This window comes from Hippopotamus amphibius, chromosome 7 (genome assembly GCF_030028045.1).
Source record: "Hippopotamus amphibius kiboko isolate mHipAmp2 chromosome 7, mHipAmp2.hap2, whole genome shotgun sequence".
NCBI classification, from domain to species: Eukaryota; Metazoa; Chordata; class Mammalia; order Artiodactyla; family Hippopotamidae; genus Hippopotamus; species Hippopotamus amphibius.
Window position 1 is genome coordinate 15,559,831 of NC_080192.1, and position 277,350 is coordinate 15,837,180.

The 277,350-nt window shown below is 37.6% G+C and overlaps 4 protein-coding genes and 1 pseudogene across 16 annotated transcripts; 2 read left to right on the forward strand and 3 right to left on the reverse strand.

The window, feature by feature from the left end:
* The first annotated feature begins 571 nt into the window (after nucleotides 1-571).
* CRY1 (cryptochrome circadian regulator 1) lies at nucleotides 572-77,784 on the forward strand. Of its 4 annotated transcripts, none has more exons than XM_057740550.1 (13): nucleotides 572-1,414; nucleotides 46,177-46,285; nucleotides 64,894-65,036; nucleotides 67,534-67,718; nucleotides 67,990-68,078; nucleotides 68,617-68,757; nucleotides 68,838-69,149; nucleotides 70,321-70,472; nucleotides 70,704-70,906; nucleotides 71,012-71,107; nucleotides 75,404-75,475; nucleotides 75,553-75,656; nucleotides 77,129-77,784. In XM_057740550.1, the coding sequence occupies exons 1-12, from the start codon at nucleotides 1,257-1,259 to the stop codon at nucleotides 75,654-75,656; spliced, it is 1,764 nt and encodes a 587-aa protein (XP_057596533.1). In that variant the 5' UTR covers nucleotides 572-1,256; the 3' UTR covers nucleotides 77,129-77,784. The 4 variants fall into 4 exon arrangements, with proteins under 4 accessions (XP_057596533.1, XP_057596534.1, XP_057596530.1 ...); XM_057740551.1 differs by lacking the exon at nucleotides 77,129-77,784 and adding an exon at nucleotides 76,423-77,114 and having other exon boundaries at nucleotides 75,557-75,656; XM_057740547.1 differs by lacking the exon at nucleotides 77,129-77,784 and adding an exon at nucleotides 76,423-77,113.
* On the reverse strand, nucleotides 35,401-36,050 carry LOC130856732 (40S ribosomal protein S8-like; annotated as a pseudogene).
* A 6,187-nt stretch (nucleotides 77,785-83,971) lies between the features above and the next one.
* On the forward strand, nucleotides 83,972-95,109 carry MTERF2 (mitochondrial transcription termination factor 2). Of its 3 annotated transcripts, none has more exons than XM_057740555.1 (3): nucleotides 83,972-84,139; nucleotides 85,875-85,981; nucleotides 88,173-95,109. In XM_057740555.1, exon 3 carries the CDS (start codon nucleotides 88,231-88,233, stop codon nucleotides 89,386-89,388), a length of 1,158 nt encoding a protein of 385 aa, XP_057596538.1. In that variant the 5' UTR covers nucleotides 83,972-84,139; nucleotides 85,875-85,981; nucleotides 88,173-88,230; the 3' UTR covers nucleotides 89,389-95,109. The 3 variants fall into 3 exon arrangements, with proteins under 3 accessions (XP_057596538.1, XP_057596539.1, XP_057596540.1); XM_057740556.1 differs by having other exon boundaries at nucleotides 85,885-85,981; XM_057740557.1 differs by lacking the exon at nucleotides 85,875-85,981.
* Nucleotides 95,110-96,109: 1,000 nt separating this feature from the next.
* On the reverse strand, nucleotides 96,110-110,895 carry TMEM263 (transmembrane protein 263). 3 transcript variants are annotated; one of them, XM_057740560.1, is made up of 4 exons: nucleotides 110,044-110,337; nucleotides 107,998-108,047; nucleotides 100,311-100,380; nucleotides 96,110-97,255 (listed from the first exon to the last, which is right to left on the reverse strand). In XM_057740560.1, exons 3-4 carry the CDS (start codon nucleotides 100,372-100,374, stop codon nucleotides 96,969-96,971), a joined length of 351 nt encoding a protein of 116 aa, XP_057596543.1. In that variant the 5' UTR covers nucleotides 100,375-100,380; nucleotides 107,998-108,047; nucleotides 110,044-110,337; the 3' UTR covers nucleotides 96,110-96,968. The 3 variants fall into 3 exon arrangements, with proteins under 3 accessions (XP_057596543.1, XP_057596544.1, XP_057596542.1); XM_057740561.1 differs by lacking the exons at nucleotides 107,998-108,047; nucleotides 110,044-110,337 and adding an exon at nucleotides 110,741-110,895; XM_057740559.1 differs by lacking the exon at nucleotides 107,998-108,047 and having other exon boundaries at nucleotides 110,044-110,335.
* Nucleotides 110,896-184,675: 73,780 nt separating this feature from the next.
* RIC8B (RIC8 guanine nucleotide exchange factor B) lies at nucleotides 184,676-277,070 on the reverse strand. Of its 6 annotated transcripts, XR_009054569.1 has the most exons (13): nucleotides 276,884-277,070; nucleotides 268,664-268,711; nucleotides 245,718-246,326; nucleotides 238,445-238,539; nucleotides 229,275-229,503; nucleotides 228,413-228,508; nucleotides 222,705-222,849; nucleotides 212,664-212,808; nucleotides 202,252-202,371; nucleotides 199,227-199,310; nucleotides 194,954-195,092; nucleotides 194,129-194,305; nucleotides 184,676-188,201 (listed from the first exon to the last, which is right to left on the reverse strand). XR_009054569.1 is itself a non-coding variant. In XM_057740552.1 (10 exons), exons 1-10 carry the CDS (start codon nucleotides 276,965-276,967, stop codon nucleotides 188,090-188,092), a joined length of 1,683 nt encoding a protein of 560 aa, XP_057596535.1. In that variant the 5' UTR covers nucleotides 276,968-277,070; the 3' UTR covers nucleotides 184,676-188,089. The 6 variants fall into 6 exon arrangements, 3 of the variants coding, with proteins under 3 accessions (XP_057596535.1, XP_057596537.1, XP_057596536.1); XR_009054570.1 differs by lacking the exon at nucleotides 199,227-199,310; XR_009054571.1 differs by lacking the exons at nucleotides 194,954-195,092; nucleotides 199,227-199,310; nucleotides 202,252-202,371.
* Nucleotides 277,071-277,350: the final 280 nt, after the last annotated feature.

A 277,350-nucleotide genomic window follows, 5' to 3' on the forward strand; every position in this document is an offset into this window, starting at 1 on the left:
GGGTTGGGTTCTCCAGCTAAAGCTCGATGGACGCACATGGTTTGGGCTCCGAGTCTACGTGGAGCCTCCTACTCTGCTCGTTCCATCCCCGCGCGGCTGCCCTGCCGCCTCCTGGAAGACACCAGGCTGTCTGGAGGCCTTCCGGGAACCCCGTGGGAGGAATCCCAGAGCGCGCACCAGCTCGCCGGCCCCGCCCTCCGTCCCTCTGGAACGCAGAGAGAGCGCAAGCGCGCCTTCCAGAGCAGAGCGCGCGCTCGCGAGCTCCCCGCAGACCCGTGCTCATCCGGGTCTCGGCGAACCTCAGCCAATGGTGGACGCTCGCGGCCCCCGCGGGCGGGGCTCAGCTTTCCCTCACATGGGGCCTCTGCTCACCGTGGGTGTCTCAGGCAACCGCGACTAGTTGGCGGAGAAGAGGGGCAGAGGCAGAATGTCTAGCGTCTGGGCGAAGATCCACGGTTTTGAGATGGAGCCCCTGCAGCCGCGTAGAAGCGACTGACGTGCAAGCATATTCCCCAGGCAGAGCCGTTGTAGTAAACACACTTCAGAAACGTGAGGTGCCGGTGGTCACGTGGGGAGCGCGCCCTCCAATGAGGAGCCGGGGGCGGGCCCGAGGCCGCTGACGCGGCGGTGGCGGCGGAGTCACCCGGGCAGCCTCGGGACCGGTCACCGGCCGGCAACCGTCCAGCGGCCTCGACCACCGCCTTTGTGCTCCGTCCTCACTCCTCTTTTCCGGGCCGAGAGGCAGCGTGGCCGACAGCGGTTGAATTCTCTCTCATCCCTGTCGGTGGCTCGCCTCAGGCGGGCCGTCTGCTCCTCGGGGGGCCGCCTCGGTGGGGCGAGGTTTCCGTGACGAACCTCCTGGGGCTGCCCGCGCCCGCTCGGGCCGTCGTGGTGGCCCGGGCTCGTGGAACCTGCTCACCCTCCGGGGGTCCGGGACCCTCGAAGTTATGCGTCTCGTCCGGGCGGTGGCGGCGGGTGCCAGCCCCTAAAGGGCGTCACACCCGGACTCCGCTGACTGGACAACCTCCATTCATCTTCCAGCTGTGCCGCCAGCGCCCTCTCCCTCTCCGGTCCCCTCCTCGGACTCATTTTTTCCTTCCCCACCCCCCCCCCCCCCCCCCCGCCGCCCTTTCCTCACTCCCTGGGTGCGGCGATTCTCCTGCGACCGGAGGTGTCGGTTATGAGCCGGACCCTCCTGCCCTGAATTTCTCCGCCGAGGAGCTCGGCGGCGTCCCGCCGCCCGCCGCTTCACCGGGATGGGGGTGAACGCCGTGCACTGGTTCCGAAAGGGGCTCCGGCTTCACGACAATCCCGCCCTGAAGGAGTGCATTCAGGGCGCCGACACCATCCGCTGCGTCTACATCCTCGACCCCTGGTTCGCCGGCTCCTCCAATGTGGGCATCAACAGGTGGCGGTGAGTCAAAATCCCATGAGAAATTGATTTCGCTGTTTGATGAATCAAGACTCTACATGCTATCGGCCAGACCTGAAAATGTAGACCTGGCACCTCCTTGCCTATGCAGTTTTAATTATCCTAGGTGCTTTAAGTATTAAATAGAACGGACTTAATAGTCCTCTGGGCCAGAGAGTGCTGGCAGCCTGGAACACCTTGGCCTTCAGGTGTAAGTTACGTGTCTCTGAGCTAATGGGAACTCTTGCCCTGGATCTATGGAGAATTCTTAGTGGTGGAGTTAAAGAAACACCCTTCCAGTTCTCAGTGGCCCGTAGGTTGATTTCCTTGACCTCTCTGTGGCATTTGAAGGGATTGCGGTTTTTAGTGTTTACGTTTGTGTGTGTCTGGTTAACTCATAGTATGGAGAAAATCATTCATTCAGTAGAGTCGCCTCCAAATCCAGTTTTCTTCCACCTTGAGGCTGCCACAGGAAAAGCAAGGGAAACGTTTCTCTTTGCTCAGGTCTCCCTCTCCACTCCTCCTTGTGGCTGACTAGACAAAGCACAGTTTTTCTTTCTAGGCAAAATATAATCCCTCTAGGATTCAGAGCACTGGAAGAAATCTTAGAGTAGCTTTATGATTTTTTCCTGAAATGCCAGGCTAGATGATTGTTAAGCCCCCTGGTGGAAATGAAAGCATTCTTTCGACAGATTATTGATCACCTGCTGTATACCAGGCACTCCTTTAAACACCAGGGATAGAGTAGTGAATGCAACAGATAGAAATTCTTGTCCTTTTCTAGCACATGTCCCAGAAAGCATATAGAATTTAGTGGTGATAAATGATGTGCAGAAATACAGATAAAAGAGATAAAAATACAAGGGGGTGGATTGGAGTAGCAGTTTAAAATATGGTGACAGGGAAAAACTCAGAGAAAGTGACAGTTCAGCAAGATGATGAAGCAAGTAATGGATTACAGATAACTAGGGAAGAGCATTCCAGGGAGAAGGACCAGTAAGAGAAAAGGTCCTGAGGTGGAAATATGCTTAACCTTTGGGGGGAATAGCAGAAGAAACCAATATGACTGGAGCAGAATAGGTGAGAGGAAAAGTAGCAGATGAGGTCAGAGATGTAATAGGGCTAGATTGGGTAAAGCTTTATAAGTAGTTGTAAAAATTTGTGCTTTTATTCAGAGCAAAGTGGAAGTGATTGTAGGATTATGAGCAGAGAAATCATGTGATTTGACTTAAGTTTTTTTAAAAAAACTTTTCTGGCTGCAGTTCTGAGAAGGCTCAAATTGTGGGGTGGAGGTGGACAAGAAGCAGTAACACCAGTTAGGAGTCCAATGCATACATCCAGGTGAGATATGATAATGACTTGGACCATAATGGTCATGGTGGACATGATGAGAAGTAGTCAAGTGCAGAGTATATTTTGAAGGCAGGATTCACAGTATTTATTGACAGATTTGATATATGGTGTGAGAGAAAGAGAAGGAATTAGGAGTGATTTCAAAATTTGACTTGAGAAACTAGAAGGATGGAACTGCTCTTTGCTAAGTGGACAGTTGAAGAAGCCATTCAGAGGGTGATTTGAGTGCTCTTTTGAACTTGGTTATGTTTGAGATGTTTATTACACATCCAAGTGGAGATAGCAGATAGGTGGTTGGATATATCTGGAATTAAGGACAGAGATCCAAGCAGGAGGTGTTAATTGGAGAGTTATCACCTTATAGATAATATTTAAAGCCATTTATTAATCCTTTCATTCACTGAACAAATGTATGGCATGTATCTACTACATGTCAGATGATTTTAGGTGCAGGGCATTCAGTATAAACTACATAGCTAAAAAAATCCCTACCTTGTTAAGCTGCATTCGAGTATAAACCATGAGACTATATGAGAACATTAAGAAAATGAGTGTAGATAAAAAAAAAAAGAGAGGAGGTCCAAGAACTGATCCTTGGGTACTCTAATGTGTTAAAATTGTGGACCTGTGGAAGAACCAGCATAAGAGTTTGAGAAGGAACATCTAGTAAGATAAGAAAACCCAGAAGAGTTATGGTGTCATAGAAGCCAAGTAAAAACGCAGAGAGAGAGTGTTTCAAAGAAGGTGTTTTACCTTTGTCAAGTTGCTGGTCAAGTGAGATGAGAACTGAAACTTAAAAATCATATTTAGCAGTTTGAGATCATTCATAATCTTGACTAAAGTGATTGCAGTAGTGTAAGAGGCAGAAGCCTTTTTTGGAATGGCTTGAGAGAGGCTGAGAGGAGAGAAGATGGGAGACAACTCATATAGATAGCTCTTTTAAGATGTTTTCCTCTAGGGGGAAATGATGGAGTTCCTGGAAGAGAAGGTGAAGTCCAGGGAGGATTTTTTTTTTTTAAGCTGGGAGAAATTACAGGATGTTTGTGTACTGATGGGTATAGCAACTGTATATAAAACACTTTCATTAGCAGAATTGGTGTCAAAGTTGATTCTGGAAAAAGATAATGTGTTGTATATTTTAATCTATTAATATCTTAACAAGAATATAGTAATAATTCCCTCTTCATAAGATTGTTAGGAGGATTAAATTAGTTAAAAAATGTAAAAATGCTTAAAATGTGAGTGGTAGTAGTAAGTGCTTATTTGCTATTTGCTTTTAAATTGGAAGTCCTAAATAATATCTCGTTAAAGGCCTACAGTCAGTTTCTTCTAGAGTACTTCACAAGTTTATAAAATCTAGACTATAAAATTCTGTAGATTAGGGGTTATATATTGCTTAACTTTGTACACCAACAACTTGCATTGTTAAATAATGGGTGAAATAAAACTGGTAAGCATAATAGGAATAGTCCCATATTTTCCTTTTTAAAAAGGATTTTTTTTACTATTAAATATTGCACTTGATGAGTAATAGATAGGTAAAGATGTAAATAATGAATAAAGACAGACTGTTTTCTTCCACTGAAGCCTGTTGTAAAAAGAAGGGACAGAGTTTTATTTAGTCTGTTCTCATAGCACCAAATAACAGTGCTTTTCATATAGTAGTAACTCCATTACTATTTGTTAATGAAATGACTTCCAGGAGTCAATAATTTTATGTTTAAACAACTTTATTAATTTGCTTATTGACCATAGAATAAGGTGCAAACTCCTTAGCTTGGCATTCAGGCTATCTTGTGGATTTCTATCTTCTTTCCTTTGTGCCGTTTCCTTCAGTCAACGTTTCCTAGATTTTTGGATTTAACAGAAAAACAAATTTTTAAAAAATTATTTTGTCTAAGTAAATGAGCAGAACTACCTTTTGATGTTGCCATCAGTCATTTTAAAAGGGTGCTTTCTAAAGCAACTAGAGAAAGAAAAACAGACAAAATCCAAAGTTAGCAGAAGGAATGAAATCGTAAAGATCAGACCAGAAATAAATGAAATAGAGAGTAAGAAAACAAAAGAAAAGATCAATGAAATGAAGAGCTGGTTCTTTGAAAAGATAAACAAAATTAATGAACTTTAGTCAGACTCATCAAGAAAAAAAGGGAGAGGGCCCAAATCAATAAAATTAGAAATGAAGAAGGAGAAGTTACAGCGGATACCACAGAAATACAGAGGATCATAAGAGACTATTACAAGTAACTATATGCCAATAAAATGGACAGCCTAGAAGAAATGAACAAATTCTTATTAAGGTGCAATCTCCCAAGACTGAACCAAGAAGAAGTAGAAAACATGAACAGACCAATTACAAGTACTGAAATTCAATTGGTGATTAAATAACTACCAACAAACAAAAGTCTAGGCCCAGATGGCTTCACAGGTGAATTCTACCAAACATTTAGAGAAGAGTTAACACCTATCTTTCTGAAACTATTCCAAAAAAAACTGCAGAGGAAGGAACACTTCCAAACTCATTCTTTGAGGCCACCATCACCCTAATACCAAAATCAGAAAAAGATAACACACAAAAAAGAGAAAATTACAGGCTAATATCACTGATGAACACAGATGCAAAAATTTTCAACAAAATACTAGCAAACTGAATCCAATCACACATTAAAAGGATCATACACCATGATCAAGTGGGATTTATCTTGGGAATGCAAGGATTTTTCAATAGCCACAAATTAATCAGTGTGATACACCACATCAACAAATTGAAGAATAAAAACTATATGATCATCTCAATAGATGCAGAAAAAGCTTTTGATAAAATTCAACATCCATTTATGATAAAAACTCTTCAGAAAGTGGGCATAGAGGGAACACACTTCAGCAGACTAAAGGCCATGTATGACAAACCCACAGCTAACATACTCAGTGGTGAAAAGCTGAAAACATTTCTTCTAAGATTAGGAACGAGACAAGGATGTCCACTCTTGCCACTTTTATTCAACATAGTTTTGGAAGTGCTAGCCACAGTGATCAAAGGAGAAAAAGAAATAAAGGGGATCCAAATTGGAAAAGAAGAAGTAAAACTAAAACTGTTTGCAGATGACATGATACCATACATAGAAAATCCCAAAGATGCTACCAGAAAACTACTAGAGCTTATCAATGAATTTGGTAAAGTTGCAGGATACAAAATTAATACATAGAAATCTGTTGCATGTCTGTACACTAACAATGAAAGATCAGAAAGAGAAATTGAGGAAACAATTGAATTCATCATCACATCAAAAAGAAAAAATACCTAGGAATAACCAACCTAAGGAGACAAAAGACTTGTACTCCAAAAACTATAAGACCTTGATGAAGAAATAGAAGATGACACAAATAGCTGGAAAGGTGTATTGTGTTCTTGGATTGGAAGAATCAATATTGTCAGAAAGACTGTAGTACCCAAAGCACTCTACAGATCAAATTACCAGTGACATTTTCCACAGAACTAGAGCAAAAAGCTTTTAAACTTGTATGGAAAGACAAAAGACTTTGGCCAAAGCAATCCTGAGAAAGAAAAATGGAGCTGGAGGAATCATGCGCCCTGACTTCAGACTATACTACAAAGCTACAGTAATCAAAACAATATGGTACTAGCACAAAAACAGAAATATAGATCAATGGAATAGGATAGAAAGCCCAGAAATAAACCCACACACCTATGGTCAATTAATCTACAACAAAGGAGGCAAGAATATGCAATGGAGAAAAGACAGTCTCTTAAATAACTGGTGCTGGGGAAACTGGACAGCTACATGTAAAAGAATGAAATTAGAACATTGTTTAACACCATACATAAAAATAAACTCAAAATGCATTAAAGACCTAAATGTAAAATTGGATATTATAAAACTCCAAGAGGAAATCATAGGCAGAACACTCTTTGACATAAATCACAGTAATATCTTTTTGGATCTGTCACCCAGAGTAATGGAAAAAAAAACAAAAATAAACAAATGGGACTTAAAAGCTTTTTGCATAGCACAGAAAACCTACAGAATGGGAGAAACTATTTGCAAATGATGTGACTGACAGGGAATTTATCTCTAAAATATGCAGACAGCTCATACAGCTCAACAACAAAAAAACAAACAACCCAATCAAAAAATGGGCAGACAATCTACATAGGCATTTTTCTAAAGAAGACACACAGATGGCCAAAAGACACATGAAAAGATGCTCAACATTGCTAATTATTAGATACACGCAAATCGAAACTACCATGAAGTATCACCTCACACCATTCAGAATGGCCATCATCAAAAAGTCTACAAACAATAAATGCTGGAGAGAGTGTGGAGAAAAGGGAACCCTCCTACACTGTTGGTGGGAATGTAAATTGGTACAGCACTATGGAGAACAGTATGGGGGTTCCTTAAAAACCTAAAAATAGAGCTGCTATATGATCCTGCAATTCCACTTCTGGACATATATCTGGAGAAAACCATAATTCAAAAAGATACATGCATCCCAATGTTCGTAGCAGCACTGTTTACAATAGCCAAGACATGGGAACAACCTATATGTCCATTGACAGGTGAGTGGATAAAGAAGATGTCACACACACACACACACACACGGGAATATTACTCAGCCGTAAAAGGAATGAATTAATGCCATTTGCAGCAATATAGATGGACCTAGAGATTATCATGCTAAGTGAAGTAAGCCAGACAAAGACAAATATCATATGATATTGCTTACATGTGGAATCTAAAAAAGTGTATACAAATGAACTTTTATACAAAACAGAAATAGACCCACACATGTAGGAAAGAAACTTATGGTTACCAAAGGGGAAGAGGGGGAGGATAAATTAGTTTGGGATTAACATGTACACACTACTATATATAAAATAGATAACCAACAGGAACCTACTATATAGCACAGAGAACTATACTCAGTGTTTTTTAATAACCTATAAGGGAAAAGAATCTGAAAAAGAATATGTATATGTGTGTGTGTGTGTGTGTGTGTAAAACAGACACACATATATAGGTATAACTGAATCACTTTACTATACACCTGAAACTAACAACACATTGTAAATCAACTATACTTCAATTTAAAAAAAGGGTGCTCTACTATTTACAATAGCCAAGACATGAAAACAATGTAAATTTCCATCAACAGATGAATGGGTAAAGAAGATGTGATACACACACACACATAATGGAATATTACTCAACCATAAAAAAGAATGAAATAATGCCATTTGCAACTACATGGATGGACCTAGACATTATCATACTACATAAAGTAATTCAGAAAGAGACATATAAATATTACTTATATGTGGAACGTAAAATATGGCAGAAATGAACTTATTTACAAAGCAGAAACAGACTTCCAGAGAACAGATTTGTGGTTGCCAAGGTGGGGGGCGAGCAGGAGAGGGTTGGATTGGGAGTTTAGGACTAGCAGATACCAGCTACTATATATAAAATAAGTAAAGAAGAAGGTTCTACTGCATAGCACAGGGAACAAAATTTAATATCCTGTTATAAATCATAATGAAAAAATATGAAAACTAATATGTATATATGTAATTGAATTTACTGTACACCAGAAACTAACACAATATTGTGAATCAGCTACAATTTTTTAAAAAAGGGGTGCTTTAACATTTAAAAAAAGTTTGAAGGACATTGTTACAAAATAAAAGACAGTCCTTTGATTTGAATAAATTAAGCTTTATGAAAATTCACTTTGTCCCGTTTGATCTCAGACCAGTGAAAACTTTGAGTTTGTCATCTTTGGGTTTGAATGATTTAAAATATTTCAATTCCTTCCTTCACTTATTTCTTATTAAAGTTATATAACACCAAAACTTATATGTGAATGTCCATAGAATTATTATTATTCATAATAACCAAAAAGTGGAAGCAACCTAAATGTCCATCTATTGATGAATGGCTAAACAAAATGTGGTAGATCCATACAATGGAATATTATTCAGTCATTAAAAAGCGGTACTGATACATGCTACAACATGGACAAACATGAAAACATTATGCTAAGTGAAGAAGCCAGTCACAATATCCCATGTATTATTTGATTCTATTTATATGAAATTTCCTGAATGGGTAAGTATGTAGAGATAGAAAGTAGATTAGTGGCTACTTAGGTCTTGGGCAGGGCCATTGTGGGAGTTGAGAGGTGGTAGCTAAGGGGCATGGGGGTCTTTTTTGAGGTGATGAAAATGTTCTAGAAGGTGATAGTTGCACAACTTTGTGAGTATACTAAAAATAATTGAATTGTACATGTTAAAAAACAAACAAAACCCCAAAACCCTACTCACCTGTTTAAGGCCCAGTCCAAATGACACCTTTTCCAATATACCTTTCTTTATCACCTTGTCTGGTTGATCAATATCTTGTGAGCTCTTATATCATTTTTTGATAATACTTCCTATATCATCCTTAGTATTTACTTCTTTCATTTGTAAATATTGATACATTTCTCATATATTAATTTCTCCCCCATTTAACAGATTGCACCTCTTCTTCCTAAAGGAAAGATATCATTCATTTAATCAGAGTTTATTTTGGGCTCATATTCTGGGCAGGCACTGTTCTTGTTACTGGGTATACAACAATGAATAAACAGAAAAAGTCCCTGCGGTCAGTAGCTTCTAGTATAGAAAGAGAAACAGACAATGAAACAAATGTAGTACATTTGGTGGTGGTAAGTGTAATGGAGAGAAACAAAGCAGAATGTGAGAACAGAGACCTAAATGAAGGAGAAACAAGCTATGCACATATCTGGGGGAAGAGCCCTGTGTATTCTTCACAATGCCTAGTGTCATGTCTTGTACAAAGTAGGCATTTGGTAATAATCTTTTTAATTTTCTTTGTCAGTCTAGGATTTGGGAGGGGGCAGTTGCTTCCTTTAACTTAAGTGCTAATGTGTAAAAAACTCATAATTTGGAAAAATAATTTTCAGCAAACAGATTTCTTTTAATATTTAAATGTAAACATTTATTACACAGTTGATGCTGTCATATATAGAGTTTCTTATTTTTCAGTAAGCAAATCTATAAATGTATCCACATCCTTACTCATTCTTTTCTTCTGCTGTATGATTTCAGTGGAAGAGATATTGCTTACCCTATCCAAAATATTTTCTCCATTGTATATTTTTGCCTCCTTTGTTGTAGATCAATTGACCATAAGTGTTTGCGTTTATTTCTGGGCTTTATATTCTGTTGCATTGATCAATGTGTCTGTTTTGTGCCAGTACCATACTCTGTTGATTTCTATAGCTCTGTAGTATAGTCTGAAGTCAGGGAGCATGATTCTTCCAGCTCTTTTCTCAAGATTCAGCTCTTCGGGGTCATTTGTGTTTCCATACAAATTTTAAAATTATTTGTTCTAATTCCATGAAAAATGCCATTGGCATTTTGATAGGGATTGCATTGAATCTGTAGAGTGCCTTGGGTCATTTTAACAATAATGATTCTTCCAATCCAAGAATGCAGTACATCTTTCCATCTGTTTGTGTCATCTTGAATGTCTTTCATCAGTATCTTATAGTTTTTGGAGTACAGGTCTTTTGCCTCTGTAGGTAGGTTTATTCCTAGGTATTTTATTCTTTTTGATGAGATGCTAAATTTGATGGTTTCTTTGATTTCTCTTTTGTTATTAGTGTATAGAAATGCAACAGATTTCTATGTATTAATTTTGTATCCTGCAACTTTACTGAATTCATTGATGAGCTCTAGTAGTTTTCTGGTGGTGTCTTTAGGATTTTCTAATTTGAAAAGATACGTGCATCGCAGTGTTCCTAGCAGCATTGTTTACAATTGCCAAAATATGGACGCAACCTAAGTGTCCATCAACAGCTGAATGGATAAAAATGAATAAAGAAGATGTGGTATGTGGTGTATGTATATGTATCTGTACACACACACTCACACACACACACGTGCGTGCACACACACACACACACACTCTGAAATGCTAAGCCATAAAAAAAGAATGAAAATTTGCCATTTGCAGCAACATGGATAGACTTGGAGAGTATTATGTTAAGTGAAATAAGTCAGAGAAAGACAAATACTGTATCAGTTATATATGGAATCTAAAAAATACAACAAACTAGTGAATGTAACAAAAAAGAAACAGACTCACAGATATAGAGGACAAACTAGTGGTTACCAGTGGGGGGGGGGGGGGAGATAATAGAAGGGTGGGGGAGTGAGCAGTAAAAACCATTGGGTATAAGATACGTTGCAAGGATGTATTGTATGACATGGAGAATATAGCCAGTGTCTTGTAATAATTGTAAATGGAGTGTAACCTGTAAAAATTGTATAAAGTAAAATAAAACAAATATCTTAAAAAATTCCAGTATCTTCATCTGTACGCTATAAACTTTGCTTATTTTTTTTTCTTTATTGAGGTACAATTGACAAATTGAATTGTATATATTTAAGATGCAAGATATGATGTTTTAATGTATGTATACATCATGAAGCTCAATTTTTTTTTTTTTAAATTGGCTGCATTGGGTCTTCGTTGCTGCATGTGGGCTTTCTCTAGTTGTGGCGCGCAGGCTCAGTAGTTGTGGTGCACGGGCTTACTTGCTCTGCAGCATGTGGGATCTTCCTGGACCAGGGATCGAATCTGTGTCTCCTGCATTGGCAGGCAGATTCTTAACCACTGCGCCACCAGGGAAGTCCTGTGAAGCTCATTTTTGATTATTTGCTTTCACCTTTTCTTTAACCCTCTCCTCTTTTTAAGTTGCTTCCAATCAGCATTTAAACATGCTTAAGACCAAATTCTGTAAACAAACAAACAAACAAAACAACAAAAAACCAAACCGGAACAAAACCTACCTTTGACATTCCTCTCCTGAAACTATGTTTCTCAGTTCCTTTATAGCCACACCTCCTGAACAAGATGTCTAAATCCTGACTGACTTCATTTATCTTCTACTCACCTTTGAACCCACTCCAAACTTTGTTTCATTCTCACCTTCTCCACCAAAACTGTTTTCATTCAAAGGATACTTTAAAACTTTTCATTCCTGGACTTTTTACTGTTTGACACATTTGACTACATCTTCCTCTTCTTCCCTCTGCTTTGGTTAGAGGACTCTCCTATGTTTGTTTTTCTGCCAGGGCTGTTAGTGTTCTTCCTTGACTTCTCTTTTTCTCTTCAACCCTTAAATGCCCCTTAAGTCTGTAATCTCTACCCACTTTTCATCATTCCTAGGTAATCTTCTCTCTTCATAAAGTCAGTTACCAATCTGTATGCCCAGAATTCACAAATTAGTATCTTCACCCCAGATCTCTCACCTGAACCCCAGATATGTGTCCACTATATATAGATTCCCTCCATATTTGAATGTATTATATTACCTTAAACTCAATTTGTTCAAAACAGTTCTTTTCCCTTATCTCTTTGTCAAAAACAAAGAAACCCAAACTGACTTTTCTTGTGTTTCCTATTTTCATAAATAATACTGCCATTTGCCCAGTTGCTCACACAATTTACATTTTAGGTTGTTACTTATGCATTCATTTATTCAACAGATAAATCTGTGTCCCTGTTGTGTGCCAATCATTTTGCTAATTTCTGTGGATAAAATGGTAGTTAGCAGATAAATTTTCTGTCCTCGGGGAGTTTACAGTGTATAGAGGGATTTATTCAGAAATAAAATAATCATGGAAGTACATTCTTCTATCTCCATTGCCACTTTAGCCCATGTCACTGTCCTTTTTGTGTAGATTTTTCATAGTTCACAAATCATTGTTCCCCTTGCCCTTCTCTAATTCATCCTTTACAGAACAACCATAGTAATCTTTTAAAATTGCTAATCTGATCATGTCCTTTGCTATTTTAAAATCCTTCGATGACATTTATTTACCCTTACGTAAAAGTTCAAAAAGCCATAGCATGGTTTAAAAATCTCTGTGTAATCTGATCTTCTGCTTCTTTTCCCATCCTCCATTGATTGCTTCACTGAGGCATTTGAACTAAGTCTTGAAGTATGAGATGGATCTTAATAAACAGAGAAAAGAGGGAAGGGAATTCCAGGCAGAGGGAAGAAAATTCCAGACTGAGGAAATAAATGAGGGAAGGCACTGTATTCTGATACTGGTGAGGAGGTTGTTATAACTGAATCATATGGTGTATAAAAAGATAGGAGGTGTTGTTTAGTGTTCTTTTGGTTCAGTGCTTTAGATGGTTGCCTGACTCAGGCAAGCTTAAGCAGAAAAACAGTTTATTGGCAAGTGAAATTGAACAATCCAAGGGAAATTGGCTTCAGACATGGGTTAACACTAGGGCTCAGAAGGGCCAAATTCTCTTTGCATCTCCGAACTTCACTTATTCTGCATTGGCTTTTCAGACAGGCTGTCCTCTGGTGGTAAAATATAGCAATAATAATAACAGGTATACAGTAAAAAACATTTACTTTTGCCCCAGAAGTGTCAGCAAAAGTCTGTGGCACTTCAGTGGCTCTGTTTGAGTCAATTCTGAACCAGTCATTATGAACCTGATGGTCTGAACTGGAGTTGTGTGCCTCATGGGTGGAATCAGCTAGACTATATTGAACTAACTGAAGTAGAATAAGTAAGAAGTAGGTGGATGTCCTAAAACAACAGATGCCTATTATATAAGAATTCAGATCAGAAAGTGGGACCAAGTCAGAAAAACTTTGACCCCTGTTACGGAAATATAACTTTGGCATCTGAGTGAATGATAGAGGAGAGACAATATAGCAGTGTGGAAGCTTTATCAGCAGTTCAGTTGAAAGATAATATAGACTTGAATTAGTGAAAAGGTTGTGAAGAAGGGGAGGGATGCAAGAGAGTAAATGTAGAGGTGCAATGGGTAGTTTAGGTGACTGTAAAAGGCAGTTTCGTAGAGGAGGGTGAGGGAGAAGGTAGAATGTAAGAGTCTCACATTTTATTTCTCGTTGACAATTAGACATTAACCAAGAGAACACAGGGATAGATCATATTTAGATGAGGAAAAGAGTGAATTTAGGTCATGATGAATTTGAGGTGCTGCTAAGATATTAGCATGGGAAATGGAAAAAATAGGGATTTCTCTGGTGGCGCAGTGGTTAAGAATCTGCCAGCCAATGCAGGGGACACAGGTTTGATCCCTGGTCTGGGAAGATCCCACATGCCACAGAGCAGCTAAGCCCGTGTGCCACAACTACTGAAGCCTGTGCGCCCTGGAGCCCACATGCCACAACTACTGAGCCCACATGCCACAACTACTGAAGCCCATGCGCTCTAGGGCCCACATGCCATAACTGCTGAGCCACATACCTAGAGCCCATGCTCCACAAGAGAAGCCACCACACTGAGGAGCCCGTGCACTACAATGAAGAGTAGCCCCCGCTCGCTGCAACTAGAGAAAGCCTGCGCACAGCAATGAAGACCCAGTGCAGCCAAAAAAACAAAAACAAAAACAAAAACATTTAAAGAAATGGAGAAAATAATAGAAGTTCAAGTTTGGGGAGTATAGACATTAGAGCTGTTAATATGGGAGTAATTCCCATATAATTAATAGATGAAGCATTACTGATGATATTGGATAGAATAAGACCCATCAATACCATCTGGCTGTCCTAAAACCTAGATACTAATCCCGTGCTTTCCTATTGCGTAGCAGTTGGGCTGACTTTGGGTAAGTCACTCCTTCACTTTATTCATTCAGTAAATGTTCATTAAGAGATTATTTGCCAGGCATTTTGCAAGGCACAAACCTGAAGGTCATACTTTGCCCATAAAGAAACTTTCACACCACTCAAGCACAAATAATTAGAATATAGGTTGTTAAATAGAACTTCTGTAGAAATATTCCAGAACTTTCTGGAACTCCTCCTCTCTCAAACCAGTATTTCCCTCCCTCCTACCTCCTATACTTTCCCTCCCCCCCATCACTCTCTCCCTCTCTCTCTTTCTCTCTCTCTCTCTCTCTCTCTCTCTCTCACACACACACACACACACACACACACACACACACTACCTCTACTCCTAATCCCTCCTCCTCCCCAGGGTTGTCTCTCTTCTGTGCTCCTAAGATTATCCTAATATGAAAAGGGAGGTACTAACAAAAGCCCTCTTATCTGATATCATTAGGACTAGCAGTTATTTGAAAAAGGCAAGTATGAAAAAATAACATATAAATGTACAATAATTTGACAGCTTTTGATGTAAGGTGAAATTCTAGGTCTCAATTCTCTGTCTCTCCTCTTTATCCACATTTACTCCTTCGGTGATTTAATCTAGTCACATACTTGAATACCTCATGCATTTCTTGCCCTGACTTCGATCTTCAATTACAAACTTAGGTATCCAGTATTTTTACTCAGATTCCAAATAAGCATCTTAAACTTAATTTTGCCTCCCTCTCCCCCACCTCCCACGGTTTCTCTATATCACATATGGCAACATTCATCTTGTTGCTCTGCAAAAACCTAGGAACCATCTTTTCTTCATTGCTTTTTTTCCCCCTCCTAACCCCATCTCTAGTCCTTCAGCAATTATTATGGCTTTTCTTTCAAAATAACCCCCATATTCATTCAAATCTCACACTTCCGCTTCTATCACACTACCCAGGTCACCAACATTTCTTTCAGGACTACTGCAATAGCCTCCTAACTTCTCTACTTCCATTTTTATACCTTCCTTCCCAGTCTGTTCTGTGTGGAAGCCAGAGTAGTATTTTAAAAACCTTAATCCGATCAGGTCATTCCAATGCTCAGAATCCTCCAGTGACTTCCAGGGTATTAGCATTTCTGCTTCTCTACTTGAACATTATATTCCCTTAGAATTTAACAGGGCTCATTCCTTTAGTATCTCACCTTAGAGAGGCCTTTTCTGATTATCCTATGTAAAGTAATTGCCCCTACTCCTTCCCTACATCTCCTACTTTTCACTTTCTTTCTCCTTGCACTGTTTTATTTTTCATGGCATTTATCACTACCTGAAATCATTGATTGATGGATTGACTAATTGTCTTATTCCTTCACCAAATTACGCAAGATGGGTTGATTCATTATTGGTTCCTCAGCCCTATAACAGCAGTTCTGATTGGTTGGTCTAGGGATGTTTTGGATTCTCAAGACTCTTTCAGGGTACTTGTGAAGTCAAACTATGTTTGTAGTAATATTTTAAGACATTATTTGACTTTCTTACTGTCATTTTCTCATATCTGTACAGTTGAGTTTTCCAGAAGCTGCATGATAAGTGATGACATTATTGGCTAGGATGGCTAATGGAATGTGTGCTGGTGTACTCTTGTGTTTTAAAATTTTTTCAGCTTTAATTTCTTACATAAATGTTGGTTGATATTACCTATAAGACAAAGCTCTTTGGAGTTATTCAGTAATTTTTAAGATTATATAAAGAGTCCTAATGCCAAAAAGTTTGAGAACTACTGCCTTAGAACAGCACCTGGCACAGGGTAGGTATTCATTATACACTTATGGATTGAGTGTCTAAATGAATATTGTTCTGCTGAGTTTGCTGATGGAGTTTCATGTTGGCTTTCGTGCATAAATTACACTCATAGTACGATATTGCCTGTCATGTTCTTTAAAGTTGATTAAAACCTTAAAGACCCTCATGAAGCAAAGCAGTACAGAATTCCTTTAGTACATTTTTTTCTTCTGATCTATTGTAACTATCTTATCCACAGGTAATTAGAAAGTTTTTTGGTGATTTGCCCTTGTATCAAGCCTTTTTGAAACATTCAATTTAGTTTTCAATAAAATAATTTCTTTTTACACTCAATCAGTTTATATAAAATTTAAAGTATGTGATTACAATAAGAAATTCAGCTAGCATGAACAGGTTTAAATAACACAATTGACTGTTGACATGCCTAGAACTTTAACTGATTAGTCTCCTTTATATCTATTTATTCGAATTTCCCTTCCCTCGTAAAGAAAGTCTTAATATTTGTTTATATTATTTTTCATAAAATAATTATATAGTATGTGTTATTAACTATATTCACGTATATTTATCTTTTTTGTAACTGTGTGTTTTTGAAAAAAGGGTATTATTGTTTTGTGTACATTTGTTTTTTAATTTATGTAGAAGTCATAGAGTAGTAAATCTTATTCTGCCACTTTCTGTCAGCAGGCACTAAATTTTACAATTTACTCATGTTGGTACTTCTAATCCATTGCTTCTAATAGCTGCATAATACTTTGTGGGACATTGACCTCATTTTACCTACCTGTTATCATAGCTACTTCCAGTTTCCTGACGTCACAAATTATGTTGCAGTGAACATCCTTGTACGTGACTCTATGTAAGGGTTTCTTTGGAACATGTATACAAATGAGTAGAATTGCTGAGTCATGAGATTGCCCTCTACTTGGTTTGACTAAGAAATGCCAGGTTGCTATCCACAATGGCCAAACTAGTCTATACTCCCACAAGCCATGTATGAGTATTCGTATATTCATATAAACCAACATTTAAAAGTTATCCAGCTTTCTAAATTTTACCAGTCTAATAAGTATAAAGTGATGTCTGATTTTTTTAATTTGTGCTTTTCTGATTATAATAGGTTTGAACATTTCATGTTACATTAGCTTTAGTTTTTTTTTCCTTCTGTAAATTGCCTTTTAATAGTCTTGCTCATTTTTCTATTGATGTTTCAACTGTCTTTTTAAATTTTATTTGTAGGAGTCTTAAATATATATTAAAAAATGCAAACAGTGACTAACCAGCATGGGAAAAGATACTTAACACTGTTAGTCATTAGGGAAGTGCAAAGCAAAACCACAGTGTAATACTACTTGATACCCACTAGGATAGTTATCATAAACATTCTTTTCAAGGAAAATAAATATTGGTGAGGATGTAGAGAAATCTGAACCCTCATGCGTTGCTGGTTGGAAGTGTAAAATGGTGTAGCCACTGTGGAGAACAGTTTGGTAGTCCCACAAAAAGTTGTAAACAGAATTATTTATGGCTATGTTATGGATCATACTATATGACCCAGCAATTCCACTCTAAGAATTCCAAAAGAATTAAAAACAGGTATTGAAACAAAAATTTGTACATGACTGTCCGTAGCAGTTTTATGCACAATCACCAAAATGTCTATCAACTGATGAATGGATCAACAAAATGTAGTATATCCATACAGTTGAATATTATTCAGCGATAGAAAGGAATGAGGTACTACAATGTGGATGAATGTCCAAATCATTATGGTAAGTGAAAGAAGCCAGACACAAAAGATCACATATTATATGATTTCATTTATATGCACTATCCAGAATAGGTAAGTCCATAGAGACAGAAAGGAAATTAGTGGTAGCCAGGGATAGGGGAAGGGAGAAATGGAGATTGATTGCTTAATGGGTACAGTGTTTCCATTTGGGGTGATGAAAATGCTTTGGAACTGGAAGAAAGGTAATGATTATGTAACATTATGAATTGAACTAAATGCCACAAAATTATGCACTTTAAAATGGTTAAAATTATGTGATGTGAATTGTACCCCACAAAATTACAGTGTTTTGACTTGTCTGTTTTCCAGCTTATTGAAAATAAACTACTGTCTTCTAGTTTCCACTGTTGCTCCTTTGAAGGTAATCTTGTTGTCTACCCCTACCCTTGAGCTGCTTTGAGGATTTTTCTCATTGTTTTTGAAAATTGTTGGTAGAAAATTCCTGAGGGTGCCTTTCTTCAGAGAGAATTTGAGCTTAATTCTTAGTGACATTAGAGTCATTGCCATTGAGGGACACTTTTAACTTCGGTTTCAAGTTTCTTGGACCATCCTGATTTATTTGAATTTGGGTTGCAGATCTGCCCCAGAGCTGGTCAGTGCTTACAACTTACAGATTCTTTTCTTTTTGTTTATTTTCTTTACTTCTTTTCTGGTGAATGTCAAGGCAACCTCACCACAGTGTGGTGTGAAGAAGGATTTTATATCTGGTTTACTCATTTCCTAAGAATTTGTGTAGTATTTGGCATCTTGACTTAATGTTTTTGGATATCTCCTTTTAGACCTTACGTCTTGGACTAATCCTAGGCTTTGTCTTCTATTCCCTTTGAGTCATGAGGTGATCAAAACCGCTCTTCAGATGCTTTGGGATTAGCAAATGCTCTTAGGGCAAAAGCTGATTATGTGTTCTACTTAGCTTTCAGTTTGTTAATTCTTTATTGTTTTCTCAGCTCTTAGCTGCTTTAAGAAGGTGTGTTTTTTATATATATTAACCAGTATTTTTATTTGTTTTTAGTGGGAATGTTGATCTAAATAATTAGGCCATTACTTGAAATTGAAACCCAGTTATTTTTGTGTGTATGACCCAAATATATGTAGCATCTGTACTTATTTTGCCCTTTTCATTCTTGATATTGCTTATTTGTATCTTCTTTTTGTTGTGATGAATTTACCAGAGGTTCATTAATTTTATCATCTTCAGAGAACCAACTTTTTTTCTTACCAATCTTCTTTCCCTATTGTACATTTGTTTTCAATTTCATTAATAGCTCCTGTTATTTTTATTTCTTCCTTCTGATATATTTTTCTTACTCTAACTTCTTGAGATGCATGCTTAGGCTAATAACATTTAGCCTTTTTTCCCTAATATAATCATTTAGGTGTGTAAATATACCTTTAGTATTGTTTGTTTATAGTATTTATTTATAATATTTATATATTTCAAGCATGTAAAGTTTTTCTGATTATCTTTTTAGGATTAATTTTTAGCTTAAATACATCAAGGTGAGAGAATATGCTCTGCATTATTTAATTCCATAAAATTTGTTTAGACTTTTTTTCCTATAAATTTATTTATTTATTTTATTGGCTGTGTTCGGTCTTTTTTGCTGTGCATGGGCTTTCTTTTTTAGTTGCGGTGAGTGGGGGCTACTCTTTGTTGTGGTGTGCAGGCTCTGCATTGCCTTGGCTTCTCTTGTTGTGGAGCACAGGCTTTAGGCGCATGGGCTTCAGTAGTTGCAGCACATGGGCTCAATAGTTGTGGCTCATAGGCTTCAAAGCTCAGGCTCAATAGTTGTGGCGCATGGGCTTAGTTGCTCTGTGGCATGTGGGATCTTCCTGGAGCAGGGATTGAACCCATGTCCCCTGCATTGGCAGGCGGATTCTCAAGCTCTGCACCACCTAGGAAGCCCAAACTTTTTTTTACTGTCCCAGTATATGGTCAGTTTTTTTAAAGTGTCATGTTCATTGGGAGATTGGGATACCAAATTATACACTCTAAATATAAGCAGTTTATTGTATGTTAACTGTATCTCAATTAAAAAAAAAAGTGTCATGTTCATACTATTCTTCTAGCAGTGGTCTACTACTGTGATTGTGTGGAGTTTTTTTTTTTTTTTTTTTCAGTTAGGTCAGAGTTGTTAATGTGTTGTCCAAATCTTCTATAATCATTTTTGGTCTGCTTGTTTATCTGAGTTATTATCAGAAGTGTTAAAATCTCCCCGAATGTAATCATGTCTCTCTCTTTGAAATTCTGTCACTTTTTGCTTTATACATTTTGAGATTATTATAATAGATATATGTCTTCCATATTAATTGATGCTTTTAGTTTTTATCATTATGGAGTGTGATGGGTGTATGTGTAAAATTTATATATATATTTATTATAGTTTCCTGGTGAATTGAAGTGTTTATCATGAATAATGCCAAGTAGTTTTCCTTAAAGTTAATTATTTTTGCAATTGACATGGCTACAGCAGCTTTCTTTGCTATTTTTATGGAGAACGTTGGTATCCTTTTGTTTCAGTCTTTCTGGAAGCTTTGTTTTAGATGTCTGTTGTAAACAGCATATATTTGGTTTTTGGGTTAATTGATCTGACAGTTTGTATTTTTTACACTTGATCTTAGCCAAAAGGCCGAGAAGCGATGACAGTTTGTATTTTTTAATTGAAGCCTATTTACATTTGCTGTAATTGCCTATGTGTTTGGATTTATGTCTACCACCTTATTTTGTGTTTTCTTTTTGTCCTGCCTATTGTATTTCTTTGTCTTTGCGTCTTTTAAATTTAATGGTTTTAAATTTTATTCATTTCTTTGTACAAGCTTGGGAATTATACATTATTTTAACTGTTCTTCTAGCATTTACCCTAGAAATTACTGCAGTCTTACTGATCAGTGTCTAGTTAATCAATGACCTTGTCCGTATATTGGATCATACCTTAAAACACTTAAACTTTTAAACTCCAGTTAGTTTCCTTCTGACTTATGTATTCTAATTGTCTGGTTTTTGTTTGTTATTTGCTTTTAAAAAAGCCAAAATGCATTATTTTAATTGTTTTATGAAGCTAGTACATATTTACTACCTTCTGTGTTCTTTATTCTTCCTAGCATCTCAAGTATTCCACTTGGAATCACTTTTTTTTTTTATCTCAGATATATCTTTTAGAATTATCTATAGTGCTAGTGGCAAACTTTCTCAGGTTTTGTTTGTCTGAATACTGTTTGTCTGTCCTTACACTGGGTACAGAATTCTAGATTGACAGTAATTTTTCTCAGCATATTGGAGATAATAGTTATAGTCAGCCACCATTCCCACTGTTACTTTTTTGAGGGTAATATGTTGTTCCTTTTGGTCTAATTTTAAATCTTCTCTTTCTCTGGTATATTCTTCATTGTTTCAGTGGTGAATATACATGTGGGTTTCTTTACATTTATTCCTCTTGGATTTGTAAGGCTCCTTGAACCTGAGAATTGGTATCTTTGATTAGTTCTGAAAATTTTTCAGCTATTACCTTTTCAAATGTCACCAGTACTTTATCCTCTTTCTTCTTTTGGAACTCTGTTTGTACATGTATTAGATGTTTTCACTGTGTTCCTAAGGTCTTCTCCATATTTTCCATCTCTTTGTCTCTCAGTATTTCATTTAAGAAAATTTCTTTATGTCAGCTTTCCATTTCATAAGATCTCTTTTTAACTGCATCATGTTTTATTTCAATTATTTTTTAATACAGAGAAGTCTTCTTTGGTTCTTTTTTCAAACGTGCCATTTCTTACTCAACTTTTTATCCTGTTTTTGTTTTTTGCTTGTTTGCCTGCATTTATTTATAGTTTTCTACTTTAAACACGTTAATTAATTTATATTTGATATCTTTTGAGAACATATACAAACTCAGACCGTGTCTCCATGTTAACTACCTTGGCCCAAGCCACTGCATAGAATATTGCAGTAGTTTCCTTTTAGACTTCCCTGGTTCTGCCTTTCCTCCCATTCAGCCTGTTATGATTCTTTGTAACCAGAAGATCAGTCTTCTAGAGACTTATATCTGGAGTAAAAGGCAACATTCTTTCAATAGTTTATAAGATATTGTGTTGAACTAGAACTCCATAACTTTCTAACCTAATCTCCTACCACTCTGCCTTTCACTCTCTGCGCTGCAGCCATACTGGCCTCTTGAGTATTCTTTTTACAATATTATGCATATTCCCCATCTGGACATTTGCTGTTCCCTCTGCACAGAATGTTTTTCTACCAGCATGGCTTGCTCCCTCACTTTCATTCAGGTCTCTGTGCAGATGTTTCATTATCACTGAGGATTTACCTGACAGTCTTATATAAAATAGCAGTCTTCATTCTTTTATTCCCTAAAATCCCTATTCCCCTTTTAACCTTGTATTATTCACTTATTACCAATAAGTGAATATTGGTAATACACCCAATTTACTATAACACACTGTAAACTTTTACACCCAATTTACTGTAACAAAACAGAAATATTAACTGATTTTTTTTGTTTCTTTATTATTCTGTCACTATCCCACCCCAACTAGAATGTAAGCTATACAATAGTAAGAATGTCTTTTTTAAAAAGTGTCACAGCTGTGTCCCTAATATCTAGTACAGACCCTAGTGCCTAATAGGTTCTCAGTAAATACTTGTTGAATAAATAAATGATTACATAGTGTTGTTCAAGGCACTGTCAATATGCTGAGTAGGTACAGTCATTTTGGGAAAGTCACAAATCATATTACATTAGAATACTGTGGTTCACCTATGACTTTCTAGATTTCTTCTTCTTTTATTATTATTGTTATTTTTGGTGTACTTATTTGGTTACTGTTGGAGAAGACTTCTGGCAAACTTGAGATAATTATGTTTAATTTAGGTCATGGATCAGAAAAATCAGTATAATTTTCAGCATTTTTTAATAAATATTTTCAGAAAAGAAATTTCTTTTAGGCTATCTTACTACAAAAACCCACTATATATAGCTCTCTAAGACAGTTTGCCTTTTACAAATGTTTGACAGATTTTATTTAATTCCATATAAGTCCCCTAGAGCCCCAAAATAGATATACTACCTGATTTTGTCTGTCCTTTTGAGGTTACAATGCAGTGCTCTCTAAAAATAGACAAAGATTAGTAGGAGGCCTAGATTACAAATACTTAAGTGTGATTTTTGAAATGAGAACAGCATAAGTTACGTATACTTGTACTGGTGTAATTTAATTCCAGAAGATATATGATACTTGTATTAAAGATCATCTTACACTGCTATCACAAAGTGAAAATCTGTGATAGTAAAAGACCCATATCAAACATCATCTTTGTGAAACTTTATGACCCTTCCTTGACAGGGTCTGTGTTTTCTTAGTACCATAAACTTAATAATACAGCTTAATAAGAAGTATAGTAGTTTATTTTTATACCTTATTTTCATTAAATTTGGGAGGCCTTAAGGATGGGAATTCTGTATTTGTTTTTGTATCTCAAGAAAATCCCCAAATGTTGATTTAAGGAATGAATGAATGAAAATGCTTTAGATATACTTTTCTACATTTTGTCACTGGTTATTAATATAAAAAAATTTTAAAGACAGTATGGACCATACCACCAGGGGACCATAAAGATAGTGAAAGTTAATACAGACCTAAATATGATTTTTTACCTAAGTAAAATAATGTAGTTCACACAATTAGTTCATTAAGTGCACTTTTGTTATTGCTTTTTTCCCCTCTACTTAGATTATGTTTTGTCATATAATTGTGTAACATCTGTATGGTCAGGGAACATTTTTTATTTTCAGAACTGCAAACACTTGCAATTGGAATTTGTTTGTGGTCCATGACAGACCATGTTTATGGTCCAGATCCTCTTGTTTGGAATTTAAAAAATGTTTCTCTCTTTCTCTGTCATTGGAAACTGCATGACACAATAGACCAGTTGAACTTAACTGATATCTCCAAGACATCACATCCAAAACAAAAAACAAACCAGAATACACATTCTTTCCAAGCACTCATGGAACATTCTCAAGGATAGACAACATACTAGGTCACAAAATAAGCCTCAGCAAATTTAAGAGGGTAGAAATTATTTCAAGCATCTTTTCTGACTACAGTTGTATGAAACTAGAAATCAACCGCATAAAGAAAGACAGGAAAAGAATTAACAATGGAGACTAAACAACTTGCTACTAAAAAAACCAATGGGTCAATGATGTGATCAAAGAAGAAATTGGAAAATACCTTAGAACAAATGAAAATGAAAACACAACCTTAAAAAAATCTATGGGATACAGCAAAACCTGTTTTAAGAGGAAAGTTCATAGTGATACAGGCTTTCCTCAAGAAACAAGAAAAACCTCAAACAAGCTAACCTACCACTAAAATAATTAGAAAAAAAACCAAACAAAACCCAAAGTCAGCAGAAGGAAGGAAATAATAAAGATCAGAGAGGAAATAAATAAAATAGACATGAAAATAGAAAATAGCAGTAAAATCAAGAGCTGTTTTTTTGAAAAGATAAACAAAATTGACACTCTAGCCATGCTCACCAAGAAGAGACCCAAATAAACAAAATAAGAAATACAAGAGGAGAAATAACAATAGATACCACAGAAATACAAAAAAATCATGAGAGTACTATGAAAAATTATATGCCAACAAATTGGACAGCCTAGGCAAAATGGAGAAGTTTCTAAAAGCATACAGCCTGCCAAAACTGAGTCAAGAAGAAATAGATGAGTTGAACAAGTGAGCACTAGAAGTGAGATAAAATCTCTAATTTTATAAACTCCCTCCAAATAAAAGTCTGGATCTGGACAGCTTCACTGGGGAATTCTACCAAACTTAGAAAGAACTTATACCTATCCTGCTCATATTATTACAGAAATTGAAGGTGAGGGAAAACATTCCCAAATTCGTTCTATGAAGCTACCATCACCCTGATACCAAAACCAGACAAAGACACTACAAACAAAGAAAATTACAATGTCTTTGATGAATATAGATGGGAAAATCCTTAACAAAGTGTTAGCAAACCAAATCCAACAATACATACATACCATGATCAAGTTGGGTTCATCCCAGAGTCACAGGGATGTTTCAACATACCAAATCAATGTGATATACCACATGAACAAAAGGAAAGACAGAAACCACATGATCATCTTAATAGGTGCAGAAAAAGCAATTGACCAAGTTCGGTGTATGTTTATGATAAAAATTCTCACCAAAGTGGGTATAGAGGGAACACATCTCAATGTAATAAAAGCTGTTTATGACACATCCACAGCTAACATAATTCTCAGTGGTGGAAAACTGAAAAACTTCCCACTAAATTCAGGAATAAGACAAGGAAGCTCACCCTCACCACTTTTATTCCACATAGTATTGGAAGTCCTAGCCACAGCAGGCAAACAAGAAAAAGATGTAAAAGATATCCAGATTGGAAGGGATGAGGCATAACTGTCAGTATTTTCAGATGACATCATACTCTATGTGGAAAACCCTAAAGTCTCCACACAAAAACTGTTAGAATTAATAAATGAATTCAGCAAAATAGCAATATATAATATTAATATACAGAAATCCATTGTATTTCTTTACACTAACAGTGAAATATCAGAAAAAGAATGTAAAAAAAAATCCTGTTTAAAATCACATCAAAAACTAAAATACCTAGGAATAAACTTAACCAAGGAGATGAAAGACCTATATGCTGAAAACTGTAAAACATTGATAAAGGAAATTGAAGATGATTCAAAGAAATGGAAAGATAGCCCATGCTCTTGAAAGAATTAATATTGTTAAAATTGCCATACTGCCCAAAGCAGTATACAGATTTAATGCAATACCTATCAAAATACCCATGACTTTTTCACAGAACTAGAACAAATGATCCTAGAATTTTTATGGAACCACAGATGACCTAAAATTGCCAAGCAATTCTGAGGAAAAAGAACAAAGCTGGAGGCGTAACCCTCCCAGACTTTGTACTATACTTTACAAAGTAACAGTAGTCAAAACAGGGTGGTATCAGCACAAATTCAGATATATGGATCAATGAGACAGAATAGAGAGCCCAAAAATAAACCCACACACCTGCAGTCAATTAAGCTATGACACAGGAGACAAGAATATACAATGGAGAAAAGATAGTCTCTTCATTAAGTGGTATTGGGAAAGCTGAACAGCTGCATATAAATCAATGAAATTTGAACACTTTCTCACACTATATACAAAAATTAGCTCCAAATGGCTTAAAGACCTAAATATATTATATGACATCATAAAACTCCTAGAAGAGAATATAGGCAAAACATTCTCTGACATAAATCACAGCAATATTTTCTTAGGTCTTCCTCCCAAGGCAAAAGATATAAAGCAAAAAACAAACAAAGAACACACGGGGCCTAATCAAACTTAAAAGCTTTTGCACCGCAAAGGAAACCATCAACAAAATGAGAAGACAGACAGTGGGCTGGGAGAAAATATTTGCAAATGATGTGACGGATGAGGGGTTAATATTCAAAATACACAAATAGCTCATACAATTTAATATCAAAAAAAAATATATAGTCAAAAAGTGAGTAGAAGACCTGAATAGAAATTTTACCAAAGAAAACATATAGATGGCCAACAGGCACATGAAAAGATGCTCAACATCGCTAATTATTAGAGAAATGCAAATCAAAATGACAATGAGGTGTTACCTCACACAGGTCAGAATGGCTGTTTCAAAATCTCTACAAATAATAAATGTTGGAGAGAGTGTGGAGAAAAGGGAACCCTCCTACACTGTTGGTGGGAATGTAAATTGGTGCAGCCACTATGGAAAACAGTATGAGGTTACTTAAAAAGCTAAAAATAGAGTTGCCATATAATCCAACAATCCCACCGCTGGGTATATATCCAGAAAAGACAAAAACTCTTAACTTGAAACTATATGTGCACCCCAATGTTCATAGAAGCATGGTTTACAATAGCCAAGACATGGAATCTACCCAAGTGTCCATCAACAGACAATTGGTTTAAGAAGATGTGATATACATATACATATACATATACATATACATGTACACACACACTCTCACACATACAATGGAATATTATTCAATCATAAGAAAAGAATGAAATATTGTCATTTGGACCTAGGGAATATATTTAGTGAAGTACAGGCAGGGAAAGACAAATATGTGGTATCACTTAAATGTGGAATCTAAAAAATAATACAAGTGAATACAAAACATTAACAGACTCACAGACAAAGAAAACAAATTTATGGTTACCAAAGGGAAAAGGGAGGCGAAGAGGAATAAATTAGGAGTATGGGATTAATGGATACAGCCTACTATATATAAAATAGGCAACATGGATTTACCTCATAGCACATGGAATTATATTCAATATCTTGTAATAACCTAAATGGAAAATAATCTAGGAAAAAACCCATATAATATGAATCATTTTGCTATATACCTGAAACTAACACAATATTGTAAAACAACTATAATTTTTAAAAAAGAGAGATTTCAGAATGATTCCAGTCAGTGGTTAGTAGATCCTCCCAGCTAGACTAAAGAGCTGAAAAATCTTAAGGGTGTTGTCCCATAGAACTTTAACATATTGCCCAAATCGGAGAGAGGCCTGTTAAGAGAAGTATTGAGGATGTGACCTCTCTTGAATTGAGAGGACTAAGTCAAATTCATAGGAAATTCATTGTTTTAAAGAGAGTTCTACTGGTGGAAGCACCGCAGTATGAACTGAGATGCTTCAAATTGCAGGAAGGCTTCTGGGGACCCAACTTTCTTTGAGTAGAAACAGAGTAAGAAAGCCAATCAGCTGCCAACAAGGGCTATTACTTATGGAAATGCAAAGTCCCCTCTAAGGGCAGAGCTCTGAAGAACAAAGGACTGAAGTCTATTCTACTTAGTAAAGCACACTTTCCTGACTTTTCTCTTCCCTGTCCCCTCACTTGTGCTCCCTGAGACAACCTTCAAGTAAACTTCCCATTTTCAAGTTCTTGTCTCAGGGTCTAATTTTAGAAAAGCCAGACTATGATGCCAGGCATCCTTATTTTGTCCTTGATTGTAGTAGAAACTCCTCTAGTGTTGATGATGCTGGATAACTCTGGAGAGAAGGGTTGAGCGACCCAAGACCTGGTAAGAAGACACATGGGTAGGGAGAAGCTGAGGAGGATGAGGAGTCCCAAGAATAAGTTAGATTTTGGGGGTCAGCAGAGGGTCATGGCCAGTGAGAAAGCTGGGGTACGGAATAGCACTAATGCTTTAGGGTGGAGATGTCTAATATTCAACTTTTGTTACCTGTCTTATAGTGTCATTTCCTATCACTACCCTAAACTTTCAATAAGAGCCTGCTGTCCATTTAAAAAAAATGGTGGAAGATAGGTATGAAGTATCCAACTATTTTTTATCACTGTTTTTTGATAGATTAGTTGTTGAATTCCATCAAATTCCTTTTATTAACATTGTGACTCATCCACTCTTCTCCAGTTGGACCATTATGAATAAAGCTACTGTGAACATTTTTGTACATCTCCCACTAAACATGTCCACACATTTTGGGGGGACATATACATAGGAATGGCATTGCTGGATCATAGGGTGGGCATTTCTTCACTGTTAGTAGACGCTGCCAGTTTTCCAAAGTGGTTATATCATACACATTCCTACCAGCAATGCAGGGGAGTGTAAGATGACCTATGTTGTTATCAACACTTGTTATTGTTAGTCTTTTTATTTTCAATCATTCTGATAGATGTGAAGTGTTGTTTCATTATAGCTTTAGTTTTCACTTTGTGGTTACCAAAGAAGTTGAGTGTTTTTTCATGTGATTAGCAGTCATTAGATACTCTCTTTGGGGAAGTGCCTGTTCAGGTCCCTTGTCCATTTTTCCATTGTGTTAATATTTTTCTCACTGATTTATAAAATTTCATTAAATACATTTTTAAACAACAAATATGGGGGTTAAGATGGGCTGAAGTAAAAGCATGGGAAAAGATATACCATGCAAAGGCTAACAGAAAGCTGGTATTGCTTTAGTAGTATCAGATAAAGTTGTTTAAAGTAAGAAGCATAATTATTAGAAATAAGGAGGAGTGTTTCACAGTCATTAAAATGGATAGTCCTCCAGAAAGATACAGCAATTCTAAATTTGTATGTGTAAAATATAGCCTCAAAATACAGAAAGCCAAAATTGATAGAACTAAAAAGAGAAATAAAAAATTCAGTCACAGAGAAAGAGTAATACACTTCTTATAGTAACTAATGGAACAAGCAGACCAAATATTAGTAGTGTTATAAAGGATTAGAACAATACAATTAACAGCTTTGACTTAATTCATGTATGTAGACCATTTTATCAAACACCTACAGTGAACATATTCTTTTCAAGGACACATCAAAAGATTAACGAAATTAATTGTATCCTGGGTCATAAAGCAAGTCTAATATTTCACAACATTGAAGTAACAGAGAATATGTTCTCTAATCACAATTAAATAAGCTCAGAATTAATAACAAAAAGATAATTAGAAAAGCTCCAAATACTGATAGTTAAGCAATATTCTTATAAATAATAAAGAAGAAATTACAGTGGGATTTTAAAATATTTTGAACTAAATGATAATGACCATGACATATGAAAATTTGTAGAATACAGCTAAAGACATTTATGGCCCTAAAAGCATCAAGTTGAAAAGAAGAAAGCCTGAAAAATCTAAGACATAAGCATTCCTTTCCAAGAAGTTGAAAAAAAAAATCAGAAAAAATAAACTGCAAGAAAGTGAAAGGAAGGAAATAATGAATATGAACAAAAATTAAAACTGAAAACTTTATTCCACCTCTTGAAACAAACAGAATAAAACAAATAAAATCCCAACAGCTCTTTGTCCTGTATTCTCCCATCTCAATAAATAGAAATTTTATCCTATCATGTGCTCTGAATTTGGAATCAACTTTAACTGCTCTCTTTCTCTCATACCTCACGTTTGTCAGGTGATCCTATAGGTTATACCTTAAAAATATATCCAGAATCCAGTCACTTCTCATTCCCTTCATTGGTTACAGCCTGACCTAAGCCATCATTATCTCTCACCTGGATAACTGCCGTAATTTCTTAATTGATCTTTCTGTTCCCTCTCTTAGCCAAATTCTTCATACGATAGTCAGAATTACCCTGTAAAACTTTCATGTCACTCTTGTTCTCTTATCTTTCCAGTCCCTCTCCATTTCTCTTGGCATAAAAACCAAAGAAAGCCCTTACAATGGCCAAGGAGACCCTAAATAATTTGCTCACCTCATCTTATTTTTTGCCTTCTTTCTGTCCCTCCCCGAACTGCAACCATACTGGCCATCTTGCTGTTCCTCAGACATGCTATTGAATCTCTAGGCTGTTACACTTGCTGTTCCTTTTCCCAGGTATCCACTTGGCTTACTACCTCACTTCAGGATTCTGCTAAGTATCACCTTATTAATGAAATCTTCTCAATCAGTCCATAAAACAATAATCCCCTTCCCCCATACTTGGCACTCCATACTTTTTTTTTTTCTATAATATATGCCTGGCACATAGTAGGCACTGAAGTGTTTCTTTGTTAAATGAACAAATTCATGGATGGAACTATTCAAATGGTTACTATTGGTAGAGATGTGAAAGTAATATCTATGTAGGAAAGAACTTCCCAAACCTGTTTATTTCAGGATGCAATGCTCTGATTCATCTGTTTTTTGTTTTGTCTTGAAATGATTTTAGGCTTACAGAAGCATTGCAAAGATAATAGAGAGTTTCCATGTATCCTTCACCCAGCATCTCTTAATGTTAATACCTTATATAATCATAGTACAACTATCAAAAGTAAGAATTTGGCATTGGTACAATGCTGTTAATGAAACTACAGACTTTATTTGAATTTCACCAATTTTTCCACTAATATTTTTTCTGTCCCAGAGTCCAGTCTAGAATTCCCTATTGCATTTAATCGTCATGTCTCCTTAATTTCTTCTGGCCGATAACAATACCTCAGTCTTTCCTTGTCTTTCAAGACCTTAAGACTTTTAAAAGTACCAGTCAGACATTTTGTAGGATATCCCTCAATTTGGACTTATCTGATGTGTCCTCATGATTAGATCAAGGTTTTGCATTTTTGAAAAATACCGCAGAAGTGATGTGGCCTTCTCATATAAGGGGAGACGTGGTATCAATGTGTCTTATTACTGGTAATATTACCCTTGATCATGTGGTTAAGATAGCTTCTTCCAGCTTTCTCCATTGTAAAATTGCTATTTTTTTCTTTGTAATTAATAAATATCTTGGAAGAGATATTTTGAGACTATATAAATACTCTTTTTCTCCTTATACTTTCAGAAATCAGATGTTAATTTTAGTATTCATCAGTGGCTCTTGCTTGAAACAATTATTATGTGCTATTCCAATCATGATTTTTTTCATTTCTTCTACATTAGTTGGAATTCTTCTGTAATGAAGACTTGTTCCTTCTTCCCCCATTTATTTAATTATTCAATAATTTATTTATAAAAGTGTGGATTTATTCTTTGGGTTATAATCTATTACTGTTACTACTTATTTTGTTTAAATTGGTCCAGTTTTGACATCCGTCTTATTTTTAGACATGTACCCATCTTATTTCTCTTTAGTACTTCCTTACTTTCTGGCACCATGAGAAGCTCCAGCTCAACTTGTATTTTTCTTGCTCTGCCCTGAAATCAGCCACTGCTCTGTGGAATCTTGGTTCTTCTTCTTGGAGAAGGATATTTAGAAATCAAGATCTGGGTACCATGTTTCATCTTTTATAGCCTTTTTCGTCTTTCCTGGCACTTTTCCCCCCTTCTTTTTCATAGTCCTACTACGATGAAAACCTCTGAAAAACTTGACCTATTTGTAGAGAAAAATTAGCACTATTAGAAGAGAATTTTCTGGTAGGATTATCAGAAAACCAATATATGTAACTGTCATTTGCTTCTGTACATGTAAACAAATCTGTGTTGAACAGATTTTATTTAGTTCTATTTTAATCCTCTAAAGCCTAGAAGTAGATTTTAAATATGATTTTTGGCCTGTCCTCATAGTGTTACATTGTAATGGTTTCTAAAAATACACATGGAATAGTGAAAGTCTTAGATTTCAAGTACCTTTGTGATTTGGGGATTAGGGAGGCATAAATTACATAGCCTTATACTAGTGTAAATTAACCTCAGAAGTTAAAATATATTTCAAGTAAAGACTGACTTAAACTGCTGTCAAAAAGTGCTGTGATAGATGCTAAAGATCCAGATCAGTCATATCTTTGTAAAATTTTAGAGATCTTCCTCAGCATACTTGCCTTCCTTCTACATGTCCTTTAACAATAGGGACTTCAATAATACAATATATTAATTACTAGAATAATAAATTTGCACATCTTATTTTCATTGAACTTGGAGGCTCCAAGGACTGGAATTCAGGATTTATGTTTTTGTGTCCTATGTAGATGCCCAGATGTTGGTTGTATGAATGGAAGAATATACCTCAGAATATGTGACTACATTTTATTAGATTACTAATAATTAACTCTCAGATATCTCTGAAGAGAGTGAAAGTTAATGTGAATCTAAGTGAGTCTGTTTACAAATAAGAAATGATAGGATAATACTTTGGGTTCATTTAGTTTCACTTATATTTCTCTCTCTAAGCATAGAACAAGTTCTGTATGTAGTTATATAGCATCTATAAAGATGAGACGTTTCTTATTTTCAACTATGAAATTAATGGGATGTGTCTGAGGTCCATGACTGGTTCATAACTCACTTATTAGTAATGAAATAAAATTGACCCCTCTATGTTGTCGAGAATTGCATCAGTCTTAGGATTCTCAAATTTCAGTTTGATTTCCATGTTATCTTCTTCTCCCCGGCCCCTTTTTTTTGACACTTTTACCATCTCACCCCCTACTCTGTCCTTCTTTGTTCATTCTTGCTTCTCTGTCCCATCAGTCTTTGCTTCTCTGTCCTGTATACTCTTGTTTTTTTCTATCATGTGTCCTTACTTCTCTCATGTGTTATTACATCTTTATCCCATTTATCTGCCCTCCCTCCCTCTCTTCCTTCCCTCAGTCGTTCTTTGCATATTTCCTTCTAGTAATACACTTATCTATCCTCTGCTTCTATATATCCAGACCTCATTACATCCTTTCTGTTCTTTTTCCTTCTCTCTCTTCAGCTGCCTTTCTGACCTATCATTCCTTCTGTTCTTTCAAAGTGAAGGAACAGTTCTTCATCAGTTTTTCTTTTCCTTTACCTAGTCTTATGACTACCATATATGTACTGAAGAATTCCAATTTTATATCTTCCACCCACACTGCCACCTTGGCTCTAGATTGAACAATGTCACTTCCTTTGCTATGTAATCTCTTGAATTCCTACCCAGATACCAACTGCTCTTACCATTTTCACTATTATCACTCTTATTCATGCTACCATCATGTCTTCTTTAGAGTAGTATAGTAACCTTCTAAGTGGTCTTCCTATTTCTTCTTTTTGCCTGATACTCATTTTCTACCCAGCAGTCCAAGTGATTATTTTAAAAGTTAATTCATGTCATGTCCCAATTTCTGCTCAAAACCTTTCAAAGGATTCCTGATCTTTTTTATTATTATTATTGAGGTAACATTGGTTTGTAACACAGAAGTTTCAAGTATAAATTGTAATTCGATTTGTCTGTATACTGCAGAGTGTTTACACTAATACAGTCACCATACAATTAACCCCCTTTACCTATTTTGTACTTCCATCCTCTGGTAACCACCAATCTTATTTTTCACAGATGAAAATAAAGATCTTATTAAATCTTTTTTTCCCAGCTTTATTGAGATATAATTGACATGTAACTAGTCTTTTTCTGAAGGAGAGAAATTTCAAGTAGGACTGTTAGACTACTGAAGCATTACACATACATCTGGGAAAGCATGCTTTTGAACATGTGAGACAGATTTTATTTAGTTACATGTAAATCCTGTAAAGCCTAGAAGTACATCTTATACTTGATTTTGGCGTAACCTGGTAGTCACAATGCTGTGGTTTCTAAAATTAAACAAGGAGTAAGAGTTCTAGATTATAAATAGCTTTGTGATTTTTGAGATCAGAGAGGCTTAAGTTACATAGATTGTATTAGTCTAAATGATTCCAGAGACTGAGTGATCCTGACCCTTTTAAACACTATTACTAATTCTAATAATTTTCCATGTATTTCTTTTTTTATATGTTGATAGTGCCAATGGCCATATCATCTATCAGTAATCATGCTTTTGTTTCTTCCTTTCTTATCCTTATACCTTTCATCTGTTGATCTTCTTATTGCTACACTTGTTAGTCCTGCTAGTACCAGGTTGAATAGAAGCAATGGCAGGCATCGTTGTCTTCTTCCCAATCCTAAAAGAAGTACTTTTAACATTTTACCATTAAATATGATGTTTTCTGTACTTTTTGTGAATGCCCTTTTTTACATTAAGGAGGTTTGTTGAGGCTAAATGGAAATTGAATTTAAATAGCTACTCTTTTTGCATATGCTTAGTGGTCATGTGAAATTTCTTTTTTCTATGAATGAGGTGAAAACACTAACCAGTTTTTAAGCATTAAACTAATCAACTTTCTGAGGATAAGCCCAACTTGATCATTATGTATATTTTTTAATGTATTGTTGTATTTGGCTTGCTAACATGGTATGCTTGTGAGTGAGATTAGTTTGTAATTTTCCTTTTGTACTGTCCTCGTCTGATTTTGGTGTCAAGATAAATCTCACTTCATAAAGTGAATTGAGGAGTGTTCCTTTTTTGTCTGTCCTCTGGATGAGTTTAGAATCCTCTATAAAATTAAAACTCTATTTCATGAATGTTTGGTAGAATTTATCTGTACAGCTGACTGGCTGTTGTGTTTTCCATGTAAGATTTTTAACCATGAATTCAGTTTCTTTAATAGCTATGAGACCATTCATGTTCTTTTTCTGCTCTTAAGTAAGTTTTGGTAAGTTTTAAATTTCTTCTTGTATCAGTTTTGGTAAGAAATTTATCCATTTTATCAAAGTTTTCAAATTTATTTGCATAAAATTGTTCATACTACCTTATTTTCCGTTTAATCTCTGCAATGTCTGAGATTTTATCCTTTTTATTCTTAATATTGCTTATTTTGCCTTCTCTCAATTTTTCCCTTAATTTACGTTGTCAGAGATTTATAATATTGTTTCTTTAAGTCATAAATTTTGGCTTTGTTGTTTCTATTATGTATTTGTGTTTTTTCACTAATTGCTGCTCTTGATAATTTCTTTCTTTCTTTTTTAGAACAATAAACACTGTTATTACTTGAGCTAAGATAAGAAGGAGGGGGATTTGTCTTTCCAGGCACTGAATTTCCTCAGGTAGAACTCCAGCTCCTTGCACTCTAGCACATAGCCATCTGCTCGGCCACACTGGCCTGGTCTTGAAACAGTGCATGCAAGAAGCTTGCCCTGCTGGAACTCTCCTGCAGAAGACTGCTGATTTTGGCATTCTTTTTCCTTTCATCATATTTCTTATGAATTTTCTTTGATCATTTTTTGTTTAAAATCCATTCCTCCTTGGAAGTCAGCTTGGCTCCCTTCTTGAGGCCCAGGAGCAGTGCATAGTGGGACTCCTACCACTGTCAGAATAGTGTGCTATCAGTGAGCACGATGCAGTTCTTCACCAGGGTCTTGGTACTGACCAGTTCATTGTTGGATACACTGTAAACAACAATAATCCTCATTTTGTGCTCACAACACTCCACGCCTCAGGAGACATTCCCCATGTCCAGCCTCAAGGTACAGTACTTCTTGCTGCCTCCCTGCACGTGAACTGTGTGTATGAGGCTGGGGTCAATCTTAGTGTTGGCACTGGGGATTCCCAGCTCCTACTTCTGCTCTCGCTCCTGGTCTTGTGGCACTTGGGCCAGTTGTCCCAAGATATGCCTGTTGCTCAGTGCTGGCTGGAAAAAGAGCATTTCCTTCTTTATATATTTTTAGGATTTATTCTGCTGTTTTCCTAACTCAATTTCAAGTCTTTTTTTCTAATGTAAACATTTAAGCCTATATATTTTCCTTTAATACTGCTGTTTTGTTGTTTTGCTTTCGGCACATTTTAGACATATTTTCTTCATTGTCACTCAGTTTTAGGTATTTGCTAAAATTCATTGTGATGTGCTTTGTCCAATAAATTGTTTGGAGAAGTGTTTTTTAATTTCAAAGTGTATAATAGATACCGATTCCTTTAAATTTGTTGGATAGTGTTATGACCTAGTACAGGGTCAGTTTTCATGAGTATTCCATGTATACTTGAATAAACATTCTCTGCTTATTGGATATAGTGTTCTCTGACTGCTTTATACCTTATGGTGTATCTAGACATGGATCCTCTCTCTCTCTGTCTCTGTCTCATCTTTCCGTCTCTGTTATGTCTGCTCATTTTCATCTGTTCTTTATTTCTGTTTTTATTTCCCCTCCTCTCCATCTCACCTCCCAACTCTATTCCCGTGTTCCTCTCTTTCTTACCCTGCTTGAGATTCATGAGCTTCTTGAATTGATATCTTTCAGTGGTCCTGAAAAATTCTCAGTAATTTTCAGGGCTCTTATTCTGCAACTTGGATTAAGTTCTTGTTTCTTTGTTTATTTTATGATTGATTGATTGATTGAATGATTTTTTGGTGGAACTTTTTCTGTAGAAATTGAAGCATGGGTTGAAATTGAGAATCCAGAGAGTATTTATAATTTCTTTTAACAATTATCTCAGATCACAGCCAACCTGGGATCACGTTAAATGCAATGATATGGTTGAGGTGTTTTGGTACCATTTTAATCCCATGAATTTGAATTGAGATTATGCAGTGGGGGGGGGTGATGCACAAGAATTTTTTAATGAAATAACTAATTTTAGATGTATAGAAAATGGGCAAATATAGTAGAGAGTTCCTGGTTACTCTATACCCAGTTCCCCCAATATTAACATCTTACATTACCACCATATTTTTGTCAAATCTAAGAAATCATAGCAGTAGCTAAATTCCAGACTGTATTCAGATTTCCACTAATGTTCTTTTTCTGTTCCAGGATTTCATCCAAAATACCATACTGCATTTAGTCATGTGTCCCTAGTCTCCTCTGTCCTGTTCCTCAGGCTTCCCTTGTTTTTTATGACCTTTTTGATTTAGAGTACTGGTCATGTATCTTGTAGAATAGTCTTCAATTTAGTTTTGTATGATGTTTTTCTCATCTTTAGAGTGGGGTTATGGGTTTTGTGGAAAATATCACAGAGGTGAAATGTTCTTCTCATCGTATTATATATCAAGATGTACATGATGCACGACTGACTTATTACTGATGATGTTTGCTCTGATCATGTGGCTAAGGTAGTGTTTGCCAGTTTTCTCCACTGTAAAATTACTGTGTTTAACCTTTCCATTCAAGAATGGAAGATTTTATTTTCTTTCAGCCCAGTCTGAGTAGGGACAGGCAAGTTTCCTTCTTGTCCTAGTCTGTCCTATTAAGATTTATGTCTTATTTATATTTGAACTGTGAATGGAGCTCTTTAAAGCCCAGGCTTTATACTGAGGGTATATTATTAGTTTTCTCAGTTGGATGGGCCTTGGGTTTTATCTCCTGTCCTCCTCAACCTGGATTATGTTCAGGGTTTCCAGGGCTCTGTAGAAATCCTCAAGGCTAAAACTGACCTTAGCACTCTGCTTAACCTCTTATGGCTCCTTACTTTCGGGGCAGTCCAGTGAATTATGTTTAAAAGTTTTCTTTTGTTGTTTTTTGTTAGCTTGTTGTTAGTTTTTTCTGTTAGAGTATGTTAATCCAATGTACTGTCAGCAACAGAAGTTGGTAGGTTTCCTTTGAAATTGATTTTGAATATTTTTTGAAATGTTAACAGTTGTGTTGGGGGGAAATACAGCTTAGAATTAGAAAGTATGATACCTGTAGTCATTCTCTCAGTGCCTCACTCCCCATCCTCCCTGCCCCCCCCCCCGCCCACTGCCCGAACACACACAGTTCTTACAGATTTCTTGATTTAAGGATACTGTTTTCTCTATTTTGATTGCTCTTTCCTGCTTGATCCTCATGATCAACACCTATTGATTACAAATTCTACTCAAATGTTTTCTCCCTCATGCCTTCTCCTGTCTCCTTTTCCCTGCCCCCTCCCCCAGAGTTTGATTTCTTCTGTGCTACCATAATATACCCTTCATTAAGTAATATGAATACATATATATATCAGTGTTGGTTTGAATATTATGGTAGATGTTATTATTGTTCACATTATTCACCTGCAGGAAATTTATGCTTCTGCCTTCTTGAAGTTTGACTTGGCAATGTGACCTGCTTTAACCAATTAAATGTGAGCAGAAGTGCCTTGCCTGATCTGCAATAGATACATAGCTCGAGTGAGAAATAAGCTTGTTATTTTAAGACACTCAGCTTTGGGATTTGTTTGTTACCTCAGTGTATCCTAACATATTCTGTCTTAATTGACACACATGCTCATCCCCCATCTTGAAAGCAAAAGCTGTATTCTAGTCATCTTTATGTCCTTAAAGCTATAAGACTAATTTTCCTAAAATATTTTTGATTATTATATGTCCTTCAGGAAAGTAACATTATGTAGTGCAAAGAGCATGGGTTTCGAGTCAGACACATTGAAATTAACATTTTTTTACTTCATTGCTTAGCTGAGTTACTTTGGAAGATGTCCTTGATGAGTTTTAGGTTCATTATTAAAACAAGATACCTTACAAAGTTATTGGGAATATACTATATGTAAAGTACCTAGTACAGTAGACATTCTTTCCCTCTCATGTTTCTTACTTCTCCATTGACTATTTTTTTTAAATTTTATTTATTTATTTATTATTTTTGGGGGGGTACACCAAGTTCAATCATCTGTTTTTATACACATATCCCCGTATTCCCTCCCTCCCTTGACTCCCCCCCCACCCTCCCTCGAGTCCCCCCCACCCTCCCCGTCCCAGTCCTCTAAGGCATCTTCCATCCTCGAGTTGAACTCCCTTTGTTATACAACAACTTCCCACTGGCTATCTATTTTACAGTTGGTACTATATATATGTCTGTGCTACTCTCTCGCTTCGTCTCAGCTTCCCCTTTACCCCCCGCTCCATTGACTATTGAATCAAGTCTTTGAAAGTCCCTTTCTTCTGCCTTCATTAATTTATTTATTTGGTTACTCATTAAATAAATATCTTTTGAACTTCTGCTATATGTCAGGCATTGTCTAGTTACTGGGAAGTGGTGTACAAGGCCTCGTCCCAGTCTTTAAGGAGGTTACAGTCCTATGGCCAATAATTCTCCCTTCCTATCTTCATCTATTAAAATCATATTAATACTGCAAGGCCTCTCTCTACTATCACTTTGAAATTTTTGCCTAAATTTCTCCCCATCTCAAAAAAAAAAAAAAAGAAAGAAAAAAAACCCAGAAGTGATTTCTCCTTCTTGATTTTTCAAAGTGAATTAATGGTATTCATATGTCTCTTATAATATATATTGCATTCTGCTGTAACAGGTTCTGTTATATTCATATACGTCATGTACATTTTCAGGTTTCTTTTCTAGATTTTAAATTCCTTAAGTGTTGGAATTTTGTATCATTTATCTGTATTCCCCAAATCAAGAAAATTATGTGAATAATGAATGATGTCATTCCTTAGATGGTGTTTTAGGAATTTATGGGGGCATTTTTGGTAGTCACAGTGATTGGAGGAGAGGCTGAGAATGGAAAACTTCTTGCAATGCTCAGGACAGTCTCTCAAAATAAATAGTTGTCCTGAGTCCCACATAACTTTCAAATATTCTACTAGATGTTTAGATGTTTCATGAGACATCTAGTAAGTGAAAAACTTATTCATGATTTCAAAATCTAGAGCCTAAATCCATTTTTATGTGTAAACACTAGGTATTTTTTACACAATTTTAATATACATTGAGTGTTCCTGAAATATATGTATCATCCATGTGATGATACATGGATGATTGAACCTTGTCCAGACTTTTCCTAAGTCTTGCTCAACATTACAGAAAATTATGTTACCAAAGGCAGTACCACTCATGCTATTTGAGTCACCAATAATACAACTATATCATTCTGTTTTTGTAGCTCTTGAATTTAAAGTGATTCTGTATGTAGGTGTAGGCATCCAACTCATTCATTGTCTTTTTGTTTCATGCCCAGATGTTTACTTATGGGAAGTAAATGTTTCTTCTTTTTAAAATATAAATGACTGTCCCTAAAATTCTCTCATATATTATATTGGAGCATTATGTTAATGCTTTAAAATTGTATATTAGGATATGTTATATTATCTATGAATTTCATTTCAGAATTTAAAAGAGGGCAGTGAAAAATATTTGTTATAAAAAGTGACATTGTATCATGGTATAGAACCACTGATTTATGAAGCATTGGAGCCTGGAAAAATACAAAATATGCTTTTAAAATGCATCTTTAATCCTTATTCAACATTAAACTATTCTCTTCAGGGAAAGTATATATCACAGATATTCTGACAACCTGAATAATGTTAGATAAGAACACTAAAAATTTGTTACAAACCAGAAAAAAAAGCATATGTAAACTTTATTCAATTTATAAAGAGACAAATTGCTATTTATAATTTTTGAATTTCTAATGAAACACCATAAACTGCTTAATGACTGAGACTTCCATTTTTTCCTCTATTGTAGTTAATATATCCAGAACTTTTATTTTTAAAAATTTGACTCTGTTGTTTCATAAGGAGGAAGGGTAGAAGAGAATATATTTTGCATGTGATTTAATATAATCTTCATTTATAGTCTGTAAATCACTTCTCTGGGGTCAGCAATGAATTGTTTTGGTTTAGATATTCTAAGTGTAGTTTTCATTGTTGAGCATGTGATAAGATATATTTTATAAACTAAAGTGCAGAACCAGATGGCTTTGTCCTGGTATGATACATGTTAATTCATAATGCTTTGTTTTTAGCAGGAATGGGATTATGTTGTATCTTACCATTGCCTTTTTTAGACTGTTTTATAGACAGAACTAGAAATTCTAGTTATATAAAGCTGTTCTAGTGCATGCTGGAAAGTAGGTCATTGTTATGGGGAGTATACCAAACTGCCCACTGGTTGCTATAGCAATGACCTACTTTAAGAAACTATTTCTGTTGATTCATGTTGAAATCATCTTTTGGAACTGGTATAAGGAAACTCACCATATGTAAATTTTTCTAATAGCAATAAGGTAGTGATCACTGGAGTTAAAAAAAAAATCCTTAAAGTGTTTAAAGTGAAGAAATGTATTTTCTCAGCTAACACTTCTTCATTTTACTTTGAAGTGCTGCAATTAGTATTATAATTAAATAGCACCAAAACTATTCTTCTGTGTAGGCAATACAGTTATGCAAAGGGGTGTAGTGAGTTTTACTACCATTTGGCTTATTTAAAAATCAACCCCTTGCATGTAGTTAATAGCATTATTAACTGAGCCTTCAAATGGATATGGTTTCAAGAAAACAGTAAACATGCCAAATTGAATAAGGTGTGAAAATATGTTCCTATTAAAATTGTACCTTATGGGGAGTTCCCTGGTGGGCTAGTGGTTAGGATTCTGGGCTTTCACTGCCGTGGCCCGGGTTCAGTCTCTGGTCGGGGAAATAAGATCCCGCAAGCTGAGTGGTGCGGTCAAAAAAAAAAATAATGTACCTTATGTAATTTCAGTGTGTTGTATTAAATCATTCCATTCAATATTGGATTCCTGTTCTTAGATACATGCATTTGTAATATATAAAGGTTGAAATTGGTGTGTTCTCTGAAACACATTGACTCTGAACTGTGGCAGAATTCACTCTCTTCCAGTAGGGTAAAGGATGAAAGGTTAGACTTTATATAGTACCCTTTGAAGTAACATTATTCCTTCAACACTAAAAAGAAATCTTACCTGTCAATGAGTTGATACTTTGAACTTGGTTTGTTGGAGATTTCATGGTATTATCAAGGAAGAATCATATGCTTAGAGATTAGTTGATTCAGAGCTTTAATTGCACTGTATCTTGTATACATATTCATATTCACATTTGCCTTGCCTTTTGGGAAAGATTTTCATCAAACCTTTGTTCAGAGTCACATTCAGAGAAAGTTAAGAGTTCAAGATGATTGTGTATATAAGTGTAGGCATCTAAATAATTCATTGTCTTCTGTTGTCTTGCCCAGGTATTTATATATAGAAATACATGTTACTTTTTTCAAAACTATAAATTTTTCCCAAGAGAATAATTATAACTTCTGCTTAATGAATATCTACCAAGTACTAGTGATTTCATGCTCTTTCTAATCCTTTCAACAGATGTTCAAGACAACTCTATTGGTCATTTTCTCCTATTTCTGATTGTTTCAACAAATTATATAAGACACCTGATGAGAGTTGTTTGCCAAATGTAGAATCCAAAACACAGGTAAAGAAAACTGTATAGTCAGGAATAAGACACAGATACTTAATTTGAAATCCTTCAGGAGGAGAAGGTGATCTATATATGATAGCTATCATATAATGTACAATCTGAGTTTCTATAGGATAAGGTACATTATGTCCTTTGACGGTTTAGGGGATGGAGAAATTACTTTCAGGTAGAAGACTGAAGATTAGTAGAATGTGAACTTGAAGAGATGGGAATTGGGAAAGGTACTCTAGGCCAAAGGAAGAGCATGGAGCAAATTCCAGGAGATTGAATGTGTGGGGAAAAGAGAAGTAGTTTGGTTTGGTGGGAGGGAAAGAGGAATGGTAGGAAATGAACCTGGAACCCTAAGTTAGTCAAACAAAGTAATTTGTTTTTTATTTTATAGGGAATGAATTTTTGAAGACCTTTTTACAGGAAAGTGTGCCTCAGGAAGATCTCGTATTGTGTATAAAATGGATTAGAGTGGAGAGAGATTGTTGGTAGGCAGAGCTATTTTAAGGCATCGCATTAAATGAGACTAGCAAGAGATGACAAGGAATAGAATTATTGTAGCAAGAATAGAAGTGGTAGGAAGGAGGGGACTAAAAACTAATAGATAACACTTATATGATCATGCTTACTATGGATGAGGCACTGTTCTAAGGGCTTCACCTATGTTAATTTATTTAATTCTCACAACAATAGTATGATATGTTAAAGTTACTATCCCAGTTTAACAGTTGAGGATATTAGAACTTTTCAGGATTGATTGAGAGATAGTCATTTGTTGCTATTGTTAAATTATGGGACATCTGTGCAGTGGTATACTATGAAACCTTGAAAATTGATGCCATAGAAGTATGTCTGTTGCTTTGAGAAGATGTTCACTGTGCGTTAAACCAGGTTTACAGCAGATGTAATATTTCTCAGTTTTGTTATACTTTGAAGGGATATATGCTAATTATCAATTTTATACCTTTTATGACATTTTTAAAAAGTGTATGTTTCTCTCTTCCTTACCCCCACCCCAAACTCCCTCTCCCCCAGGGTAGCTATTATTAATAGCTTGGTGAGCATCCTTCCAGTTAACAAGTAGATATATGCAAAGTAAATTTTAGTTGATCAAAATAATATATGCAATAGTTTTAAAAATCATAGTGAGTTACCGATATGTTCTCCTCCATCCTGCTCTTTTTCTTTTATTCATAAATCTTTTCTAAAATACCTATTTGAGTCCACTGTACCTCTGCAATTGTTATGTGAAATTATAGTGATATAAATGATAACATGGAAGAAAAACATACTATGGAAGAAAGACACCATCAGTAACATCTATGGGGAAAAAATCATACTGAAATATAATTTCTATTCCTTTGTTTTATGAAGTGCCAAAACAAAATTAATTTTTTGGTTACAAAACTTTTTTCATTACTTCATTCCACATCATTCTGTACAATGTTTGTTTGATTCATAGAATATTTATTGAAAAGCATTAAGAATGCTTATTCAGCTTGTGAACAAGAAAGGGAAAAATAAAGGGCTAATTATTAACTCATCCAGGCTTACCTGTTCATTTGTCTTTTCCCATCTTATTGTCTATCATTGACCTGGTTGTACTGCCTAAAAACTTTTCTACCAAAAAAGTAGAATATGGAGAACTGCTACTTACTACCAGCTCTGGTAGAGAAGATACTGAAACTAATACTATAAAAGAGATTTGAGGATTATCTCTGCCTTGGATTATCCTTCCAGGACATTTTAGTTTTGTAGTTTTTAAATTTAAGGAAACTTAAATATTGCTAATTCATTCAAATTCTTAATTTTTGATCTGAGTACTACAGAGTCTAAAAAGTCTTTTGCCAAGCAAATACAGAAAACTAAATGCTTCCCAATAAACATTTATCACCAAACATGAGAAGTTATTCATAGTTATGGATAATTTTACAAAACAGATACTTTTATATTGCTGTAACAACAACAATCAACAACAATATTCTACCCCAAAATATATGCCATTGGTAGTGGTGGGTTGGGGTGGGGATTGGGTATTAGGGAGGTAACTCCAAACCAAGACAGAAAGGGAATGTGGTGAAATATAAATGTGAATATATAAAGGTTTACTTCCTATTTGTTTAAGGACAATCGTGGGACTTCCTAAGTGAAATGATGGAATGTCTTTAACATCCTCATGAGTATAGCACTGTAAGTCCCCAGGCCCATAGAGATGATGATTTCTAAAGGGGAAAATATCAAACTTGACTAGGTATACTGATGTCACTAATAACTACAGTTGTAGGAAATTAATAATATTTTCTTGGTGAAATGATGGGATCAGAATGGGCAAAGAGAACAAAATGATCTATTCTGAATAATCTTCTAGAACATTGCTGTCTGATAGAACTTTCTGCAATGATGGAAGTGTTCTTCACCTGTGCTGTCCAATATGGTAGCTAATAGGCACACATGTGGCTGTTGAGAGGCATTGAAATGTGGCAAGTGTGACTGAGGAACTGAATTTTTAATTTTAATTACTTTAAATGGCTACATGTGCCTAGTGGCTACCATATTGGACAATGCAGTTCTGAAACATGCCTTTTCGTTCATCTTAACCACTCCTCCTCACAAGTAAGACACAGTCATTATTCTGAAAGAGCACATGGCCTGTGGAAAAGGCAGGTAGATAATTAAGATGAAAAACACAGAAGAAGCAGAGTAGAGAGGAAATAAGATATATCCAGCTAAGAGGAAGAGAATCTAGATGAAATGTTAGAGAAATTAAAATTAACATGAAGCAAACAATGAGATTGAACTTTCCAGAGGTGACGTCTTTTTTGGATTTGCTCTTGTGGACTGCTCCATTTCTTCCCAATGGAAGATGCAAAGTAAGCAGTCTTCTGCCTCTGCTCAAGAATTTCCCCAGATATCTATTATGCATAAGACTTCTTGATAGTTATTTCATTGAATAATTTCATTTCATTATTTCATTGAAAAAAAGATCTATAGCCCCACCTGCCTCATGAAATCTTTTTTGAAAAAATTAATCTGGCATTCTCTACAAGTTAATGTCACATAATTGAACATCTGTTTATTATCAAATTCTTTTTCTTTAATTATATTAGAAATTTGAAAATGGGCATTACACTTTCTCTCTAGTAGATGATTATAATATCCCCTAATAAAGTACTCAAATTCTGAAATTATTCACTTGCTCAGAGTGATTAAATAGGATGTTACCTTTTTTTTCCAGTAGCAAATGTTCTAGATTCTTCATGGTGGCTTTTCTTATGTGAACTTGAATTTATTTCACCAAGTTTAAACAATGAGATCAATTCATTTAATTACTTTATATGATTTTTATGTTTACAAAGTAAATTTTGCTAACAGTCACTATTATTTAATGAAAGTTAGTGATTTAATTTAGGAACTTCATTAAAAAATACTTAGAATTTTGTGCTGTAATTTTAAAAAAATTTTAAGTATGGTTTCTGTAAACAGTAATTTATATATAAGCTAGAAATAAGATGATAAGCGGTAAAAAAAGGCGATGGGGTGGCATTTCAAGTTTTAGAATAACATGATTTTATATTACTTTATATCTTCTAAATATATATTTTGAAGAAATTAAATAATATTTTCCTCTCTCTAGATTTTTGCTTCAATGTCTTGAAGACCTTGATGCCAACCTGCGAAAATTAAACTCTCGTCTGTTTGTGATTCGTGGACAACCAGCAGATGTGTTTCCCAGGCTTTTCAAGGTAATTGGAGAAATCTTTGCATAAAATAATAATCCTTTGTCAGAGAAAACACATATTTGGGGTAATTTAAAATATGGGAAATATAAGTATTTTTAAATAAAATATTTGTCGATATTTTCTCTAATAAGTTACATACAGTGTAAAATCAGACAGTGAAAAAAATGATTTACAATGAAAAGTTAAATCTTTCTTCTACCTTAAACTTCTAGTTCCCCTCTCAAAAGCAACAGCTATTACCAGTTTGTGTATTCATTAGAAATATTGTTTGCATAAATAAGAATGCATATGTGTATGTGTTTATATACATACATTTGTGTGTTTGTGTGTATGTTACCATCCCCCCTTTTTAAAACCAAGATGAGAACATGCTGTGTTATATGATTCTATGCCGTGCTTTATTCACATAACCATATATTTTGGAGATTGTTCCATGTTACTTTCTCAGTCTTTTAAGTGGCTTCATAGGATTGCATTGTGTAGATGTGCTGTAATTTTTTAAAATTAAAGTATAGCTGACTTACAATATTAGTTTCAGGTGTACAACATAGTGATTCAGTATTTTTATAGATTACACACCATGCAAAGTTATTATAAAATATTGACTATATTCCCTAAACTGTATATTACATCCCTGAGACTTATTTATTGTATAACTGGTAGTTTATACATCTTAATCCCCTTCACCAGTTTCACCCCTACCCCTACCCCATTCCTCTCTGGTATCTACTAATTTGTTCTTTGTATCTGGTGAGCCTGTGTCTGTTTTGTTATATTTGTTTGCTTGTTTTTTAGATTCCACATATAAGTGAAAACATACAGTATTTGTCTTCCTCTGTCTAACGTATTTTCACTTAGCACAGTGCCCTGAAGTTCCATCCATGTTGTTGCAAATGGCAAGATTTCATTCTTTTTTACAGTTGAGTAATATTTCAGTGTGTGTGTGTGTGTACATCTTAATCCATTCATCTTTTGGTGAGCACTTAGGTTGCGTCCATATATTGGGTATTGTAAATAATGTTGATGTGAAATTGGGGTATATATATCTTTCTGAATTAGTGTTTTTGTTTTCTTCAGATAAATACCTAGGAGTGGAATTGCTGGATCATATTACCATATGATCTATGTTCTGTTTTTAATTTTTTGAGGGTATAATTTCTTTCAGTAGCTTTCTATTGAACATTTAGTTATTTTTCCACAGAACTTTTTCTAATACAAGTAAAGCTGTCAGTGAACATCCTTGTTCAGATATACATATCTTTGCTCACGTACATTTCTGGGATAATTCTTATAAGACTTTCTGAGTCAAAGGGCTGTAATAATTGACGTGCTACAAATTTGTAATTTTTTAACTTGGTAGAATCTTAAAAATCTCCAAATCTTATTCCCCCCCCTTTTTTCCAAAGGAAAAAAATTAGTCCTAGAGAGATTAAATAAGCTGACCAAGGTCATAAAACTAGTTCATGGAAGCATTCAGACCAGAAACTGAGTTTCCTGGCTTTGTTAATTAATCCCTTCCTATTTACTACTGTTAGAATTCCTAATGTATATCTGTTTTTTTCTTGCAGCTGTTTGATTCATCAAATCTTTATAATAGCCCTTTGTGAACGTCTCTGGCTACTTGAGGCACCATAACCCACTCCCTCAGAGCTTACTTAGCTTCCAGCTCCTTGGAAAGAAGCCATTGTTCTCTTTGACTCTACTCTGCTTTTTTTTTTCCTTTAGAGAAATCAGCACAATTTGTAATTGTATATCTTTCAGATTCTTATTAATGGTCTGTCTGTACATTTGAGGGCACGTTCCATGTCAGGGGCCTTGTTTGTTGCTCTCTCTACTATTCCAATTACCTCCCCAGAGCCTAACACATAGTAAAGGTTTAAGAAGTAACTGTTAAATACAAAAGTGTATTTAATAATTACATGAGCACTTGTTAGAAATATATTGTGGGATCAAGATGGCGGAGTAGGAGGACATCCGCTCATTCCCTCTTGCAAGAGCACTGCAATTACAACTAACTGCTGAATAATCATCGACAGAAAGACACTGGAACTCACCAAAAAAAACACCCCACATCCAGAGACAAAGGAGGAGCCACAATGAAATGGTAGGAGGGGTGCAATCACGTTGAAATCAAATCCCGTAAATGCTGGGTGGGTGACTAACAAGCTGGAGAACAGTTATACCACAGAAGTCCACCCAATAAAGTGAGGGTTCTGAGCCCCACATCAGGCTTCCCAACCTGGGGGTCCAGCAACGGGAGGAGGAATCCCCAGAGAATCAGGCTTTGAAAGCCAGCGGGATTTGATTGCAGGACCTCCACAGGACTGGGGGAAACGGAGACTCCACTCTTGGAGGGCACACAAAAAAGTGTGTTCACCAGGACCTAGGGGGAAGGAGCAGTGACCCCATAGGAGACTGAACCAGACCTACCTGCTGGTGTTGGAGGGTTGCCTGTGGAGGTGGGGGGCAGCTGTGGCTCACCGAGGAGACAGGGGCACTGGCGGCAGGGGCTCTGGGGAGTGCTCATTGGCGTGAGCCCTCCCAGAGTCCACCATTAGCCCCACCAAAGAACCTGTAAGCTCCAGTGCTGGGTAGTCTCAGGCCAAACAACCAACAAGGTGGGAACACAGCTGCACCCATTGGCAGGCAAGCAGATTAAAGTGTCACTGAGCTCCGCCCACCAAGTCAAATCGGATTAAAGTCTTACTGAGCTCTGCCCACCCAGACCAACCCACCATCAGTCCCTCCCATCAGCAGGCACCCACGAACCTCCTAGATAGCTTCCTCCACAAGAGGGCAGACCGCCGAATCAAGCAGTATCAGCACTATTTCATCTTGTGGAACTGAAAACCACAGCCACAGGAAGAAAGAGAAAATGAAAAGGCAAAAGACTTTGTACCAGATGAAGGAACAAGCTAAAACCCCAGAAAAACAACTAAATGAGGAGGAGATAGGCATTCCTCCAGAAAAAGAATTCAGAATAATGATGGTGAAGATGATGCAGGACTTTGAAAAAAGACTGGATGCAAAGATCAAAAAGTTGCAAGAAAAGTTTACCAACGACCTAGAAGAATTAAAGAACAAACAAACAGAGATATGCAACACAATAACTGAAATGAAAACTACACTAGAAGGAACCAATAGCAGATTAACTGAGGAAGAAGGACGAGTAAGTGAGCTGGAAGACAAAATGGTGATAATCACTGATGCAGAAAAGAATAAAGAAAAAAGACTGAAAAGAACTGAAGACAGCCTAAGAGACCTCTGGGACAATGTTAAACTCACCAACATTTGCATTATAGGGTTCCCAGAAAGAGAAGAGAGAGAGAGAAAGGACTCGAGAAAATATTGGAAGAGATTATAGTTGAAAACTTCCCCAACATGGGAAAGGAAATAGCTACCCAAGTGCAGGAAGTGCAGAGAGTCCCAGGCAGGATAAATCCAAGGAGAAACATGCCAAGACATGTAGTAGTCAAATTGACAAAAATTAAAGACAGAGAAAATTTATTAAAAGCAACAAGGGAAAAACGACAAATAACATACAGGGGAACTCCCATCAGGGTAACAGCTGATTTCTCAGCAGAAACTCTGCAAGCCAGAAGGGAGTGGCATGATATATTTCAAGTGATGAAAGGGAAGAACCTACAACCAAGAATACTCTACCCAGCAAGGATCTCATTCAGATTTGTTGGAGAAATCAAAAGCTTTACAAACAAGCAAAAGCTAAGAGAATTCAGTCCCACCAAACCAGCTTTACAACAAATGCTAAAGGAACTTCTCTAAGCCAGAAACATAAGAGAAAAAAAAGGACCTACAAAAACACAAACAAAACAATTAAGGAAATGGTAATAGGAACATACATATCGATAATCACCTTGGGTGTAAATGGCCTAAATGCACCAACCAAAAGACACAGACTGGCTGAATGGATGCAAAAACAAGACCTATATATATGCTGTCTCCAAGAGACCCACTTCAGACCTAGGGACACATACAGACTGAAAGTGAGGGGATGGAAAAAGATATTCCATGCAAATGGAAATCAAAAGAAAGCTGGAGTAGTGATACTCATATCAGATAAAATAGACTTTAAAATAAAAAATGTTACAAGAGACAAGAAAGGACACTACGTAAAGATGGAGGGATCAATCCAAGAAGAAGAGGTAACAATTATAAATATATATGCACCCAATATAGGAGCACCTCAATACATAAGGCAAATGCTAACTATTAAAGAGGAAATCGACAGTAACACAGTCATAGTGGGGGACTTTAACATCCCACTTACACCAATGGACAGATCATCCACACAGAAAATTAATAAGGAAACACAAGCTTTAAATGACACAATAAATCAGCTTAATTTAACAGATATCTATAGGACATTACATCCAAAAACAGCAGATTACACGTTCTTCTCAATTGCACATGGAACATCCTCCAGGATAGATCACATTTTGGGTCATAAATCAAGCCTTGGTAAATTCAAGAAAATTGAAATCATATCAAGCATCTTTTCTGACCACAACGCTATGATATTGGAAATCAATTACAGGAAAAAAACGGTAAAAAACACAAACACATGGAGGCTAAACAATACACTACTAAATTACTAGCAGATCACTGAAGAAATCAAAGAGGAAATGAAAAAATGCCTAGAGACAAATGACAATGAAAACACAATGATCCAAAACCTATGGGATACAACAAAGGCAGTTCTAAGAGGGAAGTTTATAGCGATACAATCCTACCTCAAGAAACAAGAAAAATCCCAAATAAACAATCTAACCTTACACCTAAAAAGACAAAGAAGAGCAAACAAAACCCCAGGTTAGTAGACGGAGAGAAATCATAAAGATCAGAGCAGAAATAAATGAAATAGAGACAAAGAAAACAATAGCAAAAATCAATAAAACTAAAAGCTGGTTCTTTGAGAAGATAAATAAATTTGATAAACCTCTAGCAAGACTCATCAAGAAAAAGAGAGAGGGCTCAAATCAATAAAATTAGAAATGAAACAGGAGAAGTTACAACGGACACCACAGAAATAAAAAGCCCATAAAAGATTACTACAAGCAACTATATGCCAATAAAATGGACAACCTGGATGAAATGGACAGATTCTTAGAAAGGTATAACCTTCCAAGACTGAATCAGGAAGACAGAGAAAATATGAACAGAGCAATCACAAGTAATGAAATTGAAACTGTGATTAAAAATCTCCCAACAAACAAAAGTCCAGGACCAGATGGATTCACAGGTGAATGTTATCAAACATTTAGAGAGGAGCTAACACCCATCCTTCTCAAGCTCTTCCAAAACATTGCAGAGGAAGGAACACTCCCAAACTCATTTTATGAAGCCACCATCACCCTGATACCAAAACCAGACAAAGATACTACAAAAAAAGAAAACTACAGACCAGTATCACTGATGAATTTAGATGCAAAAATCCTCAACAAAATACTAGCCAACAGAATCCAACAACACATTCAAAGGATCACACATGTTCAAGTGGGCTTTATCCCTGGAATGCAAGGATTCTTCAATATACGCAAATCAATCAATGTGATACACCATATTAACAAATTGAAGGATAAAAACTACATGATCATCTCAATAGATGCAGAAAAAGCTTTTGACAAAATTCAACACCCATTTATGATAACAACTCTCCAGAAGGTGGGCATAGAGGGAACCTACCTCAACATAATAAAGGCCATATATGACAAACCCACAGCCAACATCCTTCTCAATGGTGAAAAACTGGAAGCATTCCCTCTAAGATCAGGAACAAGACAAGGATGTCCACTCTCGCCACTACTATTCAACATAGTTTTGGAAGTCCTTGCCACAGCAATCAGAGAAGAAAAAGAAATAAAAGGAATCCAAATTGGAAAAGAAGAAGTAAAACTGTCACTGTTTGCAGATGACATGATAGTATACACAGAAAATCCTAAAGATGCCACCAGAAAACTACCTGAGCTCATCAATGAATTTGGTAAAGTTGCAGGATACAAAACTAACACACAGAAATCCCTTGCGTTTCTATACACTAACAATGAAAGATCAGCAAGAGAAATTAAGGAAACAATCCCATTCACCATTGCAACAAAAAGAATTAAATACCTAGGCATAAACCTAACCAAGGAGGTAAAAGCCCTGTACTCAGAAAACTATAAGACACTAATGAAAGAAATCAAAGACGACACAAACAGATGGAGGGACATACCATGTTCTTGGATTGGAAGAATCAACATTGTGAAAATGACTATACTACCCAAAGCAATTTATAGATTCAATGCAATCCCGATAAAATTACCACTGGCATTTTTCACAGAACTAGAACAAGGAATCTTACGTTTTGTACGGAAACGCCAAAGACCCTGAATAGCCAAAGCAATCTTGAGAAGGAAGGGCAGAATTGGTGGAATCAGGCTTCCTGACTTCAGGCTATACTACAAGGCTACAGTGATCAAGACAGTATGGTACTGGCACAAAATCAGAAACATAGATCAATGGAACAGGATGGAAAGCCTAGAGATAAACTATGGTCAATGAATCTATGACAAAGGAGGCAAGAATATACAATGGAGAAAAGGCAGCCTCTTCAATAAGTGGTGCTGGGAAAACTGGACAGCTACATGTAAAAGAATGAAATTAAAACACTCCCTAACACCATACACAAAACTAAACTCAAAATGGATAAAAGACGTAAATGTAAGGCCAGAAACTATAAAACTCCTGGAGGAAAACATAGAAAGAACACTCTTCGATGTAAATCACAGCAAGATCTTTTTTAATCCACCCCCTAGAATAATGGAAATAAAAACAAAAATAAATAAGTGGGACCTAATGAAACTTCAAAGCTTCTGCACAGCAAAGGAAACTATAAGCAAGACAAAAAGACAACCCTCAGAATGGGAGAAAATATCTGCAAACAAATCAACAGACAAAGGATTAATCTCCAAAATATATAAACAGTTCACCCAGCTCAATATCAAAAAAACAAACAACCCAATCAAAAAATGGGCAGAAGACCTAAATAGGCATTTCTCCAAAGAAGACATATGGATGGCCAAGAGACACATGAAAAGCTGTTCAACATCACTAATTATTAGAGAAATGCAAATCAAAGCAACAATGAGGTATCACCTCACACTGATTAGAAGGGGAATCATCAGAAAATCTACAAACAGTAAATGCTGGAGAGGGTGTGGAGAAAAAGAAACACGCTTGCACTGCTGGTGGGAATGTAAATTGATACAGTCACTATGGAGAACAGTATGGAGGTTCCTTGCAAAACTAAAAATAGAACTACCATATAACCCAGCAATCCCACTACTGGGCATATACCCAGAGAACACCATCATTCAAAAAAGCACTTGCACTCCAGTGTTCACTGCAGCAGTATTTACAATAGCCAGGACATGGAAGCAACCTAAATGTCCATCAACAGATGAATGCATAAAAAAGATGTGGTATATACATACAATGGAATATTACTCAGCTGTAAAAAGCAGTGAAACTGGGACATTTTTAGAGACATGGATGGACGTAGAGACTGTCATACACAGTGAAGTGAGTCAGAAGGAGAAAAGCAAATATTGTATATTAACACATATATGTGGACTATAGAAAAATGGTACAGATCAACCGGTTTGCAAGGCATAAATAGAGACACAGATGTAGAGAACAGACATACGGACACCAAGTGGAGAAAGCAGGGAGGGTTAGGGGGAAATGAATTGGGAGATTGGGATACCAAATTGTATGCTCTAAATATATGCAGTTTATTGTCTGTGAAAAAAAAATCTTTATGATAGCTTTGTTTCTATTTCTGATGCAGAAGAGAACAGTTCCTTTTCATGAATGAAAATATATTCAATTCTGGGAATCAAATCAACACTACCTAGCCTTTTTTCATCAGTGTGAAAGAACCTTTTAATATTTAGGGTTTGGCTAATGCAACAGTTGTGGCTAGTGAAAATTTATTTTATTGAAGTTTTGTTACTACTATAACTATTTAGAGTCAGAATTTAACCTAGGTACATAGAACTCTGAGTAGAAAGTATATCAGAAACAATAGTAATAGTTTGTCAGTAATTCATAAGTATAAAAGGATATGTGAATAACTGCTTCAACCCTATCTAAATCCATGTTTTATAAGTGAAATGAATCTTAAGAGGATTTTAAGTACCTTTAAAATAACAAAACATTTATTTACCTGCTTTGAAAAAAATGGTTTAAGTCAGCGAGTCTTTTGTGTTCTTTATTTTGAGCTTTCTTCTGCCTGAAATAGCATTTTACTGAATCAAACTATCTTCTGTATTTATATGATGTCCTGTCTTGTCACGTTGGCAGAGAGGCGGTGGTTTCTGCAAGGGCCATAAAATATAGATACATGAATATACATTAATATACCTAGAATGCTTATTATTTTATTCTGATACAGTAGTCTGTATAAAGTGTAACTTATGAAAACTTTCAGATTTATTTAATATGTCTGAACAAAAGAGGATGTTGATTCCTCTTTTTATTATGTTGATGTTTTTATTTGTACTTTTTGTTTAGAGGTACTATATGCATATGTTTCCAAAAAAGAGCCCAAAAATATGTATGATAAAAAACAGGTCTCCTTCTCACCCCTAACCTTTATACCCCCAGTTTCTCTGAGGAGGAAGATTCTTTTGTCAGTAACTAGCTGACTCATTTACGTTATTGTCTCCGGTTTTATTATTCTGGTAGAGCAGATAGTGAGAACTTTTAATAGGGAAGCTTCCTACATTGGAGGTAAAACTGGTTTAGACCTGATAACAGTGCCTTTAGTTTATTGAGATGGTGACAGTGATTTCAGTACTGATGTCTCCTCTAGTGTGCACCTTCTCTCTGTAGCATTTACTCATTTTATTCTGTTTATACTAAGTAGATTTAGGAATGGGGCCAGAGCATTTTTATAAACACGTGTTTTCTACTTAGAATTTTTCTCAGTTAAATTCTAACAATATAAGCTGACAAGATGGCTTTTTATTTTAAACAACTTTTTTTTTTTCATGTTCTACTGAAGAAATGATAAACTTAGCAGACAATAGCCTAGGCAAAATTTGAATGCCACTATTAATCATAGGTGTCTTACATAAATTATTATTATTAATGCAGTTAAATCTTACATCTTCTACATTTGGTGCCAGACTGATAAGCTACCAAGACCACGCATATTCTAGGGCCTGCAGAAACTTTTTATGGAGAGTTTAAAGTATTGGTATAAAAACTCTAATTATATCTGAGACACAGAGACGTGTCTAGAGTCTTTACAGATGGACACACTGAAACATAATGAAATGTTTTGTTCGAAATCACAGAATAAATCAAAGAAGAACATACAAAGCCACTAATGTTTCACATGCATAAGTTTATATTATGCTTTCTGAGTCATTTTGGACTGTTACTGTATTATTTCATGGTACATGCTCATTTGAATAAGATAATTTATGCAGCAGATATTGATTGAGTGCCTCTTATGTACATGGTAGTGTTCAAGGTGCTGGGGATATAGTGGTGAACCAAACAGAAAAAGTTCTTACCTTCATGGAGCTTACACTGTATTGGAAAGGAGACCATTAATAAAGGAAATATGCAAATTAGGTGGTGACAGGTGATAAGATAAAATGTGGGATAGAAAGTCCCAAGGTGAGGGAAAGATAGTTACTCTATATGAAATCATGGAAGCCCTCACTGATAAGGTGACATTTGAGCAAATATATGAAGAGACTGAGCCATGCAGATATCTGAGGTGTGATATATTGAATCCACAAAGTTTTGCAATTTGTTCATCAAAAGGTAGAGTTTATTTTCCCACTCCCTTAAATGGGGGTTGACCTTATATCTTGTTTTGACTAAGTGCCAAAGGAGATATCGAGTTCCAAATCCTAGGCCTCAAGCAACCTTGCAGCTTCTACCTTTGCCCACTTGGAATGCTCCTTGCACCATGTAAGGACTGGGCTAGAATGTCAAATTATAGGAGACCACATGTAGAGAGAGTGGGCCAACCCACAACCAGCACCAAGGTCTGAAATGTGAGGAAGGTCATTTAGATCCTCTGGCACCAGCCAAGCTGCCAGCTGATTGCAGGCTCATGAGTGAGCCCAGGTGAGACCAACAGAAGAACCATCTAGTTAACTGACAGACTTGTGGCATTAATCAGTTGTTTTAAGCTACTAAGTAACTGAAACTTGGGGAAGGAGTATCACAGGCAGAGGGAACAAGTTACAAAAGCCCTGATGCCATGACCTGTTTAGGAACAGCAAGAAGGCCGGTGTGCTCTAGCCAGAGCACAGTGATTGAAGGTGAGAGATAGGGTTAGAGAGGTTGCAAGAGCCAGATCACAGGGCTTTACCGTGGTAAAGACTCTGGCTTTTACTTTAAGTGAAATGGGATGCCATGGGAGATTTCTGAGTAGAGGAGTGACATGATTTTACTTACATTTAAAAGGAATCTCTCTGGCTGTAGAGAATAGAAATTGGAGAATGGAAATGCTGTAAAGACTTAAGCAGAAAGATCAATTAGGGGCCATGGTAATTATTTGGAAACAGGATGATGGTGACTAGGACTAGAGAAGCTGTAGGGTGTTGAGAAGTGGTAGGATTTTGGATATATTTTTTTAAATAGAGGCTATAGGGTTTGTTTATATGTGGTATTTGAGAGTCAGGGATGACTCCCAGGTTTTTAGTTTGGGCAGATGACACAGTGGGTTGCCATTTAGTCAGATGAGGAAAACTATAGAAGAACAAGCTTAGGGGAAAATCAGAAGTTCACTATTTTTTTAACATTTTAAGCTCGAGATGCCTTTTAGACATCTCAGTGTATTTGCTGAGTGGCATTCAAGTCCAGAGCTCAGGGGTGAAGTCTGCACTAAATTTAGGGACCTAAAACATATACATTGTTTATGTTTTAAAACCCTGAGACTAGATTTATCGAGTAAAGGAAGGGGTAATGGATGGATGGGCAGAAAGTTTTAGAGCTTTATCTTCTTTATATTTGGGTTATTTTGTGAGATAATATTTTTTAATATAATTATACTACTTTAAATGCTTTCTTCCAGGAAGTTTGTGATTTATAACTTTGTTTTTCTAAAAATTTTATGTTTGTTAATTTTATTTTCACAATATTACTCATGACTGAGAACTTTACATCCATTTATTGGTTCATTTTATGCCTTCTGAATGGTTAAACAAATAATTTTGAAACACAAAAACATATGAATCTTAGTGCTTAAAATTGCAAAGAATATTCACTTATTTCACATGAAAATATTTTAATACTACATGCAATCCTGTTATATTTACTGTTGAAATTCAAAGGTTAACTACATTTTGCTTAAAATAAAACCTGTGCTAAAGAGTAGATAGGGACTTCCACCTCTGGTTGAGATGTAGAAAGTTGCAGTAGACCATCATTCCTGTCTTAACAATGTGAAGAAAGTAAATATGCCACAATATCTTTGTTTGTTTTTAACCTATTAGAGAGTTGATGACACAAAGGTTCTTTGTTTGTTTTTAACCTATTAGAGAGTTGATGACACAAAGAAACCTAAATAAACTAGATTCCAAAAAGGGATGAGACTTTCATGGGAAAGAAGACCCATGGCTACATCCCTGGAATCACAGCAGGAGGAGAAGGGAATCTACTATAGTTGGAAGTGAAGAGAAACCAGTTGAAATTTTACCAAGCTTTTTGTGGTCATGTATGGGCTGACATGAGAGATTAGAATTCCAAGAAGCCCTAGTCACAGAGCAAGTTTATACCCACTCTCCAGTTCTTTCTTGCAGTGCCTTTATGGAGTACCAGTGGTGGTGTGCCAAAGACTGGGGTGAGACAGAAGAGTTGAGAGGGATCCCTCATTGAAGTGCACTGAGCATTCACTGAGCACAAAGTAGCAGTTCACTGAAGCTGGAAACTAGGACATCAGGGTAAAAAGATGCCTCTGGAGGTGCAGAAAATTAGGGGACAGGGCTGGAAAACAAAAAAGTCCTCAGCAACTGTAAAGCTGATGGGTAGACAGCAAAGCAGAGAGAGATATAGTATAGTTTATAAAGCTAGTGACTGGGCTGTAAAGCAGAGAGACATCTGGAGTCTTGCTAGTACTCAGATCTCAAGCCCTGTTGAAGAAAAATCTGAATCCTGCCCTTAAAATATTTGAAGTCAGTGGTGAATGAAATTTAACTAAAGCAGCAACAAAGCCCAGACCCGGCTCAATTACAGACTCCATCAATTCAACTTCTATCAGTCAGAGCAAAGACTATGCACTTTTCTAGAGATAGATATTGTTTATTCCATCTCTGTTCTTTTATACCATTATCTGTTGTATGATCACAAATTATGAGACGTATGAAGAAGCAGGAATATGTAACTTGCAATCAAGTAAAAGAAAAATAGTAGAAACAGTCCCACAGTTGATGTAGATGTTGAGATTAGAATAAAGAAAAGACTTTATAATGATTATGCTGTAGACAGTAGAGGATCTAGTCAAGAGGTGAAAAACTTTGTGAAGAGATGGTAATTTTAGTACAAAAATGGAAAGTATTGAACCAAATGAAAATCCTAGAATTGAAGCATACAATATCAAAAATGAAGAATTCATTAACTGGGTTTATCCAGATTGAACAGAGCAGAACAAAAGATCAGTGAACTTGAAGACAGTCAGTATCCCAACTGAAGCGCAAAGAGAAGGAAGATTTCTTTTAAAGGGAATAGAGTGTCTGAGACTTGTGGAACAATAGTAAATGGCATACCATATCCATAATTGTAGACCTAGAAAAAAGAAGGGGGAGAGAGATTGGGACAGAACAAAAATATTTGAAGAGATAATTGAGTTTCCAAAAGTGATGGAAGATATCAACCTACAGTGCCAAGATGCTCAACAAACCCCAAACACATAAATATAAAGGAAACCACATCTGGCCACATCATAATCAACTAACTGAAAACCAAAGATAGAAAATTTTATAAGCAGCCAGAAGAGAGAGGACATATTCAAGGAACCACAGTAAGAGTGCTTGATGGTTTCTTATTATAAAAAAAACAGAATCCAGAAGACAATGGAATGGCATCTTTAAAAAACTGGAAACAGCAAAAATATTCATTTTTTTAAAAAGAGGAAGCACAATGAAGGCATTTTCAGGCAGATAAAAGCAGAGATAATTTGTTTCCGTCAGACCTATACCATAAGAAATACTAAAGGAAGTTCTGCTAGGTAAAAGAAAATAATTCTAGGCTAAAGACAGGATGTGCAGGAAAGAAGGAAGAGAGCTAAAAATAAAGGGTAAATATAAAAGACCACTGTTTTCATTATTTTTAGTTATGTATATTAATATATCCTATCTTTTAAAAGACCATTGACAGGTTAAAACCAACTAATATTGATAAATTGTAGGGAATAATACCAACATAGTGGGTCTTGAAACATATATAGAAATAAAATCTAAAAATCACGCAAGGTAGAAAGAAGGTAAATAGAAGTATATGTAAAGTCTTATGTTATTCAATTGTAATATATTATTTGATGGTACACTGTGATAACAATATGTGTTGTGACCTAAAGTAACACAAAGAGCTATTTCTAAAAAGTTAATAGAGGAATTTTAAATGGAACACTAAAAATATTACTCATTCAAAGAAAGACAGGTAGGGGGCACAGAGGAGTAAAAGAAGAGATGGGCAAAAGGAAAACTTACCAACATAGTAAAATTAAACACACCTATATCAATAATTATATTAAAAGTAAATGGTCTATTTTAAACTCTCCACTTAAAAGACAGTTTATCAAACTAGATTAAAAAAACAAGCAAGAACCAACTATATGCTGATTAGAAGAGACACTTTAAATATGAAGAAACAGATAGTTTGAAATAAAAAAGAATGAAAAAGATGTACTTTGTAAGGAGTAAGATAGGGAAGTAGAATTCAAGACAGAATTACTAGAGATGAAGAGTAAAGTCTCACATCAAAAATGTATAGCCATCAGGAATAAAGATGCAAATGTGGAGAACAGACTTGAGGACATGGGGTGGGGGGCAAAGGGGAAGCTGGGACAATGAAGTGAGAGAGTAGGATTGACATATACACGCTACCAAATATAAAATAGCTAGTGGGAATCTGCTGCATAACACAGGGAGATCAACTGGATAATGGGTGGTGACTTAGAGGGGTGGGATAGGGAGGGTGGGAAGGTGTCGTGGTAGGGAGGGGATATGGGGATATATGTATAAATATAGCTGATTCACTGTTGTACAGCAAAAACTGGCACAACAGTGTAAAGCAATTATATTCCAATAAAGAGCTTTTAAAAAATGTATAGCCATCATGAATGTGTATTATCTACATAAAAATACATGAATCTCAAACTGATAAAACTAAAGGGAGAAATAGATAAATTCACAATCATAGTTGGTAACTTTTACATCTCTCAGTTATTGATAGAATATGTAAAAATTAATAAAGATACAGATGATGTGAATAACACATCAAATCAATTTGATGTAACTGATTTTTGTAGAACATTACACCCAAGAACTAGAGGATACACATTATTTTCTAGTGCATATGAAACATTCACCAAGATAGATCATGTGCTCAGGCACAAAACAGATATCAACAAATTTCAAAAGACTGAATTCTTACAGAATATATTCTCTGACTTTAATTAAAATGAATAGCAAGAGAATAGCAAATCTTTATAACAATGATGATGGAAACACAATACATCAAAATTTATGAGATTCAGCTACGGCAGTGCTTAGAGGAAAATTAATACCTTTCAATACTCTATTAGAAAAGAAAGAATCAAAGAACTAAGTTTCCATCTTAAAAAACAGAGAGAGAACAAATTAAACCAATAGTAGAAGAAAGGAGATAATAAAGAGAGGAATGGAAATCAGTGAAACAGAAAGCAGACAAACAAAAGAGAAGGTAAATGTGGAATAAACAATTTCTTGTCTCTCAGCTCCAAATCCACCCTTCTTTGCCCGGTACTGAAGCTGGATGCTCTGAACTTTTCCCCTTTGCTGACTGGCTTGATTTTAGGTTTTGTCAATAGATATTTCTGTTGGTTCTTTGTAAGGTCATAGCAGGAGAGAAGGGGCTTTCTTTTTGGTATGTTTATACTTGTTTTCCTAGCACCTTAGCCACTAAATGAGCGTGTGGGAGGACCAGTAGCACTTACCTCAGTAGTCCTCCTTGACAAGCTCCAGCTCATCCACACCCTCTGGCAAATTTCTCTGCCACCCAGTGAACCACTTCTACAGATGAACTCTGGTCAGCCCATGCCCTGCAGGAAGTTTCTCAGCCACCCACTGGGCTGTTCCTATGAACCAGCTCTGGCCCTAGCCCTCTGGCAGGTTTCTTCCCTACAGGGAGTGTTGTTTCTGAGGCAGCACACCTCATACAATGAGGTGGGAATCTCAGCAGGGAGGAAGAAAGGGAACTTAATTCATTGCTTAATTATTTTCCCTCCATTTAGAGGTGGTAGCTGCCTTTGGATACCTTAGAATAGTACTATCCAACAGAAGCCACACGTGTAATTTAAAATTTTCTAATAGCCACATTTTAAAAAAGTAAAAAGAAAAATGTGAAGTTTATTTTTTAGATATATTTTAACACAATACATCTAAAATATCTTTTTAATATAAAGTCATTATAAAACTATTAAGCTATTTTAACCTTTTTTTTATATGAAGCCTTTGAAATCCAGTGTATATTTTATGCTTATAGCACATCTCCATTCCAACTAGCCACATTTCGAGTGTTCACAAGCCACTTCAGTGGCAAGTGGTTATCTACCATATTGGACAGTATATAGCCTTAACTCCTCTTCTACTCCTTATCATTGTTGACGACCTTTTACTTACTGACAGTTCTTCAGGTTAAATTTTCCATGTTCAAATTACTAATGTGGTTTCTGTCTCCTAACTGAGTTCTGATTGATTCAGAGCTCAGTTTTCTTTTGAAAAGATTGATAAAATTGATAAACTATCAATTCTGATCAGGGCCAAAAAGAGAGAAAGCACAAATTACCTTTATCAAGGACATCACTAGAGAGTCTCTAAACTTTTAAAATATAGTAGAAGATATTATAAACATCATAATGCCAATATATTGTACAACTAAGATGAAATGAAAAATACTCTTGAAAAGTGCAACTTATTAAAATTCTCAGAAGAAAAAAGAAAGGAAGAAAAATTGAATAACCCTCTCTTAAAGAAACTGAATTTGTAATAAAAAAACCTTCCAATAAATAAAAGTCCAGGTCCCAGATGGCTTTACTTGTGAATTCTACCACATATTTAAGAAAGAAGTAATACCAGTCTTATAACATTCTTTCAGAAAACGGGATAATATTGGGAACACTGAACTTGTTTATGAGGCCAGCATAACTCTGATACGAAAACCTGGTAACGTTTAAGAAAGAAAAAAAGTATAGCCAGGTGTCCCCCATAACACAAACTCAGATATCCTTAATATATTAACAAATAGAATTTAGTAATATTTTAAAATAATACTACATCATGATCAGTGGGTTTTATTTCAGGAATATAAAGTTGGTTCAACATTATAAAATAATAAATTAACATAATCTATCCTATTAATAAAGGAAAAGATATTATGATTGTCTCATAGACTAAGAAAAAGCATTTGATGAAGTCAGCACCCATTTATAATTTTTAAAAACTTTATGCAAGGACTTCCTAGGTGGCGCAGTGGTTAAGAATCCACCTGCCAATGCAGGGGACACAGGTTCGAGCCCTGCTCTGGGAAGATTCCACATGCTGTGGAGCAACTAAGCCTATGCGCCATAACTATTGAGCCTGTGCTCTATAGCCCACAAGCCACAACTGTTGAGCCCGTGTGCTGCAGCTATTGAAGCCCACGTGCCTAGAGCCTGTGCTCCGCAACAAGAGAAGCCACTACAATGAGGAGCCTGCACAACACAATGAGGAGCCTACACAACACAATGAAGAGTAGCCCCTGCTCGCAGCAACTAGAGAAAGCCCGTGTGCAGCAACAAAGACCCAACGCAGCCAATAAATAAAATAAATTTATTAAAAAAAAAACTTTATGCAAACTAGGAATGGAAAATTGCTAAATATCAACTTGACAAACGTTCTCCACAAAAAAACATAGCTAACATCATACTTAATGGTGAAACACTGAATGCTTTACACCTAAAATAGGAAACAAAGCAAGGATTTCACTTTCACCACTTCCTGAGTAGGAGGGTTCCCTTTTCTCCACATCCTCTCTAGCATTTGTTATTTGTAGACTTTTTAATGATGGCCATTCTGACCATTAGAATGAAGTGATACCTCATTGTAGTTTAGATTTGTGTTTCTCTAATTATTAACAATGTTGAACATTTTTTCATGTACCTATTGGCCATTTGTATTTCTTCTTTGGAGAAATGTCTATTTAGGTCTACTGCCCATTTTTTAAAAAATTAATTAATTAATTTATTTATTGGCTGCCTTGGGTCCTCGTTGCTGCATGCAGGCTTTCTGTAATTGCAGTGAGCAGGGGCTGCTCCTCGTTGTAGTGCACAGGCTTCCCATTGCGGTGGCCTCTCGTGTCATGGAGCACAGGCTCTAGGCGCATGGGCCTCAGCAGTTGCAGCATGTGGGCTCAGTGGTTGTGGCTTGCAGGCTCTAGAGCACAGGCCCAGCAGCTGTGGCACACGGGCTTAGCTGCTCCGAGGCATGTGGAATCTTCATGGACCAGGGCTCGAACCCGTGTCCCCTGTGTTGACAGGTGGACTCCCAACCACCACGCCAGCAGGGAAGCCCTGCTGCCCATTTTTTAATTGAGTTGTTTGTTTGTTTCTGTTGAGTTGTTTGTATATTTTGGAAATTAAGCCCTTGTCAGTTGCATCATTTGCAAATATTTTCTCCCATTCTGTAGGTTGTCTTTTTGTTTTGTTTATGGTTTCTTTGCTGTGCAAAAGCTTGTAAGTTTAGTTAGGTCCCATTTGTTTGGTTTTGTTTTTATTTCGATTGCCTCAGGAGACTGTGTTGTCTATATTTTTACCTTTAGTTTGCTGACTTATAGTCCCTTCCTTTTCAAAAAGGGAAAAGGGGAGGGAGTGTTATTGACTTGTTTTAAACAACAACATTTACTAACTAAAAACTAAAGTATTTGTCAAAAAAATTATAGAATTAAATTACAAACTAGAAAAAAAGTGACATTTGTGACAGAGAAAGTTTGCTATCATTAAAATATAAGGAACTCTTCTAGATCCATGAGAGAAAAATTAACTGTGATGGGAACCCAAGCAAACATAAGCTACAACTCACAAAGAAAGAAATATACAAATGGCTAGTAATAATAACAGCTGTCATTCATTGAGGACTCTGTCCTAAATAATTACATGCGTTGTCTCATTTAACCTTTCAGCAGCTCAGTAATGTTATTTTTTTCATTTTACTGTAATAAACACTTACCTAGTATTTGTTATATGCTAGGTAGAGTTGGAGCTTTTCACTTTTTTCCAGCCTGTGTTGTTATAATAGAAAAAGTAATTATTAAAATTCTTGTATGTTTTTTGCCCCTGTGTCTTATTTTAGGAATGGAACATTACTAAACTTTCAATTGAATATGATTCTGAGCCCTTTGGAAAGGAACGAGATGCAGCTATTAAGAAACTGGCTACAGAAGCTGGAGTGGAAGTAATTGTACGAATTTCACATACATTATATGACCTAGACAAGTAAGTTTTTTTTAATGGTAAAATATACATAACATAATATTTGTCATCTTAACCATTTTTAAGTGTACATTTCAGTGGTTTTAAGTACATAGACAATGTACTGTGGGACTAGTTTATAAAGTGGAAGTAAAAACATACATAATAGAGTTACGGGAGAATTAAATGAATATATGTTAAACCTTTAGCATTTTATTTAACTGCTGTGATTTTTGTTTACCCAGTGATAGATACCAAAATTAGAGACGTAAGTGCATAAGATAACTATACTCAGAATTTCAATTTCAAAACTTAAAAGTATCACAAAATTATCTTTGACTATTCTAACTTAGCCTACTCACTTGCCTTTCTGGGCTGTTAGCAATATTAATTTTATAGTTTATATGACATACATAGCCATAAACTGCCTTGATATATTTTTTATATATACATAAGTATATTATATATATATAATTTACATATATATAAATATAAATCATATATTTTATGTGATTGTCATAAGTTATTTTATGTGTGTATATCTAGTCTATCTGGATTTTAAGTCCGTATGCAAATTTTATCTAATATTCCATAGTCCTCTGAACAATGGTGTAATATCATTTCTCAAAGTATATTTCCTGAAATATCAGTTTTTGGTGATGCTTTGTCCAACGGAGATTCAGTGGTCAAGTTTAAATTTAGAACATTTTATATGCTGTAAGATTTGAAGGTTCATAAGATTTGTTAACATTAACCTTTAGCATACTGTCATCCTTACAAGTGCTGAAATCTCATAATTTATGTACCTTTTAAATTATTTTACTTTTTTAGTTATTTTCACATTTTGTCAAGTTAATAAAGCTAATTCTGTAAGTAACATGACAAACTAGTTAATTTTATTCCACTTTTCCAAATGTATCAAAAAATTGTGGCTTGATTCAGGCAAGGGTCTTACTTGATATTAAGCCAGAAGTCATATATCCTTTGATAATAAACTTGCCTTCTAGTTTACCAGATTTCTTAACTTTAGAGAGCTGATAACAAGGAGGCAAAACAAGATAAGAGCAATTGCTGTAAGTGGGAAATTCAGTGTTGTGCATAAAATTGGATTGTTTGTTAGATTGAATGTGAATATTTACCACATATAATCCATCATATAAAAATGTAACATATAGAAAACATTTTTCCCAAGGTTTTTATTTTGCTTCTGTTATGTAATTAGCAGTGTCCTCAGTAGTATCATTGTAGTGGACAGATTTCATTTTGACCCTATGTATAAACTCAAAGTCTTATACCAAAGCAAAATTACTGAAAGCAGCGAACGTAGTTTTTATGGTAGTTACTTTCTGTACGTACAATTGATACATAATATATGTATGATTAAAAACTGCACTGTATTTGGATTAAGAAAACCTTGATTTGCTATTTATTAGTTATGTGACGTTGCCTAGTTTATTAAATTCTCTCAAGGCTTCAGTTTCTGATACATAAAACGGTGAATTGAACTTTTACTAAAAATTTTTTATTAAGGCTAAATGCTAGTAAGCAAATGGCCATAGTGAAAAAGAATAATTGGTATTTCCAAACTGTGTTTAAATCAGACTACCATTGGTAAGGCTTATCTTTCCTTTTTGTATTACTTAATTGAGAAATTAGTGATCAGAATTAAATACAAAATATATACATAAGATAAATATGCTGACGTTTAACAAAAACAGGAGCACAGTAGAAAATAGCAAGTGATTTTCACTGCAGTAATATAGAATCCTAATTAATGGGACTTGCTAATTGCTCCTTGATATAATATTGGCCTGGTTTAGTTTTTTTGCTTTTTTTGTGTTTTTTTTAAAATAAATTTGTTTACTGGCTGTGTTCGATGTTTGTTGCTGCATGCAGCCTTTCTCTAGTTGCGGAGAGCAGGGGCTGCTCTTCATTGTGGTGCGCAGGCTTCTCTTGTTTTGGAGCACAGGGTCTAGGCCCACGGGCTTCAGTAGTTGTGGCTCACAGGCTCTAGAGCACAGGCTCAGTAGTTGTGGCACACAGGCTTAGTTGCTGTGTGGGATCTTCCCACACCAGAGATGGAACCTGTGTCCCCTGCATTGGCAGGTGGACTCTTAACCACAGCGCCACCAGGGAATTCCCCTGGTTTAGTTTTTATTGATGATTAAGAGATTCTTTGAGCTGTGTTGTGGTATGTTTTTATATTTCCATATGTTTTTTTGTTTGTTTTTGCCTTTAAGGCTTATTTAGCCACTTGTTTTTTCCACTCATAAGTGTTAAAAGTTTTGATATTTGTATGCTGTATATTTTTGACTTCTAGCAGATGTCTATAAAATGAAGAGAATGATTTTTAGATTTGTTAATGATTTTAACAAGTTTCTTGGTCCTATAAGAAGCTGACATTCTCCTAAGAGTCTTAAGTGATTCATTTAATTTGCTGATTTTAAGCCTTTTCACAGTTTATCAATAAAAATATATTGTCCTTTTCGTACTAACAGCATTTTACTAACTTTTGTAATAGGATCATAGAACTAAATGGTGGACAACCACCTCTTACTTATAAAAGATTCCAGACTCTCATCAGCAAAATGGAACCACTAGAGATGCCAGTAGAGACAATCACTTCAGAAGTGATAGAAAAGTGCACAACTCCTCTGTCTGATGACCATGATGAGAAATATGGAGTCCCTTCACTGGAAGAACTAGGTAGGTGTAAAGGTATTACACATGTGGAGCTTAAGATTTAATAAACCATTCAGAAAAATTCTACTTCTAATTTGACATGTAAAGTATTTTGTGCTAAAAGAAAAAGGAGAAAAAAGAAAAGAAACTCTTTAGGAAGTGATAAATCTGTGCATTTTTTATGTGTTCTATAAATATATGGTCTATCTGTTATCACCTTAAGATGTACATCTTAAAGAAAGACCATGTTATATATCATCTGTTTGTGAGGAATTTTTTTTTCTTTTCTTTTTAGGTTTTGATACAGATGGCTTACCTTCTGCAGTGTGGCCAGGCGGAGAAACTGAAGCACTTACACGTTTGGAAAGGCACTTGGAGAGAAAAGTATAATACAGATGATGTTTATATTGTCAAACTGGCATTTTAAAAATAATTTCACTCTTTTTTAAAAACAAAAAAAAAGTGTTGAAAAAGAATTGAGAGAAATAGTTAAAATAGCACAAACTTAGTTGTTTGAAAATTAACTTCATTTAAATAGCCTTCTTCCTCCGCTTCTGATTATTTCCTCTTTAACTACTATCAATAGTATCCCTTCTATTCTTTCTGTGTAAGCTGGTATCTGATGAGTATAACTTTGAAGCTAGGATAGAGTTCTTCTGTTTCACATTTATCTCAGTGTCAGAGAGATAGGTTGAAGGTGCTCTCAGCCTTGTGTTAGGAATTTGCTGCATGAAGATGACTAAAACAAAAGAATTCTCACTTTTATCTTTCTTGTTTTTTTATTAAAACCTGTAATTTGTGGCCGGGAAAATGAGATTTTATTTCCCAAGGACTATGTAACTTTTTAAAAATCTCAACTTTAAGCAATCTTTTAGAATGTAAAAGGCAATTAATTAGCATAATTTTCTCTGCGTGTTTTCAGGCTTGGGTGGCAAACTTTGAAAGACCTCGAATGAATGCGAATTCCCTGCTTGCTAGCCCTACTGGACTCAGTCCTTATCTCCGATTTGGTTGCTTGTCATGTCGACTGTTTTACTTCAAACTGACAGATCTCTACAAAAAGGTATTATTTAGAACTGGAGCTTATTTTTCAAAATATTTTTATTTTTTAATTGCTGATAATACTTTGCTTCTTAATCTTAGGTAAAGAAGAACAGTTCCCCTCCCCTTTCCCTTTATGGGCAACTGTTATGGCGTGAATTTTTCTATACAGCTGCAACAAATAATCCACGCTTTGACAAAATGGAAGGAAACCCCATCTGTGTTCAGATTCCTTGGGATAAGAATCCTGAGGCTTTAGCGAAATGGGCAGAAGGACGGACGGGCTTTCCATGGATTGATGCCATCATGACACAGCTTCGTCAGGAGGGTTGGATTCATCATTTAGCCAGACATGCAGTTGCTTGCTTCCTGACGCGAGGTGATCTGTGGATTAGTTGGGAAGAAGGGATGAAGGTAAGTGTTTTTCCAACTAATGTAGTATGGCCTTATTTTGAAGAACTCTATACCTTTATGTAACAATTCCTAAACATTGTTTATTATATAGATTCATTTATAGTCTAATTTTTTTCAATAGAAAAGCATTTAATTCTCATCATACAGGGACACTTTTGGGGAACAGAATGGATAATCAGATAGGAGAATTGGTGAAAACTGGTTCAGTTAACCTGAAGTCATTTCAATGGCTAAATCAACCTAGCCATCAAGGAAACTAAAAGATTTAATAATCTGGACTTATTGGATTGATATATATTTATAGGTGATCATTTCTGTCACATAATGGATTCACCCAAGAGTTCTTAGAAATAGCAAATTTGTATTATTAATTTCAAACTATAAATCATTTCACCTCACTTCAGCACCATAGCTTTTTAGTCATGATTATACTATGAAATGTGAAGCATACTACATTTTGTGGCATCATGCATATAACAGGACTTAAATGTTTTACCTTATGTTTTACCTTCTTGCCTATATCATAAATTTCCCCTATCCAAAGACATTTATAATCCTATGCTTTTTTTTTAACCTATCCTATATTTCCTAGTACAAAGTTGAACATGAGGTAGATGTATAGCATACACTTAATGAATTTATAAAAAATAGTTTATTTTAATTCTGTTTCCCTTTTGGATCAAGGAATCCCAAATTTAAGCAGTATAATACTAATGAACTTTTAAAGGTTATTTGTATTTGATTGTTCCCATTATGTAGGCCAATGTACTGAGTTTCTAAGTTTTTGTTGGTGGTTTATTTGGTAGCATTTTTGCATTCTTGAAGGTGTTTACTGCTTTTTTTTTTTCCATTTTTTTAACCTTCTCATGTCCCATCTTATCGTTTTAAATCAATCATTTGAGTAACTTTTACCCTCCCCTCTTCCAATAACATTGCAAACATTAGAATGGTAAATTCTATTCAGAAATCTATTTATTGCTAATATGTTTCTTTCCTTGAAATAACTCATCATAGAATAGAACATAGACAAGGAAGCTAACTTTGGAATGTTTAATTTTACAGATCTGTGCTAGATTTTCTTTGCCTTGACTTTTGATCTACAGAGACCTGGAAAATGCTTGCTTTGAGAATTATGTGTGTGCAAACTAATTGATTACTGTTACTTTTGAAGGTATTTGAAGAATTATTGCTTGATGCAGATTGGAGCATAAATGCTGGAAGTTGGATGTGGCTGTCTTGTAGTTCCTTTTTCCAACAGTTTTTTCACTGCTATTGCCCTGTTGGTTTTGGTAGGAGAACAGATCCAAATGGAGACTATATCAGGTAAATCAAGGATGATGATTTTTCAGTTTGGAATAGCTAATCCAGGAAGAGCTTTTCATGTTTAAGCAACGCTTAAGATATTCCCCACTCATGATGGGCAGCAGAGATGAGGAGAAGGGTAACAAATCATTTAAATGGTATTGATTTGATTTGGGTCATTCAAAGCTAATGGTTTGTTATAATTTGATTACAGTTCATTTTATTAATAAGTTTTCTTCATTCTCCCAAAAGGCGTTATTTGCCTGTCCTAAGAGGCTTCCCTGCAAAATATATCTATGATCCCTGGAATGCACCAGAAGGTATTCAAAAGGTAGCCAAATGTTTGATAGGAGTTAATTATCCTAAACCAATGGTGAACCATGCTGAGGCAAGCCGTTTGAATATTGAGAGAATGAAACAAATCTATCAGCAACTTTCACGATATAGAGGACTAGGTATGTCAGTAAATGCCTTTGATTTGTTTCTTTGCCAGCTGTTTATGTACCCATCCTTGAATTTGATCTTGATCATAACTTAATAGGAAATTTTTTTCCCTTTAGGTCTTCTTGCATCAGTGCCATCTAATCCTAATGGGAATGGAGGCCTCATGGGGTATTCTCCTGGAGAAAATATCCCAGGTTGTAGCAGCAGTGGAAGTAAGTGAAAAGGAAATTTCTGCACTTAGTAACGTAAAGAGATTAATAATAAATATATTGTTTATTGTACCTCACTATAATATGTTTTTAAAAATCTGTCTTTAAAATTTGTGTAATAGGTTCCTTGTACACATGCATACGCACACACACACACACACACACACACACACACACACGCATGCACACAGACACACCCTCACTCCATTAGTGACATTTTAGAGATAGAAAACATCATTAGATATAGTGGAATATTTGGGTCAAGGTAAAGATCTTTTTGCAAACTGAATTAGGAGAGCAATTTTAAGGATAAAATGAAATGAAATGTTATATTTTCAGAATACTCATTATTTTTTACTCTCTTTAGGTATATATCAGCTATAAGGTAATTAGTTAAGAAGGTCAGAGGCCCTATGAACATGGCCGAAAGATTTATCATACTCATGCATAGGGCCTCTAGTCCTTTTGCACATGAATTTTTTCTTACAAAGCCTGGTCTATAATGGTTTTCCTTGTGATAGTTAGTTGCCCATATATTCTTAATATGTGTCAAGAAGTCACTACATATTAGAAATTTGAATTGTATCAGTTTTCAAAGGTTCTAACCAAAAATAGTGTGAGGCTAATTAATTTGATTACAAACAAGGGTGAATGGTTGGACTTATTACTTTCTGTTTGGTCATATAAGGGGATAAAAATATCCATATTCTAAATTCTGAAACATCATTCTGTGGTTTGGAAATAAGTTTTGTTTTTTCTTTTGATATTTCAGTTATAGGTAGTAAAATAATTCTGCATGGTTACTAAAAGGAAATAAAAACATGGCTACATTTGAGGAATACTTTTTTTTTAAGTCAGATATTCAAAGTTTGATATTAAGAATAAAACCTAACAAATTGTACCTTTCTGAATTAAGAAATATTTTGCACACTTTTGAGAGCATCAGCAATTAGCTTAGGGAGAAAGGAATGAAAGCACTCATATCTTGACTGCCTACTTTGTGCCCACTATGAGGGGATTTTTGCCACATACAATAACCTGGAGAGGTGGTGGTAGGATTCTCATTTTATGATTGGGGAAGTAAGCCTACAAGAGTTAGGTAACTTAACCAAAATTCCACAGTTAGTAAGTAGTTGAGTTAAGATTCAGATTCAAGTCTAACTAATCCTGAAGTTCACACTCTTTCCTGTATCACTGGGCCTCCCCTGCAAATGTGATGCCAAATGTAGTGTTTATAAGACAAAATATTTTATTACTGGAATGCGTTTCACCTGCACTCAAATTGTTGTTAATGGTGGCAGTGTACTTCAAAAATGTTCTTTCTCAGAGTCTCTTACAATTTGAAGTAAGGTATCATTTCAAAAGTTCTATCAGATTTCTTACACAGTTCACAGACTGCCTTTTCTGCTCATACATGAGTCTGAGGGACAGAGGTTCTGTGAAGCACTAAGATAACAGGCAGGTGGCAGAGGGTAGAAAGCAACAGACTCCAGTTACCTAGCTAATGGATAATGATGGTGCATACTCTTTCTCAGTCCAGTCATGTGTTTTCATTATTTGGAGTTATCTGCAGAACTAACTGTTAGCAAGTTAAATTGGAATGCTTTTTTGCTTTACAAATTTATAAACATGATGTTTTGTGATAGGATTAATAAATCTTAAAAATAGTCTAATCATGTAACTATTTGCCTATAAAACTTTGTAGCTAGGTGCTGTGAGGCTTTCAAAAGGCATACAAGACATAAAAGCCACATAGAGCTTAGAGTCTAAATGGGGGTGTGGAAGAGAGAAAAAAAAGAAATGAAAAAAAGTGATAAATTGTAAGATGCTGCCTCCCCGTGCAATAGGAAAAAAGGGAGAGAGCCAAAGGAACTAGGAAACTTTTCTTGGAAGATGGTGGGGTAGGTAGCATTTAAGTAGGCAGGGTGAAGGAGAGAGCATTGTAGACCTGAAAATGGGAGTGGCTATGGAAGGAGCCTTAGGATACTACGCTGTTAAGCATTTCGCCCCTCAGGTTTCTGTTCCATTTGAAAGGATTTACATACCTTGGAAGCATATCCCTTTATGCCCCATACTTACCCTATTCATAGGCTTTTATTTTACAGTGTCTTACATATCAAAGGGCAAGATTCTTTATGACTTAAGTTTTTTAATGACTATGCAAAAATTCTTAATCTCTGCAACACAAACTGCATTTTTGTCCTCTCATTTTTGTACACTTTTTGTGCTCAGGGAAGGAATAAACTAACATACATAGATGTCTTGAGGTATTTTTGTTCTTACAATAAAGCAGACTACAATAATAGTTTTAATTTAATTTTTAGTTTAAAAATTTTCTGTTATAAAATACTTGTTCAGTATTATAAGACAGACAATAACAAGTGTGTGGAGGATGTGAAGAAACTGGAACCCTCATACATTGCTGAGAGGTAGGGTGTAAAATAGTACAGCCATTTTGGGAAGCAGTTTGGCAGTTTCTTAAAAGCTAAACATAAATTTAACATACAACCCAGTAATTCCGTGCTTAAGTATCTATCCAAAAGAAGTGAAAATATATGTCTACACAAAGACTTTTTATTTTAATATTATTTTTTTATTTTTAAAACAGCAAGTAATATTTGGCTTCATGTGTTCCACAACTGTATATCAAATGCAAGAAGATACTTTAAAACCTTACAACAGTTAAAGAATTACACAAAGACTTATATGTGAATGTTTATAAAAGCTTTATTCAGGATAATCAAAATGTAGTATATGCATACAATGGAATATTAATTCATAAAAAGGAAAAAAATGCTGATATATGCTACAATATGGTTACATCTCGAAAATACTATGTTAAGTTAAAGAAGCCAGACACAAAGACCACATGCTGCATGATTTCACTTATGTGAACTAGCAAGAAAAGGCATGTTTATAAAAGAGAAAGTAGATTAGTAGTTACCTTAGGCTTATAGGTAGGAATGGAGAATGAATGCAGATGGACAGGAGGGGTCTTTTGGGAGTGATGAAAATGTTCTAAAGCTGGATTGTGCTGGTGATTACACAACTCTGTACATTAACTAAAAATTATTGAATTGTACCCTTAAAATGGTTGAATTTTATGGTATATAAATTATTCCTCCAAACTGCTTTAAAAAACTATTCACTGTAGACAGTTTGGAAAATTCAGAAACATAGAAAAGAATAATAAAAATCCAATAAATGTGATGATTGAAAAATGTATCTGTTGAAGTTTTTTAAATTGTAAAATGTGTACAACATAAAATTTAGCATTTTAACCATTTTAAATGTACAATGTAGTGGAATTAATAAGTATATTCACATTGTTCTGTGAAGTTTTCAATAGAGTTGTACAAAGATGCACGGTGACAAGTATCACTATTAGGGGAAACCCTGATGGTGGTAAGACCAGTAGCAGCACCATTCAGTGACGAATTTGCCACTCTCCAGAGTCTGACCTTCAGCCTTACGATTCTAAAACCTGAATGTTTTCAGTATAATTTGTGGTGACCATTCTGTTAATGACAGATTAGAAATTTTAAAATCATATGAATTAAAATATCAACAGGGAACATTTCTTTATTAGTTTATGGTGGAGGTATCCCTTTCCAGATGTCGTCATCCTGGATCAGGGCATCCACTTTCCCAGTTTTGAGGACCCGAAAAGCTGAATTCTTTATCCAGAGGATTGTAATAAGTATGAAGTTACACTAAAAATAAGTAGATTGTCTTGTTCGGGCTAGCAGGTGACCACTCCTAGAGAGCAGAATCCTCATATTTTTCTGTAATGTTTTCTCTAGAATCTGCTTTTCTGTGCTAACCCATTCCCCTATGGTATTTTTTCTTTTTAGGAGAGTTGATACAATTGCACAGGCTAGGTAATTGCTCCATTGTTTAACTCTCATCAGGCAGGCCCTTCCCTTACTGTATCTCCAAGGACGTACGTTTTAGATAGGTGCTGAGGAAGGAGGAGGTGAAGGAAGGATGTATATCTCACTGATGCCCTATGTTTTGCCTTCATGATCACATATCTAATTGTTGTCATCCAGTAAAGAAATGTTTTTTAGAAAATGATTATTAGTGATTTTGCCGTTGAACAGTTGACATTTCTGTGACCCTAAACTTAAGGTCAAGTTAAATTTTTGTAATTTGGACATATGATTTTTGGTTCTTATGAAGGGTTGTGGATTAATCCTAAAACATATAATACAAATACTAAAAATTAGATTTGTAATCGTAATACATATAACTTGGAATTTATTTTAAGTAATTTTCCTATGTTTAAAATACTAACAGGTTGCGCTCAAGGGAGTGGTATTTTACATTATGCTCATGGAGACAGTCAGCAAACTCACCTACTAAAGCAAGGTAAGAATGAAACATTTGAGCATACTCTTCTTTTCACCTTTCCTATCTTAAACATACATTTTTAAAAAAATGTTTAGGAAGAAGCTCCACGGCCGCTGGTCTCAGCAGTGGAAAACGTCCTAGTCAGGAAGAAGATACGCAGAGTATCGGTCCTAAAGTCCAGAGACAGAGCACTAATTAGGTAAATATTTTAGAGCTTTATTTCTTGCTTTAGCAGAGTATGTAATCAAGATAAATTAAGATAATTTACAAAATGGAGCTAATCTCTATTTTCAAACCAGAAAATCTGAGGCATAAATTTTTCAGTGATTGTTACAAAATCAGTTAATTTTTAGTCAAGAGAAATATATCTGTACTGGACAAAGTGCTGAACGCAGTTTTATGGTCATCTGAACTGATGATCTTCAAATTTGAAAAGCTTACAATGTTGTGCTCAAGTTTTTCTTTCAGAAAAAGCCATCCTTTTCATTTCCTTCCTGTGTGACCTTGAGTCTAAAACAATTAAAGTGACTTTTTTATTTTAGTGGTATTAATATAATCCCTTTATGCAAATTTCCCCAAACCTTCTCTTAAGTGTTTATAAATTTCTTTTGTCTATTGTGATATTTCTAAAACCTAAATTATTTCCAGTTTGGGAAGAGTTTAAGTTGTTTTAAATGTTGGTCCTTTTTGTCAAAAAGCCATGCCTGTATTAGTTTAATTGGTTATGGGATACTATTTTGTGATTCAAATTTACATGAAAAGTATTCATACAGTACATTTGCCAGTTTTTAAAGACTTGTTTCTTGAGTTATCTTGAACTGTTTACATTTTTTAAATCATTCGGTTTTTTAGTGCCAATATAATTAGTCTGTAAATTTCTTGAAGATCAGTAAACACTCATCAGATTTTTGTCATTCTTTGCAATCAAGCTTTACCCAGGTTTTTTTTTTTCCCTTAAATCACAGAAAACATTCAGAAGGAATACTGTTGCAGCTGAAATTGGTGGGGAGTTCAATACTTTTTCAGTTAAATTATTTTAAAATGTTCTTCGTTGACGGAAAGCAGTTACATATTGAAATGCATTATTTCTAATAACATTTCAGTGGTTTTTAACTTTTTAATGAATTTGACATAGGACAAATGGTAATTTGTATATAAAGAACTTGGTAAAAGAATTTGCTTAATGTAAATATAAATAGTCACAATTAGTATAGACCCATCAATATATTTTTGATAATTTTTCATGTATGGTAAAAATTAAAGTGGCAAACTGATATTCGATATTAAAATCAAAGTTTTGAGAGTCAGTGTGGGAAAATAGGTTTTTAGACGTTCTTAAAAGACTTTGTTAAAATTTTAAGACAATTTTTCTTGACATCATTATTTGGTCTAACTTTGCACTCTTTGATAATAATGTTTTAGAAAATGTGCGTAATCAAAATTGGTAGTTATAGCCTCTGTTAACATAGACAATATATGTTTTAAAACTTCTTGTATGCCTGTTTTGACCCAAAGTTGTGGAAATATCATGTGTTAAGTTCTTCTTGTCTCCCTTTCTTTGTTCAGTTACAGTTAAAGTGACTTTGTTATTAAAGTATATGCATATATGGAATCTTGTGTACTTGGTGGTTGTTTTTTTTCCTTTTTTTTAAAAATTTTTGTTTCTTTTAGGTAAGGGGGAGAGCAGTGGTATGTGAGATGTGATCACAAATTAGAGACAGAATCTATAAACTACATGTCACCATTCTGAATGAAGAAACAGCTACTATATATTTAGTAAAATACTTTTCAAAATTATTCCAAGTAAGAATACTGTCTTCCAAATACTTCATAATTTTACAAATAAAGTTATCTATAAGAAAGATTTAAAGCCAAAGAGTTTTTTTTTTTCAAGTAATTGGACTTATAACTGTGAATTAGTCAGTAAGGGGTAGCAGTTAAGAGTGTGAGCCCTGGAGTCCAGTGCCTGGCTCTGCACTCAGTAGCTTTGAGATCTAGGGCAATTATTAACTTTTTGTGCCTCCTTTTTTCTGGTCTATAAAATGAGGATGAGAGTAGTATCAGCTTCATACTACACATGAAATGCTCATAACAGCACCTGGCATGTGGTAGGATGCTCAGTAAGCATTAGCTACAAGGTTGCCGCTCTGTGTAGCCCCGGGTAGTGCTGCGCACAGCCTGCATGGCTACCTGTGCAGCTCTGGTTAGCTGCTGTGAGTGTTGTCATCATTCTCCCTTCACTGTTCTCTAGTAGGCCAGTTCTTACCATTTGGAATTATAACCATTGGCTTTCATTTTCCAATCTTTATTAGTGATAAGATGTTCAGTGTGGTAATTGTATCTAAAGGTAACTCAAGATAAATTTGAGTCAGAAATCCAAAACAATCATTTTTATTTTTGTATGATACACATTTAAAAAAGTATCCTGGATAATGAATTAATATTGATCAATAAATTCATTACTGAGAAAAGAAAAAAGTGCCTTATCTTCTTTCATCACTGTTAACAAGGAGTAATATTTTGTTTTTCACACCTGTAATTTACATCCTGCTCTTTGGATCTGATTGTACTATACAGAATTGATAAATCAGGGACATATAATTTACCATCACCATTCAGGGGCATAAAAGATGCAGTTTTAATGTGAATAAATCAATATTTTAGTAAAAGAACACTATTTCAGCAAAGGCACTGATATTTTACTTTTAAATGTGGAAGGATTTTAATATGTTTGGGGAGGTGTTGGGGAAAACTTTTTTCAATTTGGTCTAAATTGTGCCAAAAAAAAAAAAAAATCACTGAAAGGGAAAGAGAGGTATCGGTCACTGTGCTCCAACTGAGCAGATGCACTATGTTTGAATACAGTGTTGTCCCCCTAACTAGGAGGGTTAGTGTTCTAAAAACCCTGCAGGCGGTGGAGAGATTTTAAGACCTTTTATTCATTCAGCAGATACTTCTCAGACTCTTATTACCAAAAACTGTGCTAGCAACTTGGAAAAACTGAATTGAGGGAAGCACATTTTTTAAATTTATTTGTTTATTTACTTATTTATTTATTGGCTGTGTTGGGTCTTAGTTGCTGTGTGTGGGCTTTCTCTAGTCGTGGCAAGCGGGGGCTACTCTTCATTGCGGTGTGCGGGCTTCTTATTGCAGTGGCTTCTCGTTGCAGAGCACAGGTTCTAGTCGTGCGGGCTTCAGTAGTTGTGGCACACGGGCTCAAGAGTTGTGGCTTGTGGGCTCTAGAGCGCACGCTCAGTAGTTGTGGTGGTGCATGGAATGTGGAATCTTCCTGGCCCAGGGCTGGAACCCATGTCCCCTGCGTTGGCAGGCAGATTCTTAACCACTGCACCACCAGGGAAGTCCCAAGGGAAGTACATTTTTGAATGAACCTATGTAGAGTTTTTAAGTTTTTCACGTTCACTTAAAATAGTAAATTTGGGATATAAAAGACTGATAGCAATATTATTTTTAATCATCTCTTACATACTAGAAACTTTAGGATCTTCCCACAATTTCAAACATATCCTTGTAATTTTCTTGTAGATAATATGCCTAATACTAGGTTCTTTGAACCCCCATTTCTCCATCCAAGTGTTTTTCTGGTTGTATAGCTCTAGAAATGAACTCTTTAAATATTTAGGGTGGAAAAAACTTTGGGTAACATTTAAGACAACTGGCATGTAGCTCAGTTGGTCAGTTCACATGTTAATTGCAGTGCACAGGGTTATATGTATTGTCATTCCTCACAGTTATGGGAGCCCTGGTGCAAGCTGCTAGCACCTTAATGCACATCTCTGCTCCCTCCCTTCTGACCAGGGACTTCAGCATGCAGTTCTAAGGCCTAAGTTTACATTCCTTAACTTCGTGTTCTTTTCCGTATCCTACTTTAATTCCCTTCTTCTAGATGGACACACTTTGGTTAGTCTGGACCCCAAATCATTGTATTTCAGGAAAAAGAGTGCAATAAAGCCATAAATAATGGATTTTTTTTTATAGGGGTAACTCAGAGGGAGAAGGTTACTGGACAAACACTCCCTACCTCATATACATTAGCCACTCAGTTAATTCTAGAATATCCTGGAGATCAAAGTTGATCTAGAGACAAGGAGCCAGGATTCTTGCTACTACTCTATGGAATTAAAGTGAGACTTGTCAGTCCCTCTCAACAAAGCCCGTTGAGCACAAACTGGGTAATAAGGCTAGACTCAAATATTTGGTTAGCAATTCCCGAGTCCCTACCATATGCCAAGCATTGTTCATAGGAAAATTAATTCATCAATATTCACAAGGAGTTCACGCCACAAGGAGAGAGGGCCTTCTTGAAGAATCACAGTGCTGTGTGGTAAGGCTGTATTAGAACTGTGCACAGTATACTATGAAATACACAAAGTGAGGGGCCTTCACATGGGAAAATCACAGCTTTCCTGACCCCAACTCAACAGCCAGCATAGGACAGCTAGACCAGTCAGGGCACCCTGTCCTTGGAAGCATTTAACTCTAGTTGCAATTAATCATGTCATTGGTTGTTAATGTCTTTGTCCTCCACTAGAATGTAAACTCCATCAGGATAGGGAATGTACTCCATTACCCTTTGTCTCGTGCACCGCTGTTTTGTCATTGCCACTTCACATGCTTGACACTTAGTAGGCATGCCATAAATATATGTATGGCTAAATATGAGAATAAATGGGACAGATGTTGAGCCTGGCTTTAAGGAGAAATTTGTCTATGAGGTTGGCATCACAGGTGGTAATTAGAATGTCAATCAGCAGAAATAAATGAAATAGAAACAAAGAAAACAATAGCAAAAATCAATAAAACTAAAAGCTGGTTCTTTTGAGAAGAGAAATAAAATTGATAAACCCCTAGCAAGACTCATCAAGAAAAAGAGGGAGAGGACTCAAATCAATAAAATTAGAAAGGAAACAGGAGAAGTTACAACAGACACCGCAGAAATAAAAAGCACCATAAGAGACTACTACAAGCAACTATATGCCAATAAAATGGACAACCTGGATGAAATGGACAGATTCTTAGAAAGGTATAACCTTCCAAGACTGAATCAGGAAGAAATAGAAAATATGAACAGACCAATCACAAGTAATGAAATTGAAACTGTGATTAAAAATCTCCCAACAAACAAAAGTCCAGGACCAGATGGATTCACAGGTGAATTTTATCAAACATTTAGAGAAGAGCTAACACCCATCCTTCTCAAGCTCTTCCAAAACATTGCAGAGGAAGGAACACTCCCAAACTCATTTTATGAAGCCACCATCACCCTGATACCAAAACCAGACAAAGATACTGCAAAAAAAGAAAACTACAGACCAGTATCACTGATGAATTTAGATGCAAAAATCCTCAACAAAATACTAGCCAACAGAGTCCAACAACACATTCAAAGGATCATACACCATGATCAAGTGGGCTTTATCCTGGAATGCAAGGATTCTTCAATATACGCAAATCAAACAATGTGATACACTATATTAATAAACTGAAGGATAAAAACCACATGATCATCTCAATAGATGCAGAAAAAGCTTTTGACAAAATTCAACACCCATTTATGATAACAACTCTCCAGAAGGTGGGCATAGAGGGAACCTACCTCAACATAATAAAGGCCATATATGACAAACCCACAGCCAACATCCTTCTCAATGGTGAAAAACTGGAAGCATTCCCTCTAAGATCAGGAACAAGACAAGGATGTCCACTCTCACTACTACTATTCAACATAGTTTTGGAAGTCCTTGCCACAGCAATCAGAGAAGAAAAAGAAATAAAAGGAATCCAAATTGGAAAAGAAGAAGTAAAACTGTCACTGTTTGCAGATGACATATTATACATAGAAAATCCTAAAGATGCCAACAGAAAACTACCTGAGCTCATCAATGAATTTGGTACAGTTGCAGGATACAGAATTAACACGCAGAAATCCCTTGCATTTCTATACACCAACAATGAAAGATCAGCAAGAGAAATTAAGGAAACAATCCCATTCACCATTGCAACAAAAAGAATTAAATACCTAGGAATAAACCTAACCAAGGAGGTAAAAGCCCTGTACTCAGAAAACTATAAGACACTAATGAAAGAAATCAAAGACAGCACAAACAGATGAAGGGACATACCATGTTCTTGGATTGGAAGAATCAACATTGTGAAAATGACTATACTACTGAAAGCAATTTACAGATTCAATGCAATCCCGATAAAATTACCACTGGCATTTTTCACAGAACTAGAACAAGAAATTTTACGATTTGTATGGAAACACAAAAGACCCTGAATAGCCAAAGCAATCTTGAGAAGGAAAGATGGAGTTGGTGGAATCAGGCTTCCTGACTTCAGGCTATACTACAAGGCTACAGTGATCAAGACAGTATGGTACTGGCACAAAAACAGAAATATAGATCAATGGAACAGGATAGGAAGCTCAGAGATAAACTATGGTCAATGAATCTATGACAAAGGAGGCAAGGATATACAATGGAGAAAAGGCAGCCTCTTCAATAAGTGGTGCTGGGAAAACTGGACAGCTACATGTAAAAGAATGAAATTAGAACACTCCCTAACACCATACACAAAACTAAACTCAAAATGGATAAAAGATGTAAATGTAAGGCCAGACACTATAAAACTCCTAGAGGAAAACATAGGAAGAACGCTCTTTGACGTAAATCACAGCAAGATCTTTTTTGATCCACCCCCTAGAATAATGGAAAGAAAATGAAAAATAAATAAGTGGGACCTAATGAAACTTCAAAGCTTCTGCACAGCAAAGGAAACTATAAGCAAGACAAAAAGACAACCCTCAGAATGGGAGAAAATATTTGGAAATGAATCAACAGACAAAGGACTAATCTCCAAAATATATAAACAGTTTATCCAGCTCAATATCAAAAAAATAAACAACCCAATCAAAAAATGGGCAGAAGATCTAAATAGGCATTTCTCCAAAGGAGACATACGGATGGCCAAGAGGCACATGAAAAGCTGCTCAACATCACTAATTATTAGAGAAATGCAAATCAAAACGACAATGAGGTATCACCTCACACTGATTAGAAGGGGAATCATCAGAAAATCTGCAAACAGTAAATGCTGGAGAGGACGTGGAGAAAAGGGAACGCTCTTGCATTGTTGGTGGGAATGTAAATTGATACAGCCACTATGGAGAACAGTATGGAGGTTCCTTGCAAAACTAAAAATAGAACTACCATATGACCCAGCAATCCCACTACTGGGCATATACCTAGAGAACACCATCATTCAAAAAGACACATGCACTCCAATGTTCATTGCAGCACTGTTTACAATAGCCAGGACATGGAAGCAACCTAAATGTCCATCAACAGATGAATGCATAAAAAAATGTGGTACATATATACAATGGAATATTACTCAGCTGTAAAAAGCAATGAAACTGGGACATTCTTAGAGACATGGATGAAGCTAGAGACTGTCATACAGAGTGGAGTCAGAAAGAGAAAAGCAAATATCGTATATTAACACATATATGTGGACTATAGAAAAATGGTGCAGATCAACCGGTTTGCAAGGCGGAAATAGAGACACAGATGTAGAGAACAAACATGGACACCAAGTGGGGAAAGCAGGAAGGGTTGGGGGGGAGTGAATTGGGAGATTGGGATACCAAATTGTATGCTCTAAATATATGCAGTTTATTGTATGTTAACTGTATCTCAATAAAGATTCCAAAAAAGCCCACATATTTTTAAAAATAAAAATATACAAAACCTGCCCTCGTGTATGATAAAATCAAGAATGTGTGCAGGCACAGACACGGCTACATGCAAAAATAAACGTACAGCTTTCATGCATGTAGTATTCCTATATGACTTTATACAGATGTTTGGATCTGTGTTGATACTGACAAGTGGAATAAACCCTTTTAAGATTAAAAAAAAAAAAGAATGTAAATCACCTAGCAGTTTATCAGAAAAGGCGAGTATTTGGGTGAAGGCGGCAGGAGGGAGGCTGTTAAAGACAATCAGACACCATAGTTGATTGCTGGATTGGCGGGGGCGGAGGGGGCAGGAAGACTAGATATGTTCCAAAGAAGTTTTGGGGATTTTTGAAATTACGTTTCTTTTGTAAATTAGTTCTCTACCTGTGGACTTCTTTGGGGAATTCTGAGTGGCTATAGCTTGAAGATATAGCGGTTTCTGAGCTGTTTCTACCCTTTTTTTTTTCTCGCGGGCTAGTGAAATTCCCCGAGGGACGAAAGGACAGAAAGTCCTAGTTCTCTAAAATTCTGGGAGGGAAAGGGTGTGAAAATACTGGAGGCAATAACTGCTGGCCGGAGGCGCTGTTCCGTGGAAAACTGATTCCCACGCAAGCCCAACTCCACCGCCCCGCCCCGCCCCGCCGCGCCGCGCCGCGCCGCGCTGCGTCGGGGGGGGTCACGTAGCCTGCGCCCCGCGCCCTGATTGGCTGCGTTAGGGGCTCCGGGGCGTGTCTGCGGGTTCACAGGTGGCCGGATAGGGGCTGCTGAGGGTAACTGCCGAGCGGCTTGGGACCCTGGCCCCTGTTCCCAGGCCTCTGGAGGACACGGCAGGCCACGGGGGGGGCCTCGGCTTGGGGAGGGAGGAAGACGGAGCCAGAGACTCGGAACTCGCGCCTTGTGCAGAGTGGACGCAGAGTGGACCGGTGAGTCGCCCGGGTCCTGCGCGCCTGGGGGTGATCGTCACCGGCCGCTCAGCGGCCGAGAGGCTGGAGTCGCGAGCTGCCCAGCGTGAAGGCAGACTCCCCTCCAGCTGCTCAGCTCTGCCTGGCTGGCCTGGGTGTTGGGTGGCCGCTGGGGCGCCGCAGGTCGGAAGTTTCTCTGGGACAGCGCAGGTCCCACAGGAATGGATGTGCGGCTTTCGACCGCTCCCCAACATCCTCTTCCTTGGGCCCTCGTTTTCCTTTTCTTACAAACCTTGGGATTAATTTGAAACTGTCAGCAGGTCGTACATATTATAAAGGTAGAATTTAACTGAATTACTGGTGTTCGTCGAGGGAGCCGTATTATGAAAATTGTGCATATTACAGAAATGGGTTTCACTCCTCAAAAATGCTTAAGAAATATGAAGCATCAGAAAATAGCCCACGTTGTGATTGAACAAACTTTTACCTGGATCATTGCTCTGTGCAGAGCACGGGGCTAAGAGTAGAACTCGAGCTAAGCTGTTGGGTTTGAATCCAAGGTCTGCCCTTTATTAGCTGAGCAACTTTGGGCTACTTTACATGCATCTGTTAACTTATCTTTAAAACAGGTTGTTGTGATGCTTTAGTGAGTTTCTGAATGCTTTGTTATTTACAGTATTAATTTAGCCTTCACAAACACCCAGTGTTGCCATTTTCCTGGTGCTCAAACTGAGGCACAGAGAAGTGAAGTGACTTCCTCAAGTCACAACACAACTAATGACCAGGAATTAAGCCCAGGCAGCCCACAGCTTTACCCACTACATTAAGTTGTGGTGAACTTGGTTTGTCATCGAGTTTCGGTTGACAGAATCTGATTTTGTTTCTCTGTGGACCAAGTTCTTTGCTGGGTACAGGGGATAGAGTAGAACAGCACGCAGACCCTGACTTCCAGGTGCTTGCAATCTGGTGCAGTTTGTTCATAGTTAGACTGCAGGGAGCTCATGATCCTGCTGAAGTCTTTTGCAAAATGTTGTGAGTATGGGGGTTTTTTTTGGGGGGGAAGAGAGTCTGTGGCTTACACCACGTTCTCTGATGGGTCTGTGATCCAAAGGTATGAAGAAATGTTTTAACAGAAAAACGAGTGTCTAGCATAATGCCTGACACACAGAATGAGCTAAACAAACAAAAACCAAAAAAAAACTGATTGATTGATTGAATGAGTGAAGAACTTACAGGATTATAAGTGCCACAGTAGGATCAAGAGCAGGATGCTGTGGAAGAGCACACATGAAAGTCACCTGCCCAGGAATGCCTCCTAGAGTCAGCAGTGCCAGCCAGGTGAAAGGCAGGGAAGCAAGTCATTGGAACATGGCAGTAAATCGTCTCTGCCCTCATATGGAGGGTGAGACAGAAACCACACATGAACAGCTTCAGCTATGACAGGTGGCACAGAGGAACAGTCCATGGTGCCAAGAGAGCCTATAAGGGGGACAGGAGGCCTCGTCTATTCATGAAGGGCAGGGAACTTTCCCTGAGAAAGTGACACTAAGACCTAGGAGCACTGTGGGCAGAGGAACAGCCCTCCGTCTTCAGAGACCCTGTGATGGGAACAGGTAGAGCACCAGGGACAGAAAGGAAGCTGGTGTGGCTGGTGTAGGCAGAGGGAGACAGGAGATTTGGGTGGTGACAGAGCCTAAGACAGAGAGGCCTTGTAGGCCATGGTAAGGCATGTTTACTTTATGTCTTTATCAAAAAGTTTATTGCAGGGAGGTGACGATCACGTTTTGGGAAGAAGCTGGAAAGAAGCCCAAGTGGATTAAGAAGCCCTGGACGAGGACAGGCTCTCTTGGGAGAAACTCTAAGGTAAGAAGAGGAGAGGGCCTAGAACCAAGCCTTGAAGATGAGCCTGCAGAGGAGACAGATAGAGGGCAGTCAGGAGTGTAGGAAGGAAGGCGGAGAACCAGGGGAGTGGGGAGTCTTGGAAGTCAAGTATGAGTATTTCACAGAGAAAGTGGGTCACCTGTGCTGAAAGCTGCAGATGTCAAAAGAGAGAGGAACTAAAACTACTTGTTGGCTTTAATCACAGGGAAATTGTCTTTATGGGAAGTTATATAAATAGGAAGAGAGGAAATGGAAAGAAAGGAGCTGCAAGAATTAGCTGAGGGGAAGAGAAAAACGGGATTTTAGCTGGAGGGGCAGTGAGAGGAAGAGCCATTGAGGTGAAGGATGGGAACCTCGGAGGGGAGGATGCTGCTGAAGGAGTGAATACGAGAAGGAAGGGCTCTTAGAGATCTCAGGCCAGAGAGGCTGGGATCAGCACAGGAGCGGGAATTACCCTGGATGACAAAGGTGTCACTGCAGGGAAGGGGAGCTAGCAGAAGGTTTATGTTTGATGTGATGAATTACACTCTGTTCTTTGTACAACTTAGAGGCAAGGATATTGTTGAGAGTGCAGGAGAGAATGGGTGTCGGGGGAAGCTGGAGGTCTGAGTTGAGAAGATTTGACATAGTTGTTGGGGGATGTGAAAGAGTGAGTTGACCAGAGATTGTTTTAGGATGGTCTGGCAGAGGGAGCCAGGTGTGTAACAGAGGCCGGAAATTAGCCACCTGGCTTGTTCAGGGAATTGCAAAACTAGTAGGAGAGTGAGGATGGAGGCTAGCTACAAACAGAAACTATATTTAATACAGTTTAACAAAAGAAGAATCACAAATCATGGGGAAGGAAAGGATTGTTCAAAAATGGTACTTAGAGAAATAGAGACACAAACATAGAGAACAAATGTATGGATACCAAGGGGGAGAGGGGTGGGGTGGGAGGAATTGGGAGACTGTGGTTGACACATACATTATTGATGTATGAAACAGACAACTGATGGAAACGTACTGCATAGTACAGGGAACTCTACCTAATGCACTGTGGTAACCTAAATGGGAGGCAAGTCCAAAAGGGAGGGGACATCTGTATGTACATGGCTGATTAATTTTGTTGTGCAGTGGAGGCTAACACAACATTGTAAAGCAACCATACTCCAATGAAAATTAAAAATAAATAAATGAAATTTTAAAATGGTGCTTAGAGATAGCTAAACTATTGATGAAATCGAGATTCTCAGCTCACAATCAGAAATTCCAAATGAATTAAAAGAGCTAGCTTTTAAAATTCAAACAAAAATATAGAAGGAAATAGGGATGAATTTTTATCTTCTCATCTGATGCATAAAAGCAGTAGGAATCCTAAAGGAGAGGGAAACTTCCCTGACCCTTTGACCAATTAAAATTAACTGATTTGTCCTGACACATCCTACACTGTATGTGAAACTCGAAGACATTACACCAAGTGAAATAAGCTGTGGTCACCATTACACAGCTAACGTGATTTTCTGTGGTTTCACTAGGGCAGTCACATGGCATTTCTCATTTTACCTGGCTGAGGCTTATTTTAATTCTGGATTTATAAAAAAGTTGTTCACATAATTCTCATTTAAAAAAGCATATATTTATTAACTCATTTTAAATAAAACAAATTCACTGACTTATTTTGGATAATAGTTATTCAGCAAAAAATATTTACTCTAAAATATACAATTAGAGTTGACACCCCTCCTTAAAAAGAATTTGCTTCAGCTAAACATCAACTTGAAAATGTAAAACTTAAAAAAAAAAAAGGTGGGTGTGTGTGAATAGTATATGTCTCCTAAATGGAAACATATCAGAGTTGTAAGAAAGAGAATGTGTGTCAAAATAACATCTGAGGTTTGTGAATCTTTGAACTCCTTGTGGTTTTGCTACTGATTTGTAAAATGAAAATAACTACTTTGCAAGGTTGTTGAAAAGCTCAAATAAACAATGTATTTATAAAGTTTAAGATGTGAAGGGTATATTACAGTTACTTTGTCATTTAAGAGGCTCTATTTAATATACTCCACACGAGTGGTTTACCTGTCTAATTTAAGTCCATTTTATTTCCATGCTTACTACTCACAGCTCAAATTTGTGTTTGTATTCTAAAAGTCAACACCTCTTATATTAAAAACCTATATTTTCTTTCTTACAGGTATGATGAGTACATTCTGAGTGTCAGGACAGTGGGAAGTAGCCAGTGGGTTGCAGGCATGTTGTGGAAGTTGCTGATGAGATCCCAGCCCTGCTGGCTCTGTTCTTTCAGAAAGATGCTGTCAGCTCCAAAATACAGACCTCTTCTAGCATCCTTCACCTATACAACTGATAATCCGTCAAACAAAGAAAATAAAAAGACAGTAGAAAAGCTCTACAAATTGTCAGTTGACATCAGGAAAATTCGAAGATTAAAAGGATGGGTACTTCTGGAGGATGAAACCTATGTTGACGAAATCACAAATATTTTACAACAGCTAGGAGCTGATGAGACTGCTGTAGCCAGTATCTTGGAACGCTGCCCAGAAGCAATTATCTGCAGTCCAAGTGCTGTTAACACCCAGAGAGAACTCTGGCAATCAGTTTGCAAAAACGAGCAAGAGTTAGTCAAGTTAATAGAACAGTTTCCAGAATCTTTCTTTGCTGTTAAGGACCAGGAAAACCAGAAGCTGAACATTCAATTCTTTCAAGAGTTGGGACTCAGAAATGTGGTCATTAGCAGATTTTTGACAACTGCATCTAATATTTTTCACAATCCTATTGAGAAGAATAAGCAAATGATAGAGATTCTCCAAGAGAGTTACTTAAATTTAGGTGGTTCCGAGACCAACATGAAAGCTTGGCTACTAAAATTATTAAGCCAAAACCCATTTATTTTGTTAAATTCTTCTGTAGCTATAAATGAAACACTAGAATTTTTTGAAGAGCAGGGTTTCACAAACTTTGAAATTCTCCAGCTTCTATCCAAACTCAAAGGATTTCTTTTTCAACTTTGCCCAAGAAGTATACAGAACAGTATGTCCTTCTCTAAAAATGCTTTTAAATGTACTGGTCATGACCTGAAGCAATTAGTTTTGAAATGTCCTGCCCTTTTATATTATTCTGTTCCAGTTTTGGAAGAAAGAATTCAAGGATTATTGAAAGAAGGAATTTCCATTGCTCAGATAAGAGAGACGCCAATGATTCTTGAATTAACGCCCCAGATAGTACAGTACAGGATAAAGAAACTGAATTCCTTAGGCTACAGAATAAAAGATGGACATCTAGCAGATCTCAGTGGAACAAAAAAAGAGTTTGAGGCTAACTTTGGTAAAATTCAGGCCAAAAAAGGAAGGCCATTATTTAACCCTGTGGCACCATTAAATGTTGAAGGGTAACTTGCTGACTGATATTGCTGCTTTCCATCCGTGCAGAGTGGAACCGAGTAGCACAGACTTAAGTGATTCAGGCATATTGTGGGCAGCAGTGATTTTAAGAACCTACTTAGCTCCTGAGTTGTATTTAAGTTACCTCTAAGTAGATAATCTCTGACTCCATTGCTATACTTAAAAATAGTAAATTGGATTTATTTTAAATTCTTTGTAATTTTGACCTTGTACTATTTCAGAAAACTACCATTAAGTGACACATCAGTGTGATATTTTCTGAGTAATTTCTAAGAAACTGACAAGTGTACTCCCTTCATTCAAAGTATGGATACATTTTTATTCATATAGCACATTTCACCTGGGATACAGACCCAGCCTTCTTTCTCACCACCAGCTCTGAAACAGCACTCTACTGTGGTCTGAATTCTGTAGCTTAAGTGTTTAATTGAAACATTAGCAAACTTCTAATACGTTTTTGTGGAGAAAGTTGATTTCATCTCCAGGTTGGAATAAGTGAGTATCTTTGAGAACCAAGTATTGCCCATCAAAAGGAATACTTAGAGCTTATTTGTGTGGTCAGTTTGTTTAAAATTGACTATTTTATCTCGTGAAACACTATTATGTGCATTTATTACTTTCCCCATTTTACAGATGAGGAAACAAGCTTAGCTATCCAGCTGCCAAGTGCCAGAGCCCAGGTTTACTAAGATCTCTCTTCTGTTCAAACCTTGTGAACAGAAAAAGGATTGTTTATGAGTTGGCATAAGAAAATTCACCCCTACCTGACATGCTAAAAGAGTGAGTACCAAGTACAAATTTAGGGACTTTTATGAAAACATCTCTGTAAGATTCCTTAAATTTGAAATGATCTAATTTGTATAAATTTTCTGAAAATCGAGGTCTGACTGTAACATATGAAAGGTAAAGTGTGTGATGGTGGGTACTGATTTTAGTTAGGTATCAAGTTTCTATTTCTAAATTTTGTTCCAAGATAAATATTACCCAGATCTGGCTCACTTCAGCTGTAGAGTTTGAACTTTGTAACAAGTACACAAATAAACAGTTGACTCTTGACACTCAAACATCTGTGCTCTATGTGTGCATGGCCTTAAGTAATGAAAAAAATTATGAAAAACGCAGGCCATGGCTTCACTCTGTTCTTTCATTCAGCAAATGCAGGTAACCCTCACTATCCCAATCTGTTCATTTCCTTAGTTAGGAAAGCAAAAGGTATCTCTGTGCAGCACCTCCCAAGTGCTAGGCATGTTGTGCTTTACAACTCTTAAGAGTTGAGTACTGTCATTTATTGTTCTAATAGGTGAGAACACTCAGGCAGAAGAGGGTCAGTCACTCAGAGTCACACAGAAATGTTTGTTCAAGAGAAAGCATGGCAGCCATACTGGGGCAGAGTTAAGTGATGGGAAGAGTGACAGAAGATGAGCATCACAGGTCTGTCTAAGGAACAGGATCTCATTCTAAATGTGATGGGAGACCCTCTGGCAGATTTTAGTGTTATGCTTGTTGTCCTGATGAAATTATCAGAGGTGTTCTTTCACCCTCAAAAGTGACTGAGTTTGGAATATATTATACATTATATGGTCACCTTGGTAGTTCTATTTTAGATGTCAATTTTGAGATACAAGAATCTGAGCAGAGATTTCAAATAGAAAAATGGTGAAGTCAGGAGTAGTGAGAAATCAGGACTGGAGATAGATATTCGGGGATCATTTGCATATCTAAGGTATTTAAAGCTCCAGCTCTAGGTGAGAGTGCCCAGAAAGAGGATAGACTTGTAGTGACTGACCAAGTCTGGAAAGGGTTGACCAGTGTAAGTTGGCCAAGAAGAGAGGGCATTTTCAATAATATTCAATACCATGGGGAGGTCAGCTAAGATAAGGAGAAGTGACCAGTGGATCTGGGAAGAGGTAAGTCATTGGTTGGCCCTATCAAGAGTGATTCTGGTGGAATGAGAAAGGTAAGAAGGCAACTGGAGTGGGTTAAGAGAATAGGAGATGAGGAAGAGTCAGGGACTATAGTTTTTCAAGAAATTTTGCTGCAAAAGGATGCAGAAAAATGGAGGTTATGAGATTTGAGTAATTTTTCTTTAAAGAAATACTGGAACATATTTATATGCTGATGGGTGTGACCCAAGGAGAGAGAGAGAGATGGATGAGACACAAAAAATTAATATTAAGGATTAACATCCTTGAGGAAGTGAATGTGGGCTGACTTCGGATAAGAGCAGAGATGGTAGTCCTGGTCCACAGAATGTGGGAACAGAGGCAGGCAGGTTGATAGAGTGTGCATTGTGAGAGGCAGGAGAGTTGCTTTGCTGTTGCCTCTTTTTACAGAGATTTAGAATGGGAGAAGGTGAGTATAGCAGAAGGAATGGAAAGAGGAGGTATGAAATAGTCATCCTGAGGAGTAGGAAAGTGAAGAAACAAGAAGGTATATAAGAAAGTTTGAGTTGAGTGGCCATGTATGCTTTGTGGCCATTAATTTAAGAGGAGCTTTGTCAGTACAGCAGCAAACAAGAGGCAGTTATGGTTATAACATTTGTAGCTTACTCTAACTTGAAAAGTTTTAAATTAAGAAAAGATCCACATTCATGGTCAAACATGCAGTATACTGACTTTTCCTTTAGACCAAATTCTGGTCCATTATTTCTTAGCGCTTGAACTTCTGCCTTTTTCCATTCCTGAATTCTTACTCAGATCTTCCTACAAATAAAATTTTAGATATTCAAAATCAACAACATAGCAGGCAGAGATATTCTTATATAAAACACTAGAGCCAAATTTCATTTCCTCTATGGAGAAAAAGCTCTAATAACAAAATTACATTATTTCCTTTAGACACTTTATGTATAAATTCATTTCTGTGGCAAAATGTAATTAGCTGCCAGAGTACATATGATCACCCAAAAGACTTCCAGTGAGCTCAAGTCAGCCTGGTAAATTGAGCAGACAGGCAGCACTAATGCCAGCAGCAGAGTGAAGGACTAGTTAATTGAGTAGTCCCCTGTTTTCGGACATAAGCTGGAGAGGCTGTGACTTACACTAATTCAAAAGTGTTATGGGGGACTTCCTAGGTGGTGCATTGGTTAAGAATCTGCCTGCCAGTGCAGGGGACACGGGTTCAATCCCTGCTCCAGGAAGATCCCACATGCCACGGAGCAACTAAGCCCATGCGCCACAACTATTGAGCCTGCACTCTAGAGCCCTTAGGCCCATGTGCCACAGCTATTGAAGCCCACATGCCTAGAGCCCGTGCTCCACAACAAGAGAAGCCACCACAATGAGGAGCCCACGCAACACAACAAAGAGTAGCCCCCCACTTGCTGCAACTAGAGAAAGCCCATGTGCAGCAACGAAGACCCAACACAGCCGATAAAATAATTAAAAAAACAAAAAACAAGTGTTATGGGAAATTCAACTAACATTGGAAGTTAGCTTGTTCCATATTTGTAAAAAGGGAATGAAGATGAACTCCATTATTATTTTTTTTTTTGGCAAAAAAAAATAATAGGTTGCTTCCATGTCTTGGCTATTGTAAATAGTGCTGCAATAAACATTACGGTACATGTTTCTTTCTGGATTACAGTTTTCTCTGGGTATATGCCCAGTAGTGGGATTACTGGATCATATGGTAGTTCTATTTGTAGTTTTTTAAGGAACCTCCAAACTCTTTTCCAGAGTGGCTGTACCAACTTACATTCCCACCAACAGCAGGAGAGTTCCCTTTTCTCCACACCCTCTCCAACATTTGTTGTTTCTAGATTTTTTGATGATGGCCATTCTGACCGCTGTGAGGTGATACCTCATTATGGCTTTGAGTTGCATTTCTCTGATGATGAGTGATGTTGAGCATCTTTTCATGTGATTGGCCATCTGTATGTCTTCTTTGGAGAAATGTCTATTTAGGTCTTCCGCCCAACCTAAATGCCCATCAACAAATGAATGGATAAAGAAGATGTGGCATATATATACAATGGAATATCACTCAGCTATAAAAAGGGATGAGATGGAGCTATATGTAATGAGGTGGATAGACCTAGAGTCTGTCATACAGAGTGAAGTAAGCCAGAAAGAGAAAAACATATTGTATGCTAACTCATATATACGGAATCTAAAAAAAAAAAAAAAAAAGGTACTGATGAACCCAGTGACAAGACAATAAGGATGCAGATGCAGAGAATGGACTGGAGGACACGGGGTTGGGGGGGGCGGGGCGGAAGGGGAAGCTGGGATGAAGTGAGAGAGTAGCATAGACATATATATACTACCAACTGTAAAATAGATAGCTAGTGGGAAGTTGCTGTATAACAAAGGGAGATCAACTCGATGATGGGTGATGCCTTAAGGGCCAGGATGGGGGGGGGGGGGGTATGGGGATATGTGTATAAATACAGCTGATTCACTTTGGTGTACCTCAAGCTGGTACAAGAGTGTAAAGCAATTATATTCCAATAAAGAGCTTAAAAAATAATAAAAATTTAAAAAATTTAAAAAAAGGGAATGAAGATACTTTCCTCATAAGGTCTTTATACTGATTAAATCAGATAATTTAGGGACAGTGCCTGATAGATAAGTAGATGCCCAGTAAACATCAATTTTCTTCCTTCCTCCAGTTGGTTCCCATCTCTTCTGAGTCATTTCTGGCCAGTAAGAGGTCTAAGTTGATTACACAGCTGTTTAGGACAGAGGGCAGTATACTCCCTATTTATAATTGCTCCATCAGTTACCAGATTTTAGAGTGCACAGAATCACCTGCAAAGGTTGTTAAACTGCAGTCTTGGGTCCCACCCTGCAGAGATTCAGCAAGTTTCAGGGGTCAAACCTAGAAATCTGCATTTTTAATCTTTATTAGAGTTGTTTAAATATATATTTGTATTTCATTGTTGTGTTGGCATCAAAATTCATATTCAGAGATGTTCTGTCATGTTTGTGCATTACTATCAAAAAATTTAAAAATTGGCTACAGTAATTTATGAATTGCTGTATAACTAAAATGTTAAGACTACCCTGTTTTAAAATTTCTTTTATTTCCTTAGATCTTTATGAAACAGTTCATCTTTTGCAGATCATAGTGTTTTATTAACAGATTCATGTATTCTTTTCCCATTCCTTTAATACAAAAAAATTTATTCAATCATCAGTTATTTTCATCTGACATTTCACTAAGTACAGGATTCATAATGTCAACATTATTAAATCAGTCATTCAAGTGGGTCACACAAGTTCATCCCCATTGTGCCAAATACCCACTCAAAAAATAAGCTGAATAACAGATGCCTCCAGGTGTATACAACAATCTTAGTTTCTTGAAGTGAACTAGCACTGTTTAACAGGTCAAATTGCTACTCTACGAAAATAAACTGGAAAAGACTCAAGTGTACAGCTTTACATATTATCAAATGGCAAGTTCATTTCAACAAGAACCTCTACTGCTAACTTCATTTGTACAAGTTCTCTGCTATCATTGCAAAGCCTCTCCTGAACGAAGTTATAGTTTAAAATTTAAAACAAACTTGATGAGATAAAATGCACCAGGTGGCTTTTCTGTAGCAGAAAATAATTACAACCATTTTTCCTCAAGCAATTTTAAAGACAAGTAAAGTTGGAAATAAATATTCAAGCATACAGTAAGCTAAAGTCTATATTTAGAAATTCAGGTACAAAGCACAGCAGAGCCTATGAAGAGAAGATACTTTAGAAATATAAACTAGCAATGAAGCAATAATTTCTTTCAAATAGCAGGAAAAAAGTTCTCCAATACCATTGTTTCGTGTTCATCCATTAATTTTGGAGTTTGTTTTTTTTTAAATCCCCTCTGCTAATTATGACATTTGATCACATATACCAACAAATGTACCTTAAATCATACTGGATGAAATAAGCAACAATTTAATTTCTGATTAATTTAACTCCCTAAAATGTCTTTCCAGTTTTGTATATGGTAGAAAAGTTCAGGAATCTTTGTGGATTTGCTTAAATCCCTGCTAGTATTTACGAATGCTTTTAAAAGTTAAGTTTTTTGTTCTTCTTATCCACTTGTTGATCCACATTATTAATGTAAAACTCTCAGCGGTTTGCAAACAAACACTTAAGCTTTGGGTGTTGGAGTGATCTGTTTTAAGTTCTCAGGAATGCTATCTTGACTGACTTACTCCAGAGCATCACCTCCTTTCTTCCACTTGCTCATTTAAAAAAAAAAAAGTCTGCAAAATGGTGGCAAATTTCCCAGCCTAAGGAAAATTAAGATTTTTCAGGCTGGGATTAAACCCTTAGTTAAGAGAAATGCCAAATATATATGCCACTTTTAAAATTTTTATGAAACTGATCATGAAACAAAAACCAAAAAGATGAATTCCCTGCCTGAAGTTGACTTGAAAATGGTACAAAGTCTATAGCTGCTTTAAAAGACTGTAAGATAACATTTTAAAAGCCTGTCAAGCATTGAAAACACTTACATATGTCTTACATTCAAAACGAATCTATGGAGTCCACTCCATTCAATTTAAAAGTCAGCCCCCACATATCTGTGGTTGCTTTTACTGTGTTTTTTAAAAGGGGTATTGCTAATAATTTAATCCATCCTTGAGACAAAATAGGTGTTAAGAACTTTTATATCTTGGGATGCTTTAGGGAATTCTCAAGAACTTAAAATGATTTATGTTTTCCTCCTTACTATGAAACTCCTTTAATGTAGCTTTTGACCAGCAAAGAAATGTTCCTTAGGCACTGTGAGGTTTATTAATGTTGGAGCATGAACCCAGGTTGAAGCATACAATTTGGTTATAACTACTGACAGTTAACAAGCACTATCTTATCTGCTGAGAGCAAGAAATGCCTTTAGCCCACTAATCCTGAGATTCTTGAGGGAAAATGAATTTCACAAACAACTTTTGAAAGAATGCATATATAATAATAATCCTAAGAACTGCACATATTCAGGGTATTAGAAAAGATGCTTTCTTTTGTAAGGCATCAATGATTAAATTAATATAATGCATATCTAACAAAAGACGGTTAACACTCATAAAACCATGAATCTTTTCTTTCAAACTTCTCTAGTTCCTGCTACTTTTACCATCTTAAATAAGAAAAGAATGCCTCTTGGTCTAATCTACTATGGTTATTAAAAAAACTAAGACATCTGAAACTATTAGGCACATCAAAGGTACAGTTTATGTAGTTCAAGGTTCCCTTCTTAAGGGGCAGATGAGTTACCTGGCACATTACACATATGGAACCGTAAAGATCATCCACCAAATTCAACTTTCACATTTTTAGTTAAACTGAAAGACTTATATAGTAAATATTCAAATATACCATATCTTCAGTTACAACTGAATAAGTGTAACATTTTACCAGATAAAAAGCTGGAATTTAAGTACGAGAAACCTTCATACACTGTGCTAGTATTGGTCTCTTCTTTTTAAACAAAAGCCAGTCAGTCATCAATACTTTCAACACAGCAGTTAGAAGATAAACGTCCAAAACAGGTGACTTGGTTGTAGTCCATAATTTAGCAATTCAATGCCACTGGCATCATAATGCTGTGGAGAGCAAGTGTATCTCCATGTTTTAGTCAGATTTGTCTTTCTTCTTTCCTGTTAAGGGCACTTTGTTTACAACAGCAGACCCAACAGCTGTAACACCTCCAGCCACAGCAGACACGCCCCCTTTCACCAGCCCTATTCCCATGGAAGGCACAGTTGTAACAGCTGTTTTGGTCACCTCCAGACTCTTTCCACCAATCCAAGCCACACCACCAATGGTGGCGCCAACGGCTCCCTTTGTAACACTGAAGATACCCCCAGTCACACGGGACAGCATGCCTGGTTGCTGCTGTGGGTGATCTTTCATTGAACCTAATGAGAGAAAATATCATAAGATAGTCAAATATAAGTCAAAGAACAGTACAAATCACTGAGTAAACCTAAGACTTCCTAGCAATCAGGAGATTGTACTGACAAGGTCAACCACATAAATACAAATCTGATCAAGATACAAAGAGCTCTTCCTTCAAGGGTATAGTTGTACACATTTTTAAAATATCTTGGTCCAATGCTAAGTCTTAGTATCATCTGAGAAGAAATGCTTTACAGACTAGACAATCTTCATAAAATAGAAGACTATTTTAAATGTTTCCTTGATTTACAGTTTTGTTGTTAATAAAAAAAATCTTCATTTTATATCCTAAAAGGAGCATGAAAAAGTAAAATGATAAATATATTTAGCCCTTTTTTCCTTGATAGAATTCAATGTCATTACTGAAACAACCGTCTTCATTTAAAGCACTGGTTCTCAAGGTATCGTCAGGAACCCCCGAGTATCCCCAGTACCATTTCAGGGTAAAAACTGCTTTCATAACAATACTAACATGTCAGTTGTCTTTTTTTTTTTTTTTTTTTTTTTTGTCAGTTGTCTTTTCACTTTTCATTCTGTCACCAGTCTAAACAGAATTTTCCAGAAGCTAAATGATGTGCAGTAACACAACAAATTAAACACAAGCTACTGTGAGAATCTAGCTCTCTTTTATTAATCCAAATATTAAAGAGATTTCCAAAAATTTTAAAACAATATAGGGAATTCCCTGGTGGTCCAGTGGTTAGGTCTCCACACTTTCACTGCCAAGGGCCTGAGTCTGATCCCTGGTTGAGGAACTAAGATCCCACAAGCTGCAAGGCATAGCCACAAACAAAAAACAATGTCACCCTGTTCACAATTTTGTTTGTTTTGGAAAATAGCTGCATATTTTTTAAAAAATATGTTAATATGTAATGGGCCTATTGAGTTCTTTTTATAATAAAATACTTACTGTTTTTACTGTTAATATGGCAAATATCAACAAAGACACAAGCTCTTTGGAATCCTTAATTTTTGAAAGTAAAGCATCCTGAGACCAAATAATTTGAGAACCACTAATTTAAATATACTTGGGTTTCTATTCTATGTGCTCCTTAATAATGTATTTAAACAGCTAATCTATATGTAAAAATAGAAAAATTACTCATCACTTAAAATCCTGTTACCGACATAGAATCTTTTTTTAATGTGGAGAAGCTAGAGCTATGGTTAACACTTCCACTGCCTCAGCAATTTTTATAGAAGAGTATATGATTTAAGCATTTAATTTGTAAAAACTCTTCATATACTCCCAGAAAAGGTAACATCAATATGAGAAATTCAGATTTATTGTCATGAGTTTTTTCTGTTTGGTTTGTTCAACAGAGGCACTCAAATTGGCATGTAATCCCAAACTCCAGCATAAAATGACTAGCTGGAAGATTTCATAAAAATTTGCTTCTGCCAGCCTCAAACACACACAGATCTCTTCTCCTTCGTAATCTAGTGACTCAGGCAGCAACAACATGTGAGCAATGGTATTTTTATATTTTTAAACTTCATGAAAAAATACTTGGTAACTATATAATTCAGGCTATAACCACTAAAAAGGTATAATCTCACAAAAGAATGTAAATTCTTGGGTATATAGGTTCAACTAAGATCACCAAAGCTACTAAATCCTAGCAGAATGTGGTTATCAGAGAAGATAACGTTGGGAAACCGACAGTATTTGAAAGAGAAAAAAATTCTGAAAATCGAGTTTCTTTAAATACACAAGGCACAAGTTTACCTTGAGTAAGATTTTCTTTTCATTATTTGGAGATTTTACAACCTTTCACAAGGAAGAAAGTCTCACTGATTAGTCAAAATAGCTCATTGATAAAGATATAGCAATGGCTAAATTTATAAAACCAATTTTTAATTGAAACTGAGTAATAAGCATAGTTAATATAAAATTTTTTAAAAGCTGAAATAAATTACTTAAGACATAGATAAGCATTGGAATATATTAGTTATAAAATTATGAGGGAAAGGATTACGTAAGTGGTAATTCTTTTGTAATCAAGGTTAGTAACACTAGGAAAAGGGGGGGAAATCCTGATTTGAGGATAAAACAGATAACTACCTCATGCTGAATACCTCAGTATTATCCTGCTAAGCCAAATTTGGTGTACATGCGTTTAATGAAGACAATTTTTCTTAGTCAAATCAGATAAATATTAATGCTGTGGATCTCTTTAATTATAGTGTACTCTTCTTTTAAAATTACAGTGTACTCTTAATTACCACCATATGAATTATCCACTTTGCAGACTACTTTTGTTTAACAGGTTACCAATATAAAGACATTCCTGAGGCTGTTCTCTTCCTTAACAATCATGCTCCTGGACATGCTCTCTTTCATGATTTCTTTCTCACAAGTCCTTATTAACTTTCTCATTGAACCCTAACTTTTCTTTTCAAAACTCTAGAGTTCCAGTCCTAAAAATCAAAGCAAAGAAAACAGCTAGTCTGTTTCTGTATATAGTCAGGACATGCAGGTGTGCATTTAGTGTTGCCAAAGATTTTTGCAGTAAAGGTAAGAATAAAATGATTCCTGATGTCACAATTTTCAAACTAAAAAATAAATTAAGCAGACCCTAAGGCCATGTATTTAAAAAGGAAGAGAGAGTTACCCATTATAATATAATGAATAATAGGAGTTTAACAAATCTCAAGTGCTTCCTGAATTGAGTTTTTGTATGCATGATATCAAAACTAAACCTAGTCCATTATTCCTCTGCACCCCAACCAACCCTTTAAAATGAAAGGATATTCTTACTTGTGAAATGGTCTTAAAAGAATAAAGAAGTAGAGAAAAATACTGATAGATCTTATATAATAAAGCAGTTACATTATGTCCCTATTCACCAATATCTATGCTTTCTTATTAAAAGATAAAAATGTTTAAGTATTTTTGGAACACATTTACTGACAAGGAAAAGAGGTTATGTTACTTTAAATTTAATAAAAACAATCAGAACTTTGATTCATTAGGATATTTTTTCATTCTTAGTGTTACAGATGAATACTTACCTTCTGGTGGTTCATCACTAAGGTATGATGGGATTTCTTGTTGATTTTTATCTGTCTGATTCATGATCTCCTAAAAAATACATACATTTCATTTTAATTTCAACATCTGACACTACCTCTTATCATATGCTCAATTAAGACTTACTCAACTTTATTCAGATAAACATTTTCCATATTTTTCTTTTTTTTTTTTTTTTTACTTTTGGCTGAGCCACGCAACCAGGGATTGAACCCAGGCCACGGCAGTGAAAGCGCAGAATCCTAACAACTAGACCACCAAGGAATTCCTGATAAACAACATTTTAAAACATCCATAACAAGACTACCTCACCTTGTTTGTCTCCTACTTTGTGGTGTTTGAGAAATACTTTTAATTATACTAGTGGACAACATAAATCTTATCTCAACTCAAGCAAGGATGGGTAGGCATGGTATAAGCTTTTCCCTATGTTGTTATTGCTGCTTCAACTTAAATTCAAAATTACTAATTGAAAGAAAGTTGGAAGGTGGGGGTTAGCTGACAAAAATTTTAAGTGCTTCCTCCTATAGAACACTGGTTAACTATTACTTATTTCACAATAGACTTAAAGAAAAACCTATACTATGAACTAAAAAACATGTCTATCTGAAAATTTTCTCAAAAACATGACATTCTTCTCCTATAAATATGACAGCACTAATCTGAATCACTAAAAGGGAGATTTTGATTACTTTCTACTGTTACTTTTAGAGCTCTTATAAACAGAAGTAGCAAAAGAATTCAAAATCTACTATAAAAGTATATATATACTATGATTACATCTAAGTACAAGTAATAAGGGAAACTAAGAAATAAAATAAGCTACGTTGGTATGAAGAACACATAAACTTTCTTTTCCCAATCTCCTTTACTATCTTAAAATATTTGCTTTTATATTCACTTGACTAAGTAAAGATTAAAACAAGTCAAGATTGGTCTAAAAGCTTTCTTCCTTGGCCAGAAAACTAGGGTTGTTTTGACTACTAAATACCAGTAGTCAACTAAGTATTTCCTAGTCATAAAACCATGCAGCCTAAAATTATTGTATATCTGTACATATATAATAGAGATTTTAAAGGGTATTGTAAAATCCTGCCATCTGCAAAACAGTATGGATGAACCTTGAGGACATTATGCTAAGTGAAATAAGTCAGACAAAGAAAGACAAATACTATATAATTTCACTTATATATGAACCTAAAAAGGCCAAACTCATAGAAAGGTGGTTGCATGGGGGCTGCGGGTGTGGGGTAAGGGAAATAAGATGTTGGTCAAAGGGTACAAACTTTCTGTTATAAGAGGATTAAGTTCTGAGCATCTAATGTACAGCATGATGACTATAGTTAAAAATACTATATTGTATACTTGAAAGTTGCTAAGAGTAGATGTTCTCACCATAACAACAAAAGTAATTATATGAGCTGAAGGATGTGTTAACTAACCTTAATCTGGTAAACATTTTTCAATATACATGTGTATCAAACCATCACATTATACACCTTAAACCTACACAATGCTATATGTCAATTATATCTCAATAAAGCTGGGGAAAAAAGAATACTGTGAAAACTAACAATGTACTTTAATATGCTGATTAATTAAAAACTTATTGAGTACCTACTATGGGTCATGATTTAGGTGCACAGGATATAGCTGTGATCAATACAGATCAAAAAATCTCTGCCATTATGAACATCTCATATTGTCTACTGGGGAAGACAATAAATATGCAAAGAATATATTGTATATCAGATGGTGTTAAATGCTATAGAGAAAAAGGGATGAAGGGGGAGAGGATGTGATATTTTAAATGGCAGAGTCTGTGAAGGCCTCGTGGTGGTGGCATCCCAAAGGAGGTAGGGATACAAGGTATTTGGGTCAAGAGCCCTCAAGGCAGAAAAAACAGTAAAAGCAAAGGTCCTGAGGTAGGAGCTTACGACAAACAAGAAGGAACAGCCAGAAAAATGTGGCAGGGGCTGCAGCAAAGGGCAGTAAGAGAGGAGGTCAAAGAGTGAGGTGTGGATAACATAGGCCCTTATAGTCCTTGGTGGCAATTAGCTTTAACTCTGAGTGAGATGGGGAGCTAGTGAAAGGCACTGACCAGAGGGGTAATGTGTTCTGATTTACACTTTTTAAAGATCATTCAGGCTATGTGAGTAGAAATCAGAAAGCAATCAGAAAGCAAGAACAGAGACAGAAAGACCAATCAGAGAATAAACAATGTTTTCAAGGTTCACAGGTATCACAACATTTATCAGAACTAATTTTAAGTGGTCAAAGGAGGGTCAGGGAAGTTCCTATTTCCTTTATGACTCCTATTGCTTTTAAGCACCAAATGATCAAATAAAAAGTCATTCATACTTCCTTCTATATTTCAATAATCCAGGTATAAAACACTGGTAGCAAATGAGGGTAGTAGAGGTTGTAGTATGAAAAGTGGGGTTTTTCAAAGGTAATTTAACTTCATGTAATTTAACTTGAAATGTCTTTTTAAAACCTGAACTCTGTGTAACATGCGACTTCACTGCACCCCAGAGCATCCAGCAGCATACGTTAAATAAATATCTTTTAGTTGCACTAATGAAATCCCCGACTCAGACCACTGATCAAGAGCACCTATTCTTATGCTGGTCTGGTTTGTCAATTCAGCATATCAACCCACACACTTAAGATTTTAAAAGTAACAGTAAAGATGGAATCTCTGACAAAAAAAAAAAACACACACAAGAGCATCAGCTGATGCATTACTGGGAGAAGGAGTTCCTAATTGATTTGCCTTATTTTTAAAACTCCCTTAAGCCAGAAAGTTAAGTTTGTTTCTATTCATGTTTATATTTCTTTAACTTATCATCATGGTAAGATCATGAGAAATTACACAGCATAGTATTTAAAGTTCTGGGATCAGAGAGCCTGCGTTTGAATCCCAACTTGACTATGAACTATATGGCCGAGGAAAAAATAACTTCATCAAATCCTTGCTGTTCAAGAAATAGAAATTAAAGATATCCTAGCCCTAACTCTAAGATGAGAGTACTATTTAACAATACAAAACAAAACATGCAGAAACTCCTGGAAGAATGGCCAGGAGCATGTGTGGCCCTTTCCTGAGGAATAACTATTTTGGAGCCACTTTCTTCCCCACTGGACTGTCAATTCCAAAAGGAGAGATACTTTGTCTAGCTTATTCAGCAATGTGATCCCAGTATCTGTAAACCAAGAGATCATCTGGCTGATCAACTAATCAAGAGATGTCCCAATATTCTGTACAGAAATATGGGGATATTATATATACACATACATCTTACATATTTTAGCTGGAGTTTTAAAACAGGTGCACTAGTAACTGCATACATTTTAAAACTGCTTTTCTGTACATATCCCACAGATCCCTACCAACAGTCTTACCTTTTCCTCCTAATACAGAACCCTTTAAAAAAAACTTAACTTTTCCACATATTTCTATCTTGTAATTTAAAAAAGAAAAAGACCATCATTTAAAAAAATTAGAGCTGCTTTGTACTATGATAGCATAAAAGATATATGCAAATTCATCTAAACAGTATGAATTGACTTTATTTCTCCTGCCAGTAGGCAATGGGGAGCCATCAGCCAAGTCACACCGTCAGACCTATGTTTTAAAAAGCTAACTAAAGCAAGATCAGATAGAAGGACACAGACTAAATACAGTAAGTGGCTACTTGAGTAATCCAATGAGATGGAATAGAAGCCTGAACTCTCCCAATTTTTCCTGTCTAAATAAATGTCTGGACCAAAACCCTAGGATTCACCCTTGATTTCCTCTATTTTTACATTCCCATCAAATCATCAGTAAACTCTGTTGCCTGAATAAATCCAGAACATAACGACTACTCATCACCTCCACTGCTACCAGTTTTGGCTAAGCCATCATAATCTCTCATTTGGATGACTACAAAATCTCTTAACTGGCCTCCAAGCTTCCACCTTTGCTCTTCCTTCAGTCTAGCCATGTCATACTCTGCTTAAAACCCTCCAACTGCTTCCTATTTTGCTCAGAATAAAATCCAGGGTCCTTCCCTTCGCTTTCGAGGGCCAAACATCTAATACCCTGACAGCATCTCCTACCACTCTGCCTTTTGCTCACTCCAGCCTGGCAACATGGGCTTCCTTGCTCATCTTTTCCTGAAAGGCTCTTCTCCAACGTATGTACATGGCTTGATTCCTTACTTCCTTCAGGCCTTTGTGCAAATGTCCCCTTCTCAGAGGTGTTCCCTGACCACCTTATAATAGATTAGCACCCTCCTACTCCTTTCCCTATCATTTTCACCTAACACTGCTCTATCTTCATTGCTCTTACTGTCACTTGATAGATATGTTTACTTTGTGTCTTTCCCAATTAGAATGTAAGCTCTACTGGAACAAAACTTGGTTTTGTCACTGCTCCATTCCCAGAGCCCTAATGTGTGGTGGACACTTAAATACTTGAACTTTTTATATGAAGTAGAACGCAACTTGGGTGTTAATGTTAGATAAAAGGAGAATATAGGATGTAAAATTTCTAGTGTGAGGAACTAAATAGAAATGATGATGAAGACAGGACTGGAGAGGAGAAACCACTTCTGAGAGAAGTTGGACATTGTTTTAAATGTTTATTTTATTGCAGTAAGAGCACTTAACATGAGCTCTCCCCCTTAACAAATAAGTATGCACCTTATTGTTGACTATAGGTTCAGTGAAAGGACTTGTTCTTGAACAGCATTTGAGATGCCTTCCGGCCATCCACAGATGTTTAGCAGGCAATTGGATTTAAAGAGCCTGAAACTCAGCATGAAGTCTGAATTACAGCTGAGGTCCTGAGAATGGTCTAAAGTGATAGCTAAAGCTGCAGGGGGTGAGTGATATGATCAAGGGGAAGAGTAGTAACAGAATAGATTGATAAGCTTAACTGGACTGTTCATATTTAAGAGGTGAGCAAAAGAAGCCAGAAAAAAAAAAAAAAGACACCTGGAGATAAATAGTCAAATGAGTACAGCTTAATGGAAGGCAAGAGATGAATTTATAAGCTTCCTAAAGATACATACAATGCAGATATTAAAATCATTTATGAAGATCAAATACTATGGGGAAATGTTAATATTATATTTAGAGGATATAAAAGGCATATATATCATATGATACTAATTTTTTTAACTGCACATAAAAAGACTGAAAGTAAATATACCAAAGTGTTAACAAAGATTGCCACTAGGGGGTAAAAATTATATATATGGGGGGGAATAGATATATAGTATTTCTATATATAGAGAAATATATATACCTAACATCTGTATTTTGATTTTCTACCATAAACATGTAATGATTTTGTAATTAAAGAAAAATACATATTTTTAAGTCTTAGAAATCAGTGATATCCATAAAGGATATTTTTAAAGATGATACAGTTCAACTACCTAGTTACTGTAGGTTTTTTATCCTCAAATCAAGTTGATCACCTAAAAAACAACGTTCTTGAATCACAAAATGCTGACTTGGAGAAAATGACATCACTGAGTCTTATTCACGGTTATGCTCCCCTACCTCCCCCACCTCCTGACAGCACACCAAGACCTCCACTCTTACAGCTCTTTTCCCTGATTTGCAGTCTGAAAATCTTATTTATATTCTTACCATTTTTTTATTACGTTTCGGTTTTAGGCTGACACAGAGTATTTGTGGAATAAATGAGATAAAAATATCATTTGTATCTACATTAACTTTAAGCATCACAAGAAAAGATACATTATCAATATATGGTCCAAATTTTTGGTTTAAAAGAAAGAAAGAAAACCTTAAGCTAGATTCATATTCCTCAAATGTACTTCTTTAAGAATAGGCAGTGGTATGCCAGGGGCTTCAAGAACCACAGGAGAGACATGATGCATGAATTTTACTATACAGTAATTTAAAATAGTTTTGTTTTTAAATATACACTAATTAAAAAGTTAAATGAAAAGCGCTTGGGAATTTTTTAAGGTAAGTTTTAAGACTTTTAAGAAATTTCATTCTTGCCTGGAGCTTCTTTAGGGTATACTCTCAGATTTACCAGCTCTCTTTTCCCTGCCCAACCACATTCCCACCTCCCCTGAGTTTACTCCACTCTTAAATTACATTCACAGTTACATTTACTAGTGTTATCAATAGTTACAAACAGGATTATCAGTAAACAATAAAATAGAAAATCTGGAGTTGTACAGGCCAGAAGCCTGGCTACCTAGACCAGAAGAACTTGGCTTTGAAAGGCCTAAGAGGCCACAAAGACTGATTTTTGTTTTGTATATATTTTTTAATGTTTAAGTTTCTTGTACATCACTCATATTAACAGCAAGTGTGTAGTATTAAAATTCCTACAGAACTCTTAGGGTAATAAAAATTGTGTAAAAGCTCTAAGTATATGGAATATATTTTTCTGAATCCCTAATCTGATTATAAGACACCAAGTTACCTTATAAAGGTATTTTTGCTAAAATCCTTAACTATCTGTAGTGCCATCTATACTTTTTACTCACATAAACCATTCCCAACCTCTACACACATATATGTGCCGAACTTTTAGTGATACTACCTCTTTATGGATATTATCACTTTATCACTAGGAGAAATACTTTTTATATTGCCATCTTGTTCTTTATCATCATTAAATTTTTTTCTCTTAAATTAGGAATTGTGAAGACAAATACAGATACACCCCTAATCTCCTAAAACTGGAAGAGGTAAATAGTCTTAGTAAAATTTTAAAGTATACACGTGAAGACAAATAACAACTGACAGTAAAAGTATCAAAAAGACCATTTAAAAAGTGTTACCCTTAAACAACATTATTAAATTCTATGCAAACCATATGCCCTAAACTCAATATATACTTGGGTCCCTGCTATGTGCCAGGCACCCTGCTAGGCACTAAAGGTTTCAGTGTGATTAAACACACAGAGGACTACTCTAAGCCAGAGTCTACAATCCAGTGGTTACATACTTTACCAGGACTTATCAATTCAGTTTCATTGAAAGACCAAAAGGAGTCTGCTCTACAGGAACTCATAACGCACACAAATGTCTATTTTAAAACGTACTTTCCTAAGGAAGGCAATAAAGACAGAAAACAACCTTTAGATCAGGACAAATAATTTAACTTACTCTATGGACATAAATCAGTTTTACCATTTGGTCCTGACACCTGAACAAACGTACAGTACCAACTAAAACTGGTCATAACTATGTTTTTTTAAGAAATTGTGAAATGTGAAAGAGTTCTTTGCTATAGACTGCAATTCATCAGCAGTTCCTTTAAGCATTTTAGAACAGGGAGAAATAATTCTTGTCCAGTACAACAGTATCATAGATATAGCAGCTGGCAAATATATTGAGCAAGGATTTATAACATTATTCCTTGGAGGGTAATTTCTTCCAATAATAGAAATAAGTAAACAAATGCCTCCCCTCCTCTTTTTTTTTTTAAGGAAAATAGATGAATCAATGTTGTTTGCTGATATCTGTAACATTTTATATACAAAGTTTTCATTAATAATAAAAACAAAATCTGAAAACAGTACTCAAATGTGCCTATGGTTCAACACCCCTCTGTTTACCAAGGGAAGTTAAACTAACACGTTGTATATGAAGCCTAACTACAAAATACAGTGCACAACAGTTTACCTTCAAAGCCACTTCAAAACTTTCTTATGAAACAGTAAGTGCCAATTTCCCTATAAGAAAAAGAATGTAAATGAATTAGCTAAATTCTTGTACATATTCTATATATAGGAACTTTGCCACATCCTCACTCCTATCTTTTAGCTTCTTTGTCAAGTGTAACTGCAAGGAGTTTCAAAAATATATTTATACAGAGCTGTAACTCACATACACCAACAAACAGTGTATATTAAAACACCAGCTTACTGTTTTTAGGCTTCTCCAGTTAACCAACTATCCTGAACTGGCTGCTTTTAAAAACAGCCTTGCCCATTAAATCAACAGCAAGTGAACTACAAGAAATGCACAGAATGTGGCAGGAAAAGAAAAAGTAATCTGCCAGTAAAACATACCTAGTAACAACTGACAGTATCAAAATAGTAATTTTTAAGTGTTGCCCTTAAATGAAACATTAAGCATAATTACAATAAGCTATCAAACCAAATAACCAATACACCAGTCATTTTTACTACATTATCTCATTAGTTCAATAGGTATTTGTGTCCCTACTGTGTGTCAAACATTGTGTTAGACCCTGAAGTTTCAGTCTGAACAAGCATCTCAAGGCCCTAATCTGGGGGTGTTTATATATAATCCAGTAAAATACCTTTAGGAAGTAGCAAAACAACTACTCAATGCCTGAAACAAAAAAAGGTAAAGATTTTCCTGGAGTTAAAAAAACAAAAAAACCACACGAAGAACTAAAACTTTTCTAACGATGTTCTCTACATAAGGGCATATTTTTACTGAACTTGCTTTCTAGTATATATGTTATAACAAAGACTAAAGAAATGAAAAAAAAACAGGACGCATGAGTTTTTTTTAAAAGTTTCTTCCCTCTTTAAAAAAAACAAACATGAACACATACACGCAGACATGTACCTGTTGATGTGATATAAATATTCCTGGCGAGCCCTTTAGAGCACCCACACCAATGGCAGTTTTAAAGGTTAAACAACAGTATATAGCAAATAATCACAGATAGTAAATAAAGTGTTTTCATTTGGAATTAGCACAAGCAGAATAAATCAAATAAACTCTCTTAGGTGTTTCGAAACCTTTCTCGGTGGCCCCTTCTGCCCGCCCTCCCCCCCCCCCCCAATTCCTTTGGGCACTAGCAAGTCTCTTTTTTTTTTTTTTTTTAAAGCAGAGGGAGTGACGTGGCAGGAGAGGCAGAGAATGACCCTGGAGGAGCCCTAGCTAAGGCTGAGCTCAGCACCTCCTCCCTCTGCTCCACGTTGTACACCCCGCAAACCCCCACTCCTACAGTGTTCCAGAATTCGTATGTCTTCTAACACACAAGAGGCGATCTGTTCAGGAGGGGATCTGGTGGTAAGTGGGAGCTTGGGGACCAGTCTTGAGGCTGCGTGTGCATAGCAGGCACGCTTTTTATTTAGACTCGGGAGGCAGAGATGGTACTGATGCGTGCTCCAGCAGTCCCCAGTCACCTCCTCGGCGCCGTCAGCGCCTCTCTCCATTGCTACAATTTCAAGTTCAGGTTAGGGGTAGAGCTACCTGGGAAGAGCACTGGGAATGTTCACTGGGGACCAAGGCTCGTGTGCTTGAACCCAAGAGAGTGGTTTATCAACAGGTTAGGAGTTAGCGGGGCGGGGAAGCCCAGCATGCAGCCCCTCTGCCACATCCCTCTCCGCTCCCAGGCTGCTGACGCCCTCCCACCCCTATTTCCCTGGCCTGACACCCCATGAGCTAAGAAGTCAGGCGGAAGCGTCCAAGCAGAGTCCCCAGTCTCAAACCACGGCGGGGGAGTCAGAGACACGTACAAGGGGGTACCGCGCCAGCGAACCTCCACCCACCCCCAACTTCGTCCCGCCCCTCCCCCTTCCCCGCTAAGCATCCAGCCCCCCCCACCCCAGCAAAAGGCCCCTCTCCGGGCAGCCAGGCCCGGGCAGGGAGGCGGTGAGGTGCAGAAGACCTAACGGAAAAAGGCAACAGAGAGGAGGGCAGGAAGCCGGGACGGCGCCCCTTACCCTCCCTGCCCGACTAACTCACCGCTGGGTCGGGGGCCAGCGGCGGGGCCGGGCGGAGGAGCGGGCAGCACCGAGGAGGGCTGAGGAGGCCTGAGCGGCGGGCACAGCCCGGGGCAGCTGCGGGCTCCGGAGACGCCTCCTCTGGCTGTGGAGCCAGAAGACACGGTTGGCGACGGCGGCCTCTGGCTGCGGACGTGGCGCCGGACGCGACCCGCCCCCTCCACCGCCTCCTCAGCTCCCGCCTCCTCCCGCGGCTCGCGCTCCGACGCGCACGCGCACCCCGGGCCCCTCCCGCGCCCACCCGGCACACGCCCACCCGTTTCTCGAACCGCCCAGCCCTCCCAGCAGCCCCCAGCCTGTCCCCTCCCGACATGCGCACGCGCGATGCCCTCCCCCCACCCCTTCTCTCGGCAGGCCAACTCCCGCCCCTTCGCTCGCTGGGTGCCAACGCGAGAATCCCTGGCCTGCCTGTGCGCGCCTCCTTCTGGACCTCCCGCCCCCTTTCCCCCGCCGTCCAATCAGATCGGGCGAGGGGCGCGGAGCCCCGGGAACCCGTAGGCGGCGGCCCTGCGAGCCTAGCGGTAACGCCGCAGGCTCCCAGAAGCCTCCGTTCCGCCATCAGGAACGGTCGCTTGGAATTCCGAAGCTTCGCCCTAGGGAAGATGGGATGGTCGCCAGTTTCTCCGGCTCTTCCCCCCGGTGTCTCGACCTTCCCTTACCTGTCTCCCCTCAGGGGAGTGACGCGCTGCGCCTGCTCGCTTAGTCTGTCACGTCGGGGCTCGCTACGAGCCTCTGTGTACTGTCCAGGTGACAGGAGTGACGACAGACACTTCTCATTTATTATTGTTGTCGTTGTTACTATTATTATTGTTTGACATCTCCCCTGCCCTAGAAATGAGCCTCTTGAAAGTAAGAACTCCGGTTCATCGTCGTCACCCACGGCTCACCGCAGCGCCGAGGGCTCGCCAGGCGCTAGAAATTCGCTGAAGAGAGTGGGTGTTAACAGTGAAAAGAGAAGCGAGCTGGAAATCAGAAAACCTGGCTTCTCGCCCCATCCCCACCCCCACCCCATCCCCGTCGCGGCGCCGCTCGAGGTCTCCCTGCCTCGGCCGAGGCTCTGCTCCCCGTTCTGGACGGTGTTGAGAGGAGTGTAGCGGTGCGAGGATAGTGTCTGCACCCAAACCCCTTCCTTGTGAGGTGAGGCATCTCACCCTGCGCTTCAGAGTGGGGGTTGTGACGTCCACCTCACGGCTAGTTTCCAGGCGTAAAGAAGTTGCGAAAAGGATACTGAACTAGATAAAAGGTATCTATTAACTTTTCTCTGCCTCTCTTTCTATACCTATAAAACGAAGATGTCATTAAGTCCATCACAGGTTTTCCGAGAGAATCAAAAGAGTTAGTGGGTGTAAAAGGGATTTATAAACTGCATTCCTACTTAAGGTGTGACATCTTCCTTCACAGTTTGGGTAGCAAGACGAAACATACACTAATATGTGTTTAATAAATACCTAATAAATAACCTCACAAAGTGTTTTTTCGAATGCAAAATAATCGGGGGGGGGGGGTGTAACTGATTGGTAACTGTTGACAAGTCCCAGAAAAGGACATGCTAACCTAGGAAAGCATCCTGGAAGAAGCTGCCTTTGAGCCAGGTCTTAAGTAGAGTGGACCAAATATAGTTTATGGTTTCAGCCTAATCATTGGCGTTTCTTTTTTCTCTTTTTTTTAAGCTCTTTATTGAAATATAATTGCTTTACACTGTGGTGCCAGTTTTTTTCTGTACACCAGAGTGCATCAGCTGTATTTATACATATATCCCCATATGCCCTCCCTCCCTATCTCAGCCCTCTAAGTTATCACCCATCATCGAGTTGATCTCCCTATGTTATGTGGCAACTTCGCACTTGCTGTCTAGTTTACAGTTAGTAGTGTATATATGTCAGTGCTACTCTCTCACTTCGTCCCAGCTTCCCCTTCACCCCCCACCGCCCCCAACCCCGTGTCCTCAAGTCCCTTCTCTACATCTGCATCTTTATTCTTGCCCTGTCACTGCATTCATCAATACCATTTTTTTTCAGATTGCATATATATGAGTTAGCATACAGTATTTGTTTTTCTCTTTCTGGCTTACGTTGCTCTGTATGATGTCCCTGGGTCTATCCACCTCACTACAAATAACTCAATTTCATTCCTTTTCATGGCTGAGTAATATTCCATTGTATATATGTGCCACATATTCTTTATCCATTCATCTGTCGCTGGGCATTTAGGTTGCTTCCATGTCCTGGCTATTGTAAATAGTGCTGCAATGAATGTTGTGGTACATGTTTCTTTTTGGATTATGGTTTTCTCCAGGTATATGCCCAGCAGTGGCATTGTTGGGTCATGTGGTAGTTCCATTTTTAGTTTTTTAAGAAAGCTCCATACTGTTTTCCATAGTGGCTGTACCAGCTTACATTCCCACCAACAGTGCAGGAGGGTTCCCTTTTCTCTGCACCCTCTCCAGCATTTATCGTTTCTAGATTTTTTGGCTTTTTGATGATGGCCATTCTGACTGGTGTGAGGTGATACCTCATCGTGGCTTTGACTTGGTTTTCTTTAATGATTAGTGATGTTGAGCATCTTTTCATGTGTTTGTTAGCCATCTGCATGTCTTCTTTGGAGAAGTGTCTATTTAGGTCTTCCACCCATTTGTGGATTGGGTTATTTGCTTTTTTGGTATTAAGCTGCATGAGCTGCTTGTATATTTTGGAGATTAACCCTTTGTCCATTGCTTCATTGGCAAATATTTTCTCCCTTTCTGAGGGTTGTCTTCTTGTCTTGTTTATGGTTTCTTTCGCTGTGCAAAAGCTTTTAAGTTCACTGGGTCCCATTTGTTTATTCTTGATTTTACTTCCATTATTCTATGAGGTGGGTTAAACAGGATCTTGCTTTGAAGTATGTCATAGAGTGTTCTGCCTATGTTTTCCTCTAGGAGTTTTATAGTGTCTGGCCTTACATGGAGGTCTTTAATCCATTTGGAGTTGATTTTTGTGTACGGTGTTAGGAAGTGTTCTAATTTCATTCTTTTACATGTAGCTGTCCAATTTTCCCAGCACCACTTATTGAAGAGGCTTTTTTCCATTGTATATTCTTGCTTCTGTCAAAGTTAAGGTGCCCGTATGTGCGTGGGTCTGCCTCTGGGCTCTCTATTCTGTTCCATTGATCTATGTTTCTGTTTTTGTGCCAGTACCATACTGTCTTGATCACTGTAGCCTTGTAGTATAGTTTGAAGTCAGGAAGCCTAATTCCACCAACTCTGTCTTTCCTTCTCAAGATTGCTTTGGCTATTCGGGCTCTTTTGCATTTCCATACAAATCCTAAGATTTTTTGTTCTAGTTCTGTGAAAAATGCCATTGGTAATTTGATAGGGATTGCATTGAATCTGTAAATTGCTTTAGGTAGTATAGTCATTTTCAAGATGTCGATTCTTCCAGTCCAAGAACATGTTACTAATCATTGATTTTTCAAAGCATCGACTTAAATCCACTTAGGCCACTGTTCTGAAACTATCAAGATATTTTAGTTTTCCAGACTTTAAAGGAGAAATAAAATAATCTTGTCACTTTAAAATATGATCTGGGTGGTTAGAAGGATCTATGGATTGTCCTGGTAGCATGTGAAGAGGTGGAAAGCAACTCTGTTTTCTTGTTACCACTTAACATGTGACCTTTCCAGCATGAATGCTAGGCAGATTTTCCTGGCACCATTACCTGGACTATTCTTGGTTCTTCTTTCTCTGCCCCAATCCTTCTTAATCTTTTCTGTGATATAATAATGATAACTAAGACTTATTTAACATAAGTTTTTAACATGTACTCCAGCAGTTCAGTGAGGCAAGTATTATCATTATCCCCAAATTCATGTGAGGAAACTGTGGCATAGAGAAGTTAGATAATTTACCCAAGGGCCCACAGCTAGTGGAAAGCGGACCCAGGAATCAAACATAATTTTTTCTGGCTCTGAGGCCTAATTTCTTACCACTATATTCTGAGGAAGAGAAAAGCAGTCCCTGACGTCAAGTAGCTGGTCTGGTGCTATCAGCTAGCTCTTGGTGTTTCTAGGAGCTGGCCTGGCACAGCTAGGCTTTGGTATTTTCTGTTGAATAAAACCTGTTTCAGAGAACATCAGCATCAGAAAAGGCCATTTCATGACTGTGATGGATCAGGACAAAAATAGGACTACTCCATAATCATGTCTGAACACAGACAAAAACATGAACCTTATCTAAGCCGTGAAATGGAACACAGACTAAAAGTATATGATGGGCTGTTACTTCTTTACCGATTACATCTTTATCCTCATGTAGTCTTTCCTTTGTCTACATAAGATTTATTAAGGTACCCAATTATAGAATTACCCATGCTTCCTGACAGCACCCAATATAGAGCAAAGTCCCCCAAATCATCCCGCAAACCCAGATCTTTTTTTTTAAAGAACTTTTATTGAGATACAGTTAACAGACAATAAACAGCATATATTTAGAGTGTACAATTTGGTATCCCAATCTCCCAATTCACCCCCCCCAACCCTCCCCGCTTTCTCCACTTGGTGTCCATGTGTTTGTTCTCTATATCTGTGTCTCTATTTCTGCCTTGCATTTCCTCTTTCATAGTTGTTAGCAATTGCCTTCTGTATTGAGGTGCTCCTATATTGGGTGCATATACATTTATAATTATCTCCTCTTCTTGGATGTATCCCATGATCTTTATATAGTGTCCTTTCTTGTCTCTTGTAGCATTTTTTATTTTAAAGTCTCTTTTATCTGATATGAGTATTGCTGCTCCCGCTTTCTTTTGATTTCCATTTGCATGGAATATCTTTTTCCATCCCCTCACTTTCAGTCTGTATGTGTCCCTAGGTCTGAAGTGGGTCTCTTGGAGACAGCATATATAAGGGTCTTGTTTTTGTATCCATTCAGCCAGTCTGTGTCTTTTGGTTGGTGCATTTAGGCCATTTACATTCAAGGTAATTATCGATATGTATGTTCCTATTACCATTTCCTTAATTGTTTTGTTTGTGTTTTTGTAGGTCCTTTTCTTCTGTTTCCCACTTAGAGAAGTTCCTTTAGCATTTGTTGTAGGGCTGGTTTGGTGGTGCTGAATTCTCTTAGCTGTTGCTTGTTTGTAAAGCTTTTGATTTCTCCCTCGAATCTGAATGAGATCCTTGCTGGTAGAGTATTTTTGGTTGTAGGTTCTTCCCTTTCATCACTTGAAATATATCATGCCACTCCCTTCTGGCTTGCAGAGTTTCTGCTGAGAAATCAGCTGTTAACCTGATGGGAGTTCCCTTGTATGTTATTTGTCATTTTTCCCTTGTTGCTTTTAATAACGTTTCTCTGTCTTTAATTTTTGTCAGTTTGACTACTATATGTCTTGGCGTGTTTCTCCTTTGGTTTATCCTGCCTGGGACTCTCTGCACTTCCTGCACTTGGGTAGCTATTTCCTTTCCCATGTTGGGGAAGTTTTCAACTATAATCTCTTCCAGTATTTTCTCGGGTCCTTTCTCTCTCTCTTCTCCTTCTGGGAACCCTATAATGCGAATGTTGGTGCGTTTAACATTGTTCCAGAGGTCTCTTAGGCTGTCTTCAGTTCTTTTCATTCTTTTTTCCTTATTCTTTTCCGCATCAGTAATTTTCACCATTCTGTCTTCCAGGTCATTTATTCGCCCTTCTGCCTCAGTTAATCTGCTATTGGTTCCTTCTAGTGTATTTTTCATTTCCGTTATTGTGTTGCATATCTCTGTTTGTTTGCTCTTTAATTCTTCTAGGTCTTTGGGAAACTTTTTGATGTTTGCATCCAGTCTTTTTTCAAAGTCCTGCATCATCTTCACCATCATTATTCTGAATTCTTTTTCTGTAAGGGTGCCTATCTCCTCTTCATTTAGTTGTTTTTCTGGGTTTTTATCTTGTCCCTTCATCTGGTACAAAGTCCTCTGCTTTTTCATTTTCTCTATCTTTCTGTGGCTGTGGTTTTCAGTTTCACAAGATGAAATACTGCTGATACTGCTTGATACTGCTGCCTGCCCTCTTGTGGAGGAAGCTATCTAGGAGGCTTGTGCATGCTTGCTGATAGGAGGGACTGATGGTGGGTAGGGCTGGGTGGACAGAGCTCAGTAAGACTTTAATCCTAATCCGATTTGGTGGGCAGATCTCAGTAGAACTTTAATCTGCCTGACTGCTAATGGGTGGGGCTGTGTTCCCACCTTGTTGGTTGTTTGGCCTGAGGCTACTTAGCACTGGAGCTTACAGGTTCTTTGGTGGGGCTAATGGTGGACTCTGGGAGGGTTCACACCAATGAGCAATTCCCAGCACCCCTGCTGCCAGTGCCCCTGTCTCCTCGGTGAGCCACAGCTGCCCCCCACCTCTGCAGGCAACCCTCCAACGCCAGCAGGTAGGTCTGGTTCAGTCTCCTATGGGGTCACTGCTCCTTCCCCCTGGGTCCTGGTGAGCACACTATTTTTTGTGTGCCCTCCAAGAGTGGAGTCTCCGTTTCCCCCAGTCCTGTGGAGGTCCTGCAATCAAATCCTGCTGGCTTTCAAAGTCTGATTCTCTGGCAATTCCTCCTCCCATTGCTGGACTCCCAGGTTGGGAAGCCTGACATGGGGCTGAGAACTGTCACTTTAGTGGGTGCACTTCTGCAGTATAACTGTTCTCCAGTTTGTGAGTCACCCACCCAACATTTATGGGATTTGATTTTAACGTAATTGCACCCCTCCTACCGTCTCATTGCGGCTTCTCCTTTGTCTCTGGATGTGGGGTGTCTTTTTTGGTGAGTTCCAGTGTCTTTCTGTTGATGATTGTTCAGCGTTTAGTTGTAATTCTGGTGCTCTTGCAGGAGGGAGTGAGCTCACGTCCTCCTACTCCGCCATCTTAATCCTATCTCCCACAAACCCAGATCTTAATAGAAGTCCTTTCTAACACCCTTATATTAAGATGCCTCATGGTTCCCCATAGTGTTTATTCTCCCTTGCTGCAATGAGTAATAAGTTTAGCTTGTTCAGCCTCAGGTGGGTTCTGGTGTTTGGCTAGAGAGCATTGACAATTCTTTCTGGACTGTCCTATACCATGCATGCATATGGAGTGGAAAGCATACTGCTTAGTCATTTCTCACCACAGAAATTGGGAACTGCCCTCCCATCTCCAACCATAGGATTTTCATGCCAAAGCTAGAGGGTTACTTTCCTTTTTGTAGATTCTACATAGATTCTCTGCTAAACAGAACCTTATCAAAAGATAGTGAAAAGAAACAAATGAAGCTGGAATAGTTGCACATCATTTTGCAAGAAAAAAAAAAAACAACTTCAACCTGTCAACCCATACCATGCACCATATGACCACACGCAAAATAACTCAAAATAGATTATAAATTTAAATGTAAAATTATAAAGTTTTTAGAAGAAAACATAGAAAATCTCTGTCAACTCTGGTTAGGCAAAAAAATTTCTTAACTACAACACCCGAAGCACAATCCATAAAAGAAAAAACTAATTTAATTTATAAAAACTTCTGTTCTTTGGACAACACTGTTAAGAAAATGAAAGGATAAACAGCAGACTAGGAGAAAATATCTGCAAAACACATATCAGATAAATGACTATATACAGACTGTATGAAGAACTACAATAGTTAAAAGGCATAAAGGCAAGTAAGTTAATTTTTTAAACGTCAGCTTAATTGATCATAAGAAATGATGCTCAGTGGCATTAGTCGTGAGGGAAATGTGTATCAAAACCACAATGAAGTATCACTATGTAGTTAAATGTAATTCCAAACGCGGTTGAAGATGTAGGGCAACTAGAATTCCCAGACACTGCTGGTGGGAATGCAAAATGATAGAGACACTTGGAAAAACAATTTGGCAGTTTCTTATAAAGTTAAATATACACTTGTCATAAGACCCAGCAATCCCACTCCTAAATACTTACCCAAGAGAAATAAAAACATGTTCACACAAAAACCTGGACACACACTTTATAATAGCCAAAAGCTGTAAACAATCTAAGTGCCCTTTAACTGGTGAATGAGGAAGCAAATTGTGGTGCATATATACAATGGAATCTACTCAGCAATAAAAGGAACAAACTCCTGAACCAACAACATAAATGATCTCAGATGTATTAAGTGAAAGATGTAAACTCAAAAGTAAATACTGATGCTTCCATTTATATAACATTCTGGAAAAGCCAAAATTAAGGGAGGTGGGGAACAGATCAGTCATTGCCTGGGAGTGGGGAGGGGCTGACTGCAAAGGGGCTTGAGGGGATTTTGTGGGGTGATGTAACTTTTCTATATCTTGAAGTATGATGTGGGTTACACAGCATTTGCATCTTTCAAAATTCATAGAACTGTATACTAAAAAAAGCAGTTTTATGGTATGTAAATTATATTTCAGTAAGCCTTACTTTAAAAAGAAAGATGTTGAAATGGGGAAAAAGTTGGGATGAGGCAGGGCCACCTAGTACCATGAATATGAAGACACTAGCAGTAACTCCTCAGATATTCTAAATCTAAAAAAAGAAAACAAATTATTAATGGGTAATCCACAATATGAAAGAACTTGTTCTTTCCTTTTTGTACAGTAAGAGAGTTCATAGTACATTAAAAATCTTTTTACAAATGAGGAACTACTTGGTTTATAGTGGAGTAACTTAAAACTGAAGTTGAAAGTCACTGCCAGTTGATGGTCAGTCACAGATGAATATAAAGCATCTCTGAGACTGTCAGAACTGTAGAAAAATATAATTGCATTTCAAAAACTCTGATTTACAACTTTTCAGGAACATGTTTATTGCACAAATGAGGTTCCTGTACTATACTGTAGAGGTAAGGGCATCTGAGAGCAGAATAGTGGTAAATAGTGGTGAGCAATTAGGCAAAAACATAAGAGCAAATAGAGCATCTTCAAACTCAGGTCATAATTACTGAAATTACCATGAAGTGCTGTCCCTTAAGAGCATAAATGGCTGCTCTGCTTTAGACCTTGGGAAAGGGAATGAGGATGAGAGGGAATAAACTAGAATGATTTAAAGTGTGCAGATACATTTTGTAACCCCATCATGTGATTTAGAGATCTAGCAGAGCGGGTGGGTTAATTTGAGATTAATTTCACAGTTCATGCTAATAGTTCTAATATTGGAAATCTATAGTAATCTCTGCCATGGTAGACAAAGTTCTCTCTGGCTGGTAGAAACAGCCATCTTGGGCCTCACCCATCAGTTCTCAGAAGGCCTGCCATTGATGGACTTTCTAATTTCCTGTTTCTTTAGTGGCAGTGGTGGCCACAGTCTTCATCCTGCTTAAGTGCTCCAGGCTCCTAAGAGGCCCTTAGAGAAGACTGCATAGTACCTGGAAACCTTCCAGTTTCACTTAGAGAATTCAGTCTCATGCATAGTTCCCTGGGTGAGTATGAAACGTCATTAGACATGCCATAGAACTTTCTCTCTGCCTAAAGGGTCTCAGTGAGCCAGGTTGGTTTATCTACCATCTCTCCTAGCATCAGTAGCTACTGTTGTCTTTGTTTTCCTGAAGTTTCTTAAGGATTCTACCAAGGTAACTTTTTCCTGATGCAGTAAAACTTTGGGGTCAAGGGTTGCATGTCTAGGATGTCTTTGGGGTCAACTGGTTGCACTTTCATATTTTTCATATAGCCATCTTTCATTTGTATATTCCTAGTCGGGGACTCCATACCACCAGACTTCCCTAGCATCTCTTCCCCCTGCTGAGCCACAGTGAATTGTAAAGAAGAAACTACATCTGATTTACCCCTGTTTTTTTTTCATAAATTTATTTATTTATTTATTTATTTATTTTATTGGCTGTGTTGGGTCTTTTTTGCTGTGCGTGGGCTTTCTTTTTAGTTGAGGTGAGTGGGGGCTACTCTTCGTTGTGGTGCGCGGGCTCCTCATTTCCGTGGCTTCTCTTGTTGCAGAGCACCAGCTCTAGGTGTGTGGGCTTCAGTAGTTGCAGCACATGGACTCCATAGTTGTGGCTCACGGGCTCTAAAGCGCAAGCTCAATAGTTGTGGCTCACGGGCTTAGTTGCTCTGCCGCATGTGGGATCTTCCTGGAGCAGGGATCGAACCCGTGTCCCCTGCATTGGCAGGCGGATTCTCAACCACTGTGCCACCTAGGAAGCCCCCCCCCCCCCCCGTTTTTTAGTCTTGAGTTCAAGTTCATCTTTGGCATTAGTTCTGTTTACAGCTCTGCAATTCTCTCCAAGTCTCCTAAACTGGACCTACGACAGAGAGTCTGTAATTGTTGAAAGGTTCTCTCTTACGCTTTCTGTCAGTTGCTAAGTTTGGTCTCCTTTTCTTCTTTCAGTCATTAAAGGTTTGTCTGGCTCATCTCTCTCTATGACTTAGAATTTTCTCAAGCTGGGTGTAGTCTGCATTTTTTGTATTCCTTCCTCTAACCCCTCCATGGTCAGAAGAGACAGTGACATCTACAATGTGTACACTGAAGGTGATGTTCTCTCTTCTCAATAGTTCCCAAAAGGAGGGACTTCAGTTATGAAAGGAAAATAACCAATTTTAATAAAATTCATGGTTGGGCTGAAATAATTTGGGTGCTTTAATAGACTACTGCTATATTGTGATCTTAATAAGGAACCATTTTATAACAGGGAATTGGTTTACAGAAAGGGATCATTTATTGTAAGAAAGAGAAACCCATTTGAGCTAGAGTCAAAAAGGAGGTGGAATTGAGGGGATGACTGTAGACATCTCACTAAAGGCAAGGACATTAAGTGCAGCAAGACCTCATGAGGGGCATTCCATGATCAAGGAAGCTACCCTCTGTTTTTTTCAGTCTCACTCCTAGCTTCTGTTTTGAGAATTCTCTCATTCCCACTGTCATTATCTTTCCATATCCTTTATCAGATCAGCTTCAAACCAGCTTTACTGCTAGAATCATTGGGACCCAAGTCTATATGCCTGGGGAAAATAACCTAAGTACCCCAGTTTGGATTTGGTTTCTACCCCTGGTTCTACTTTCTTGAGTGGTAGAATACTAATTATCCTATAGCCTGATTCTACTACAGGCCCTGCTCTTCCTATGGTCTACTTGGCTTTGCCTGGCTTCCCTATCAATATCTCCCTCATTACTTGAGGAAACTGTAGCCTTTGTTTCTTGTAGACAGGAGAATCTAAGCAAAACACTGGGCATTTCTTATACACCATTCATGTGTCTAGCTCTAGACACTATAAATCTAATCCTTTAAGGACTTTACTCTCTTGAGAAAGACATGCACATTAAGCATGTATATATCATTCAAAGATAATACAACTAAATGCCAAAATGAGTGGTCAGAAAATGAGGACTGAATGAATGCAGAAAAGATAGATATGAATGTGGGCTTCAGAGAGCCTCTGGGACAGGAAGGGAGGAGGAAGTTATCCTTTAAATAATTATTATTAAGTACTTACTTTTATAACATCTTGAGCTGGATATTTATAAATAGAGTAGAATGATTACTATTTTCCACCTACATCTAGTATAGGTATTAGACCCGTGGAAGGGGACTAGTAAAAAACTTAAATGACTTCACCTTTTGGGGCAAAGCACCCAAAATGATAGCATAGCTCACCAGACATAAGCCTTTTCAATGGTGAAGAGTTAAATGGGGATTAGAGAAGATGGGCAAGGTGGAGCTTTAAAAAAAATACAAAGTAGAACGCAGAGTTGAACCATAGGGTCTTTATTGTCATCTGGAATAGTTGGATTAAAAGAACATATATGTTTACCATGAGATGGGAGACTTACTGTGTTAACTTTTTTCACACGACCCCAGAACACAATATGGTTTGCCTGGGATTTGTGTGAACGACACTAAGGGAACCTCTCAGGTGGCCTGTGTTTGGGAAGAATTGCCCACCTATGTTTTAGGCAATGCTGTATGCATTCTAAGGGGTATGTGTGATCCTTCTTTTTTAGGTGAATAAAAAGCCTGAGGATATTTGTCATCTTAAATCAAGTCCTCTGTAACCAGAGTAGGTGGACTTCTCCTAACATCTCCTGATATCAAACAATATGCAACAGCAAATGAGTTCTAGGAGGAGAAAACCTGTTTTAGGGCAACTTTTAAAATCTGTCCTTTATCCTCAACTTGAATGTGAGAGAAATAGCCACAGATCTTTCACCAAAGTGTAAAGTAGCCAGCATTAATTGCTTACTAGATCTAAAACTGTCAAGCTAAAATTTGTCATCAGTGACTGCTTGACCTACTTTCCTTCCTTGATTTGAGGGCACATTCTTACGTGGGGCCTAATCATTTATTTGCCAAGGGATTAATTAGCTTTTCAGAGCCTCTGTGCTAGTTAATAGTCCCAAAATAGACCAATAGTCCCACTACCCATTGCTGCTTAGCAGGACCGATTATAGGAGTGACAATTTGAGCAAGATATGTCTGTCAGTGCCTCTATATTTAGGAAAGATGTTATTTCCAACCCTCTTAACTCAGTTGGTCTCTGTTGTTACCTTAATTATGCCCCTCCCCCTTCCCTCAAGATTCCTGGTGCCTTGAGTAGATTAAACCTGCATTTCAAAGTGATGTGACTAGGCGATATGATATGATAAATCAAAGTCCAGGTGCTGTAACCAGACTGGGGTTTTAATCATGACTGTGCTGCTTTGGTTGGGTAACTTGTCTGTTCTTCCTTTCCCTGATCTTTAAAATGTGGATTAATAATAGTCTTCATCTCCTAACATTGTGGTGATTACCAAGTAACATAATGTATTAAACTGCTCACCCACAAAGTAAGTACTCAGTGCATCGTAGCTGTTTTGTGATAGTTGAAGGCACAACATCATCTCCCTTCAAGCTGTTGAGGCCTGTGAGTAAATTAGATCTGCCAGGGCTGTCAGAACTTCATAGGGCCTAAGGAATATGGATGTCTTTGATCACGTGGTAAATTAATGTAGCAAAATCTAAATTTCGCACACTGTATTTAAATGTGTAAAACATACAGCACCCTACTTTCTATAACTTGCCTTAATGCTCCCATTCCCTTTGATGGCAAGGGGAAAATAAATTTGTTAGTCATTAAAGGTTACTTAGTCTCTTTCCATTATAAAGAGTCTTTTTAGAGTCAGTTTAGCCTCTTTAGGAATACTTAGTCTTTCAGGGTGGTCTTCCCCACCTTCCCCCCTCAAGAAACTATCTGCTTATTGTACAGGACCTCATGGCAGTGTAGAAGAGGAGGCTGTGAATGGGTTCTTGGGCTCTCCACTGGGTCCTCACTGGTGTTTCAGGTTCCATCCGAATTTCATGTTAGTGCCTTCTCATTCTGACTTACTAAACATTGAGTCCCAGGGCTCAGGCTTCAGACATCTTAATCGAAAGTAACTCCCTAGCTTGAGTAACTGAAGTTACTCATCTAGTTTTAGTATCATGGCTTTAAATATTATGAAGGTACTGATTACTTCTAAATATATAACTCTAGTCCAGATCTCTCCCTTGAACTCCAGACTATATGTATAATCAGTTGTCTACTAGAAGTCTCCACTAAGATGTATGGCAGGCATTCAAACTTGATTTCCAAAACCTAATTCCTGATCTTACCCTCAAACCTCATCCTCCAGCAGTCTTTCCCAACTTAGCTGAAGACAACTGCATTTTCTAGTTACCCAGTTCAAAAACCTTGGAGTCATCTTGAGCTCCTACTTTTGCTCATATCCCATATCCAATCTTTGAGGAAATCCAGTTACTTCTACCTTTAAAGTATATTCTGAATCTAGTCATTTCTCACCACTTCCACTGCCTATAACTGTTGTCCAGGCCTCCACCATTTCTCACCTGAATCATTGCAGTTGCCTCCTAAACCATCTCCTTACTCTCACCCTTATATCTTTATAGTCAGTTCTCAACAGAGTAGTCAGAGTGATCCTTCTAAAATTTAAATCAGATTGTGTCAGCTCCTCTGCTCAAAATATTCCAATGATTTCCCTTCTTGTTCAGAGTAAAAGCCAAAATCCTTTCACTTCCTACGAAGGCCTTAATTGGAGCTATACTCCTACCTTGACTGCACCTTGACTTCATCTTCTGTTCTTATCCCCTTAAACACTTTGTTTCAGCCAGATTGGCCCCCTACTATTCTTCAAACACGTCAGGTATTCACCTTCTTCAGGGCCTTCATACTTGCTACTCCCTCTCCTAGAATGCTTGGGATTTCTGGCTTGCCACTTCACTTCCTTCAGGTCTGCTCAGATGTCACTTTATTAGGGAGATCTTTTGCAACAAACCTGTTTTGTACTGCAAAAATCCAGAAGTTGTCCTCTTCTACCCTCCTTAGGAATCTATAGCTAATAGATTTTTTCAAAAAATCAAATACAATTAAAAAAAAATCCTCACAATGAAACTGTAAGAAAATGATGGAAAGGGGCAACAAAATGTCCCTGAGAACAAAGAAATTCAACAGAAAAATGTTGACCCAAAGAAAAAGAAAATGATTATCCAACATCCCAACAAGATCTTTCAGAAACTCAATGTTTCAATTGACTCTAAGAAGGAAAATCACACAGCAGAAGTAAAAGACCGCAGGAAAGAAATGGCCAGGTAATAGAAGGTGACAGCTAGATAATAGGAGGGGGTGAAGCTTAAAGCAATAGGTGTCAAAAAAAAAAAAACAAGGAGAAAACAAAGCCATTTCCAAAAATAAAGATTAAATTACAAAAAGCACAAGGAAAACTAAACATAACTAAAAGCACAGTTAGGGACAGAGTGATTAGTAATGAGAAAAAAATATAAAAAGAGTAAATATCCAAATATCTTAAAAGGATTATAGAGAAAATGACAAATAATAGAAGATAGGCAAAATATTTAATTGAAGTCCCCTACAGAGAAAAGCAAAACTATGGAATATACAAATATTTATAATAAAAATTTTTTAAAAATATTCCTGAAAAAAAATTAAAATTCTCCATTTTGACTGGTATATCATAATCTAGGGGAACATTTGCTTAGCAATGGCCAACATAATATTCTCCTAAAATTATTGGACTTTAAATGATAAAGACTATAACTTCTAGAAGAAAACAGGAGAAAATTCTCATGATCTTGGGTTAGACAAAGTACTCCTAATTACAACACCAAAATCACATTCCAGAAAAGATAAAATTGGTAAACTAGACTTAATCAAAATTTAAAACTTTTGTACTTCATTAAACACCATTAATCAAGTGAAAAGATATAATAGCCTAGACATAGAAACAACCTAAATATCCATCAACAGATGAATTGATAAAGCAGATGTGGTACATATATACAATGGAATATTACTCAGCCATAAAAAGGAACAAAATAATGCTATTTGCAGCTACATGGATGCAACTAGAGATTACCATACTAAGTGAAGTAAGAAAGAGAAAGACAAATACCATATGCTATCACTTGTATGTGGAATCTAAAATATGACTCAAATGAACCCATCTATGAAACAGAAACAGAATCGGAGACATAGAGAATAGACTGGTGGTTGCCAAGGGGGGAGAGGGGTGGGAGAGGATTGCATTGGGAGTTTGGGATTAGCAAATGCAAACTGCTATATATAGAATGGATAAACAACAAGGTTCTACTGTATAGCACGGGAACTATATTCAATATTCTGTGATAAGCCATAATGGAAAAGAATATGTATATATATATATATATAGAAAAAGAATGCAAATATATATATATATTTGAGTCACTTTGCTGTACAACAGTAATTAACACAACATTGTAATTCAACTATACTTCAAGAAAAAATAAATTAAAAAAAAAAGACGAGCCACAGAGAAAATATTTGCGAAATATATATCCGATAATGGACTTATATCCAGAATACAGAAAGAACTCAATACGAAGATAACCCAATTTTAGAATGAGCAAACTATTTTAATAAACATTTCACCTTGAAAGATGTATGAATGACTAATAGGCACATGAAAAGTTTCCCCAAATCATTAGTCATTAGGGAAATGAAATCAATACCACAATGAGATTCTACTACACACCCACTAAAAATGGCTATAATCAAAATGTAGGCTATAAAAATTGTTGGTGAAGGTATGGAGAAACTCAAACCACGAGACATTGTTGGTGAGAGTATAAAATGTACAACCACTTCAGAAAACAGTTGGGCAGTTTCTTAAAAAAGTAAAGAAACTTACCATATGACCTAGCAATTCTACTCCTAGGTATCTGCCAAAGAGAAATGAAAGCATATGTCTACACAGAGATGCGTATACATATATTCATAGCAACATTATCCTTAATAGCCTAAATGTAGAAGCAATCACAATGTCCATCAACTGGTGAATAGATATATACATATATTCATAGCAACATTATCCATAATAGCCTAATGTAGAAGCAATCACATTGTCCATCAACTGGTGAATAGATAAAATATAGTACAGTCAATTCTCATTATTCATGGATTCCACATTTGCAAATTTGCCTCCTTGCTAAAACTTACTTGTAACCCCAAATCAAGACAGTGATTTGCTGGTCATTCTCAGACATGCACATGTGCAGAGAAGCAGAAAATTTGAGTCACCCAACAAACATGTTCCCATCTGAAGTCAAACAAGGTGACACTCTGCCTTCTTATTTCAGCACTTTTGCTGTACACAAGTGTCCTTTTTACAGGCTATTTAGTGCCATGTTTTTCACATTTTGGTGCTTTTTGTTGGTGGTTTTGTTTAAAATAGCATCCAAGCATAGGGCTGACATGCTGTCTACTGTTTCTAAACACAAGAATGTACCTCATGGAGAAAATACATGTGTTAGATAAGCTTCATTCAGGCACACATTATAGTGCTGTTTGCCATGAGTTCAGTGTTAATGAATCAATAATATATATTAAGTAAGATGTCTTTAAACAGCAACACACAGAAAACAAGGTTATGTATTGATTTGTTGATGAAAATGACATTTTGCAGGAACCTAACCCTGTATTTCCTCCAGGGCCAATAATTCAGGATTCACTAACTCATTGTTTGAAGCAACTTTATAGAACATAACTACCAGGAAAAATGAGGGTAGATTATATATCCTTACAATGGAGTACTGTTCAGCAGTAAAAAGGAACAAACTGCTTATACATGCTACAGAGTACATGAACCTCAAAAACATGCTGTATATGTGGGGGAAATGAGAAACTGAGACCCAAAGGAACATGCCAATTCATAAATATAGAATTAGATAAATTTATTATTGAGCAAAAAATACCAGAATGCATAAAGGTTGCTCAAAAGTGGCCATAGAAATATAGTAGATTTTCAGTTCTGGAAATTACAGTCTGGAATTAAAGGTACAGTTATTACACACCATCCAATTTTTAACCAATAGAAGCAGTTACATAGAACTTACTCTGATATCATCTTTTTCATAATTCTTTATCAGGCTTACTCTGATGTCCTGATTTTCATAATTTATCAGCCTCACTCTGATATTGTGTTCCTCATTATTCTTTATCAGTACCTCCTGTTTGCCTCTGCATCTAGGACATATGATTAGTGACATGCTTCAACATTCTTCTGTAATGTTTCCCACCTATGAAAGAAGCCAGATGCAAAAGACTATATACCATATGATTTCACTTATGTGACATTTCCAGAAAAGGCAAATATTTTAAAATTGATTTGTGATTGACATATAACATTGTATTAGCTTTAGGTGTACAGCATAATGTTTTGATATACGTATATAATATTGTAAAATGATTACCACAGTAAGTCTAGTTAACATCATCACACATGGTTACATTTTTTTTTCTTGTGATGAGAACTTGCAAGATCTACTCTTAGCAACTTTCCATTATACAATACAGTATTGTTAACTATAGTCACTATACTGTACATTACATCATCAGGACTTATTTCTCTTATAATTGGAAATTTATACCTTTTGATCACCTTCACCCATTTCACCTACCTCTCCTACCCCACCTCTGGCAAAAATCAATCTGTTACCAATATCTATGAGTTTAGTTTTTTTTTAAAGATTCCACAGATAAGTGAAATCATACAGTATTTGTCTTTCCCTGTCTGGCTTATTTCACTAAGCATAATGCCAGTAGGGTCCATCCATGCTGTTGCAAATAGCAGGATTTCCTTTTTTATGGTTGAATAGTATTCAATTGTATATGTATACCACATTTTCTTTATCCCTCATCTGTTGATGGACACTCACGTTGTTTCCACATCTTGGCTACTGTCAATAATGCTGCACTGAACATGGGAGTGCAGATATCTTTTCGAATTATTGTTTTCTATTTTTTGGGTGTATACCCAGGAGTGTAATTGCTGAATCATATGGTAACTCTATTTTTAGTTTTTTGAGAAACCTCAATGCTCTTTTCCATGGTAGCTGCAACAATTTACATTCCCACCAAGAGTGTACAAGGGTTCCTTTTTCTTCACATCCTCAACAACATTTGTTATGTGTATTCTTTTTGATGATGGCTATTCTAAAAGGTGTAAGGTAATATCTCATTGTGGTTTTGACTTGCATTTCCCTGATGATTAGTGATGTTGAGCACCTTTTCATGTACTTGTTGTCCCTTTGTTTGTCTTCTTTGGGAAAATCAGATCCTCTGCCTGTTTTTTGTTGGGTTTTTTTGTTTGTTTTGTTTTTGTTTTTTGCAGTTTTTTTATTTTTTTTATTTTTTTGGCTGCACTGTACAGCTTGCAGAATCTTAGATCCCCAATCAGGGATTGAACCGATGGCCTTGGCAGTGAAAGTGCAGAGTCCTAACCACTGGACCGACAGGGAATTCCCTTTCTGCCCGTCTTTTTTTTTTTTTCTTTTTTTGGGGGGGTACACCAAGTTCAATCATCTGTTTTTATACACATATCCCCGTATTCCCTCCCCTGCCCGTCTTTTAATTGGATTGTTTGTTTCTTTTTTTCTTTTGAGTTATATGTGTTCTTTAAATATTTTTGCTATTAACCTGTTATCAGATATTTGGTTTGCAACTATTTTCTCCCCTACAGTAGGCTGCCTTTTCATTTTGTGGACCTTTTCTTTAGCTCTGCAGAAGCTTTTTAGTTTGTTGTCCCACTTATTTTTGCTTTTGGTGTCAAGTCCAAAAAATCATCACCAAGACCAATGTCAGGAGCTTACTGCCTATATTTTCTTCTAGGATTTTTATGGTTTCAGGTCTTACATTTAAGTCTTTAATCCATTTTGAGTTAATTTTTGTGTATGGTGTAAGATACAGTCCAATTTCATTCTTTTTCATGTGACTGTCCAGTTTTGCCAACACCATTTATTGAAGAGACTCTCCTTTCTCCATTATAAATATAATCTTGGCTCCTTTGTTGTAAATTAACTTACCATATATGCTGGGGTTTATTTCTGGGCTCTCTCTTCTGTGGTATTGATCTTTGTGTCTGTTTTTATGCCAATACCATACTGTTTTAATTACTATAGCCTTGTTATATAGTTTGAAATCAGGGAGCATGATGCCTCCAGCTTTGTTCTTTTTCAAGATTGCCTTGGCTATTCAGGGTCTTTTATGATTCCATACAAAATTTCAGATTGTTTTATTTCTGTGAAAATTCCATTGGAATTTTGAGAGGGATTGCATTGAATCTGTGTATTGCTTTGAGTAGTGTGGACATTTTAACAGTTTTAATTATTCCAACCCAGGAGCACAGGACATCTTTCCATTTATTTGTGTCTTTTTCAGTTTCTTTCATCAATGTCTTACTGTTTTCAGTGTATAGGTCTTTTACTACTGTGGTTAAATTTTTCTGGATACTTTATTCTTTATGATGCAATTGTAAATGGGATTGCTTTTTAAATTTCTCTTTCTGGTAGTTTGTTTTTGTTGTATAGAAATGCAGCTGACTTTTGTGTATTGATTTTGTATCCTGAAACATTACTGAATTCATTTATTAGTTCTAATAGGTTTTTTTTTTTGGTGAAGTCTTTTGGGTTTCCAAATATAATATCATGTTATCTAAAACATATATAGAGACAGTTTTAGTTTTGCCTTTCTGATTTGAATGCCTTTTATTTCTTTTTCTTTACTAATTCCTCTAGCTAGGACTTCCCATACTATATTAAATAAGAGAAAAAGAAAATCTTACAGAGATTGAAAGCAGATCAGTGATTGCCTGGGACTATAGGTGGAAATGGGGATTGATTGCAGCTGGGCACAAGGGATCTATCTGCGGTGATGAAAATGTTCTAATACTGGATTTTGGTAATGGTTTTACAACTGTGTAAATTTACTAAAAGTCATTGCATTGTACACTTCAAATGGGCAAATATTTTGGTATGTAAATTATTCCAGAGAGAGAAACATTATTTGGGCAGCCAGGTAAAAACATCAAGTCACTTATAAGGGGAAGAAACCTGCTTTTTCCTAGGGTCTCCTCAGAAACATTCAGTGACATTCATTACCAGGAGACAATGAGGTAATATCTAAAAAAACACAAAAGGAAAGATTATGTGCCTAAAATCTCATATTGAGCCAGTCTTTCTCCCCTGTCCCATGATCTTTTGCCGTGTAACCTTGCCACTCTCACATCTAGAAGTGGAGTCTAATTTCCCTCACTTTGAATCTGGGTAGACCTGAGTGACTCTCTGTGATCAATAGAATGAGGTGGAAGTGATGCTGGGTGACTTCCAAAACTAGGTTAAAAGAAGTCTTGAAGCTTCTCTGTAGGTCTCTTGAAACACTCTCTCCCCAGCCACTCTCTCATGATTCTCCCTCTGAGAACCCAGATGCCTGGCTATGAGAAGCCAAACCACATGGAGAGGCCACAGGAAGATGCTCTGGCTGACAGCCCCAACTGAGCCTGGCTTTTGAATCATCCCAACTCAAGTGCCAAACTGAGTAAAGAAAGTTCTGGACCATTCCAGCCCCCAGCTATTTCACTCACTCCTAGAAAGTATAGTCTTTTTCTCAGCCAAGGCCCCAGACAATCATAGAACAGAGACAACCCATCTCTGCTGCACCTCATGAGAATCCTGATCCACAGGATTGGTGGACATGTAAGATGACTTTGTGTTCCACCACTAAGCATGGGGTGCTTTGTTAAACAGCAAGAGATAACCAGAATAGCAGAAGTGTGGTAGAAGTGATAGTGTTCTTGTCATTTTGAACAATCATTTGGTTCATGATTTCAGTATGTCTCATTACTCATAATGTTCAGTTTGATCATTTATTTAAGGCAGTATCTTCTCTAACATTACTCTTTACCCTTTGTAATTATTAAGTATCTTGTGTAGAGGTATTGTGAGATCTTATAAATATTCCCATTCCTAATCAAACATTCAGTTAATTTGCTTATTTAAATCAATATGGACTCATTGGATTTCTGTTTTATTCAATAAATTATAATCCATTCCTATCATTATTTTAATGCTCAAATTGACATAGATTTGGCTGGTTGGGAGTCCCTTTTAAGTTGGTTTCCATGTCCTTTTGTATCTATTCAGCCAGTCTGTGTCTTTTGATTGGTGCATTTAGGCCATTTACATTCAAGGTAATTATCAATATGTATGTTCCTATTACCATTTTCTTAATTGTTTTATTTTTGTCTTTGTAGGTCCTTTTCTTCTCTTATGTTTCCTGCTTAGAGAAGTTCCTTTAGCATTTGTTGTAGGGCTGGTTTGGTGGTGCTGAATTCTCTTAGCTGGTGCTTGTTTGTAAAGCTTTTGATTTCTCCCTTGAATCTGAATGAGATCCTTGCTGGGTAGAGTATTCTTGGTTGTAGGTTCTTCCCCTGTCATCACTTTAAATATATCATGCCACTCCCTTCTGGCTTGCAGAGTTTCTGCTGAGAAATCAGCTGTTAACCTGATGGGAGTTCCCTTGTATGTTATTTGTCATTTTTCCCTTGTTGCTTTTAATAACGTTTCTCTGTCTTTAATTTTTGTCAGTTTGACTACTATATGTCTTGGTGTGTTTCTCCTTTGGTTTATCCTGCCTGGGACTCTCTGCACTTCCTGCACTTGGGTAGCTATTTCCTTTCCCATGTTGGGGAAGTTTTCAACTATAATCTCTTCCAATATTTTCTCAGGTCCTTTCTCTCTCTCTTCTCCTTCTGGGAACCCTATAATGCTAATGTTGGTGCGTTGAACATTGTCCCAGTGGTGTCTTAGGCTGTCTTCAGTTCTTTTCAGTCTTTTTTTCTTTATTCTTTTCCACATCAGTGATTATCACCATTCTGTCTTCCAGCTCACTTACTCGCCCTTCTGCCTCAGTTAATCTGCTATTGGTTCCTTCTAGTGTATTTTTCATTTCCGTTATTGTGTTGCATATCTCTGTTTGTTTGCTCTTTAATTTTTCTAGGTCTTTGGGAAACTTTTCTTGCAACTTTTCAATCTTTGCATCCAGTCTTTTTTTCAAAGTCTTGCATCATCTTCACCATCATTATTCTGAATTATTTTTCTTGAAGGGTGCCTATCTCCTCTTCATTTAGTTGTTTTTCTGGGGTTTTAGCTTGTTCCTTCACCTGGTACAAAGTCTTTTGCCTTTTCATTTTCTCTGTCTTTCTGTGGCTGTGGTTTTCAGTTCCACAAGATGAAATAGTGCTGATACTGCTTGATTCGGCTGTCTGCCCTCTTGTGGAGGAAGCTATCTAGGAGGTTCGTGGGTGCTTGCTGATGGGAGGGACTGACGGTGGGTAGGGCTGGGTGGGCAGAGCTCAGTAAAACTTTAATCTGATTTGATTTGGTGGGCAGAGCTCAGTGACACTTTAATCTGCTTGCCTGCCAATGGGTGCAGCTGTGTTCCCACCTTGTTGGTTGTTTGGCCTGAGACTGCCCAGCACTGGAGCTTACAGGTTCTTTGGTGGGGCTAATGGCGGACTCTGGGAGGGCTCATGCCAATGAACACGTCCCAGAACCCCTGCTGCCAGTGCCCCTGTCTCCTCGGTGAGCCACAGCTGCCCCCCACCTCTGCAGCCAACCCTCCAACACCAGCAGGTAGGTCTGGTTCAGTCTCCTATGGGGTCACTGCTCCTTCCCCCTGGGTCCTAGTGAGCACAGTTTTTTGTGTGCCCGCCAAGTGTGAAGTCTCTGTTTCCCCCAGTCCTGTAGAGGTCCTGCAATCAAATCCCACTGGCTTTCAAAGTCTGATTCTCTGGCAATTCCTCCTCCCGTTGCTGGACTCCCAGGTTGGGAAGCCAGAGCCGTCACTTTAGTGGGTGGGCTTCTGTGGTATAACTGTTCTCCAGTTTGTGAGTCACCCACCCCACATTTATGGGATTTTATTTTAACGCGATTGTGCCCCTCCTACGGTCTCATTGAGGCTTCTCCTTTGTCTCTGAATGTGGGGTGTCTTTTTTGGTGAGTTCCAGTGTCTTTCTGTCGATGGTTGTTCAGCAGTTAGTTGTAATTCCGGTGCTCTTGCAAGAGGGAGTGAACGCATGTCCTCCTACTCCGCCATTTTGATTCCTCCCCAGGTTTCAATGTCCTTTTGACATGTCCCCATAATAGAGCTGTTTCTAACTTTCTGGCACAGGTTGTCCCAACTTTTTCTTCTGTTTTCTGTGAAATCATATCTTCCAACAAGGAGAGTCCTGGTACCTTTTAAGGAAGAACGGTATCTAGAAACCAAGATCTGGCACCGGGTAGGCTCATTGCTACTAGGTTATACTAATACGCATTTACATCTATATTTGTCTGTTTATTGATAACCGTGAGTTCATACCAATACCTCTAATTGCAAATTAATGCCACAGGGTTCACTTTTGCTTTTTCCATTTCCATATTTATTTGTCTTTCTCTGATAGTAAGACACCTGGTTCCAGTTATCTTTAATGAATTTACTTACTTGGTTAATTCCACTCTATATAATCAATCTGTCATTGCCAGCATGGCCCCATCTTCCATATTGATGGCTTCCTCTCCCACTTTGGCCTCAGCACCACAGGAACTGCCACACTCCTACATTGATAGGATGTCCTCTTCACTCCACTTGGGCTCTGAAATCCCATACTGCTCCCACTGCACATGGACATCTTTCCCCAACCCTGACTCCCTAACCCTACTATGGAAGCCCACTTTTCCTGTTCCTGCTAATGACCTTGGAATGAATTGTGACAAAGGGAAGGAAAGGGGAAATAACAGGGAGAAGGGGAAGAGAAAGAGGAAGGGGGAACTTACCTATTTTTTTAAGCTATGAAGACACATTTTTAAAAAGTTTTTAAATATAAAACACAAAAGCAAGTGTTTCTTTAAAAACATCATTTCACATCCACAGCCTATTCTCAAGTACAATTACATCATAAAGCAAAATTTGTCTTTCTTTACAAATACAGCAGTGGATAATAGAACCTAACATCTCAAACAGATTGCTTACTGTTCATAATACAAACAGATGGATGTGTCCTAAATCACATTTTAGTAAGTTTAACTTAAAAAGCATAGACAATCACATACATTAAATTTGTAATTAAAATGTTAATTTAAAATCACAAGTTCAAGAAATATACAAAAAAAATAAACTCTTAGAAGTCAAGTGCATTAGAAACTGATTTTTTTTCAAAAGTCTGTTTATCATTGAAACTATTTAAGTGTACAAAGTAAAGAGATGTTTTCCTTTCTTTTCTCCCCTAGGTAAAGGCACTGGCTTTGCCTGTCACTAAAGGGCAGATACTGATTTGTTGCTAGTAAGTAAACTTGATGCTACAACATTACATATTGCATCTAAAGGCAGAGTAGGCAGCTTATCCCAGTGTAGAATAATGCTAATTTACATATGTATTTTCCTGGACTTTTACAAAAATATAGTTTCTATAAGTAGTAGGTTTTAGAGCTGTGTAACCCATCAGGCTAAAAACAAAACAAATCAAGTAGAACTCAAAAAGAATTTACTAACTCAAAAAAAAGTTTACGAATCAAAGCTCAAGAATAAAAATGTATACTGGCTAATAAACTCAACACCTGACAACAGTTACTGGTAATTTTTAAATGTATACTTCAAAATATAACCTAAAAAGGACCACATTTATTTTCCTATACCTAGAGTAAATATTTGTTTAAATTATGGCAATGTGATTGTTTTCAAAAGTGTGTTTATTTAGGGAAATAGTGATTATAGAAAAATGTTTGAAGTAATTTGCCAGTGGTATTGTTGATTCTAACAATAATTCACATCATCTTAGATTTTAGCTTTGTGGTTTCATAAATTCTAAGATAGCAATTCAATATAATTAATTAAAATAATCGGTTTCCATGAAAACCCAATAAATATCACATTTGACTGATGTACATTTACATTTTTGGAATCTGCCCAGCCTTGAGGAAGTTGGCCAGGTTTTCTGCTGTCACAGCAAAACATTCCACTATTGGGCAGTGGAATGTTCAGGTAGAACATTTGCCATTGAAAATTCATCAGACATTTTCCTGGCAAGAGCTTAACCCCTCTCTGTGCTTGAGTATGTGCTGGGCTTCCAAAGAATATGGTATGAAAAGGGGAGGTAAAATGTAACTTTACATTGGAGAAACCTGGCAGACTCTCCCTCAGCCAGATGATCAAGGTTAACATCATCAATAATAAGTTATGTTGATATTGTGTACTCATGATATGATGAGAATGAGACATCACTTCTCTGGTCTTCCAGTAGTCCATAACCCCAGTCTATACATGAGAAAAACACCAGGAAATCCCCATGGAGGGATATTTTATACAATACCTGACCAGTAGTTCTGTAAATTGTCGAGGTCATAAAAAACTAGGAACGTCCGAGGAACTATCACAACCTGGAAGAACCTAAGAAGACACAACAAGTAAATGTAATCTGGTAGCCTGGATGGGATCCTGGAACAGAAAGAGAAAGTTAGAAAAAAATCTAGTGAATTCCAGGTAGGGAACTAGCAATGAATCAACATTGGCTCCTTAGTCTGCACTACAGTAATATAAGATGTTAACAATAGGGTGAACAGGGTAGAGCTATACAAGAATGTTCTCTGTCTTTGCAACTGTCTTGTAAATCTAAAACTATTCTAAAATTAAATGTTTATGGGGGGAAAATGAAATGATGTAAATACTAGGGAAAAAAAGATTGAATTTCTCTATTAGGAATAGGAGATTTTTCTTAACTATACCTCAAAACCTAGAAGTAATAGGGGAAAGATAAATCTGGCAAGATTTTATAAAACTTGTGCATTAGTTTGCTTGGGCTGCCATAACAAAGTTCAGCTTTGTGGCTTACACAACAGAAACTAATATTCTCACAGTTCTGCAGCCTCTTAAATCTCAGATTAAGCTGTTAGGAAGGTTGGTTTTCTCTGAGGCCTTTCTCCTTGGTTTGTAGATAGTTGTCTTCTCTTTGTCTTCATGTGGTCTGCCCCCTGTATCTGCGTTCTAATATCCTCTTCTAAGAACATCAGTCATATTGAACTAGGGCCCATCAATATGACTTCATTTTACCTTAATTACCTCTTGAAAGACCCCATCTCCAAATACAGTCATATTCTGTAGTACTGGGGGTTAGGACCTAAGCAATTTGTGTGACAAAAAAACACTGTAAGTGAAAATACAAATGGCAAACTGAGAAAATTTTTTGCAACTTATATCACAAAGTGTTAATGTCCTTAATATATAAAGAATTTCTAAAAATAGAAAAGATAAAGACCAAGAATCATATAGAAAAATGAACAAAGGATATTGAGTAGATAGTTCCCAGAAAAAGAAATACTCATACAGAGACTTTGGAAAATTTCTCTCTCTGGCTCATAATAAAATCTCATTTCTACCTATAAGATTGGCAAAAGTCCAAAATTTTGACAAGTAGACTATGTTACTAAACTCTTTAACAGACACTTTCAAACATTGCTGAGAGGAATGCAAAAATGTCACAAGCCTCATGGAGAGGAATTTAGCAATGTCTAGAAAAATTACGTATGCAAATTCTGTTTGATCCAGAAATCTAACTTCTAGGAATTTATCTGCAAGGATTCACTGGCAACAATATGACAAGATGTTCACAAAAGGTTGTACATTGCAGCACTATTTGTAATAGAAAAGACTGGAAACAATCCAATATCCAACAATAAGAGACTAGTTGAATAAACTTTGGTACATCCACACAATGGAATCATAGGCACCTGAGCAAAGGAATGAAGATGATCTCAGTATACTACTATGGAGAGATTTCTAGAATAGGTCATTAAGTGAAAAAAGCAAGGTAGAGAAAAGTATGCACTATAATATATAGCTGTTGAAGAGAGGAATACAATTAAACACTTACCAAAGACTGCTAGTGTCCTGTCGCATGGACTCAGGACTCAGACTGAAGAGGCTTCCTGTGACCAAAGATGAGACAATCTGAGCATCAATAAAGTGACAACTACAGTGGAGTAGAACACATCAAACATCATTAAGTTCCTTGAGTGTATCATGTTATTCAAACCAAAACACTTATAGTGGTTTTTGGAGGTTGCTAGTAAGCCAACTAATCTTTCTGAAAATTAGTAAATAAGGTGAAAAAACCAAGCATTTGACCTGTCTTTGTTATGTGAACAACCAAATAGTTGATGAAGGACAACTTTTCTTTATAGAAGTATCCTGGCTAATAAAAGAAGGGTTGATAGAATATCACCATTCTTCAAGTCATTAATAAAATAATGGGTCTACCAACATGGATCATTAACGGCCACTAACATTGCAAAAGAAGACAAGCGAGCATTAAATTCCTGCTGATGGAAATATACACCTCCATCTACGAAGGAGGATTGTTGCCACATAATCACACCTGAATCTGATCAAACCTCCAGTTCTTGCCAGATGTTTTCAAGAACAGGAACAGAGAAATATGTTAAACAAGAGCACATGGATGAGATCAACAAATCCAAACTGAGAAATTGTGCAGGGAAAATGCATTTGTCAGCTTATTGCAAGGGAAATAAGAAATAGCAAGGGAAAAAAGAAACTGAGGAGGAAGCTATAGATTGAGAGACTTAAGAGTCATATCAACCAAATGAAGTTATGGACCTTGTTTGGGTCCCATTTTAAACAAACCACTGTTTAAAAAATTGTAAGACCCTAATGGGAATTTGAACACTGACTGGATATCTAATAATATTAAGGAGTTATTAAGTTCTTAGTTGTGATAGTAATATCGTGGTTATTTTTTTTTTTTAGAATAAACTGCATATGTTTAGAGTGTACACTTTGATATCCCAATCTCCCAATTCATTCTGTGGTTATGTTTTAAAAAGCTCTTAATTATTTCACAAGATGTGTATCAAATTGTCACATTGTACACTTTAAGCTTGTACAATGTTATATGATAATTATAGCTCAATACAGCTGGAAAAAAGAGTCCTTATAGTAAGAATCAAGATGGCGGAGCAGGAGGACGTGCGCTCACTCCCTCTTGCAAGAGCACTGGAATTACAACTAACTGCTGAACAACCATCGACAGAAAGACACTGGAACTCACCAAAAAAAAAACCACCCCACATCCAGAGACAAAGGAGAAGCTGCAATGAGATGGTAGGAGGGGCACAATTGCATTAAAATCAAGTCCTATAAATGCTGGGTGGGTGACTAACAAGCTGGAGAACAGTTATACCGCAGAAGTCCTGAGGGTTCTGAGCCCCATGTCAGGCTTCCTAACCTGGGGGTCCAGCAACGGGAGGAGGAATCCCCAGAGAGTCAGACTTTGAAAGCCAGCAGGATTTGATTGCAGGACCTCCACAGGACTTGGGGAAATGGAGACTCCACTCTTGGAGGGCACACAAAAAAGTGTGTTCACCAGGACCCGGGGGAAGAAGCAGTGACCCCATAGGAGACTGAACCAGACCTACCTGCTGGTGTTGGAGGGTTGGCTGCAGAGGTGGGGGGCAGCTGTGGCTCACTGAGGAGACAGGGGCACTGGCAGCAGGGGTTTTGAGAAGTGTTCATTGGCATGAGCCCTTCCAGAGTCCACCATTAGCTCCACCAAAGTGCCTGTAAGCTCCAGGGCTGGGTTGCCTCAGGCCAAACGAGCACCAGGGTGGGAACACAGCCCCACCCATTGGCAGACAAGCAGATTAAAGTGTCACTGAGCTCCACTCACCAAATCAGATTAAAGTTTTACTGAGCTCCACCCACTCAGCCCTACCCACCATCAGTCCCTCCCATCACCAAGCATGCACAAGCCTCCTAGACAGCTTCCTCTACAAGAGGGCAGACAGCCGAATCAAGCAGTATCAGCACTATTTCATCTTGTGGAACTGAAAACCACAGCCACAGGAAGAAAGAGAAAATGAAAAGGCAAAAGACTTTGTACCAGATGGAGGGACAAGATAAAACACCAGAAAAACAACTAAATGAAGAGGAGATAGGCACTATTCCGGAAAAATAATTCAGAATAATGATGGTGAAGATGATGCAAGACTTTGAAAAAAGACTGGATGCAAAGATTGAAAAGTTGCAAGAAAAGTTTCCCAAAGACCTAGAAGAATTAAAGAGCAAACAAACAGAGATATGCAACACAATAACGGAAATGAAAAATACACTAGAAGAAACCAATAGCAGATTAACTGAGGCAGAAGGATGAATAAGTGAGCTGGAAGACAGGTGGTAATAATCACTGATGCAGAAAAGAATAAAGAAAAAAGAATGAAAAGAACTGAAGACAGCCTAAGAGACCTCTGGGACAATGTTAAATGCACCAACGTTCACATTATAGGGTTCTCAGAAGGAGAAGAGAGAGAGAAAGGACCTGAGAAAATACTGGAAGAGATTATAGTTGAAAACTTCCCTAACATGGGAAAGGAAATAGCTACCCAAGTGCAGGAAGTGCAGAGAGTCCCAGGCAGGATAAACCAAAGGAGAAACACGCCAAGACATATAGTAGTCAAACTGACAAAAATTAAAGACAGAGAAACGTTATTAAAAGCAACAAGGGAAAAATGACAAATAACATACAAGGGAACTCCCATCAGGTTAACAGCTGATTTCTCAACAGAAACTCTACAAGCCAGAAGGGAGTAGCACGATATATTTAAAGTGATGACCGAGAAGAAACTACAACCAAGAATACTCTGCCCAGCAAGGATCTCATTCAGATTCAAGGGAGAAATCAAAAGCTTTACAAACAAGCACCAGCTAAGAGAATTCAGCACCACCAAACCAGCCCTACAACAAATGCTAAAGGAACTTCTCTAAGCAGGAAACATAAGAGAAGAAAAGGACCTACAAAAACAAAAATAAAACAATTAAGAAAATGGTAATAGGAACATACATATCGATAATCACCTTGAATGTAAATGGCCTAAATGCACCAATCAAAAGACACAGACTGGCTGAATGGATACAAAAACAAGACCTATATATATGTCTCCAAGAGACCCACTTCAGACCTAGGGACACATACAGACTGAAAGTGAGGGGATGGAAAAAGATATTCCATGCAAATGGAAATCAAAAGAAAGCTGGAGTAGCGATACTCATATCAGATAAAAGAGACTTTAAAATAAAAAATATTACAGGAGATGAGAAAGGACACTACATAAAGATTGAGGGATCAATCCAAGAAGAAGAGGTAACAATTACTAACATATATGCACCCAATATAGGAGCACCTCAATACATAAGGCAAATGCTAACATCTATGAAAGAGGAAATCGACAGTAACACAATCACAGTAGGGGACTTTAACACCCCACTTACACCAATGGACAGATCATCCAGATAGAAAATTAATAAGGAAACACAAGCTTTAAATGACACAATAAATCAGCTTAATTTAATAGGTATCTATAGAACATTACATCCAAAAACAGCAGATTACACATTCTTCTCAAGTGCACATGGGACATTCTCCAGGATAGATCACATTTTGGGTCATAAATCAAGCCTTGGTAAATTCAAGAAAATTGAAATTGTATCAAGCATCTTTTCTGACCACAATGCTATGAGATTAGAAATCAATTGCAGGAAAAGAACTGTGAAAAACACAAACACATGGAGGCTAAACAATACGCTACTAAATAACGAACAGATCACTGAAGAAATCAAAGAGGAAATCAACAAATACCTAGAGACAAATAACAATGAAAACACAACGATCCAAAACCTATGGGATGCAGCAAAGGCAGTTCTAAGAGGGAAGTTTATAGTGATACAATCCTACCTCAAGAAACGAGAAAAATCCCAAATAAAAAATCTCACCTTACACCTAAAGAAACTAGAGAAAGAAGAGCAAACAAAACCCCAAGTTAGTAGACGGAGAGAAATCACAAATATCAGAGCAGAAATAAATGAAACAAACAAAACAATAGCAAAAATCAATAAAACTAAAAGCTGGTTCTTTGAGAAGATAAATAAAATCGATTAACCTCTAGCAAGACTCATCAAGAACAAGAGGGAGAGGACTCAAATCAATAAAATTAGAAATGAAACAGGAGAAGTTTCAATGGACACCGCAGAAATAAAAAGCACCGTAAGAGATTACTACAAGCAACTATATGCCAATAAAATGGACAACCTGGGTGAAATGGACAGATTCTTAGAAAAGTATAAGCTTCCAAGACTGAATCAGGAAGAAATAGAAAATATGAACAGAGCAATCACGAGCAATGAAGTTGAAACTGTAATTAAGAATCTCCTAACAAACAAAAGTCCAGGACCAGATGGATTCACAGGTGAATTTTATCAAACATTTAGAGAAGAGCTAACACACATGCTTCTCAAACTCTTCCAAAACATTGCAGAGGAAGGAACACTCCCAAACTCATTTTATGAAGCCACCATCACCCTGATACCAAAACCAGACAAAGATACTACAAAAAAAGAAAACTACAGACCGGTATCACTGATGAATTTAGATGCAAAAATCCTCAACAAAATACTAGCCAACAGAATCCAACAACACATTCAAAGGATCACACATGTTCAAGTGGGGTTTATCCCTGGAATGCAAGGATTCTTCAATATACGCAAATCAATCAATGTGATACACCACATTAACAAACTGAAGGATAAAAACCACATGATCATCTCAATAGATGCAGAAAAAGCTTTTGACAAAATTCAACACCCATTTATGATAACAACTCTCCAGAAGGTGGGCATAGAGGGAATCTACCTCAACATAATAAAGGCCATATATGACAAACCCACAGCCAACATCCTTCTCAATGGTGAAAAACTGGAAGCATTCCCTCTAAGATCAGGAACAAGACAAGGATGTCCACTCTCACTACTACTATTCAACATAGTTTTGGAAGTCCTTGCCACAGCAATCAGAGAAGAAAAAGAAATAAAAGGAATCCAAATTGGAAAAGAAGAAGTAAAACTGTCACTGTTTGCAGATGACATGATACTTTACATAGAAAATCCTAAAGATGCCACCAGAAAACTACTTGAGCTCATCAATGAATTTGGTAAAGTTGCAGGATACAAAATTAACACACAGAAATCCCTTGCATTTCTATACACTAACAATGAAGGATCAGCAAGAGAAATTAAGGAAACAATCCCATTCACCATTGCAACAGAAAGAACAAAATACCTAGGCATAAACCTAACCAAGGAGGTAAAAGCCCTGTACTCAGAAAACTATAAGACACTAATGAAAGAAATCAAAGACAGCACAAACAGATGAAGGGACATACCATGTTCTTGGATTGGAAGAATCAACATTGTGAAAATGACTATACTACTGAAAGCAATTTACAGATTCAATGCAATCCCGATAAAATTACCACTGGCATTTTTCACAGAACTAGAACAAGAAATTTTACGATTTGTATGGAAACGCAACAGACCCCGAATAGCCAAAGCAATCTTGAGAAGGAAAGACGGAGTTGGGCGAATCAGGCTTCTTGACTTCAGGCTATACTATAAGGCTGCAGTGATCAAGACAGTATGGTACTGGCACAAAATCAGAAACATAGATCAATGGAACAGGATGGAAAGCCCAGAGATAAACTATGGTCAATGAATCTATGACAAAGGAGGCAAGGATATACAATGGAGAAAAGGCAGCCTCTTCAATAAGTGGTGCTGGGAAAACTGGACAGCTACATGTAAAAGAATGAAATTAGAACACTTCCTAACACCATACACAAAACTAAACTCAAAATGGATAAAAGACATAAATGTAAGGCCAGACACTATAAAACTCCTGGAGGAAAACATAGAAAGAACACTCTTCGATGTAAATCACAGCAAGATCTTTTTTAATCCACCCCCTAGAATAATGGAAATAAAAACAAAAATAAATAAGTGGGACCTAATGAAACTTCAAAGCTTCTGCACAGCAAAGGAAACTATAAGCAAGACAAAAAGACAACCCTCAGAATGGGAAAAAATGTTTGCAAATGAATCAACAGACAAAGGATTAATCTCCAAAATATATAAACAGTTTATCCAGCTCAATATCAAAAAAATAAACAACCCAATCAAAAAATGGGCAGAAGACCTAAATAGACATTTCTCCAAAGAAGACATATGGATGGCCAAGAGGCACATGAAAAGCTGCTCAACATCACTAATTATTAGAGAAATGCAAATCAAAGCGACAATGAGGTATCGCCTCACACCGGTTACAATGGGCATCATCAGAAAATCTACAAACAGTAAATGCTGGAGAGGGTGTGGAGAAAAAGGAACACTCTTGCACTGCTGGTGGGAATGTAAATTGATACAGCCACTATGGAGAACAGTAGGGAGGTTCCTTGCAAAACTAAAAATAGAACTACCATATGACCCAGCAATACCACTACTGGGCATATACCCAGAGAACACCATAATTCAAAAAGACACATGCACTCCAATGTTCATTGCAGCACTGTTTACAATAGCCAGGACATGGAAGCAACCTAAATGTCTGTCAACAGATGAATGGATAAAGAAGATGTGGTACATATATACAATGGAATATTACTCAGCTGTAAAAAGCAATGAAACTGGGACATTTTTAGAGACATGGATGGACCTAGAGACTGTCATACAGAGTAAAGTGAGTTAGAAAGAGAAAAATAAATACTGTATGTTAACACATATATGTGGACTATAGAAAAATGGTGCAGATCAACCGGTTTGCAAGGCAGAAATAGAAACACAGATGTAGAGAACAAACATATGGACACCAAGTGGGGAAAGCAGGGAGGGTTGGGGGTGAACGAATTGGGAGACTGGGATACCAAAGTGTACACTCTAAATATATGCAGTTTATTGTAAGAAATAAAAAAATAAAAAGTTAAAAAAAAGTCCTTATAACTTATTACCTACTATAATTTTTATGAATTGAATAATATATATAGTGTCTGGGATTTACCTAAAAGTAATCTGTGTGGGGGGGAGTCGATGTGGGGTGGGGGTGGTATAGATGATACAAGACTGGTCATTAGTTGATAATCATTAAAGCTGGATGATGTGTACATGAGGGGATGTGTTGTTTTATCCTCTCCGCTTTTATGTATGTTTGAGATATAACCATTTTTTTTTAATTTAGAAAGAATTAGAAGCCAATTTAAAGTGATTCTCAATAGAAAAGATAGGACAATTTGAATATCAAAAAGAGTATAACTGTTCATATATTCATTTAACCTGATTCTAATAAAAATATTAACTATTTAAAATCTAGGCAAGTTGAATCTGAAGTTAGTATGAAAAAAACACAGAAAAGTTGCCAAGAAAACTCTGAAAAAGAAAACAATGAGAGGAAACTGGTCCTATCAAATATTAAACATGCTATGAAGCATCAGAAACCAAGGAAATAAAGAGTTATAAGAGTGTGGGAGAAGGAAGCAGATAACAGTTTTAAATGCTACAGAAACACCAAAAATGACACAGTTGTTGTCAGCTTCCTTTGCACATTGGTAGCTTAAAAGAAAACAAAACAAAACCCGAGACCCAGGCACTGCACTATGCTACTTAAATCATAATCTCTGAGGCTGAGGGCCAAATCTCTGTTAATTTTAATGTACAGTTAGGATTGAGAACCAGTTGTGCAATTGTTGAGCAGACCTTTTTCTGTCACCCAGGAATTGACACTGGGGCTAGACCTCTAGATCCCTTCAGTGGTAGGAGTGGAAATGAAATGGTTGTGGGGAGATACTTTTCTCTCCCTAAAACCAAGAGAGGGGTGGTCTTAAAAATCACTTGTAAATATTGAAGTGTCTTTGGTTAAGTGAAGAATAACATCTTATTCCCACTCTTTCACCTGCTTAGGGAAGGCTTTACCGATCTCGTCCTGTGCCTACCTAACCAGTGGGAAGAGAATGGAGAGGCAGGTTTTCCCCTCTGTGAAGCCAAGAATTGCTTGAAAAGTTGGTTGTAGGGGTAGGGGAATTATCCATACCTTTCCAAGCATCACTTCCTCAAGGAAGCCTTCTGTGGTCTCCCCAGTGTAGACTAGCTTCCCTTGTCACCTATTCTCCTGGAAAAATTTTCCTCTGGAGTATGTATCTCTTTTTGATTATTTGTATGTTTCTTCTAGACTGTTAGCTTCACAAGCGTGGTTATCATGTCGTTTTTGTTTTTTAATCTCATCCATTGTATCTCTACCTGGCACAAGGTAAGTATTTGCTAAATTTAATTGACTGAATGAATGAATTTAAAAAGGAAAGGAGATCTATTGTCTTGACGAAAGTTATATATAAAAGTACAAATATGTACACAATATAAGCATTAAAAATACTTGATAGATATGCACAAAATGTTAACATTGATTTCGTTTTAGTTGTAGGAGCTCAAGTTATTTTTATTTCCTTTGTAATTTATAAAATTTCTACAAAGATGTTAAGTACTTTTCTAATCAGAAACAAGGAAATTAAGCAAAGACTGCACCAGCTGGAGGCATATATTAATGTTTAGGCCCTGGAGCCAGAAAGGACTGAACTTGAATTCTGCCTCTGCTACTTACATCCATGTGACCTGGGGCAGGTTATTACCTCAGTGACTATCAGTTTCCTCATATGTTAAGTGGGGATCGTCAAAGAACCTTGGCTTAAGGTGGATGTGAGGATTTAAGTTGGAGAATGCAAGTAGCACTTGGTAATAAATGCTTCTTAGGAGTTGACTGTTATTATTATTTTGGGAGAAAAGACCTCTTTCCCTAGGCACTGTAATGAGTTCCTACTGTAAATATGTGTGTAAATCCATTAGGTTATAGTTAATAATATTTTAATGCTTCAGCTTTGTTTAAAATTTAAAAGAATTTAATGCATCACCAACAGGTGGCAGCATATCATGGTTTCTTCACAATATTGGGCCTGCCTTGATGTCCTTGCTGGACAACTTTCCGTGTGAGAATCTGTTTTAAAAGGAAGAGACTGTTGAGTTTAATTCAACTCCTTCAGTTTACATATATGGAAACCTAGAGATGAAGTAAAAAACAAAGAGCACAACCTATTCATTTGCCAAAAAGGGCGGGGTTGAGGGGGAAGAGATGTTGAGAACAATCTCTGTGTGTATTTCACACTGAATTTGGGCTGTTTCCACAATATTTCTTTTAACTAGTCAAGTAAACTGGGAATATATAGCAGAAAACATTTTCTAGTTCTCAAATGGCAATACCAGTTTGGGAGTTAAGAATATATTTCTTAGTTATGCAAAATAAATGGTTGATGAGCCTCAAAATATGGAGATTCCCCCACCTCCTTTAAAAAATATTTTCCAGTTAACAGAGGCATTGCCCTTTGTTAATCCCTGGACCTTCACAGTAAGGGGGAAAGATTATCATTTCTATTTTATAGACTAGGACATGGAGGCTCGGGAAAAAAATGACCTCATAAGCAGAAAACATGAATTCAAATCCAGCTTATTCATTCATTCATTCATCAAAAACAAGCATTTACTAAGTCCCTGGTTTGTGCCAGTACTGTGCTACTTCTGGAGATGCATAGGCTAACCAGGAACACACCTCCAAAAGGTCTTGGTCTCTGTCCTCATAGGGCTGCAGTGTCTGAACTTCTGTACACCAGATTTCTGCCTCTTTCCAACACACACACATATCTGCACATTGCCCTGCACACATAGTTGATACCCAACAAATACTTGTTAACATCGAGCAGCCTGGGCATGCCCTTCAGAGTCCCTTGAGGCCAGTGAATTGCAATGAGGGTTTTAATGTTAGTCAAATATTACAGGCTTAGAACTTTTTTCTAAAAAATTTTATTCAATTTACTTAAACTAAAAAAAAAAAAAAACCCAAAAAACAAAAAACAGTTCACCCATTTCTCCCAGCCCCCATTCCTCACCTTTGGCCACTACCCCCATCACCAATCTATTCTGTGTATCCAGAATAAGCTTGGTTTTTGGTGGGGTTTCTTTGTTTTGTTTTTAGATTCCACATATAAGAGAGATCATATGTCTCTGTCTGGCTTATTTCACTTAACATAAGGTCCTCAAGGTCCATCTGTATTATCAAAAATGGCAAGATTTCATTCTTTTTTATGAATATATTTATACATATATATGTATGTATGTGTGTGTATATATATATTCACAAGTTCATTCATTCATCAGTGGACACTTAGGTTCTTTCTTCACCTTGGCTACTATAAATAAAGCTTCAATGAACATGGGAGTGTGTATATCTTTTCGAATTCATGTTTTCATTTTCTTCAGATAAATACCTAGAAGTGGACTGTATGGTAGTTCTGTTTTAAATTTTTTGAGGAAACTTCATACCGTTTTCCATGGTGGTTGTACCAATTTACATTCCCACCAACAGTGCACAAAGGTTCCCTTTTCTCCACCCCCTTGCCAACACTTGTTAATTCTTATCTTTTTGATAATATCCATTCTAACAGGTGTAAAGTGATATCTCATTGTGGTTTTGATTTAAATTTTCCTAATGATTAATAATGTTGAGCATCTTTCAGCACTGGCTATCTGTATGTCATCTTTGGAAAAATATCTATTCATATCTTCTGCCCATTTTAAAATCAGATTACTTGGGTTTTTTTTTTTTTTCCTCTATTGAGTTGTATGAGTTCTTTATATTTTGGATATTAGCCCCTTATAATATATATGATTTGCAATTATTTTCTCCCATTCAGTAGGCTGCCTTTTCATTTTGTGGATCTTTTCTTTACTGTGCAGAAGCTTTTTACTTTGATGTAGTCCCACATGTTTATTTTTGCTTTTGTTGTCTTTGCTTTTGGTATCAGATTCAAAAAATTATTTTGCCAAGACCTATGTCAAGGAGTTTACCACCTATGTTTTCTTCTAGGAGTTTTATGGTTTCAGGTCTTACATTTAAGTCTTTAATCCATTTTGAGTTAATTTTTGTGTATAGTATAAGATAATGATTCAGTTTTATTCTTTTGCATGTGGCTGTCCAGTTTTCCCAACACATTTATTGAAGAGACTCTCCTTTCTCCATTATATATTCTTAGCTCCTTTGTTGTAAGTTAATTTACCATATATGCTTGGGTTTATTTCTGGGCTCTCTCTTCTGTTTCATTGATCTATGTGTCTGTTCTTATGCCAATACCATACTGTTTTAATTACTACAGCTTTGTTATATAGTTTGAAATCAGGGCACATGATGCCTCCAGCTTTGTTCTTTCTCAAGATTGCTTTGGCTATTTGGGGTCTTTCATGGGTCCATACAAATTTTAGGATTGTTTGTTCTATTTCTGTGAAAAACACCATTGGAATTTTTATAGGGATTGCATTTAATCTGTAGATTGGTTTGGACAGTGTAGACATTTTAACAGTATTAATTATTCCAGACTGTGAGCACAGAATCTTTCCACCTATTTGTGTCTTCTCAATTTCTTTCATTAATGTGTTGTAGTTTTCAATATACATGTTTTTTACCTCCTTGGTTAAGTTTATTCCTAGGTACCTTATTCTTTATAATGCAATTGTAAATGGGATTATTTTCTTAATTCCTCTTTCTGATAGTTTGTTATTAGTGTAAAGAAAAACAACTGATTTTTCTGTATTGATTTTATATACTGCAACTTTACTGAATTAATTTATTAGTTCTAACAGTTTTTTGATGGAGAAATATTTTTTAATATCTAAGGATTTATTTATATATTTATAATCTCTGCTGCTCCAGAAAGCACTTAGGGACTGCAGGATATCTGCATATCCAATGAAGTCTTTGTGTGTTGAATAATAGCCCCAGACTTCTTTTTAAATGCCCAGGAAAAGCTGGACCGACACGGTCCCAGTTGAACTGCTAGATGGCAGTAGAAGCACACACTGTTTTTAGACTCTGGTCAATAACTCTCAGAGAGGAAGGGGCTTTCAGGGGTAGGCGGTTCATTCCCTGCCATTTTACAGGTAGGAAAGCTAATGCCCCAGGGAACGACACTGACCAAGGCTGGGTAGATAGCTAAACAATATAAATTGTATACAGATTGCTGAATTTTGTGATTTAATATTTGTAGGGAAAATTTCCTTATGGATTCATTTGAAAATTATTTTAAATATTTGGTGTAAAAAATTTTTTTAAGTAGCAGTACAAACAAATAGGAATGAGATTAAATGTAAGTCTGCCTCCCACACAAACCCCATAGTCCCGTAGGTGTTTTCCCAAGAAAACCCACTGCTGCTAAGTTCTTGAATAACTATACAGAGATATATTTAATTAAGCATACACACACACACACACACACACAAACACACGGCTGTGGTGCATTTATAATATCCAGACCTGTGGTGTGGTGTGGTGTGTGTGTGTGTGTGTGTGTGTGTGTGTGTGTGTGTGAGATCAGATGTATATAATGTGTGCGTGGAGTATAAAAATAATATGAACAAAAGTGGGAAAGCTGTGGACCCCAGGAAAACGTCTTCTTCACCCTCCCAATTTTCCTGAAAAAGAAGAGAAAAAGAATAAGAAAGTTCATGAAGTGGCTTCTAAATTCTGGAGTGGCTTTATTTTTACCATTTCTCTGTTGATTTAACAGATTAAAACTCTGCCAGCGACACCTGTAGTATCGATCTTGGTAAATCCTGCCTTCTGAAGCTCTCCCCGATGTAATTAAATTACTGTAAATACAATTAGAAGGCCCCTCTAGGTGGTCTCTGTGACACCAGCCCCAAAGGAATTGTCTTGAGATATTTGAACCAAAGTAAAGAGCAAAGTGGCGGAATCCCCTTAATCTTTGGGGGCCAATCCTTTGAGGATTTGTGGCCATGAAATAACAGGCAGTCGATTTCAGACAGGGAAAGCGGCCCTTTCAGGAGATATTTTTCACAGCCCTCACTGGCCTTCAGGGTCAGTGTAGGGGCTCCAGCCTCTGTTGCCAGCTTCCTGACTCCCCCAAATCCCTTCCCCAGCCTCCTCCAATGATTTGCAAATTCTGCTTCCAGTCTGGAAAAGGGAGAGTCTGGGTAGTTAGTACTTTGCATCCTACACCTTTTGCATAGTGCTGGGAGTTGTTGCTATGTGGTCCACGTGTGTTGCTCAACAAGCTTAAACTTTGCATAGCCCGTGCTAAACTAATTTGCGTCAATTTGTCTACATCATGCCAACAATCGTTCTGAGAGTCTTGAATAGAACATACAAGGCTGCTGATAAAGGCCCTCAGAGCAGATGCCGCCGGCCATTCTGTGGGGCCTCGCTGTGGCTAGTTCTTCACCATGGTTTCTTCATATCCTAGTGACAATGTTAGTTTTTCCACCCTGGGGTTAAAACTTTTTTTTTAAACAATGGACAGCACTATACAGCTGGCACTCCAACAGACTTTTTTTTTTTTTTTTTAAAGAAAGACATGTCTGTGGCTGAATTCTAGCCCCAGTGTTTCCTAATCACATTTTTCCCCCAAGTTTCAGAGAAAGTGAAGTTAAGTTATTTAGAAAGGGTTTATGCAACTGTGACAAGGTGCTTTTCTTATTATTTGTTATTGTTTTGGACTAAAATTTCAAGCTAAAAACTGATCACTTGTAACTAAACTTGTATCACTGATACAAGACAACTGAAGTAATTTGTGCTATGTGAAATCTGGGAAATAATCTCAATTTAGGAGAAACTTAGATTTTTTTCAAACCCAGATTTGGAAATGTATTGCTTTGGTCAGTTTGGGGAAGGCACCAGAGACCCTGGCGGAGCTAATTGAATCTCTTTGTGAAATCCACTTAGTCTACGATTTATTCACCTGTTTGTGGGTTTTGTCATTTTGTAATGCCTCTTCTCACATTAACTCATTTATTTAATGATCTAAAAGCTACCCTGCGAAACCTAATAAATGTCTAAATGTTTGCAAGTGTGTTGTATCAGTATGTCTAGATAGGAGTAACCAGTAAGAAATTATTAAATTCAATAAGTGATTATTGAGTGCCTACTATATGCCAGGCACTTGGGATATAGCAGTGATACAGTCTTTGCAATTGTGGCGTGTAGGAAACACACTGAACAAACAGACTAGTAAATAATAGGCAGTGGGCATGCCAGTTAGTGAGGGTTGTTAAGAAGAAAACTTAAGGAAAGAAGATGGACAAAGAGCTACTTTGGTTACAAAGGACAGAGAAGATATCACTGATGAGAGGCCATTTGAACAGAAACTCAAAGGAGGGAAGGAACACATCTTGAGAATGTCAGTGGTCCTGGCAGAGGGAACAATGGGAGCCAAAGTCCCTGAGGTATGGGAATGGCTTTGCATGTTCATGGCCAGTGCAGCTGGAGAACAGGGAACTAGGGGGCAAGAAGGCAGGAGATGAAGTCTCCAAGAGATGAGGAAAAAGAGAAATGGCAAATGCTGTAGTATCATGGGTATCTCCACTATTCAGTGTCACAGTGAATCTAGATATCAGCAGACTGGTCCCTGGTCTCTTAAGCTATCCTTGCAGACATCTGTAGAGAAAGGTGGGTTGGCTGATAGGATCTGGAGCTGATTATAGCTATTTCAATTTGAAAAAAAATAGATTTGAGCTGCTCAAAATCATTAGTAATTATTAATGGACTGAATGTATCCCCCCCTAAAATTCACAAGTTGAAATCTCAGTCCCCAGTGTGATGACGTTAAGAGGTGAGGCCTTTGAGAGGTAATTAGGTCATGAGGGTAAAATGGGATTAGTGCCCTTATAAAAGGGACCTGAGAAAACTTTCTGCTGTCTCCACCATAGGAGGACCCAATGAGAAAATGGCCATCTGCAACACAGAAGAGGGCCCTCACCAGAACCCCACCATGTTGGCACCCTGATCTCAGACTTCTAGCCCAGAACTGTGAGAAATAAGTTTCTGTTGTTTACCAGCCTGTGGTATTCTGTTAGAGCAGCCCCAATAGGCTATGATAATAATTTTAAAAAATTTTGAAGTTAGAACAACGAGATATAACTTTTCTACCAGTGATCTGGCAAAAATTAGAAAGCTGAATAATGTCAACTGTCAACAGAGACAAGGGGAGAGTGGAACCCTCATGTACAGCTGATGTGATGGTAGACAAGTGCAGCCATTCTAAAGAACAATCTGGAATTACTTAGGCAAATTAAATATCTGAGATATCCTATGACCTAGCAGAGCTGTTCCTAGTATTCATACATTCCATAGAAATTCTATTGTGAAAAAAGACCAGAGCCTAAGGAATTTCAAAACAGGACTTTGTAAGAATTGCATTGCAGGGAGAAAGGAAGTGCACACCAACCAGGACCTGGCGGTGGGGGGTGGGGGTGGGTGGAGGGAACCACATCCTCGTTTCATATCACATCAACACTATATACTTTCTTCTTACCATAAGTACAGCTTGTGATCCCTCCAGGAATTGCCATTGCAGATCTCATACATCCTGGAGGGCTGGGCCACTCACCTTCCAGCAGCAAGTTTGACTGCTACCCTTCCCTGCCCACCTCCCCAGCACGTGCAGGGCCAAGGCCAGGGTACAAATGGAGGCCTACATACCATGTATAAATGTTTAAAATTTATAAAGAAAACAGTCAAATGTGTTCTATCCTCCTGCCCTGACAAATATGCCTTCATGACAACCTAGAAGGTAACATTTGAATTTGGAATTCTTGGATTCCCTGGAACCTTAGAGGAGTAAGCTCCCAGCCTGCCCCTCTGCTCTTCCCACTCTGGACTAGCTTGCACCAGCAGGAGAGTTGAGTGCATACCTAAGGACATCCAACCTGCATGTCTAAGCTCCAACCATACTCTCATCTCCCACTGAACAGCTGCTGCGGGGCTGCCCCTCAGGCCTAGCAGCACTATTGTTTTTTTTCAGAAGGACGTAAGGAAGAGGGCTTTGTAGGCCCCAAAGGTGAACTTGGGATATTCTGAGGTCCAGAGTAATCCAGTGAGCATCTCCTTAACCCCATGGACTCTTTATCCCATCAGATGTGATACAGCTAGAAAAGGGCCAGAGTGGAGCCCTGTAAAGTGAGGGGACCAGGGCATAGGCCCCACCTGCCTGGATATGAAGGTAGTACTTTTAGAAAAATGAATGGGGCCAGGTTGTGATGATAGGGCTTTGAATGCCTTGTTATGGAATGTAGACTTTATTTCTTGAGCAGTAGGGAACCATGATGGCTTTAAAGCAGGGCTTGATGATAATAAAACTAGACATGACAGAAGTAGAACCATTGTGAGACAATTAAAGTCAAACTGCCCATTGTGAGACAAAGTCAAACTGCCCAAAATACTAAGATTCCACTTACTAGCTGTAGAGCCTTGGGTGATCCTCCTTAATGTCTCTGGGCTTCAGTTCCCCATCTGTAAAACAGGTGACTTGGACAAAGATTAACAATCTCAAAAGTCCCTTCTGTCAGGACATCAGTTTTTCTTGTCTGTAAAACAAGTGGGTTGAAGCAGATCAGGGATTCTCAACGTGGGCTCCACTGAGGGGTCATGCTCTTCTCCCACACCAGACTATGTAAATCAGGATCTCATTTTTTAAAGTTCCTCCAGGTGACTGACAACCCCTAGGCCTAATAATACTCTCCAAGGTCTCTCCCCCCTCCACCTGAATTTCTCCACGTATAAAAGAGTACTTTGGGCAATATCGTCAGTCTCCTGGCTTCCCTTATTTTGGGGACTTCCTGAGGCTCAGTGATTCAAACAAGCCAGGGCTTCATCAGAGGAGGAACCACGGCTCTGAGGGAGGCCCTCCCGGTCATGGGGTCACCTGCATTTGTGTGAAGTGGCGAGTGGAAGCAGGGTTTGAAGCCTAGGCAGACAGGTGCTGCTCATGAGAACCAGGCCCCGCAGATGGCGCTGCCGAGGTTGGGACTTGGCACAGGGTAGGCCACTTCTCAACCAGAGTGAATGGCCTGACACTTCCTGGCAGCTCCTCAGTTCAGCCAGGCACCTGCAGGCCAGGGCTTCTTGGCAGGTGAGGAGGAGCGAGGAGAATAGGGCTTTTCTCGGGCCATTCCCCAGAACAACATCTCTTGACATTTGGGGAGACAAGGGGTGGAAAAGATAAACCTCTGCGTGTTCCTCTCAGCTTGCAAAATCCTTGTGGGTGGGGTTGGCAGGAAAGGGAGTTTGTGTTGAAGTGCCACTTTCCAGCTCTACGTCCGGAGCTTAGCATGTTCCGGGCACCGTGAATGAGACCGGCTGATGCTTTGTATCAAATGTAAAGTGGCCTCCTTTCACACGGTTGGCACTGGGGGCCAGTGACCACGCAGTAGGATCCAGAGCTCTCCGGGAACTTGGCAGGGCCAAGCATGGGGCCTGAATTGCGGCTCTGTGGGGCAGGGGAGACAATGCCGTCACCATAGAACAGGATTCTCCAGCCTGGAGGGGATGAAGTCCTTCTGTTAGAGCCCAGTGAGTTCCCTCTGTCACCATCCACCCCTCCTGGAGCCCAGGTCTTAAGTACAAGGGCCACATTCCACATAAGACTCTGGGACATGACATCTCAGTTCTGGAGATCGGATAGAGAAATAGAAGAATGTCCAGGATAATCTCACAGTTTATGTGAACAATAGGAGAGAATACCATTTTAATAAAGATTGTCCCTGGAAGTCCGAGGTTCACATTAATGTTTACCACTTTTTTTCATGAGTTAAACAGAGATTTTATTTCCAAGCTCTTCAAAAATTATTACAAATATAAATAAACTATTCTTTTAAAAGAGTGCTAAGTTAAATCAAAATGACATCATCAAAGTTAAACACTTGTGACATTAAGAATTCTTTTAGGTTGCAATATTTTCACATTACTTTGTTTTAACCATTTGCAACGTTCTGCAGGTCACATTTTAAACATTTTTTAAAGACGTGAAATAATGTAGTATTTTTTAAAAGTACAACCACAACCATAAAGTAGAGGAACTTAAGACAAAGATCAAATCTATTTCATATACCACATGGGGCAATCTAATATACAACACTGCATTAATCTTTCCAAAAATGTTTTCTAAGAAATAGTCCCCATGTTTAGTGTTAAAAATAAAATAATCTTCTCATTTACAGAAACCAAAGACATCAGTTGATTAGTAAAGCCTATTCTTCCCCTAGTTTTATATTTGCTTGTCCTCATTTAGAAATTGTAAATTCATGAGAAAAGAACAAATTTTTGTTATAGTATAAAAAACTTAGGAATAACAAATTACAGATAGTCAATTTTTTAAAAAATAAAAATGTTTTTCCTTCTTAAAATGTAAACATGCAGTAAATAAAACATGTATAATATACCAGGTATAGAAACACCAGTAATTCACATGTGAAAGAGGAGTACTTTGATAAATTTCATGAGAATGGTTTGGTTTGCCTTAAGTATAAAGCACTTCACCAAAAGAACCAGGTCGTTATTATTTAAAAGTTTACTCCTTCACCCAGTTTCCTTATTTGAACTGATTCATCAATTTCTGTAGAATTTTGGCCATAGGAAAGGTCTGAAATATCTAAAAGTCTTTTGGCTAGAGAAAAGTGTTTTCTTGATTTGTGGAAGCACTTATTCATTACATCATGCTTGAAAGTATTCTTCAGCAAACTTCCTCCCCACAGTCTTCAGAGCAAAGTCCAAGATCTGGGCTCCCAGAATTGGTTGACTCCACCTGGAACTTGGACCAGAAGGGCACCCTTGAGACCTTCTGCAAACAATACTGCCTGAGGCCTTGATCTTCTCCACCTTGGCCTCCCGCGTGAGCTGCTCCACCAGGTGGGTGTCAGGCTTCCAGGGTGGGTAAGTGGGGCTGGGCTGAACCTTGAAGTCTTCACACTTATTTATACCTTCTCTTTGCTGGTTCATCTTCTAAAATCCTTAAAAAGCAACCTACAATGGTGTTATGGGCTGCCTTATGTGCCACACACACCCCCACCCCAATTTTATGTTCAAGTCCTCACCCTCAATATCGCAGGATGTGACTGTATTTGGAGATAAGGGTCTTCAAGAAGTAATTGAGTTAAAATGAGGTCATTAGAGTAGGCCCTAGTCCAGTATGACTTGTGTCCTTATAAGAAGAGGAGATTAGGACATAGACAACACAGACAGGGACAACTGTGTGAAGATGCAGCCATCTACAAGCCAAAGAGAGAGCCTCAGGAGAAACCAACCCTGCTGACACCTTGATCTTGGACTTCTGCCCTCCAGAAATGTGAGAAAATAAATTTCTGTGGCTTAAGCCACCCACTCTGTGGTATTTGTTATGACAGCCCTAACAAATTATTACAGATGGAAATACCATTATTTCCATTTTACAGTTGGGGAAACACTGAGGTTCAAGGACGTGAAGCTGCTTGCTCACGTCTATGGATCCCTGATTCAAACTCCGCTCTCATACTGAAACCCAAGTCTCTCCCACTAGACTGTGCTTCCTGTAAATCCAGGAAGCACGTGGGACAGTGTGTGTATACAGCAGAGCTCGTTACTAAAAGAAGACAAGGGTGGAAGAACTTGTTTGTGCCCCTCAATTTGACCAGCTATAGAGACATTTTTGGTGTCTGAGTTTTTATAAAAATTGTTAAGACTTCCAGAGAGGGTTTAGAAAAGTAAGAGATTAAAGAACTAGATCAGTTTGTTTCTACTTTAATCAGGGTTCATGTGATTGCTAAAAATAAAAACCTATTCTCCATGCTCATTCAAAACAGGGGTGGGAAAGATATGGGGGCATCTCATGGCCTCCGATGACAGGAGATGCAGTCAAGTTTCAGAAAATACCAGAACTAGAAACTGTGTTAGCCCCTCTCCCACCTTGCATTTGATAGATGCTCAGAGCTTTTATGGGGAGATTCTCTAATTCGCTATTGACTGAGGGACTTTGTGAAAGTTCCCACTTTTAGAGACTCCTAGTCTGGCAGTATGGAATCAAGAAAGTATAGTTCTAAAACAGAACTAGAGTGAAAGACCTCTGGCTTCTGGAACCAGAATAGACTTAGGTGTGCAGGCAGACTCTGCAACCTACTTACTAGCTATCTTGAGAAAGCTTTGTTGCTCAGAGACTCAGTTTCCCCCATAGGAAGAATATGGATAATGAAGCCTGTTTCAAGAGGCACAGTGCCTGCCACTTAGTGTCAAATGTACTTAGCTTCCTCCCTCCATCACTTCCTGAGATAGAGGTGGTATCTGCTAGAAAACCTCTGTGGGTTATGATCAGCCAGGAGTTCTCAGTGTCTGACACTAGAAGGGCACTGCACAGCTGGAACTAGGGGATTGCGACTGCCACTTAGGAACAGTGATGTGAACTACTTCTGTTTTTTTTTTTTTAATGGCTTGTGTAATTTCTTTTTTTTAATTAATTAATTTATTTATTTATTTATGGCTGTGTTGGGTGTTTGTTGCTGCATGCAGTCTTTCTCTAGTTGCCGCTAGCGGGGGCTATTCTTTGTTGCAGTGCTCGGGCTTCTCATTGAAGTGGCTTCTCTTGTTGCGGAGCACCAGCTCTAGACTTGTGGGCTTCAGTAGTTATGGCATGAGGGCTTCAGTAGTTGTGGCATGAGGGCTTCAGTAGTTGTGGCTCGCGGGCTCTAGAGCTCAGGCTCAGTAGCTGTGGCGCACGGGCTTAGTTGCTCCTCGGCATGTGGGATCTTCCCAGACCAGGGCTCGAGCCCTTGCCCCCTGCACTGGCAGGTGGATTCTTAACCACTGCGCCACCAGGGAAGTCCCTACTTCTCTTCGGGTGGTAACACTTGCCTGGGATAGGAATCTATGCTATCTTCTCTTCACCAGAAAGGCTTTCTTCCCTTGCTTGAAGCCCCAGAGGCTCTGGCTGGGCTTTGGGGAGAACTAAGAAGTAAAACATCCATCATACAATTTTTACAGATAGGAGGAAAAAAAGGGAAGAAGTGGTTTTGTATATTACTCTAATTGGCAAAATCAGGAAGTAATGCAAACCACAATGTGACCTGCATTTTTAAATTCTTTTTTGGTAGCCTTCTTATCTATCATTTTGTGATGCCCATGTGCCCCCTATCTAGGAGGTAGGCAGGTGTTAGTGGTTCCTCCCTTCCAGAGGAAGAAACGGATACAGAGATTGGCTAATGGATGTGCCCAAGAACAGAGCTAATTAATGGCCATGCAGAGAGAGGATACAGATATCTTAAATGCTGACCTGGTTTCCTGAGTCTGCCAGTTCTGCCTTCCCCTGCCCTTGCTCCCTCCACAACTGGGTCCGTCTCTGGACTGTCCAGGCAGCTTTCTTTCAGTCCTCAGGAAGGGCCTAATGCTAGTTAGGAAGTGGAGTTCCAGAGCTTGCTGCCCTATGAGCACTATGGGCAACACCAGGAGCACAAGAGTTTGGCCCAAGAGCTGCCACCAAGAACTCTGCTTTCTGCTTCACCTGGGATGGGGTCCAAGTACCTCAGTATCAAAACTGGAAGTCTTTGGAAAACAGATTAGGGAGAGAGAGAGGCTGAGAACAACAAGAACTTGTACTGCTGTAGGGAGTGTAGATTGATACATCCACTTTGGAAAACCACTTGCCATTATCTGCTCTGTTGGAAATATCCATATCCTATGGTTCAGGATTTCTACTCACGTGTGTATAGCCTACAAAGTGAGCCTCAAACCAACAGGAGACATGTACAAGAATGTTTGTAGGAACATTATTTGTAATATCCCCAATCTGGAAACAGTTCAAATGTCCATCCACTATGGAAAGGATAATTGAATTGTGGTAGTCAAAGAATGGAATACTATACCGTAATGGAAATGAACACATCACAGATACATGCAGCAACTTGGATCAATCTCACAAACACAATTGAAAGAAAGAAAGAAGCCTGACCCCAAAGAATTCCTACTGTAGGCTTCTGTTTATACAAAGTTCTAAAATAAGCAAAAGTAAATCACGCTGTTTAGGGATGCACACTGTGATGGCAAAATTATAAAGAAAAACATGGAAATGATTACAGAAATGATCACGGTAAAAATCAGTGGTTATCTTCCATAGAGGGTGGAAAGGGGATGGTTCACAATTGGAAAGAAGTATGAGGCAGGTCTCTGGAGTGCTGGCAATGTTCTAATCTTTTGCTTTAGAGTTTCACGGACATGCACTTGACGATAATTCATTAATCTATAGCTTTGTGTTTTATGACTGTCTGTGTGTGTGTTATCCCTGCCCCACCCAGCACACAGATTCTCACAGGTGGCAATTACCCAAACTAGAATTTGAATCTGGGTCTCCCTGATCCTTCCACAACATAGACTCTCAGCCATGGTCTTGGGACCCTCTGCTCAGCCCTCTTTACCTAAAGTTTCTTATCTTCTAGACTAGGGGTTCTTAACCTGGGGTCCCGAATCCATTTCAGGAGTCTGCAATTACCCTGTTGCTCTTTGTCAAATTGTGTGCACATGTGCCTGTTTCTGGGGCATGGTCCTTATGTCCTCTGAGGATTCCTAGAGTGGTCTGTGGCCCAAGAATTGTTAATCACCATGGCTAGAACCCATACAACCGGCTTAAACAAACAAACAAATGGATAGAAGTACACCAGGCCTTAAGATCCTGGAAAGTCCTGACTGTGATGAGTCTCTGTGGCACTGTCCTGGCTGTGATGACTCTCTGTGGCACTCCAGAGCCATGCGGTCTTTGTTTTCCATCCCATTCTGTGTCTGTGCTTCACCCTTGTCTGTGCCACCTTGGCTGATGCCAGGGCTGGCGGACACAGGTGTCGAGGAAGCTCCGTGTGTGGGTGGGGTTGGAGCTGCTCACAGGGAAGCAAGAGGAGGCCAGGTGGGCACCGGAAAAAGCGTTTGCTACAGCTACAAGTGGGAGGACCATTAAATGAAGCGTCCGGAAAGCCTGGGGTTTAAGGAGATTGTCCTTTGAGCTGGGGTTTTCCCAGTCGATTCCCAGGCCTCTTTCTCAGCCCCTTCCAGTTTTGTCCAGATTCAAATGAGGGTTCCAGGGCTCACATCCATGGACTCTCAGGCGTGTTGCCACGTGCCCCTCCTGCCCCAGAGCTCCTTTGCATATGGCAGCTTCTTCCCCACCCTTTGTTCCACCTCTGCAGGGCTGAAGGGCTGGCTTCCAACAACAGAGCCCACATTTCCACCGCACTTGTCTGCACTCCTCTTTTCAACTTAAAATGGCTTTCTGGTTTTGTTCACACTCACTCTCCTGAGACCCTCATAATAGGAGACCTTGAACTAGGACTTCAGAAAAGGAGTTTTTGTTAGCTAATTTCTCGGCGTGAGGTTCTCAAGCAGAGCCAGATTTGTGGTATGGGCCCCTGGAGGTCAGGATATCTGGGCACCTTGTGTTTTGGTTTTTAAAGTGATTTTCTAAAGTTGCTCTCAGCAGATCACTGCTCTCTGAGGATGGGATCTTTAAGATTTATTCCAGTTCTGGTTCTCTGTGCTTTTAGGGCTCTAATGACACTCAGTACATGGTGGTTTGTGTAAGTTTTATAGCATTCCCTGAGAGGCAGCCCAGGACTTCATAGGTTCAGGTGGGAAATGGGTCCAGCTGAGCCTCGGGAGCACCCAGAACCCAGGGTCTGGGTTATCACCACCCTCTCTCCGTCCCTGCCTCTCTCCGTTGGTCTCATTTTCTCAGATCAGCTTTCTCCATTGGGCTGGAAGCATGGCTGTTAGCAGTCTGGTGTCTCATATCTTTTCTGCTGGAGAAAGATTAGGTCTTTCTCCCAACTTCCACTCAAGAAATGTTAGGGGTGTATCAGTCAGGATAAGCTAGGATGTGCTGCAGAAACAAACCCCTTCCACAGTCCTGTGCCTTAAAACAGTGAGGTTTACCTCTCAACACCTGTGTCTCTCATGACACTTACATTCAAGTGGCAGAGATAGACCAGTGAGCCTGCTCTCATAACCAGTCTGACTGGGGCTGCTTAGATGAAGATGAGGTTGAGATGCTATGGGAGAAAACAGCACCTATCTTACTTAGCCTTGGGAAGTGTGAAGAGACTGACATAGATGCTTTCTTAAAGGAGCTGATGCTTGAACTGAGCTTTAGGATGCAGCAGAAATGAGCAAGTTGGAGGTGGGGAGGGAGGGTTCTGGCCCACATAAAGGAAAAAGCACCTGCATGCAAGACAGACATGCAACATCCTAGAGGGAATAAACAATTCACTGAGGCTTCTCCAGGCCCTCTGCTGATGAGATGTGTAATCTTGGACAAGCCTCAGTTTCCTTTTCTGTCAATTAAGGGTACTAATAGTATCTCTCTCCCCAGGTGGTCATGAGGATTCAGTGATGATGCCTATATGTCTCTAGCACCGTTAGTTTTAAGTTTCTGATAAATGTTATAGATATGATCAACATTGAGAGGCAAGTGTGGTGGTTAAGAGTATGAATACTGGAAGCTGATTACCCGAGTTCAAATCCCTACTCTGCCGTTAATCCCTCAGTGTAGGAATAAAGATAGTAGGTCGCTCAATGGGTTTGTGTGAAGATTAGGTGAAGTAACACATGTGCAGTGCTGGTGCTTGAAACACTCTGGGTGTGTTTGTGTGGTTGTGGGTGGGTGGGTGGCAGATGGAAGAGGTCAGCAGGGGCCAAGGCATGCCCTTTAGTTACAGACATAGTGACAGATCCAGGTTTGTGAGTCCTGATGTATAGACAATTCTTATTGCTCTCTAAGAAAAGAATGCAAAATTATGAAAGTGAATGTTTGGTCAGAAGAATGAAAGGAGTCATAACAAATACAAAAATTTTCAAGGTGTCCAGTACTGAAAACACCATAAAATTCAGAAAAATACACAAGTTTTTATTAATTATCTGATATCCTCGATTATTATTATTTTCCTATGTTGTTTGGCTGCATACTCTTTAATCACCTCTTCATCTTGACAGTGGTTTTGCTATTTTTTTCTGTGGAGAGAATAGAAACATAATTCAGTGTGGTTGGTCATAGTTTGTTATATGGATAACTTATTGGAAATACTTATTTTAATCCCACAACAAGTGTCATATACCAGTGATGTCATATCAGTTTTTTAGGACTGTTGTCATGAATGAACTGACTGTAAGGTTTCAGGGCATTTAAAGTTTTCTTGCACAGTGACTGCTATTAAATGCTCATTGAATTGACAATTCCCTTTTGCCAGCTTGTCCTTACTGTGCTCATGGTAGTGTGTATCAGAGGTTTCATATTATCTTTGTAGTTGTTAGTATTTGGCAAATCAGTAAATAATTCTAATCTCAGTATAGCCCCATGATTCACTCTTCTTCATTAATTACATTATGAATCCAAAAGCCTAATTATTATTTCTCTTTGAAATGTCTCTCTTCTTCTCAATCAATTCCTATTTTGGGTATTATGTGAAATTCATTTTGTTAATCTTCTCAGTGTCACGTAATTGTCTTTGATTTCATTGCTTATCTTTATTCCTTTTTGTTTCACATGTCATTTTTTTATTACATGAATTTTCTCTAGAGGATTTCATAGACATATTTAAAGATGCAAAAGAAGATATTCTTCTTATATATCCATATCAGGAGTCTGGCAATTTCTCACTTCTTTTATTTAAAAGTTCTCAAAGCATCTTTCCAAATGGTGGTTAAAACAGAATATTCCCAACTCAACCTTCTCTTAGCAAGACCCCAAGATGCCCTCAGCCAGGACAGTGCCACCTAATGGAAGGAAAGTGTGATAAAGGAAAAATGGGGTGAAAAGAAATAGTGATTTTAATAGATAGCCATTAAAATGCCTTAAATTTTCGAATTTTACAAAAACATATAATCATGTGACCCTTTGCTAGGGTCTCTCCCAGGGCCTTAAAGGGACCCAGAAGCTTAATCTTCATTGAGTTCAAGGTAAGCCTGCCTCTGTCAGGTATCAGCTACATCTTTGCCTCCTCCAGGAAGCCCTTTTTGATGCTCTCAGTGAACCCATCCTTTCCCTCTCTCATTGCACTGATCGTATGGATTGTATTTGTGGGTTTACTCCTCTGTGTGCACTTGCCAGCTCCCTGAAGGCAAGGTCCTTGTCTTCCCAGAGCCTAACACTGGCAAGTGTATTTATTAAGTTAGGTGCTACATTGCAGCCTGGGAAATCACTTGTACTATGTACAAAGCCCTGGCTTAATTACTACCTGCTATTACAAGAATCAATCAGACCTGAATTTTGGCCTCAAATTTATCCCTTCAGGGGAAAAGGTATACATAAAAATAAACTTTTAAAATAGCTTATTAGAAACAATTTTCTGTTACCTATCCAACTTGAGTTGCTTTCTAAAAAAATTTTTATTTTGAGGCAATTGTAGATTCATATGTAGTTGGAAGAAGTAAAACCAAACATCTTGCATAACTATAGTATAATATCACAGTCAGGAAATTGATATTAATACAATCTATTGAATTTACAGATTTCACTAGTTTTACATACATTATTAATATGTGTATTTAGTTCTATGCAATTTCCTCACATATATAGGAGTTGCTTTTTAAAGTATCTTAATGCTTAAATATTTTTAGAAAATACTACAAGGTAATAATGAGTTGATTTGAAATAGTAACAAAGGTGCTTATAATCTTGCATTTAAGGTTTAGATTTTACTCTGAAGGAGAGGAAGCCACTACAACAGTTAGAATGTTTTTTTTTTTTTTTTTTTTTGGCCATGAGGCATATGGAATCTTAGTTCCCAGTGGAGGGATGGAACTGCACCCCCAGCCCCCAGCATTGGAAGCATGGAGTCGTCTTTTTGTTTCTTTTCCCCACATTTTAAAGCTCTTTATTGGAATATAATTGCTTTACACTGTTGTGCCAGTTTTTGCTGTACAACAAAGTGAATCATCTGTATTTATACATATATCCCCATATCCCCTCCCTCCCACGACTCCCTCCCACCCTCCCTGTCCCATCCCTCCAAGTCATTGCCCATCATCAAGGTGATCTCCCTGTGTTATGCAGCAGTTTCCCACTAGCCATCTGTTTCACATTTGATAGTGTATATATGTCAGTACTATTCTCTCACTTCATCCCAGCTTCCCCTTCCCCCCCCCACCCCGTGTCCTCAAGGCCGTTCTCTACAGCTGCATCTTTATTCCTGCCCTGTCACTGCATTCATCAGTACCATTTTTTTAGACACCATATATATGAGTTAGCATATGGTATTTGTTTTTCTCTTTCTGGCTTACTTCGCTCTGTATGACAGACTCTAGGTCCATCCACCTCACTACAAATAACTCAATTTCATTCATTTTTATGGCTGCATAATATTCCATTGTATATATGTGCCACATCTTCTTCAGAATGTATTGTTTTGAAAGCTCAGTGTCCACATGGTGGAAGTGGACCAGTTGGAGGGGGCTACCAGTTAGACATGGGCTGTTGACCCTGCATGTCTTAGACCCTCTTGGAATCTCTGGGAGGAACACTGGGAGGAGACGCCTTCCCAAGCCAGCACCTCTCTAGGCGTCACCCCCCCACCCAGGGCCCCACCCTCCCACTCAGGCCCCGCTCACCCTCAGCAAGCCCTAGGTGCTCCTCAGTAGGCCCCTGGCCCACCAAATTTGGTGGATTTGTTGAAAGCGCTGAGGCCCGAGTAGTTAAGAAAGCCCATAAGCTCAGTCGTCAGAGCTCCCCTTCCCTCCCCCTCCCGAGGCTTCCCTCCTGCCCCTGCTGCCTGACGGGCCTACTTACACGGGAGTCATGTGGGCAGCTGTTGCCTTTCATTGCCCAGGATTGGGTTTCTCCCTCAGCTCTCCAGGTTGAACCCAGGGGAGATGCTTGGGGTCAGAGGTTTCAAGGAGTGATGAGATTCTCGGGCATCCTGGACTTCCAGCTCTTCTCACACTGCAGGCACCTCCAGGTGAGGGCATGAGGAGAAGTCTGCAACCCAGAAGAGGGCCCTCACTCGCCCATGATGTCACCCTGATCTTGACTTCCAGCCTCCAGAACTGTGAGAGGTAAATTTCTGTTGTTTATAAGCCACCCAATTGGTAGTATTTTGTTATAGCAGCCCAAACAGACACCCTCCTTGGAGGTATTTTCTGACCTCTTCCAGAACCTAAACTGGATTAGGATACTGTCTCAGTGATCCCACAGTGCCCTGTGCTTTATTACAAAGTACTTGCTGCACTGTCCTATGATTTCTTGTGGGGCTTCCTCAGCAGCTCCAGACTTCTTGAATCATGCATGGTGATTGGTTGTCTCTCTCTCCAACATCCAACAGCAGCATCTTTATCCCCACTGGCATCGTCTTTACATATATTCGTTCATTCCAATCTTCATCATGGCTCATTGTAGCCACTTTAATAAAAAAAAAAGTGTTGAGTAAATAAATAAACACAATGGAAGGAGAGAATCTTAGATTTTTTTTTTTCTAGGAGCTCTTGGAAATCTTCATAGTGGAGGTAACTTAGAGGTGGGTTTTGAAAGCCAAGTTCACCAAGCAGAGAAGTAGGGAATTCATCATTCCAGAGTAGCTCAGGCAGGTGTGAAGAAGCACATCAGGTGTTCAGGGAATTCAGGCAGTTAGGTAAGTGTGGCTTGATGTTGGGTATTGGGGGTGAGAGTGGGGGTATTAGGATTAGAACAACATTTACTTGGATATGTAACTTCAGGAATACTTGTTAAGAAGGCAGTTTTTTGTTTTTGTTTTTGTTTTTTAATTCACTATATGCATCAGACATCTAAAGCGACGATCTCTGAAAAAGGGGTTGGGTTCCATGCCGCCTGCGGATGCGCTAGATGATCTTTAGGAGATCTAGGAAGAAAACATGGGAATTTCTCTTAATTTTTCTTACTCTTGAAACACTTCTATTTTGGTATAAACTCTAGAACAATACTGTCCAACAGAATTTTTGTGACGATGGAGAAGTTTTATATCAGCACTTGAAATGTAGGCATTACAGCTGAGGAACTGAGCTAAAACACATTTTTTAAATTTAAATTAAATTTAAATAGCCAGTTGTGACTAGTGACTACTATATTGGATATCACAGGTTTAGACTGTCCATTGATACTGTAGTTTATGTGTATAAATTAATAAATAAGTGAAAAAACATATATGCAGCTCAGGTTGCTGATGACATATGCAATGAAAAACGTTTGCAGATGACTGGTCCAGAGGCCAAAACTAAAATTCAGAGCTGGAACAAAAGCACTGAAAAATTGCAGAGATAGGGTAGTCCTGGAAGATTATTCAGAGATGTTTTAGAATTTTAAAAATCTCAAGATTGGAAGGGATCTTATAGGTCCTGGGTTTTCTTGAAGAAAGTAAGCCTTGGATCACTAGCAGAGGGCCTGAAACTCACAGCTTCAGTCTTACTTCTGCATGCGGCAGGCTGTTTGTCCCATACCAGCCTTTCCCCGTCCGTCTCCTACCCCCTGACCCGATTGTTCTCTCTCAAGCACTTTTGCAGTTTGTGATGACACAATTGTTTACTTGCTTATTGTCTGCCCCCTCCCAACAGCTAGACTGTAAGCTCCATGGAGACAGCACCATGTCTTTTTGTTTATCACTGCATGCCCAGGGCCTGGCATACAAAAGCGGCTCAGAGTGTATTTGTTCAATAAATGGCTAGCAAGGAGAGGAGTAGGGCTCACACTGGAAATAATGAGAGATCAGGCTCAACAGATAATGGGAGATGAGGAGAGGGATTGATAATGGGCCTGGAAGGCCTCTCTGAGCAGTTAGTGGCACAGGCCCAGCCCAGCAGCCCAAACTTGTGGTCAGTAACTGTTGGCTAACGGTTGAAAACCAATAAGCTTTGAGTCAGATGGACCTGGCTTTGAATTCCATTTCTACTGCTTACTGCAGTATGACTTTAGAAAATTAATGCAAGTTCTCTAAGTATTTAGTTTCCTCAGCTGTAAAATGAGGAAAATAATAATACCATTTCTTAGGGTTGTTAGATTGATTAAAGAATATAATGTATATAAATATATGTATATTAGGCATATGTACATAGACTATATACTATATAGTAAAGATACTCTATAGAGATATAGAGAACTTTCATTCAATGTTTATTGAATTAATGAGTAACTTGAATGATACACCATCTATAGACACAGGATGCGAAAACGGCCATGGACTAAAAGGACTGGTATTCTTTGATGAAACAAATTGTTAGAGCCTCAAATGTAACCTGTCACAAAGAAATTTGATGCACTAAGTTATCCCTTAGAAAATATAGGTTTACTTCAAAGCAGTTTGGCTGGATGTAACAAAAGTCCTTATTATCCAATAATACCACTTCTAGGAATCTCCACTAAGCAAGTAATAAGAGATTAAAAGGCTTACTTACAGAATTATTCACTGATAGCTTTACAGTAAGGCCCAAAATAATGAAAACCTTAAATAGTAGGCAACCTAATCATCCAGCAGTAGGGAGATTGCTTAAGCTAAAGACAATATGCCACGAAGCTATACTATTCAGGTTACTAAGAAACCAAGTGTTTCCCTGGTGGTTAGTGGTTAGGACTCTGTGCTTTCACTAGTGGTTAGGACTCTGTGCTTTCACTACCGAGGTCGAGGAACTAAGATCCTGTAAGCTATGTGGCCAAAGAAAACCCCCCAAAAACAAAAATAAAGACCAAGTGTTTCAGTATATAATTTCATAGGAGAGAATGTTTGTGTTACAGCAACATATGAAAAGAGTTTATAAAATTCTGTGTGATATGATCACAATTGCAAATATGTTTTATTTTGTTTTGTTTTGTTTAAAAAAAAAAGACTATAAAGACAACACTAAACTGTTTGCTGTGATTATTTTTGGTCAGTGGGTGTGTGGTGCACAGGTCTGCCTGCTAATGTTCCATTCCCATCACTGGTATTAGCTCCTGGATAAAGTTCAGCCACCACCAGTTCTGCTCCATGAGCTCCACGAGGACACCCAGATTCTTAGCACTTAGATGCACTCTGAGATGGGAAGGGTCTTCTGCCAAACCTCAGTGTGACTCTTACACCCATGAGTGGACTCAAAGAAGGCTCTTGCTGAGGATGGCAGCATGGAGGAGAGGGCACAGGACTTGAGAGCTATAGAGTCTAGATTTAAATCCTGGCTTGGCCTCAAAAGAGTGGTGAGACTTTGGGCAAGTTCCTGTACCTCTCTGCACCTCGAGTTCCTCATCTGTAAAGTAAGGGAAGTGGATCAAGATGATCTCTAAGGTGCCTTCGGGCTTCAGCATTCTCTAGTCAACATTTATTCTACTGGTCAGCATTTATTTGACCAGCATTGTTGAACACCTCCTCTCCGCCAGACACTATTCCAGACATTGGGAATAAATAGGAAACAACGCAAAGGTCTGTCCTGTTTGTATAAACTGTAAGAGAGTTTTAGCAGTATTTTTTTTTGACTCATTTCCTAAAGTGAGTTTTTAAGTGCCCCTGCTTTCCCTTTAGCTCTTTTCTCCTCACTTCCACTTTTCAAACTTTTATTTTTGTGTTGTCAAGATTGATACTTTTAAATTCTTTCGGGTAATGATACTTAACCCTTCCATACTTGTCTATTCATTGATTCTAAAAATTTTAAATCAGTAACTATTCTTCATCACAGTCAAGGTATTGCCTTTTATTACATTTCCTTTTGGGCAGAGCATTTTTCTGGAGTTTCTAATTGCTTTCCTTTTTCTTTTTCTCTTTTTCTTATACAATTTGCCTGTCTCACAACTTCAATTTAAAAAGAAAACTCTTCCTCATGGCAGGTATAGCAGTCAAGGTTGAATCAGGGAGCAGAACCATTGTGCATGTTATGGGAGACAGGATTCATTATAGGAGCTACACACATTATATTTCTAGATCTGTCTCCACCATGAGTGGGAAAATTACCCTCCCTCACTCCAAATTTCTCTCAAATTCCTCTAACTCATGTGTTCTCCAAGACCTGGAGCCTTGCTATTCAAAGTGTGGTCTCTGCTATTCAAAGCATCAGTGGTTTCACCTAGGACTTTGTTAGAAATGCAGAATCTGAATTTTGGCCAGGATCCCAGCACATTTGCATGTCCAGTAAAGTTTGAGACGCACTAGTCTGTGTTCCATTGTGGAGCCTGCCATTTTCTTCCTGGCCTTCTTTAGGTCATTGCAGTGAGGCCTCCTATCACCAGTGACCCTAAAGTTGCTAACTTTACCCCCGAGGCCCTTCAGAGCCAGCACCTTCAGCGAGAAGGCACTGTCATTGTTGTTCTCAGTAGTAATAATAAAAATAATGGACACTAGTTATTGATTACTTACTATGTGCTTGTGTCGTGCTAAGCACTTGATGTGCATTGTCTCATTTCTTGCTCACAATCCTCTACTGCATGATGTTATAATTATCCCCGTGTAATAGATGAAAAAATGAGGTTCAAAGAGGTGAAGTCACTTGCCCAAAGTCACTGATACATCGAGGATTCAAACCCAAGGTTGTAAGACTCCAGAGTCTGTACTTTCACATATCGAGACAGGGACTTCCCTGGCAGTCCAGTGGTTAAGGTTTCACCCTCCAATGCAGGGCATGCGGGTTTGATCCCCAGTGGGGGAGCTAAGATCCCACATGCCTTGTGGCCAAAAAACCAAAACATAAAACAGAAGCAATATTGTAACAAATTCAATAAAGTCTTTAAAAATGGTCCACATCAAAAAAAAAATCTTAATAATAATAAAAATATCAAGATATAACATACAGACAGGCACATCTCATAAATGTACGGATGCCTCTCAAGCCCTCTTTCTGTCCCTTCCAGGTACTAACCTTCCAAGGGTAATTTCTACCCTGACTTCTACCTGTATAGATTGGTTGCCTGTTTTTGCACTTTGTGTAAATGGTCTAACACAGGATATTCTCTTTTGTCATCATAGAGCTACCTATCAACCACCTTGGGCTTCCAGTGTTTGTAAGATAACACATTCCCTGGCTTCTTTTGCTCAACAGTATGTTTGTGGCCTTCATACACATTGTTGCATGTGGTGTAGACTGTTTATTCTCATTGCTGTGTGAATCTGCCTCGATGTATTTATCTGATCTATTGTTGATGGGCATTTGGGTGGCTTCCGATTTTAGGCTCTTATGAATATATGAACATTCTATACATGTCTTATGGTGACTATAAGGATGAATTTCTCTGAGTTCAATCCTAGGAGTAGAATTTCTGGGTCATAGAGTACACATATTCAGCATTAGTCAGTACTGAAGTGGATGTACTCTTCACACTACCATCAGCTATGTCTGAGAGATCTGTTGCCAACTTATTTAATCTTTTTGGGACATTTCATCTTTTTCATTTTAGCCATTTGGGTGGGTATGTAGTCAAAGCCTGTGTATGTCTTACACCTCTTTAGTGGACGCTGTTTGTTTAGTGGCCACTAATGGGTGCCTGCCCAGAATTCAGTGTCAACTTTTCTTTCTTTTCTTTTGTCTCTATCCCTTGCCATGGGCTTTGGGGGAAGCTGACCTTGCCCTTGTTTCCATATATGGGCTATATTTAACTGAAGGTAATCCTACTCTCCTTAATGATAATTGGTTCAGGAATGGTCTCAACCCTGTCCAAAGACCCTTCAGGAGGTCTTTTGGGAGGATTTGGGAAAAGTTTCTTTAGTCTTAAGAGGGACCCACAGGGAAAGGTGATCTTATATATTGCTATGTCTGGATGTGATGTCATGTTTGGGATTTCTGTCATCTTGCTACTAGCTTTTGGGATGAAGCAGTGTTCTTTTTAACATTATGAGCTGCTGAGTTAACTACCTTGGACTTCCAGTTTTTATGAGATAATTCATTCTCTTCTATTTAAGCCGGATTGAGTAGAGGTTTCTGTTTCTTGCATCCTAACGGATACAACTTTAAAGTTGGTGCCCACCAACATCTGTGAGGAGAAAACTCAGCTGCTTCTTCCTGGAGGTCTTCTCTGTGGGCTTCCCATGAAGGGAAAGCCTCTTTCTCCATTCACTAAGGCCAATGGGATCGAAAAGGAAGAGCACGAGCTCCAGAGGCAGGTGCTCTTGGAGACAAGCCCTACCTCTTACACTTGTTACAGTGTATAGAGTGTGACCGTCAGCAAGCGCTTTACCTCCTTGAACCTTAGTTGTTTCCACTGTAAATTGGGGGCCAAGGATCCCAATTGGCCTCAGAGGGTGTTTGTGAGATTCACATGAAATGATGGAAGGAAAATTTTTCATAAACTGTCAAGGGCTGCAGAGATGCCAGGGCCAGCACCCCTCATAGACACATTGTCTTCTCAAAGCCAGTTGGTGCAGAGCTGGGGCTTGATCTGGTCTGACCTCCAATATAACATGTTCTCTATCATAACACAACCTAGCCTCTCCCCTGAGGGGTCGTCTTATGCTTTTCTGCCTTTTCCCCAAATGCAAGGCCTGACTGGGTCCTAAAGCAGGACTGTGTCAGTTTCCTAGGGCATTTCTGTGAACTAGACCATCCCCACCCCCAGCCTGGAGGTGCTCCCTTGAGCCCAGCTTTGCCAGGCCTGGTGTCATCATGCATCAGCCTGGACGGGTTTTTGTTGTCTCTCTGGGCTGCACGCCCCCCTTGCCTATGGCTACTCTTGCTCACTTCTCTTGGGAGCTGCCTAGCTGCAGAGAAAGGCCTTTGGAACCCTTCTCTTTTCAGCCAGCCTTTATTGAATTTCACCTCCATTTTTTTTCCTTTCCAAATAGGAACATCATTTATCTTGGACTTTAAGTTGCAGAGCTCTTTAAGAGCTTTCCCCTTTCCCAGCTGCATTTGTTGACACACAGTCAATCTGTTTCTGGCCTCCACTCCCCTCCTCCCCCGTCCACCCCCCAAGCAGGCCATAAAGTGTCTACAGCTGTGCCTTTATTACCCATCCCTTTTTATGCCCACAAGGGGGACGAGCTGAAATATAGCACAGCCATTACTGCTGACAAAAAGGGACAATTTTAAAACATTTTTGCTTTTCTTTGGGAAAGCCGATGGCATAAAAGAAAGTGCATCATTTTATTGTAAATGCTTTTTAAATATGGGTCACTTGGCCATAATCAGCCCCAAAGGACAGAAAAGTTCAAAGCGTGAAAGCAGGCACACAGATATCCAGTTTTTCCCCCTTGTCTTTTAAATTATGCTAATTGACACCAAGAAAAACAGGGCTGGGTATCTCCAACCAACCCAGGCACTCCTTCCTCTCCAATTCCCTCCTCTCCTTATAGTGAAGAGCACATATAATAAGTTTGCCAGGCCAGGAATGGAGGCCTCCAAACTGGCAGGATTTTTTACCTTTTGCTTCTGTTTCAGAAAGTGTTAGGACCAGGAGGCTTGCAGCCTGGTCTTTTAAAATGGGGTAATTTTCTCAACTCTGGTGCACAGGAAACTCTTACTGTGTTTGCTGAGGAGTCTCAAAGGTGGAGGGCTGCCCGAAGGCTACTTGTGTGTGTCTGACCGGGTGAAGGGAGAGAGTGCAGAGGGCAGGAGGGCAGTGTGCAGGGTAGGGTAGGCAGAGGAGTGGTTGCTATTCTGAGAGCTGCACCCCCTCTGCAATCTTAAAGATATGATATTAATGGAGGCTTGTTAGGATTACAATGAGATAGCAGAGGTAGAGAATGAAACACACAGCCTTCAGGAAAGATGGCCAAGTGGTGTCCCCTTGATGTCCACCCCCAGGCAGCTCCCTCCTCTTATGATCTGAGTTTGGGATTGACTATTGGGTCGTAGGAAATAGGACCAAGTTTTGTAATGCAATTGGACTGAGGGCTGTTAAAAAACAAAATTCACAATTAGATATCAGCTCACACTTGTCAGAATGGCTATCATCAAAAAGAACCTAAATAACAAATGTTGGCACGAATCTGGAGAAAAGGGAACCCACGTATACTCTTGGTGGGAATGTAAATTTGTGCAGCCACTGTGGAAAACAGTATGAAGTTTTCTCAAAAAACTGAAAATAAAACTACTATATGACTTAGCAATTCTACTCATAGGTATATATCCGAAAGAAACAAAAACACTAATTTGCAAAGATACATGTACCCCAGTGTTCATAGCAGAATTATTAACAATTGGCGAGTTATGGAAGCAACCTAAGTGTCCATGAACAGATGAATGGGTAAAGAAGATGTTCTGTATATACACAATAGAATACTACTTAGCCATAAAAAAAGAATGAAATTTTGCCATTTGCATCAACATGAATGTACTTGGAGGGTATTATGCTTAGTGAACTAAGTCAGACAGAGAAAGACAAACACAAATGTTTGATATCACTCATGTGTGGAATCTAAAAAATACGACAAACTAGTGAATGTATCAAAAAAGAAGCAGACGCAGATACAGAGAGCAAACTAGTGGTTACCAGTGGGGAGAGGGAAAGGGGGAGGGGCAAGATAGGAGTAGAGGATTAAAATAAATAAGCTAAAAGGATAAATTGTACAGGAAGTATCATGTTTAAAATAAATAAGCTACAATGTATAAAATAATCTACAAGGACATATTGTACAGCACAGGAAATATTTTATAATAACTATAAATGGAGTATAACCATTAAAAATTGTGAATCACTATATTGTACACCTGTAACTTATACAATATTGTGCATCAGCTATACTTCAATTTAAAAAAAAAAAGACTACATTCTCTGGGGAGGTTGTAACTACAGTTAGGTTAGGTATTAGGTCTTGGTTTGCTGACATGGGGCTTAGCACACATGACTCCATTTGGGCCTATTGTCTCCTTTTTAACAAGCCTGGATTATCCACTTCTGAGACCCAGCTGTCTATGTGATACAAACAGCTCGACATGGAACCCAAAGACGTGAGCTCCTGTCTTGGTTTTGCCCCATACCAGCTCTGTTAACATACCTCTCTGAACCACAGAACCCCTGTCTGTGAACCGAGAGCAGTAGTGGAAACACTCACCACACAGCCTTGCTGACAGCAGCAAATGAGCTCATGTGTAGGATGTGACTCTGGCAGGCAATAGATGGCCCATGGCAATGTTTGGTGGAACCAATTCTGAACCGGGAAGTGGAGCCCCAGGATACAATATTTGGGCTATGAGGATACCTAGATAGTTTTCTAAGACATTCAGACTAAATGCTAGAAATGAATTGGTATCAAGGGATTCTCAGAAAGCCTCCTTAGATGTGATACACAGAGAAGAGGCATATTGGTTCGGGCAGCTGAGCTAAGTACACTATGCTCCCTTTGATGGGTAGATGGTATGGCTTAGGGTCTGCCTCTCTTGAGCCCAGCTTGACTGCTAACTAGTTAAGTGACCTACTCTTTTGGCCTCCATTTCCCATCTGTAAGTTAGGAATAATAACAATGGCTATGCCTTCAGGTTGTTGTGAGGACTAAAATGAGGTTAATCATATTGATACAAAGCCCTTAGTGTCATAGAGTAAGTACTTATTTTATCTAGTTTTTTTATTCCTGAGAACTCAGAGGTGAGAAAAAGAGGCTGGTTGATGATGACCTCACTTCCCTCCCTTTCTTTCATCCTGTCTGACTGCCAAATACATGGAAGAGAGAAATTATTTAGCACTGGTTTCTTCAGAATTGACTGTAAATTGTTTCATTAGTCAGTGTGGTATAGTAACGTAAAACATAATTTTGGGGTCGTACAGATAGGCATGAAATTCTTGCTCTGCCAATTCCAACTTAGTGTCTTTGGACAAAGACTTATCTTTCTGAGCCTCAATTTTCTCATCAGTTAAATGTATAGGAATCCTCACTTGTTGATGTGAGTATTGAATGGGATAATGTATGTAACGTTTACATCTGTTCTCTCCTGAGAAATCTGCCTATCTTGTGTTTTGCACTGGAGAAAGCAAGAGTGTTCAGTTTACTAGGATATCAATATGGGAGAGTGATGAAAAAGATCTCCAGACTCCTTTCAGAAAATATAAATGAGGATCTCTAGGATTTAATTCTGGAAGATTTTTCAGGGGAGAGAAGCTACTGCTAAGTACTTATAATGCTGTGCTGAGTTTTACCTTCACCGTTCTCACAATTTGGGTCCTACTCTTACCACTTTGCTGGATGATGGTGATGGTGAGGAAAGCAAGCTGAGATATCTCAGTTTATAACAGGAGATACATATTTGGTCTTCATCCAGTTCCTGGTCCAGGGCTCCTCAAACCCTTGGAATTTCCTAAGTGACGAAAGCCAAAAAGTGTCTTTTGTTATGTTAATAATTTGACTTTTGGGAAACAGCTAAGGTTGGGGGCTGGTTGCTGGGGGAATCAACCAGATGATTAGAGGGTTGGAACTTAGTCTCACTCTCTGAGCTCCCGGGAGGGGGTCAGGTTGAATCAATCGCTGATGGCCAATGTGTAATCAATCACGCCTGTGTCAGGAAGCCTCCATAAAAACCTGAATCGACAATGTTCAGAGAGCTTCTAGGTTAGTGAACACATGGACATTCAGGGAGAGTTCTATGTTCCGAGAGCATAAGTTCAGCGCCCTTTCCCCATATCTGGCCCTGTGCATCTCTTCCATCTGGCTGTTTCTGAGTTATATATCCTTTTCTAAGAAACTGGTAATCTGGTAAGTAAAATATTTCTCTGAGTTGTGTGAGCCGCTCTAGCAAATTAAGCTGAATCCAAGGAGGGGGTTTTGGGAACCTCCAGTCTATAGCCGGTTGGTCAGAAGCACAGGTGACAACCTGGATTTGCAATTGGTGTCTGAAGGTGGAGGAAGGCAGTATTGTAGGACTGAGCCCTTAACCTGTAGGGTCTCCAAGTAGATGGTGTCAGACTTGAGTCAAATTGTAGGGCACCTAGCTGCTGTCAGAGAATTGCTTGTTGTGGGGGAAACACCCCCTCCCCCACACCGCATCTGGTGTCAGAAGTGTTGAGTGTAGTGGAAAAACCCAGTGTGAGGGGAGAGAGGGGACCCAGGAGGAGGGCTGGGTTCTTCCTACTCACAAGGAAAAAACTCCCTTCCCTTGGTTCCCCCCAAATACAGCCAAGTCTGCCGAGAATGTAAGGTTTTGGTTTTTGTTTTTTAAATTAAAAAATAAGGGTAAACAAAGTGGAAACAAACACAGGAAGTGCACGAAGCCTGATGCTCTATGGTTTCAGTTTTCTGACCCTTCCATTGTTGGCTTGCTCCCTGCTGTATTTCACACAGTATTTGTAATATTTATACTCTGGGTTCCACACCAATATGTCATCAATTTTTCTAGGTAACCTAAGTATACTTTAAAACAAAGTGTCCAGCTACCAAGCCTACTGCTGTCATTTAATCTCTATTTTACTTAGTTGTATTGTTCAGCTCTAGATTACTTATTTTGGGTTATTGTTTACTTAATCTGCACTATCCTGATAATGGAGTTTATGTCTACAATTAGAATTAATTATAGTTTTGTAGAAGTTTTCCTTGGCTCCCTGCTGTCCTGTTTGCTTTGGTCTCTGTTTTTCTTCTTTCTTTTTAAATTGAAGTATAATTGATGTAAAATATTATTAGTTTCAGGTGTACAGCAGAGTGATTTGGTACTTTTGCAGATTATATTCCGTTATAGGTTATTATAAGATAATGGGTATAATTTCCTATGCTATACAGTATATCCTTATTCCTTGTCTATTTTGTATATAGTAGTTTGTATCTGTTAATCCCATATCCCTAACTTGTCCCTCCCCACTTTTCTCTTTCCTTTAGTAACCACAAGCTCATTTTCCCTGTGAATCTGATTCTGTTTTGCATATACATTCATTTGTATTATTATTTTTTTAATTTTATTTATTTATTCATTTATTTATTTAGTTATATTGACTGCATTGGGTCTTCGTCACTATGTATGGGCTTTCTCTAGTTGGGGAGAACAGGGGCTACTCTCCATTGCAGTGCGTGGGCTTCTCATTGTGGTGGCTTCTCTTGCAGAGCACGGGCTCTGGGCACACAGGCTCAGTAGTTGTGGCTCATGGGCTTAGCTGCTCCGCAGCATGTGGGATCTTCCTGGACCAGGGATGGAACCCGTGTCCCCTGCATTGGGAGGCAGATTCTTAACCACTGTGCCACCAGGGAAGCCCCATTTGTATTATTTTTTTTTGATTTCATGTATACGTGATATATAGTGTTCATCTTTGTCTGACTTATTCACTAAGCATAATATTCTTTAGGTCTATCCATGTTGCTGCAAATGGCGTATTTCATTCTTTCTTATGGCCGAGTGATATTCCATTGTGTGTGTGTGTACGTATACCACATTCTGATTAATCCATTCGTCTGTTGATGGGCATTTGGGTTGCTTCCATGTCTTGGTTAGTGCTGTTATGAACCTTGGGGTACATGTATCTTTTCAAATTAATGTTTTCTTTTTTTCCAATAAATATCTAGGAGTAGAATTGTTGGATTATGTAGTAGTTCTATTTTTAGTTTTTTAAGGAAACTTCATACTGTTTTCCATAGTGGCTGTACCAATTTACATTTCCAACAGTGTAGGAGGGTTACCTTTTCTTCATATCCTCATCAACATTTGTTATTTGTAGACTTTTTGATGATAGCCATTCTGACAGGTGTAAGGTGGTATTTCATTGTGGTTTTGATTTGCATTTCTCTAATAATTAGTGATATTTGAGCATCTTTTCATGTACCTGTTGGCCATTTGTATGTCTTCTTTGGAAAAATGTATATTCAAGTCTTCTGTGAATTTTTGATTGGATTGTTCATTTGGGGGATTTTTTTGATATTGAGTTTGTATGTATGTATATATATTTTAGATATTAACCTCTTGTTGGTTGCATCAATTGCAAATATTTTCTCCCATTCTTTAGATTGTCTTTTCATTTTGTTGAAGGTTTCCTCTGCTATGCAAAAGCTTTTATGTTTAATTACGTTCCATTTGTTTATTTTTGTTTTTATTTCTTTTGCCTTAGGAGACTGATCCAAGAAAATATTGCTATGGTTTATGTCAAAGAGTTTTCCACCTATGTTCTCTTCCAGGAGAGAAGATTTATGGTTTCAGGTCTTACATTTAGGTCTTTAAACCATTTTGAGTTTATTTTTGTATACGATGTGAGGGAATATTCTAGTCTCATTGTTCTATATGTCCAGTTTTCCCAGCACCACTTGTTGGAGAGACTGTCTTTTCTCCATTGTAATTCTTGCCCCCTTTGTCATAGATTGACTATGTTATGTGGGTTTATTTCTGATTTAAAAACTCTCATCAAAATGAGTATAGAGGAAACAAAACTCAACATAATAAAAGCCATTTATGACAAACCCACAGCCAACATAATACTCAACAGTGAAAAGCTGAAAGCCTTCCCACTAAATTCAAGAACAAGACAATGATGTCCATTTTCACCACTTCTATTCAGCCTAGTATTGGAAGTTCTAGTCACAGCAATCAGACAAGAAAAAGAAATTAAAGTTATACAAATTGGAAGGGAAGAGGGAAAACTGTCACTATTTGCAAATAACAATGATACTCTATTTAGAGAGCCCTAAAGTCACTACCCCAAAACTGTTAGAACTAATAAATTCAGGAAGGTTTCAGGATTCAAGATTAACATACAGAAATCTGTTAGGTTTCTATACACTAATAATAAAATATCAAAAAGAGAAAGTAAAAAAAATCCCATTTAAAATTGCATCAACAAAACAACTAGGAATAAATTTAACTAAGGAGGCTAAAGACCATGTGCTGAAAACTATAAAACATTGATGAAGGAAACTGAAGATGAGAAATGGAAAGATATCTGTGCTCTTGGATTGGAAGAATTACTATTATTAAAATGGTCATATTACCCAAAACAGTCTACAGATTTGATGCAGTCCCTGTCAAAATAACCATGTCATTTTTCACCGAGCTGGAATAAATAATCCTAAAATGTATATGGAATTATCAAAGACCCCAAACTGCCAAAGCAATCCTGAGGAAAAAAAGAACAAAACTGGATGTATAACCCTCCCAAACTTCAGACTAGGCTACAAAGCTGCAGTAATCAAAACATTGTGGTATTGGCACAAAAACAGACCCATAGATTAATGGAACAGAATAGAGAGCCCAGGTCTCTTTTTGTCATATGAGGGGCTTTCCTCAAATATCTATTGACCATTGACTGTGCCTTCATATTTAAGAATAAGACACTGAAAACCTCATTGCAGGCTCTGTGTGGGCTTATTGTGTATGCCCTCCAAGGCCTATGTGATCTGGTCTTACTGTATCTCTCCGACCTCATCTACTGCTCTTCACATTTCTTCCTCCAGCTAAACTGGACACCTTGTAGTTCCCAAGGTGAACTAATATTAGAATTGTTATCAATTCAGGGCCTTTGCACTTACTTGCTGTTCCTGCTGCCTAGAAAGTATACCTCCTAGATGCTTACTTGGCTTATTTCTTCACTTCTTTCAGGTCTCTGCTCAATAGCACTTTATCAGAGAGGCCTTCCCTGATGACCTTTTATAAAACTTCTACCTGTATCTAACTCTGCTTTAGTTTCCATAGGTATTATTGCCACCTGACATGGCATCAGGGATCTCATGCTTTATTAGGTTTACCAACATACTGTATTTATTGTCTGTCTTTATCCAGAAGAATTAAAGCTCCATAAGGTCAGGATCTTTTCTTTTGTTCACTAAGGTGTCTGTTGTACCTGAAGCAGGGCTAGGACATTAGCATGTATTCAGTGCATATCTCTATGAATGAATGAATGGTGGCCTCACTGAGTGTGAAAAGGCTGGTATCTGGCCATTGTGTTGGAAGATCCCTAACTTTCATTCTCTTCAGATCCTTCTTTTGGGCCATTTTCCCAGACAGAAGGGTCCTAGCTGCTAGGGTCCTAGCTGCTAGTGTTTTTGGAGTTGACTGGAGGAAGGAGATCTTTCACCTGATGCTTCTGTTTTCAGTAAGGTACCCCAGTCATCTTCTGTGCTTGAGTCCTTAGGTGGAGAGACCTTTGAAATAACTTCTTCTGAGGGAATTCCTGGTTTATTCTGGGGAGGTAGAACAGGAATCACCTGGTTGTGTGTGTAGGGACAATTGGGGGAGGGGAAACTGGTTGCCTGTTTTAAACCCCACCCACACCCCTATTCTTAGATGTACCAGGTATCTGATTCCCAAGCCATTATGGGGTTCTATAGGGTATTTCACTGTGATGTGCTGGTAAATGTTTAATTGGCTCTCTAGCAGAAAATGTCCTGATTGGTAGTGCTTGCTCATTTCTATGATGTAAATATTCCCACCATAGCTGAATTCAGGCTACCATCATGACCTCACTGGACGTGGAGTTGGGAAGGGATGAGCAGCAGTTACATCATTCTTCTCATTTTACAGACACAGAGATGTTAGTAACTTCAAGAACATAGTTTATAATGTAGTAAAATAATTAGGAAGTGAGGAGTTTTGAGCATTTATTACCTTTGTTTTTAATATAACTTATTTAATAGAAATTTACATAATTTAATATTTAATAATGATTAATTTTAACCAGCTTGTAAAATTCTTAAAAATTTAACAATCTGCTCTCGTGAGCTGGTATGAGCTGGTTGCAGCACGTGTGTCATCTTGCTTTTGGCTTTCCTTGCCCCTTGTAGACTTAAATTTTTGATGTCTTGTGTCTTCCTACATCAGTTATCTCTTGCTCATCTATCTAATTTCCAGTTTCCAAAATTTTGTTGATAGCTCTTTTCTGCTGTCATCATCTTTCTCATTTTCATTGCCTTATTGGGCTAAAGCCTTACTCCAAAACATCCATTTCCTGCCATTTTAATAGGTTTTCAGGGGTGGTCAAGGTCAGTGCATGTGTTTAGACTGCTTTGTTCAACCAGAAGTGTCTCCAATTGGAATTACTTTTAATTTCTTCTTGCATGTAGGTGCTTGAAAACATACGTTGTGACTACATTCTTTGGCCTATGTAGATTCTCTCTCCCCTCTCCCCTCTTTTCATTTCTACTATTGAATAGTTGGTGACCTTGTATGGCTCACATAAAATTTTAATATAAAATTTACTTCATTAATTTCTACTGCTTAATGTACTTTTGGTATGAAAATCGATTCATTTAATACCATGATAGTAACTCTTATAACCACAGAGAAGTCACAGACATTATAGTAAAATTTTTAGTTTCAAGAGTGTTTGTTTTGGGTAAAATAAGGTAGTAGTGCTTTACATCTATCAACATGTATTTTTCTTTACTGAGTTCATGACTTTATTCCTGGTGAGCTTATCATCTGTCTTGAGATAAAGGAGTGAAGGAGGAGGGAATTGTTCTGAAAGGAAAGAAAAAAGCAAGAAAAATTGTTTAGTTTTTTTAACTTTGAAGACAAAATAATAGGCTTGAAAGTTATAATTCATTGTGGGGAAAATGAGGATTTTATAAATCCCTTTATCTTCCCCCTGTAATACAATGAGACTCAGGTTTTGGTTATAACTGAGACCCCACAATGTCTCCATCTTTGCGCAGCTTGGTTGTTCATCTCCTTCCCTTAGGAGAGAGATCCCAGAATTCTTTCAAGACCAAGATAAGTTCAATTTGAGTTTCGGAAACTTGTTATCAATAGTTCTGTCTTTTCAATTTTGAGATTTTTTTTTTTTTAAACCTGAACTTTGTGGATCTCTTTTCCACATATGATAGCTGTTTATCAATATATTTTGACTGAGAAAATACAGATGGCAAAAGGATATTATAAATTGAGTAATGCTTATGAATGAAATTTTATCACCTCAACATGTGATACAGTATTTGTAAAATAGTTGTACTTTATAGCCAAGGCACTTTTCATTCAGTATGTAAATGATGCTTGGTGGCCCTACAAATTTGCAAATTCCTTGAAACATCTCTTAGCTCCACTCTCCTGCTCCCAAACTCAAAGTTGCTTAGTTCGCAGGTTGGCCAAGCCAGTATTTTATTTTATTTTTACTTTTTATTTTTTAATTATTTTATTTTATTTTTAAATTTTATCTGTTTTTATTATTTTTTTGAAGGAAAAAATGGCCAATTTTTATTCAACATAATGTTTCGTGATTTTGTCAAGACACACAATTGTTCAGCATACTGTATGCATATAAAGAAGTATAAATCTCTTAGTTGTTGATTACTGTCTGCAAGTTGTGCATTCAGCATATCCATAAACACATTAGAATCCTACCTCTTTATCCTGCAATTAAAAAAAATAGGTCATTAACAAAAGTCCACATTATTTGCTCATTTGTTTGTTAAAGGATTATTTAGTGTCTTCTCAGTGTAAGTTTTCTGATTCGAACTCCAGCTGATGGCCTTGTCATGTTGACTTAAATACTGGTACTCCTGCAGTGTGAGATCATTCGTGTTGACTGAGGAATGAGTGATCACTGAAGCTTTATCCATTTGTGACACTGAAAATGTTTTATGCAGTTAGAATCCTCACACGTTCTACAAGTGTCACTGTATGAATGATAGATTTCCAATATGTACCTGACTGAATTGCTCTGAGTTATTTGGTATAACCAGAGATGAGCCAGTATTTTAGATTATCTTTTCCCCAAAGTCATTCCCATCTGTAAAGAGCTCTTTCTTGCCTTTCCACAATGCCAAATTGTGTTTATTCCAGATTCTAAGTATTTCTTGACTCCATCTTCTTTTTTTTACACTTCCTGCTACTACTGCAGTCCAGGCAGGCCCTGCTTACCCCTCACATGTACTGATGCAGCAGCCTTCTGTCTGGTCTCTTTTCTTACTGTCTCTGTCCCTTCTCCACTCCATTCTCCATACTGCAGCCAGAGTGATCTTTCTGGTTGTGTCCTTTCCTCGCCTGAAATGCTGCTACTCATGTGTCCCATCATGAGACATACTTGTGCTCTGTAAACACTTCAAACACACGAGCTTTTGTTGGAGCCAGTTCTTTTGGTGGGAACAGTCTTTCTCCTGTACATGGCAAACTCAAGCTCAGCTCAAATGTCACTTACAAAACTTACTCAGCCCCCACATTCCTCCTGGCATCCTGTAGCACTTTGTACAGGCTTTGGTTATGGACTTCTCACACTGTGGGCACTTCAGGGACAGGGACTTTGAGTTGTGTTTGTATCCCCGAGCATCTTGAACAGTGCCTGGTATGTGGTAAATGCCCAGTGAATGTTTACTGAACACATTGATGTGGATTGGTGTGCTTGTGAGTCTGGGCCTTTCTTTGAGACTAGCACAAGTATGGGATTCTTTGTAGTGGAGAGATCTGGAAATCAAGGGAGGAAACATCTGTTAAAATTATTTCCCAATTCTGTTTTTCCCATTTCAGCCTCTTCTGAAATTTTTTCTCTCAAATAAGACTTTACTGCAAAAGCAACATATAGCATAGTATTTACACAGATGACAGGCTGGAGTTCAAATTTTGCTACTTATTGGCTGTGTGCCTTGCACATAGAACCTAACATCTTTATGCCTTAGTTTTCTCATCTGAAAAGTGGGAGTTTCTAACAGTACTTACCTCATAAGACTGTCATGAAGTTAGTGCACATAAAGTGCTTAGCACAGTGTCTGGCACAGTAATTGCTCAGTAAGTATACACAGCTGTAACTGTTCTGTTCAATGCAGAAAAGGCACAGGTGTGTGAGACCTGCATACAGCTGCAGCCTAGGGCCCAGGCTCTTCCCTGTGTTACATTAAAAGAAAACACAAATCTGACTCTAGAAGGCTTGGAGAATAATTTTGATCTTTTCTTTAAAACAGCCTTTCTCAGGGTTCACCTGAACCACAGAACTCTGGACTGGAGTGACTTTTTGGTCTCCATCAAGAATGCCATGTAGCTAACACTATTCTAGATGCACGGGAAAGTTGATTCACTATATACAATGCATGATTTAGGAACTGAAGCTTAATCTCCCCAGCCCTCCTTTAAGAAAGGGTGCTCTGATGCTTCTTGAAAACTTGATGCATGGACTCGGAATAGTGCATCAGAGTCACATCCTCCTAAGTCTTCTCTGGAAACCTCTTCCTTTGCTAACACTTATGGCAGTTGTTAGAAATCTCTCCCTCCTGCATCCCTCACCCATATGATTTGTTACTAGAATACCATTCATTTTTTCCTTCTGCATATTGTGCTCGCCACTTACCCTGTAGTTCTGACAGGTGTCCCCTTGCTTTTCTTGAAAGAATAACATGTCTCTTTCCATCCCTGTCTCCATCCTTCCATCCTCTTTCACCTCTGGAATTGCAGTGAAGAATATCTCCAAGAAAATTAATGCCAGTAACTGGGTTACACGGTAGTAAACATGATTGACATCTTTTTTTTCCACATGCATACTTTTAAAAGTCATCTAGATCCCTTGCTATTTTCAAATGCCTCTCCATAACAAAAATTATAGAATTATCTAGGCACTTAATCTAGCTGTGTCATGATTTGTGCTGTCAAGGCTCCTGCTAGACTCTGTATGGCAAAGCAAGTCTGCTCTTCCTCGTGACATTCCCATTTCCTGTTGCTCTTTAGTGCTGACAAGGCTCATGCTGCCTCCCAGGAAGGCAGCAGGTACCTTTTTTGGGGGGAGGAGGGATAGGTCATGATGTCTTCTCTGTTAGTAAGGAAGAAGAATACCGGGTAAGCAATTACTAGTGTTTACCACAATTCATATAATGGAATATCATATAGCCATTAATTTTTGAAGAATATTTATTGACATGGGAAAATGCTTACAATATGTTAAAGAAGGCAGGATACAAATCTGTAAATACAGCATGATCCCAATCTTGTAGTAAAATAAATTATATATGCATAGAAAAAACACAGGATGGAAATACACCAAAACATTAACAGAGATTATCTCAGGTGGTGGGTTTTGGGGTGAATTATTAACTTTATTTTATATATTCTCCAAACTTTCCACAACGAACATATATTACTTTTATAATGGGGAGGGGGAGAAGGAAAGTCAACATAAGAGACACCTAGTGCTGGGAGGTGGCAACACTAATGGTAGTAAAGGGATGTTGAGTATTTGTACCACCTCTGCCTATGTCTTCATTTATAAAGGAGGGACAATAATATCCATCCTGTCCACCTCCCAGGACCATCAGGTGTGTGAAAGGGCCTCAAGTGTCTGTTGATTGTTACTCTAAAGCAGCAGCTCAAGTGCCTTGTTTTAGAACTTACTCCCCCATACCCTGTTTTAAAGGTCAGGAGGGATGTGGACACAGGGTCCTGCAGAGTGCAATTGGCCAGTGTATTCTCGCCATCCCTGCTGCAGGCTACTGGCCCTGGCAGATGTCAAGGGTCAGGGTGGGGGGCGGGGGAGCCTGCAGCCCTAATCTCTAACCTAAAGGATTCCAGGTCCTTATTTGAAATCCAGTACTAACTAACTGAGCAAGTTTCCTACTCACATTTCAACTTCATTCAGGTCACCTCCCTGCTTAATAAGTTCTTTAAACCAGTTCTGCTGAAATAGTTATTGCTTTAAATGGCCTGAGAATTACCACACCCCAGCATTCCAGAGTCATAAGGGGGCACAATATGGACCCAGGCAGGCAGTGTGAAGGGAAGGAGAGGTGCTGGGGGTCAGGCCGGCCAGAGCTGGATTCTTACTTGCTGTGTGATGTTGGGTAACTTACTTGCTTTCCAGAGATGATCTCTAATATGAGATGTGATGAGGTTACACAAGATAAGGTACATAAAAAGCCCAGCACAGAGCAAGCAATCAACAGATGTTGGTTCTCTTTCCATGTGCAAGATGAGGTCACTTTCATCTTCTCCCTCTGCAAATTCTCTTCAAAACAAAGCTTAGTGCCCAGCATGGGGAAACTCAAAATGAAACAGAACTCACTGAAAGCAGAAGAGCACAGCTACTTAAACAGGACTGTTCAAACACTCTGCATAAAGCTGGCAAGACGTTATTTCATTAAACATGTCTTCATTTAGGTAAGCCGACACTCATGCCAAAACTATTTGATTGCAGAAATTATAAAAATACTTTAAAAATGCATTTGTAGAATGAAGTAACAAAAATACTTAAAATTCTTTTTTCTAAACTTTTTTTCACTTAATCTAAAATTATGAATCACGAAGTTTCATTTTATTTACTGTTAAAACATGGGTTACCCATAACTTCTACTCCAACTATTTTGGATGGAAATCCTAAAATGTATTCTTTTTATAGAGTATTCTGGATTTAACTTTTTTTTTTTTAAAGAAATACAAGGTCATCATGAGAATCAGTTTATAGGCCATACTGTTGTACAGATACTTTCTGGGTCAACTAGAATGTCCTTTGGGAAACAGATGGTCCCAGACTTATGATGCCTCGCGTAGTTTTCATTCTCCCCACATTCCTATCTGGTTTTCACTTGGCTTTTTGCTGCTTTCAGTAGGTCTGCCTTCTATCTAACAGCCTCCTCCTTTGCCATTTTTTTTTTTTTTGTGGGCTTGAAAGTCAGATAGCTAAACATGTTAGAAATATATGCAAATTTTAGAAAAGAGGCAAAAGGTGAGATTCTTGAGGATTTCTCCTATAAATGAACTGTAAGAAACTTTGACATCTCTTTTGGTAGCTCAAAAGCCTTTTAAAACTGAATTCCTGATTTGTACTTTTGTCAGAGAAGTGACTTCTGGATAAACGACATTTTCACTAACACTTCATGTACTTTATCCTTAGAAAGGCTATTTATTATAAGTGAGATAATAGATGTAAAAGCAGTTTAAAAAAGCATAAACTGTGAAATAGTATTGTTTACCCCATGTATCTATAAAGAAACACACACAGATGGCTAAATTGAATCAACCCCGTTTTATTTAATTTAAAGTTTTAAAAGGCAGTGGTTAAGCACATTATGTGTGTATATATATATGTATGTACATACATACATACATACATATATATATAAAAGGAAACCAACCCCTTTTCAACTTTAGCCATTGATTAACTAGGCCCACTGTCTATTGCATGATTCATTTGCTACTTCTTCATATGACCAATTCTAAAAGTAAAAATAAACAGCCTTAATCAGTTTAACAGTAACTATCTGTGTTTCTTTTTTAAATAAATAAAGTTACCATTAAACTGATCACATATGGTAGAAAGGCAGAATACACACACAAGCACACACAGTCCCCAGTTTAAAACATGTGACACATGTATGACCTATATGTACAAATGGGTGCTGCTGACTCCCCCCTCCTCAGCAGAGGCCACAAAAGAACTCCCAGTACCCAGGGGGTCTCCATTCCCTTGGTACCCCAGGCTGGAGGGTATATTTTCCTGGCACCCCTACGTTAGACCTCAGAATGCATGCTCCCCATGCAGTGATACAGATGGGGGTTTAGTTCTATGGTACTAGTGTTCAGGTTATTAGGGAATAAATAGGCATTCGTAGCTGCCTCAGAACTAAACCATCATTTATAACTTTATAGGGAGAAATGTATTCTGAAGTTCTAGATAACTGACATACAAACTCTTTGAATGTAATCAGTTTGCAAGTCTGGGGCTGTGTGTGTGCGCGTGTGTGCGCATTTCTACAGATTTATACAAAATTGAAATGGAGTGAAGAGTGGGGCCAGGTTTATGGAGCAGCTGCTTGGCTTCCATTCACTCAGTCCTGATCTAACAAGTCACTTGCCTCAGCCCCTTTTTAGCAGCTTGTTCTGCTTTTCACGTGCCTCTGTCTCTGGAGAGCTTCAGAAAGGGCAGCTCACACAAGTGAGAGGAAGGACACGGCTAAATCTTCTGTTAAGAATCTTGGCAAACAGAACTGCCAGATTCAACCAGGGCTGCTGTATAGAGCGAAGTCCTTCAGTTCCATCTTGACAGAATGGAATTTTTTTTTTCTGGTCCTAGTCCCTGCAACTCCGTCTAACTGCAGCTCTGTATGAATGCCTCAATATCGCAAAAACACAAGATCACTTCTTAAATATGCTGGATTCTCAATGAGTAAACCAGTTAATGTGTTTCTAGCCAAAGCAAGGGCATAAATGTTTTAGAGAAAAGATTCCCCTGGAGCTACAGAGAAAAGATGCTGATAAAAGCAATATTGAGAGTTGAGCAGGTGATGCTTTTAGTCTGTGTCAGAGCTGGTCTCCTCGATGACAGAGTACTGGTTGAGTGCTTCCTCCAAAGGCGTTATTGTCCCATCAGGTTTTAGTCCCATTGGTTTAAGCAACTCCTCTCTGGAAAAAGAGATAAAAGAAAGAAAAAAAAAGTATTCACCAGCATCACACATACCCCCTCCCTCCGCCCAAATCCACATCCTTTAAAAAAAAGAAGTCTTTAAAAACCAAAGTATTTTTCCTCAAGCTCTCTCTGTGTGTTTGTAACAGGAAAGATGAAAGGGGTATGGAAAGAAAAAGAGGGAGATAAAAGACTTCATTCACACAGGCCAAACCTACTAAGCCAATTAAAAGTATGAAAAGTCAAGGTCTAAATGGGCTCAGGACAAGGAGCAGGTCTCTTCTGTTTTTAATAATTAACTTTTTTTCCTTTTGTGGATTTGTTTTAGTGAAGTTGAAGCTGCCAAAATTTCACCTGTCCCAGTGGACCAGGCATATAATTAAATGGCTGATTTGATACATATGGATTTCATTTAATGGAATAAATCTGTCATTTGATTTTTGCCTCTCCAATCTCTAGTGATACATAAGTACTTATTGATTTCAAATCAGTTGGCCTTCCCCAACTTTCTCCCTCCCTTTTCTTTCCTTCTCTCTCTCCTTCTTCTTCTTTTTTAAAAAAACACCATTGCTTTTGTTTGTAGCAGTTTAATTATGGGATTGACAGCCATTTTAATCTCTTCAAAGCTCCCCAACTGCCTCTTTTCAGCTAATCCAATTATATCTACTCCACAAGTTACAGCCTCATCTAAAGATGATTAATTATTGATTAAGCCAATCAAAAAGCATTAGGAAAGATTTATTTAATCTTTTCATAGGCTCTTATTTATTGTATGGAGATTATGGCAAATGTACCTGTTGAGTTGCTAACTCTATTCCTCCTCCCACCCCCAAAAGTCAGCAGTGTACTTTAAAAGGAGCCTTGAAGAGGCACATGTGCTGCTTAAAACTTATTTCTCACAGAAACGGGCATCACCCCCTAAAAACATGTCTACAGTAAGAACCAACATGGCAGCAATTGTAATGTTGGTGGGAGCTGGAGTGAAGGAAAATGATAAAACCTCCTCTCCCTCTGCTTCCTTGCTGTTGTCCCTTAGGCCAGCACAAAGAAGGGCTCCCTCCTGGGAAGGGCTGGCCACATAGTAGTGTGATGGGGTTATAGCTGCAGAGAAACTTCCTGGGGAAGGGGAAGAACAGCTCAGTGGTCACTGGATAAGCCAACAGGAGCCTAATCAAGCAGCTCTGGTTAGTACCAGAAGACTGTTGCTGAGAGTTTGAAAACTCTGAGTAATGTGGATGGTTGACTGGTTAAGTTGAGGCTGCTGAACATTATAAAGTAGGAAATGTGTTTCCTGATCCAAGAAATGGGGTCAGAATCATAGAATTTAAAGTTGAAGGGGCCTTAGAGATCATTTAGTCCAACCCCCTTGTTTAATAAAGGAGACTGAGTGACTTACCCAAGGTCACATATCTAGTGGCTAAGCTGGGCCTGGGACATAGATCTCTAAATCCCAGTCCAGTGCTCTTGCAGCACACAGATCTGGATTAACTGCTCTATCTGCACTGAAGGAACACACTCTGAGTTCAGCTGCTCATCAACTATGTGCCAGGAACTGTGTCACATACTGGGGAGAAAAGGAAGACCAGACACAGCTGCTGTCCTTGAGAAGTGAGTGAAACATATACATGAAAAATAACTTAGAACATAATGGGGTAAATGCCGTAACAGAATCATAAACAAAAGAAATCACAGCTCCTGAGATGAAGCATCGACCAAATTGCCTGGGGAAGGTGGGAATGGCACCTCTAATGAGGTGTCCCATGCCAGGCAAAGATGGCACAGAACTTTTCGGGCAAAGGATACTGTGTGGAGGGCTCTGTATGGTCTGATCTACTTGTGAATTTTTTGTAGCTCTTTCTCTGCTCTCATGAAGCTGGGAAGGGGCCCAGTGTTTGGGGAGTGGTGAGGTTCAATGAAGGAGCAGCAGGAAATAAGGCTGCAAGGGTAGTTTGGGGTCTGGTAGTCAAGTGTCTTGAATGTCAAAGTAAGGAGGTTGGGTCTTAGCCTGTAAGGAAAGCCTGATCAGGTTTGTTTCATAGGGAAGTCTCTCTGGCAGCAGTGCAAAAGACACACTGGAATAGGGGGAAACTGTGGCAGAGACAAGTCATGAGGATGTCATTGTAACAGTGCATGTGAGAGGAGACAGAAAGCTGGATTATGGCTGTGGTTGTGGGAAGAAAAGGCATCACTTCCAACCTAGAGCTGTGATCCACTGGAAAGGCAGAGTTGGTAAAGGAGTGAGGAGTCGAGTGTGGCTGCGGCTCCCAGCTCAGATGACCACGTGGGTGGTGATCCACTCACTGGAGCAAGAGCACAGCAAATGGAGCAGATCCAGGGGGCAGAATAGGGGGAGATGCTAGCATCTTTCAGGACAGGGAAAAGCTTTGCATGATAACCGGGTAGAAATGTTTAGTGGAATTAGAAAACAGTCCGCTTCCACTGACACTTCTCTTTAGCACTGATACATACTACATATCTATACTTTAGTAACAGTTTCCTAGTTCTGATTGTGGTGAAGGACTTTGTGATACTGGGCACTGTTTACTAACAGTCGATACACAAGGAGAAGGGGACCACCTTCTGTGGTGAAACATTAAGGGATCAGAAAGTTCAAAGGTCTGAAGGGCTTGGTGGACTGAGGGTAGAGTAAGGTGAGGTGGGGTGAAGGCTACAGGTAGCCAGAAGTAGGATCAGCAGATGAGACTACAGGAATTCCACCAAGATAGTGATGGCTTACTGGGTGGATGTGCCATCACGCCTAACACTCCGGCATTTCTCTGGTAACAGGATGATACTGGGGCTAGCTACCACCTTGTACAGAGTAGCTAGTATTTCCTCATCCAAACCCAGGAGGAGTATTTTCAAATCAAGTCCATCCCCTAATCCAATTTAATAACAGAAGTAATTAAGAACATTACAAAAGTTTTATGGCTAAATTATGGGAATTCACGTATAGAATAAAGGGGCTCCTATTTTAATCCTCACTTGTGAACTATTCTTCTCGAGGCTTTATTTTTTAGGTCTTCTGTATCACCCCTCACTAACCTAGAAGCTCCTCTGAGGATATGAATTATTTTCTTTTCCACATAGCTCCATGCAATGCATGGTCTTACTGACATTCCTGTAGGAGAGGTGTCAGTGATAACTGGCCACATCATCATGCATTCGTGCAAATAAATTAAGGCAGCAATGTGATACAGTGGAAAGAACAAAAAGACCTAGAGTCGGGAACTCTGTTTGGAGTCCTGGCTCTTCCACTTACCAGTTGTGTGATCTTGGGCAAGTCTCTGCGTCTCTGTATCCCCATCTGTGAAATGGGGATAATGATAATACTAGCGCTGCCTACTTCCTAGTGATGACTTAAGGGGTAATAGTACGAGCAGTGGTAGTAGTAATAGCAATAATAATAGTGCAGATAAAGAGTTCTGTGAACTGTAAAGGAGTCCTAAATATTAGTTATTATTATTGTGCTACAGTGAAAGGCATATATAGGTTTTGGAATCAGACCTAGGTTCTAATCCTGGGTCTACCACTCACTAGCAGTAAGACCTGGAACTCTCTGAACTTCAATTTCCTTATCTGTAGAATTGGGATAGGAATACCAAGTTCACTGAGTTGTCATGAGGGTGAAAGGTCATTACACATATAAGGTGCACAGTGCAATGGCTGGAAGGTAGCTGGAACCCACAAGATGCATTTCCTGTCCTTTATGAGCTTCCGGAAGGAGGGTTTCCACAAGATTGTTAGGGTACTCTGGGAATAAGCGGGGGAAGAATATGCAGAAGCAAATAAAAGACATGGTCCCTCTCCTCAAGAAGCTTTTAGTCAGTTCAGAAGGTAAAACACACACACATTAAACAATATTAAAGGAATTACAGAACAGCAGATCAACAAGCTTGAGATGATTAACAGGCAGAGCCCTGCTTTCCCTAGCTTGACAGTTCTATACACCCTATTGTATTTGAAATTTATTTAAAGGCAATTTCTCATCCTTTTTGGGAGTGGAAGGAGAGAGGATCACTTACTGTTTTTTCTTATGGACCCCAGTTTTACTTTTCAAACCCCCATCTTAACAATTCTGATCTTCCTCTCTATCATATAACAGCCCACAAATACCAAAATAAAGTCTCTGATATACAGAATTACTCCTAAAAGGTCTGATAAACGACCGGGTTATATGAAACTGTTTCATTTAATAAGATCTGTTGTATCTAGATCAGCAAGATGTGGACAGAGAATGGGAAGCATTAATGAATACCACAGAACTGTTATTCCACCAGTCATATGGGCTATGTACATGTGGGAGGGACACGGAGGAGATGGGATGCTGATCACAGGCTCCTGGCAGGAGATGGACTCAGGGCCAGACTGTAATGGCAGTGATGGACACGGATTCATGGGGAGAAAGGCATCCCAGAAGCAGAAGATTAGTCAAGCAAAGGCACAGAAGCAAGAGTTAGTTGTGTGCAGGGATTGGCAAGCAGGCTGGCTTGGCTGAGGTAAAGGAAAAAGAAAGCTCAAAACAGATATGGGGTACGAAAGAGGAATTTGGATGGAGACTTTGAAATCCTGGGCTGACAAGTCTGGATTATAGTACAGAGGTATTTTTGTCTTCTATTTCAAGGGTCCACATTTAAGAATATTTACTAAAAATAATTCTCATTACAAACGTTGAAAGCTGTAAAACAATATTCCTTTGACATATTAAAAAGAAAATGTTCTATGCTTTATCCATTTTCACATCCCTATGTGTCTAGCACAGTGCCTTGCAGACAGCAGATCCTCAATAAGCGTTTATGAACACAATGTAGCTGCAGTTGGTATTATCTTGCATTTTCACAGAAAAGAAAGGTATGGTGTTTTATGGGACTCCTAGTAAACAAACCCTGACCAAGAGAAAAGCTCGATCTTTGGATAGAAGGTTCACTTTCATCACCAAGACTTACAGTTAGGAAAAGTATTAGCATTCTACAGGAAATTCTGCATAATGCTTTCCAGGGATTTCTTGTTCTCTCCTGGACTGTGAGCAACTTGAGGGCAGAGTCCATGTCTTATCTGGCTGTGATTTGTAGTATCTACTATAGGATGGGCACATAGTAGGTGCTCAGTAAATGTTTATTGAAAGAATATAATACATGGGTCATAGCATAAATGGACAATGGTAGAGAACCATTTGCCAGGAAACATCCTCATATTAGTTTAACTGCAATTATTTCCCTGATGAATCAGTGTCATCAGACATTCCAACAGTCCAGAAGTCAAGGCCCCCTTTATACCATACAACCTGGAGTTTCCAACCACTAACTGGTATAGACTCAGCTGCTTATACATGGGGCACCAGTGGGCCTAGGCTCTAGTCTCAGATTTTCCACTAACTTGCTGGGTGTCCTTGGGCAAGTCATTTCCTTCTCTGGGCTTGAGTTTCCCCATCTATAAAATGAAGGGGTTGGACAAGATGATCCCCAAGATTCTATTCTAAGAGTCTAAATATTAGGCTACTAAATAATTTTGATCTACTTAAAAAGCTGCTAAGTTTTTAAGACACTAAAACTCAATACTGCTAAGCTTTTGTTTCTGATCAAGAACTTATAAACCTAAGAGTCAAACACAGCATCCTACCTAATTGTCACTGACATACACCAAGACCACTGATCCTTTCTGCAAAGCTACCAGCAAATGATTAGAATGATTCCAAAAGTAATCAAAGCAATGGCAAATGTTGCAAGGCAGGATCTAAATTCAGTCATGGCCCTCAATAAAATAGGCCATGTCATGAAGAGTTACTGGTCCTAAATTATGAGGGTCCCATCTAAAAAGGATGGCTAAGTGTCAGATATATGTAGATCATGGTTAAACGAAGATACTGTATATTGAAATGTGCATCAGGATTAAGATATTCACATAGCAATAACTCCTTCATACTTACCTTCAATGCTACACACAGGCCTTAACACAAGTTAAGACTGCCCTCGTTATCATCAAAAAGTACAGTGATGTCTACTGGATAAAGAGCCCATTCTAGGCACTGTGACAGTATCATGGCGGGCTTCTCATCTGATCAGGCATCTGGCCAGGGAAGAGATAAGCCTCCAAGAATGTTCAACTGGAACGAAACATCATTTAGAAATTTGATCTTACTAAACGATAAGGAACCATAATCTATAAGGGCTTGGCCAGGCACGAGGACACAGATAAAGCACGTCCAAGAAAGGAAACCTTATTTTGCCCCAGCCTAACCCTTAGGACTGCTAATGGAAAACAAAAAGTACTTTCTTAAAGATTTAGGGGTGGGAGATTATGGGATTTATACCATATTTAAAATTTTATAATCTGTCTTTTTTTTCCCCAGATATAGTTCAACATTTTCCTAAGCCACCATTTCCCTGTAAGTATGGTCCTCTGGGATGCCTGGGCTTATTTAACCTCTCAGGACCTTAGAGAAGGTTCCACTTTTCAGGCTTCTGGTTCCTACGTAAGTCTTTCTCCCAAAAATGACAGTGCAATATTGGGGCTCGGATACTAGCATACCCAATAGCACATTACAGAATAGGCCAGATGCGTATGTGTATAAAACACCTTACTTGACCTGGAAACAAGAGAATACTCTTGCCCATGGCACATGTTTTTGTGCAATACAAACAAAGCATTCAATTCAAGTGTACTTGTTGAAAAACAGGACATAATTAAGCAGTTGGTAAAATGCATTCTTGTTTCCCCCTTGCAGCTCTCCCAAGAGTCCCTTCGAATTTACCTACACGAGTTTCAGCTTCCCGCTTGCCACTTAGCTTGATAACGACTCAAAAATCATTCCCTTGTTTTCAAGGGCTCTTCTTTCTTGTCTGCTCTGTGTACTACAGGGCAGTATTGACACATGGAATTAATGACAGGGTCTGTAATGAAACAACAGTCATGCAAACACCAGTCTGCTCTTTTGATAAAACAGCATGTTAGAGACCTATTCACCTCCCTCTAATTGAGTACTGCATAATAGTTCCGATCCTTTTATGTAACATATTTTGTTCTATGATTAGAAAAGAAGAAAAAGGGGGAGTCTATGAAGCATTGCTTCCTTCAGTCACCCCCTGATTAATTCTCTGATTTTAATGAGGGTGGCTGCTATTTAGGCCGGTTCTATTACATACTTGTTTTGTTGACTTCTGTACAATGTATAACAAAACCCAAGATGGGATAATTGGGAACCATTTCTTTGGCACAGGGATTCCTGTTCTTAATGTAAGGTTGGCTTGGAAAAAAAAGAACCCTGACATTTAAAATTAGCCATTTCAATATTTAATTCCCTTTCACATTTGAAAGATAGGATGAAAATTAGTATACAAATAAAGCATTTTAATTAACAGAGCTTTTCCAAAAATGCCTGCTGTAATGGAGCCTGTGAGAGCCTGGAGAAAGAAGCTCTGTAATCTTTGCTCTAATTCCAAGTCTGAGAGTGCATCTTAGTTCAAGATTTCAGCATCAATGGAACAGTCCATAATCCACTGAAGTACAATGGATTTCCCAATAACTTGTGATATTCTTGTTTTTAAGGCTTTTTTCCTCACAGAAATTAATATAACCTTTGGCACTGGTTAGCATGTTCTGTTATATACTATGAAAGAGTGTCCTTTGCTGATCCTTCATCTTTTAGTATAATCTTTCACCTAATGGCTTCCTAGTGCTGACTGGTTTTTACTGTTCTTTCACTAAGCCACTAACCCAGTAGGTAGGAGAGGTGTGGTGGCTTTTCTATACCAAATTTGAGGTCTTCAAGCTGCAGTTTTCAAAAACATTTCTGAGATCCTTCTCTCAGCCTCACCGTCAAGCTCTGGGATTGAGTACAGCTGGGAAGGTAAATATGTAACAGAAAAATATCATTCCCAAGACAAATGGCTATGGCCTGTTGTCTACACCACGTCTTTCCACTTTGGGAGATGTCTAAGCAGGCAACAGTCCTGTAAACAGGGAAGCCTTTCTAAAGTTAATAGGATCACACTGAATGTAAGAATTTGTTAGAATACCTATAATCATTCTATTTTCAGAATAATTAAAGGACTACATTAACAGAGAATCACAACAGTTTTACTGGTTTCCTTCATATGAAGCTGTTTCTGCTTGTTTTTTGTTTTTGATATAAGCTACTTTGATATAAGCTACCTGACTTGATATTTGAGAGAAGCTCAACTATGGAATGAAAAAGCAGGAATGAATGGCCTCCAGATCTTAATTTTCTTCTCAGGTAAATATGCTTACTATCTGTCTGTGCTTTTTGCATTTATATAAAATTTAGAGCATCTTATTAAAAATAACGAGACTGACAAATTTGAAAGCTGTTTGCTGGTAATTTTTCAAAATAACATAAGGTCTAGAGTCTGAAGACTAAGAACCAAATCCTATGTCATTAACCAGATGCCTGATCTTGGTTCAGTCACTTAGTCATTGGTCCCATTTACTCCTCAGTAAAATATCTCTTGCCATATCTAATTCACAGGGCTGTTTTAACAATCAATGGAGATAATATATATGGAAGTACTTTTTAAACTTTAAAGCACTATATGAATATTAGTCTTTTATTATTCTCATTTCTGTTAGGTCACATGCAAAGCTTCTAAATATTTGGTATCCACCTCACATTAAAGAGCATAGTTAAGAAAATATAGAGAAAGAGGTTAGGGATAGTGCTAGGAAAATAAAACTCAGTTTTGTTCTTAAGTGAAGGTGATCTTTATTTCTTGGTAATTTCTCTATAGAACCTTTCTCTCCTGTTGTCCAAAATTAGCAAAATAAATATTAATAAGAGGTCAGCATGCCAACTGACACTGTTGAATAAAGCAGTAGAAATGGAAGTTCTTACATGCTCTTCACAATTAGAAAGTCTTAAAAGTTAAAGGAGGAGGGTGACTGAGAGCAAAGTCAGTGGAGATTATTCTTATTTGATGTTTCTCTAATAAACAGAAGTCATTTCAGTTAGCTTAAACCAAGAGCTCAAAATAGGCATTCCTGCTACAGAGTTAAAGGACAATGACTAATAGGCAATACAAAGGCTGCATGACATCCTACATAGAGATGTCTAGCCAGTGGAAGGGCCCTCTTTAACCTAAAGATATACAATATCAAGCTTCTCAAATTAATCCTCCCCTACCACTTTAAGGGTGTATTAGTTTAACTGGATCCAAGTTCCCTTAAGCTTCTAAGCAACCTTGCAGTGTATTTTAATGATGTAAAACAGTGCTATCTACGTATTCAGCTTACATTATATTTCTATTAATCTTAAATGTTCTAGTAGCCACATTGAAAAAGTGAGAAAAGATAGGTAAAATTAATTTTAAAATAATTTGTTTAACCTAATATATTAAAAATATTTATACTTTACATTCTCTTTTTGTATTGAGTCTTTGAAAGTCTGAGTATTTAACACTTACAGGACATCCCGATTCAGACTAGCCATAGTCATATACAGCTAGTGGTTACCATACTGGGCAGTGCACATCTAAAGGATTTTCTGATGAAAATAATTAAGATCTTGACACTTTTGTACCTACAATAGATCTCACAATGCTATAAAAATTGGATCATCTTTCTGAAATGTACCTAAAAAGCATTTCCTTGATTAACTCATCATAAAAGTGGGAGTAATCAGTTATTTCTGTAAGCAGAATAAAGTAATTTAGTTATAAGAAAATAATTATGTAGTTATTACTTTTCAGTCACAGATTACCTGTCCCAGCTTCAGTAAGTTTAACAATAACCTTTGGATTAAAGGGGAACTATTCCTATATTTGATACTTGCATTAATTAAGAAAGCCATGTCCCAAATACTACACAATGCCTCGCAAAATATATACATTGGATAAGGAGTAGATAAGAAAAGAAATGGAAAACAATTATTTATATAAATGTAAATTTTGATAGACTCTATAAGCAAAACAGGCAATGTACCTTGTTAAACAGTGATGGGGTAAGGGTAGAGTAGAAGATTAATCAGTCCTGGTTCCAAATAAGAAACTAAAGGGGATCAGAAAAGTCAAAACAAAGCTGAAACTTGAAATATTACTTCCCTTGGTTAGTGTAGGCTTAAGCCAGTCAATCCTCTCTCCCCTTTTGTGGAGGAGGCTGCGTTATGATAGGCAAGTTGTGTGCTGTCACTAAGGTGAATGCAATTGTATTAGCCACACTGGACTTGCTTAACCACATACAATCCCCATTCGAATCTCCCGCTTAAATTGCAGGGGCTTATTTTTTTTCCAATTTAGAAAGGGAAAGAGGAGGTGGAGAGGCAGGGAAATTTCATCCCCTTTTCCACCTCTGCTCTCACATTAAAAGTGTCAAATGAAGCTTTCTATAATCTCATGCCTGAGGCCTTAATGCTTATGTCTGATAAACATTACAATTATCATTCTATATGAAAGAAATTAGGTACCCCAATATTTAAATTAGCCAGTCATGGGCCAAAGAACCTTATAGAATTCCTTCCCAGACCTGAATTTTATGATATCTGGCCAAGAAACAGAACTGACAAAATTACACTTTAAAGTCTTTAAACCATGTAGGCTATTTTATTGAGCAAAAAATTAACCTTCGATTTGGGGATCAGCTTTGTACATTATTTCATCATTACACACTGGGGAAACCACAGGGTACAAGGCACTGTACTAGCTAGACATGATGGGATTTATAGGGTTCAGATTATTCTCAAACTCTTAAGACCTCTAGGTTTACTGCCAATCCCCTCACCTACATCTGTCACAGATACAATCCTTACACTAAAAAAAATAAATCAACTGGAATATACTATCAGTTGGTAGCCAGTGGGAAGAAAACATGTGAGCACTAATCTCTCCAGCATCCTTAACAATCTAGCTGAAATAAAGCTGCTAAGGTGGTGAGCAACTTGAGACAGTGGCTATGTCCAGCATGGAGGCAAAACAGAAATGTAATTTTAATTTTTGCATTGGTGGTTTTACAGTTTTGGTGGCAAATAACATCTGTACCCTACACCAGGCTCAGTAAGAGTACTTGGCATGACCAACCTTAGTCATCACTTTGGTAAGTGCTTTGGCACGGGCCACTGTTGCTAACCACCATCCTGGTGCAGGTCCTTCACATCTGCTCTCCTATGGATGGAAAAAAGGAAGTGTCTAGTGTCCATTCATTGGCCACATCACCTCCAATACTATCCTTTACTTGCACGCCTCTCAAATCAGGCCCAGAAGAAAATGATTTCATTTTTGGAAAGTTAATCAGACAAAGCTACAGTACACTCCTAGCACAGTAAGACTTGGTGGGATGCAGAACATCCTTAGAGTGACAGTTGAAGGAACTAACCAACAGCACATTGCTGAAGAGGATGATTAGGAAATGTTCTGGCAAACACTGACTCTAACAGACAGACACAGTAGCACAGTGGACAGAGCAAAGGTCTTGAGTTCTGGAAAATGAAGTTCTTAGCCTTACTTTAGCTAGAAAGACAGTGTATGTGAGAAGTGTTTTGTAAACTGTGAAAGGAAATGGATTTTCACCAGTTATTACCTTGGAAATGTTTGGGGGCAATTCTTTGGGCCTTGCTTCCCCCAATGATAAATCTGATAACATATTAATCAAATAATGATAAAATAACCTGAGCTCTTTGGAAGAAAGATGCAGTATGTGAGTAACAAAGATTCATCTTATCAACAGGAGTAAGTTTCCCTCCACCTGGAATGAATGGTCATTTCTCCAGTTGTCAATTCAATACCTCTTAAACCTCAAGGATCAGCACAGATGCTACCTTCCCTGTGAAACAGTCCCTGATTCATTCCCAACAGAATGAACTGCTCCTTTTCCTGGGTGCTCACAGTTCAACACAGACCTTATTTTGTCATTACTTCCTTCTACCCTGTGTTCTAGAATAGATTACAGCCATATCCCGCACTAAAATGTGAGTTTTCCAAAGGCAGAGACTACCACATTCACCCCTGACTCTCCCTCATCTTCCTAGCACAGTGCCTTGCACAGTAATAGCTGCTTAATAAATGTTCCCTGAATTTAGTCTACTTTGGCTTTATGGCATCTTTTTTACCTCCAAAAACCAAACCAAAACCCAAAAGCAACAGTGAAAAGAGAGAAGAAACTCAAGACAAACATGTAAGACGCATAAAGAATGGCTTCATTCTTTGCATTCCTACTTTGGAATGCCCGCTGCTGATCTCCATACAGTTTTGTCATTGATTGTTATTAGTGAGAGCAAATGTTAGAAAGCACATAAAGGCGGACAATGTGAAAAACCCACCACATGTCATGGAAAAAGTCTATGTGATTTAGGACTATTTTCAAAGTTGCCTTAGCTTCAACTTTAATGGCAAAATTCGTACCATCAAAGCCAACACAAGACATATTTGCTCTGCTTTTATACATGCAAAAATCAGTATCACCTTCAGATTGAGCTGGGCATCTGCTGGGTGTTTACTCACCCAGGGCAAACAGGTCAGTTGGATAGCATCTGTGTTATCTTTTAAGAACTCATATTATTGAAATGAAATTTATGAAAAATGATATTTATTCAACCTAACTAGTTCACTGTCTTCACACTAATGTGCTCCACTCAGGTCCTTGTTAACATTTCCCCCTCCAGCGTCTACCAGAAGGCCTCTGTTGGTCCTCATCCTAACTGCTGTACTTACACCACTGTTCCATTAGCCACATCAGATCCTTTTGGAAGTACAAATCTTATTTTCATATATTCATTCAGAACTGTTACTCTGCCTCCTATAGGTTTGCCCTATCAGTATCTTCTCTTTTATTGTAAATTCATTCATGGAAGGAACATGTATATTCTATACAAAGGTATGGAGAATGTCATATGCAAACAGATAACAATGTCTTTTGAAGATTGTGATCGTAGTTAGCTAGCTGAAAATTCTAACCTTGGGAAAATGATGGAAATTTAAAAGGACTAGCTGGAAGTCAACTAAATTCTAGTCATACTAGCTTTGTAGATGATGAAGCTACTTACTTCTAGTAACTTCTACCACATTACCAGGCATCACTTGAAAACTCAGACTCTGCAGAGGGTCTAAATACCCTAACTTGTCACACTCCCCATGTCAGCCTCTTCTTGTTTTTGAACATTTCTACTCTAAGCCTCCTATTGTGCTCTTAGCTTCTGCTTGTTTATTATTTCCCTTTAATGGTTGGCCTTCTGGCTTTCCCATTTTAGTTGCTACTTCTCTTGATTGAGGGATACTAGCCTTTGCATAGCTGTTGTGAAAAAGGAGATGACCAGAAGAAGTTGACCTTCTGGTGGCAGCTGCCACCAACACACAGAAGCACTCACTCAAGATGGCTAAAGGAGACAGTGACTCAATGTATGACTAGAAAATTGAGCAATTCAGGCAAGTGTGAAAAGAATTAATATTTTCTAATAACTCTTCCAAGATGACTAGTTGCTTATTAGTATATATTTGATTTAATTATTTTCAAAACTGGCTGTTTTGCGAGGGGAAGGAGGTGTGAAGCAAGAAGGGAAGGGGAGATTGTCTTTAGAATCCCTAATTAATGGAAGTGCCTGCTTTCAGAAAATCCTTCATTTGAGCTATTCCTTTTCACTTTTTCCTAGCGGGTGCATGACATTTTAGAATTCTTGGTTTCAGCAGCAATCCAAAAAGAAAGAATTGCAAACTTGCACATCAAAAGTGGAAAGAAAAAAAAAAAAAGCATCATGATTTGGGACAAAAACCAAAACAGACTAAAACAAAAATACAAGAAGCAGCAAAATCACTGAACCTAATTCACAGCATCTTTTTGAAGACAGGGAGGTTAGTTGGTTAAATATCACAGTGACCTAGTAGTTACTGTCCTAGCTTTGAGAGTTTAAATGTTTAAGAATGCACATCCATAAGCGGCACATGTAGAAGAACCATGGTAGCCAAGAGAGATCTGAACTACTGCTGCCTGGGCCATCCTATTCCAATCAACATGGATTTCCAGAGTTGCTGTTCTATGGTAACTCTCAGTGAGAGAGACAAAGAAATAGAACATTTTTAGAAACCAAGCAAAAAATGGATGGGAATACAATACCTGGAAAGTTTATCAAGCATGTTGACAAGTTTCATGGCTTCATATTCTTTTTGTTCTTCTGTCATTTCATCTATGGGGTTTGGCATTGGTTCCTCTAAATGACCAGTGATAAGATTAATGCTACAAAAAGAAAAAAAAGTTATGCTGTATGTTTTCAAATTATGCTCTTTCTATACTTTTCTGGTCCAAGTTGTAAGTTATAATAAGAAAGAGTATAATAGCCAAAAAAATGGCAATAGCAATTTTATGATATAGAACTGCTATAGGAATTTTTAAAAAATTGACTTTTCCTGCTAATTTGCTTTGGGAAATGGGTGATAGCGAACTTGCCAACTATATTTTAAAAAGACATGGCTGCTTTTTAAAAATATGAAATTTGGTGCCGTTAGGATACATATCCTTGGATGTACAGCTTATTCATTAATTATACAGGGGAAAAGTAATTTCAGAGAAGGAGAACTCTATTTTGTGATACAGCATAAAATAAATATGTCAAAAAAACTGGAAAAATGATGACAGAGAGGCTGGAATCTGAAAATGAAAGCATGCCAATTTATAATCTCAGGAAATTAGTCCATTAGTGAGCCACAGAAGGCAATGAGTGTTTAAATAATAAAAGATAAAGCAGAACAATTTTAATTAGATTTGATCTGTCCTACATAAAAAAAGGAATGAAATCTAGCCAACCAAAAGACAGGTATACCATCTGGATTTCTGGAAACAGGTTTAATAAAGTACTTAAATGAATACATTCCATAAACTTTGTATGAAGTTCTAATACCAAACCAAACTATCCTCTTAATTAGAAGCCATACTATTTTTTTTTTTTTTGAGAAGGTGAAATAAAAGATAATTCTTTCAATGGCTACCAAATATCTATAGCTTAAACATCTTTCTGGAGAAGCAGACAAGAGGTTACAGCATTTTGCACCAACCAAGTACAGACAGTATGTTTTTAAAGATCAAATGAAATATCCCTGCAAACAGCAAATCGCCGATAAATTACTTTCTAGGGTCTACAAACACAAATGCTTTCAGGGGCCAGGCCTTAAGGATATGCAAATGAGTGAACTGGTCAAGTATAAATAACGTGGAGTACTGAGGACTAGGGTAAAATGGAGAACAGTGCTAGTCTGAACAGGGAAAAAAATTGTGCGGGCCAAAACCAATACACTGCAATTAATTACGTCCTCTGATGGCTAGCTTGCCAGCCTTGCTTTACACTTTTACTTGGGCAAATTAACTCTCTTTACTGAGCAGGACACTTTTCTCACTTGAAGCAAGGGCTAGGTACTATAATCTGTTACGAAAAATATTTCTTTTTCTACATTCCTCAGAGGCTGCCTGACATACAGATTCTTGTAGAAGGACTTAGTGCTCACCATTCTTAAAAACTGGATCTAAAACATCTGTTTTGCCATTCTTGCATAAGACCTATGTCTAGAGCCATGGTTAAAAAACTTTTTCCTTCAAAACAGTGGAAATCCTCACCCTTTTTATTTTAACACGTGAAATCTAAACAGAAAGCTGATTTATGAAATAGATGAAAGTGGAACTGCTCAGGCAGAAGAGGGGATAGGGACTGATAAGGAGAGTGCGGACCTAGAATGCCTTCTATTTGTCCACATTCACTTGCTTCCTCTTAAGGCAGCGCCTAAGGCACTTTCAGGAACTTTGGGAAAACAGTCTGAAAACCCACAGGCTTGTCAGTGATTCCTAGCCTTGGCTATACATTGGAATCACTTGAGAAACTTTAAAGATGAGGCCTGGGCCTCACCTAAAATGTTGTTGTTTTTTTTTCCAGGTGATTGTGATACATGTTGAGGTTAAGAACCACGGAGATAAAGTGCCTGCTTGAGACACTCACTGTGTGCTAATAGTCCCTCTCCATTTTTTTCGGGTGCTCATAAAAGAAAAGAAAAAGGCCTCTAGTTAGTAGCCTTTAACAAAAATGCTGAACAGGTCATCATGTTTCCCTAAAGAACAAAGAGGACCCAGACAAGGGTCCTTCTGAGAACTACGGAGTTTTTAAGAAGTATCCCAGTGCCATACTGAACATGTAATTCCACCACGCATCTATTATTTGCTTAGGTGTGTTACAATGGGACATATTCTCACTGGTTTCTTTTCTGATGCCAGCTAAATTAGAAAAACACCTAGTCTTATAAATAAAGTTACTTAATTCGGGCACATACCACTTACCAAGCAGACAAAGGAAACAAGGCCTTAGAAGAAAGCATAAGGGAAGGTAGATGTATTAACTCTTTAGATCATGCTCATCTGTCTCTTGAGAGAAGGATTCTCTCCTCAAGCTAAACAAAGTGTGACTTACACCAGATTCACGCACTGTTCTAGCATATAATGAAATTAGCATGAGCCATCATGTGCCTCAAGGAAAAAATTTGTCAGGAGGACATACTGGTCAGCTCTGTGATATTGTGGATACCACAGCACACAAAGTCAGGACATGAATTCCTGGGTCAGGGCACATTTGATTCTTTTCTTGGTTCTTTCAAGGGCTTAGTGGAAATGATGTCTGTTTTCCATAAGCTGACCTCAAGCCTGCTGCTGCTAAAATGATTTAAGGGCTTGCTGTGAAATTAGCTACTAAAGTCACAAAATCCTTTGCTCACTGAGCATAAAAGCAGCAGCCAGAAATTCACTCTTACAGAATAAGAACTTACCATCCTTTACCCAAGTAGTCAAACATTCCAAACCCCACGAATCACTGCAGGGATTGAGGTTTCACTTTTTTTTCCTTGAAAAAAACACCCCCCTGCCAACCGCCTAGCTCAGAAAATGTAAAATGATGCCACAGCAAACACAAGTTGCCGAACTATGCCACTCTCTTATGGGAAAAATGCAAATATGCTGGGGGCAAGAGGCAGACTGGGACACTGTCTCCCCTCTCCTGCTCCCCACTTCAAACCAATTTCATGTAGTTTCCCTACCCAGAGGAAGAGAAAACAAATAATAGTCACCACCACAGCAACAGAGTGAGGTTTCATAAAAGATTATTTTTGGTTGAACAAACACTTGCCACCTTTATAACCGTGAACAGTATACTCTGAGACTTAACTTTCCAGGTTTCAGGATCTTAACATTGAAATTCTGGGACTGGTTTTTTGTTCCAAGACTCTGAGTCCTAAGATACTTTAAGTACACTAATTGTAGTGGATATTTTATTGGGTAATTTTGTATTTATCATAATTTTTCCCACCTTGTTTCTGCTCTTCTCCCCCCATCTTCTCAGCACTCCAATCCTATTTTATGTCTTCCAATTAGGTGACAAGAAGTATCTAAGCTCTTATGTGTGATATGTCATCAAGAATTTTGTATTATATAAGGCCTGTATATGAAAGCAGCTATGAGCCTGGAGATAAAAAGATTAAGACTTTTACGCTTCAAAATGTTGCTACACTTGGCCAACATCAACAGTACTATACTAGTTCACTTAACAAAAAAAGAGCCATTAAATGTTCCCTGACCTATATGAAAGTTAACATCTATCTCTAAAAAACGTGGATTAAATTTTGCTCAAAGCATCCTGTTAAACAAAGAGGCTATAAAGTCAAATCCCTACAGAGGCTAAGGCAGATAAGATGAATGAAAAAGATACATTATCAAATCAAAGAAGCTTATGCCTGGTATGACAGGGACCATAGTCACTCAACTCCATCTGCCAATTACCATGTTAGAATGCAGGCCTAATGTTATCAGAACTTCCACGTTTTCAAAAGAAGTTAGAAATTCAGATTTTCATCTGAAATATCTGAATTCTAAATTATTTTAAGAAGCCCTATGTAAAACAAAAATTAAAAACACAAAACCAAATAGACAACGCAGCATCAGGCAAGTGAAGCAAAACCTACTTGTGGGCTACATCTAGTCTATAGACTGACAATTTGCAACCTCTGGGAAAGGGATTGGCTTTTTAGGAAAAGGTGTTTGTGAGCCCAGATCAAGGAAGAAGGGGGCAGGTGGAGTGGAAAGGAGACATTAACTGCACATGAAATTCGAAATGTCTTTCCAGGAAAAATTCTTCATCATATCTCCCACCCACAAAACAATAAAAAGAGCAGAGTGGAAATTTACCATATCCTGTTTTCTTGAATTCCATTCCCTGGCCCCACTCCTCAACTAGATGTGGAGCTTGATAAGGGCTGGGACCTCAATGGTCTTGGTATCCTAAAGTTGAGAAGGGGCTGACAAACTTAAATTTATTCAACAACTCAAAAAATTAATTTATTCAACATAAATTTACTGAGTGCCTACTGTATGCGAGGCACTATTTTGGGGACATCTCAATGAATAAAAAAATTTCTCTCATGGAGTTTATCTTCTAGTGAGGAAAACAGACTAAATGAATAAGTAAATTATATGGTATGTTAGAAGGTATTAAGTGCTAGGAAGAAAAAAGAGGAAGGAAGTGCAAGGTGTCGGGGTAAAGGTAGGAGTGTGGCAATTTTTAATATGGGGACAGAACAGACTTTACTAGGAAGATGATAACTGCGTAAAGGCATGAAGGAGGTGAGGGAATAAGACATGTAGCTATCTGGAGAACAGGCATTCCAGGCAGAAGGAATAGTCAATGCAGAGACCTCAGGCAAGAGTGGGTGTGGAGCATGACAAACAGGGAAGAGCCCAGTGTGGTGCCAGTACAGTGAGAAAGGGTGCATGCACATCACTGCAGGGACTCCGGGTTTTAGCCATTGTAGAGTTTTAAGCAGTGATACTGTCTGACTTACATTTTATAAGGATTGCGTTGGCTGCAGTCTTGAGAACAGACTGAGGAGTGACAAAGATAGAAGCAACAAGACCAGTTAGGAAGGTATTTAAAATGACCCTGAAAGGAAATAAAAGTTTAGCTTGGACCAGAGAGTAGCAGTGATGACAGTAAGAGGTGATTAGATTCTGAGTGTATTATGAAGGCAGAGCCAGAACTACCTAACAGATTTATGTCAATTAGAATGAAATGAATAGAACTTTTAGCTTTCAGGGATATCAGGGTTTATAAAAAATGTATTTTCTCTTATTTTCTATTTTGGTTATAACAAAGGATAATAGATGCTCCAAGAACAGAGAAATTACGTGAAGGGCAAACTCTCTCTCCCTTTGGTTGGCTCTGAAGAATATGTAGTTAAAACACAAGCTTTGATTTCACACCTGTTAGGATGGCTATTATATTGAAAATAAAAACAACCAGAAAAATAATAAATATTGGAAAGGATATGGCGAAACTGGAACCCTTGTGCATTGCTGCTGGGAATGTAAAATGGTATGGCAGTTCCTCAAAAAATTAAACATAGAACTACCCATTTGATCCAGCAATTCCACTTCTGGGTATATACCCAAAAGAAGTGAAAGCAGGGACTTGAACAGATACTTGTACACTCATGTTCACAGCAGCATTATTCACAACAGCCAAAAGGTGGAAACAACCCAAACGTTCACTGATGAATGGATAAACAAAATGTGGTAAATACATACACCGGGATGTTATTCAGCCTTAAAAAGGAAGGAAAATTTGACACATGCTAACAATATGGATGAGACATTCTAAGTGAACTCAGTCACAAAAGGACAAATACTGTATATGATTCCACTTATATGAGGTTCTTAGATTCCACTTACATGAAGTTCCTAGTCAAATTCACAAAGAAAGAAAGTAGAATGGCAGTTACCAGGGGTTGTAAACGGGAGAGGGGGTGGATACAGAGTTCCAGCTGGGGAAGATGAGAAGTTCTGGAGATGGATGGTGGTGATGGTTGCACGTTAATGTACATAATATCACAGATCTGTACGCTTAAAATGGTAAATTTTATGTATATTTTACCCCCAAAATAAAAAGGCAAAGTGAAAAGCACAATAAAACCTGCTTTGCCTATCTCAAAACAACAAAAAATCTCAAAAAACACCAGCTCTGATATTAGGCCACCTGACCACTCATGAACTGTGTGCCCTAGACAAATACTGGAAACCACTGAGCTTCAGTTTCCTCATTTTGAAAATGGGATAACCTTATCCCAAACGTTTGCTGTAAAGATTAAATGAGATAATAGCAGGAAAGTTCTTAGAACAGTACCTGACACATATAAGATACTCAATAAACACCAACTATTATCAGCATAAGTGAGCTGCTTGCTACGAAGTAAGTAAGGCAAGAAGGCCTTGGATCCAGTGACTGAGTCTATTAAGTTAGATCATCACTATGGAGCTGCATATGCAACCTTCATTAACTAAAGAAGCCATGCAACAAGTAGGTGTTTTGTGGAGTTTGCTGTGGTTAAATTCAGATACAAGATATTTTGAAGAGACAACAGTTAATAATGGTGACTGAGGTGAAAACGTCTCAAGTAATTTGTGAATTACCATATAAATATAAGACTGACTCCACATTAAAAAGGTAGGGTAAATTATGAAACAACATCTTAATCCAAGTTTTTGCAGTCTATTAGCACTGTAAAGAAATAGGGTAATGTGGTGTAATTCTTACACTTATTTATCAACTGTTAAGTATCTATCATGTATCAGCCACATAAATAGACATACTGAATACCTATACATACACCAAGTTGCATCTAGGCAATTAAAAAAGCTTTAAAATACTTTTTAGATTATAGTGCTTTATAATGTTTCCTACATTAGGGCTGTTGGATTAAGAGTGATATCCTTGATAAAAAGGATATAGAAAACTATGGTTGTGAATCTGTAGGAAATGAAACCTGAAGCAAAGCTCAATATTGCAGGTTCAGGTAACACACCTCTTGCTGGCCATTTACCCAGATTAAAATACAAAAGAAAAATCAGAGGACTCAATTTTGGAAGTGCAAAATTGGTGTGACTGCAAACATCACAAAGGCTGGTTAACCAGTATACATGGCAGAAGTGGCAATGATTTTATTTTCAATTCTGGTCTTTAGAGATCTGAATTTAGATTTTGTTTCATGATTGCTTTACAATAAATTTCAGTTCCTAGAAAGGCTAGTTACATCCTATTACACATAAATGTACCATCACAGTCTAAACTAGGCAAAAGGGCTTCCTAGGTGGCGCAGTGGTTAAGAATCCGCCTGCCAATGCAGAGCTCACGGGTTCAGTCCCAGCTCCAGGAAGATCCCACATGCCGCGGAGCAACTAAGCCCGTGCGCCACAAAATAAATAAATAAACTAGGCAAAAAGAAAAATCTTCAAGTCCTGTTTCTGGTTCATCTACTTCAAGAAATATTAAAAACAAAGCTCTCTCTTCATTTGTTTAGCCACAGCATATGGAGACAATTATAATGGGACTTAAAGCAGCATAACATAATCTTGACAATAGAAAGAAAAGTCTTTCGTGCTGAAGAAACTATACAGCTGTTGCCATAGCTACTGCTGAGAGATATATGGTCAAGAAGGAAACACCCTTGAGTTGCTTAGTACAATAATTTTAATCTGCTGGGTGTGATTATGAACCAGTGTAGGGTATTAAGAATACAACGGGGCATCCTAGAGTTCTGCCCACTTTGGCCATTCCCTCCTTCCACCCCTCCATACAGCAGCCCTTTAAAGACACCTTTATAGGAGGTATATAACCTCCTATATACCATTCCTAGCCTGAAAGCAACTAGTCTAAAATGAGCCAAGTGTCATTAGGTACACATCTTTCAACTAATGTTTGGAGTGGTGTACAAACCACAATAATCAGTTATGTTATACCACCTATTCAGTCAAGGGGTCTTCATGCTCAGAGGCATAAAAGAAACAGGTATAAACTTAGAATTTAGAAATCTGGTTTCTTTTTGATACAGGACCAAAGCTTATCTGAAAACTTTTTACAAACATGGCTAGGCATACACCAAAAACCTGTGTGGCATATACTTGATTCTATGAGTGTATTTTGTCTAAGTGAGTTAACTGCAGAAAGTCACTTCCAGTCCATTAAATACATTTATTTTGACACAAAAGGATTGTTGTGATATTAACTGTCTCTCATAGCCTGAATGTAAGCTCCATACAATTCTTAGTGTCAGATTCCACTAAAGGATTATAGGTTACCTTGGTGCATTAATCAGAATCCACTTACATTTTTGACAATGGGACGAGGGCCAACTGGATGAAGGGTAATTTATCTGCTTTTGCCAATACTAGCACTGTTTGTGAATAAGCGCATCATAAGATAGAAGCAGACTGTGATCCTGAGAGCACTGTCTGGTGAAGAGTAATCCGGGTGTAGGGGAGTAAGTCATCCTTTCAGATGCTGACTTTATAAACTTCACTAGACTGGTAAGAAGTTTTCATGACAATTTTAAAGGAAGAACTTCTTCGAGCTTGTGGATCACTGCCCAGAGCACAAAGGACTGTCTTGCTTGCAAAGTACTTTGTTCACCACTACTTCCATGGGACCATTTTAATAAGTATTTTAAATTAACAAATGAAACATCCCACTACACTGTTGCACCTGAAAGAGGGAAGTTGTAAGAAAAAAACAGATGCAAATCTATCTGAAGAGAGAAGATGTGATGCTGTGTGAGGAAAACATATTTACATTTGTAATGAGCAATGTTTAAGAAATGTAAGATCTCACAATGGTGACTTTTTTAGCCACTAACAAACCATTTCTCTTAATAGTATAGGCCAGGTACAAAAGCTGAAGAAGATTCCAACCAGGGATGTAAGGCCTAAGTACAGAATATTTCTATGACAGAGCCAAGACGATAACTGCACCAAACATCATGGTCCTTGATTTAAACAAACGGTGCTTTCCTGAAATCTAACATCACTTCCATAATGTAACATAACGTACTACTGGGAGAGCCCCGATGTTCTTGTATTTTTTCTGAGGTTTTACTTTGCATAGTAGCATTCTTGTGTTTGCTAGATATATGACCAATACCATTTTAGAAGTCATCTACCAAATAAAATCAACAATACACATTGAGATATGCAATGATATCAACCATTCATGAGTACTCAAGAGTTTTCTGTGTTAATTGACTGTGCCCACATACCCTGAGACACAATGAATGCCTAATGTAATTTCTACCTTCATTTAAAAATATGAGACTCCTTAAGTGGTATATTTTAATGTCTCAGATGGAGAGAGAAAATATTAAACTGCTATGGAAATATAGTTTATAGAATGGAAAAATCAAGAGCTAGCAAGAATAATTTAGAATGATGACTTCTATAATTATGGAAAGATTAATGTATTATTTTTCTATCTTATTTTCAAATATCTGATAGAGATGCCCAATTTATAACACCTAAATGGTGTCAGTCTTAAGAACTTACTGCTTAGAGTCTAGGGCACACTCTGTAAGATCCTGTTGAGGCTGACAGCCCTGGGGATGCCACAAGTAACACCACCTACTCAGACCTGATTTGCCAAGAATATAGGCCATATAAGTCCTGTCTGATTAGGGAATGATCTTTTACCTTTAAACAACCCATTATTTTCATTTCAACAAGACACAGTCTATACTTAAAAAAAAAAGGGCCCAATTTTGCAGGTAATGATTTCTTCTGTCCCTGGTCAACTACTACATGATCCACATCACACTCTAGAAGACTGTGGTTAGAAAACATAGCATATGTCAATATCATCGATAGGGAAGAGCATGCCCTTTTAACATTCAGTAATGAAAACCAGAAAACTGAGCTCAAATAACTCCTAATAAGTGGAAAATAAGAAATTTAGCTGGGATTGCAGTTGAGAGGAGGATGAAAAGGAAATGGAGTAGAAGAGAGTAGAATTGGTTTGTTTTAGGATAAGAGACAATTAGTGTCTTTGACTTGCAATCACTTGACTCAGGGAAAACTTTATAGAGTCTCTGGTTTGCCTATCCAGTGTACTAATGGCTCTGTTAAAAGATGATTCCAAAAGTGTTTGACTAAAATTTACCATAGAGCCAGTTTTCTTTCCTATTGCTAGTAATGTGCCTTGCTGCTTTACTTTGTTGACTCATAAGGGCTTTTACACAACAGGAAAGATCAGAATGTATGGAACCTACATTTAGATTCCTGAGAAAGACTAAAGTATCAAATAACCAACTTACATACTTGGTCTTGGTTATACCTTATAAAATCTCAACTTATGGAAAGGAGAGCACAAAATAAGCAACAATATCCTTTAAGTCTGTGACGGGAGACATCTAAAAACAGTGCCTCTCTTAACGCTGAGGAGAGGATAAGAAGCATGTTGAAAATATCATGGAGCACAACATTTCTTGCAATATTATCCTTCCTCAGTCACTGGAAGTCACTCTCTAAGGCACTAGCTGTGAAACTGCCTCTAAAACACTGTTAAACAGAAAGCTTCCAAATCCACAAAAGAGGAGAAATACTTGGAAAATGAAAGACAAAGGAAGTGAAAGGCAAATAACCAATTCCAAGACAGACATAATTAGGTGAAAAGAAACGTGATACTATACTTTGGTTTTGCATTTTTGTATTCTTCAGTGTCTGTGTCCTCATCCTCTGAATACCAATTATCTCCTCTTCCTCCTGCCAGGAGGCCCCTGGCGGCCAGCAGTCCTGCAGCATTCCCATAGCCAGTGTATTTCAGCAGGCTGTCCACTGCGAAAACAGAAGAGCGTTTAGCCAAGAACCCTTGAGTGCTCACTGTCCTCACCAGCCACTCCCCAACACAGGGAGGCTGCAGACATACACCATGGTGGGAAGTCTTAAAATTGAGAGGTTTTCAAAGTGTGTAGTAGTAATCCTACATGCTCTGAGGACCAAAAACCTTTTTTCAGGTATCAGAAATTCAAATGAAGCTGTTTTTTTTTTTTTTTTTTACATTTTTTATTTTATTTTTTTTTGGGGGGTACACCAGGTTCAATCATCTGTTTTTATATACATATAAAGCTGTTTTGAATATACTTTATGGCAGGAGTGGGGCTTCTGTGACCGCCAGGCCATTGGTAAGGGTGGTGTTTTAAGTTTTTGATCACAAATTTGATTTCTTTATTTAGTTTCAGAGAAATGATGATTAGAAAGTTAATGAAAGCCAGATTGAGATTTTACCAATATAGCACATAATGTAAAATCTTTCTTATTCCTTTTATAGGAATTGGAGGGAAAGAGAATAAGAAATAAGAAAACCTAAGGATATTAGCAAATAGGACAGGCTAAGTTACTGCTTTTTCAAAGACGTCAGCAACAATATGTAAGCACATTATACCTGTGGGATTTGCTGGACCTTAATAATGGCTCTACCACTTACTAGCAGGCTCTTTACTCCAATTTTCAGATATACAGAATTGGAATAATATCTACCTCACAGGTTAATACGTGCAAAGATGCTCAGCAAAGTATCTGGTAGAAAGTAAACGTGTTCTTTTCCCTGGTAATACATAAAATGCTCATTTTAGACTTAACAACAACAAAGCCCAATGAAGCATCTGGTGCAGGTCCTATGTAAGTATTACCTTGTCAGCAGTGTAAGGGGAACCATGAATTGTAGAATTTTTTATTTTTGATTTCTAAGTACCTTTAAGGAAAATACTACGGAATATTTAGCAGCTTTATTGAGAAACACTTTCTTTTCTTCAGGTACAATTTCAAGGTGAACACTAGAATATTCAATCAAAATATAAAAAATGGCAAAATTTACTTAAGGCTTTCAATAAACTGTCATTCTAAAAACAACTGTAGGAAACAAAACACAACACTATGTATTTTATTCATGTATAAAGCCTTAGTAAAATCTACATCTGAAATACTACTGTAATTCAGATAACTTACCTCAAAAAAGACAACATAAAGCTGGAGAAGATTCGGAAGAGGGCAATTAAAATGATTTTGGGGAGTGAAAAGGGAACTAAGTGGGAAAGGAAAGGGGATATATATAATGAGTATGAAACCATGAAGGGCATGGACAGGATGTAGGATGAATAGTCCAAGACAGAGTTGTTCATTAAATTTTCAAATACTTGAACAAGAGGGCACCTCCCTTGACAATGAAAAGAGGTAGTCTGGGGGCAAATAAAAGGAACTCCTGCTTTCAAAGGACACAGCAAACTAGTGAAATCTCTGCAAAAGGAAATATAGATTAAATAAAGTTTTACAGTAGTCACTTTTAACAATTTTCTGCATTAAAACCTATTGGTATCTTCCATCCTCGAGTGACTGGGACGGTGGGGGGGGGGGGGAGTCGAGGGAGGGAGGGAATACGGGGATATGTGTATAAAAACAGATGATTGAACTTGGTGTACCCCCCAAAAAATAAAAAAATTTAAAAAAAAAAAAAACCTATTGGTAACTGTGGTCCCTTTGGTAATAATTCTCAATGGGTGCTGGGTAGAATCATACTAGAATTTAATGAGGGATCATGGTGGTGTAATCTGAAAGCCCTCTGAGTAAATCTCATATGCTCCCTCTTGCCATCAGTGCCTCCACTAGATGGAGTGATTTAGATAAATTAATGGATTCTTAATGGGTTATTAGGGGAAGTGAATAGCCAGTGTATACAGATATTCTTAATATTCATGACCTTAATGACATGGTCAGACACAAAGTCACCAAGGCTGAAGGATCATATATCTGAACTCATGTGACAGAGATACTCTCATTGTAAGTTTTTGGATAAGGTTTATTTTTTAACAAATACGGATGTTAAGCAGTTCCAGAAAAGAAATATTCACTGAAACTGTGAAAGTCTAAATTGAGATGATATAAATAAATGGTTTAAATATACTTAAAAAATAACAATAAAAAAAACACAAAATGTAAATAACCATCTACAGTAGCTAAACATTAAAACAGTTTAAGAATAGTTTATGAAAGGCCAAAATAGGTTAAAAAGAAGTCAAGAGAATGCTAAATAACCTGTTTTCTTATGCAAAAAATCCTCCTGGAAGCAAATCAATAGTAAAAATCTCTAGCACTTTTATGAGAATAGTGCTTGCTGCTCATTCACTGGAACAAACATTCTGTGTCAACTCTGTGACAGTTTGGGTTACAAAGACTGTTTCAGACACACCTTGCCTTCAGAACAGTAGGTAAGGCTATAGCCAATAATTTAAAAATCAAATGAACATTTGGTAATAAGATTAAATATTTAAAAATGGGGGTTGGGGAAGAGGATACAAATGGACTACAAAATCCATACAGTGAGAGGCATTTTCTTTGTGAAGTTCTGATTTATATTATTTGGTGGAGTGTTTCTAGTTACCTTTTAGTCTATTTTCAGATATACCATATAACATCCTATTTGATATTGGGAAAGTAGTAAAAGGAAAATGGACTGAATTTGGACGTTAAGATGAGTTTGCTAAGGCAAACAAAAGATCTTCTGAGTGGTGCTTAAAAAAAAAAAGAAACATGCAAATGTATTTGTTCTTTGTCGTCATACTCCTCTGTGCAGTTAGATGAAACTGCTGCAGCCAGCGTTCAGTCAGAAAGTTGCAAGGAATATTTCATCATTATTTTATCAAGATGCTAGAGGGCACTACAAAGAGAGGAAAGCAACCAGAGCAGCGTACTGCACAGTCAGAACTGCAATGGTAGTAATGACATTATTGCTTACATAAACATAGGTTTTACCACATTCTACTACGAAAACAAAAAAAAGTTGGGGGGGGTGTTGCCCTTTTACTAAGGAGAAAGAATGGCAGAGCCAGATTCTACCCAGAAACCATTCCCCCTTCTCTGTTATATAAAGAAGGATTTACAATCATTTTCCATTCAGTTAGCTGCTGTGACTTCTTGAAATCCTACATTAGAAGCTTCCTCTAACTAGTCTCCCTACTTCTAGTCTCACACCCCTGCATTCCTGGTTCCACACAATTCCCTGTTATGTCTTTGATATTCTTTTTTTTCCTAAATTTTATTTTATTCGGCCACACTGCAGAGCACGCGGGATCTTAGTTCCTCGGCCAGGGATTGAACCTGTGTCCCCTGCATTGGGAGCACGGAGTCTTAACCACTGGACCGTCAGGGAAGTCCCGCTGTTACATCTTTGTAAAGCAAAAAATATGATGTCATCACCTTTCTGGATAAAACCTCTAAAACCTCCCCCCACAGGCTAAAGCTCAATTTCTAAAACTGGGCCTAAAGGGATCTTCATGGGTTCCTCACACTTTGAACTAGTCTCTTTTCTGTACATACCAAGGCCGCTTCCCACTTCTCTGCTCTCTTGGGTGAAGACTTTCTCTGAGTGTCTCCACACCAATTAATCATTCTGTCTTCCAGGTTGCTGCAATACCTGGCACATTCCTCTCTTATAGTGCTTACCATACTATCCCACAATTATTCCTTTGGATGGAGAAGTCCTCAAGACAGGGAGTGTATTCACCACACTGAATTAATAGATAGCACAAATGTTTGCTCTTTCATTAAACATTTATGGGATACCTACTATCTGTAAGGTACTTTGTTAAACACTGGGGATCCAAAGATGAAGACAAGATTTCTGACCTAAAGAAACTCAATGTCTAGGGACTTCCCTGGTGGTGCAGTGCTTAAGACTCTGCGCCCCCAATGCGGGGGGCTCAGATTTGATCCCTGGTCGAGGAACTGAATCCCACGTGCATGCCACAACTGAGAGTTCGCATGCCGCAACTAAGGAGCTGGTAAGCCGCAGCTAAGATCCAGTGCAACCAAACAAATAATATTAAAAAAAAAAAAAACTCAATGTCTAGGATAAAAGTTTGATAAACAAAAAGTTACAACATAGCAAATGTCAAAAGTATTAACAGATAAGTAAAAATGGTACAAAGCAGAAAATGATGAACTCTACCCCAGAAGATTTTCACACAGATGATGCTTAAGGTGATCTTCAAGAATACATAAAGCTCACTATGCTTACAAAGATGGGAGAGGCATTCCATGCAAAAGGAACAGCATCTGCCAAGCCATGGAGATATGCCAAGGAACATCAGTATAATCAGGCAAGAATAAAGAATTTAGTATGATTAAGCAGAAAGTGCAGGGTAGGGAGTAGATTTAGGATATGCTATAGAGGTAGGCCGTGGAAGTAAAATTTGGATTTTATCGTATAGGTGACAGGGAGTCACTGAAAATTTTGAAAGGGGAATGACAATATTATATATATATTTTAGAACAGTCCCTCTCTTAGCCTTGCGTAAGACAGAATGAAGAAAACCTGACTAGAAACAGAGGGATAGGATTATTTTAATAGTTTATTAAGAGAGACAGAGATTTGGAAATCCCTCCCAAATAGGCTGAAGCAGAAGCCAAGGGAGGGGAAGAGACCGCTCAGGAAGCAATGTAAAGTGAAGATGGGACCAGAAGAGAACTTTAGGAAATGCTGGCAATTAGATGTGGACAATGCTAGGAGTTAGCAAATCAGACTGAAAAGAAAGAACAGAAAGGTGGGTCAAAGGAAATCTACGAGTGTGCTGTAGCACAGAAAAAAAGACAGTAGTCAATAGTGTCAACTGCTATGAGAGATGTTATAAGATAAAGACTAAAAAAATACATTCCTTTTGAAAGTTAGTTAACTTGTGACTTTCCTGAAAGCATTTTCAGTGGAATCTGGGGAGTAGGGAATGGTGGAAAAGCTTTACTTGCAGCAGGTTGAAGCCTGAGTGGGTAATAAGGATACTGAAAAGAATAAATCAGTTTTTCAAGATGCTAACATGTGAAGGACAGTGACATGAAGATGTATATAGATTGAGGAAAACATAGGAAGAGTTAACAAACAAAAGAACAGAGGGTAACAACTGATGGAGCAAGGCTCCTGAGAAGACAGGAAGAGAAAAGATCATCAGGAGAGGGAGACTGCTTAGCTCCGAGCTAAAGAGACACCTGTTCCTCTGAGACTGAAATAAATGAGACAAAAGTAAGTGTATAAAGGTGTGGGGCTATATGCTGAGAGAGTTCAAGCCTTATTTACCTCTGCAATTCAGCTCGTACTCTACCACAATGCCTAGCACATACTGGGAATTAATAAATGTGTTAAAAGGCAGGGGCTGGGGAGAGGGGAATACCCCACAAAGGCAGCGTGCTGTTTTATAAATTATTTTCTTTTATTCAACTACGTAAGGCTTGTCTTTAGGACTCCTGTATGAAGTACACAATTTGCAGAGCAGGTAATAAAATTTTAGTTTTGTCAGGCTCAACAGAACAAGTTGGGAGCATGAGCACAAGTTAAACTGTGGGTTGCTATCAGTTGGAGATGCAGTTTAGCTTGGCACAGATGGTGCTCAGATGGCTTTTTCTGTGCCAAATCTTCCATAACATTTTGCTTTTTGTATCTCGCCCCATTTCAGTTTTCCTTCCTAATCTTGTCTCTGTGTTCCTAACCCAATTTGACTGCTGTTTGCTGTCTCTACTTTGTGGTCTGACTTTGTGCCTCGATCACGATACCTTAAATTTCAAACTCAGCTTTGAACATCTTTAAGAGGAAAGTTCAGTTGCTCTGATAAATTATTTTAAATTTATTTCACTTTGATATAATCTGCCTCCAAACCCAACCCAAACTCCAAAATCTGATGACTTACAAGTTGAATATGGACTACAAAAATTTTTGGCAGGTGGGGGGGGGGGGTTTGGGGAAAAAGGTTTTAAATTAGAATTAGTTGACAGCATTTAAAAACTGGGGAATTTTATGTAAAAATCGAGTCCTGGCTCCTCTTGAAAAGTCTGTGTGATTTGGTAATATTGGCCACATGTTCCTCCATGGTAACAATCAGCTGGAGGTAAAATGGCAGCGAGGTCCTCCTTCCAGTCCCCCACATTCCCCTTGCTCCTCCACTTCCAATCCACTATCTACCCAACAATTAGCTAAGTGAAGGTTTTCATTTATCATCTTATGTTCCATCCATTTGACTTACTTTATTACCAGCCTGGCACTTTGTAGGCATTTGAGTTTGTAACCCTTGATAAAGAAAGTAAATAATATGAGGGCAGAGACCTTGTTTATCTTGTATATCTTTGTATTCCCAGGGTCTAGCTCAAAAAGTATTTGCTGAATAAGCAAATTTTTATTTCAGAAGAATACTTTTACTAATAAAATCAAACTGGAAGAAAAAGCAGATGAATATATATATATATATATATATATATATATATATATACAGAATTGTGAAAGATCAAATGAAAAAGATACCATTTTGCTAATATGGGTTTGGGGCTCAACATTAGGACTATGAAACCTCAAATACTGGGTCCCAGGGGGAACAAAGCTAACCATTTCAAAGTAAAAGCAATTAACAAATCAATGTTATATCAATGTATATACCGTATTTGTTATGACACTAACTCATTAGTAAGGTGATTGATTATATTTATATATATAACTTATGTATTTAGATATATATTTAGATATGTAATTTATATATTTAGGTATGTAATATATATTTAGATGTGTAATTACAGAAAAAATAAACTTCATTTTCCCCTCTTAAAAATTTTATAAGTACACAAGAAATGCATGCTCATTGTAGAAAAATTATAAAATACAGAGATGTCACCAGTCATTCTACTACTTAGAGGTAACAATGGATAAGATTTTGATGTATTTATATTTCGATAAACATTTTTAATGAACAGATACACGTGTGTGGTTTAGATTTATGTATGTGTGTGTATATACACGCACACACAATTAAACTTTAAAAATAGCTAATTTCTGATCTCAGAAAAATCGATTCAATTCAGCCAGTATTTACAGACTACTATATGCAAGACCCTATTCCAGTCACTTAATTTCAAGATGTAATATCTTTTTTCATAGTCATGAAATAACTGAATTGTTTAAAAGAGCAGATGTTAAATGAACTAGTCTATGAGAACAGTTGAAGATAATTACAGTTGACCCTTGAACAACACAGGTTAGGGGTGATGGCCCTCCACGCAGCTGAAAATCCTCCTATGACTTTACAGTTGACCCTCCACATTTGCGGTTCCACATCCGTAGATTCAACTGACTTGGATCGTGTAATACTGTAGTACGTATTTATCAAAAAAAAAATATGCATAAGTGGACCTGGGCAGTTCAAACCCACGTTGTTCAAGAGTAAATTGTCTTGGGAGGAAATCTGGCAGAATGGAAAGACAGGACTCAAATTCAGGCTTTAGCTTTAAGCAACTGTGTGACCTTGGATAAGATCCTTGCCTCATTTATGACACTGAAATAATAATAATATTTACCATAGAGAGTCCTTATGAGAATTAAAGGAGATTATGGTATAGAATGTTTGGTACATGGTACCTCAATACTTAACAGCTGTGTTTATTATCATTGTAACGATATTGATCAAATTATATTGCTAATATAACATCTTAACAGTAACTGAAGTGGTTGTATCAGTTAGTCACAAATGAAGTTTAAGAATTCAATGAATGCAACTCAATAACAAAAACCCCCCAAATAATTCGATTAAAAATTAGGCAAAGAACCTGAATAGACACTTTTCCAAAGGGATACAGATGGCCAACAGGTACATGAAAAGGTGCTCAACATCACTAATCATTAGGGAAATGCAAATCAAAACCATCATGAGAGATCACCTCACACCTATTAGGATGCCTTTTATTAAAAAACAAGAGATAACAAGTGCTGGCGAGGATGTGGCAAAGATGGAACTCTTGTACACTGTTGGTGGGAATGTAAATTGGTGCAGCTACTATAGAAAATAGTAGAGGTTACTAAAAAAATTAAAAATAGAACTACAATATAATCCAGCATCCCACTTCTGGGTATATTTCCAAAGGAAATACCCCTAAGAGATATCTCAACTTCCATGTTCATTGTGGCATTATTCATAATAGCCAAGATGTGGAAACAAGCTAAGTGTCCATCAACAAGTGAACAGATAAAGGAGGGGGGTGTGTGTGTGTGTGTATGAAACAAGCTAAGTGTCCATCAGCAGGTGAACAGATAAAGGAGGGGTGTGTGCGCGCACGCACACACACACACACAGTTGACTCTTAAGAAACACTAGGGCTAGGCACGCCTACCCTTCATGCAGTCAAAAATCTGTGTATAATTTTATAGTCTGATCTCTGTATCTGTGGTTCCACATCCACAGATCCAACCAACTGTGGATCCAACCCACCATGGATCACGTAGTACTGTAGTGTGTATTTATTGAAAAATATCCACATCTAAGTGAACCTGAGCAATTCGAACTCATGGTGGTCAAGGATCAATTGTATATAAAATAGAATATTACTCAGCCATAACAAAGACGGAATTCCTGCTATTTGCAACAACATGGATGAACCTAGAGAACATTATGCTAAGTGAATAAGCCAGACAAGAGAAATACTGTAGAATCTGAAAAAAAAAAATCAAACTCATAGAAACAGAGAGTAGAACAGTGGTTGCTAGTGGGTAGAGGGTAGGGAAACAGGGAGATCTGGTCAAAGGGTACAAGTTATAAGATGAATAAGCTTAGTTTTAAGATTAATAAGTTCTGGGGGTCCGATGTACAGCATGATGACTATAGTTAATACCAGTTTATTGTACACTTGAAATTTGCTAAGAGAGTAAATCTTAAGTGTTCTCACACCACACACACACACACACAACTATGTGAGGTGATGAATGTGTTAATTAACCTGACTGTGGTAATCATTTTACAATGTGTATATATATATCAAATCATCATGTTGTATACTTTAAATATATACAATTTTATTTGTCAATCATACCTCAATAAAGCTGGTGGGGGAGAAAAGAATTCAACTGACTGAAGATTTTGCGAGAAATGAGTAAAGTTTTCACCTCTAAGTTATTTGTCTCACAAAACTGGGGTACTTAAAAAAGTGGAATATAAAATCTGCTTAGTTGGGACTTTTAAACTAGTACTTTTATAAACTAGGAAATGATGACAGAAATAGGTAAGAATATCTGAATAACTTGGTTTAAAGTTCCTTGTTTGGAGAACTTTCATAGACCAAAATATCCATATAATTTAAAGAAATATTTTAAATTGTTAGATATATCTCAGAAGACAATCACTTTATATATACTTACAGAATAGTATTTATTATATCACAGTGTAGTTACTTTTAAGTTTCTCTCTACTTCTGTTTTACCCTTATCTTAAGGTGCATCTTATGCATTTACTGATTAAAGAACTTAATGAAGAAGCCAAAACTCCTGCAGCTTTAATTCCAAGAGGAATTAAAAAAGGGAACTAACCTAGACCTCTGCCTGGTTATCAAAATATTAGCACCTGAATTACTTAAGCACATTTCATAATGGCTCCAGGTCCTGACTCATCAAGATTAAGAAGTCTGGTTTAAGGATACAGAAGGCCAAGTTTAAATGTGAGTGTGTTTGGTAGTGTATCTTCCTGCATATCTCAATGAATTCAGAAGCATATAGAAAATGCTTTTAAATTATTAATTTTTATTATCTCCTCAAGCTGTCTAATGGAACAGATGGAGAATAAACTCTGAAAAGAGTGGAATGGGATGGCCACTAATAACAGAAACATTTCTCAAAATCCCTCAGAAAGATGAAAAAAGGAAAGGGCAAAGAGAGTTTAACCTACCTCTCTCTTTGCAAAGGACAAAAAGGAATTCAGCAGCAATTTGCTTGACTCCCAGGTCAACATGTGTCATGAGGCGCACCAGCTTATTTCTCACAGTTGAACCAACTTCAGGTCGATTTGTCACATCCCTCAATGGTGGTAAAACCTAATGGCACAAATGCAAAACCATCATCAATTGTTTAAGTACTACAGTAGGTGAGAATGGTACCATCCAGGTAGTCATTCTTATAATGTCTATTGAGCTTAGTTTTGTAAGAGTAGAAAAAAACATTAAAAAATAAATAGGTTTGTTTCCAAATAAAATAAAACTAAACAAGAACAAAAAACAAACCTCAAATAATTTCATGCCTGTAATGAAATTTCACTTGAAGAGAAACATCTCCTCACTGCACCACCACGATATATTCAAACCCACTCCTGGGTTTACTCATCTCAGCACCTGCAGTGCCTCTGCTGCCTCTATCAAAGTCCACTTTAAAGTCTGGGTCAAATTTCTCTTTCTTCCACAGAGACTTCCTTATTACTCTGACTCATATTGATTTTCCTCTTCTTTGAATTCCTGTAGCATTTTCATTATTTACTAAAAAAAAAAAAAACCTGTACATATGTTTTCTAGATTTTATAATAAAAATGGTTACTAATTATTGAGTACTTCCTATATGCTAGTTGCTGTAATAGATGATATATATACATTCTCTATAATCAACCCTCAGAGTAACCTTGCAAAGGAGGTAGTAACGTCACTATCATCTCTATTTTATAGCTGATCCTCAAAGGGATTATATAACTTGCCTGGTTTGTCTGTTTGCTCACTCACTCACCCATCCATGCATCCACCCAGACCCCTCCCTCTTTTGGTTCTCCTATTATCTCACTGGTTGCTTCATCTTAGCCTCTGTACCAATTCTCTTTTATCCTCTTGTTTTTTAAGTGCTCGAATATTTGAGGGTTGAGTTCTTGGACAACATTTCTTTACTATTTTCACTCTCTATTGCTAATCTCATTCAGTTTTATGGCTTTATATGGTTTCTACTTACTGATAACTCTCTAAAGTATATCTCTATCTTGATTTCTTCCATGACCTCCAGACTGTTATAGGCTTCTCAAATTTAGCATGTCCTAAGCAGAATATTCAAGCTCCCAACAAAGCTGTTCCTTCTACAGTTTTCCATCTCCTTAAATGGCAAGTCTGTTCTTCCAACTGTTTACTGCTAACACCTTGGAAACAGCCTTGATTCCTCTCTTTCACATCCCACATCCAATTCAGCAGCAAATTATTTTGGCTCTACCTTTGAATTATACCCATAAACCAACCACTTCTCAGTACCTCCTCTAGTATTACCAAATTCAAGCTACCAGTATTTCTCACCTGAACTATTACCACAGTCTCCTAAGTTATCCCTGCTTCCATCTTGGTCCTTCTATGATCTATTTTCTGCATGGCAGTTAGGGTTATCCTTTGAAAGTCAGATCATGTCATTCCTCTTGTCAAAGTCTGCCAGTTCCCATGGGTTTTCATCTCACTCATAGTGAAAGACGAGGCCCTTCCAAATTCCTTAGCTTTCACATAATGTGGCTTCTTGCTACTTTTCTGACTTAATTTCTACTATATTCCTTGCTTACACTGCTATAGTCTCACAAACCTCCATGGAACTCAAACTCACTGAGCGCTTTCCTGCCTCCTGGTCTGCGTTTGCTGCTCCCTCTGCCCAGAAACTCCTTTTCTGGAAACTGGCTTGGCTCATTCCCTTACTTTCTGTAGGTCTCTGTTCAAATGTCATTTATAGGAAGACACTCCCTGACCACCCTTTTATAATTAACCTTCAGTATTCTCTTTTTTTTACACCCCCCCCCCCGCCTCTGCTTTAATCTTCCTCATAGCACTTATCACCATCTGACACAGTATATGTTTCTTCCTTTACTGTCTGCCTTCTTCCACAAGAGTCAGTTCTATGGGGGCAGGGATTTCTTTCTGTCTTGTGCACTGTTCTCAGTGCCTGGCATATTACAGGTTTCAATAAATATTTGCTGATTGAAGGAAGAATGAATGAATTCAAGTAACTTTTTAAAAGTGCCTTCTATAAGCTAGGCACTATGCTAGGAAATGCAGACAGACACAATGTCAAATTATAATTTACTATGCTAGACTCTGTATGTGTATATTATTTTCATTTAATTCATTCAGCTGACTTCCTTCCTTCCTTCCTCATCTCTTTCTACATTGAGTGCCTACCATGTATCCGAAAGTACTGGAGGCCCTGGAGATACAGCTGTGAAAAAAACCAGAAACTAAATCTCAGAAAACTGAGTAGTCTATCCAAAGTGTTTATAGAATCCGTATTTCAATATCTCTGGTAGGACAGAGCAAAATGCTCTTTGTGCCCTGCAGGCACAAAGGAATTGCACAATAAATTCTTAGTATTTGATTCAGCCATCCATACTGAGTTTACCTCCCATTTCTAAGGGAATGAGACATGTGACAAGTGATTTCATGTAGTATGCACCTACAGTTCCAGAGTACAGTATCTATTAATAAAGGTTATCACACAAAAATTTTGTTAGCTATGTTTTGGATTCCTTAAAACAAGTTTTTGAAGTGAAATTCTGCAGTTTTTATTGTTACATATCATGCCTAGACAAACTGCATATGTATGGAGCATTGCTATTTCCCCTAATTACTACCTTGTATTAAATTTTTTCTTTTCTTTGAGAAATCTTGTCCAGTTCCTCTTTCAAACTCACAGAATCTTCATCTCTTCTATAAGCCTCTCCAGACTAATCCAAGCTGGATCAGTAATTTCTACCATCTGTTCTCTTTCTACCTGCCCAAATACTGAATACTCAAGACCACTTTACTTTGGGTATGCACGAGTTGGATTTAATCAGGTATTAACTATAGTGCACAATAATTAATTAGCCATGGTTCCATTTACACTATTATCAAAGCTAATCATCTGTTACCTTAAGTTCTGCCCTTCTTGATCCTCATAGTCTATAGCGCATCTTCCTCAGAAGGAAAGTTGATTTTTGTATTGTGCCTTGTATTTTCTTTACCTGTTATTTTACCTGTCATGTCTCCTTTATCTGTAACACAGTATTTCCTTGAGAACAAAGAATGGGTCTCACAATCTTTTGTATCTATATAATGTGTAGCCTAAGACCTTCTTATAAATAATCTGTTTAACAAATAGGTTTTTGGGGGGGCTATCCTGGTTAGAGGTAGCAAAATCTAAACAGTTTAGTTGAATGCGGATCTCCTATGTGAAAAAGCTAAAATATAGAACACAAAGTATTTTCATTTATTATTCTCCTACTCATGACAGAATGTCTTAAAATAATCAAACTTGGAAATGACTTTAATTCAACAATTAACTAATTTATTTTGCTTAAATGATTATTCATGCTTTGATGGTACCTAGTCTTCTTCAAACATAAGAGTCTCTACTTTCTAATCTCTCCTTATCAGTAATATCTATTAATGTGCTCTACACACAAATAAAGTGCTTGTTAAACCTTGACCATAAACATATGGGGAAAAATGAACCTAGTTAACTTATTAAGAGAAATTCTATATGGCAATAAATGAACAGTGGGGTGAATGGTGGTACCATGTAGTGAATGAGGAAAGAAGGGGAAGACAGAGGGTGGGGGGATGTGAAATCAAGAAATTAGTTTAGGATATGTTAAACTTAAGATACCTACTATACATCCAAGGGGAGGAGATGAGTAGGCAGTATGTTATATAAGTCTGGAGCTTAGGGGACAGGTCAAGGCTAGAGCTAGAAATTTGGGAGTCATCAGTGAATAGATGACTTTCAAAACCATGACTTTTGAATGAGATCAACAAGAGAGTAGAAACAGAGCAAAGATAATATTGCCTTGAGGGGCTTCCTAGGTGGCGCAGCGGTTAAGAATCTGCCTGCCAATGCAGGGGACACGGGTTCGATCCCTTCTCCAGGAAGATCCCACATGCCGTGGAGCAACTAAGCCCGTATGCCACAACTATTGAGCCTGCGCTTCAGAGCCCGTGAGCCACAACTATTGAGCCCATGTGCTGCAACTACTGAAGCCCACGCGCCTAGAGCCCGTGCTCCACAACAAGAGAAGCCACGGCAATGAGGAGCCCGCGTACTGCAACGAAGAGTAGCCCCCACTCACTGCAACTAAGGAAAGCCCGCGCACAGCAAAAAAGACCCAACACAGCTAATTAAATAAGTTAATTTAAAAAATAAAAAGATAATATTGCCTTGAGGAACTCAAACGCTGCAAAGAAGAGGTTCCCTGTTGTGTCCTAGAAACCAAGTGAAGAAAGTACTTCAAGAAGGAGACAATACTTAATTACATCAAAATGGTACTGGGGAATAAAAAAAAGATTTGAGAATTATTAGATTTAGCAATATTGGGTTGATGACTTTTGATCAACACCTTTGTAGTGGAGTGGAAAGCATGAAAACCTAATTATAGTGTGTTCAGAGAGAAGCAAAATGAGTAAAAAGAAGAGAGGGTGAGCACAGAAAACTCTGAGGAACACTGCATAAAGAAGAGCAGAGATGTGGGGAGGCAGCTTGAGAAGTGGGATTAAGGGAAGGCTTTTCTGCTTTTAAGATGGAAGATGCGTTTGGGTGCAGACAAAAATGATTCAGTATATAAAAAAAAAGAGATTAATGTAAGAAGAAAGGGAATAAATGCAGAAGCAAAATTCTTGAGGTGAGAGGGAATGGGATCCATGATATGAGTGCAGAGGCCAGCCACGGAAGGAAGCAGGGACAATTCATCCCTTGTGATAGAGGGGGAGATAAAGGATATGGTGGTACAGATAGATGCAGACAGACTGTAGATGCAGAGGTAGAAAGATGATTTCTTACCATGAACTCTTAACTACTACCATCTTACTTCGAACCTTCATCATCAGATCTCTTTTGGGCTAGTCTCCTCACATCTACTCACACTCCTCTAGTCTATCTTATATATAGTAGCTAGAATATCTTTAAATATCTTTAAAAGAGGTCACATCACTTCTCTTCTCAAAACAGCCCAATGTTTTCCTATCTCACTTAAAAGAAAATCAAAAGTCCTATACAACCTTATGTTATTTAGCTCTGCTTACCTCTTTTACTTCATTCTACTACTCTCCCCCTAGCCTTCTTGCTTTTCCTTAAGCATATCTAAGCATCCTCTCATTGAGGGACTTTGAAATTCATTCTTTCTGGTACATTCCTCTTCCAGAATATTCTCAGAACTATTCTCAGAGAATATCCTCTTCCAGATATTCTCAAAGATCCTTTTCTTACTTATCCAAGTTCCTGCTCAAATGTCATTTCCTCAGAGAGGCTCTTCCTTATTCCCTTAAGTTTTCCATTCCCCTGTATCTTTCTTCAGAACATTATCACTATTTGCCATTGGATCATATATTTATTTGTTTACTTTTTGTCCTCCTACTATGAGAGAAACTCCACAAGGCAAAGACTTCATTTGTATCTCAGTGCTTAGAATATAGCATACAGATCTCAATAAACATTTGTTGAGTAAATGAATGAATGAATGAGTCACATTTCTGGATTAGGAATATTTCAAAGATTTAACACTAACTTTTTTGAGTTTCTGACATTCTGAAAGAAAACCACTGTGAAATAATTTGACTCATTAATTTTATATTAAAAAACACATATAAGATTAACTTTGAGATGTAATATGCATTAAACAGTTACCTGATCTTTGAGAAATTTTCTGATGTTTCGGTGGGCTCGGGAACATTCTGTTAATAAGCTGAGAACTGGAGTTAGACCCTCTCTATAGCTGCTTCCCTATGAAGAAAACCACATATGCTGCATTAGTTTAGTTTCTAACAGTATTACTTTCCTTCATATAACTGAGTATATTAATACTCTTTTTTTAAGGGGGAGATACTATATGTTACCAAAGCTATACAAACTATTTTAAAAATTATTTTCATAAAAATATTTCCATTTCATTAGTTATCTTCACACTTACTAATGCCCATTTTTATCCTTCCTGGATTTTCCTGCATTTTGTAGGGTCTTCACTGGCTCAGCCAATGGGCTTAAATGAGGCAAAGGTTTTGATGACTGACCCATACTAACTTGCTGCCTTTTAATATAGTTACTTGACAAAGCAAGTGACAGAAAAGAGAAAATAATCAGCTTACAACAAATGGAAAGTTGACAATTTTCTTTTAAAGATGTCTTTTAGGTGTTATGGAAAGTATTTATTATAAAGTTTTCTGGGGGGATAATTTTTACTTCTAGAATTTACAAAATACCCATGTAGAAAAGTAATTACTTTTTCCTTTGTTTTCAGGCACTAGGCACAATTTTGGTGTTGTGTCAACACATTTTTCAGCTTTAAACAAATAAATTTAAACAAAACAAAATGCACTTGGTTTCAGCAATGTATCATTTATTATAATAAAATGCTTTCCAGAGTATAAATAATTGTTCAAGATGTCAGCTATAAAAAAAAAGCTTAGATTCAAAAATCATGTCCTATGATGTCTGTATGTGTGTACAATTACATTGTTTAGAAGCATCTTTTCCATTTTATCAATCTTACCTTGTCTATTCTCTTCTCCATAAAACTGAGTAAAACGTGAATGGCCTCCATATTCATACCATTGTATACCATGGTATTATTTTTCAAAACTGTTTCTTTCTCAGCTGTTTTATCACTGGGCAGTTCATCTAGTGTCGTTGCTTCTTGGGCTGTTTCTTCATGGGTTAATGGACAAATGAGAACATCCAAACAAGACACCGGAACATTGCTTAAAAGGTTGACTGCATTGCTGAAAAGCAATTTAAAAAGGCAATATTTTGATTTGATTGAATAGTCCTTTAAAATGCAAACATAATATGAAGTTCAGAAGTGACTTTTAGGAGTCAATTAAAATTCTTCTTTTTCAAAATGAGCCTTTAATATTATTTGGCATTTACTGACTAAGAGACAGAAAATAAAGAGAACTGCTTCAAATACACACATGACAAATTAGAAAGAACAGATGTTATATGGACACACACAATCACAGGATGTCATGTCACTTTCTGAAATGCTAAAATAGGAATTAGTGAGCTTTAACACTAGCTCTTTAATTTTATTATGATACAATGCTAGCTTTGCAGTTTTTCCTTGGGATTTTAAATCCTTTTGTGGATCCACTGGTGTTTTATTATTCCTTAGATTACAACATAAAGCATTTGAGAAACACTATATAAGCAGCTTATCACAGAGGCAACAACATTAAAAACCAAATATTGTAGGATTAAATTTTGTCCTTCTAGATATAGAAATACAATTTTTAGATCATCCCCTATTTCATAAGACATTTGCAGAAAATGATAAATGATGCTTTTTCCCACTCTCTGTCCCCAGATTTCTTTAAAAGAGGCCAACATAGCTATTTCAAATCTCTATCCCCCTAGGCATTTCTATGTATTAATGAAATAATGAGCCTGGGATGTGCACCAGTAGGGGGAACCCAAACCTTGTATTTTTTGGTATTCTCTAAAAATCTTGTTCTGCTGCTCAGTGTATAAGAGATTAAAATGACACTAAGAATTTAAAAAGTAGACATGCTCTCAATTCATATATTTTCCTTCATGAATTACTTCATATTTTTTCATTTAAAAGGAGAGGTGGTGTTCTGTGCTAACTGGATCTTAAAAGCCTGTGCCTCAGAACTTCCTGATAAACAACAGCGGAGAGACAGGCATTACATTTCCGAGTGACAGAGAAGCAGATCTAAAAATAACCACATCCTGACTAAAAATAAACTCTTGCAAATGCAATTTAAAAGTCTAACCACTTGGAAACCAAACTGGACTTAATCTAACTGATGTTGTCCTAATTTAGACCACAGTAGTTCCTTTTAATTTAGATTATAGTGACACCCTCAAAAAACAAAAGAAAACAAACAACAACAAAACAGAAATAAAATACAAAATATTTTCTCTCCTTTACCCTGAAGTGTGGCTGCATTTCCCCAAGGATGAATATTTCTTTTCTTTCATTTTATATTACGGAAAAAAAAAAAAAACTCATAAGAACTCAAAATTTAAAAAGTAGACAATGGAGAATAAGTGGTAATGTAAAGGGCATCAAAAAAATTAGAACCAAGAACAAAAATAATTTAACAAGTCCTATAAATGAATGGTTCCTGGTAAAATACAAGTTATTAGGTCATCACCACTAAGAATCTACTACTGCTGTTGCTGCTGCTGCTATTACTACTATTAAACAAAGTCTTTAATTTTGGTTATTTGTAAATAATCACAATTGGCTGAAATATGATGCTTTTCCCTCAAAATTTCCTTTAAAAAATCTTGCAAACATCTGTACTTCCTTATCTATAGATAAAAATATTGCACTTCTGACTTAAGCATTTGGAAACTGTTATTAAATATCATAGATTCACTGGGGTTAAAAGAAAAAAAATTGGAACTCTACCTTAGAATTACTTTCTAAAACTATAAAAGCCATTTTGAGATGTTATGCGTTTTTTTCAACACCTAGGGCAATAGGCTGGAGTCCACCAATAGTATGATTCTCTGAATCTACCATAAAGACCACACTGAAAAGTTTAAGGCGATGCATTTCACTACAAAGGAATGCGTCCCTTTAAATTCACTGAAAATAAGCAGTTTCCAGGAATTTGGTAAATTTAAGAAACCAAATGTAGAGTTTGATTCAACAAATATTTGGAGGTTTTAGGCTTTTCAAGAAAAGTTCCCATATTCTCGCTTCTTATTAAACAACCGGGTTCCCAAACAACTACAAAATTAATTTTCTGGCTCACTGTGTTTGAGCTATTCTTTTTAAGTAAGGAAAGCCAGCTTTTTGAGCTCTGTCACTTCTCTGACAGTTTTATTTGTGGTAGAAGAGTGTATGAAATTCTCCAGCTACCAGGAAGTCAGTGACTATGCACAGATCTGCACAATGGTGTTTGCATTCCTACTCCAGGGGGTAGAAATACTGTGTATATTACTCTCCCCTTTTCAGCTTCCTTGAGATCATTAATCACTGGGACATGACATCCTCCCACTCATACTCCCAGCCCCCTCCTGATATGCAGATTGAAAAGCAGGGCCTATTTAGAGCTCCTTAATGCTCTGATTAAAGCCTTGTTAGTTGTGGGAGAAGGAAGGCAACCTAAAATCCAGGCCTGTATCAATCTCTGTGCTAAATATAATTCAATACCAGATGACATTGAGAAGCACGATAACAGTATAAGTAGACCTACAGCTGTTGGCAAACTTTCCTGGTCAAATGTATCTTCTTTATATTAGGGACTCATATCTTTTTTCATTGCTGGAAAATCTACTTAAATGAACCTCAAGATTTCCAAACGATTTTCAGATGTAAATACCTAAGTTTACTTTAACTCGGTTCAGTAATTATTTATTAATTACTTATGCCAGGTATTTTTAGGCAGGTATTATGAAGAAAAGAGAGATAAATCTCTACCCTTCTGGAGTTTATTTTCTAGCATGTAGAGAACAGTCAATGAAAAGTAAACCAAAAACAAGTCAATTGAATAGAAGGTGATAAATGGTCTGAGGGTAAAATTCAGGAGGGTAAAACAGGACATGTGAGTTGTAATTTTGAATAGGGTAGTTTGGGCAGACCTCACTGAAATGGTGTCATTTATTCTGAATGAAATGGGGAACCACTACAGAGTTTGACATTGTGATGTACTCTATCCTTATGTTAAAAGGATCACTCTGGCTATTGTGTTGAGAATAACTAGCAGGATGGCAAAGGTGAGGAAAATCAGTTAGGGTGTTATTATAATAACTCAGGTGAATGAACATGGTGGTAACAGTGCAGTCGTCAGATGTGAATACATTTTGAAGATTTCCTGACAGGTTAGTTGTGGGGTATAAGAATCCAAGGTTCTAGCCTTAGCAAGTGGACAAAAGGGTTGTCATAAATTGAAATGGGAAACACTGCAGGAGAAGCAACATTTTAGGGGAAGAGTAAGAGTTTAATCTTGTATATGTTAAGTTTGGGATGTCTTTTATACTTCCAAGTGGAGATGTTAATAGGAAGTTAGCTATAAGAGTTGGGAGATCAAGGAGGGAGATATGGACTAGAGATATAAACTGAGGAGTCATTAGTATGTAGGTGGTTATTTAAAAGACCAAGACTTTAGATCATTAAAGGAGTGAATGTGGATTGAGAGACTATGAGAAAAAAAAAAAAAGAGAGAGAGAGACTATGAGAGATGGGCCTGGGGCACTTTATCATCCAGAGGCTGAGCAGGAGAGGAAGAAATTACAACTAGTGAGGTAGGAGGGAAACCAAGATAGGATGGTATCCTGAAAGAAAGGTTATCAGTAAGAATGGAGTGATCACCTGTGGTCAAATGATGTGGACAGATCAAGCAAGATGAGAACTGAGAAATGTCCACTGGATTTAGCAACACAGAAGTGACCTTAATAATAGCCATTCTGGTGGAGTAGTGGGACTAAAGCCTGAGTAGACTGGATTCGAAGAGAATAGTAGAATAATCAGAGAGTCGATACTTAGAGGAGGTTTACTGCAAAGGGCAAGAGAAGACTGGAGAAGCAAATCCAGGTGGTGAAGTGTTAACCCATAGGGACCTGGTAATTGTTCTCTAAGTATGCTGTAGACATAGTCTCATCTCTGTATTTGCCCATGTTTTCTTCTGCTTAGAATAGTCTCATTCTTTAAGACCAGCTCAAACCTCACTTTATTCTCAACATTTACTATGCCTTGTACTAGATGCTAAGTATACAAAAATAAATAAAATATGCTCCTTTTCCTAAGAGAAGACAGCATAACATAATTTGTAAGAGCAATGGGTTGAATTCTAGGTTGCCTCTTAGAAAAGTGTGCCTTGGGTACATTACATGACCTATTCTAGGCCTTGGTGTCCTTATCTCTAAAGTAAAGGGAAATAAATGTATCCCATCAGGTTGATGTGAGGATTAAATGAAAAAAGGCATGCAAAACATTCTGCCTGGTACACAGTAAATGGCAGCTATTAAGGAGCTTTTGAATAGGAGACAATACTGTACTATAGGAGGGAATAGCAAATATCTGGAAGAATGAGAGAATATGGTATCTGTGGGGAAATGAAAACAGGTTCCTAAGCCTAAAGCAAAGGACAAGGCCTCTAAAGGACAGGGCCCTAGTACGCATTAAGACAAGAAAAGTGTGTGCATGTGTGTGTAGAGTGGCGGTGGGGTGGGGGGGATTATAAAGGGGATTGCCATGATGAGGTATATATATGTTATGGCCAGATGGGTTACTGACAACCTTAAACCAGAGTTGTGCTGGCAAAGGAGTAGGTGCAGAAGCCAGGAAAACAAGCCTCACAGATGAGGTTGCAGATCATTAATAAATGCATGGTGACAAAAGAAGTTTGCTCTTAATCATAAAGACAGATGGGAGCCATAAGAATACTCCAAGCAGAGATTTACTTTTTGAAAAACAACTCTGCGTGCAGTGGAGAGGATGGACCGACCTGTCAGGTTAGGTAAAACTTTTCCACAGAACGGAGCAGCTTGAGGTTAGAACTGGAGAAAGAAGGTGGTCAGATCTGGGGCTGGGTGCTTGAAGACTGGCAGGACAGGACAATGAGGGAGTAGAGAGAGGTTGAAATGATGAACCAATGCTTTAGAATAGAGAGGGAAGAAAGGAAATCTTAAGAAGGCTTATAGGTAGGAGAAAAAGGAATCAGCAGGGGACCAGAGGTCTGGATGAGGATGGAGAACAGGTACAGTATGAATGAGGAAGGCTTTCCTCATCATGCTAGACCATAGTGAGCATGTTGTTTGAATTCTATTAGCAATTATTATTTGGATAATTAATTTACTGGGAAACTACTCAAAAAATATCTTGTGACATTTCTTCTCTTCTTGTCTTGATTGTTATTTAACTTTTCATAATATTTATGTCTTGTCTCTCCATTTATACTCTACGTACCTCCAGACTATGCACTATGGTGTGGAGTCTTTCAAGAACCTGGCATGGTGCTCAGCTACAGTTCAGATAACATCACCTAGATAACTGTTATTCACAGTGAGAATTAGGTTAAAGAGCTAAGAGCTTTAACAACAACAACAACAACAAAACCCTCTCCCCAATCCCTCCAAACTCTTTTCTGTATACCTATATAAGCTTGTTCATGTCTGATACAACACTCACCAAAAAAAGTGCACTTATTCACTTACAAGCCTCTTTTACCCCCCAGTTGGTAGGCCCTGGAGAACAACAATTATACTGTTGTATTCATCTCTGTTGCCTCTAGAGCTCAACATAGTGCCTAACACATAGTAAGTGCTCAGTTAATAGATATGAACCAAAATGAAATGGTCCGATTTTCAAACATTTATTAAAAGTCTGCTGTAAGACATTATGCTTATTTTTTTTACATTTTACATTTTGCAATATGTGTATCAACACATTGTACACCTTAAACGTACACAATGTTATATGTCAATTACGTCTCAATAAAGCTAGGAAAAAAACCATTATGTTTACAATTGTAATGAGTTGTCATTAGGTACTAAACTGTCCCCTTAAATATGTGAGATAAAATGAATTCATTTAAACAAAGAACAACAAAAAAAGCAGGGAGGCAAGTACTTTTTAAATACACACTGGCTCTTTTGGGTTCAAAAAAAAAAAAAGGCTTTGTAGATGCCAATGTGTTGAGTGAAAGAAATTAGGCTCAGAAGCTGAAAGAAAGTAAATCAGATGTGGTCCTCCCCTCTCCTTTCTTCTCTAGTGTATACGCTATCCCCATCTTCCCCCTTCTCTCCAAATAAAACAAAACCACGACCACATCCACATGCAGCTTTTTTTTTGGCTGTTTATGCATAAGCTTACTGATTGTGGACAAGAGAGCTGAAAATACTCTTAGGTGGACAGTAGAGATGGACAGAATTAGGATGTCCCTTAACGGAGCCAAAAAGGTGGATTATACCAACAATTTACTTTTTATCGTAAGTACAGACAAAAGAAAATGAAATAGAACAAATAGATTTTAGAAACTATAGAAGATGCTGATTAGTGGATATAAAGTTGACATCAGGGTCAGCTGTTTTTGTGAGCTAACTCATTTTATCTCTATGTCCATGTCCTCCTGATTTCTCTAGGGGAAAAAAAAAAGGCACTGTCTTACACAGACAACATATCAGAAAAAGCTGCTGCTAGCCATTTTTTTACTCACTCATGTCCTAGAGTTCCTTAATAGGCTCCTGACATGCCTGCCAAGCATCTGGCTTGAGAAAATCTTAGATTAACAGAAAACAGATTTCACTACACAATCACAATATATACAAAGAAATAGCTTCCTAAACAAAATATCAAAATTCAATAAACTTTAAAAAAGAGATTTAGAACTAAACATTGGCTCTAAAAGGTAATATGCTCATAATAATAGTAACAGAAGTAGCACTGGAAGCAGTTTTGTGGCAGTGGCAGTAGCAGCTCCTCCCCATTTACTGAGAGCTTACTCAGGGCCAGGGATGGATGGCTTTACTAATTTCTCATTTAATCATTATTACAACCCTTTGAGTTTGATGGCAATGTATAACCACATACCACACTATCTAGGTTTACTTATTTCATTACATTTTTCCTTAAAAAAAAACAAAACAAAAAACAAAACTTAGAAAATAACTTTAAAAAAATGGAATGAGATGTTACCTTGACACATTCTGATTGTTTTTAAAAAGATGCCTTAAACACACACACACACAAACACACACACAGAGAAACTGTTTTCAGGGTCACTATAAATGGGCAGAATTTAGTAGATATTACAGTTCTAGTAAGGTTCTTAAAATAGCCCTTTGAGGTTGGTACACTCTTTATTTGCATTTAAATGGATTAGCTTAGAGTCATTACTGCTCAAATGATACTAATCACTTTAATTCTGATTAAAGGGACATGCAGGGCCAGTCTAGATAAACAGTCATGTCAGCAGCAACCTCAATCTCCCAAGAAAGCCTTTTAACAATACATATAAATCTTGTCTGTGGCTCTAGGGATATTTCCTTATTTACAGTGTAGCTAACAGATATTTTATCAAAGCAACTTATAAAAGTAAATTTAAAGAAAAATATCTTTTAAATTTATTTAAGAAAAATAAATATTTAAAGCAAATAGAAAATAAAGAAATCTGAATACTTAAAAAAAATCTGATTGTTAAAACTTCTATACAGTTTTGCTCTCTTTTGAGGAATACTGGGTACTGTTTTAAAATATTAAATTCATTCTTCAGAGAAATCCTTAGCAATGTTTTTGTGACTATTGTAACAATTCCCATCAAAACAGTTTCTTCTCACATCATTGTATGAATGCCATTTAACTTGTGATATCTGATTTCCAAAATAAATTAATTAATTAATTTGTATCTGGGCTTATAAACCCATCTTCTTTTAGTTTTAATATCTAGATTTCTAGTGTCTCTTGATTATGAAAAAATTAGTGAGACAAAAATGCTTAATAAAATCTTTTTTAAAGGATATGATTTATTGCAGTTAATCTGATTATTTTTAAAGACAGTCTCAAGAAAATTAAAGGAACTTTTGATCTGCAGCTGCAGAAAATAGTATACTTTTTAATTTTGAAGAAAACAATCTTTTGAAGGCTTGCAGGGCAGAGTACATAAAGATAACCTACCAACAAACTCAGTACAATATCAAATGATAAATTGCCAATCATAACTAAAATAATATGGATATGACTGAAAAATAACAAGGGTATGTTTCATTTCACACTCTGTATTTCTATAGTTTTATTTAAGCTATATTTTAGAAAGCAGAATACTGTAAATGCTCAAAAGGTAATTTCTACTATTAGAAGAACTCAATTTTAAATTATCTGTAAAGCATACTTAATGCCAAAGTTATTTGTTTGCAGATTTGAATTTATTTGAATTGTTTAAAATGCCATTTGTGTTCTTACAGAATAAAGCGCCATGAGCAATCTCATGTTAAAGTCAGAGGTCTTGTTACTGTAAATCTGATACAAAATAGAAAGTAAGAGAACTAGAAAAATGCATTAATACTTCTTCAGTTGTTCTCAGAGAAAGATAACTTTAACAGCATTCCATAATAGCTCCAATAGGCAAGTCACAAAACTTGAGCTATTTTTTATATATTAATACTTGAGACTGTGACCCAATTGTTATAAGTTTTAAAAATTTAATTAATGGTGCTTAAGACATACTTTTTAGTAAATACTCTTAAAATGAAAATAGGGAGTGTATTAGTTTAAGTGTAGTAATTAAAATCTGGGTTCAACTCCAAGCTCTTTCACTTATTAGGGTTGAACAATCTTGGAGGAATTGCTTAATTTTTCTATGACTCAGTTTCATCAGGTATTGAAAGGGAAAAATAGTACCTACCTCATAAGCTTGGTGTGATGATTAGAAGAAGTTAATCTTTACAAAACACTTAGCAAAATGCCACACACAATATTCAGTAACTGTGTGCTATTATTATTATTGTTCTGGGTTTTATTGTTGAATGCAACAAATGCCAAATTCTCTCTCTTGTTGGGGCTCAATATAACAAAGTCAAAGGAGACAGAATGAAAATTTCTCATCAGGGCATAGTAATGATTTCTGACTTCCCAGTTACCTGATTTATTGTAATATTTTCACTTTCTTGTGTTTATAACAATTAAAATCGGATGCATAAAAACAGTAAGAACTTATGTCTTTCACTGAAATATCAATAGAAGCTACCTACCTGTGTAGCTCTTCTGTTTTGTCTTCAGTTGGACCTACGATTAGTAAACAATGGCGAAGGACAGCTGCCATGACACGAAACTGATGAGAATCACTCTATGGCAAATGAAAGAGAGGAGAGGAAAAATTGGGGATTCAACGAATGCCTTAATGAAGGAGTCTGATACATTACTACAGCCCTGGGAGTCATCCTATAGCCCATCTGACCCCCAAAACAGTTATTCTCATGCCATACATAATAGCAGTCAGGATATTCTAGGAAGAATTCCCAAGGTAATACTAAGTGAATCGTCATCATCTCACGTGAACAGCTACAGCCACTGTGATAAATGACTGAAACCAGAAGTTGCTGATCTAGCCTTTCCTTTATGACATATTAGGCAATGAGAAACGTGACCAGCACCCATATATTACCTGCTCTGTTTTACCTGATCATAAGATTCAATTCAACTAGGGATCTTTTCCATTTCCAGAAAGTCTGGATTCTTTTGCTGGATAGTATACCATTCCAGTTTACGAGTCATTATGAAAATTCAAACATATAATACTATTGTATTTTAGAAGCAGGTTGTACATCCTTAATAAAAATGTCTTATCTCTTAACTTTCAAAAACAGCGGATTAAAATCTATAATCTATCAACTTCACTTTAATGAATCTTCTTAATCTACTAGTTCCTCCAAATCTTGCTCCTAGTTTCTCCAAAGTGACCAGCAAGTGATGAAAAATAAGCACTCTGAGTTTAATCTCCTATTTTTCCAAATGTTTACTCGTTGGTAGTGGTATCAGAGACACAAAGAGAGTCAAAGGGAAGGCAAATAATAGGAAATAAGCTAAGCTCTGAATAATTACTTGGTTTATCATCTCATTTTTAGTGAGATTGTGGGCCACTACAATTTTTTTAATCATCTGCATCAAGGTTATACCTTTCTTCTTCCAGATTTTTAGTCATTAAAAAGACATATGAAATTAGTGATAATTATCTATTATAATCAGATCCTGGATATATTTCAGGAAGGTTCCAATTACTTCAGAAGCTATTAAAATTTTTAAAGCTTTATATATATATAATTGATTTCAAGTCTATGTAAAGTGAAATATATTCACATATTATACACATATATCCTATATTCATATATATAACTCAGCCCTTCCAGGAAGATGTCTTTGCCTATTTAAGAAATGTTTGATGCTAAAAAGATAAAAAAAAAAAAAAATGCTAAAAAAAGAAATGTTTGACTTGTTTAAAATAAAGTCATGAAGATAATGTTCTGTTTTATAAGGTAGGGATTTAAATTCATTTTTAACTGATTAAAAAGCCCACCTTTTTCCCCACTGCACTCCAGTGTTACCTGTACCATAAGTCAGTTGACTGTATATGCATAGGTTTATCTCTAGACTCTTTATTCTATTAGTCTATGTCTCAATAAATATTTGTTGAATAAGAGCTATCATTAAAGATGTCTTACTTAACAAAGGTTAGAATGGACACTATTTCCTACTGTTGGTTATTCTGCTGGGTGACTTATAAGTAATTTAAACTCTGATTTTTAGTGTCCTCATTTGTCAAATGAGAGTAATGCTCCTCCTGTCTTACACAGATGCTTGAAGGATTAAATATAATTGCTCTTTATAAGTCAGTATACAAACACAGCTTATGCAACTGTCACTTACTTCTTCATGAGCTTAGTTTTGATATCTTTAGGGCATCAATATTCTACCCTCTGTAATACTACTATCTCCAAAGATTGAGAAGGAAAAAAAATCCCTAAGACAAAGAGGAGGAAGAAAGCAAGCAAGCAGGCTTGTTGTGACAGTGGAAATCAAAATGAGATAACACTAAAAGAGAGGTAAAAACTCACGAAACTCTTTGGGATCTTTTTACGCAGGCTTTGCTTCTTATTTATAGATTCCACTACTTTACTATTGCTTTTTTCTCCTGTGCAACCTGTGGAAGATTTTCACTTTCATTTCGTAAAGGTACTGATATCCTTATATCTTTTCATTCAAAGCTTCAACCAATCTAATGCCTGAGGAAAAGTCTGAAAGGAGAATACTTCACATCAATGAGTCCTAAACTGGTTTTGTTATCCTAGTGTAGTTCTAATTTCCTCAAGGAGGTTTAGGAAACTTGTCCTATGAAAATTCAATTTCAATTCTACAAAAAGTGAAACAAATACACACATGCGCACAAATGTACACATGCACTCTTACCTGGAAATATAGCTATACCTCAGGTAGTGCTTCACCCTATGTTTTACCCTAGCCATTTTGCAGTTATCTGTCCTACTAAATTGCATATGTTAGAAGATCTCTGTCTCCTTACAGGCAAAGATTAAGTATTCTACCTCCACATCTTTTACATCTAACATGGTGCTGGGCATAAAGTAATAAATGCTTTTTTGAATTAACTTACAAAAGGAAATATAAATGTTATAAAATCGACAGTGTGCTGTATCTCCAAAAAGGCTAGAATCTGCTCTCTAAATAATGTTAATAAATGTTTTAGGTTTCTAGAAAAAATTTTAATAGTTTTGAAAATTTAAAAGGTATCATAAACTTTCCTTCCTCCCTGTCATTTGGCTATTCCCCTTACATATTTCTGCTATACAGATAGCAAACTGTATCACATTTTACTTTTCATAAAACAGATATTCACTTAACACCTACTCTATGCTAGGTATGTTGCTTAGCAGAAAGACTCTGCCAGTGAGGTCAAACATACCCCCAAAGATCTAGAATATATGGCATTTGTAGCATCTGTGGATTGCTGAAGTGATTCTTTTTTATTTTCAAACATATAGAAAAAATAGAGAAGAATAGTAAATAATGTGACAAACAGTTATATATCCATCTGTTTACATGTCTGGTTTTCCTATTAGACTGTTAGTTCTTTGAGGGCAGAGATGCTTTATGTTGCATCTTGTGTGCCTAATACAGAACTTTGCACATATTGGGCACTCAATAAATGTTTGTTGAAAAAATGATTCAGTTGAAAAACATGGTACGGCATGAGGCTTTATTTTTAATTAAATAATGGTATGTCCTTTTTTCACATTTCCTTCAAAGTCTCTAAAATAATTATGGAACTAATCTCTTCTGTTACAATGTGACATTCCCAACTAACTCCTTTAGATACTCACTGTCTTATCTCACTCAAATAGCATCCTTTGATTACTCGGATACTTGTACTACTTCCGTGTTTGCACTTGGTTGTCTGGCTCTAGCATGTGTGTTGGTCCTTGTATTTTCTCACTACATTGCATTGATACCTAGGAAGCACTGCAGAAGGGAATGTGTGCTAAGTAAGGTATCTCTAGAATAGCGTGCTTTCCTCCATGAACAGAGAGATTTAGCAAAGTGTTAAAGTAGGAAGAAGACAAGACCATTTCCATGAACTTTTCTAGAATTGACTTTGGGTCCTATAAAAGGAATCATTAGACTTTTTAAAACATACTACCTTCAGGAATGGGAGAGAAAGAGACAGGGAGGAAGGCAGGGAGACAGGCTGACACCACATGTGGAAATAGGCCAGCTACATTTCCTAAGGAATGGAAAGGAATCTCCAAATTAATATGCTGATGGTACTGGCTTCCGGGCAAGAATTTAACATTGAGGCATGAACCTAAAATGAACAAATTGCACTAATTTGCTAAACCTCAAGAAAAACCTAATTTTCTGTTTTTTGTGAATTGTAAATAAAGTCATAAAGATACCTACTGAAACAGTTAAAACCAAAACCAAACATCTGTATTTTCTGTGACAACTGAGTTGTAAAACAGGTAAAGATTTTAAAAAGTGAAATGCCCAGGATTTGAAAGGTATAAACTAGCACTATTCTTCTGAAAGTCAGTTCAGTAATATATATAAATTTAAATACATATGATACACACAAAAAACCCCAAAGTTTTGAAAAACGCTTTGGCCCATGAATTTCAAGAATTTATCTACAAAGATTTTATAACAAGAAAATTCACTCTTCTGCTATTTAAAATAGCAAACTATCGCAAACAATCCAAATCCTTACCCATAGGGGATTTGTTAAAGGTTAATAGGTCCTTATGAAGGAATACTCAAGTATTTTTATACATATACTTATGAGTATTCTTTCATAAAAATTTATTATCTTTAACAAACATGAGAAGAAAGAGGTTTTTTATTTTGGTTGCAGAACTCTTTTTATACCCAAAATGAAATCTAGTTACAACCTAAATTTAAAGAAAAACAACAATAGGAACAGCAATACTCAAAGGTGCTCTTTTTTTTTTTTTTTTTTTTTTTTTTGGCAGTGCTGCGCAGCATGTGGGCATGTGGGATTTTAGTTCCCCCACCAGTGATCGAACTCGTGCCCGCTGCAGTGGAAGTGTGGCGTCTTAATCACTGGACTGCCAGGGAAATTCACAAAGGTGCTTGCTTTAAAGAAAGGTGGGGAACTTGAAACACTGTCCACTCATCCCCAGGGTTTACTCATAGGAACTTTATGGCTTCAAGGAACACATTGTGTAATCCACTACTCTTCAAGAACATTTATTGTGAAAAAAAAATTTTTAAAAAGCAAGATGATAAAATGACTGCATTTTTGTAAAAAAAAAAAAATAAAAATAAAAAATGTATACACACACACGTTTATATATTATACGATGAAGAATGGTTAGAAAGATATACATCAAAATGCAAACAGGGCTTATCTTTGAATGGTAGGTTTATAAGTAATTTGTATTTTCTTATTGCTCATATATTTTCCCATAGATCTTCTGCAGTATTACTTAGCATGTATTATTTTCATAATAAGGAAAATATTATTTTTAAATCTATGTTTTAAAGTTGGATTCTTCTGTACAGTAAGCTTTCCATATTCTTTTATTTCAGTTGGTATTTTAAAGTATTAACAATTCTTTAGATGCATACTCAACTGGAGAAAGATGTCTTTAATCTTACAATCAAGGAGACATTAAAATTCAGTAAATGAACTCTTACTGGCAAGTTTCTCTACACCCTTACTATAGATTTTCTTTATGCTAAGTTGTGTATACCTCAATAAAAAATACTCTATGCTCTGATTTCTGTGTCTTTTCACATGCTGTTCAATTTCTGAGGAATGTTTCATCCCCTGATTCTTCAGATGGCCGAATCACTCTCAGCCTTCAGATCTCAAGACAGACTTTCAGGGGTCTTCTCCAACGACACTAAGTATTCGCCATCATTGTACTGTTGCTCTCCTAGCACTTAACACAATTTAAGTTATATATTTGTTTACTTATTACCTGTATCACCAATAAAACTGAAGTCTGCAGAGACTATATGTATTATTTGCCAATATATTACACAATGCCTAGCGTAATACCTAGCAATTGTTCATAAATATTTGCTTACTGAATGATTGACTAAATGCTTGCTAAAATTTGAATTTAGAGACTTATGGAGACTCAAATGGTTTAAAATAAACTTTCCCACCCTCTTGCCTAAATGGGTCGACAAGGTCCTATTTTCAATACTGTTTACAATTTCTGATAACTTCAATAATAGCCCAGGGTCATATTAACTAGGCACATTTTAAAATGGTTGTATCAAGTGATCCATGACTCACAAAAGGTCTGCTGAGATGCCTCCTTCAGGACCACTGATCCTTTATCACATATCCTTTTGGAAAATAAACATTCTATAATACAGAATAAGTATTTGCCACTTCAATATTTTCTAAAGCTTCCTCCAGCCCTGCTATTAATTATTATTGAAGCACACTAATTAGGGCTAATCTCAATATACTGATATTTATTACACATCATTCCATACTATGTTGATGCGTAGCCACTGAACTATAAACCGTTTCTGTCAGGAATCTGAACAGTGTAAGCTACTATTTGGGGCACAATTTAAATAACAGGGGCTCCAACAATGGCAAACCAACAGTCTCAGAAGAGCTCTTCTAACTAAATGGAGAACTTAAAAACACCAAAACAAACAGTGTAAGAAAAATAACCATAGAAGACACCAAATAAGCATAGAGACATAACATTTTAAATACTTCCAAATATTTGGTTTCAAAGCATAAATGGAGCATGTGGGCTTTCCACATCTTTTTCTGCCAAGTCCCAGGAAAAGCTGACCATACTACAGTCATCTAAAACAGCTGTTAGAACTGATCTTCAAATATTTGGTTTCAAAATATAGACCCATTTGCACTTTAAAACTCAGATGCCTGCATACTTCTACTATAGCACTGCACTGAGATAATCCTTTCAAAGTAGGCTGCTGGCAAAAACAGATCTTTATTCATGGTGAGAACTGCTTCAAATGGACACAGCAAAATGTTAGCCTAAGTCCTAAAGTCAATTGTCAGAAAAGATAATTTGCTCTGGCACCAAAATATTCCTTTTCTTTTCTTTCTTTTTTCTTTTTTTTTAAGGAAGAGACTAAATTTTGTGAGTTATTTAAGGTTAAAGAGAGAGGGTAAATGTGAAATGTTAAGATTCTAGAAGCAAGGGAAAAAGTTTATGTTCACTTTCCTTAAAATTGTTGACCTCCTTAAACTAAGCTTCTTGTTTAGCATATTGTTCTTGTGGGTACTCAAATATAAACTATCAAATCTGCCTCACTTTGGGTTGCTGGAAGGTCCAAGCCACAGAAAAGGATCTTAATCTAGAAATAAGTCAAGTGGTTTAAAATAGCCTTTCCCATATTCTGGTATAATTATATTTGTTTTCTAGGACTGTGTATAAGCATGGCTATCGAGTTGTAGTCCTACACTTTTGACAGTTATCTAACACCACAGAGTAACATGTTAGGAGACTAGGATGATAGGTGATAAACACAGGGCCTTTTATTCTTTTGAGCAGACATCAATTCTGATTGATCAATTTCAACTTGCCTGAATATCTTTATGTTTCTTTAAAACTGTAGGCAATGAAAATGCCTATACCTTTATGAATCACACTGCTTTGTTTCCCTTCAAATCTTATCAATTAAACCTTGTTCCTGAAAGAGGCACTTAAAAAAATAAAAAGAATGATAAAACAACTCAGAAAAAGAACTGTATTTGGCATCTTACGAAACAGGAGTCCATCTTCACCCTATTTTTCTGATAAGTATTACCCAAATGGAAAGAATAAGAGTTACAATGGTTAAGAAATGTATCTTGAGTCATATAACTGATTAATGAGGGAACTGGAAACTTTTCCCATTTCCCTACTTAGCATTCCTCCCTTGCAGGCAGCTCTAAGGACACCCCAAACCAATGAAATTCCAAGTAGATAAGAATACTCTTCTCAACCTTACCTCTTTATGCACCTTCCAACTGTCTACTGTCACATTGAAGAGAGCTTTGAGGGCCTCAATGGCACAGTCTGTCTCCTGAGGTGAGAGAGGAGGTCCATTACGGTCTATGGCCGATTCATATTCATCGGTCCACTTGATGCTAAAGGCACTTTCCAAGATCTGGGTTAGCAGTGGTAGTCCTTGGAGCTCATAGCGCAATTGTGACCTGATGTCGGTGTGCAAAAGTGACAGGACGAAGAGCAAACGCAAATCAAAGCACTTAATGTCATTGATAAACTTTCGGTCCTTGCACTTTCTCAGGAGGTTACAGAGCTTTGCAGCAAGGTTAAGTTCCAGGCTGAGCTGCTGTGCCATCTGACTGTTGAACACTATATTACAAAGACATTTTAATGACTCCACAATAACTGGGAACTCTGACACCTTCTCCAAAGAATCATCCAACTCATTTAGCTTGGCTAGTCGCAGCAGTATCTGCATATTTTCCTTGGTTGTTACAGGAACTAAAACCTTTTTGTCTCTGGAGAGAATGCGGAGAACTTCCAGGCAGGACACTTGACATGTTGTTGGGATGTCCTTTAAAAGGACTTTAAATATGCCTTCACAGAGTTTCTGAAAAACAAGAATGAGTATGAAAAAATCATTATTTGGCTTAAGTGATTTAAAACAGAATGTTTCTCTATCAATGTATTTAATTGCAGTTCAAGATCTGGCTAGAAAAGATTTTTACTTTTTTAAAGTCACAGAATGTTATAACTGAAAGAGAATTAATATTTGGTGTACTTCTTTTACTTTACAGATATGGAAATGGAGGGCCAGAAAGGTTAAGTTACTTGTATGGGGCCAGGGTGAATTAGTGGATTACCAACAGGTAGAGTATAGATTTCCTAACTTCCAGCCCAATATTCTTTCTATAAAATCACATATTCTCTTGTAAATTGACTAGTTTCAAAAGTCTTATGTAGCTTTGTTCTCAATGAATTTTTAACATCAGACTACACATACTATCAGGATGGAAGGTAATCATCTGAATCATAGCTGTTTCCTTCCTGGAAATAAAGATTAATGCCTTGAGAACTGGTTCACAACTGGTTACAAGTATAGGCTCTTATAAAAAGATCTGAAGAAGTCTGCATTTCTCCCCAGTTTCAGCTGTGCTATTTCTTCTGAATTTGTAGTACTACTGCAGTAGTCCCATGTTTTATAAACCTTAGAACTCTCTTTAGCTAGCATGTAATAACATTTAATCATCAAATGACCCCAGAGAAGATCTTTAGTGACAACGCCGCTAAAAACTATTCTAAGTGTTGGGTTCCAAAGAGGGCTCAGCTGGTACATACGATGCCTTTGAGTCAACTGCAAAAAAGTGTCCCACTCCAGGCTAACTGCAAAAAGTATTCCTACTGGGTGGACAAATTACAAAAAAGCCCTCTTCCTCTGGGCAGCCCTGTGCCAGGACACATGGCTTGGGAAGCTGAGAGTGTGGGCAGGATCTTAGCTTCCCTTTGTTCCCTTCATGTGGGGCACAGATTACACAAATATATGTAGTAGTCCTGGTTCCAAATCTTGCTACCACTATCTAAGAAACAATTCTTTATTTGGACCCAAAGTGCTCTCTGTCTTAAATTTTTTGAAAAACAGTTACTTGTCACTGCCAAATGTAAGAACCGCTATTAATTCTCTTAAAACTTAATGTCCAGCTTTCTTCTCCATAAACTGCAGATCTGGGTCTCTGAAGCTCACACCTTATATGTGCAGCAAACAGGTATAACCATTCCACTGCTGACCATTTCTATACCCATTACATTTTATAAAAACAACAGCAACAACAACTATGACCAATACAAAGTTTCACAAAGTTTCTGTTAACCTATCATCAGATTTTAACTCTTTTAAAAAGAGGCTATATGTGGGTCAAGCATTATTATCTTGGCAGGAATCCCAGGCCATGTGCATCTTCCCAGTATATCTGAGTCAAACAGCTATGGAGATGTCAATTTTAAATGTACTATGTTCTCTAGATGGAGGTGGGAAGGAAATTAATCCAACAAGCTAAAAAAACTATCCCTGGGACTTGCCTGGTGGCCCAGTGGTTAAAACTCCTCACTCCCATTGCAGGGGGCCTAGGTTCCATCCCTGGTCAGGGAACTAGATCCCGCATGCTGAACTAGGACCCAGTGCAGCCAAAAGAAAACAAAACAAAAAAACTCTATCCTTTAACATATCTGATAACTAGAAGAGACTTCCATTTAATGTTTTAATATCACAGTTAAAGCATTTTTTTCATGAATGCAGTTTTGGGGTGGGGGAAGTATAATGTGCCCATTATTAAAAATACATAAAATGGGAAATTTTCTCCAATTTCAGATCTTTCACATCCGAGACAAAAAAAAAAGTACCTTCTACATACTGTTTTCTACGTGGTATATTCCTGGGTGGTAGAGTCAAATAACCTTTGCTCCCACACAATTTTACGCAACAGGGAAATTATCTACATTCCTGTTTAAGAAATACATAATAAGGTATTATAAAATATCATATATGTGAATCTGGAGTTCTACATATCTAATAGAACACAGAAATCTTTAGCTCTTTTCTTTCTAAACCAAAAACAATAGCAACAATAAAATCCAAAAAAAAGTCTGTGGGTAATACAGCTTCTTTCTTCCTTCACCTTCAGACTCAAGAAAGAAAAAAAGCAAAGTATGAATACAAATTGGAATAGCCAAGGCTATAAACCAAATGGACTGTTAAACTCTGGGACATAAGAAGGCTACATAAAAGAGATGAGAGAGGCCAACAAAATTTATAGTTAAAAACTGCCTCATCTAAAGGCTTGTAGGAGATCAGCAACCGAGACTGTTTTAAGCAGTTTTCAATCACAGTTGTTTGTAAACATGTCATTTCTCATCACAGACTTGCCTCACGTGACAACTGTTAGGTAGCTTTTTGCTATAATGTCTCTTGAAAAGTAATACCACTTCTTGGACAATGAACCCTTCCCTTTTTCGTATTACAACTTCAAAAAAAATCAAAGACATACTCAAAACAAAAGAAGTGATATTTAACAGACACACTCATTGCTGTACTCCATACGATCATTTCTATTCAGAGAATATTATAAAGAACAAAGAGCAAATAAACCACGTACCACATCTGGATGAATCAGAAAAGTTTTGCTTTGCATACGAACACCAAGCAAGAACACTGATGAGGTAGCATTCTTTACCTCAATCTGTTGAGTGCATGCATGACTTCTATGTTTCAAAGGTTCTCCTGTTTCACCTTTATTTTGCCCTAATGGTATCTTCCTGTGCTATAACTATTTTCTTTAGTTGATTTTACTCTTCCTAAAACATTCCCTGCTCTCTTCAAACACTTTCCATAGCTCCCTGCTGCCCACAGAATGTCCCAGAAATAAGCTCAGTGTCCCCTCTCCTACTGCTGTCTCTGTCACACACATACCCTCCCTCTTCTTTCTTTTCCAAGTGCTCCAAATGGACTCCCAATCCCCTGACCATATGTCCTGAACCTTTCTCCTGCCATTCCCTCAGCATGGCCTGCCTGTCCCCATTTCCACCAGTCAGAACCCCATCTTTTTCTAAGGTTTAATTTGAGGACTAAGGGGTCTAGAAGACTCCCCAGCCACTTCCTCCCTTGCTCCCTTTCTATATAGCACTTAGTTCCAACAGCACTTAGTTCCTTTTTACAGAGTGAGCTATTGGGGCATCTTACTCCTTTCCAGGCTCCTTAAGAACAAAGGCTATGTTTCATCTCTAGCCCAGTGGCTGGCCCAGGTGTGCTATAGCTGTTTTTTAAGTGCAAAAAAACCACAAACTCCCAAAGATTACCTGCTTTAAAGTCAACCACCTGACTCTCCAGCCCCTTCCAAAGAATAACTTTTTTGTATTCCTCCACCACCAGCCAGCTCTCACTATCAAGTCTTCTCTTCCTCTTTTTGCAAGTACAATAAATCATCATTACATAACATTTTAAGTACAAACTGTTTTTATTTATTTTCAAAGTATTTATTTATACAAACTTGTTATCACTGTTCAACTGATATACTTTTTAATCTGAAAACTATTCTGGTATCTTAGATAACCATGATAATTATGTGTTATCTTAGATAACACGTAATTTTTTTCCATTAGAACTGATGGAAATATCTTCTGATTTAAAAACTTTTCACTTAGAGGTAAGGTTTTCAGGAATAACTAAAGTCATAAAGCACAGCTTAGGTATGTTCACAAAGTATAATTATTTCAGAGAGGCTGTGGAAAAACCCTTTTAAAATGCTCATTAGCTTAGTAGCCATGGCTATTTCCATAAAGTTAGACTGCAAGACCCAGCAGCAGAGACTCACAATCGAGATTCTCAGTGTTAATACCAGGCATTGTTAAAAAATTTTGGTAGTTTGCTCCTGAATGGAAACCCTAGAGTATACTACAGTAGTGGTTCTTAAACTTCAGCATGCATCACAATCACCTAAAAGATTACCTGTTGTTGTTAATTTTATTGAAATACAGTTAATTTACAGTGTTGTGTTAATTTCTGCTGTACAGCAAAGTGACAGTTATAAACACACACACACACACACATAATATGCATATATATATATATTCTTTTTCATATTCTCTTCCATTATGGTTTATCACAGGATATTGAATATAGGTCTCTGTGCCATACAATAGACCTTGTTGTTTATCCATCCTCTATATAATAGTTTGTCTGCTAATCCCAAGCTCTCAATCCTTCCCTCCCCACCACCCTCCCCCTTGGCAACCATGAATCTGTTTTCTGTGAGTCTGTTTCTCTTTCGTAGATACATTCATTTGTGTTGCATTTAGATTCCAATATAAGTGAATCATGGTATTTGTCGTTCTCTTTCTGACTTACTTTACTTAGTATGATACTCTCTAGGTGAGGGTTACTGAAACACAGATTGTTGTACCTCACCCCCCAGAGTTTCTGACTTAGTGGGTCTGGAGTGAGGCCAGAACTGGGACTTTTAACAAGTTCCCAGTTGATGCTGTTGCTGCTGATTCAGGAGCCACACTCTGAGAACCACTGAACTACAGCTAACAATGGACTGACATAACTTGGATGTTGGGGGCCAGGGTTTAACTGAGAGTAGCTGATAGATAAGCACAGAAAAGTAGGCAGAGCTGAAAGCCATTAGTACAAACACCTTAACTTTTCCTCAATTGTCCTAAAGATGTATAAAGTGGCAGGAATAGGAATGGGATGTCATTATCTGGTCACATTACCTTCCTTAAATGTTAAAAATCAGTAGAGGTGTGAAGCATATTACTTGTTTAAAATCAGTGGTCCTGGGCCTGAAACTTGTTCAACTTACCATGGACTCTTGAACCAGAACAGAGTTGTGATTAAGAGCAAAGGTTCCGGATTTAAATTTCTTGTGTTCAAAGGTTGGCTCGTCTACTGTCTTCTAATGGTGTGACCTTGGCAAGTTAGTTACTTCTCTGGGCCTCATTTACTGTATAACTTATATGATATCACACATGTATAGTGCTTAGAACAATGCCCAGAATGTGCTAAGTGTTCAGTGCTGGTTATCATTTATATATTATTATAAGGTAAAAAATCTCAAAGTCCTCAGCTTAGCATTTAAGATCTTACAACCTGCTATTTTGAGTCTTCTCTTTCATACTATTCCCCTATCAAACCCTCCTCTCTAGCTGTATTCCTTTCAAATTATCTCATATAGAGCTTTTTTGTTTTCTTACCATCTCCTCTCTATATGCATCAGTCCTTCTCCCTCTTTTTTACTACCTAAGTTTTAACCATTCTCCAAAGATAAGCTTAAAATTAATTTTTGATATAAAGTTTTTCCTAACACTACAGCCCCCAATATTCTTCCCCTCCAAGGAACACCCAAACCAAAATTTGTAGCAATCATTGGTGCTTAGTACATTCTTCCTGTTTTCTTTTTATGAGTTTGCCTCAACTACTAAAAGCTCTCTGAAGGTGGAAAGGACATCTTTCTTTTATGAGGGAAGAAAATGTACTGTAGTGGCTTTTGAATCAGAAAAACCTGGGTTTAATACCCAGCTTCACCACAGTGTGATTCAGACATGTTATTTTACTCCTCTGAGCCTCACTTTCTCATTTGTAAAATGGGAATAATATCACTTACATCTCAGAGGGCTGTTGTGAAATAGACTCTGGGACATAATAAGCACTCTCTGGATTGTGACTATTATTATGTTTTATTTCTTCATAATCCTTATAGCCCTCCACAGAGCAACTAGAACAAAGTAAGTACCCAAAATATCAACTGACTTTACTAAGAAGTTTCCCGAATTTAAAGCATTAGTAGAAGTCTATTAATGTTGCCTTGACACTTCTCCTTTCTAAGAAGGAGAGAGAGAAGTAGTTAAGGGCTATTCTTGTGATTGTACTGGTAGGAGGTTTGCCCCATGAGCAGCAGAAATTGTGTCTTCATATAAAGTTCTTTTTCCTGAAGAGTTTAAATTACTTAAATATACATGTTCTTTAAAATGTAAAATGCACCAAACTATTGAAGAAAATAGAAAAAATATTCATAATTATACTACCTAGTATATTTTGTATGCAGTGGACAGAAGGGTTTATCTTAGTCAATCTACTTGAGTATCAGTAACATGCATATTACTTCAGTCTACACAGTCACAATCATCATGTATATACAACTTTGTTTCCGGTCTTTTAAATTTAATTTTTAATGTAATTATAAGCATTTTACACATTGCTATAGAGTCCTTATAAACATAATTGTAACTTGATGCAATATTAAATGATTCCTATTCTCAATAGGTCTTTAGCATGAAATACAGCACAGTTCAGAAAAAGCAATGGACTTAGCATCAGAAGGGATGACTTCCTAATTTTAATAATTACAGTAATATTGTTTGCTTACGTGCTTTATAGTTTACAAAAAACTTTCACATATGTTCCTCAATCTAAGGAATGCTTACTGAACGTTTACTATATGATTCTTTTAATGACTGCCTAAGGACACTTAACTAAGAAGTAGAAAGCCAGGACTCAACCCAGATCATCTTACTCCAGTGTGATTTCCACTGTCAGTCCATGATTGTACGATAGCTGCCTCTCATTTACTAACTGTGACCTTCAGCATGTCAGTTTATTAGGTTTTCTTCTTCCTCTACACCATGCATTAAGACTCTCTAAGGCAACCTTCTTCCAGCTCCAGAAGAGTAGGCTTTTCACTATGAATCTGTAAAACTAGGATTAGTTTTGGCTTTAACTATGAAACAAGTAAAACATGCTATGACATGTATGTGAGCATTCAAATGATCTGTCATGATTTATATACTGTCCTAAAAGGTGATTTCCAAAAATATTTAAAAAAAGAGAAAAGTCAAGTTTTACATACAAAGAAAATGTCTTTGCTTGTAATACAGACATCATAGTTAGTCTATAGTACTCTGGCAACCCAAAAGAGGTAGTCAGAAAACACTTTAGACAAATACTACTCAAAAGTATCTGCAGACTGGTGCCAATTCACAAACTGTTTGTTACCAGACCATGCTGAGATAGGTACATAAGTTGAGATAGGTATAAAAAGTTGAAAGTATGTATTCAGTAATTTGACTTTGCTATGACATCCAAGCATGTGATTATTTCTTTACTGATTCATTTTTATTGTATTTTTAAAAGTATTGGTCTAACACAAATTAGGGAAAAATTAACAAGCAAAAAGCTTGGTCTTTCATCACAAATACTGTGAGAAGCGCTGTTCTAGAGAGTGCATTTTATCCTGTATAAGTTTTCTTCAAGTAAATAAGGCAGAAAAACTCAGATCCCAGACTAATGAGGAAATAATATATAAAGCCTCATAAATATACTTACTAAGACTTTGTTTAATTGTTAGGCATTGTGGTAAAAAGTGATAGATGTCCATCAAAATCCATTCTCCCTTTCTTAAATAGTAACAGAACTGTGGCAAGGCTCATGGCTGCCTACCCACAGCACGCTCCTCAGCTCTTCTTCAAATCCATATGACTGAGTTCTTGCCAATGGAATGTGTGTGGACACACTGTATGCCCTTTTCAAGTCTGGGTCATTAAGACAGCGGGCATGCCTCCTCCCTTTTTTTGTCCCCTTCTGAAGCCCAGAACCTGGAATTAGCAGCCCAGCATAGGCCAGAACAACACTCAATGGTAAAGCATGACTTGACAAACTTATAAAGAAACTTGGCCACTGAATAAACACATGGAGCAGAGCTACTCATCTGCATGGTTGATCACCTCAGAACTGTTACTTAGAAAGGTAATAAACCTTTCACTTCTTTCTTGGGGTCCCTTCGTTGCAACAACTTAGCTTCAAATTTAAATAAGAATGGACCTTTGAAATATGATGCCACATCAATGCCCCATACAGAACCTCTTATACCATCATTTCATAAGTAACAGAAATTATATTTTACCTCAATGATTAAGCAACTACTCTCTATATCTAATAACAAGAGTTAGAACAACTTGGCCTGGTTGTGCCAAGTTGGTCATTTGTTCATTGTTCAGTTGTTCATTTGTTCATCTATTCATTCATTAAGAATACAACAAGTGTCCTTTTAATAAATCCAAGATTAAATGGGTATGACAGTATCTATAGGGTTGTTGGGGGAATTAAACGAGATAATGTATATGTGCTGCCTTATAATAAAATAAACACTCAATAAATGTTATTTACCATAGTAACTACAATGTATGTGCTATATATAGTATTACCATACACTTTAGTAAGAGGCTACATGGTATAATAGAGAATACGAGTTGCCAAGTCAGACAGACTTCACTTTGCTATTAATTACCTGTGAGATCTGGGCAAGTAATTTGTTTTTTCTGAGCATAAGGTTTGTTACATGTGAAATGGGATAATACCCTATGTATTACAGTGCTGTTTATTAAATGAGAGGATAGTATACAGTAAGAGGCAAAACTGTACATTTCTAAGAACAAGACCTCTAATTAAAGATTTCAGCCAATAGCAGTATCTTGAAGGAGGCTTGTTTTTCTGATTGAAATAATGAGTCTACATGTATATTTGACATCTAGTTTTCTCTCCAACATCAGTGCTTATCAAAAGGATTTAATGTACAGAGGTTTTCAAAAATCTTTACTATTAGTTGGTGAAATTAAGGTAAAGATTCATAAATTAATTTAGAATAAAAATGGCCCAATGACTGAACAACCAAATAAAAAATGAAACAAAAGTGAACAGAGAAAGTGAACACTGCAAAAGACAAGCACTAATGTCTGTTTTATTTATAAGAAACAGGAAAATGCAATAACTTTCCAGTTCAAGTTGGAAAGAGGGGGAGAGTACACACATAGCACAGGCAGTGAGTTCAACTTGGCCGTAACCCTATGATAACTACAGGCCAGAAAAGAGTCAAAGAGCCAAACAAAATGAGTGTAGTTTCCAGAATCAGAATATTAAGAGTTATAAAGGGCTATAATGACGACTTAACATCAACAAACACCAGCAGTGCAAAAGGTTCTGCTAAAAAAATGGGTTTTGTGAGAGAATAAGTCTGGGATACTTACAAGGCTTATTAAAATAAAGATTCTCATATGAACTATGGAAAAGAAACCTGTTTAATTTTTTAAAGCTTATATTTCCTTTACTTATTTGACCATAGAATCCTTTCAGAAAATAATACCCAATAACATACTCAGGATTAGGGGATATTTACTTTATAGATAGGAAAACTGACTCCCAAAGAGGCTAAATGATTTGCTTAAGGTAGCATAGAAAGCTACAATGAGAAAGCAGACTAAGATTATTATTTGACTCCCAGTCCTACTCTCTTTTCATTCTACTGATATCTGGTGATGAAATAAATAAAAAATGAGTGTTCCAACACTCAAAGCAATTCTGGGATAAGGTAGGTCTGTGAAAGGAATTATTGAGGACTGATTTTTTTCTCCTTAAATAAACAGACTTAAGTCCTTAAACATGGCTCTACTTCTCATTTAATGTTTCTGTTCTTCTATTGTAGTGGGAGTGAAATACCTATCCCTTACAGTCTACCACTTTCTCTTTAGTAAGAATGGATTCCCCACCCACCCGTACTTTCTTGTCTATTATGTCTACAATGTTAACCACATGTTCTTGATTTATGCTCTCACTGCAATCAACCAGTGCTCCTATAGTGATGGGATAGGACCCTGCTCTTAAAATAGGCACATTCATCTGGGAGATACGGCACAGTGCCAGGGATACTTAAAGTCACAGGACAATCCTTGTGCATCCTCTTTAACCACTGTTTTACTAAGAGATTTATCAAGGGTGGGGTAGGGAAGTTTCTCATGAAAATAAACAAATGTGTTACAACTCACAACACAAAAAGTCACATGGATTTTTAAGATGAAAATTCAAAGGTGAAAGCAATTTTATAGTTAAGACAGGATCCCTTGAATGATGCCTCCCTGGCTTCTCAAGGTTATGCCTACACTCTTCTCTGATGGATGTCACTGGATATATATTCCACGGGATCTAATTTTAGTTCTTAACTGGAGCTGAAGGTCAGCCACCTAAATCTGATAGTTCTAAACTTTTGCCCTCTGTGTACAGCAATGTTGAGTGTGTATGTGTGTGTGTGTGCACACGCTCACGCGAGACAGAAAAAAACAGATGTGTTACATTCTAAAATAAGCTTACTATAATCAACAGAACAATGCTGTCAGTTCCAGAAGACAGACTTATTAAAAAACTATATTTTACAAAAACATTAAACAATGACTTACTGCCAGGATTCTACAATGTGCTTTAAAGAAAGGTTAGAGAGGATTCTGGAGGTCAAATTTGGAATTTCTTTATAAAAAGCTAATGATGAGATTTTCTGAATGAATACTGACGCAGCTGGTTTCATTTAAATTTAGTTTAATACTATACACACTTTGGGGTTTTCTTCTTACTTGTAGTATGGGAGGCAATAGTAATTGTCACTTTTTATTTAATGGATACTGTCCTTGTGAATGAGGTTTTTATCTCACTTCATAAAGTTCACCTTAAGCTACCCTTCTTGCACATGTACATTTTTTCAGTAATATAATCCTTCTGGCTATGTTCTATATCATGGTGATCCTGCCAAAAGACTGAAAAGAGAGTTCAGAGTAACAACAATTATGTAAGTTTGGCTCTAGTTTCTTTGCTAATTAGCAATCCTGAGAAAGACATGACGTATCATCAAGAGTTCATTAACAGATGGGAAAGACAGCTTAGGTGTAAATGAAAATTTAAAAACCAATCAGCTGCCCTTCCTTTCTTGACTGAGGGCAAAAATGGACAGGTCAAAACTTTTAATTTCTCTTCAAATACAGTACCAGCAAACTCTGCTTCTCTTACTACTTAAGTAGGGGTCTTTATGTTTCAGAAAGCCCTCTTCTCCACTACCTATGCAAAACATATTTTAGTATTTTAATATACTGATAAATACTGAAGTATTATCACCTGTTGCATTTTAACTTGTCAAATAAGGGAACATTATTTAATCTTTATTTAGTTCTTAGCCGAGTTCTAGTTTGATTATGTAGTACACTAACAAGGCTAGAAGTTGTACACTTTGTCATATACGTATACGCCATATTTTGGTGGTTGATATAGATCCTGGTCCCATGGATTTCTATAGCTTTTTGCCTTTTTAAGTGTATCACAGTCTTTCCTACATACAGTCTCTTTGGAATTTCCTTACTTTGTCTCTAATGCCATCTACTCCACAACTCTCAACTCTTCACTCTGAACTAGTTACTCTATCTCTAAATCCCTAGTTCTCAGCTCTAGTAGCCCAGGCATGTATAGAAGAGTGTCAAGGGCTCTGATGGTAAGCTGAAGTTATGAACTAAATGCTTGTATCACCATTACATTCATATGTTGAAACTCTAACCCCAATGATGGTATCTGGAGACAGGATTTTGGAGAGGTTATTAAGGTTAGATGGGGTCATGACGGAGAGGCCCTGGTCTTAGGTGATTAGTATCCCTTTAACAAGAGACACCAGAGAGCTAGCTCAGTCATTCTCTACCCTCCTCCCTTCTCTGCACAAAGAAGTCAAATGAGTATACAGTAAGGTGACGGCTGACTACAAGCCAAGAAGAGACGTCTTAGAAGGAATTCTACTTTGCCAACGCCTTGATTTTGGACTTCCCAGCCTCCAAAATTGTGAGACATAAATTTCTTTTTTTTATGCAGCCCGGTTTTTGGTATTTTCTCATGGTAGCATGAACAGGCTAAGACACCCGAGAATAGGGACAAGAATTACGTTGTCTCAATGAGATACTTGAGATTTTAGAGGTCTTCAAAGGCACAAGAACACACCAGTGGTACAGCAGGAAAAAAAGCAGAGAAATAGTTTGGGTTTTTTCTAATTCCCAGTTCTACTATTTTCTGAACTTGTATCTGGAGCCTTTCCTCAGGTGTAAGATAGAAAAATATCTATTCCACAGGGTTACCGTGAAAGATCTATATTATTAATATTATATTATTTAATATGGATAGCATCTGAGACAACATACTGTAAGGTGTAAAGCATTTTACAAGTTATATACTGGGAAACAGTACAACTGAAGTAAAAAAAGCACCTGGGTGCAAACACTAGCTTGTAGCTATGTGATCCTGGCAAATTTTTTGAAATCATTGTGCCTCATTTCCTCATCTCTAAAAATAGGGATAACATCTAGGGCCTATAAATATTAAATGAGATGATATAGTTAAAAATCTCCAGCATAGTACTTGGGGTAGAATAGAGGCCCATGCACATTACATCATAAAGATGGCCAGATGGACAAACAGATCAAGTAACATTAACAGGCACACTCTGCACAAGCACAATAGGACTAGAAAATTTTCATGTGTATTTTCCATTTATTGACAAAGCCCCTTGAAAAGGAAAGTGCTGATGTTATAACACTGCAATTCTGTATAATTTTATAGATTCTATAGTGTCCATTTAGAATCTATAGAGTTCATTACTGAGCACTTATGTGCATAGCCCTGATACAGGCACATAACTTAAAATGCTCCCAATTTAAAATTCAAGTACATGCAAACTATTCAAGAGAAATAAATTCTAACCAAGTGACAAAAAGTTTATTTTGGTTGGGGGGCTATAAAAGCACATTAAAAAAAAGAATAACATTTTTAAGGTTCATCATGTGGAACCCTGTATCAGTAATTTATTCTTTATTATTGGTGAATAACACTATTGTATGTGGTAAAAAAAAAAAACAACACATGACTCGAGTTCCTTATAATATTAGGGAGATTAAACATATGTAAAGTGAATGAATAAGGAATATAAATGTATTTCAATGTATAGCAGTCTAAGCTGTGTATTAAAAGATTAAAGGAATAAACTACACAAAGAGAATTTAGCCAGAGAAAGCTTGTTGATAAAGAAGCTTGACGAGAGTGCTGGGCAATAAGTAGGGGGGAAAAGTGAAAGAGATGGAGCAGGAGAAAGGAGGCAGAAGACAAGCTAAATGGTGGAAAAGGCGGAGGCAGAGAGGGACAAAGTAGGAGGATCAACTAAAGCAGATTAAGAGTTCATACAAGTAAAAGCATTCTAACAAGTAAAGTTACCTAACAGCAGAGTTGCTGCTGTGCAGTTCCCATTACTGCAAGTATTCAGTCAGAGTATGATTACCCTCAGCGCAAGAGACCTTAGAAGGAATCACTATACTGGAAGATATTCTGGATCCCTTACTATACTGTAAGTTCTCTGAGGAGCTGCCCCACAACGATGATAATTGAAGGTAGAAAAGGAGGTAGGAGACCTAATTTGAGTCCCAGATCTTCCATTCATTAATTGTAACCTCAGGTTAAGTCAGCCTCTCAGTTTTTCATTTATAAATGGGGAAGTTGGGAACATTGGAAATGTCTGTTCAGCCAAGAACTCTTTCAGGTCCTAAGAGTTTTTAATTAGCCAAAGATGTACATATTCTCCATTTTCCTTCGTAAATGGTCAAACTTTGTAAGGAAGAGCTAATTGCTAAGGAAAAAAACCCCAACATTTTAGGGAGAAAAAATAGTAATAATCGTAAAAAAAAATCTGCAGCATGCCTAAATCCTATAGGTCAAGTACTGTACTGCTTATAGGGAGGGATGACACTAGATATCCTTACTGGTTATCCTATCCATTCATATTGCAAATCATGTGCTTCTGTTTCCTGTCAATGGTTTTAATTAGCTCAGTGTCAAACCTTTGTTTATGCTCTGCATCAAATCTCAAATTTTGGATGCCTACAATCAGAAAACAGAATCGATTCAAAAGCTATCCAACAGGTCAATTCAATTATTAATGAGTGGCAGTATGGTGCAGCACAAGGGCCGTGGAGCCAGACTGCATAGGCTTAAATCATGTCCTCCAACTTTACTTAGGCAAGTAATTTACTTCACTAGTTTGGCAAGTAATTTCTTTCTGTGCCTTAGTTTCCTCATTTGTAAAATAAGTAAGATAATAGTACCTACTTTATAGCTTTGTTGTTAAGGATTAAATGTGTTAATATTCATATAGTGCTTGGAATGATGATGGGCATGTAGTATTTAATAACAGCTTTACTGATATATAATTTACATATCATAAAGTTTACCGTTAAAGTATATAGTTCATTGGTTTTTAGTATATTCACATTTGTGCAACCATCATCACTGTTTAATTTTAGAACATTTTCATTACCCCAAAAAGAAACCGAATACCGATTAGCAGTAGCTCCCCATTCCCCCCCTGTCCTAGCCCCTGGGAAACCAATGATCTACTTACTTTCTGTCACTACAGATCTGTCTATTCTAGACTTTTCATATGAATGAAATTGTACATTATGTGGCCTTTTGTGTCTTGCTTCTTTCACTTAGCATAATGTATTCAAGGTTCATCCATGTTGTAAGCACTTATAGTTGTGGCGCACGGGCTTAGTTGTTCCATGGCATATGGGATCTTTCCAGATCAGGGATTGAACCTGTGTCCCCTACATTGGCAGGCAGATTCTTAACCACTGTGCCACCAGGGAAGTCCTTATATTCCCTTTTATAATTACATAATTACCTTTACTAGTTCTCTTTTGTTTCTTTGTGTGCATTCAAATTGCCGTTTGGGGTGACTTGCTTTCTGTCTGAAGAAATTTTAGTATTCCTTGTAAGGTGGGTCTAGAACAAATTCACTTTTTCATTTATCTAAAAATGCCTTTATCTCCCGTGCACTGTTAAAAGATAGCTCTGCTGGATATAAGATTCTTGGTTGAGTTTTTTTCTTTGAGCTCTTTGAATATATTATTCCACTGCCTCTGGCCTACATTTCTGACGAGAAGTAAGCTGTGTATCTCACTGAGGTTCCCTTGTAAGTGGTAACTCATTTTTCTTTTGCTACTTTCAAGATTTTCTCATTGTCTTTGAGTTTCAGCATTTTTACTCTGATGTGTCTGTGGATCTCTTTGAGGCTATTCTACTCAGACATTATCGAGCTTCCTGGATATGCAGATGTTTTCCAATAAATTTGGGAAGTTTTTAGACATCATTTCTTCAAATATTTTTTCTTCTCTTTTCTCTCTCCTCTCCTTCTGGTACTCCAACTATGTGCATGTTGGTACATTAATGTTGTCTCGTATTTCTCTGAGGCGTTCATTTTCTTTACTCTTTCTTCTCACTTCTTTACCTTGCATATGCTATTGATTTATCTGTAAGTTTGCTTATTCTTTCTTCTGCCAGTTTGAACCCAATGTTGGGCCTCTTTAGTAATTTTTTTTTTCAGTTATTGTACTTTTCATTTCCAAAATTTCCATTTGGTTCTTTTTTTTTTTTTTAATAATTTCAATCTTTGTATTGATAGTCTTCATTTCATGTGATGTTGTGATCAAACCTTGCATTACTTCTTTAAATATGGTTTCCTTTAGTTTTCTGAATGTATTTATAAAGACTACTCTGAAGACTGTCTGTTAAATCCAACATCTGGTTGTTCTCACAGGCAGTTTCCATTGCCTGCTTTCCCCCCAGCGTATAGGTCATTCTTTCCTGTTTCTTTGCGTGGCTTTTCTTTCTTTCTTTTCCTTTTTTTTTTTTTTTTTTGAAGCTGGACAGTTTAGATAACATATCAACACTGGGTAATGCTCATACCCTCCAAGATTTGCTATTGTTATTTTTTTATTTGCTCAGTGACTGGATGAATTATTTTAGTTAAGTATATTTTCCTTCTCCTCCCTGCAGATGCAGCTCCTCATGGGGCTCACCCTTTCGTATGCCACAGTTATCCTGGGATGACAGTGGCTTTGGCAGGCCTTTCTTTGACTTTCTCTTTCCCTGACCACACCCAGCTGTTAAGCTCCACTAACTGCAGGCTGATTGATCTATTGTCTTCAACAATGTCCTGGGGCATAAATTGCTCTACAAACTGAGCCAATTTATTAGGGCTCCTTTGAAGAGAGAGTTCCTAAGGTAAGTATTTAAGATTTGTTCTAACTACAGGAGCGTTCCTCCTAGCTGTCTTTCCTACTTTCTTTCTAGCAAACTAGCTAGCCTTCTGGTAGCCCAATATCTCCAATGAATCTGTCAGTCTCCTTCCAATTGCCTTTTACCACAACATGTACCTTCAGGCAGGAACTTTACACTGTTGCAAATTAAGGTGGTCCCTTTGGGGAGAGATTCAGAGCTCACTGTTAAAAGCTCTGCTTGTTCCTCTGGGCAAAATTCCTTGGTTCTGATGCTGAGGGCAGAGACAATAGCTCTTCTTTCTGGGTGACACGTTGAGAGCTCAGCTGGAGAGGACAGGGGAACAGCAGCCCCAGAACGCCTCAGCTCACCTCTCCCAGGGTGGAACCTGTGTCCCATCAGCCAGGGCAAGTACAATTGGGGCCCCAGTATTCTCAATGGTGCCCTACCCAAGAGTGCCTCTGTCCCATGAGTGGGGACTGGGTGAAAGGAGGGAGACCCCACCTCTCAGCTATACCTACCCAGAATTTTGTCCTAGCGACAAGTAGCTCAGGCAGGATGAGAAATGCTGACCTTACCCCTGTCCCTACTGCATAGATAGCCTTTAACTGAGAGCAGAGGGAAGTGGGAGCTCTGTGTTCTTGGCTGCATCAGTTTGGAGGAGAGTTTCCATCTCACTCCACTGAGAGTGGGGAGAGAGGGAGCAGGTCTCAGTTCACATACCACAGACTTTCACTTTTCTGACTGAGTTTTAGTAGATTTTCCTGAATAAGCATTCCTTCATTGACTGCATGCTTTTAGGACTATTTCAAGAGACTATAAATGGTTGCTTTTTTAAAAAAATAACCAGTTTCATTGGGGAGCAGGTCCATAAAGCTCTCACACTGTAATGGCTGGAAGCAGAACTTCTTGATGAGTTTTGTATATGAGAAAAAGGATCTGAAACCCTAAAGTGCAAATTAGAGATACTACTCTTAACATTCCCAGGCAGAAATCCTAAAAAGTGATTCATACAGAGATCACGTATGGACTGCTACATCTATGGCTTACTAAATCAGAAGTGCTGTTCTTTCTTCCTACATTTAGTCCTTCAATACCTTGGCAAAACATCTAAAATAAAAAAATGGAGTCTGAAATTAAGTTTAAATTGTTTTATTTTTGAACTACTGTGAGGCATTCATCCTGGCCTATGATATAATTCAGCCCTTCTGGTCAAGTTTTATGCCAGATCCAGCTGGACATAAACTTTAAAAAGTAAAAGTCTTAAAACACTTTCAGTAGTGTGTGTGTTTGTGTGTTTTAAAGAAATCAAGATGTTAAAAAGGATTATTTTTAAAGTTATTGGTTTCTAAATGAGAATTGTACTTGCATCGTATATCAAAGTATTCCCTAAGGTGAAGACATCAAATAAAATTCGAGTCAAATTTGCAAGACACACAAAGCTCATTTTGTTTTAGTGAAAATTGGAGTTTAACAATTTCAAATGACTAAACTAAGTGTAAAAGGCTTTCAAAACAAGCATCCATGCCTCAAGCTATTCCTAAGCATGGATTCACAGTATAGGATTGATGGTTCTATCCTGGCACATTTTCCTTGGGGGACTCTAATATGGAAAATTACCCATTCATTTTCTATAGTCCATAATGGCAACCCTCAGTATGCATCTGTAGCTGAGAAAGCGCCAAACCAAACACCATAGGAAAATAGCCAACTTAGGAACTAAGGCCTAACACAGGACCTGGCACACAGGAATTACTGAAAAAATATTTGTGGACTACAGAGATCTCTACTAATATGCCAAGTACATCCAACTTTGGGAAAAAAGTAAAAAGAAGAAATATTTCAAATGGTAAAATGGACTTTTGTGTTCAAATAAATTTATTTCACTCCATAAACTGGTTCCACAAGTGATACTATCTCCAAACCTAATAACATTTTTATGTTTCCCCAAAAGGAATATGTAAGATAATTGCAAAGGCCCAATTTTAGAGAAAATAAATGATTAAAAAGTATATTGGTCTTTGCCTATGCCCCCAATCACACTACTATAAAAGAATACATTATCACATATATTATGTAATTATTATGTTCTTATTATAATCTACTATAACAGAAAAGTTCAAAATACAGAAAAGAGAAATTAAAATATCATCCACAATAATACTCAGCCACTATTTAGTGAATTTCCTTATAGACATTTTTCTTTGTAAAGTTTTTATTAGTTTCACATGGTTGTGATCATTCTGTAAGAATACTTTTGTATTCTGCTTTTTCAGTAAACAACACTGTGAAATGTGCTTGAGATTCTGCTGTCTAGTTAAGAGAATATCAAACTCAAAACCAAAAAATATGTACAAGTCATAGGAATTCTGGCCTCCACTCAATCTCCAAGTCCCCTTTATTCATTTAACAGGTGTTTACTGTAGGTGCCTATTCTGTGCTACATGCAGTGCTGGGGACTGAAAATACAAAGAAAAGCAGCCAGAATTTTTGTCCTCAAAGAGTTCTCAACTCAGTTAATTACCCTCTGCCTTCACAGAAGTGTGAGCTTACCTATGTGAGTCTGAAGTTAATGAAATAAACACTTGAAATTTAACTATTTTTAATTTCACTCTTGAGGAAAATTACTAAATACATAAAGGTTTACCTCAGACAACAACTGAAGTTTTCTACATTTGATATGGTTGTATTCTTATCTTACAGGTGAAAGAGCTGCAATTCTTCTAATCATTTTATGACAGGTATTTTTCAACATTTATTGCAATTAGTTCTCTTTATTGGCCAGATCAGCTGTATTCTAGAAACCAATATGAGCTTTCATTTCCTCAAGATGTAAATTTTCAGATTATTCATCATACCTCCCTCCATCCTACATATTTGCACGATATATTTGTTTATGTGCTGGTAGATAATCATAGCCACCAACTTAGGTAGAGAAGATGTAAAGCAAATGCTTCAATAAGCACAGGTGCTTATATCCAAATAATCATGAGCCACATGTACCTGGAACTATTTGCATTCTGTGCACAAACATTAGCAGTTGTATCTGATTTTACTTCTCTGGAAAAATTTAAGAACTCCTAGTTGGTAATTTCCTTTGATATTTTCCAATTTAAGTCTAGTTGCCTAAATGGTGTCTCAAGGTATGAAATAAGAGATAAAACAAGGTACTGAGTCATAATTTCAAACCTTCTGAAATATACCTCAAGTGGTAATGAGTGGGAGCCATGGAGCACTGAGCAGTGAAGGAACTGCACGTAATAGCCAGAAAATCTGTTCTCTGTGTGAGGCTCCAGCACTTACTAGTGATGTGAGTGTTAACAAGCTGTCATTAACATGAGCCTTGGTTTTCTTATTCATAAAACTGGGATGGTAATATTCTCACCATACTTACAACATTACTGTATTACTATTGAAAAGCAAATCTTTATAAAAATGCAAAATGCTACGTGTTAGGAATTAGGTCTAAGGATCATTACTTAATAGCCAATTCCTAAAAAGTTCATATAATCAAGTTGTAATTTTTGAAAGACTCTGTTCCCTTACATTTACTTAGAGGTTGCCACAAGGTTTTACATAGGAGAGGTGTATTTTTCAATGACAGCACCTGTGGTTTATTGAAAGGGGTGCTGCCGTTACCAAGGAGCTGCTGGTATAAGGCTTCAGAGACATGTTTAGGAAAGAGAAAAAAGAACTAGGGCAGCAAAACAAATTGGATGGTAATTTGAGTTCCTCTTATTTTAAGACTGGATTTAATGTGGAGACATACCTACTATTCCATGCCTCTCTACACTGAGAACTTAAAAAGCTCTTAGGATGTAGAGCCTTTAGAGAAGTCCAATAATTTTGATTTCAAAGTCTTTTTAGGGCCTTAGGTATGAAGAGTCTCTAATGGTTTTAACCCTTGGAGACTGAAATAGTTTTGTTTGCCAATGTTTTTCCATTAATGAAGATTACCTAGCTAGGTCCCTAATGACATTTGTTTATATCAGACCTCCCAGGAAGCAGCAATCTACAAGCTATACTGCAAATAACACCAGTACAGTAGTTACTGTCATCAAAGATCTAAAAGGCAGTAAAAGACAATACTTTGAAAATGTTAGGTTTTGCTACTATCCTATAGGAAATAAACATGCTTTATTAATAACTGTGTGGGAATTTTTTTCCCACACAGTTGAAAGTCATATGGCAGGGGGAGGAGAATTTCTGTCTTCATGCACTTATTTTGACCGGTAAAAGCACTACCAAAGATTCTAGTATCAGATTCACAAGGCACCATGAATCTATAGATATAGTATGGATCCTCCCAACTAAACCAAATAGCAGCTGCCTTCCTAGCCTGAATACCTATCATGAGTATATTAAAAAAAAAAAAAAAGTTCTTTTTAACAATTGCTTCTTTTTTCTTTTCAAGTAACTATCTCTCCCATTAGCACATAAGCCTGTCTTTCTCCTTCTCCCTCTTTACCACAGTGCAGTATTCCATTATGTAAATGTACACAAGTTTCTACAAATATTCCCTAATTGCTGGAAGCTTTATTGTTTCCAATCACCTGCTACTATGTACAATGCTTTGGTGAAAACTTTGTTTACTTTATTTCAATCTGTCCACAGAATAGATCTAAAAGTGACATTGCTTGGTCAAAGGGCAAAATGCATCTGTAATTTTGGTAGATACTGCCAGTTTCTATTCCATAGAGAATTATGCCACTTTGCACTCCCACCAAGTGAGTAAGGTACTCATGTTCTGAAGACCATTTATAAAAATGCACATGCCTGGACCCCATCCCCCAAATTCTGACTCAGTAGATAGGTGGGGCCTGAGTAGGCTTATCTTGAAAAAGCTCCCCAAACAGCACATCCCTGGCTGAGAACCCTGTTTTAAAAGGTATTCTAGTCTTGTATACATCGTTCAAATACAAAAGAAAATCAGAGTTAAATCTTTAACCTCCAAAGTCTATACTCCTTGTCACTCATTCAATAAAACTTTTTGAGTACCTATCCTGTTCTGGGCACTCTAGATGTTGAGAATATAAAGATAAATAATAGTACCTGTCTTCAGGGCGTTTGGAGAGTCTAACAATGAGACACATAGATACATATAATTAAAAGACAATGTACTGATATAAGCATAGGATTAGAGATTTACATAGAATTTTACAGGAATACTGAAGAGGGATACTTCACCCTAACAGGAATGCCAGAAGAGGCTTCCTGAAGGAAGTGGTCCTGGAGCTGAATAGGAATTAACCAGGTGAAAGGGTGAAGAGGTATATAGGAGAGAGAGGGCATTCTCAGCAGAAAACAACATATGCAAAGGCAGGAAGTAGGAAACAGAAGGGATGTGTATGTGTATGTAACTAGAAACACTTCATATTGCTACCGTATGAATTACAAGGGAGAGAAGCAAGCAATAGGCTGCAAAAGTGGGCAAACTTCAGATCACTGAGCATCTAGGTCATGTTAAGAAGCTTGAACTTTATTCTACAGACAAAGAAAGACACTCAAGGGTTTTAAGGCTGGGAGTGACACAATCAGATTGTTGTTACAGAATTATGGACAATGGACTAGAAGGGCACATAACTGGAAAAAGAAGGAACAGTTAGGAAACTGGTACAGTAATCCAGATGAAGCCTTGAATTAGGGCTGGGGTTAAGGAGAGAATGTACTGAGAAATCTTAAGAGGTAAAATGAGCAGAATGTAGACAGTAAATATGAGGGTGGAGGTGAATAGAGGGATGATTTCAAGGTATGATCAAACCACTACCAGCAAAGCACTGGATTTAAGCTATTTTTCCAGCAGCAATAATAGGTTTACACAGATTCAGTCATGCTCTCTTACCTGGTCTTTGCATTTGTGAGGCCAGGGATAGAGGTATAGGGCCCAGCAAACACTCAGGCAGAAGTGGTGAGCTTCTCCTTGAGCATCACATTCTAATCAACAAGTAAAGCACCCACAGGCAACCCCAACAAGCCAACATGACATTTCATGGTCCTATCTCTGATGCACCCTCTCTTATAATAACTCCTCTATTGGTAAGCCTCTTGACCCCATTTTGCTCTTTGCCCGTGAAGTCAGTGACCAAGACAAATGCTGACAACATAAATAACTGCCAGCACATCGAACAGTATGTGGTTGAGGGGCAGCAGCATGAACAGCTGTTTTCCCAAAACTTAACCCCAAACTAAGCTTTATTGTAAATAAATTATAAATTATTTACAATAATCTCTGGAGATGAGAAGATATGGGGGAGAGTCCCCTCTGAACCCTTCCCATTCCCCTGATTTATGCAAGCATCATGGTCCTACAGGGACGGAGCAGGAGGGTGTTGTGTGTAATCCACACTAAACCTGGCACTTGTCTTTCTTCTCAGAGTTCCTAACAACCAAATTGAAGGCAAACTGAAAACTAAACCATCAGATGAAATCAAATCTACTGTTTATAAAGTTCATGAATGAAATATATACACACACATGCACACAGTAACACCAAGGCTTACCTTTCTTTTATCTTCATCTGTTGACTCAAATTTGAAAGTAGCCCTATGCTGAAGAGGGAAAAAAGGGAAACAATGTCATTTTAAATACACAGATTTTTCATTTTGTCTATGTAAAAAATATGTCTGTAAAAAAGTTGTCTTCCCATACTATGCCTCAATAGTCTTATTAAAGTAAGAGAGGCACATGAGCAAATAATTGTAAAGCAGTACAAAAAGACTAAAGCAAAAATATATACAGAAGAGCACAGAGTACCGAGCCATTAACTGCCCAGGGAAATCTGGAATGCTTTGCATAGAGTACAGAGCATTTGAGCTGGATCTTGAGGGATGAACAGGAGTTTGCCAGCAGGCAAATGGAAAGCATTCTAGGGATGGAAACAAAGGCTCATGTGTGAAATGATATGATATATTTGTGAAATAAAGCAGCTTTGTCAGAGTGAAACACAGGACACATGTTAGGGGATAAGAGGAGTGGAGAAAGATGAGAATGGGAAAGTAGACTGTACAGAGATTTGGAAGGATCCTCCAAAGTCGCTGAGGAGTTTGTACTTTATTATATGTAATAAGAAATCATGAGACAATTGTAGATAGGAAAAAATTGATAGACTGGTATTTCAGAAAAGTAATTCTGTTAGAATGAGGGTTTAAATCACGGCTCCACCACTTATTAGTTAGGCAAGTAACAAATTATAACTGTATTTCCCATGTGAAAAGAGAGGTGCCTAGTTCACAAAGCTGCTGAGAGGGTTAGAACAGCTAAGGCATATAACATACCATCTCAGTGCCTGGCACATAAACACTAAGTAAATATTAGGATGGTAATAATGATCCTGCCAACAACCTTGAGGAAAAAATAACTGAAAGAAAAGAATTCCATGAGTCTCCTGAAATGATTGGCAACAGTATATTTTCCACTCTGTAGCTGAAATAGAGAATGGAGTAAGTTGACTTGTCCACTGTCAGAGACCGATGGTACCCAAAAAATAGAGCATAAAGTTCCTCATTCTCTTCTCAAGTTTTATTCAAGAGAACTAAGTACTCTTATGAATCCTAAGTTTTCCTTTAAAAAAATCTTTACTGAACATCTCTCTGCCTTTCCTTTGTATTTCTCGTTGGTAACATGGCAACCCGTTAGGAGTTAAGTACAGTAAAAAGATATCACCATTACAGGTGGTTCTGCATGACAGCTTTGTAGAAGAAACAATTTTTGAAATTAAACGAGATGGAGAAATGCTGACAGAGAAGCAGTTTTGAAAGTAAGAAATGGTCAGAGTGAAGACAGAGAGGTAACAGGGAAGGGCCATTTGAGGAAACCTAAGACAAGCTGCCTCACATATGGTTTGTGAAACAATTAAAATGGATGTCAGGTGGTAAGGGCTTGGATTTAAAAATTTATACCTGAATTGGCATATAGGTGACAGGCAACCAGGGGAAGACTCTGAAGGAGGTGTGAACAGTAGCTCATTCTGGAAGAATATTTTGGGTGGTAGTTTACAGGCCAGATCAAAGGAGAGCAAGACTGAGGACATAAAGCTCTCTGAGAAACAGGCATCAATAATCCAGGAGTGATACTGCTGGAGGCAGTATAAATTGACACCAACTTCAAAAACAAAAGTGATTTGGCAACACATAATAGAAACCATAAAAATATTCACACCCTTTGACCCAGAACTTTTACTCCTAGAAATCTAACCTAATGAAATCATCCAGAGGAGAGAAAAATTATATATGTAATCATATTCACTGCAGTGTTATCAAGTATTACGGAAGAAAAAAAGAAAAAAAATTCATCTGATTATTATAGTGCGATTTTTTTTTTTAAATATGGCTAAAAAGTTCTGTAACAACATGGAAAATTATTTATGATGGCAATAAGTGGAAAAACAGTAAAACATCAAATTGTATGTCTATGATGACAGTACCTACATAAATGTATGGATGATTTCAAACAAAGACTTGAGTGTTAAAATGCAAAAATAAATAGGGTTGGTAGAATTTCTGGTGATTCCTCTGACAAAACTCATTGTTGCTACATTATTTTTATAATTAAAAGAAAAAATTTATATAAAAGGTAAATGAATTAATGAATGAACAAGGAAAGAAAGATAATAAGAAAAGGAAGGAAGAACAAAGGCTATAACTTAAGAATTTACAGACCCGAAGTTTAGTAAAAAACTAACATTGAATAAAAGATAAAGAATCAGTATATTGTATGGTTATAAACTGAAGCTTAGTAAAAGCTCACTACAAATGAAAATACATAATTGCACTTAGAACCAAGAAAGCTTAATTTTTGTCATTATATGTGAAATATTAATTCCACACATTATTGGGAATAAATGTACCTAGTTGCCAATATAATAGTTCTCCTAAACTTGTTTTTTTTTTTTTTTTTTTTGCATTTGTGGTAAGGGAACAGAAAAAGAAATCATCTTTTGGAAAGACCCTCATTAAGTTATAAAAACATATTTTAAAAGGTTTCTACGTAGAATTAAATCTTTTAAGGTGATAATTTAAAATAGATCAAGGACTAATTTTTCTTTTTCTTTTTAAATGCAAGGCTGATTCTGTCATAAAACCACAAAATTAAAAAAGAAAAGAAATAAGGAAGGAAGGAAGGGAGGGAGGAAGGGAGGAAAGCAAGCTTTCAAAAGCCCTATCTAACTAACATGAGGGCTTAATTTAATTAGCAAATATACTGTTGAATTTAGAATACACCAATCTATTCAGGCAATACAAGTTGAATTTAGAATACACCAATCTATTCAGAAGCTCAGACCTCTGAGATTGTTTGGGTTCAAAGATGTTGGCTTCTCTAAGGCTGGCTTCTTTTATCCAACTTAGATCATACCTAACCTATTCAGTACCTCTAATTCTTATTCTCTCCTCTTTCTAAGGCTGAAAGGGAGGGGGAAGGGGATCCAGCATTTCTGGCTATAAATGACTTTCTAGAACTGCTGGCCAACAGCCAACCACCTCACCTTCTTTACAAGCTTAATTTCCAGATGAACAGGAGCAACAAGTCAAATAAAACTAAAGAGTAAAACCATTCCTCAATTTAGATACCGAGTAAGTTAAGAACAGGTCAGTGACACATCCAACTCTTGAGGACTCCCCGTGTAGCTTTCACATCCTATGAACAGGCTTAAAAAGCTCAGGCTCAGCAGTTAGATAGCACTGGGTTTGAGTTCAGTACCACTGCTTACTAAAAGTGTGACCTTGGTCAAGTTATTCAACTTTACTACCTGTCATGAGTTTCCTTATCTTTATGTATAGCACCTTGCACACAGCAGGTGTTCAATAAGTGGACACTATTGTTATTATTGCACAGTCTATGCTGAGGCATCCAGCCAAATACTGACCTATTAGAGAACTAAGATTTATTTCATAGATTTCCAAAGATATACTTAAAACAGTACCAATGCAAAGGAATTAACCTAACTGGGGTGGGTGGGTGGGTGGGTGGGTGTGTGTGTGTGTGTGTGTGTGTGTGTGTGTGTGTGTGTGTGTGTGTGTGTGTGTGTGTGTTGTGCTGTGTTTCAGGAACAGAGATTACTTCTAGAACTAAACCCCAGTAACTGAGATTTTATAATCCAATTTGGAAATAAGAACAAGGTATAACAAAAGAACAGCCCACTACACATGCTCCTCTGCAAAAATCTATAGAATGAACTCAGAGTCAGAACTCAATCTCAAAGTGTAAAACAAAAAGTCCTCCTGCATGGTCCAGGATATTTATCAACCTATTCAAACGTGGAGGCTATACTTCTAGAATTGTCCCAATATTAGGTCCCTAGCAGTCAGGTTCCTCTAGCTCATGAATAAAGACCTCACTGCTATCAGTGTTGTTTTCCTCTCTTATGAGGACTACTCTCAGAGGCCTACCTACTTGTCTGTACCTTAAAGAACTTTTACCTTTCATTTGGCCATAAACTTGCCATATTTCCATAATGGAATCCTATTGGTGCTTGCTAAGGGGTAATCATACATCTCGGTGGCTTCTATGGCCACCAAGCTGCCTCTCTGGTTATCATCATAGTTGATGATGATGCTAGGCCTCAGTTTCTCCACCTATTAATTGAGAGTGCTGGACCCAATTATATCTGAGGTTCCTTCTAGTCTAAATATCTTGCATTCAAGGAACTAAGATACTACTAAGCACCTCAAGGCCCTTGACACTGTCTGCTGTTGATAATCACAGTGATAGCAACCAATCTCTCTACTAACTCTGTTAGCAGAACAAGCCTTAAGGGAGGAGAAGAAGCTTAGACAGCCTAGACTAGAGCGATATATACTTCCCACATTAATAGGTCATTCTATAACTAGAGTGGAGGTGATTAGAGCCAAAGGAAATAGTTCTGAAAACCCATTCTCTTCTGTGCTCAATAACACAGAATAGACAGGCGAAAGGCAACATGGCCTTGCAAAAAGAGCCCCAGATATGGAATCTGCAGACTAGGTCTGCCACTTCTAGCTATGTGTCCTTGGGCCCATAGAGAGTTACTTTGTCTTTCTGAACCTCAATTTCCTATTCCCCCCCAAAAAGAGAGAATACTTCCATCCCCCTTGTAAGTTTTAATATGAGGATTTTATGTGATGACATGTGAAAGCACTTAGGATAATACATAGTACATAACAGGCACTCAATAAATGCTAACAGATGAATCGAGAGGAGTGAAAAAACAACCACTCTTCCTATTTTTAAAAAACACTTTCCTATGCTGAGTCAACTTGCAGTATGCCCTTGAGAAACACACAAGTTTCCTTTTTTCTGGGATAGACAGATCTTCCTTCTCCCCAAGATAACAAGGGTCAGTGAATGAAGGAAGAAGGCTTCAAAATTAGAATCTCCTTAACACAGCAGAAATTAGATGTTACCTGGAGCCAGACAGGTAAATGTTACTCTAAACATGATACGACATATTTTGCTAACCATGAAAGAGTGCAAGCATCAAGGAAAAAGAGAAAGAAATCATATACTCTCTTTTTTATCAGGCTACGTCAACTCCATGCTATAAGCTTAATTCCTGACTTTTTTGTTCAAAACTAACAGTTACCGGGTTTTCTTCATCACCAGACACCGTTCTAAATGATCCCTACAAATACCATTTAATCCTGACAACAAAGCTATGACGTAGGCACTATTATCATCCCTGTTTGGCAGATGAGGAAACTGAGGCACAGCAAAGTTAAGTACCTTGTTCTATGCCACACAAATGGTAAGCTGGGGATCAGAGTTCAGGCAGTCTGGCTCCAGAACCTGTGCTCTGGCCACAGGACTTCTTGAGTACCTTGAGCATTAGTGAATGCCTCCTACACGCATTGTACACAGTGTTTGGCATTAAACTTCAGTTAATTAAGGCCTCATAATAACTTAGGTGATAGAACCTTATGTTACAGATAAGGAAAGTGAGACTCAGGCTTAAAATAACTTATCCATAGTCATGAAGCTAATAGATGGCAGATCTGAACCAAGATTTATCTGACTCCAAATTCCACTTTCTTTCCACTATACCTGACTGCCTCCTTTGGAGAACAATGATCCAATCATTCTCTCTCTACGTCATTCATTTCCCTTCTTGGTTAGACTACTCACTGCCTCATAATCACTTCACTCTAAACATTTCCAGATAAGGAAAATAAGGCACATGGTAGGACCCAGGTACTTCTTCAGGTTTTCAGACTCCATTTCCCATAGAACAGGGCAATTTAATTCCATCTCCCCATTCTTATTGCCAGACCACTACAACTGTACTTCCCCTTCTACTTCATCTGCCTCTAGTGTCTCTTGCCTTGAGGGGCAAAGCCCCATTGTCAACATGAAACTCAGCTATTTTCTTTGTATTCTGGACCTCCTATAACCAGCATTAAACATGAAAGCTCTTTTCTGAAGGAGCTGACTGACTCGGTTCACATCAAGACAGTGCATTCTCAAGCTTGGCCCCCAAGTACCACCCTAAACAATACACACTGGGCATTGGAATTTTAAAACCATTCCGAATGTGAAAGGAGAGCTGGGGATGTCCAGAACTTAAGCTCTGATAGCACTTGGCCAGGAGTGGTAAGTGGAAATCAACCTGGAGGGAGATCAAGGAAAGGAAGAGATAAAGTGGAGGAAGCAAATCTGGAGTTCTAATTAGTTTAGCTGTGAAGGGAAGGAGAAATATTGAAGGAGGTGATAAGATCCTGTTGGAGGTTTTTCCCTCCTCCCTTCCATATAGAAGAAAGGTCCTATTTATTGCTGAATACCTGGGATGTAATAAGTGGTAAATAAACACTAGTTGATTCAACACAACGACCAAGTTTTCTGTTGTATTTCTTTATCTTGAAAATCAGTTTGCAGCTGCCTCAAATCTTTTTTGGAAAGCAATTATAAATCAAGTTGAATGAATATATAGTCAGGGCTTCGTATTTGCAGGTTCCACATCCGTGAATTCAACCAACCATGGATCAAAAATATTTGAAAAAAACATTGGAGAAAGTTCCAAAAAGCAAAACTTAAATTAACTGGCAACTAGCTACATAGTATTTACATTGTATTTACAACTATTTACATAGCATTTACACTGTATGATTAGTAATCTAGAGATGGTTATTTAAAGTATAAGGGAGGATGTACATAGGTTATATGCAAATATTATGCCATTTTATATAAGGGACTTGAGCATCCATGGATTTTGGTATCCGTGGGGGAGGGAAAGGGTCCTGGAACAAATCCCCTGCAGATACCAAGGGATGACTGTAATCTCCACAATATGTATGTCTGTGCATTAAATTAATTTCTCCTAAATTAGATAAATATGCAACAGTAAAACATATCAGAAAGTGAAAAAGCTAAGATATGAGTAGAACTGAATCCATGTATCCTCTCAAAGAAAGCAGCATAGTACAGTAAAAGAGGACTCAGAAAACCGAGATTCAAATCTCAGCCCCATCTCTCAATGACTGTGTGAACCTGAGGCAACATCATCCTAAATTTTATCATTTGTGAAATGGCGAACACCACCACTTTCCTCATAGGATTGTTGGGAAGATTAAATGGGAGTGAAGGTGCCTTATTTTTGGATCTTCTCCACATAGGGCAGAAATGGCATACTGGCAGCTCAACAATACAAAGTGTATGGAAGCACAGTGGTGGGCACATAGCAAACACAGAAGGGGAAATCATGAGTGGAAGCAAATGAAAGGAAGAAAGATGTTATATATAGGGTGTGACATGGTGTTGGGTGTGTTTTCACAGAAGTCAGTCATTTCTATAAAGTAGTCTTCTAAATGGAAGAATAAAGGTGTGGTATGTTACCTTTAGAAGTGAGCATGTAAAATTCCTGGAAGGGAAAGTAATGGAGAGCTAACGGTTCTTGAAAAGACATTCAGAGAAGTGACTGGGATATATAAGAAGATACTTTTTTACTGCAGAGTTGTAAAGTGGAAAGAATAATACCTAGGTTGGAATCCTAGCTCAAAAGTATGACCTTGGGCAAGTTACTTAACCGATCTAGAATCTCAATTGCAAAACACAGATAAAACCTCACAGAACTGCTGTCAAGATTAAATGAGATAATGGATGGGAAAGCTGTTAATGCGATACAAACAACAGGTATTATGAGGAGTTAGTCTGCCCCCAGTTACAACATAGTATGTCCATGACCTTGGCGTGATTTCAGTTCCTAGTACCTCGGTTTTCTCATCTATAAAATGGGGAGGATGATACTCTATAAACACTCTGAGAATCAAGTTAGACCATATATGAGACATCACGCCTTGAAAACTGTACAGTGCTGTACGTATATAAAGAACTGCCCTCGTGGCGGATACGTTTTATGCATGTCAAGGCCCGTGTTTATGCACAGAAACACGTATTTTTATGCTATGCAGGTGAGGAAGCCTCGCGTGCATTTATGCATCCAAGAATGGGGCACGGGGCACAGACGCACACTCACGGATTCCGGGGGTGTGACTTGCACGCTTGGGAAGAGAACCGTGGGACAAGCTGCTGGGCCAGAATCAGAGGGGTGGGCGCCAGGGTGGGGGCGGGGGGGGGTACAGGATGCACGGATGGGAAGGGCTGGGGGCACAAACACGCATGCCCAAGCCGGCAACGTTTTCGGGGGAAAGCAACGCGCATCCCCGGAATGAAGGGGGCTGGGAGCGATGCGACGTGCAAGCCCGGGGGGCGGCCGGAGGGTGCTCCACCGCACGCCCGGAGCCAGGGCTCTTTACCTTATCGCTGTAATCCCTCAGGACCCGCTCGATAGCCCCCGCCTCGCCGGCCCGGACGATGTAGAGGGCGCGCTCCTCATCCATGGCCGCAGGTGCGGGGGTGCGGCGGCCGCTCTGCGCGCCCAAGCCGCTGCCTCCAGGTAAACGCCTCGCGCCCCCGCTCGCTCGCTTCTTCCCAGCTTCCTTCCTTCCCTCCTTCCCTCCCTCCCTCTGCCTCCAACCCGCCAGCCTCCGCCCGGGCAGGCCCTACGTCACCGCCCCTCAACTTTCACCCCGCGACGTCACCGGTCCCCCAGCAACCGGCGCCTCGCGGCCACCCCGACAAGGCCCAGGGCTCGGTAGCGGCCTGGCGAACGGCCTGAGGTGGGGTCAGGCCCAAGGCCCTGCTTGCTCTCTTGCCTGTCCCTCCCTCGGAGAAGAGTCCAGCCTTTTACGTGTGCTTTCACAGACAGAGCTGTTCTTCTCTC

Bases quoted from the DNA above. Each gene is read 5' to 3' on its own strand.
- MTERF2 (XM_057740555.1), top strand. From the start codon at position 88,231: ATGTTGTGGAAGTTGCTGATGAGATCCCAGCCCTGCTGGCTCTGTTCT.
- RIC8B (XM_057740552.1), bottom strand. From the start codon at position 276,967: ATGGATGAGGAGCGCGCCCTCTACATCGTCCGGGCCGGCGAGGCGGGG. The intron at 222,850-228,412 runs GTAACTGTTTAA...TTGTGCCATTAG, and splicing joins GAAAATTTCTCAAAGATCAG to GTTTTACCACCATTGAGGGA. The intron at 212,809-222,704 runs GTAGGTTAAACT...CTGTTTTCGCAG, and splicing joins TGTCCTTTGCAAAGAGAGAG to TGGACAGCCTGCTGAAATAC.
- TMEM263 (XM_057740561.1), bottom strand. From the start codon at position 100,374: ATGAATCAGACAGATAAAAATCAACAAGAAATCCCATCATACCTTAGT. The intron at 97,256-100,310 runs GTAAGTATTCAT...TTCTCTCATTAG, and splicing joins TAGTGATGAACCACCAGAAG to GTTCAATGAAAGATCACCCA.
- CRY1 (XM_057740551.1), top strand. From the start codon at position 1,257: ATGGGGGTGAACGCCGTGCACTGGTTCCGAAAGGGGCTCCGGCTTCAC. The intron at 65,037-67,533 runs GTAAGTTTTTTT...CTTTTGTAATAG, and splicing joins ACATTATATGACCTAGACAA to GATCATAGAACTAAATGGTG. The intron at 69,150-70,320 runs GTAAGTGTTTTT...TTACTTTTGAAG, and splicing joins GTTGGGAAGAAGGGATGAAG to GTATTTGAAGAATTATTGCT.